Source organism: Heterodontus francisci, chromosome 48 (assembly GCF_036365525.1).
Source record: "Heterodontus francisci isolate sHetFra1 chromosome 48, sHetFra1.hap1, whole genome shotgun sequence".
Classification (NCBI taxonomy): domain Eukaryota; kingdom Metazoa; phylum Chordata; class Chondrichthyes; order Heterodontiformes; family Heterodontidae; genus Heterodontus; species Heterodontus francisci.
In genome coordinates, this window is record NC_090418.1 from 9,450,977 (window position 1) to 9,737,042 (window position 286,066).

At 49.9% G+C, this 286,066-nt stretch overlaps 6 protein-coding genes across 14 annotated transcripts in view; all 6 read left to right on the forward strand.

The window, feature by feature from the left end:
* The first annotated feature begins 24,570 nt into the window (after positions 1-24,570).
* Positions 24,571-120,291, forward strand: LOC137357427 (zonadhesin-like). Its single transcript, XM_068023773.1, has 53 exons — positions 24,571-24,728; positions 34,345-34,388; positions 35,413-35,574; positions 37,260-37,522; positions 38,398-38,482; positions 40,413-40,565; positions 41,785-41,949; positions 42,487-42,584; positions 42,752-42,830; positions 46,174-46,458; positions 48,116-48,185; positions 48,731-48,755; positions 50,440-50,581; positions 52,099-52,269; positions 52,460-52,722; positions 54,693-54,777; positions 55,498-55,626; positions 55,776-55,940; positions 56,285-56,379; positions 57,175-57,253; positions 57,962-60,008; positions 60,156-60,355; positions 62,445-62,558; positions 63,463-63,587; positions 66,078-66,220; positions 67,267-67,410; positions 68,639-68,740; positions 69,915-70,084; positions 70,845-71,044; positions 71,310-71,451; positions 71,768-72,015; positions 74,228-74,405; positions 76,050-76,158; positions 78,806-78,891; positions 81,373-81,552; positions 83,495-83,697; positions 85,448-85,592; positions 89,455-89,696; positions 90,839-91,003; positions 92,839-92,966; positions 93,496-93,767; positions 95,805-96,013; positions 97,483-97,624; positions 99,023-99,270; positions 100,250-100,379; positions 102,471-102,702; positions 103,862-104,035; positions 107,474-107,604; positions 109,609-109,808; positions 110,334-110,472; positions 112,324-112,434; positions 117,421-117,514; positions 119,491-120,291. Exons 1-53 carry the CDS (start codon positions 24,571-24,573, stop codon positions 119,645-119,647), a joined length of 10,026 nt encoding a protein of 3,341 aa, XP_067879874.1. The 3' UTR covers positions 119,648-120,291.
* Positions 120,292-130,335: 10,044 nt separating this feature from the next.
* Positions 130,336-141,231, forward strand: tmem256 (transmembrane protein 256). The gene is made up of 4 exons (XM_068023922.1): positions 130,336-130,447; positions 132,570-132,607; positions 135,333-135,413; positions 137,937-141,231. Exons 1-4 carry the CDS (start codon positions 130,366-130,368, stop codon positions 138,078-138,080), a joined length of 345 nt encoding a protein of 114 aa, XP_067880023.1. The 5' UTR covers positions 130,336-130,365; the 3' UTR covers positions 138,081-141,231.
* Positions 141,232-149,254: 8,023 nt separating this feature from the next.
* LOC137357290 (uncharacterized) lies at positions 149,255-162,027 on the forward strand. The gene is made up of 5 exons (XM_068023515.1): positions 149,255-149,352; positions 151,347-151,395; positions 153,982-154,038; positions 155,564-155,647; positions 160,015-162,027. The coding sequence occupies exon 5, from the start codon at positions 160,125-160,127 to the stop codon at positions 161,541-161,543; it is 1,419 nt and encodes a 472-aa protein (XP_067879616.1). The 5' UTR covers positions 149,255-149,352; positions 151,347-151,395; positions 153,982-154,038; positions 155,564-155,647; positions 160,015-160,124; the 3' UTR covers positions 161,544-162,027.
* Positions 162,028-180,069: 18,042 nt separating this feature from the next.
* LOC137357533 (nucleotidyltransferase MB21D2-like) lies at positions 180,070-198,867 on the forward strand. Of its 7 annotated transcripts, none has more exons than XR_010971183.1 (4): positions 182,194-182,375; positions 183,426-183,971; positions 191,373-193,999; positions 196,823-198,867. XR_010971183.1 is itself a non-coding variant. In XM_068023929.1 (4 exons), the coding sequence occupies exons 2-3, from the start codon at positions 183,755-183,757 to the stop codon at positions 192,647-192,649; spliced, it is 1,494 nt and encodes a 497-aa protein (XP_067880030.1). In that variant the 5' UTR covers positions 182,194-182,375; positions 183,426-183,754; the 3' UTR covers positions 192,650-192,691; positions 196,823-198,867. The 7 variants fall into 7 exon arrangements, 6 of the variants coding, with proteins under 6 accessions (XP_067880024.1, XP_067880025.1, XP_067880027.1 ...); XM_068023929.1 differs by having other exon boundaries at positions 191,373-192,691; XM_068023923.1 differs by lacking the exons at positions 182,194-182,375; positions 196,823-198,867 and adding an exon at positions 180,070-180,133 and having other exon boundaries at positions 191,373-195,131.
* A 4,953-nt stretch (positions 198,868-203,820) lies between these two features.
* LOC137357334 (polyamine-transporting ATPase 13A3-like) lies at positions 203,821-273,536 on the forward strand. Of its 3 annotated transcripts, none has more exons than XM_068023586.1 (33): positions 203,821-204,080; positions 212,090-212,174; positions 216,207-216,300; positions 216,628-216,801; positions 217,186-217,371; positions 218,206-218,357; positions 219,766-219,835; positions 233,800-233,934; positions 234,028-234,100; positions 234,236-234,367; positions 236,366-236,554; positions 236,663-236,820; positions 237,581-237,769; positions 239,381-239,442; positions 240,234-240,384; positions 240,924-241,040; positions 241,867-241,884; positions 242,739-242,892; positions 243,662-243,782; positions 244,931-245,055; positions 246,805-246,995; positions 247,886-248,017; positions 249,656-249,735; positions 251,144-251,186; positions 253,037-253,146; positions 253,286-253,382; positions 253,652-253,724; positions 255,825-256,002; positions 264,067-264,260; positions 265,188-265,276; positions 266,229-266,309; positions 270,060-270,149; positions 272,038-273,536. In XM_068023586.1, exons 3-33 carry the CDS (start codon positions 216,250-216,252, stop codon positions 272,257-272,259), a joined length of 3,837 nt encoding a protein of 1,278 aa, XP_067879687.1. In that variant the 5' UTR covers positions 203,821-204,080; positions 212,090-212,174; positions 216,207-216,249; the 3' UTR covers positions 272,260-273,536. The 3 variants fall into 3 exon arrangements, with proteins under 3 accessions (XP_067879687.1, XP_067879690.1, XP_067879689.1); XM_068023589.1 differs by having other exon boundaries at positions 237,581-237,733; XM_068023588.1 differs by lacking the exon at positions 212,090-212,174.
* Positions 273,537-276,995: 3,459 nt separating this feature from the next.
* The window catches only part of ppp1r35 (protein phosphatase 1, regulatory subunit 35), a 10,562-nt gene continuing 1,491 nt past the window's right edge, over positions 276,996-286,066 (forward strand). Inside the window, exons 1-4 of the mRNA XM_068023616.1 lie at positions 276,996-277,058; positions 280,191-280,522; positions 281,786-282,257; positions 284,737-284,867. Coding sequence (XP_067879717.1) covers positions 280,280-280,522; positions 281,786-282,257; positions 284,737-284,867 — 846 coding nt within the window. The 5' untranslated portion in view covers positions 276,996-277,058; positions 280,191-280,279. The remainder of the gene's footprint in view (positions 277,059-280,190; positions 280,523-281,785; positions 282,258-284,736; positions 284,868-286,066) is intronic.

The following is a 286,066-nucleotide window of genomic DNA, read 5'->3' on the forward strand; positions in this document are numbered from 1 at the left end:
ATTGACCAAGCATTTGGTCAACTGTCCCTAATATCTCCTCAGGTGTTAAATTTTGTTTGATGCCCGCTCGTGTGAAGCACCCTGGGGTGTTTTACTACATTAAAGCGTTATATAAATGAAAGTTGTTGTTTTACGCTCTTCCCTGTCTGATTTACCTCAGAGGCTGAACCCTGACCGTCCAATAAGGCTGAGGTAGAAGGAATATGGAACTCTGGCACTTACTCCCACGCCCCCCCTGCATGCTCGCCTCATATCAGCCTCTCCGGTTTTAAGCAGAGATCGTAATTTTGATCAAGAGACCCATTCAATTTAGCAAAGTACTTGCTCCCGAGAGCTTTTTCTGTTATCTCTCTGGCTCTCGCTCAGACTGTTTTCTGGCACCTTCCAAAACGCATTAACGGCATAAGAGAGGAGATGCCTCAGTGAGTTACTGCAGCTCTTCCAGCTCTCCCCTCCGTGACAGGTGAAGAGTAATGGGTGCGGTGACACACACACGGGCCTTGTGAGTCAGCCGTGGGATCCTACTGCTCCCTCTGTCATTTGGGTACAGCCGGGAGCGGGTTCCGGGGATGAGGGATTACATTTACGTGGAGAGACTGGAGAAGCTGGGATTGTTCTCCTTAGAGCACAGAAGGCTAAGAGGAGATTTAATAGAGCGTTTAAAATCCTGAAGGGTTTCGATGGAGTAAATAAGGAAAAACTTTCCAATGGCTGAAGGATCGAGAAGCAGAGGTGATTGAAGGTGATTGGCAAAAAAAACCCCAGGGGACACGAGGAAAAAACTTTTTTATGCAGCGAGGGGTTAGGATTTGGAATTCACTGCCTGATGAATGCAGATTCAATAGGAACCTTCGGGATGATAAACCCTGAAGAAGAAACATTTGCAGGGATATGGGGAAAGAGCGGGACGGGGGGGGGGGGGGCGGGGGGGGGGAATGGATCTGGCGGGAATGCTTTTCGAAAGAGCCTGTGCAGACCTGATGGGCTGAATGGCCTCCCTCTGAACTGTACTGTCCCCTGATTTTATGAATCTAACTAGCGGGCCATTAATATAAGACAGTCACTAATAAATCCAATGGGGAATTCAGGAGAAACTTCTTTCCCCGGAGAGTGGGGGAGAATGTGGGACTCGCTCCCACAGGGAGTGGTTGAGGTGAATAGTGTCGATACATTTAAGGGGAAGCTGGATAAACACATGAGGGAGAAAGGAATAGAAGGATATGGTGATAGGGTGAGATGAAGAGGGGGCTGGGAGGAAGCTCGTGTGGAGCAGAAACACCAGCACGGAGAAGATGGGCCGAATGGCCTGTTTTTGCTGCTGTGACACAGCGTCGAAAGGGTCCTGTCCCTGACCCAGTGGCTCATTGCTAAAACGCACGTGCACCTTCAGGGTCCCAACACCTGACTGCTATCCATTCACTGCAGTGTGTGAATATACAGCAAAGGTGGAGGCCATTTGGCCCATCAGGTCCATTCCAGAAAATACTTTAATTTAATGAGAACGTGTTGCAAAAGTAATTTCCCAGACTGGGGATCGAACTCTGGCAGCGCTGGGGTGGCCGAGCACTCTTGTCCTTGTTTCCCAAGTTATGACAGTATTTCATCGGCTGTTAAACATTTTGGGATCTGGTGAGGCTGCTGCAGAAATGCAAAGTTCTTCCTTCCAGGCGGTGGAGGTCGCACGTTTGGGAGACACTGACAAAGTAACCCAGCTTGTCCTCAGGTTCGATTCCTAACCTGTTCAGATCTCTGACCCCAAAGGAAAAAAAATCTAGTGCACCCACCCCCACACTCACACCCCCCCAACCCCGGGTTCCCACTACAGCCCACCAGCAGTGACTCCTGTTGGAAAACCAAGCTCAGAGAGAAATGTCAAAGAGCCTCTCAATACTCAGTGTGGGACTGGGGTGGGGGGAACTCTCATCCTAGGGCTGGAGTTTCATAGGGGCGGTCATTCCACTGGCACCGCTGTACCATCCCAGTCTATTCCGAAGTGCGGTGAGTACACTGCCGTGGCACAGGAGCTTAAAGGGGCAAAAGGACCCGGGCGCGGGCACCAACCATAGGCCTCAGCCCAGATGTTGCCATTCTAGGGAAATGGAGGAGCTGGTATCCGAGAGTGGGATAGACTGTGTGTGCGCGTGTGTGGGTGATTAGGGATGGAGGACTGGTGTTGATTAGCACCACACAGAGTAACAGTACAACACTGGCCCTGCCTCTCTGGAAAGAGAAACGCCACTGTATTTAGCAATGTCACAGAAGTCTCTGTAGGAAATGCTCCTTTTTGTGTGTTGCCAACCTTCCTATCAATTATCACCAAACCTTCGCCCAGCCCTATTCTTCCAATGGTGTGCCGAGTTGTAAGAATGAGATGAAGGAAGGTCAACAACTCACAAGAGAGGCTCTTCGATTCCAAACCGTATTCTGGCCTGGCTCAAACTTCCTCTCTCTGTGTTTCCATGCGTCCTTGCCCAGGGCTGTCCTTCCATTTGTAGGAGGATTAAAGTCTCAAAGGGGCTTCCATTGGGGAACCCTCTTTATCAACATTCTACATTATTCTAGATTAAGTATGACAAGGACAATAGTCTCCTGTCTACCGCTGTAATATTAAATAAAAACGGGATCTCTCCGATCGTGAGCATGGTTTGAACAATGTATTTGAACATCATAGAATTTTTCAACACAGAATGAGGCCATTCAGCCCGTCCTGTCTATGCTGGCCAATCCAGCCTAATCCCATTTTCCAGCTCTCGGTCCGTAGCCCTTTGGTTTACGGCACTTCAAGTGCATATCCAAGTATCTTTTAAACATGGTGAGAGCTACTGTCTCTACCACCCTTTCAGGCAGTGAGTCCTAGATCCCTACCACCTTCTGGGTGAAAAAACTTCCACTCAACTCCCCTCTAATCCTCCTACCAATAACTTTAAGTCTATGGCCCCTGGATATTGACCTCTTTACTAACAGAAATAGGTCCTTCCTACCCACTTTATCTAGAGCCCTTATATAATGACCAGAACTGTATGCAGTAATCTAGCTGCAGCCTAACTAGTGTTTTATAACGTTTTGGCATGACCTCCCTGCTCTTGTATTCTATGCCTTGGTTAATAAAGTAAAGTATCCCGTACGCCTTCTTAATCACCTTATCTACCTGTCCCGCTACCTTCAAGGATCTGTGCACATGCACTCCAAGGTCCCTCTGTTCCTCTAGACTTCTACTATTTATTGTGTATTTCCCTTGCCTTGTCTGTCCTCCCCAAATGCATCACCATACACTTGTCCAAATAGAATTCCATTTTCCACTTTGTTGCCTACCTGACCAGTCCATTGGTATTCTTCCTGCAGTCTACAGCTTTCTTCCTCACTATCAACCCATGGCCAATTTTTGTATCAGCTGCAAACTTCTTAATCATACCTGCTACATTTACGTCAGAATCATTAATATATATCACAAAAGGGGCCGAGTACTGAGCCCTGTGAAAGCCCACTGCCAGTCACAAAACAGTCACACCCATTGACCACTACCCTTTGCTTCCGGCCGCTGAGCCAATTTAGGATCCAATTTCCCAATTTCCCCTGGATCCCAGGCGCTTGTACTTTTCTGACCAGTCTGCTATGTGGGACCTTGTCCAATGCCTTGCTAAAATCTCGTAGTCTACATCAAATACGCTACGCTAATTGACTCTCCTTCCAATCTCCCCAAAAATTCAATTTCAATCAAGTTAGTCAGACACCATCTTCTCTTAACAAATCCATGCTGACTGTCCCATGATGCATGATCAAAATGCAAAGGTTGTGAATAATGTCACTTGGCCCATTAAACAGTGTCCTTCACATGTACACTCCACCCTATCATAGACTCGACGCTACCTATCGAATCTCCTCCCGCCCCATGTACACTCTACCCCATCACAGACATACCCTACCCATCGAATCTCCTCCCCACCCCATGTACACTCTACCCCATCACAGACATACCCTACCCATCGAATCTCCTCCCACCCTATGTGCACTCTACCCTCCCTAACCCTTTGAATCTCCTTCCACAGCCCACTGGTAATAAAGAAGGATCTTGGATTTATATAGCACCTTTCAAGACCTCAGGACATCCCAAAGCACTTTGCAGCCAATTAAGCACCTAGTCACTGCTGTAATGTCGGAAACATGGCAGTCAATTTGTGCACAGCAAGCTCCACAAAACAGCACTAGGCGCTGGCTGAGGAATAAATGCTGCATGGACACTGGGTGAGCTGTTCTGCTCTTCTTTCAGATACTAGGACAGGTTGAGGGTGAAGTGATGGCACAAGAGAGAAGCTTCGCGCTAGTTTCACGTTATGCAGCGTCCCGCTCAACCATCACCCCTGTCCTCAGCTGACCTACGTTGGCTAAAGTCCCTCATCTCCTCCTATTTAAATTGCTCGACTTTGTTCGCCTCGCACCTCCCTATCTCTGTGACCGCCTCCATCTGCACAAGGCCCCACTGCCCACCTTGAAGTCTCCAATTCTACCCTCGTGTGCACTCTAACCCTTGACCTGACATTGATGGGCTGTGCTTTCAGACGCCTAGACCCAGGCTATTGAATGCCAACTAGAAAACCCTCCAGCACTCCACCTCCCTCTCCTCCTCAAACAATCTCCTTAAAACACTCGTCTTTGACCAAGCTTTCAGTTACCCTTCTTGATTTCACATTCCTTTCGCTCGGTGGCTATTTATGTCTGATTACGCTCTGCGTTGTGCCTCGGGATGTTTTCCTCCGTGAAAGGTGCTCCCTGAGATGAGCTTCCAACCACATTTTCTCTCCAGCAACAAGACTGACTACCTTTATCTCCATAATATCGCCTCAGCTTATCTGCTGCTGAAACCCTCATCCGTACTATTGTTGCCTCCAGACTTGGCCATTCTAATGCTGTCCTGTCTGCACACCCTCCATAAACTTCAGCTCAACCAAAACTCTGCCCCCGGTATCCTAACTCACACCAAGTCCTGTTCACCCTTCACCCCCTCTGCGCACTGACCAACATTGGCTCCCGGTCCAATAGCACCTCGATTCTCAAATTTTCATCCTTCTTTTCTAATCCCTCCATGGCCTCACCCTCTACCCCACCCCCCCTCCCCCCCACCCCCCCCCCCCCCCGCACCGCTCCCTATCTCTGTCACCTCCTCCAGCCCTAAAACCCTCCAGGATCTCTGCTGCTCCCCCAATTCCGGCCTCTTGACCATCCCCGATTCCCATCGCTCCACCATTGGCGGCCGTGCCTTCAGCTGCCTGGGGGCCCCGAGCTCTGGAATTCCCTCCCTAAACCCTCTCCGCCTCTCTCTCTCCTCCTTTAAGACGCTCCTTAAAGCCGACCCCTCTGACTAAGATTTTGACTCCTGTGCAAATATCTCCGGTGTCAAATTTCTGCTCAATAATCGCTCCCGTGGAGCCCCTCTCGGACGTGCTGCTATGTTAAAGGCGTTATAGAAATGCAGGTTGTTGTTGTCGCTTCTCACCAGGTACAGTCAGCAAAAAGCAAAAGGTAAAGAGCCATTTTAATTAACAGAGCAGAAAATAATCACTCGCTGTTCAGAACATTAGTGAACTCCAGGTCCTTCGATAATCCTCCCTTCTGAAATCCCAGTAATGCTTCCCTACTGGCCTCTGCCTTATGCCTGATGCTAACCTGAGCTTTGAATCTGTTTGACAACAGAGAGCCTGGGTCATGCTCAAGTGGGTCACACTCTTTCGCCCTCTCTGAGTCCAAAAAAGGTTCGAGGTTCCAGTCCCACTCCAGAGACCCGAGCTCAAAAATCCAGGCTAATACTCCGGTGCAGTACTGAGTTACTCATCTTTCAGATGAGAAATTAAACCGAGGCCCCTTACACTGATGTAAAAGCTCCTGCAGTCACTCTTCACAGAAAAGATGGGATGTGGGGGGCGGGGGGGGGGGGGGGGGGCGAGGGTTCTTCCTGGTGGTCCTGGGCCAATACTTATCCCTCAACCAACATCATTAAAACAGACATATCGTTTATTACATTGCTGTTTGTGGGAGCTTTCTGTGCGCCAGCCGGCTGCTGTGTTTCCTACATTATAACACTTCAACAAATGTACATCATTGGTCGTGAAGCAGTCTGGGATGTCCTGAGTTTGTGAAGGGCTCTATATATATATAGAGAGAGAGAGAGAGACCGGGAATATTCAGCTTCTATTCTGGTCTGTCCTTAGTTGACCCTTCTCAACAGAGTGTGAGTCGGGGGTTTGTGGGGAGGGGGGGTGTAGCGGGGGAGGGGGGTGTCTAAGGTCAATTCGGTTGAGTGAGGAGGCAAAATTAATCTGGTGACGTTCCTGCTCCTGCTGCCAGTGACCCTAACTGGAAAGCAATTGCGTGCGGCACACTGGGTGAGGCTGCCGCATCCTTAAAAGCGGTCGAATGGACTCCTGAGGTTGCCTTGGAGCGGACAACGATATATTGCATTTATATAGCGCCTTCAACGTGGTTGAAAACACCCCCAGGCCCTTCTCAGGAGCGATTATCAGACAAAACCTGACCACGAACCACATAGGGGGATACTAGGGCAGAAGAGGTCGGTTTTAAGGAGCATCCTAGAGGAGCAGAGAGAGGCGGAGAGGTTTAGGGAGGGAATTCCAGAGCTTGGGGCCCAGGCAGCTGAAGGCACGGCCGCCAATGGTGGAGTGATGGGAATCGGGGGGGGATGCACAAGGTTTCATCACCTGACCTCCGACCAACTCAACTCGGTTAACCTGCATTCTTTTATAACCAATATTTCAAACGAAGATATCCACAATTTATTTTTAACCCCCCCCCCAGCCCACTTTTCCCTCCCGCTTTTTGAACTTGGCCCCCAGGGGTATCTCGCAGAGATTAATTTTTAATTCCTGGAGAATTTGGGGTAATCCTGATGGGTTATCAACATCATCTTCCTGACATTGCCATTACGGTAATAGAGGGTTAACGGTGTAGTGCGTGAACAAGCCCTGAGACTCAGAGCTCGTTGCGGATGAGGAGCTGAGTAGGGAGGGCAGGGGGTTAGGGGTAGGGGGAGGGATTGGCCTCCTCTGCCTGCTCATGCTGCCGGCCAGCTGCACGAGGCTCGGAGGTCAGGCAAAGGATCAAAGGCATCATCGCTCTGCACAGGAGATCGGGGCTGAAATGATGAATGACTTGTGTCAGCTGCCTGTCGATCAGCCATTCCGTTATGTGACTCAAGACAGGGCTGGCTGCTCATTGGCCAGAGTCAACCCCCGGGCCAAGGTCACACAAAGACATGAACGTAATCGGAACGTAGAGCAGAGTCAGCTCTCGCATGTGCTATCTGCACATTGACAACTCCAGGCCAGCACTTAACATGCATGCTGACTATGCAGAATGCTGCCAGATAAATATTTACTCCAACTTATCCCCTCCCTGTTCCTTTTGGAATGGTTGCACAGTGAGTAATCCTTACCCCGCTGAATAAAGTAGACCTTCAAACAAATGCACAGTGAGTAATCCTTACCCTGCTGAATAAAGTAGACCTTCAAACAAATGCACAGTGAGTAATCCTTACCCTGCTGAATAAAGTAGACCTTCAAACAAATGCACAGTGAGTAATCCTTACCCTGCTGAATAAAGTAGACCTTCAAAACAAATGCACAGTGAGTTATTCTTTACTCTGCTGAATCAAGTAGACCTTCAAACGAATGCACAGTTTGTAATCCTTACCCTGCTGAATCAAGTAGATCTTCAAACGAATGCACAGTGAGTAATCCTTACCCTGCTGAATAATGTAGACCTTCAGACTAATGCACAGTGAGTAATCCTTACCCTGCTGAATTAACAGGAACTCCACAAAGCTACTCAATGGGTGATTCCGTGATGCCGGTGGGAAACCACACCCCCTCCTCCCCCTGGGAACGCTGGTCGGAGACACAGCTACAACTGTATAGCTCAAATCGCTGACCCTAATTCCTGAGTGTGGTGGAGGTGAGGTGGTGAGGGGCAGAATCCTCCGTCGGGAGTCTACCAATGGTCTGATAAAACAGAGATGTCCCACGCAGAGGCAGGACTCTCTCCTCGCCGTTGCACAGCGACTAACTTGCTGCACCCAGATTCACTGCTTTGCTCAAGTGCTCGCTGTTACACCAGTCGCACCCCCACTCCCCTGCCTCCGCTCCCTGCGGCTCTCCGCACACTCTGCCATGAACACCTCAACAAAGACTTGCATTGATATAGCCCCTTTCACCACCTCGGGGCATCCCAAAGCACTTTCCAGTCAATGAAACACTTCTTTAAAACGTAGTCGCTGGTGCAACGTAGGAGGCGCGGCAGCCAATGTGCGCACAGTAAGATCCCACAAACAGCAATGGAATCTGTTTGTTAGTGGCGTTAGTTGAGGGATATAAATTGGGCAAGACACTGGGGGGAAAGCTTCCCCCGCTTCCAAATAGTGGCTGCAGGATCTCTCACATCCACCTGAGAGGGCAGACGGGGGCCTTCGGTTTCATGTCTCATCCTAAAGACTGCTCCTCTGACAGTGCAGCACTCCCTCAGTACTGCACGGGGAGTATCGGCCGGGACTGCTGGCTCAAGTCTCTGGAGTGGGGCTCGAACCCTCGACCTTTCGACCCAAGGGGGTGAGGATGTTACCCACAGATCCATGGCTGATGGTGTCCCCTCGGTCTTGATTCCCCCCATCCGTCACCCCCTGGCCCCAACGGTTTCTCTGTATCTAACCCATCAAATCCTTTTAACATTGTGATCACTTGGCCCCTCCATCTTCTACATTCAAGGCAATGCAAGCAAGTCTAGCAACCTGTCCTCGTAATTTAACCCTTGGAGCCCCGGGATCATTCTGGTGAATTTACACTGCACCCCCTCCAAGGCCAATATATCCTTCCTGCGGGTGCGGGACCCAGAACTGAACACAGTTACTCCACAGATGGGGTCTGATCAAGGCTCGGTATAACAGAACAATAACTTTCTCCCCTTTGTATGACACTCCCCTTGAGATAAAGCCCAGAGCTCCCATCGTCTTTTATTATCCACCCAATAACGTAGATATCAGCCCAGTCCTTTCTAACAGCTCAATCAGATCACCCCATCAATGTTCTAAACTCAAGGCACCACAAGTCTGAGTTGTTCAATTGGCCCTCGTAATTTAACCCTCTGAGCCCCAGGCGGTGACACGCTTGAGAGGCAGGGACCAGGCCGCGTCTGTGCACCCCGCGCACAGTTGATAGGCCATTGGCTGCTTTGTGTTAACTGTGTACCTAAGTCGTTCCCTGTTCCCAGCACAGAGCCAACTAATATCCCGCCTACTTTGTCTGTAGAATGGGGATTCATTAATAAGGAGAACGGCAAAATTGTCCCCTGGTGCTGCCAAATGAATTACTTCAGAAGATGCTGAGGTGTAAATGTTTAAAGTTATGGCCTGGTGTAGCCGAAGAGGACCTTTGACACACACTGTGATCCAGAAATATCCAGCCGGGGGAGGGGGGAAGGTGGTGCTGGGTGCTGCATAGGCAGAATTCCGCTGGATGTGACCTGCTCCCTTTCATTCAGTGTACACTCTATATAGACCAGACTTAGAGCACTGAGTGCAGTTCTGGTTGCCATCTTATTAAAAGGATAGAGAGGCATTGGAGGGGGGGAGGAGAAGGTCTACAAGGATGACACCAGGCTGAGGGATGACCTAGAGGTCTTTAGAATTGTGAAAAGTTTTGATACAGTGGATGCAGAGAGAATGTTTCCACTTGTGGGGGGACATCAGAACTAGGGGACCATCAATATAAGACAGACACTAATAAATCCAAGAGGAAATTCAGGAGAAACTTCTTTCCCCGGAGAGTGGTGAGAATGTGGAACTCGCTCCCACAGGGAGTGGTTGAAGTGAATAGTGTCGATACATTTAAGGGGAAGCTGGATAAACACATGAAGGAATAGAGGGTTACGATGATAGACCTAGATGAGGAAAAATGGGAGGAAGCTCGAGTGGAGTATAAAGGCCGGCATGGACTGGTTGGGCCGAATGGCCTGTTTTTGCACCCAATATTCCATGTAATATACAGGAGATGACGCCGAGACACACTGACACAATGTATAGTGAACTGTTAAACACAGTTTCCAGATATAGAGTAAATATAAGTGTGTATATAAAGGGGGCCTGAGGAATAAAGGCCCCCTCGACATAAAAAATAGATAAAAGGGGCCTGGGGTATAAAGGTCACCTTAAAAAAAAAAGAAAAAAAAACGGGGGAGTAGATACAGAGTAAAAAAAAGAAAAAAAAGGAAAAAAAAACGGGGGGTGAGATACAGAGTAAAGCTCCCTCTACACTGTCCCATCAAACACTCCCAGGACAGGTACAGCACGGGGTTAGATACAGAGTAAAGCTCCCTCTACACTGTCCCCATCAAACACTCCCAGGACAGGTACAGCACGGGAATGGCTGGGCAATTTGGAACACTTCCTGCCAGCAATCAGGGGGAGCAGCTGCACCTGTGCTGCAGCAACTGCAGAGTGGAGAATGGAGAAAGGTGAATACAGAGTGGAGAGAAACCATTAAGGAAGGCTGCAATTGTTTTGGAGAGGTGGGTGTCAGGGCACCTGAAAGACTCTTAAGTTTGAACTGTTTGGGGGAGGGAGAAGAGGCATGAAGACTCAGGGGTTCTTTTCTTTTTCTTTTGGGCCTCCTTATCTCGAGAGACAATGGATACGCGCCTGGAGGTGGTCAGTGGTTTGTGAAGCAGCGTCTGGAGTGGCTATAAAGGCCAATTCTGGAGTGACAGGCTCTTCCACAGGTGCTGCAGAGAAATTTGTTTGTTGGGGCTGTTGCACAGTTGGCTCTCCCCTTGCGCCTCTGTCTTTTTTCCTGCCAACTACTAAGTCTCTTCGACTCGCCACAATTTAGCCCTGTCTTTATGGCTGCCCGCCAGCTCTGGCGAATGCTGGCAACTGACTCCCACGACTTGTGATCAATGTCACACGATTTCATGTCGCGTTTGCAGACGTCTTTATAACGGAGACATGGACGGCCGGTGGGTCTGATACCAGTGGCGAGCTCGCTGTACAATGTGTCTTTGGGGATCCTGCCATCTTCCATGCGGCTCACATGGCCAAGCCATCTCAAGCGCCGCTGACTCAGTAGTGTGTATAAGCTGGGGATGTTGGCCACTTCAAGGACTTCTGTGTTGGAGATATAGTCCTGCCACCTGATGCCAAGTATTCTCCGAAGGCAGCGAAGATGGAATGAATTGAGACGTCGCTCTTGGCTGGCATACGTTGTCCAGGCCTCGCTGCCGTAGAGCAAGGTACTGAGGACACAGGCCTGATACACTCGGACTTTTGTGTTCCGTGTCAGTGCGCCATTTTCCCACACTCTCTTGGCCAGTCTGAACATAGCAGTGGAAGCCTTACCCATGCGCTTGTTGATTTCTGCGTCTAGAGACAGGTTACTGGTGATAGTAAGTTAGGGGTGGGGCAGCCAAATCCAGTAGGGGCCCCTGTATTTGTATTGGTGCTTGCACACAGGGAGCTCCCTCCCCACCTCAACTGCCTGCTTGGGACAGCTGGAGTTGCCCGGGTGAAGACTGTCTTGTTAAAATCAGAAGAGGAGAGTACCGGGCGGCTCCAGCCGTCCCGGGCGAAGAAGCCTCCCCCAACTGGAAGACAACAAACAGTTTTGGACTAATTTTGATAAAGGTGCTCCAACTGGCAGTTGGATCAAACATCCTTTTCAGCCTTTCTCTCCCTTCCTCCACTCAGTCGCCTCAGTCACCTATCCTCCCCTTTTCCTTTACCATCCTACCCATTCCTCCTCTACTCCCACTCCACTTTGTTTAAAGTTTGCTTTTTTTTGTTTCAATTGTGTAAATTTGTTTTGTTTCTTGGGGGTGGACGTAGCTCTGAGACCCCATGGCAAGCCCTCCTTCGCCGGTGGCGGGGCCTTCCCGTACATATGCTGCTGCGGCTGCTGCAGCTGCACCTGTTGCCCCGTCACCGTTTGCTTTATTAACATCGAAGCATGGGGTCAAGAGCTACGTCCACCCAAACATGACTATAGAGGCATGTGTGAAAGCAATGGCCGAGGTTGTCGGCCCTTCGGCCACTGTTGCAGCCTCTAAAATGTACGGGAAGGCAGTGTTTTTCCTGAAGACCGAGCGGGCGGTGTCCCTGGCTCTGAGCAAGGGGATCACCGTGGGCGGGACGTTTCTGCCAGTGGACCCCCTGGAGGCCACTGCGCAAAGGCTCATTCTATCCAATGTCCCGCCCTTCATTCCTGGTGAGCTCCTCCTTCCCCACCTGCACCATCTGGGGGAGGTAAAGACGGGGCTCACCCCAGTCCCGCTCGGTCTTCGGGAGAACAGCCTCCGACACGTGTACTCCTTCCGCCGCCAGTTATTCATGCAGCTGGCGTGGGAGGAGGTGACAGAGGGCCACTTTAATGTAGAATTCCAAGGGACGGCCTACCGCGTCTTCTGGACCTTGGACGGTGTGCGGTGCCATGTCTGTAAGGGGGTGGGGCATGTTCGTAAGAACTGCCCCAACCTCCCGGCTGCCAACTCCAACTCGGCGGCCCAGGGTGGCGACGCTGCACCTCCTCCCACACCCCCTACACCACCACCAGATACCATTCAGTCGGTACCGGAGGCTGTGGTTTTCACGGCCTCCGGCAGGGAGGGGGGTGACCATCCAAGTGGAAGGAAGGCGCGGAGGAGAAATAAACATCGAGAGGCGCGTCCCCTGGACACCGTGACACTACCCGAGCCTGAGCTCAGCCCAAGGCCCGATCTCGGGAAGTCAACTTGCCCCAGGGCTGGGCTCAGGCCCAGGGTGAATAAAAAAAAGGAGATTGTGGAGGTGGAGGCCTCTGATGATATGGAGGTCTCTGAGCCTCCGCACACAACTGGGAAAATGAGGAGAAGGCACCCCTCCACAGAGGTAACAAGGGGCCCTGAGGCGCAGGGCCCATCTGTCGGAGGAGAGCTGTCTCCTGTTTCGGGTCCCCAGGTTTCCCCTACCGCCACCACCAAGGCTGCAAAGTCCGGGCAGGAGCACTCTATTCCTCAGGATGGAGGGGAGGGGAAGGCCCTGGTACTTGAGGCCCCTCCTGAAGGAGTAAGTGGGGCCCTGCTTGTGGTGGGGGAGCCTGGGGACGCCGCCCATTCTGCCACTGCTACTGGGTCGGGTACCCTGAATGAAGGGGAGGGCGAATCCCCAGAGGGTCGGGCCTCCCAGCCGGAGTCCACCACCAACCAGGAGACACCCGACCCAGTTATAACTGAGAATGCTGCCCCATCTGCTGGGCCTGTGGGTGCTGGCGGAGCGGGAGATAGCCTCCTCCCTCCGCCTCCAGTCTCGGCTCCGGCTGGTTTCCCGGAGTCCGGAACTTCTGTCTCCCCTGGACCACTCATTGGCCTGGTGACGGAGGTGGAGGGGGGTCCTGAACCGCTGGTGCCTACAGGCTCCAGTTTCACAATAGAACCCAGAGAGGACTCCTCCGCCATCGATCCTGGGGGTGGGATCGTGACGGAGGCGGGACCAGCTGGAGCGGCCGGGACGTCCGCCCCACAGTGTGTGGTGGATGTGTCGGCCGCTGGCAGTGACGACCTGGAGGAGGATGGGGATTCGGTGCGGGGCACGGAGGATGATCTTGATTCCATCGCCAGTGAGGTGGTGGAGTCCCTCGTGCCTCCCACCGAATCTCCTCTCATCCCCACGGCGGAACTCCGGGATTTCCTCGCGGTTTGCAGGGGTTGCCGCAATAAAGTTCAGCTGGCCCTCGACCGTTGGTCGAATCTGGCGCTGATCATACAGTCCGTCCGTGCCGCCCTTAAGATAGCGGGCAAGCGCGCGGATGTGAAACTGGTTGAGAGGCGCCGTTTTAATGTGTTCCTCAATGGGTTGCTGGGGGAGTGGAGGGCCAGGTGCACTTCCACTCCCTCCTCACAGTGAGGTGTTTGTGACGGGTTTTAATTACCTTTGACATGAAGATAACCATAGCCAGCCTCAACATCAACGGCAGCAGAGGGGCCCGCCGCAGATTTCACAATCTCTCAGTCCTTAGGGAAGGGAGATACGCGGTGAGCTTTCTGCAGGAAACCCACACCGTTCTGGGAGACAAAGCCACCTGGCTCCTGGAGTGGCAGGGTGGGGTCTACATGAGTCACCTCACCCCTATTTCTAGTGGGGTGGCTATCTTGTTGGCCCCGACCTTTCAGCTGGAGATCTTGGGGGTCAAGGAGCTAGTGCCGGGCCGCTTGCTCCACCTCGCCGTTCGCCTGGGTAGCGTGCCGCTCCACTTTGTGAACGTGTACGCGCCCAGGCCCGGCGCGTTGCAAGCGCGCTTCTTTGAAGAAGTGTCCGCTCTCTTGAGCTCCATCGATAGCGGCGAGTGCATCATCCTCGGGGGGGATTTTAACTGCACCCTCGAGGTGGGGGATTGCTCCGGTCCCCAGCGCGGCCAAGCGTCGGTGGAGAAGTTGAGGGGACTGATCAACTCCCTTAACTTGGTGGACGTCTGGCGGAATCTCCATCCCGACTCCAGCGCCTTCACGTGGAGGTGTGGAGGAGGGGGGTCGCGAATCGACCGCCTCTACATTTCGCAGGCGTACGTCTCCCGCGTTTCGGCGGCCTCCATGCGGCTGGTGCCGTGCTCGGACCACCGCCTGGTGTGGGCGGAGTTCACTCCGCTCCGCACGCGGGCGGGGTCCGCATACTGGCACTTTAACAACCGACTGCTGGAGGACGTGCGATTTCGGGACTCGTTCTGTCGATTCTGGGCCGACTGGAGAAGGAAGCAGGGGGGCTTCCCCTCCTTGAGGCTATGGTGGGATGTGGGCAAGAGTCACATCCGCGTCTTCTGTCAGGAGTACGCGAAGGGGTCGACCAAGAGACGGGAAGCCGAGATCGGGCGCCTTGAGAGGGAGGTGCTCGACTTGGAGTCCCGCCTCGGTCATGCCGTCGTGGACCCGGCCCTGTGGCAGGCGTACAAAGAGAAGAAGGGCGCGCTGAGGGACCTGCAGCTCATAGGGTCCCGAGGCGCGTACGTGAGGTCGCGGATCCAGATCCTGGAAGATTTGGACCGCGCCTCACCCTTCTTCTACTCGCTGGAAAAATGGCGGGGGGTCCATAAGCAGCTCGTTGAGCTGCTGGCCGACGACGGATCCTCCATCACGGATCCGGAGGGAATGGGCCTCCTGGTCCGGACTTATTACAGTACGTTGTTCTCTCCGGATCCGTCCAGCGAGGATGCGCGCAGAGTTTTGTGGGAGGACCTGCTGCAGGTCAGCCCGGAGGGCGCCGAAGGATTGGAGGCTCCGCTCACGTTGGCGGAGCTGACTGGCGCCCTCCACCAGCTCTCGAGGGGCAAATCCCCAGGGCTGGATGGGTTGACCGTGGAGTTCCTCAGGGCGTTCTGGGACATCCTGGGGGACGATTACGCGCGGGTCCTGGGGGAAAGCCTGGCGACCGGGGAGATGCCCCTCTCGTGGCGCAGGGCGGTCATCGTCCTGCTGCCGAAGAGGGGCGATCTCCGCCTGCTTAAAAACTGGCGTCCGGTCTCCCTCCTCAGCACGGATTATAGATCTTTGCCCGGGCTATGTCTACCCTCCTGGGCTCCGTGTTGGCCCACATGATCCACCCCGACCAGTCCTACACGGTCCCGGGCCGGTCCATCCAGGACAACATCCACCTGGTCCGGGACCTGATCCATCTTTCCCAGAGGACTGGTCAGTCGGTCGCCTTTCTCTCCCTCGATCAGGAGAAGGCGTTCGACAGGGTGGATCACGATTATCTTTTCGCGACTCTGCGCGCTTTCGGATTCGGGCCCCATTTTGTGGCCCGGGTCCGACTTTTATACGCCGCCGCAGAGTGTCTAGTCAAAGTTAACGGGTCCTTGACGGCGCCCCTTCGATTTGGGAGAGGAGTGCGTCAGGGGTGCCCCATGTCCGGCCAATTGTATACCATCTGCGTGGAGCCCTTCCTGTGCCTGCTTCGCAGGAGGTTGACGGGATTGGCTCTGCGTGAGCCGGCCATGCGGGTCGTCCTCTCGGCTTACGCCGACGACGTGCTCCTCGCAATCACAGATCCCGTTGACTTGCGGAGGATGCGCGACTGCCAGCAGACCTTTTCTGCCGCGTCCTCCGCGAGGATCAATTGGGAGAAATGTTCCGGACTCCTGGTTGGTCAGTGGCGGGTGGACTCCCTGCCGGAGGAGATGACACCTTTTGCGTGGAGCACCACGCACCTCCTCTATCTGGGAGTCCACCTTAGCCCCGCTGAGGAAGCCTGGCCGGCAAACTGGCAGGAGTTGGAGGCGAAAGTCACCGCTCGGCTGGGGCGCTGGACAGGACTGCTCCGAGTGCTTTCCTACAGGGGCCGAGCGTTGGTCATAAACCAACTGGTGGCCTCTATGCTGTGGTACCGGTTGGTCACTTTGGCTCCGCCCCCTGTGTTTGCCACCAAGATCCAGAAGAAACTTGTCGATTTCTTCTGGGGCAAGAGGAAACACTGGGTCTCTGCCGCGGTGCAGAGTCTCCCGATCGAGGAGGGCGGTCAGTCGCTGGTGTGCGTCCGCACCCAGGCTGTGACTCTCCGCCTTTGGACCCTGCAGAGATACCTGTACGTCGAGCGTCCTCCCAGATGGTGTGCGCTGGCGACGTATTTTTTCCGCCAGTGTCACTGCCTTCAAGACGACACACAGCTCCCGGTGGAGTCCGTTAGCCGCGCCTCTCTGAGGGAGTTGCCTGTCTTTTACCGGGATCTATTCCGAGTCTGGAACATGGTCGCCTCCAGTCAGGGCGCTCCCCCGCCGGCGGAGGAGAGTGCCTCGGCTGTCCGGGCGGCCAACTCTGGGGACGGTCCGGCGGGCGGAGGAGTAGCCGAAACCCCAGGGACGCCCCTCACTGCGGGTGGCGAGGGGGCTCGGGAGTGCGGAGCGATCCCGGCCGAGCTGACCCCCGCTCGGCCAGAACTGCTCATCGGACCCAAGCCCCGAAACCCTCCTCAGCAGCCAGTCCCACACAACCCGAGCCGCCTCTCGGAAATGCCCTCCGTGCCATTCCAATCGGCGCGGAGGGGTTTCCTGTACGGGCTGCTCCTGCACACTCTCCACTTCCTCGCCCTCGTCAGCCGGCCGGACACGCCCTGGCGGTCCGCGTTGCCATCTGGCGGCGAGGGGAAACCCCGATGGAGGTCTCTCTACGCGGGAGTCTTCCCCCTTTACATCGGGGACCTGGGGTGGAGGGTGCTGCACAGAGCAGTCCCGTGCAATAGGCTTTTAAGTAGGTTCACGGACTCCCAGTCCACCTGTACTTTCTGCGGCCTGGACGAGTCCGTGTTCCACATTTATATGGAGTGTGCGAGGTTGCAGCCCCTATTTGAGTATCTGAAGGGGCTGCTCCTCAAATTCTGGCTGCACTTCAGTCCCACGCTCCTGATCTTTGGGCACCCGGTGCGGAGGGGCTTGGGCCGGGAGGAGGATCTCCTCGTCGGTCTGCTCCTGGGCCTGGCCAAGGTGGCAATTCACAGGTCCAGGTTGCGGGCCGTCAGGGGGTCCGTCCTCCCCGATTGCCTGCCCCTCTTCCGCGGTTACGTTCGCGCCCGGGTGTCCCTGGAAAAGGAGCATGCGGTGTCCACCGGTACGCTTGAGGCCTTCCGCGACCGGTGGGCACCGCAGGGACTGGAGTGCATTGTTGACGCCGAGAATGGCATTTTAATTTGAGTTTTTTGTTTATTTATCTGGTTTTAATAAAGTTATTTTAAAAATATAAGTGTGTTTTTAAAGGGGGCCTGAGGAATAAAGGCCCCCTCGACAGAAAAAATATATAAAAGGGGCCTGGGGTATAAAGGTCACCTTGAAAAAAAAAAAATGGGGGTTAGATACAGAGTTAAGCTCCCTCTACACTGTCCCCCATCAAACACTCCCAGGACAGGCACAGCACGGGGTTAGATACAGAGTAAAGCTCCCTCTACACTGTCCCCATCAAACACCCCCAGGGCCAGTTCTGCACTGTGGGTCCAGACCCACTGGGGATGGAGTGGGGCTGCCTGAAAGCAGTGTGCACAGGAACCGCACAGCCTGCAGATGGGAGGGAGAGTTTCCGTTGGGAGTGCAAGAGTCCAGCTCCCGGAAATAAAAGGTCAGTGTGTAAGCGAGTGCCACGTGATTGGGAATGGCTGAACACAGGTCAGTTCTGTCAGGTGCATTCTGCCAGTCACATTCACCTCTTTTGAGTCATTTTCTCCTGTCAGTGTTGACAAAGCGCATTCTGCTAGGATATTGCCACATGATTGCTGGAGTCTATAAACCAGTTTTTAGCACTCACTTCCTTATTGCCTGGCCGCTGGTTTTTGCTTGGAGTGAGATTCAAAGTTTAACATTGACCATGATGAATCTGTCAGTTGCTGATAAAATCACACAGGTGCTTTCCAACTTGCATGTTTAGCAAGAGAATTTGCATTTGCTTGGATTTGGATTTGCTTGGCACGTTCCAGATCATTTTGTAACCGGGTCGAGTCCTTCTGCAATGTTGTGGCAGGAGAGAGGGGTTTGTTTCCACTTCTGATGAGTTCTGACCAAAGGACGACCTGAAGCCTTGGGCAGGATTCTCCCGCAGGCTTCGGGCCCCTGACGCGGGACCAAATGGGGATCCCCCAGCGCTCGGGAGCAACGAGACTGGCGGAGGGACACCCACTGACTCATAGCTCCTAAACTGAACGATCAGTTGAAACAAAAACCCTGTTCCCGGAACCTCCACTTCCTACTGATAACTTATTGTGCAAATGCTTTCTGCTTCATTGCTGGGACTGCAAAAAAACAATCTGAGATCAATTCTTTCGTTTCGGTCCCACTTCAGGAACTTTGAGCCCATAAATCCAAGCTGACACTCGCAGTGCAGTTAGAGGGAATGCCGCACTGTCAGAGGCGCTGCCTTCCGGATGAGACGTTAGACCGAAGCTCCATTTTGCCCCCTCGGATAGGTGTAAGAGATCCCACGGCCACTATTGGAAGAAGAGCAGGGAGGATCTGGGCCAATGTCAATAAAAACAATTGATCTGGTCATTATCACCTTGTTCTTTGTGGGATCTTGCTGTGCACACATTGTCAGCCACGTTTCCCACAACAGCGACTACACTTCAGAAAGTACGTCATTGGCTGGAAAGCACTGTGAGGCGTCCTGAGGACATGAAAGGTGCTATAGAAACGGCGGGGGGGGGGTTCCCAAAACCATTTCACCTCGGCCAAACTTTAGTCCGGGGTGGGGAGGCCTGTGAACGACCACCAATTGAGTTCCTAAACTGGGAAATTGACCCCCAATTAAGGGGCCTCTTGCCGCCATTGCTGCAATTAGCCGTGGCAGCGGGCAGCCCTGTCGCCTCACGTGAAGCACAGGCACGGAAAACTATGCGGGCTGCTTCACAGCAATGAGGGGGAGGGGGAGGCGGGGGGCGGGGGGGGGGGCACCTTTGTTAAAAGGCACAGTGCCTGAAAGTGGGACCCGGCATCGGGAACTGGGAGAGGGGGACCTACTGAGGGTCACCCCCCCCCCACCCCTCCCCCCCCACCCCCCCGCCCTTGTTGCCGACACCACTACACCGCCTCCACACCCCCCTTCCTCCCCCGAGATTCCTCCTGCCCTTACCTACCGGAGGCCTGGTTCCAGCGCCGCTGCTCGGCCCCCGGTAGGTGCAGCTGCAGCTCCTCTGATTGGCCGGCAGCTCTCCAAGGGCGGGACTTCCAGCGATGGGGGTCCTTGATCCCGCGGAAGACCCGCCACTGTCCGCTCGTGGCTGATTGGCACTCGATTCGACGGACCTTCCGACAAAGAGGCGACGCGGGGATCTCAGCGTCAGCCCCGCCACCAAGACAGAAATTCCCCTCCTGAGTGTCACTTGTGCTGGACCGTGGACACAAAAGCTTCAATCGGCGGGAGTCAGACGGTTGACCATTTCTCTCCTCACCAATCATCTCCCCTCAGTCCCGAAAGTACCAGCTCCTTGCTTGGGCCGTGAGCGGCCATTCTTGTAGTCTCAACCTTTCATCCTCCCATCGTTTGGCACTTTGGTGCTTTAAAAAGTGGCAGCTTTATCTATCCCAAAATTTGCGAATAGCTGAACGGATTTAAGGAGGTTCCAGCACCTTTGCTACACATCTCCGCCCGCCCCCTAATGAGTTGATAATGGAATAATAATCCAGTCACTGTAACCTGGTGAATAATGTGCGTACAGTGAACTTCTGTAAATTCTGTTTTGCACGTGTGTACAGTTGGGGACTGGATTTTCAAATGCCAGCGGGTTCAGACAGGATTTAAAGACCGCAGTCCTGGAGGGTGTCTCCGGATCCTGGTACCTCCGGGACAGAATACAATTTTTAAAGTGAGGGCAGCAGGAAACCTGCTTGCCACTAATTAACGGCCCATTAATCACCGTCTTGTTGCTTTATGCCTCCTGGGGGCTGCCTGCTGTCTGTGGCATTGTCGCCTGTCATTGCCACTCCCGCCCGGCGGGCAGCTCCTTCCTCCTGGAGCCGCTCGGCGCCACTAATTGGGCCCGTTTTGAAAATCCGGCCCGGTTGCCTGTTTTTGCAAGAGCTGAGAAGCAGGTCAAAGGTCACAAGGATGAGATTAGGCGCATCCACCGGCACTTTGCAGATTCCAATCGAGAATGAGAAACAGAAAGCACAATTGCCAAAACTTGTTGAGTGTTAGAACATGGCGGATAAGCCAAATACTGTCTGTAAAGACACTCACCTTCGAGATGACCTGATCTCTGCCCCAGTCAGGGCCTGGTCCAGCTCTATCTTGAAGGCAAGGTAGAGAGTCAGCACCCACTGGACTCGTCGCCAAGGCGGTAGGACGCCTGTCCTATTGTCTCCAATGCTGCTTCCCCATTCTCTGCCAGCGCTGGGGCCAGGCCTGCTCCTATTTTTTTTATTCGTTCGTGGGATGCGGGCGTCGCCGGCCAGGCCAGCATTTATTGCCCATCCCTGATTGCCCTTGAGAAGGTGGTGGTGAGCTGCCTTCTTGAACCACTGCAGTCCCTGGGGTGTAGGTACACCCACAATGCAAAAGATCCCAGGCCCATTATCGGAAGAAGGGCAGGGGGAATTCTCGCAGTGTTCCCGACCAATATTCATCCCTCAACTACATCCCCAAAACAGATGACCCGATCCTTACCTCATTGCTGTTTGTGCGACCTTGCTTTGCGCAAATTGGTTGCGGCATTTCCTAATTTACTGCACTTCAGAAAGTACTTCTTCGGCTGTAGAGTGCTGTGCGATGTCCTGTGGTCATCAAAGGTGCTACATAAATGCAAGTCTTCCTTTCTTCAGGCAAGGAGAGGGACGTTGTGGCGAGGGCTGCAGCAGACGTTGAGCATATGATCGGGATGATATCTGTAATCTCTGGCTGACCACATCTGGAGTATTGTGTACAATTCTGTGCACCACACCACAGAAAGGGTATATTAACCCTGGAAAGGAGTACAGTGCAGGCTCACCAGAATGATCCCAGGGCTCCAAGGGTTAATTCATGAGCACTTTCACAAACCCTAAGCTTGTATTCCCTGAAAAGAGGTGATTTGATTGAGGCTTTTCGGATTTAGAAAGGAATTGAGAGGGTAGATGGAGACAAACGGTTTCATGCAAAGTGTGGTAGGTGTATGGAACTCTCTCCCACGAAGAGATGCCAACTTAATGAATAATTTGAAATCTGAGATCGATAGATTTTTGCTAGCCAAAGGTATTAAGGGATATGGAGCTAAGGAAGATTAATAGAGTTAGGTGGCGGATCAGCCAAGATCTCCTTGAATGGCGGAACAGATTCAAGGGGCTGGATGGTCTCCTCCCGTGCCTATGATATCAGGCTGTGAATTAGATGTTTGCCAGTGGTGAACTGAATACTGGAACAGAAAAGAAACTGCATTTTCACCAGACGTATTTGGCAGTGGGCTTGGGTCTCTGTCAGTTGAGGGTCTCCCTTACATGTGGTGCTTGCAGCTCGTAGCATGTTACTGCCTCAGCTTTGTGAATCATAGAATTGTTACAGCACAGAAGGAGGCCACTCGGCCCGTCAGGCTCCTGCTGGCTCTCTGGAAGAGCAACTCATCCAGTCCCATTCCCCTGCCTTTTCCCCATAGCCCTGCAAATCTTTTCCTTTCAGATAACCATCCAATTCCCTCGTGAAAGCCATGATTGAACCTGCCTCCACCACACTCTCAGGCAGTGCATTCCAGATTTCGCTGCGCAAAAATATTTTTCCTCGTTTTGCCCTTGCCTCGTTTGCCACTCACTTTAAATCGATTTTAGTTCTCGATCCTTCCGCCAATGGGAACAGTTTCTCCCTACCTACTCTGTCTAATTTTGAAAAACCTCTATCAAATCTCCTCTTACACGTCTCTTCTCGGAGGAGACCAGCCCCAGCTTCTCCAATCTATCCACGTAACTGAAGTTCCTCATCCCTGGAACCATTCTCCTGAATCTTTTCTGCACCCTCTCTGAACCCTTCACGTCCTTCCTAAAGAGTTGCGCCCAGGTTTGCACAGTACTCCAGTTGAGGCCGTAGACAGGGTTTTATACAGATTCAGCATAACCTCCTTGTCTTTGTACGCTATACCCCTATTTATAAATCCCAGGATCCTGTTTGCTTTATTAACCGCTTTCTCAACCAGCCCTGCCATCTTCAACGATGATCACTGACGAATGGCGATGATGTAACACTGACTGTAGCGGCAGGCTTGTAGGTGTGCGGAACAGCAGGTCAGGGGTTCTAAGCTTCTTCTGGTGCCCATCCAGCCTGCCAGATCTGTGCTGGTCTTTGCAACCTTCGCCATCTCCCTCCTTACAGAAAGGGGATGTGCAGGGAGGGAGCAAGGTATAAGGGGAACCCCATTGGCTCCTGAGACTAGGTTGACAATAATAAAACATAAAAAAATTGTCCAAGAAACTCCACAAATTCTTAATTAATAATTCTAAAACTGTGATAGATAGATCTTTGCTAATCAAGGGTATTAAGGGATTATGGAATTAGGCGGCTGGATAGAGTTAGGATGCTGATCAACCATCTTGCTGCAACCTTATAGGATGTTGGTGAGACCGCACCTAGCGTACTGCGTACAATTTTGGTCTCCTTATTTAAGGAGGGATGTACTTGCATTGGAGGCAGGTCAGTGAAGTTTCACTAGGCTAATTCCTGGGATGAAGAGGTTGTCTTGTGATGAATGGTTGAGCAGGTCGGGCCTATACTCATTGGAGTTTAGAATAATGAGAGGTGATTTTATTGAAACAAACAAGATTCCGAGGGGGCTTGGTGGGGTAGATGCTGAGAGGATGTTACCCCTCATGGGGGAATCTAGAACTAGAGGGCACAGTTTCAGAATAAGGAGTCTCCCATTTAAGACAGAGATGAGAAGGAATTTTTCTCTCAGAGGGTCGTTAATCTTTGGAATTCTCTACCCCAAAGAGGAGTGACGGCAGAGTCATTGAATATATTCAAGGCTGATTTTTGACCTATAAGGGAGTCAAGGGTTATGGGCGGCAGGCAGGAAAGTGGAGTTAAGGACACAATCGGATCAGCCATGATCTTATTGAATGGCGGGGCAGGAATGAGGGGCTGAACGGCCTCCACCTGCTCCTGTTTCTCATGTTCTTATGATCTCAAGAAACTCCACAAACTCTTAATTAATAATTTTAAGTCTGAATTTTTTTAAAGTTTTAATGAGGGTCTTGAGTTAATGTGGAGAGACTGGAGAAGCTGGGATTGTTCTCCTTAGAACAGAGAAGGTTAAGGGGAGATTTAATCGAGGAGTTCAAAATGCTGATGGGGTTTTGATAAAGTAAATAAGGGGAAACAATTTCCACTGATGGGAGGGTCAGTAACCAGACGATACAGATTTAAAGTAATTAGATTATGATAATTGGCACTAGGAGGAGATGACGAGAAATGTTTTTGTGCAGCAGTGTGTCATTGTGATCTGGAACGCGCTGCCTGAAAGGAAGCAGATTCAATAGTAACTTTCAAAAGCGGAATTGGAGAAATACTTGAAAAGGAAAAAAAAATTGCAGGGCTGTAGGGGAAAGAGCCGGGGGTTGGGGGGGTGGGGGGGGGCGAGTGGAAAGTGGGAATAATTGGATAGCTCTTTAAAAGAGCTGGCATAGGCATGATGGGCCGAATGGCCTCCTTCTGTTGTGCGCGGTTCTACCAACTCTTCGATAAACGTGGGGAGAAAATGTGAAACAACCTGCAGTCCGGGAGTTCTGCCAGAGCCAGCTTGCGCCAACAGCTAATGTGGATTCCCAGTGGGGATGGTGGAAAACATTAAAGGTTGGCTTTTTTTTGAGGGGAGAGGGCTGGTATTTGGCCGTCGGCCTCTCCTCCGCACACCCCCTCCATCTTCCTCCAGTTTAAATTCCAGAGCCTCCCGAAAATTGGGCGGATTCCAAGGAGGAAACCAGCAAAAATTTAGCCAATGACCTTTGGTCATTCAGTATCTGCAATGGTGTTAACTAGTCCCCTGCTGTGATTCATGCTCTTTTGCTTCTGATAGTGTTTACTGTTATCATGCAATAAAATGATATCAAGAGGTAATTAAAAGCGATGGGCCCCGCCTTTGATGATAGATTTAAATCTAACGGGTGGCCCTCAGCTCCTGTCAGTCAGTCACTGGCCATGATCACGGCCACAGACATGGGCCATCACAAATTCCACTTCTTGAAGATTTTAATTCTCTTCGCAGGGGGCTTCAGAAGCGCAAAGTGAGTATTCACAACCGACTGGGGTTTCTTCTTAATTTGTCAGATAATAAGTGACGTTCTGCTTGAGATTTTGGTTGAATGTTTTTTTTTTTCCTCCTCGGCTGGCTTGCCGATTCCCGCCCGATCCTCCGTTCCCATGCGCGCCCAGCGAGCAGTGGCGGCCTCTCAACCGACCTCCTTCTTCACTAACCCCTTGGGCTGCCTGCGGCGTCCTCACTGGGGACGTTTCCTATCAGGCACAGTTAAGTCATTGCTAATCTGAGATTTTAGCAAGACCAAGACTTCTCTCTGCCAGTTTTCTTTTCAAAATAAAGAAATCTGGGGACGTGGGTGTCGCTGGCAAAGTCGGCATTTTATTACCCCACATACTTGAGAAGGTGGTGGTGAGCCGCCTTCTTGAACTGCTGCAGTCCGTGCGGTGAAGGTACACCCACAGTGCTGCTAAGGTGGGGAGATCCAGAACTTTGACCCATCGACAGTGAAGGAACGGTAGCGATACATTGGCTGTTGTAACACGGGCAAAATATCATCACTGGAATGCCAGAGAGAGGAATGCCCTAAAGATTTTCCCCCCTAATGTCACCAAGATTTATCTGCCAACATCACAGAGGGGTTTTCAGTTTGAATAATGTGCACGTCTTATATCATTTTGTCATTTCAAAGTGATACAGAGCACTTCAACACAACAAATTTTATTACAAAGGCATGTGCGGTTGCCAATCTATGCACTGCAAGATCCCACGGGCAGCATTAAGGTGAATGATTGCTTTATATGCTTTTGGACCGGAGGTTTGAGAGGGGAATGCTTTCCCAGGGCACCAAGAGAACTCCCCTGCTCGCCATCCAGGTGAGGTGCGGGAGGGCACAGGCCCGTCAGTGGCGCTGGTAGCAGTGGGTGAAAACTGGGGCACTGGCTATAAGACTTAGAATGTTATCCCACAGCATGAGATGTGTGTGTGTGTTGTTTAGCTGTGTGTGACAAGTGCTAATGAATTGACTCTGTCCCGAATGTACCTGATCAGAGAGTGGTGAACGTGTACATTTGTGTGAGGGGAGCAGCTCACACACAAGTTTACTTGCAGGGCAGTCTGGCACAAGCTTGCTGAGTTATATCGCGTCTACAGCACAAGAAGTAGGCTATTCGACCCGAGAGGTCTATATTGGCATTTACACCTCACGAGCCTCCTCCCACCCTACTTCAGTATACCTTATCAGCATGTCCTTCTGTTCCTTTCCTCCTCGTCTACCTATCTAGCTTCCACTTAAATCAATCCATACTGTTCGCCTCTCTCAGAATGAATGTCCTCATCAATGCAAAGACTCTACAGGGTAAATTGTGGGGATTCATCTCAAAGGGAGCATGGGAGTGGGACCAGCACAGCTTAAAAGAGCAGCGGCAGCGGGAAGGAGTGAGACTGAGTGAGACCGGCACAGTTTAAAAGTGCAGGGGCAACAGGAAGGAGTGAGACCGGCACAGTTTAAAAGTGCAGCGGCAGCAGGAAGGAGTGAGATTACGTGAGACCGGCACAGTTTAAAAGTGCAGGGGCAGCAGGAAGGAGTGAGACTGAGTGAGACCGGCACAGTTTAAAAGTGCAGGGGCAGCGGGAAGGAGTGAGACTGAGTGAGACCGGCACAGTTTAAAAGTGCAGGGGCAGCGGGAAGGAGTGAGACTGAGTGAGACCGGCACAGTTTAAAAGAGCAGTGGCAGCGGGAAGGAGCGAGACTGAGTGAGACGAGCACAGTTTAAAAGTGCAGGGGCAGTGGGAAGGAGTGAGACTGAGTGAGACTGGCACAGTTTAAAAGTGCAGCGGCAGCAGGAAAGAGTGAGATTGAGTGAGACCAGCACAGTTTAAAAGTGCAGCGGCAGTGGGAAGGAGTGAGACTGAGTGAGACCAGCACAGTTTAAAAGTGCAGCGGCAGCAGGAAGGAGTGAGATTGAATGAGACCAGCACAGTTTAAAAGTGCAGCGGCAGCGGGAAGGAGCGAGACTGAGTGAGACCAGCACAGGGAGTGGAGTTTTGAAAAAAGTGACATCAGAGGAAAACTGGAAGGTGATTGGTTGGTGAGTAACTGCTGTTAGAGAATAGCTCTAAATAGCTGACTTAGTGACTAAGGTAAGAAAGGTCTACAGTTTATTTTCATATATAGTAAGTAGTGTTTTTTAGGGAGTTCTGCAGTAACAAGGATCAGGGAAGAAGGGTCCTAGAGTAATTGATATTATTTGATATTAAGCATCTTCCAAAAGGTTTAATTTAAAGGGGTAAGTCATGGCAGGAGAGCTCAAAGCCGTGGTGTGCTCCTCGTGCTCTATGAGGGAAGCCGGGAACAATTCCAGTGCCCGGGACCAGCATGTGTGCAGGAAGTCCCTCCAGCTGCAGCTCCTGGAAGCCCAGGTTTCAGAGCTGCAGTGGCAGCTAGGGACACTGTGGAGCATCCGCGAGGCGGAGAGTATCGTGGATAGCACGTAGAGAGGTGGTCACACCGCAGGCTCAGACTCCACAAGCAGGAAGGGAATGGGTGACCACCAGGCAGAGCAAGAGGACTAGGCAGGCAGTGCAGGAATCTCCTGTGGCTATTCCCCTGAAAAACAGATATACTGCTTTGGAAACTGTTGGGGGGAATGGCCTCTCAGGGGAAAGCAGCAACAGCCCAATTCGTTGCACCACGGTTGGCTCTGCTGCATAGAGGAGGAGTAAAAAGTGTGGGAATGTAATAGTTATAGGGGATTCAATTGTAAGGGGAATAGATAGGCGTTTCTGTGGCCGCAAAAGAGACTCCAGAATGGTATGTTGCCTCCCTGGTGCTAGGGTCCAGGATGTCTCAGAGCGGTTACGGGACATTCTGAAGGGGGAGGGTGAACAGCCAGTGGTCGTGGTACACATTGGTACAAACGACATAGGTAAAAAAAAAAAGAGGTCTTAAAAGCAGAATATAGGGAGTTAGGAAGTAAGTTGAAAAGTAGGGCCGCAAAGGTACTGATCTCAGGATTACTACCAGTGCCAGGGATGGGAAATGAACATCCAGGGGTATTCAGTATTTAGGAAGGACAGAAAAAAATCAAAAGGCGGTGGAGTTGCATTTCTGGTTAAAGAGGAAATTAACACAATAGTGAGGAAAGATATTAGCTCTGACAATGTGGAATCTGTATGGGTAGAGCTGAGAAACACTAAGGGGCAAAAAACGTTAGTGGGGGTTGTATATAGACCCCCAAACTTTAGTGGTGATGTTGGCATTAAACAGGAAATTAGAGACACATGCGATAAAGAAACATCTGTAATTATGGGTGACTTTCATCTGCATGTAGATTGGGCAAATCAAATCAGTCACAATACCGTAGAGGAGGAATTCTTGGAGTGTATACGGGATGGTTTTCTGGACCACTACATTGAAGAACCAACTAGAGAACAGGCCATCCTAGACTGGGTATTGTGTAATCAGAGATGAATAATTGACAATCTAGTTGTGCGAGACCCCTTGGGGATGAGCAACCATAATATGATAGAATTCTTCATCAAGTTGGAGAGTGACGTAGTTGATTCTGATACTAGGGTCCTGAATCTTAATAAAGGAAACTATGAAGGATTGAGGCGTGAGTTGGCTATGATGGATTAGGATATGTTACTTAAAGGGATGACGGTGGATAGGCAATGGCAAACATTCAAAGAGAGCATGGATGAACTGCAAAATTTGTTTATTCCTGTCTGGCGCAAAAGTAAAACGGGAAAGGTAGTCAAACCATGGCTTACCAGGGAAATTAGAGATAGCATCAGATCCAAGGAAGAGGCATACAAATTTGCCAGAAAAAATAACAGACCTGAGGATTGGGAGCAGTTTAGAATTCAGCAAAGGAAGACCAAGGGATTGATTAAGAAGTGGAGAATAGAGTACAAGAGCAAGCTTGCGGGGAACATAAAAACTGACTGTAAAAGTTTCTATAGGTATGTGAAGAGAACAAGATTGGTGAAGACAAATGTCTTACAGTCATAAACAGGGGAATTTATTATGGGGAACAAAGAAATGGCTGACTAACTAAATGCATACTTTGGTTCTGTCTTCACAAAGGAGGACACAAATATCATACCGGAAATGTTGGGGAACACAGGGTTTAGTGGAGGGAGGAACTGAAGGAAATCAGTATTACTAGAGAAATGGCGTTAAGGAAATTGATGGGATTGAAGGCCGATAAATCCCCAGGGCCTGATAATCTACATCCCAGAGTACTTAAGGAAGTGGCCCTCGAAATAGTGGATGCATTGGTGGTCATCTTCCAAGATTATATAGACTCTGGAACAGTTCCTACAGAATGGAGGGTAGCTAATGTAACCCCATTATTTAAAAAGGGAGGTAGAGAGAAAACAGGGAATTATAGACCAGTCAGCCTAACGTCAGTAGTGGGGAAAATTCTAGAGTCCATTATCAAAGATTTTATAGCAGAGCACTTGGAGAACAGTGATAGAATCAGGCAGAGTCAGCATGAATTTACAAAAGGGAAATCATGCTTGACAAATCTACTAGAATTCTTCAAGGATGTAACTAGTAGAGTTGATGAGGGGGAGCCAGTGGATGTGGTTTATTTGGACTTTGGGAAGGCTTTCGACAAAGTCCCGCATAAGAGATTAGCATGTCAAATTAAAGCACATGGAATTGGGGGTAGTGTATTGCGATGGATAGAAAATTCATTGGCAGACAGGAAACAAAGCGTAGGAATAAACGAGTCTTTTTCTGAATGGCAGGCAGTGACTAGTGGGGAACCTCAGGGATCGGTGCTAGGACCCCAGCTATTCACAATATATATTAATGATTTAGATGAGGGAACTAAATGTAATATCTCCAAATTTGCAGATAACACAAACTGGGTGGGAGGGGGAGTTGTGAGGAGGATGCAGAGAAGCTTTAGGGTGATTTGGACAAGTTGAGTGAATGGCAGATGCAGTATAATGTGGATAAATGTGAGGTTATCCACTTTGGTAGCAAAAACAGGAAGGCAGATTATTATCTGAATGGCTATAAACTGAGAGAGGGGAATATGCAACGAAACCTGGGTGTTCTCGTACACCATTCGCTGAAGGTAAGCTTGTAGGTGCAACAGGTGGATAAAAAAGGCCTTCATAGCGAGAGGATTCAAGTACAGGAGCTGTCTTGCAGCAATTATACAGGGCCTTCGTGAGGCCACACCTGGAATAGTGTGTGCAGTTAGGTCTCCTTATCTGAGGAAGGATGTTCTTGCTATAGAGGGAGTGCAGCGAAGGTTTACCAGACTGATTCCTTGGATGGCGGGACTGACGTATGAGGAGAGATTGAGTCGGTTAGGATTATATTGGCTGGAGTTCAGAAGAGTGAGGGGGGAATCTCATAGAAACCAATAAAATTCTAACAGGACTTGACAGGGTAGATGCAGGAAGGATGTTCCCGATGGTGGGGGAGTCCAGAACCAGGGGTCATCATCTAAGGATACGGGGTAAACCTTTCAGGACTGAGATGAGGAGAAATTACTTCACCCAGAGAGTGGTGAGCCTGTGGAATTCGCTACCACAGAAAGCAGTTGAGGCCAAAACATTGTATGTTTTCAAGAAGGAGTTAGATATAGCTCTTGGGGTGAAAGGGATCAAAGGATATGAGAGGAAAGCGGGAACAGGTTACTGAGTTGGATGATCAGCCATGGTCATAATGAATGGCAGAGCAGGCTCGAAGGGCCGAATGGCCTACTCCTGCTCCTATTTTCTATGTTTATATAGATCAGAGATCTGGCTCTACAGTGTTGTGTCCTTACATCTTCCTGTGTGGTTCCCTACTGGAACTATAGTCTACGGGATACTTAGACCCCTTCAGAACCCTCTTTAAAGAGGGAACCTCACCATCAGATCTTCTTTGTAGATTGGACAAGTTTTACTGTTGAAAGGTACAGAAGGGTGTTTGTTCTTTTTTCACTTGCTCTCGGGATGTTGGCATTGTTGGCATTTATTACCCATCCCTAAAATTCATTCATGGGATGTGGGCGTCGCTGGCAAGGCCAGCATTTATTGCCCATCCCTAATTGTCCTCGAGTAGGTGGTGGTGAGCTGCCTTCTTGAACCGCTGCACTCCGTGTGGTGTAGGTATACCCACCGTGCTGTTGGGGAGTGAATTCCAGGATTTTAATCCAACCACCATGAAGAAAATATCGGGATGGTGCATGGCTTGCAGGGGAACCTGGAGGTGGTGGTGTTCCCATGCATCTGCTGCCCTTGTTCTTCTAGGTGGTAGAGGTTGCGGGTTTGGAAGATGTTGTCAAAGGAACATTGGCGCGTTGCTGCAGTGCATCTTGTAGATGGTACACACTGCTGCCACTGTGTGTCGGTGGTGGAGTGAGTGAATGTTTAAGGTGGTGGATGGGGTGTTAATCAAGCAGGCTGCTTTGATCTTGAGTGTTGTTGGAGCTGCACCCATCCAGGCAAGTGGAGAGTATTTAACCTCACATGTATATACATATATTGCCGTGGCAGTATTCATGATGACTTCGATGATAGACTGTTTTATAGCAACAATGATAGCACTGCTAAAGCTTACGTATGCAAATGCAATTATCTTTATAGCCATAAAGCCAAATTGCTGCGTTAGGTCACGTACGGGGTCCTTACTGCCACTGAGGCACACACATAGGTTAGCAAGTTCTTGTAAATTCCTGCCTCTGAGTCAGAAGAAATGGCTGGCATTTTGACATCACATTTCAAAGTGTTGATTAAAGGACGATGAGGTAGTCCGTGTTTCACAGAGTAAAGGGGCTATTTTTGAATCTCGGATGCTAAGACTTTGATCCGAGTGGTCAGGAGCCAACCACTTCATGACCTCAAGCACAGCAGACAGAGTTGGAGTGCACTGTGATAATTCAATGGTACAGTCCCCACCGGAGACTTTGCTTATCATCGATAGCCAACTACACCGGGAAAATGGCACTGACTAGGCGGCACAGTGGTTAGCACTGCAACCTCACAGCTCCAGTGACCTGGGTTCAGTTCTGGGTACTGTCTGCGTGGAGTTTGCAAGTTCTCCCTGTGACTGTGTGGGTTTCTACCAGGTGCTCTGGTTTCCTCCCACAGCTAAAACTTACAGGTTGATAGGTAAATTGGCCATTGTAAATTGCCCTTAGTGTAGGTAGGTGGTAGGAGAATTCAGGGAAGGTGGGGATGTGTTAGGGAATATGGGGATTAGTATAAATGGGTGGTTGATGGTCGGCACAGACTCAGTGGGCCGAAGGGCCTGTTTCAGTGCTGTATCTCTCTCTGACTGTTTGCCATTACCATTAGTATCATTTACAAAGGTCCTGCTCATAAAACATGGTGTAACTTGGCTATTTCCAGCAGTAAATTCTTCAATGCTTGCCCCTCATTAATTGTGAAATCAGCCCCTTTGTCATCAATGACAACCATGAAAATAGAGACATGAAGGGGAAAGACAGGAGAGACAAACGCAATGAAAACTGGGCACAAATTCACAGACTGCTGTTTAATCCTTAACAGCTGAATATTTGTCTAATTTAAGGCTTCTGAAAATATGCTGTTATATTCTCTGAGAGCAATGAAATGATTAGATTAGATTAGAGATACAGCACTGAAACAGGCCCTTCGGCCCACCGAGTCTGTGCCGAACATCAACCACCCATTTATACTAATCCTACACTAATCCCATATTCCTACCAAACATCCCCACCTGTCCCTATATTTTCCCTACCACCTACCTATACTAGTGACAATTTATAATGGCCAATTTACCTATCAACCTGCAAGTCTTTGGCTTGTGGGAGGAAACCGGAGCACCCGGAGAAAACCCACGCAGACACAGGGAGAACTTGCAAACTCCACACAGACAGTACCCGGAATCGAACCCGGGTCCCTGGAGCTGTGAGGCTGCGGTGCTAACCACTGCGCCACTGTGCCGCCCTAATGATGGGGAAAAGGTTTCTCTGCATCAACCCAATGAATCCTTTTATTATTTTATCTGCAAACTTGGATCCACAACTCTCTGTTCCCTCATCCATTGATAAATATGGTGAAAAGCTGAGGCCTCAGTACAGATCCACCGGTCACATCCTTGCAATTACAGTATATCCATTTTACCCCACTGTCTCCTATCTACCAACCAAATTCCAATTCATGACGCAAGATTGTCTCCAATTGCACTTTCATCATACACTTTGATAATTATCCCTTGTGCAAAACTTTAACATGGGTGTTCTGCAGTTCCCTCGAGATAACATTCATAGACATGCCTTTACCTATCGTGTTACCAGCCTTCTCAAAAATTTCATCTGGATTAGTCAGACATGACTTACCCTTCATAAATCTGTGCAGCCTCTCCCTGATGAGCTCACACTTGTCCAAGTGTGTGGTCACTCTGTCCCTAATGAGAGATTCTCGTAGCTTCCCCACAACTGATGTTAGGCTGACATGTCTGTACTTACCTTCCTTCTTAAATATCGGGCTGACATTTGCAATTGTCCAATCCCCAATTCCTGATTGAGGGCGTTGGAAGATTATGTCTAATGCTTCTGCAGTTTCCTTACCTACTTCTTTTAATACCTTGGCGTGGTAAGCATCAGGACCTGGAGAATTATCTATCTTAAGTCCCGCTATTTTCTCCATTTAAAAAAAAATTTACATTAAATCCTATAAGATTCTCCCCCAACCCATTGATTTATTTTTGGTTTCTCCTTGTATCACTGGTTATCCTTTTCCCCTACTATGAAGATGAATGCAAAATATTCATTTAACAAGGTTGCCACTTCCTTATTGTTGATTGCATTATGACTTGTGTCTGTCTCTAATGGGTCCATATCGCCCTGCACCACTCCCTTTCTCTTAGCTTGATAATGACTCTTACTGCATTTATTGGCCATGGTCATTTAACCACGCACATAGAGTTTTTGCCTTTTAAGGGTATGTTCTGGTCTTGTCTTGACCGTATAGCTTTGTTCTGGTCTTGCAATCATACAAAGCTCTGCTATCCATATCCCTAACTTGCACCAAGTCCTGTTCACCTATCACCCTCTGCATTGTTGCCCCACCCAGGAATGGAGCAAATTTAAAATTCTCATCTCAACACCTTCCCCCCGCCCCCCAGTTCCTGTAACCTCCTCCAGCCCCACAACCCTGCGAGATCTCTCTGCTCCTCCAACTCGAGCCTCCGGCGCATCCCCGATTTCAACCATCGTTGGCCGTGCCTTCCACCGCCTGGGCCCTAAGCTCTGGAATTCCTCCTCCCTAAACCTCTCCGCCTCTCTCCTTCCTCAAGATGCCCCTTTAAAACCTACCTCCTTGACCAAGCACTTGTCCTCGTATCTCCTTTTGTGGTGTCAAAATTCTGTTTGATGGTGCTCCTATGAAGTGCCTGGGGTCCTTTAACAATGTCAAGGCGATTTATAAAGGCAAGTTGTTGTTGGTGTATCGAGCCAGATACCCATTTTGGGAGCCCCTGAGGATGTGGGTGGGTGCCATACAAATGAAAGCTCCTCCTTATCTTCAGGTGTCCCTCATAGCTGGGATGTTCTTTTGACGCCGTTTATGCTGTTGTCGATGAGGTTTTTGCTGTATCCTCTGGGGCTTTAAGAATAATCTGATTTCGACCTTCTGTTTTTACCCAGACCCTCGCGACTCCTGGATTGCTACGCTGACAGCCCAGTGAAAGGTACAGTCTATTATACAATCTACACAGGGAACGTCCCATCAGAACTAAAACACACCAGCTCCTGACCAGACAGAAACGAAAGCACAATCAACTGGTCAGGCAGCGTCGGTGAAGGGAACAGAGTAGTCTAATATCCTGGGTACTGGAATCAGGCCTGGCTGTGATGCCTCCTTTGGTTGAATAACTGCCCGAGACTAGCACATGGAAAGTGCCCACTCCAGCAAGGATAGCAGGGGCTCATGGAACCACACCCCAGCAAGGAATTACCAATGGCAATAGGGAAGGGAAAACTAGCGGAAAACGGTCAATAAGAAAAGACAGTTGCGCCATCTCTCAGTTTTTAGGGCCCAGTCTGACCCTTTTCGACCTCTTATCATCTCCTTCAATGAACTATACTGTCTGCGGTCTCCGGGGCCCTCGCCCTCCGCAGATAACTCCACTGGCACCACAAATGGCACTCTCTTGCCTCTGAGTCAGAAGGGTCGTGGGTTCAAGTCCTATTCCAGGGACTTGAGAACACAGTTCAGGCCGACACTGACAGTACTGAGGGAATGCTGTGCTGTCGGAGGTGCCATTGCTCAGAATGAGACCTTAAACCGAGGCCCCGTCTGCCCTCTTGGGTGGATGTAAAAGATCCCACGGCCGCTATTGGAAGAGGAACCGGGGAGTTCTCCCCAGTGTCCCGGGGCCAATATTTATCCTGCAACCCAACACCTAAAACCATTGATCTGGTCATTTATCTCGCTGCTGTTTGTGGGATCTTGCTGTGCACAAATTGGCTGCCATGTTTCTACAATGCAACAGTGGCCACACTTGAGAAGCACTTTATTGGGCTCTGAAGCGCTTTGGGACGTCCTAAGGTTGTGAAAGGTGCTATCAAAATGCAGGCTCCTCCTTCCTGGTTATGGGTCCCTACCCTGCTTTCCACTCCCCTCCAACACCATCAATGTGTAAAGACCTGTTTGACATGAACTGACCTGGCCCGTGTTCTTGCTTTGAGGTGAATGTTGCTTTCCGTCTGTAGATTACATCGTGCGCTGTGACTTTAATGATGACGCAGTGCCCTACTGTGACTGGGTTCAACCGACGGGCACCGATAATGGAGACTGGAGCCGCACCAAAGGATCGGACCAAATCAAGCCATCGACAGACCACCCTGCACCATGGGAGAAGCAGAACAGGAAAGGTAGGAACCTGGTAGGGGCGGCGAAGCAGGGGATGGGGTGGGGGAGGGGTGCATTTCTTGCCTTCCGCCCAGATATCAGGAGTCAATGTTGAAGCCGCCCTGCTGCTCTTCACCCACGCTCGTGGTCGGCCGGACCTGATTTCAATCCGACTGAGCCCAGCTGCGGTCGCCAAAATGTACGTGTGGCACAAAACCAGCGGACCTCTGCGTGGAGCTGGCATGTTGGGAGCAGCGAGGGGAACAAAGGGTCGAGAAGGTGCTGGCCTGACTAAATCTCCTGGTTATATAGCTGTACAGAGCTGTGGTTAGCCCCTAACTGGAGTAACAGCGTTCAGTCCTGGGCACTGCCCCTCAGGAAGGGTATATTGGCCTTGCAGGGTGTGCAGCACAGATTCACCAGAATGATCCTGGGGCTAAAGGGTTAAATTACGAGGACAGGTTGCATAGACCAGGCTTCTATTGCCTCGAGTTTAGAAGGCTAATAAGTGCTCTGATTGAGGTGTTGAAAATGTTCAAAGGATTCAGTTGGGTCAACAGAGAGAAACTAGGGGAGTGGGGCAGAGTCCAGGACTAGCGGGGGGCAGAACCTTGAAATTGGAGCCAGACCATTCATGGGTGATGTCAGGAAGCACTTCTTCACACAAAGGGTAGTGGAAATCTGAAACATTCTTCTCCCTAAACATGCAGATACTAAGGGGTCAATTAGATCTATTAGGACTGAGATGGATAGACTTTTATTGGGTCAGGGTATCAAGGGATATGGAGCAAAGACGGCTAAGTTGAGTTGAGGTACAGATCAGCCATGATCTGATGGAATGGTGGAGCAGGCTTGAGGGGCTGAATGGCCTCCTCCTCTTCCAATATTCCCAAAAAAAAATCATTAAAAAAAATTCCCGAATAACCTACCTTTACCTAATGGGTCGCCAGTGGTCAGTCCCTTTAAGGACCACTAGTTAGGCCACTGAACAAGTGAGACAAGGGGGACCAACATGTGGGCTTGCACTCACCCATTGGTAGATAAAGATTTCCATGAGGGTCCCACAACTGCTGTCTGATTTGCATATTGAAACACCCTCCCGCCTCTTTTGGGCACGAATGATGGGCTTCCGTTCAGCTGTCTGCCTGAAAATTGTATCAGATGGGCCAGTGGGTGTCCAACGTGCCCCCTAGACTTTCCTGCGTCACACACCAGTGTTTCAGGGGAGAAATGGGCGGTCGGCGGTTGAAAATTCCCCCAGTACATAGAATCCACAGCACAGGAACAGGCCGTTCGGCCCATCTGCTCCGTGCTGGTGTTTGTGCTCCACACGAGCCTCCTCCCGCACGCGCTACCACAGGGAGTGGTTGAGGCGAATAGTGTTGATACATTTAAGGGGAAGCTGGATAAACACATGAGGGGGAAAGAAAGAAATAGAAGGATATGCTGATAGGGTGAGATGAAGTAGGGGTAGGAGGAGGCCCGTCTGGAGCATAAACACCAGCACAGAGCAGATGGGCCGAATGGCCTGCTTCTGCACTGTACATCTTGTGTTAATATACTTCAAGTGTTCTCTAAACAAGGTTCCATATAAACTTGAATTCCGTGCTTTTCAAATCTGTTCCTCCAGAAATGGACTCTAGATTTTTATTTCAATGACTGCCTGAGTGCAATGTCCTATTCCGTTCTTATCTTGTCTCTCAAACAGGCTACTACATCTACCCGGAAGCCAGTAACCTTCTCCCAAAGGAGACTGTCCGTCTGGAAAGCCAGCCTTTGAAAGTCAGCAGCAATGTGTGTGTCGAGTTTTCATATTACATGTACAGCTCGCTCGATCATAAGGCGACACTCAGAGTCCTGGTGAGGGACGGTCCGAACGAGATTCTGATGTGGAACCGGACAATGCCTCAGAGCCACGCCTGGCTATCGGGGGCCATGACCATCCCAGGGCAGGCGGCGAGAAGCATTCGGGTGAGCAGCCACTTAGTTCCCGCGGATCTTTGAACCTCTGCCAATCTGGCCCCGTTTCCTGCTTATCCCCCACCCTCCTACCCCCCCGCGCCACCCCCCCCCCCGCCCAAATCTCCCCCTTCCTCTCCTCCTCCACACCCACCGCCGACCAATTCACTGCCCAGACGTCAGTCGGAGGAAAGAGAGAAACTGCATTTATATAGCGTCTTCTACCACCTCAGGGCGTCCCACGGCACTTCGCGGCCAACAAAACACTTGCTGAAGTGCAGTCATGCGGGGGAAACGTGGCAGCCATTTTGCGCACAGCAAGATCCCATCAACAGCGAAGCGACAATGACCAGACAATCGGTTTTAGGTGTTGGGTGAGGGGTAGATTTTGGCTGGGGCACTGGGGAGAATTCCAGGGTTTCTCTAAATAATACCATTTGATCTTTTATACCCACCTGAGAGGGAAGACAGGGCCTCTGTTCCTCTCCCTGGAGGATATTACTGAACCCACTTGAGTTTTGAATGGCAGCTTTCAGTTTTGCAACTATGGGCGTGGGGGAGGGGGATTTGAGTCATTAGTCTGATCTCCGTCACCAACCTGACGTCAACCATGATTTCAACATCATCTCACTCAGGAGTGGAATGGAAGGGGGGCATCAGGTGGGTTTTGATAAGGGGAGACTGATGCCATCTTTTTGCCCCAGGTAGCAGGTTTGGACGCCCCTCTCCAGCGCTGGCGGGCACCCTCCTCGACTGGGGCTCAGATTGCCTGGCTGTGGGGGTGTCTAACAACCCCTTCCTCTAGATACCACCCGTGCCCGACAGGTCACTCCCTTCTGTGAGCCGTCAATGACCGCTGTGGATTCTTTCTCTTTTTTTGCCGACAGGTTATTTTTGAGGCGCTGAAAGGGCAAAGTCAATCTTCGTACATGGCGCTGGACAACATTGCTGTAACGACGGGGCCTTGCTTCTGTGAGTGAAAGTGAAGCCTAGATTAAGGGTGGTAACGTCGAGGGTGGAACACTGGGGTAGATTTTCCAATTTGATAATTGGTCACTTGTAGCAACTGCACCCAATTCTTGCGTTTATTAAACTTACAATTGGTCGATCCACTGTGCCAGTTTCACACTCGGGCAACGATTGGAAAATCAATCCCAATTTCCTCACTTTGCAGCTGGACAATCTGTATCTGCAAGGAGACGACAGACGGCGGGGGGGGGACTTCAAGTTCATTAGACATCTGTATATATTGATTTAACAAGAAATTATTTCTGTTGCTATCTGCCTTGGGGGTTTTTTTGTTGGGTAGTTTCGGGGGACCGTTGGGGTGCTCTCTCAGTCCATGTCCATATTACAGGGGCTCTCTGGGGTCTGACAACATCTTGGGTCGTCCCCAACTCGGAGTGGTTTGAAAGGCCAGGCTTTGAAAACGCAACCCGGAAGACAGTAAGGCCCAGCCGGGCGGTAGTGAGGCCTACTGAGGACTTCCCAGCCCTGGCCTTAATTTCCGTCCCCTTCTTCCCGCCGAGACCCTTTCCCTGCCAACACATCCAAATTCCGGCGGGGAGGTGAGGCCTCGGCTTCTCGTCCGATCGCCTCCCCGCTCACCGGCACGCCCCGGGGAAAATCCCGACAGTAGTCGCCAGCGCGGTGGCAAGAAGGCCCCACTGTCTGAGGATGGAGGGATTAGGCTTTGTCGTAGCCTCCTCCCCGCCCCACCCCCTCCCCCCTCCAAATTGACTCGCCTTCTGGGCCTCAGTTTTGGACAACATAGAATAAGTTGACCTAAGTTTTGGAGCCAGCGTTTGGGCATTCCCGGCACCGAGTCAGAAGATGGAGTGTTTGAACCCTGCTTCAGACAGCCCCTGGAAAGCGGAGAGCGGAATTCTGGATTGTTATGGGATACCATGCCCGATGGGTATTGATGGTTCCCCCTCTCATCCCATGGGTAGTGGCAGCCATTAAAACCCTTCTGCCGTCTCAAACTAGGCGCCCTATTGGTTGGTTTAAAGATGGCTCGGGTCATATGAAGCAGAGTTCAGTTTGTGGCCTGTCAGAAAGTCAACAAGCCAATTTGTCACGCTATTCTCTGAGGGAAGAGCGCGATGATACAAAACATCCTAATTTCTCCTTGGGGGCTGTGCTGTCCCATTCAGTGGACTCTCTGCAGTATCCTTTCTCCCAGGAGTAGGGGCGGGGGGAGTCCCACTGTAAGTCCGCCAAGCACGTTAAGTAAAACCTTTTCTCCACCTAAGCACTCGCCACACTATGTCCCAAATTAACCAACATTTATTTTCATGATCCCAATGAAGGGAGGGATGTGAGGGTCCTTGAGAGGGTGCGGAGGAGATTTACCAGGATGGTTCTGGGGATGGGGGGATTTTAGCTCCAAGGTTAGGTTGGAGAAGCTGGGGTTGTTCCCCTTGGAGCAAAGGAGATTGAGGGAAGACTTGATAGAGGGTGTAGAAGATTATGACAGGTTTAGATAAGGTGGACAAGGAAAAAGTGTTCCCATTAACTAATGGTACAAGGACTAGGGGACACAGATTGAAGGTTTTGGGTAAGAGATGCAAGGGGGGGATGTGAGGAAGAACATTTTTACACAACGAGTAACTCGTTGCCCACGAGGGCAGTGGGAGCGGAGACGATGAAGAGGAAATCGGATGGGCACTTGAAGGAAGTAAATGTGAAGGGCTACGGGGATAGAGCGGGGTGGGGGAGGGGGTGAATGGGACTGACTGGGCTGCTCTATGGAGAGCCAGCATGGAGTCAATGGGTCAAATGGCCTCCAACTGTGCTGGAAGTGACTCTAAGGTTATTTTTCTGGGTTGCTTGCAGCAGTAGTGGCCCAGTTACAACAAAGGCAGCATTGACACACTGTGTTTATCACTGTTGTACACAGCTTGTACCCGTGGATGTGATTTTGACGGAGGTATGTGTGGATGGACCTCAGAGACATACGTAGGTGATGAGCATGATTATGGCTGGCAGCAATGGATTGGCAGGACGGATAACGAGAACTCTGGCCCTGATGATGACTTCTCTAAGCCTGGCTGTAAGAAAACAGGTTTTCAATTCATGCTCGGAGTGCAGATATCCCAGATTTCAGGGGTTCAAATATATAATTCAGTGAAATGTGTGAAACACACACACACAGATACACACAGAGACACAGACACAGATACAGACACAGACACAGACACACATACAGACACACACAGACACACACACACACACACAGACACACACACAGACACACACACAGACACACACACACACACATAAACACACAGACACAGACACACACAGACACACACACAGACACACATACACACACACACAGACACACACAGACACACATACACACACACACACACACACACACAGACACACACACAGACACACACAGACACACAGACACACACACACACACAGACACACACAGACACACACACAGACACACACACATAAACACACAGACACACATAAACAGACACACACAGACACACACAGACACACACACACACACAGACACACATACACACACACACACACACAGACACACACACACACAGACACACACACACAGACACACACAGACACACACACAGACACACACACACACACAGACACACATACACACACAGACACAGACACAGACACACACACACAGACACACAGACACACAGACACACACAGACACACACACACAGACACACAGACACAGACACACAGATACATACAGACACACACACACAGACACACACACTCACACACAGACAAACAGACACAGACACACAGACACAGACATTCACACACACACACACTCACACACAGACAAACAGACACAGACAAACAGACACACACAGACACACACAGACAGACACAGACACACACAGACAAACAGACACAGACACACACACTCACACACAGACAAACAGACACAGACACACACACACACAGACACACACACTCACACACAGACAAACAGACACAGACACACACACACAGACAAACAGACACAGACACACACATTCACACACAGACAAACAGACACACACACACAGACACAGACACACACACACACAGACACACACACTCACACACAGACAAACAGACACAGACACACAGACACAGACATTCTCACACACACACACACACAGACACACACACACAGACACAATACCCCCCCCCCCCACTCACCTAATCATTAGTAGGCGGAGGTGTGAAAGCCTTTAGCAGACATCGTCTGAAGCCTATCTCTCCTCTTCCAGTTGGGAGTTACATGCTGCTTGAGTCAGCGTCCAACAAACCAGGGCACAAGTTCCATTTGACGAGTCCGGCAGTCGTCTCCTCCCAGTGCCTTTCTCTGACTTTCTACTATTACCTGTATGGCACTGCGACAACAATGGCAATTAATGTCTACACAAAACAACAAGGCAAGTAGGAACCTTCCATTCCAGTCGCTTTTAGGCTAACAATGCTCTTCAACTTGGTGCTTGGTCTTCCTTGCTCTTTCACACACCTCCCTCCCTCTCCCTATCTCTCCCCATTTCGGTCTCCCCCTCTTTCTCTCATTGTGCTCTCTCGCTCACTCTCTCCCTCCATCATTCTCTCTCTTCCTCCCTTGCTCTCTCCCCCTCCCTCACTCTCTCTCTCCCCCTCTCTCTTTCTCTTCCTCCCTTACACTCTCTCTCTCTCTCTCTCTGGCATTCCAACCCCCAGTCTCTCCTTCCCTCAGTCTCCCTCCCTGTCTCTTTGTCTCTCCCTCCACTGCACTCTCTCTCTCTCTGTCACTCTCTCCCTCCCTCTCTCTTTCTCTCCTTTAATCCCTCCATCACTCCCTGCCTCCCTCCATTGCTCTCGTCCACTCTCTCATTCCCTCCATGCTCCCTCTCCCTCTCGCTGACATGCTCCAGTACGACTCGCTCAGTAGGCTGCCTCATGACACTTTCTTCTGTTCTTGTTTGGCACAGGAGGAGCCATCGGAATCCCATTACTGAGCATCATGGGAAACCAGGGGAAGGAATGGAGAAAGGCCGAAGTTGTTCACTGTGGACTTTCGCCGGTTCAGGTAAGTGGGTGTAGAGTACTGCTGGGGATAACCCTGTGGTGGTCCCAGTGGGGTGGGAAACTGGCGTTGAATAGGGTAGCACTGGTGGGCTTAAGCTCATTGTAACAGGCCCAATTCTTACCAACCTAACTGCGGACTTGCCTACAGCTTTTATCTATCCTTTCCAGTTTGTTATAGAAGCTGTTCGAGGAGAGACCGCAGCCTCTGATATTGCCGTGGACAAGATTTGCATTTTCACTTGCAGTGGTAAGAACTAAAGTGATCTCTCGAATCTCTCCCCCACCCCCCCCCCCCCACCGTGTCTTCGTCAGTGGAACTTAGTCGCACAGGCCCAGAGGTTTCTGAGGTTTGCGTTCTAATCCGTGCTGAGTCAGCTGATCTCGGCTGGGGCCGCTGCTACCCCTGGTCTCACTGCGCCTGGGTGAGAGAGTGAGGGGCTGGGATCAGGTGAGGGAATCCAACCCGGTTTTCCCACTCGTATTTGCAATCTAATGACTCCTGCTGGATGGGGGTAAGCGGACTTTGGAAAAGGCAGCGGGTTTGGGTCGATAAGAGCATAAGAAATAGGAGGAGGAGTAGGCCATTCGGCCCCTCGAGCCTGCCCTGCCATTCAATAAGATCATGGCTGCTCGGATCTTGGCCTCAACTCCACTTTCCCGCCTGTTCCCCATAACACTTGACTCCCCTATAGTTCGAAAAACTGTATCTCAGCCTTGAGTATATTCAATGACCCAGCCTCCACTGCTCTCTGGGGAAGAGAATTCCAAAGATTCACAAACCTCCGAGAGAAGAAATTCCTCCTCATCTCCGTCTTAAATGAGAGACCTCCTTACTCTGAAACTAGTTCTAGATTCCCTCATGAGGGGGAAAACAGCCTCTCAGCATCTACCCTCAGAAGCTCACCTCTCGTTCTCTAAAAATGAAGACAAAGCCCAACTCCGGGACACAAGCTCCATTTGAAAAGTCTGCCAGTCAGCTCAGATGGGTTATGTCATTCCCTTGACGGTCCAACATTCCAGATTCGTCTCCAATTTCTAAGAGGGAGCAAACGCCTTGGAGTAGAGGTTCCAAACAACACCGACAGGCTCCGACACTGAAATACTTGGTTTGAGGAACTTTGTTTTCATACAAACATAAGTACTAGGAGCAGAAGTAGGCCATTCGGCCCCTCTAGCCTGCTCTGCCATTCAATAAGATCATGGCTGAGCTGTTTGTGTCTCAAATTCCACACTCCCATCTACTCCTGATAACCTTTGATTCCCTTGCCGAACAAGAATTTATCTACTTACTCCCGCCTTAAAAATATTCAAATGATCCCACCTCCACCGCCTTCTGAGGCAGCGAGTTCCAAAGTCGTCCAACCCTCTGAGAGAAAACATTTTTCCTCATCTCTGTCTTAAAACAGCAACCCCTAATTTGAAAATAGTGCCCCCCAGTTCTGGACTCACCCACAAGAGGAAATATCCTTTCCACATCCACCTTGTCAAGACCATTCAGGATCTTATAAACTTCAATCGAGTCTCCCCTCACTCTTCTAAACTCCAGTGAAAACAAGCCCAGTCTGTCCAACCTTTCCTCATAAGACAACCCACTCGTTGCAGGTATCAATCTAGTAAACTTCCTCTGAACCCCCTCCAAAGCATTCACATCCTTCCTTAAATAAGGAGACCAAAATTGCACACGGTATTCAAGATGTGGTCTCACCAATGCCCTGTAAAACTGAAGCATAACATCCCCACTTTTATTTTCAATTCCTCTCATAATGAAGGATAGCATTCCATTAGCCTTTTTTATTACTTTCTGTACCTGTATTGTTTTTGTGACTCATGCACTAGAACACCTAGATCCCTCTGCACCTCGGAATTCTGCAGCCGTTTTCTGTTTAAGTAATACTCTGCTTTTTTATTCTTCCTGCCAAAGTGAACAACTTCACATTTCCCCACATTATACTCCATCTGCCAGATTTTTGCCCAATCACTCAACCGATCTATATTAGTCTGCAACCTCTTCATGTCCTCTTCACAACATACTTTCCTACCTATCTGTGTGTCATCTGCAAATTTAACTACCATGCCATCGCTCCCCTCATCTAAGTCATTGATATAAATTGTAAAAAGTTGAGGCCCCAGCACAGACCCCTGCGGGATTCCACTCGTCACATCCTGCCAATCAGAGAATGACCCATTTATGCACACGCTCTGTTTTTTGCCAGCCAGCCAATCTTCTATCCATGTTAATATGTTACCCCCTACACCATGAGCTTCTACTTTGCGTAATAACCTTTTATGTGACACCTTATCAAATGACTTCTGGAAATCCAAATACAGTAGGTCAATGGATTTCCCTTTACCCACAGTGCATGTTGACTCCTTCAAAGAACTCCAAGAAATTGGTTAAACATGATTTCCCTTTCACAAATACTATTCCTGATTACCTTGAGTTTTTCTAAGTGCCCAGCTACAACCTCCTTAATGATTGATTCTAACACGTTCCCCATGACAGACATCAAGCTAACTGGCCTATAGTTTTGTCCTGTTAACCTGTTTTGTGCTCCCCCCTACCCCCCCCCCCACCCCCACTTCTTGAATAGAGGGGTTATATTTGCTACTTTCCAGTCTGATGGAACCTTTCTGGAATCTGGCGAATTTTGAAAAATTAACACCAACGCATCTACTACCTCATTAGCCACTTCTTTTAAGACCCTAGGATGAAGCCCATCAGGAACCAGGGACTTGTCAGCCTGCAGCTCCATTAGTTTGGTCAGTACCGCTTCCCTGGTGATTGTAATTTCCCCAAGTTCCTCTCTTCCTTCCACCTCCTGATTGACAGCTATTACTGGAATGTTTTTTGTATCCTCTATAGTGAAGACTGAGAAAAATATTTGTTCATTACATCTGCCATTTCCTTATTATCTACTATTAACTCCCCATTCTCACTCTCTAGAGGACCAACACTCACTTTACTTACTCTTTTCCTTTTTAAATACCTATAGAAACCCTTGCTATCCATTTTTATATTTCTGGCTAGCTTCGTCTCTTACTCCAATTTCTTTCACCTGATTAACCTTTTCGTCATTCTCTGCCATTCTTTATATTCTGACCAATCATCTGACCTTCCACTCACTTTTGCGCAATTATATGCTTTTTCCTTAAATTCGATGCTTTCTTTAACTTCTTTAGTTAACCACGGATGGTGGGTCCTCCCCTTCAAATTTTTCTTTATAGTAGGAATATATTGATCCTGAGCATTCTGAAATATCCCCTTGAATGTCTGCCACTGCTTCTCTATTGATCCATCTCCTAGCCCAGTAACCCAGTTCATTTGCTTTCATGCCCACATAGTTGCCCTTATTTAAGTTTAAAGTACTAGTCTTAGACTCACACTTCTCTCTTTCAAACTAGATGTAAAATTCAATCATATTGTGGTCGCCACTACCTAGCGTTGCCTTTACTCTGAGGTCATTAACTAATCCTGTCACATTACACAATACCAAGTCTAATATAAACTTCTCTCTGGTTGGTTCCAGAACATACTGCTCCAAGAAACTATCTCTTCCTTTTTAATAATAATCTTTCCTTCTGTCAAACAGACAGTTCAACTTCAACAAACAGCTCACCAACCACAACCCCATCAACAACCTCTGAGGTCCTGACCAGAGTGGCTTCTACAGAACAACCAACCACAACCCCATCAACGACGACTGATGTTCCAATCACAACTACCGCCACAGTCCTCTCACTTACCACAAGCCCATCAACAGCAACTACAGGTGAACTACAGAGCACTACTGAAGTCAGCCTTGCAACAATGATCTCCACCCAACTCAGAACAACTGGAGCCAACCCACCAGCATCCACCCAAGGTCCGTTAACAGGTAAGACAAGTCGCCCCAGTTACCAGCTGTTCCATTATTATAAGCCGTCGTGAGCCCTTCTGATTGTCCAACCTGTAACAGCACCGCAGGGTATCTGTCATTTTATACTCACTTCATTCAATCCCCTCCATTCGATGCTAGCCCATAACTTACTAAGTCTAGTTGTAGGTTTAAGCTTGTGGTGGATGAGTGTCATTCCAGTTAAACAATCAGAAAGATGTCTGTACTGACTGCTTCTCGACATAAATGAGGCATGCTTGTCTCCAATGCATTCCTCTGCTGTACTTCATAGAGTTGAACAGCACAGAAGGAGGCCATTCGGCCCACCAAGCCTGTGCCAGCTCGCTGAAAGAGCTCTCTAACTGGCCCCACTACCCCTGCTCTTTCCCCCACAGCCCTGCAAAATGTACCCCTTCAAATAATTATACAAATCCCCTTTTGAAAGTTACTATTGAATCTGCTTCCACTGCCCTTTCAGGCAGCGCGTTCCAGATCACTTTGTTAAACAAAATTCCTCTGGTTCTTTTGCCAATTATCTTAAATCTGTGTCCCTCTGGTTACCGAACCTCCTGCCAGTGGAAACAGTTTCTCCTCATCTAATCTATCAAACCCTTCATGATTTATTTCTGTTAAAGTGGAATGGGGTTAAAAAGCAGTTTTACTGACAGAGAACAGGTCCAACTCTCTTTGATAAATGACTAGATATTATCACTTGGCATCAACTGTGATGTTGAGGCAATTCCATTCACCACAAAGATCTTCAACATTTTGATTGCATGCATTGTACAATTGGCAGCTCTTCCCCGGATTTAATGGACTTTAATTTTTAAATTAGGTTTCTTCCAGTCATTGTTCTGAAGTGTGGTTCTCGGCTGGCCTTATAAAACTGAGTACTCCATCACAGAGAGAGATAGCCTGGAGACCCCTGATGTGGGTGTTCAGCAACAAATCCCAATGTAAAGTTCCCCTCCAAGTCGCACACCATCCTGACTTGGAACTATATCGGCCGTTCCTTCACTGTCGCGGGGTTAAAATCCTGGAACTCCCCCCCGACAGCACTGTGGGTGTACCTACCCCACATGGACTGCAGCGGTTCAAGAAGGCAGCTCAACACCACCTTCTCAAGGGCAATTAGGGATGGGCAATAAATGCTGGCCTGGCCAGCGACGCCCACATCCCATGAATGAATTAAACAAGAACTGTTTCCACTTGCAGGGGAGTCCAGAAGGGGAGCCATCAATATAAGACAGTCACTAATAAACCCAATGGGGAATTCAGGAGAAACTCCTTTCCCCAGAGAGTGGTGAGAATGTGGAACTCGCTACCACAGGGAGTGGTTGAGGTGAATAGTGTAGATTATTTAAAGGGGAAGCTGGATAAACACGTGAGGGAGAAAGGAATAGAAGGATATGGTGAGAGGGTGAGAGGGGTGGGTGGCGTCTAAAGTCTAGCATGGAGCAGCTGGACCGAGTGGCCTGTCTCGGTGCTGTAAATTCTAAGTCACTCTCTGAAAAGTGGGGAGGGAGAAAAAAACAGGTTGATTTGTAAATGCTGTAAGAAATGGAAAATGTTGCAATCGAACAACCCAGTGATATGTTTCAAAACTGTGACTGCTGTCATGGCCACTGTTGTAATGCATTTGAAATCTTTTCCTCAGGTACAACTGGATTCAATCCACTTGACTCAACTACAACCAAGCTCACACCAACATATGGGTCTACCAAAAGGTGATGAAGAGGGAAGTCCATGAGATTATTCTGATTGTACAAATTGCACTGCTCAACATAAACCACAGGGAGCCACAGGCCCTGAACGGCCGCAGACTTTCTCTTGCCCTTTCTTTACCAACGTTGTGACCACTCTCCCGCTGGCAAAATTGCAATGGCACAGTGGCAGAATGTCCGAGGAAATTCAAGGCCTATATAAGTATTGCAAGAGGTTTCCTTATCTCTTCTATCCTTTAATAGCCCACTATAAAGTTGTTAAACAGCAGAGCATTGGCAAATGATTCCCTAAGCCTGCTCTTCAACTCTACTTCCCCATGTGGTAATCTTTCCCTTCTGATTTTTCACTTGACTAAGGTGTGATTAGATTTTTCAACGGTTCAAATGGACTTTGCATCGTCTTGACACTTCTGTTGCCTACCTAGTTCCTACTCTGGCCCTATGATCAGAGTTCAAGTTTGATTGCACATGACTCATAGTCTTAAGACCTTCAGGAAGGCTCCAATCGCATTTTGTTACCAACACTGTTCTCAAATCTCTTTTTCAAGCCTCAACGACTTGTGGGCTGAGAATGTAAGAGCATAGGATATAGGAGTAGGAGTAGACCATTCGGCCCCTCGAGCCTGTTCCGCCATTCAATACGATCATGGCTGATCTTCTGCGTCAACTCCACTTTCCTCATATCCATTGATTCCCTGAGAGATTAAAAACCTATGTCTTGAATATACTCAACGACTGAGCATCCACTGCTCTCTGGGGTAGAGAATACAACCCTCTGAGTGAAGAACTTTCTCCTTATCTCATGGCCGATTCCTTAGCCTAGACTGTGTCCCCCTGTGTTCTAGATTCCCCAGCCAGGGGAAACAATCTCTCAGTGACTACCCTGCCAAGTCCCACTCGGAATCTTGAGCACATGATCTAGGCCGACACTCCCGCGTGTTGCTGAGGGAGTGCTGCACTGTTAGAGGTATCTTTCAAACGAGATGTTATAGCGTGGCCCCCATTTCCCAGTTCAGAGGGAGTTGCCCTGCTCTCCTGGCCAACATTCCTGGCTCAGCCATAAACAGATTATCTGGTCGTTAAACAGAAAATGCTGGAAACGCGCAGGTCAATTACCTTCAATCAGAATTCTGTCTCTCTCTCTCCAACATGCGCTCACTGACATACATTGGCTCCTGGTTGCCGAATGCGTCCACTTACAATTTTCACACTTTGTGTTCAAATTCCCTCCATGGCCTTTCCCCCCCTACTCCCCTCCCTGTAACCTCCTCCAGTCCTGCAACCCTTCAAAATCTCCGCAATCCTCCAATTCTAGCCTCTTGTGCGTTTCCCACCCACCCCCCCCAACCCATTTCCTTCGCACCGCCATTGGCCTTCAGTTGCCTGGGCCCCAAGCTCTGGAATTCCCTCCCTCAACCTTCCTGCCTCACCACTTCTCTCTCCTCCTTTAAGTCCTCTTGGTCGAGTGTTAATTTTGTGTCTGATTGCATTCCTGCGTTGAGCCTTGGGGCATTTTTCAATGTTAAAGACACTATACAAATGCAATTTCTTGTTGATTAAGTTGATTCTGTTTTATTGGGTCTTAACTTGCCGTTGAAGAATTCGCTGATTTCTTTGTTCTGTCTCCACACAGCCCCTCATGGCCTCTGAAGTGCTATATCGATGAGCCAGTTAAAGGTATGGTCCATTTACTCGGTCTACACTGGGGATTGTTTCCTCCTCCTCCTGATCAGCCCACACTGCAACATCTTTCGCCATATTCCAGCACAGCAATCATAAGAACAGGAGGAGGCCATTCAGCCCCACAAGCCTGCTCCCGCATTCTGTTAGATCATGGCCGATATGTGTCTGAACTCCAGTCCTTTCCCTGCACAGCCGCCTGGTTGGCAAGTCTCCCAGGTTGTCCCTCATGACCGTTCAAAAATGCTAGAAATCATTGTTGATTAGTCACTCAACCACGCCTTCCCGTCAGTTACAATCAATTTCAAAGTAATCGATTATATTCACAGCAGGACCACTTAATGTCCTGTGTGCACACAGCAGATCTCAATACACTGTGTGATCGAGACTCTTGGGAATTCAAACGTTCCGTTCTGGTCAACAACTAGAAGGCTGGCAAAAGATTTCCAGAAATTCTTGAGCATTAATTCTGCAGAAGGCCGGCACTCCCAGTGCAGCACTGAGCGAGTGCAGCACTTTCGTATGTGCTGTCTTTCGGTTGTGATATTTAAACCGAGGCCCCTGTCTGTGCTCTCAGGTGGACATCAAAGATCCCACGGCCACTATTGTTAAGAGCGGCGTGAGTTCTCCTGAGTGTTCTGCCAATATTTATTATTCAACCAACATCACTAAAAGAGATTATCTGGTCATTATCAAATTGCTGTTTGTGGGAGCTTGCAGTGCGCAAATTGGCTGCGTGTTTCCTACATTACAACAGTGACTGCACTTCAAAAAGTAATTCATTGGCTGTAAAGCGCTTTGGTACGTCCTGAATTGGTGGCAGGCGCTTTAGAAATGCAAGACTTTCTTTCTTTAACACCTGAGAGGCTGGAATCTAATTGGGGGGTTGGGGGAGGGGGTGCAGTTTATATATAGAATGACAGATACCCGGGAGTGAATTACAGGTTCTAATCTAATTGAGGGGTTCAGGGGGTTTATATATAGAATAACAAATACCCAGGAGTGAGTTACAGGCTGGAATCTAATTGAGGGGTTTGGATGGTTTATATACAGAATAACAGATACCTGGGAGTGAGTTACAGACTGGAATCTAATCGAGAGGTTCGGGGGTGTATATAGAATAACAGATACCTGGGAGTGAGTTACAGACTGGAATCTAATCGAGAGGTTCGGTGGTGTATATAGAGAATAACAGATACCTGGGAGTGAGTTACAGACAGGAATCTAATCGAGGGGTTCGGGTGGTTTATATATAGAATAACAGATACCCGGGAGTGAGTTACAGGCTGGAATCGAATCGAGGGGTTCGGGGGGTTTATATATAGAATAACAGATACCCGGGAGTGAGTTACAGACTGGAATCTAATCGAGGGGTTCATATATAGAATAACAGATACCCGGGAGTGAGTTATAGACTGGAATCTAATCGAGGGGTTCGGGGGGTTTATATATAGAATAACAGATACCCGGGAGTGAGTTACAGACTGGAATCTAATCGAGGGGTTTATATATAGAATAACAGATACCCGGGAGTGAGTTACAGGCTGGAATCGAATCGAGGGGTTCGGGGGGTTTATATATAGAATAACAGATACCCGGGAGTGAGTTACAGACTGGAATCTAATCGAGGGGTTCGGGGGGTTTATATATAGAATAACAGATACCCGGGAGTGAGTTACAGACTGGAATCTAATCGAGGGTTTCGGGGGGTTTATATATAGAATAACAGATACCCGGGAGTGAGTTACAGACTGGAATCTAATCGAGGGGTTCGGGGGGTTTATATATAGAATAACAGATACCCGGGAGTGAGTTACAGACTGGAATCTAATCGAGGGGTTCGGGGGGTTTATATATAGAATAACAGATACCCGGGAGTGAGTTACAGGCTGGAATCGAATCGAGGGGTTCTAATGGACACCAGAACTGTAGTTCTTCAATAGACTATTAGCCACCGTGAAATTTCCTCCCTCCTTCTGAAAGCCTTGAATCCTTGGGACCAATATTTTGCCCAAGCTGCCATGTTTTGTACCATGAGTGTTGATGGGCTCTTCAACCCTGGAGATCATCAGTACTGAGCCTAATCCTGTTGTCACCTGATTGACAGTGACCAGGGCCAGTAACCCTGGCTGATCTCCCCACCAACCCCACTCCACTCCCTAACAATCGATGCTGAAGCCTGGGATTTTGCTGCATCTTCGGAACGAGGCTAATCAGGTTATTTTTCTGCCCGCAGATTACATCATGCGTTGTGACTTTAACGATAATATGGATCCCTACTGCCACTGGATTCAGAAATGTGACACTGACGACGGGGAATGGATCCGAACAAACGGGGAGACACCCAGCCAAGGCACGGGACCCTCCCATGACTATCCAGCGCCATGGGGGAATGGGCAGACCAACGGTAAGCAGTTGACAAGTGAGGGCGAACTGCACTGAGAAGCGGCATCAGTGGGAGTCAACAGTAAACTAAACAGTCACAAGGGATAGATGAGCCGTCCGTCTGCAGGAGTGACAATGTGCTTTGGGTTAAAGGTCAAGAAACCATGCGACCTTAGGCGCATATAAATGTCGTTATCTTGTCTCTCAAACAGGCCACTACATCTACCACGAAGCCAGCAACTTTCTTCCCAAGCAATCCGTCCGTCTGGAAAGTCCGGCTATGAACGTCAGCGGGGACGTGTGCGTTGAGTTCTCGTATCACATGTACGGGCTGGTTGGTGACGGAGCGACGCTCAACGTCCTGGTCCGTGACGGTCCGCGCGAGGCACTGCTGTGGAACCGGACGCTGCCTCAGAGCATTGTCTGGCTATCGGGTGCAGTCACCGTCCCCGTGCAGACGTACAGCAGCATTCGGGTGAGGAATTGCTTTGTTACTGAGTCAGGTTGCCAACTCTGGCTTGGACGTATCCCTGGAATTTTGATCACGTGACCTCCACCGCCTCAACCCCACCCTCAACTGCCCTGCCCTCACTCCCACGCCATTGGTCGCCTACCACATCCATCATCGTGGCACCCCGCCTTCCCCACGGCCAATCGGAAAGCCAACAAACACACTCTTTGTTGCCTGATTCGACGATGCTTGACTCTTAGTCTAACTGCCCTTCCCCCCCCCCCCCACCATGGTTAATATTTTTCTCACCAGTGAACAAAACTGCTCAAGGAAAACGAAAAAGAAACGTCATACACATTTTTTTTTAATACTTCCCATGAATTTTTTATCCTGAGTGTTTGAGATTGATCGGTAATTCCTGTAGACTCCTGGAGAGTTGGCAACTCTATTTGTGAACTTCTTTGAATCCATTCTAATGGCAATTGCTATCACGATATAAGGAGCAAAAGTAGAAAAAATGACCCAAATGCATGCGGAGACCTTAATGATCTGATCACACATGCCCAGATCCTCATTAATTGAATTTAATGAAGAGGAAGTTTGTTATTCAGCTGAAACAAAAAGCTCAAGCAGTGCTACTAACATCTCTGCAACCTTCATACCCTCGCCTTCTCTGTAGGTATCAAACTAGCACTGCCTTGACCAGCAATTAACTCCCTTCTCAGGTCTCCTCCGCGTATCTGATAGCCTGTGGGACAAGTAAAGCTGTCTTTCCATTCTCTCCCTTCGCTTGAGGCATGCTAGTCCTGTGCTCACCCTCCGACTGTAACTTCAACCTTTTCAGTACTTTATGGGGACGTTTAAGCCAAAGCCTCCCCCCTGTCTGCCCCCTCGGGTGGACAGAAAAGATCCCGGTGGCCACTATTTGGAAGAAGAGCCGGGGGTGGCGGGGGGAGTTCTCCGCTGTGTCCTAGGCCCACTATTTATCCCTCGACCAACACCACTAAAATATATTATCTGGTCATTACCATGTTGCTGATAGTGGGAGCTTGCTGTGCGCATATTGGCTGCTGCGTTTCCTACATTACAACAGCGACTACGACTTCAAAGAAGTACCTCATTGGCTGTGAAGCACCCTTGAGAAGCCCTGAGATCTTGATAGGCACTTTGTAAATGCAAGTAATAGGTTCTTGCCATCAGCAGACTCATAAACTACAGACAGTATGTCCCATATCGCCGACAAACATTTAAATATTCAGGGTTCTCAGGACAAGATGGTGTTGGCCGAGAATCTGGAAGAAGGCTGCAATTTTTATTTATTTCGACCCCCAATGCCCCCACTGAAGTTTGCCCTTCGATTGGGACCCTCTTGAAGTTGGTCTCCATCGGCAACCTTTCACCTAGGCCCGAAGCCTGCAGCTGAACTTCCAGGCCCCTCCAGGCAGCACTAGGCCTTGCCAGTGGTGGGACTGCATGTGGGCTTCACCCCACGTCCCAAGGCCGGCCGCTTAAACGATGTGCGACTGGAAGTAAGGGTGCTCTGAGGACTGCCACCCTGCGGGTAGGCTGCTCCGGTTTGGTGCACGACGCGTGGAGTTGCCCACACGAGCCTCAACGTTCACACCGCATCTTTAACATCATCAAAAGGTCCCAAGGCACATCAGAGGAGTGTAACCAGACAAACAAACCAAAAGCTTGGCCAAAGACGTACGTTTTAAGGAGCGTTTTGAAGGAGGAGGGAGAGGCGGAGAGGTTCAGGGAGGGAATTCCAGAGCTCAGTGGCTCAGGCAGCCATGACCACTAATGGTGGGGCGATGGAAATCAGGAGGGGTGCTCGAGAGGCTAGAATCGGAGGAGCGCAGAGATTTCGGAGGGCTGCAGGAGCTTCCAGAGATAGGGTAGGCCGAGGCCATGGAGGGATTTAAACACATGGATGAGAATTTAAAATTTTCTTCCAGTAATGACCCCTTGCTTTTTTTTTTGTTTGCCGAAAGGTCATCTTTGAAGCTGTCCGAGGTTTAACTGAACGTGGTGACATCGGTTTGGACAATGTCGCTGTAATAACTGGGCCCTGTTTCTGTGAGTAAACCGAAAACACTGACTGACTGGATATTTAATATTGGATATAGAAGCACTGGAGACAGGGCCAGAAAGATTTACAAAGGTGATACCTGAACTGAGAGATAGGAACCATCAGGAAAGACATCCTGTGGTTCCTTTCTCAAGAAAAGCAAAACAAAATTCAGGATGCCGAATTTGTTGCCTGCTTTTCTGGGTGATACAAGTGCCCTTAAGGTGCCCTACTTGTCAGCTGCTGTTCTGCCTTGATTCATTTTTTTCCCCCCCACGTCTTGGTGACTCGTACAAGGACTCCCAGCGCCTGCTCCAGCTACAACGCCCTTCCCTTTTAAGAGGTGCAGGCTGGCTTTGACCCATTGCGATTTCGGGGCACTCCCCACCCCACCCCCCCTAACCCACTCAGCAGCGCGGTTAGGGCCGGGTGCACGCTACGCTGCTGGTAACGAGGAGGCAGCAAAGCCGGTGTGCTGCCTGCCTCATATTGGACGGGTGTGGGCTGATCAACCATCAGGAGACTGCAGCCCCTTTCCGGGGGGGCTGGCCAATTTAGCCACTTCTGAGTTTAGCGGTGGGACAGATTCTTGGGTTTGGTGCTGGGTCGAGAAAGATGAAGCTTCCTCCAGGACTTAGCTGTAGAGGGAACCGCTACCTTATTAAGACTGCCTGCGCGGACAGTTACAACAGCAAAGCAACATTGACTTCATTGTGATTGTTGCACAGCTTGTATCAGCGGCTGCAACTTTGATGAGGACAAGTGTGGATGGAGCACGGAGACATACGTAGGAGACGCAGACGATGAAGGCTGGACAAGGGGGAGCAACAGAATGGTCGACTTCTCAAAGCCTGGCTGTAAGAAAACATTTTGCTTTTGATTCCCGGGTTCAGGTACATAATTCAATGAAAGGGCACGCAATGCCGCACAATCATTCGTAGAGTAATGGGTGGAGGTGTGAAAGCCTTTAGCAGACGCCGTCTGAAGCCTATCTCTCCTCTTCCAGTTGGGAGTTACATGCTGCTTAAGTCAGCGTCCAACAAACCAGGACACAAGTTCCATTTGACGAGTCCGGCAGTCGTCTCCTCCCAGTGCCTTTCTCTGACTTTCTACTATTACCTGTATGGCACTGCGACAACAATGGCAATTAATGTCTACACAAAACAACAAGGCAAGTAGGAACCTTCCATTCCAGTCGCTTTTAGGCGGAGTGTGTTATGGGACAGAAACAGCATATACACACATGCAAACATACACACGCACTTGTATGCACAATTATGTACATACACACGCATATATATACATGCATGCATATACACACATACATACGTAAGCACACACCCATGCGGACACATTCACACACCTACACACAATTCCCGAGCATCCCCTCCAGTTGCAATAAAGAAAGCCCACCTGTGTAAGCAAGTGCTTACACACCCATGCTAACTCTTTGTGATATTCTGCAGTAATTCCCCTCCAGTGACACTTTGCTATCCGTTCTGTTTGCTGTATTAGGATCTATAGGAAGGCCGTTACTTAACATTGCCGGAAACCAGGGGCAGAATTGGACAAAGGCCCAGGCTGTTTATTGTGGAGTGTCACCGGTTCAGGTAAAGGGATGGACGGAACTGGAGGACGGTCAGGGGGATGGACGGAGCTGTGGATGGTCAGGGGGATGGACGGAGCTGTGGATGGTCAGGGGGATGGACGGAGCTGTGGATGGTCAGGGGGATGGACGGAACTGGAGGACGGTCAGGGGGATGGACGGAGCTGTGGATGGTCAGGGGGATGGACGGAGCTGTGGATGGTCAGGGGGATGGACGGAGCTGTGGATGGTCAGGGGGATAGAAGGAGCTGTGGATGGTCAGGGGGATGGACGGAGCTGTGGATGGTCAGGGGGATGGACGGAGCTGTGGATGGTCAGGGGGATGGAAGGAGCTGTGGATGGTCAGGGGGATGGACGGAGCTGTGGATGGTCAGGGGGATAGAAGGAGCTGTGGATGGTCAGGGGGATGGACGGAGCTGTGGATGGTCAGGGGGATGGACGGAGCTGTGGATGGTCAGGGGGATGGACGGAGCTGTGGATGGTCAGGGGGATGGAAGGAGCTGTGGATGGTCAGGGGGATGGACGGAGCTGTGGATGGTCAGGGGGATGGACGGAGCTGTGGATGGTCAGGGGGATGGAAGGAGCTGTGGATGGTCAGGGGGATGGACGGAGTTGTGGATGGTCAGGGGGATGGACGGAGCTGTGGATGGTCAGGGGGATGGACGGAGCTGTGGATGGTCAGGGGGATGGACAGAGCTGTGGATGGTCAGGGGGATGGACAGAGCTGTGGGTCACAGGTCAGGTGGGGATGGGGGCCACAGGTGTATGATGACCTATCTCAGTATATTTCTTTTTCCAGTTTATTATAGAAGGTGTGTCAGGAGACAAAATGACCTCTGAACTTGGAGTGGACAAAGTCTGCATCGTGCCCTGCACTGGTAAGAAAACCTTTAGGTGCCTCAATTATTGACACTGGAATCCACTGTTCCCAGTAAGAATTCCAGAAAAAATTCAATTTTAATTTTTACCTCACCTGCTAATCGGGAATATCACGGGATCAAGTGAATTGCTGGTTTGTTGTTACTCTCCGTTTAGTTCAATACAGAGCAAAACCAGGTAGCTGTAAAACTGATCTCCCACGGGAGGGTCAGGTTAAAATTGTTCCCAAAGTACTTCAATGAGTCACACTAAGGAATGTTCCAAATGGAATATATTCATTTCTGCTCCTTTTTCTCGTTAGTGTCTCCCCTCCCCTCCTCTTTTTTTTAATCGGGTCAGGTTTGGCTCTGAGGGTGCCTGGGTGGCTGACCTGTGGTTCCTTACTCAGTGGGCAGCAGGAGGCTATTCGAACACGGGGAGCAATTCAACCCCATTCTCACTCAAAGGAGCGATACGCCCACTTATGGCATGGGCTGCAGTTAGGAGAGGGAATCCCCTCCCCAGAAAACTTCCTCTCCCTACCCCGATATTAACTATAAATGCTGCAACACAGTCCTGAGTGAGATTAGTCACCTGCGTAGGAGAAAGAGTTACATTTATGTGGCATCTTTTAATATTGTGGCTGCAACAATTGAGAACAGAGGGTCAAAAACTTACATCACACAATTATTTTCAAAGAATATTTGTTCTTGATACCCTTGATACAGAGATGACAACTCCAGAACCAACCACAAAGACGACAACTCCAGAACCAATCACAGGGACAACTCCAGGACCAATCACAGATACAACTGCAGAAATAATCACAGATACAACTGCAGAAATAATCACAGATACAACTCCAGAACCAATCACAGATACAACTGCAGAAATAATCACAGATACAACTCCAGAACCAATCACAGATACAACTCCAGAACCAATCACAGATACAACTGCAGAAATAATCACAGATACAACTCCAGGACCAATCACAGATACAACTCCAGAACCAATCACAGATACAACTGCAGAAATAATCACAGATACAACTCCAGAACCAACCACAGATACAACTGCAGAAATAATCACAGATACAACTCCAGAACCAATCACAGATACAACTCCAGAACCAATCACAGATACAACTCCAGAAACAATCACAGATACAACTCCAGGACCAATCACAGATACAACTCCAGGACCAATCACAGATACAACTCCAGAAACAATCACAGATACAACTCCAGAACCAATCACAGATACAACTGCAGAAATAATCACAGATACACCTCCAGAACCAATCACAGGGACAACTCCAGAAACAATCACAGATACAACTGCAGAAATAATCACAGATACACCTCCAGAACCAATCACAGGGACAACTCCAGAAACAATCACAGGGACAACTCCAGAACCAATCACAGGGACAACTCCAGAACCAATCACAGATACAACTGCAGAAATAATCACAGATACAACTCCAGGACCAATCACAGATACAACTGCAGAAATAATCACAGATACAACTCCAGAACCAATCACAGATACAACTCCAGAACCAATCACAGATACAACTCCAGAAACAATCACAGATACAACTCCAGGACCAATCACAGATACAACTCCAGGACCAATCACAGATACAACTCCAGAAACAATCACAGATACAACTCCAGAACCAATCACAGATACAACTGCAGAAATAATCACAGATACACCTCCAGAACCAATCACAGGGACAACTCCAGAAACAATCACAGATACAACTCCAGAAACAATCACAGATACAACTCCAGGACCAACCACAGATACAACTCCAGGCCCAACCACAGATACAACTCCAGGAACAATCACAGATACAACTCCAGGACCAACCACAGATACAACTCCAGGACCAACCACAGATACAACTCCAGGCCCAACCACAGATACAACTCCAGGAACAATCACAGATACAACTCCAGATCCAACCACAGATACAACTCCAGGACCAACCACAGATACAACTCCAGGAACAATCACAGATACAACTCCAGGACCAACCACAGATACAACTCCAGGCCCAACCACAGATACAACTCCAGGAACAATCACAGATACAACTCCAGGACCAACCACAGATACAACTCCAGGCCCAACCACAGATACAACTCCAGGAACAATCACAGATACAACTCCAGGACCAACCACAGATACAACTCCAGGCCCAACCACAGATACAACTCCAGGAACAATCACAGATACAACTCCAGGACCAACCACAGATACAACTCCAGGCCCAACCACAGATACAACTCCAGGAACAATCACAGATACAACTCCAGGACCAACCACAGATACAACTCCAGGCCCAACCACAGATACAACTCCAGGAACAATCACAGATACAACTCCAGGACCAACCACAGATACAACTCCAGGCCCAACCACAGATACAACTCCAGGAACAATCACAGATACAACTCCAGGACCAACCACAGATACAACTCCAGGCCCAACCACAGATACAACTCCAGGCCCAACCACAGATACAACTCCAGGAACAATCACAGATACAACTCCAGGAACAATCACAGATACAACTCCAGGACCAACCACAGATACAACTCCAGGAACAATCACAGATACAACTCCAGGACCAACCACAGATACAACTCCAGGACCAACCACAGATACAACTCCAGGACCAACCACAGGGACAACTCCAGAACCAACTACAGAAACTACAGCTCCAGGTCAGTCACTTGAGTCGTCAGTAATTTATACCCAGTTAGTTATGACCGGTAAATTTTTGTCAGTTATTTGTGGTGAATAATTTATGATTAGGAATGTGTGATCAGTAATTTGAATGGTCAGTTATTTATGGTCAAGAATCTGAGCGGTCAACATTATTTACAACTCTTTTTTTCTTTGCAGTAATGACACCATCACCCTCTCCATCAGGTATGCTGCATTTCCACGACACATAATGAGCAAGTTAACAGTTACCACAACACCTCCAGCCCTTTCAAAGCCCTTAAAAATCCTTATGGGTCTTCACAGTGAAGTGTCTAGCAATCTCACCAGCTTGGTCGCACATTTCCCTTCAGGGTTGGAATTGGACTCCAAGGCAGTGGGTAAAGGAGAATATTCCGGTTTGCATTATTCACTCTGATTTTTGGTGGTGGGTTAATCTAAATCACCAGTTGAAGATTCAGAGCTATATGTGCTGGAAGGTCCCAGATTTGGCGGGACATTACTTGGGCTACAATTGGTTTCAGTGCCCTTCAATGGGGGAGAGAGTTAAAATAAAATAGGCAGGTCTCAACTACTGACTACGGCCCAGCTACCTCTGTTGGGAAATGCCCGTGCTTGAATGCCAATGGCTTCAACATGATGACCCCACCCCCACTACGCCATCCCCCCACCCCCCACCATGGTCAACCTGCCTGCCAATGCTCACAGTCTTCGCTCACACAGGAAGAATATTTACTTGAAGGGTAGCTGGCACCATGAAGATGTACCTTACGCTAGAGTTAGCATGTTCCAGAGAGGAGGGTGGAAATTAGAGGAAAGGTGTTGAGCCACGGGCATTGAAACCCCTCCGTTCTTTGAGATAAATGGGTAACTAACCTCCCCTTGACATTCAACGGCATTATGATCGCTGAATCCCCCCACTATCAACATCCTGGGGGTCACCATTGACCAAAAACTCAACTGGACCAGCCATATAAATACCGTGGCTACAAGAGCAGGTCAGAGGCTGTGAATCCTGTGGCAAGTAACTCACCACCTGACTCCCCAAAGCCTGTCCACCATCTACAAGGCATAAGTCTGGAATGTGATGAAATACTCTCCATTTGCCTAGATGGGTGCAGCTCCGACAACACTCAAGAAGCTTGACACCATCCAGGACAAAGCAGCCCACTTGATTGGCACACCATCCACATACATTTACTCCCTCCACCACCAACGCCCAGTGGCAGCAGTGTGTACCATCTACAAGATGCACTGCAGCAACGCGCCAAGACTCCTGAGACAGCACCTTCCAAATTCGAGACCTCTATCACCTAGAAGGACAAGGGCAGAAAATGCATGGGAACTCCACCACCTGCAAGTTCCCCTCCAAGTCACACACCATCCTGATTTGGAACTATATCGGCCGTTCCTTCACTGTCACTGGGTCAAAATCCTGGAACTCCCTTCGTAACAGCACTGTGGGTGTACCTACGCTACATGGACTGCAGCGGTTCAAGAAGGCAGCTCACCACCACCTTCTCAAGGGCAATTAGGAATGGGCAATAAATGCTGGCCTGGCCAGTGACGCCCACATCTTGTAAATGGATGAAAAATCCATATATTGAGACCATTGGGTGACACTGTCAAAGTTAGACTTTTTATTCCCACTTGCTTCCGAGGCTGTGCTGCAACCACTCTCAGCCTGATACAACTCAAACTCACTGACCATTATCTCGCAGTAACCGTTCAGAAGTGGCAAGGAAACTAACAGCTTGCCTGTGGCAGCGCTTATAGTTTGCAGAAATGATCGTAAGAGGGACAAAACGGATTTAACAACAACACCTTGCATTTATATCATAATAAAACGTCCCAAGATGCTTCAAAGCAGATTTAGAAATCAAAATTTGACACCGAGCCACATAAGGAAAAATTAGGGGCAGGCGACCAAAAGCTCCGTCAAAGAGGTCGGTTTTAAGGAGCGTTTTAAAGGAGGAGAGAGAGAGGCGGAGAGGTTTAGGGAGGGGATTCCAGAGCTCGGGGCCCCCAGGCAGCTGAAGGCACGGCCGCCAAAGGTGGAGAGATGGGAATCGGGGGATGCTCAAGAGGCCGGAATTAGATGAGGGCAGAGATCCTGGAGGTTGTAGGACTGGAGGAGATTATAGAGATAGGGAGAGGGCGAGGCCACGAAGGGATTTGAAAACAGGGGTGAGAATTTTAAAATCGAGATGTTGCTTAACCAGGAGCCAATGTAGGTCAGCGAGCACAGTGGGTGTTGGGGGAGAAGGACTCGGTGCGAGTTAGGACACGGGCAGCAGAGTTTTGGGTGACCTCAGGTTTACAGAGGGTAGAATGTGGAAGACCAGACAGGAGTGTGTTGGAATGGTCAAGTCTAGAGGTAACAAAGGCATGAATGGATTCAGCAGCAGATGAGCTGGAGTAGGGCTGAGCTGGGCAAAGAATTTACCATTAACCTGTTTCTCCCGTCAGATGGGTCCTGTATCATCTCTGGAGATCCTCATTATATAACCTTCGACAACAGGATGTTTACTTTCCTGGGAACCTGTACCTACACCCTTGCAAGGACCTGCCACAATAACAATGGTATGTCCAAATGGAAGTAAACTGAAATTCTGAAATTTAAAAAAACTTGACAACACACGACGTCCGTGAGATAAAAAATGATGTTCTGCTGAAGGTGCAACACCCAAATCGTTAAACGATTATTTTTTCTCTTTACGGATGCTGGTCGGCCTGTGATTATTTCCAATATTGACAGTGGTAGCACTCTCTCGCCTCTGAGACAGAAGCTTAAGGGTTCAAGTCCCACTCCAGAGACTTGAGCACAAAAAATCCAGGCCGACGCTCCAGTGCAGTACTGAGGGAGCACTGCACTGTCAGAGGTACCACCTTCTGGATGAGACGTTAAGCCTCTCAGGTGGACATAAAAGATCTGATGGGCCTATTTTGAAGAAGAGAAAGGGGCGTTCCTCCCGGGGTCCTGGGCCAATATTTCGCCCTCAGCCAACATCACTGGAACAGTTGATCTGGTCATTATCCCATAGATGTTTGTGGGAGCTTGCTGTGCGCAAATTGGCTGTTGCGTTTCCTACATTACAGCAGTAACTATACTTTGAAAAGTACCTCATTGGTTGTGAAGTGATTTGGGACGTCTTGAAGTTGTGAAAGGTGCTTTAGAAATGCAAGTCTTTTTTTTGCGTGAGTGCCTTGTACGCATATGTGTGTGTGTGTGTGTGTGCGCACACACATTTCTGTACATGTGTGTGTCTGTGCATGTGTATGTGAATATTTGATTGCCTGGTATATGTGTGTGTGTGTACGCATGTGTATATATTTGATTGCCCATCTGTGTGCGTGTGTACCGTGTGTGTGCACGCTAATATTCGATTGCCCAGTTCGTGTGTACCGTGTGTGTGCGTGTGTACAGACCTCTCTGCGCTCACTCCGTCTCCAGTCAGTATGACTTCCTCTTTATTGTGTTTTCCAGAACCCTGGTTCAGCATTGAAGGGAAGAACGAGGAGAGGGGATTGCCTGGAGCTACTTACCTGAGAAAACTTTACGTCACTGTTGACAACATCACCATCACTCTGATGAAAAACAGGAGAATTCTGGTTTGTCTTCTTGGCTTTAAAATTCACTCCCAATGGGAATTTCTCTGGTTCCACACTATTTGAACAGAACGTACACTGAACAGAAGCTCAACTGTACTTTGTATTAACTGCGTGATTTGGGAACAGGGGATACAGTCGTTTGCCACCTGGTCACCGAACCGCTGGGACTTAAGTTCAAACCCTGGATGGACTGATGGGACAATGTTCTCCCTGCTTCTGGCAGGATGGACAGGTCCTACAAGGGAGGAGGGGTGGAGCGGAGTCGAACCAGACTCAGTTTCGCTGTGAAACTCATATTGCAGCTTAAAATTGCCCATGGTTCAGCAGTCTCGGTCACAAACGGTGGGCGCGGTAGCGTTGCGGTTAGGTTACTGGACTCATAATCTAGAGAGCGAAATGAGCGCCGCGGCAGATGCAGAATTTGAATTCGGTTTAAAAATCTGGAAATAGGTCTCGGTAAAAGTAAGCTGGCAGATTGTCGCTAAAAACCCCCAAAGGATTCACTGATGTTTAGGGAAGGAAACCTGCCGTCCTTACCTGGTCTGGCTAAATGTAACTCCAGGCCCACACCAATATGGTTGACTCTTGACTGCCCTCTCAAATGGCCTAGCATGATAATTGGGGATGCCCACGTTTTGGGAATTCACACGGAAAAAGAGGTACACAGCAAATTGTTGGGGTACTGGAGGTGCCAAAAACAGTGGGACTCACTGGTGATGGCCCCCATGATCGAATGTCCAGCTTAGGGCTCAAGTCCCTCATCTCTCAGTGCATTAATAGTAACTTTGACTTTCTTTTCCCACCCTCATGGTCCAAATGGCCAAAGGAGATCTGGAGTGAGAGAGAACCCATTCCTGCTCTCTCTCACTCCTGCTTTCTCCCACTCCTGCTCCCTCCCATTCCTGTGCTCTCACTCTTGTTAAACAAAGAACATAAGAAATATGAGCAGGAGTAGGCCATTCAGCCCTTCAGGCCTGCTGTATCATTCAGTAAGATCATGGCTAATCTGATCTTGGCATCAACTCCATTTTCCTGCCTGTTCCCCATAACCCTTGACTCCCCTATCGTTCAAAACTCTGTATCTCAACCTTGAGTATATTCAATGACTCAGCCTCCACGGCTCTCAGAGGTAGAGAATTCCAGAGCTGCATTCCTGATCTCTCTCACTCCTTATCTCTCTCCTTATTCATCTCTCCTTTCCTATTCTCTCCCACTCCTGTATGGATTTAATTTATAATAGTAACAACCCGTACAGACTGGAAAACCTGCGGTTTAGTTCCTGGCCCGTGCTGATTTGGCTGGATCTCCCTGGAGTGGGCAGCAGGTGGGGCACCACAATTGGCCCTGAAGGCCTCAAATCTAGGGAGGGCCAAATTATCCAGGCTCACTCCTGACCACGACCCAGTGACCCCCTCATTTTCAGCTGGGTTTGCCGGTGATGGTCCCCATGGAGAATGTCCTGTTGATGTTCACAGCTTAGGCCTGAGGACTGGCCAGTTGATGAGGAACTGGGGGCCGGGGAGGGGGAACCCATAACCTTACAAACAGTCAGCATCTGCAGGAAAAGACAAGGGAAAAATGAGAAACAAAGGAGAAAAAAAACTTGCTTATTTATTTTTAAAAACAGTACTTGATGAACATCAACCTACCCAGAATCCAGAGCTACAGGGTCAAAACTGTCCAAGGTGTTGCCATTCCACCTTTAATCCGTAACTATAGGGTAGAAATTGGCCATATTGATGTGATTCTACCCAGAAACCATAGCCGCAGGGTAGAAATTGGCCATATTGGTGATTCTACCCAGAAACCATAGCTACAGGGTAGAAATTGTCCATATTTGTGTGATTCTACCCAGGAACCATAGCCGCAGGGTAGAAATTGGCCATATTGGTGATTCTACCCAGAAACCATAGCTACAGGGTAGAAATTGTCCATATTTGTGTGATTCTACCCAGGAACCATAGCCGCAGGGTAGAAATTGGCCATATTGGTGATTCTACCCAGAAACCATAGCTACAGGGTAGAAATTGTCCATATTTGTGTGATTCTACCCAGGAACCATAGCCGCAGGGTAGAAATTGGCCATATTGGTGATTCTACCCAGAAACCATAGCTCCAGGGTAGAAATTGTCCATATTGGTGTGATTCTACCCAGAAACCATAGCTACAGGGTAGAAATTGGCCATATTTGTGTGATTCGACCCAGGAACCATAGCTATAAGGTTGAAATTGCCCATATTGATGTCATTCAAATAGGTCATATTTGTGTAATTCCGCCCTAGAAACCATAGCTGCAGGACACAAACTGGTCAGAGCAATGCCCTCCCACTTGGAGTCAACAGTGCGCGGGCACAGACTGGCTTTCAGCTGCCCCATGATGTATTTCTGACTCAGGAGCAGTGCCTCCAGTGTAGCAAAACGTCCCGAGGTGCGTCACCGGAAAGACAAAAAATTGACGCCGAGCCCAACCCTTCCCCTTTTCAATTGCAGGTGGGCGAAACGAGAATCCGGCTGCCCAAGAGAGTGGGGAGAATTCACCTCTCTCAGTCTGGCCAGTACGTCATGGTCGAGACAGATTTTGGGTTGCAGGTACAATACGACGGAAACCATTTTGTGAAGATAACGCTATCCGGGTGAGTCCTCGTGAACTTGAGCTCGCTGACTGCGTTTCACTCAAACCAGTCTCGCCGTAACTCTGCTTTGTACTCGCTTCTGTGAAGGTCTCACACCCGGCCGATCAATATTGCCCCGCTGGTCAGTGTCATAACGTCCTCTCTCATTGCACGCTGACTGTGACCCTTGACCCAGATTCCGATACTTTTGCCAATTGGCTGCAGCTTGCTAAATTGCTCCGGGTGACCGTCTGCTGAGATTTGATCAAAAGCTTGCATTTTAGCAGGTGATCTTTCTTTATATCCCAGGTTCCCGCCACCCTCTGCAGTACAACTTAAGCTCTGCATCCCCAGAAATTGTTGACAACAAATGTTTCACCTTTTAACACTGGTGTTGCCGTGTATTATTTCTGATAGTATAACACGGGATAGCCGACAATGTGACGTGAAGGCATTTGAACATTCGCCCAGTAATATCGGCAGTTGGCATCTCGGTGGTGTTGCCTGTAAGTCTGCCTGAGGATGTGTCACTGCTCCCGGAAACTGGGTGCAATGCCAGTTACAGGGCACTGCCTGCTCACTCCCACGGACATGTACACACCTGTGCTCTCCCATTCACCCTTCCTGTGAACCCCAACATGAATACACTCACACACGCAGTGCCACCGAGGTCTGCACTCGGGCGCCTAACTCACCTAGGTACACCTAACCCAGTGACATGTACATGACTCACCTAACTCGCTCACACGCATACAATTCCATCTACCTATAATATTCAACTGCAGGTACAAAATGCACCTACAAATTACTCACACCGATTTCCAACGTCTGGGTTCTGACCTTTTAATGGGTCTTTACTCTAGCTGATACTAGTCTTTTTATTTAACTTGCTATAAAATGCAACTGGTTTGATAGCATCATGTAACTTGTTACACCACGGTCTGTATCTATTGCTTGTGCAATGTATTAAGCTAACCTCAATGTACTTTACTCCAGAGGTCCCTCATTCTCCCAGCCCAACTGCATTCACTCCTGGGCGCTGTTGTAAAGGTCTCTTTTTCTCTCAGTTCCTACAGCAGACAGATGTGCGGACTGTGCGGTGACTTTAACGGCAACTATGCTGATGATTACCAAAAACCGGATGGGACCATGGCGGCAAATGACACATTGTTTGGAGACAGCTGGAAAACGAAAGACGATGAGGATCAGAGGTAAGGGCTGGCTACACACAGCGCCAGATCAATCACAGCTTTAAGGTTTCAGATTTTTTTCTTCACAAAGGGCGTTCCTCATCTCCTACATACATCAGTTTAGATTGGACAATTATTCAGAATCGCTCAACGGCCCAATGAGTAAAGACCCAGGGTGGTAGCAAGCCATCCGGACTAGAAAAACAAAAAGCTTACTTTTCTATAGCACCTTTTACCATCTCAAGATGTCCCGACGCGCCTATTGGGTACACTTTTTTGAAGTGGTGCAATGTAGGAAACATGGCAGTCAATCTGTGCACAGCAAGCTCCCACAAACAGCAATGTGATGATGAATAGGTAACCTGTTCCAGTCATGTTGAAGGAGGGATCAATATTGGGATAACTCCCCTCCTCTTCTTCCAATGGTGGCTGTGGGATCTTTTTACCAGACTGTAGATGAGGCCTTGGTTTAACGTCTCATCGAAAAGACACCACCCCACCTCCACCCACACCCCCCGCACTCAAAATTGGAATGTCAACCTAGATGATGTGGCTCAAGACCCTGGAGTGGGATTTGAACCCATGACCTATTGATTGAGGGGGTGAGATTGCACCATGGCTGACAATCGAAGGTGCAATGCTGGCCCTGTGCTCATGGCCAGACAAATGGGCTTAGAATAGAAATACTGGGGGTGGAATTCAGCTCTGCTGGCCTGGGTGACTGTGAATCATGGCCTGTTTTACATTCTGCCCAAATTTCTTTTCTATTGCGGTCACGTTGAGTGTGAAAGGACGCCGGAAAGACATGAAACCCAAGCTTGGGCCACAGCACGTCAAGAACAATAATTTCCAATGCCTTTAATGTAATAAAATGTCCCAAGGTGCTTCAAAGGAACATTATCAAATAACATTTGACACCGAGCCACATAAGCAGCTATTAGGGCGGGGAGACCAAAAGCTTGGTCAAAGAGGTAGCTGAAAGCATGGCCGCCAATGGTGGAGGCATGGAAATCTGGAATCACAAACCAGCCTCCCACTCCCCTGCCAATGCCATTGCTGCTGTAACTCTACTGCTGGAGAGGGAAACTGGTCCAATTTTGGGCCAGCCTCGGGCCTCCCAGTTGGGACCCATGCTGTCTGCACACTACTGGTTCTGCGGCCGAAAGCAAGCCATAACCAATCTTTAGGTTATCCGGTTGATCTTCGGCAGCTATGAAACGACCCAATGACTTCTGTTTCCGTATTCCAGATGTAAGAATATTGAACCAATTCCATGTGAGAAGGATATCTACGACAAGGTGATCAGCACTGACCAGTGTGGCCTCATCATTGATCCAACGGGACCGTTCAGGTAGGGAATTGAAATGGTTCAGCAACAGGGTAACTCCTTGCACCTCGAATGCGGTCAGTGGTACAGGGTCTCATAGAATTCACCTGAATATTTATTGGAGTCAAACTTTACTTGGTTTTTGGTAATAGTCAAGGTGAGGCATGGAACGCCAATACAGGCATTGAGCACTCACATGTAAGGTGTACCAAGGGCTAGATGGAAAGGAAGGCTTCCTCTACTCTGCTTTAACATCAAAAGAGAATCCCCTATTGCCCCAGGGTGACATTTCAACTAAACCAACATGCTTTTTTCTTATTCCTTCATGGATGTGGACATTGATGGCTAGGTCAGCATTTATTATCCATCCCTAATTGCCCTTGAGCAGGTGGTGGTGAGCTACCTTCTTGAACCGCTGCAGTCCATGTGGTGTAGGTGCACCCACAGTGCTGTTAGGAAGGGAGTTCCAGGATTTTGATCCAGCGACAGTGAAGGAACGGTGATATAGTTCCAAGTCATGATGGTGTGTAGCTTGGAGGGGAACTTGCAGGTGGTGGTGTTGCCATGCATCTGCTGCCCTTGTCCTTCAAGGTGGTAGAGGTCGCGGGTTTGGAAAGTGATGTCGACGGAGCCTTGGTGCATTGCTGCAGTGCATCTTGTAGATGGTACACACTGCTGCCACTGTGCATCAGTGGTGAGGGGAGTGAATGTTTGTAGATGGGGTGCCAATCAAGCGGGCTGCTTTGTCCTGGATGGTGTCGAGCTTCTTGAGTGGTGTTGGAGCTGCACCCATCCAGGCAAGTGGAGAGTATTCCATCACACTCCTGACTTGTGCCTTGTAGATGGTGGACAGGAATTGGGGAGTCAGGAGGTGAGTTACTCTCCACAGGATTCCCAGCCTCTGACCTGCTCTTGTAGCCACGGTATTTATGTGGCTACTCCAGTTCAATTGTGATTGTGTTTGCCAGTTTAGGGTTTGTTTTACCCTTGTCTATTAATCAATCTGCATCCTTGCCCATTAGCTTCAGGGCTGTGCTTCATAGTGTCTTGGATTCAGCACCACCAGTCTCTCCCGTAAATGGAGCCCATGTCCCCTATAATCCGGAGTGCATCCTGACTGCCCCAATATCTACTTAAACGACTATGGCGACCCAAAGCCCGTACTTATGCCTTGGGTTACATTTGTTTTAATTAACAGGGACTGTGTTAAAATAGTGGACCCCATACCCTACTTCAACAACTGCGTGTACGACATGTGCCAGTTCCAGGGTTTCGAGCCACCCCTGTGTGACCAGCTGCAGGCCTACACGGACGCCTGCCAGTCCGCTGGTGCTACCGTGCACAACTGGAGGACGCCAGATTTTTGCAGTAAGTCAGCGCCGTCTGTTGTTGCGCGGGGAGACGGGGTCATTTCTAGAAAACAGGAACTTTGAGTGCTGAAAAATTGGATAGTAACGCCTGGGGCTTCTCCCCCATTGGGTGGGGGCAAGGGGTTTCTGAATCCTCTGCTGTGAGCATGGTGGAGCAACGGCATAACTTGGCCAATCTCTCACAGTAATTTTAGCTGAAACCCTAAGAGAAAAGGCTTGACACCCGCCGGTGTCCTTATCCTGGGGTTCCAGCTGCAATTACATTGAGAGATTGGCCAAGTTGTGCAAGGAAGATCAGGAGGACCTGTGCAGTAATCCCAGGTGGATAATTTCAAGGTTCCAAAATTGGCCATTTGAAAGGCTTTGCCATGTTCAAAACTGACAGTTATGCTCCTATTCTGCCCCCCCCCCCCCAACCCCCCACCCCACCCCCCATAGTTCTGAACATGGTGAAAGGTGCCTCACCTCACCCCCATGATGCAGTGGTACAAATTTCTGGTCTACATTAGGCAGTCTCTCGGGTTCAGTGTCACAGGTCTCTCCCGTAAGTGGACCCTGTGACCCCTATATTCTGGAGTGCACCTTTACTATCAGCTGTCTTAGGAAAAGATAGCAGCACCCCCGTTGTGTGTCCTGGGCGTGCCATTCGCATGCGTGTCTCCTATCTGGGCGTGCCGTCACGTGCGTCTCTCCTATCTTTCGGAAAGGCGGTCTGCTACGGAGGATAAGGGATGATCATTTTCCATTGTGTATCACAGCTCCACCCTGCCCGCCAAACTCCCATTACGACTTGTGTGCCAGTACGTGCCCCGGCACCTGTGTCCAACCCAACCGGACTGACTGTTCAAGCAAATGCATTGAGGGATGCGATTGTGACCCCGGATACGTTCTCAGCGACAGCATGTGTGTTCCCCTCTCCGAATGTGGCTGCACTGATGCTCAGGATGACTATCACTTGGTGAGTAGCCTTCACACAGTGGTTACCCCCATATCTCTGTACTCTTTACAATCAACAGCAAAGGGTTCAGTTGTGATGCCTTCTGTGGTTGGACAGCCTGTGCCCCTCACCATCTAGACTTGGGGTACAGGTCCTTCTGTGGCCATAGAACTGTCCATCGGCACCTCAATGGGGGGAGGGGAGGGAACCAGTCAAAGCAAAGTCGAGGAGGTGGCGGCAGCAATAATTGGAACTGGTTAATGTTGGAACCTCTCTCCACTCGCAGATCAGTGAGTCCTGGTATCTGCCTGGCTGCACAGAGAAATGTACCTGCATCAGTCCCGGAAAAACTGAGTGTCGGAGAGCAAGATGCTCAGATTCGGAGATATGCGCTCTGCTGGATGGCATCTATGGCTGCCACCCTAAAGGTGAGCTTTTGCTTTCATTCACGAGGATCGGCGTGTTGGGTGACCAATGGCAGGAGTGTGGGGCAGGGACAGCAGGAGGCCAAGTGGTGAAAACTTTAGGAGTACACAGACCAGATTTGGCAACCTTAATGGGAAGTGTCTGCTGTACACAAGACTGCTAATCATGTTATGCGGGCGGTGCAGTATGAGGAGTGATGTGTTCACCTGCTGCGTGGTTGGTGGTCACCCGAACCTGGGGAAACCCCCTTCGGTCCAATACAACTCGCTTAGCCAGCGGTAGGAGACTGACCCGCGGTTCCGCTGTTTTCTTTTACAGGCCACGCAACGTGCAGTGCCTCTGGAGACCCCCACTACAAGACATTCGACAAAGTTGCTTATGACTTCATGGGAAACTGCACCTACACCTTCTCCAAGCTCTGTAACACCTCCTCCGGGCTGCCCTACTTCAATGTGGAAACCAGCAACGAGCACCGCGGCAGGAATACGCGAGTCTCCTACGTGAAGGCCGTTCACGTTGACGTCTACGGTCATCGTGTCACCATAATGAAGAACCGAAAAGTCAACGTGAGTATCTCGGGGGTGGGGGGGGAGGGGGGAAGCGAGGGTCCTCATCGGCTGAACGAAGTCACTTGACTCAGCTTCTTGTTATTGATTGTAAACCAGTGGTGTCGGACTTCACGCATCTGGCCGCACCTTTATAGCAATTTTAGCGGCCTCAAGGTGATCCAAAGTACTTTACAGCTTTTTTTGTGATGTGGTCACTGTTGTAATGTAGGAAATGTGGTACCCAATTTGCGCACAGCAAGCTCCCGCAAATAGCAAGGACCAGATAGTCTTTTAGGTGATCTTGGTTGAAGCATAAACATTGTCTGGCACTCCCCTGGTCTTCTTCCAATAGAGTGGGTGTTGGATCTTTTACGCCCACCCGAGAGGGCAGACAGAGCCTCGGTTTAACATCTCATCCGAAAGACAGCCCCTTCGACAGTGTCAGTTTCTGACTGCGTCGGGATAGTGAAGCCTCCCGGTGTGGGGAATCCCTGCCCCTTGGTTCCATCCCACCTGACTGCCTTTGCCTTACATACATATGAACATACGAATTAGGAGCAGGAGTAGGCCACTCGGCCCTTCGAGCCTGCTCCGCCATTCAATAAGTTCATGGCTGAACTGATTACTCCACATTTCCACTTAGCCCACGATAACCTTTCACCCCCCTTGCTCATCAAGAATCTATCTACCTCTGCCTTCAAAATATTCAAAGACTCTGCTTCCACTGCCTTTTGAGGAAGAGAATTCCAAAGTCTCACGACCCTCTGAGAAAAAAAAAAATTCTCCTCATCTGTGTCTTAAATGGGCGACCCCTTATTTTTAAACAGTGACCCCTAGTTCTAGATTCTCCCACAAGGGGAAACATCCTTTCCACATCCACCCTGTCAAGACCCCTCAGGATCTTATATGTTTCAATCAAGTCACCACTTACTCTTCTAAATTCCAGTGGATACAAGCCTAGCCTGTCCAATCTTTCCCCATAAGACACCCTGCCCATTCCAGGTATTAGTCTAGTAAACCTTCTCTGTACTGCCTCCAACGCATTTACATCCTTCCTTAAATAAGGTGACCAGTACTGTACACAGTATTCCAGATGTGGTCTCACCAATGCCCTGTATAACTGAAGCATAACCTCCCTACTTTTATATTCAATTCCCCTCACGGTAAACAATAACATTCCATTAGCTTTCCTAATTACGTGCTGTACCTGCATACTAACCTTTTGCGATTCATGCACTAGGGCACCCAGATCCCTCTGCAAACTCTCACCATTTAGACAATACGTTTTTTAAATTCTTCCTGCCAAAGTGGACAATTTCCCACTTTCCCCACATTCTACTCCATTTGCCAGGTCTTTGCCCACTCACTTAACCCATCCAAATCCCTTTGTGGCCTCCTTAGGCCCTCTTCACAACTTACTTTCCTACCTATCTTTGTGTCATCGGCAAATTCAGCAACCATACCTTCGGACCCTTCATCTAAGTCATTTCTTCCTTACGAGGCCAATCAGAAGCTCTGGGAACCTGGTGCGACCACAGCAGGACCCGTTAGATGGGGAAGTGGGAGGGAGGGGGAGTCTGCAATGATCTTCTGTCATTTCAGCCTAAGAGAGGGGCAAATGTAGATGTCAGACCTGATACGGTCACCTCAGAATTCCAGGTCTAGTGTCCTTGCTGAAGATCTCAGGGCCATTCACTGTTCCTGCTCTTGGCTCATCCAGCAGTTGATCTATTTCAGTCTAACAATCCACTGGGCGTAGAGATTGAATACTCAGCAGCTCCTCACTAATGTCAGATCAATAGACCTCCCACAAAAATTTACTACAGCTGAGGCCTTAAAATGAGTCCAGATTCCAAGATGAAAGTCCATTTGATGTAACGAATCCACCCATCAGTCCAAAACATGACCTGAGCTGAGCTCATTGGTGCGTCGGTTTGAGAAGTGCCAATTCTGGCAACGCCGGGCAATCTATGTGGCCCATTAAGCTCCAGACTTTGCCTCCCCGACTCTGCCCATGAAAGCAAACTAACCCTGCATTGCAGAATTAATTATTGGCCTGATTTTAACTCAATCAAAACCCATTGACTGTAACAGAGTTAAAACCAGGCCAGTTAATGACTGTGCTATAAGGGGCCATTTCCAATCAGGTACAGTTACAAACTCGGAGGTGGAGCCGCAATCGAGGGTCCAACCACATTTCTGACAGCATGCCCGTGCGCATCTCTTGCAGTTGGACGGACGCAGGGTCAGTACGCCCATATTTGTCGACGGCCGGTTGGTGATTCGGGTCAGCGGGGGCTACATCTCGTTGGAGACGGACTTTGGCCTGTGGGTGCGTTACGACGGAAACCATCACGTGGATGTCACGGTTCCATCTTCCTACGCGGGACAGCTCTGTGGCCTCTGCGGTAAGCTTCGATAGAGCGGGAGGCTCCTTCCCATCCGACATCCTCCTGCGCCTATGCTGGGGCTGAGAGGGTTAAATTAGGAGGACAGGTTGCACAGACTCGGCTTGTATTCCCTCGAGTGTAGAAGATTAAGGGGTGATCTAATCGAGGGGTTTAAGATGATTAGAGGAGTTGATAGGGTCGATAGAGAGAAACCATTTCCTCTGGTTGGGGAAGGGTGGGGGGGGGGTGGAGTCCAGAACAAGGGGGCAAAACCTTAAAATTAAAGCCAGGCCGTTTAGGGGTGATGTCAGGATGCACTTCTTCACACAAAGGTTGGGGGGGGTGGGGGTGGGGGGGTTGGAAATCTGGAGCTCTCTCCCACAAAAAGCTACAGATGCTGGGGGTCAAATGAAAGTTCCGGAACTGAGATTGATAGCTTTTTGTTGGGTAAGGGGATTAAGGGTTACGGAACCAAGACGGGTAGATGGAGTTAAGATACAGATCAGCCATGCTCTAACTGAATGGTGGAACGGGCTAGAGGGGCTGAATGGCCTCCTCCTGGTCACTAAGAGGGCTGGACAGCAAGAGAAAGAGGACATGCATGAAGACTGCATCACTGACTGCATCACGGACTTCATCCTTTACTTTGGCCCTCAAGTTTAATTGCGGTTGGGCCAGATGCCAGTGATGAAGTCAAGTGCCTTGTGGTACAATCATTGATCGAGGTGGCAGAATGCCTGCTGGCATGTCTCCATCATGTGCTTATCTAGCTTCCCCTTAAATACATCAATGCTACTCCTCTCAACTGTTCCCTGTGGGAGCGAGTTCCACATTCTCACCACTCTCTGGATAAAGATGCCTCTCCTGAATTCCCGATTGGATTCATTAATGACTGTCTTATATTGATGACCCCCTACTTTTAGTCTCCCCCACAAGTGGAAACATCTCTCCGTCTACCCTATCGAAACCCCCTTCATCATTTTAAAAGATCTCTATCGGGTCTCCCCTCAGTCTTCACTTTTCCAGAGAAAAGGGCCCCAGGCTATTCAGTCATTCCTGATGCTTATAACATCTCAGTTCTGGCATCATCCTCATAAATCCTTTTATGCGCCTTCTCTAATGTTGAGCTGAGGCAGGGGAGGGGGGAAACTAGGAAAGGCTTCTGCTGAGGGAGAGCTAAGGGAAGATTTCCTTCTGCCAAGTATCAGCCACCAGCGCCCAAGGCCCAAAGAACAAAATAAAACCATTCCAGTTACCATGGGGCTCATCGTCAACTGGGCACCAGTCCCTGCCCTGGAGGCTTCGATCTGAATGTCTTCTTATGGGGAGGGTGGAGGATGGTCAGTTCCTTCAGGAATCTGAAGCCGGAGACTGGGAATGTTCCACCCCACCTCGTAACCCTAGCAACACAGGCTCCGCCCAGGTGGTAAGGCCCTAGAGCTCCCAGGGTGGCGTCCAATGGCATCACCGGTCTCTTGTTCCTCACCTTTGCCCCCCGGGGTGCAAAGGTGAGGGTGGGGGTGGGGGCGGCCTACTTATGCCTGCCCACACAGCCCAACGATAGGCAGGTCCTGGGCATCTTAGGCTGTTTGTTCATCAGTCCTACCATCGAGCACAGCAATGACTGGCAGGCGACTAACGGCCCCACCGTCTCCGATGCAGGAAACTACAACGGGATCAAATCAGATGACGATCTCAAGCCTGATGGTGACGATGCTGACAACCCTAAGGAGCTTGGAGCCAGTTGGCTGGTGCCCGGCACTGACACTCAGTAAGTGCAGTTTTTAATCTCCTTTTTTTGTGTAATAGCCTTGCCGCCGATGCATTTTTCTATCCGCTGATGCTTCTGAACTCCAGTTAATATAAGAAGCACATCTCATTTTCAAACACAGGTTACTGTTCCCCCACTGGATCTGACAGTTGGTCCACGACCATACGATTCTAGCTAACTTACTCGTCGGTGCGTTTGAGACTCGCCCTCTCAGCAACTTATACACTTTAATTTAAGAAAAATTGAGATTAGCAGATCTGCCATGTCTCCCATTGATCCGTCAATCGCAATACACACAATAGCCCCATGCATCCGCATTGCTTACATAGATACATAGAGTCGGACAACAGAGAAGGAGGCCATTGGGCCCATTGTGCCTGTGCTGGGTCTTTGAAAGAGCTATCCAATTAGTCCCACACGCCCCCACCCCCCCGCGGCTCTTTCCCCACAGCCCTGCCAAAGTTTCCTTTCAATAATGTACATTTACAAACTCAGAGAATTTATCCAATTCCCCTTTTGAAAGTTCCTGTTGAATCTGCGTCCACCGCCTTTTCAGGCAGCGCGTTCCAGATCACAACAACTCGCTGCTTTAAAAAAAAAGAATTCTCCTCATCTCCCCTCCCCCCACCCCCACCTCTGGCTCTTTTGCCAATTATCTTAAATCTGTGTCCCTCTGGTTACCGACCCGCCTGCCAGTATAACCGGTTCGTCCTTATTCACCCTTCACAATTTTGAACGCCTGTATTAAATCTGCTCTTCTCCGAGCAGAACAATCCCAGCTTCTCCAGTCTCTCCACATCACTGAACCACCCCCCCCCCCCCCCCACCCAACCCTGGCACCACTCTAGTAAATCTCCGAACATACGGCCAGCCCAATGGACCTTGATGGCTGAAGCTCAACCTGTCCCCTTTACACAATGATGCGCTCACGTGTTATATTTCCTTCCATTACACATCTACTTTTGGCTATGGAATATGACGTCTCCATGACATGTGCTATTCTCGCTGTTTAAGAACATAAGAAATAGGAGCAGGTGACCAAAAGCTCGGTCAAAGAGGTCGGTTTTAAGGAGCGTCTTAACGGAGGAGAGAGAGAGGCGGAGAGGGGTTAGGGAGGGGATTCCAGAGCTCGGGGCCCCCAGGCAGCTGAAGGCACGGCCGCCAATGGTGAAAATCAGGATTGTGCAAATGGCCAGCGCTGGAAGAGCACAGGGATCTCGGAGGGTTGCGGGGCTGAAGGAGGTTACAGAGGTATCTTGCTCAGGCTAGTTATTCTGCACAAAGAGATGTTTTAAATGCCTACTGTACCTTCTACACTAGTGATTCCTTCTATGCACGTCAGATCATTCTAACATCAGACATTTTTTTTTACGAATACCCCTGAAACCTATATGTCCAGTGTCAGATTGAACTGTTTGAACAAGGGAGGCACCAGGTTCAACGAATTAGCTCATCTCAGCTCAGCCCAATGGAGTTGGCGAGGGGTGGGGATGGGGAAAGGAGGGTGAGCATTGTTGGGAGTGTGACGCTACCCCCCCACCACCCTGTTGAAAAATGCGTAGATCTGAAGGTGTCTGGAGGACGGGTTTGGGTTAGGCTGTGATATGGAATAGATAGATGCAGTTCAGTGGTGCAGTGGTTAGCACCGCAGCCTCACAGCTCCAGGGACCCGGGTTCGATTCCGGGTACTGCCTGTGTGGAGTTTGCAAGTTCTCCCTGTGTCTGCGTGGGTTTTCTCCGGGTGCTCTGGTTTCCTCTCACATGCCAAAGACTTGCAGGTTGATAGGTAAATTGGCCAGTAGCAATTACCCCTAGTATAGGTAGGTGGTAGGGAAATACAGGGACAGGTGGGGATGTGGTAGGAATATGGAATTAGTGTAGGATTAGTATAAATGGGTGGTTAATGGTCGGCACAGACTCGGTGGGCCGAAGGGCCTGTTTCAGTGCTGTATCTCTAAACTAAACTAAACTAAAAGTTCATTGTAAAGATTCAGGCTTGTGTGGAATTCAACCAATGTCGACAGGAGAGGGGTTGGGACAGGAGATTGGCAAAAATTGTAACCAGGAATCAACTAATGGGAGTAATTTACCAAACTCCATCCCTTTCATGTACCCAAACCATGTTCGCTTTGTAAAAAGAAAGGTTTGCTACTTAAATAGCACCTTTCACCATCTCTGGACATCCCAAAGTGCTTCACACCCAATGAAGTGCGGTGGCTATTGTAATGTAGGAAGTGCAGCAGCCAATTTGCGCACAGCAAGCTCCCACAAACAGCCCTGTGATAGTGACCAGATCGTCTGTTTTTGTGATGTTGGTTGAGGGATAAATATTGGCCCCAGGACACCGGGGATGACTCCCCTGCTCTTCGAAATAGTTCCATGGGATCTTTTACATCCACCCAAGTTAGCAGAGAGAGCCTCAGTTTAACATCTCATCCGAAAGGCAGCACGAGCATCAGCCGAGATTTTTGTGCTCAAACCCTAGAGTGGGATTTGAACGCACAATCTTCTGACTCCGGAGATAAGAGTTTCACCAGCTGAGCCACAGGTCATCTACCCTTTGCAGCAAACTACATCTCCTTCATACACTGAATCAATGTCGCCTTTCCCAAGGCTTATTCATTCATTTGATCTGCAATATTCACAGGTGCTCACATGAAGACCCTCCCTCAGACTGTGACAAAGATGAATTCGAGGAGCCTTGGAGCTGCGGACTCATCAAAAACCCAAAAGGTAAGAGTCCTAAAGTACCCATCACTTCAGAGGGGAGATTAGCAGTGGGGACAAGACCGTGTGAGCTGCTATTGGACCCATAGGAATGTTACAGATTGGAATCCCTGGGATACACTGTCACAATCCTACAGGTAATAGACACTCAGGAATCCTTGGATAGAACAAACACAAAGCCATGGGAGTTATTCATACAGGAATCCTGGGATAGATCCACACAGCCCAACGAGAATTGTACACAAATGATTGCCTGCGATACACAGAATTCCCGTGACCGATTCCCCTTCTGCTCCCCGCTGGGCCAGTGGTAATGGGTGGATTCTGACTAGGTCAGTAGGAGTTGTTGCACAGTCAGCCATTGCGTTAGAGAAAGGAAACGAAATCCGCCAGAGCCCCGGCAGGCATCCCTACACCGACGGCTGCTGCGGTGGGAAATTCACCTGCGTGAGGTCGTTGGGCGAGGACAGGACCTGGCTCAGCGCTCCCCCCCCCCTCCTCCCAACAGCCGAATAGCCTGCTGACACTGACCGCCCGGGCCCAACCACGAACAGCAGCGGGCGCATGAGGTCGGGGAGTGGCTGGTCAGCAACTTCGAGGGAGGGGAGAGGGTGGCGTCCATTGGCATCAATGACGGTGTTTACCTACGCTTGGAACAGTCTGCTTAAAGCCTGGTGAGCAACCGGAACCCCTGGCACGTCACCTGTGCCCAGTGATCATAAACAGGCCATTAAATAATTTCACGACCTGATCTCAGACTGATTGTAAAACAAGGCTCTTTGTAGAATTACCTTACTAATTTACTCACTGTTGGAACAGAGCCACAAAATCTGACAGAAGTTATACCCAAAAGGCGTCATATCGGATCAACAGTTCTGATGAAGGGTCACTGACCTGAAGCGTTAACTCTGCTTCTTTTTCCACAGATGCTGCCAGGCCTGCTGAGTATTTCCAGCATTTCTTGCTTTTATTTTGGATTTCCAGCATCTGCAGCATTTTGCTTTTATTATATTGATAGATTTTTGTTGGGTCCAGGGTATGAGTTGATATGGAGAAAATGTGGGTCAATGGAGTTGAGGTGCAGGTGAGCTATGATGTGACCGAGTGGTGAGGGCAGGCTGGAAGGGGCTGAATCGCCTCCTCCTGTTCCTAACGTCCAACGAAAGCAGCCAGCGGCCAAGCGAGTTGACCCACCCCGTCCTCTGCACGGCAGCAAGCAAGCCCACTGTGCCACCGTATCTTACCCTCACCACTTTCTACCGTGGTGCCATCCGGGCAAGATTCCCTCACCGCCGACCAGCTGCATATGCCAGGAAAAGCGTCAGCTGGTGATATTTACCGAGGCGGATAGATCTTGGATTGAGAAGTTGTGAATGGGGGGCTATCTCAGCTTACGTGTAGGCACGGAAAGAAGGAAAAAAGACTTGCATTTATATAGCGCACCTTACAACCTCAGGAGCTTCCCAAAGCACTTTAGAGCCAATGAAATACTTCTGAAGTGTGGTCACTGTTGTAATGTAGGAAAAAGCGACGGTCAATTTGCGCACAGCAAGATCCCACACACGGCAACTTGATAATGACCGGGTAATCTGTTTTCGTGCTGTTGACTGAGGGATAAATATTGGTCAGGACGCCGGGGGAGAGAAGCTCTCAACACCCCTCGTTCCTACGAAATAGTGGCCGCGGGATCTTTTACATCCAATTTTGTGAGCAGACGGGGCCTCGTTTTAACGTTTCATCCGAAGGATGGCACCTCTGACAGTGCAGCACTCCCTCTGTACTGCACTGGGAGTGTCAGAACAAAGTCTCTGAAGTGAGACTTGAACCCATGATCTTTTGACTCAGAAGTCGCCGTGGGCCTTTTAGATAGGACCCTCTGGCACTTTTTTCCAAATGTAGACCCCCTGTGATGAACGGCTCTTCTGCCTGTCAGCTGTGGGCTCAGAGCTAACCTGCACAAAAACTGGCATCAGTTGTCTATCATCTTCAGAGAGGTCTCGGTTTGATGGGGAAACGTCAGACTGGAGCAGTCCAGGGCAGTTGTGGGATTGGGAAGTGGTTTAAATCCCTCCATGACCTCGCACCCCAACTCTGGCTTCCTCTCCAACCCCCGTTCCCTTTGCCCCACCATTGGCGGCCGTGCCTTCAGCTGCCTGGGGCTCTAAGCTCTGAAATTCCCTTCCTAAACCTCTCTGCCTCTCTCCTCCTTTAAGACGCTTCTTAAAACCAACCTCTTTGACTAACCTTTTGGTTATCTGTCCCTAATATCGCCTTATGCGGCTTGGTATCGGTTTTTGTTTGATAATGTTCTGGGGAAGTGCCTCCTAGGGTCACTAAGGTGTCGAAGGAGGTCATTCGGCCCATTAAGCCCATGCTGCCTCTCAGTTAAAGGTGCAAGTTGTTACTGAGGTCCATCAGCAAGTTTATCCGACTGAGGGTGTGGACTGAGAAGGTTAATTTTATCTCCTGTCTATTTCTCCGTTTAAGGTCCATTCCGGGAGTGTAACAAGCAGGTTCCTGCAGAGCAGCATTTCGAGGACTGTGTGTACGATCTATCCTGTGGCCCAGGCGAGGACATGCCGTCGCTCTGCTTCGCCCTGCAGACCTACGCAGCCCTCTGCGCCCAGGCTGGGGTCCCCGTAACCTGGAGAAACAAGACCTTCTGTCGTAAGTAGCTCTTTCACTCGGTGAGCACACCCCGTTCCCCCCCCCACCCCCAACCTCAAAGTGGTTCAAAGGTGGGGTTGCTTGAAAATGAGAGACAGGTGCAGTGTTAAAACCAACAAGGAGCCCCTGTCCAGTCCACCAAGGGCTTAACCTCACAAGACGGAATTCTTCATCTGAGTGCTCCTTCTCTCCCGTTTAAATTCCCTGAGGTCTGACTAGAATGAGGGCCTAACTGCCAATGATTAGCTCCACTTGCTGTGAATAAAGGGCAGTGTCTCTCTCTCTCTCTCACAGAGCAGCCATTGAAAGAAAGAACTTCCATTCAGATAGCGCCACTCACATCCTCAGGACACCCCAGAGGGCTTGACAGCCAATGAAATGCAGTCACTTTGGTATGGTGGGGAATTGTGGCAGCTAATAGTTGCACAGCAAGCTCCCACCAACATGAAATGAGATGATTAAGCAGTTAATTTATTTTGGTGGGGGTAGTCGAGGGATGAATACTGGGCAGGGAGAATTCACCTGCCTTTCCAGGCAATAGCAGCCCCTGGGATCCTTTGCATCCACCCGAGAGAGGCCTCAGTTTAACGTCACATATGAAAGTCGGCGCCTCCAACAGTACGGCACTCCCTCAGTGCCGCCATTGGGAGTGCCAGCCGAGATTATGCACTCGAGTCGCTGGAGTGGGGCTTGAACGCACAACTGTCTGACGCAGAGGCGAGAGAGCTACCCACTCACGCTCACGCCTCTGTGGAATGGACCCAGCCAGGAGGAACAGTGGAGCTCTGAGGGTTCATGTGCTACCTCTCCAGTTGATAACCTTTGGGATTAGTGGGTACTTTTTAAGAGAACTTCTCATCAGGGCATTGACTGGCTGGGATACAGTCCACAGAGGGTTTATTGTACATGGTCTGCGAAGTGGTGCAGGCCTGAAGGAATTAGATCCCGTGCTGCTCCTTATCGCCTGCACATGGCCAATGGTTTCCCGTAGCAACATGGATGGAATGCACCTCCGACAGTGCGGCACTCCTTCAGTACTGCACTCGGGCATCAGCTCTAGGTAATATTCTCGAGTCATTTCCACAGGGATAGAATTGAAAAGCAGAGAAGGTATGTTAAAGTTGTACAGAACCTTGGTTAGACCACACTTGGGGCACAATGCTACAGTTCTACAAAAAGGATATAGCGGCAGTGAGGAAAGTGCAAAAGGATTTACGAGGATGGTGCCAGAACTGAGAGGTTATGACTATCAGGAAACAGTGAACAGACTGGGGTGCTTCTCTCCAGAAACAAGAAAGCGAAGGGGTGACCTGATTAAAGGTCTTTAAAACTATGAAAGGGTTGGATGGGGTAGACAGAGAGAAGATGGAGTGGCTGAGGTGAATAGCATTGATGCATTTAAGGGAAAGCTAGACACGCTGATAGGGTGGGATGAAATAGGGTGGAAGGAGACTTGATGGAACAGAAATATAGGCATGGACCAGTTGGGCCAAATGGAGCTGACTGGGTCGATAGAGAGAAACTTTCGTCTGGTGACAGAGAGTCCAGAACAAGGGGGCAGAACCTTAAAATGAGAGCCAGGTCATTCAGGGGTGAGGTCAGGAAGCACTTCTTCATGCAAAGGGGAGCGGGAATCTGGAACTCTGTCTCCCCCCCCCCCCCCAGTAAGATTTTGAGGCAGGGGCATCAATTGAAAGTTTGAAAACTGTGATCAATACAATTTTTGTTTAGGCAAGGGTGTTAAGGGTTGCGGAACCAAGGCGGGTAAATAGAGTTTACAGATCAAATATGATCTAATTGAATGGCACAACAGGCCTCGAGGGGCTGAATGGCCTCCTCCTGCTCCAATGTTCCTCTGTTTCTGTGTGTGTTTAAACTCTGTGTAATCATGTGTAATGTCCCTATTGTCTAGTCCTCACTTTCTCTCCTCTCTCCTCCACAGCTGTGAGCTGCCCGGCCGGCAGTCACTACGAGCCCTGCGGCACTGCCTGTCCCGCGTCCTGCACCGACCTGTCGGCTCCCAGCGACTGCAGCCGGCCCTGCGTCGAGGGCTGCGTCTGCAACGACGGCTACGTCCTGAGCGGCGCCGGGTGCGTCCCCTTCAGTCAGTGCGGCTGCGTGGACCCGGAGAGGAATTACCGGCTGGTGAGTGGGTCTGGGCGCTGAACCGAGGACCAACCCGGTTAATCTGGCGGGTTATTGGCCTCAGGTTCTTATTAACTAGAGGCTGGAATATAGTGAGTGGAAGTTACAATACTGTTCTACAAAGCTCCGGTCAGGCCCCCATCTGGAGAGACTGTGTTCAGTTCTGAGCCCCGCATCTCAGGAAGGAGATATTGGTCTTGGAGGGGGTGCAGTGTAGATTCACCAGAATGATACCAAGGGTCAAATTATGAGGACAAATTGCTTAGACCAGGCTTGCATTCCCTTACGCTCCGATCGCTAACTCATTCCCAGGACGTCCAAGGACCGTGCAACTCCTCATCCCCCTCCGCCTTCCCTCAACCTCCAAGTTCTTGAAACCCAAGCTCAGCGTCATCCGGCCATCAATTCGTCATGTGCCTCCCGATCCTGAAGAGGGTGCAGAGGAGATTTGCTGGAATGTTTTAAGGGATGAGGGGCTTCAGTGACGTGGGGAGACTGGAGAAGCTGGGGTTGTTCCCCTTAGAGCAGAGAAGGTTCAGGGGAGATTTAATAGAGGTGTTCAAAATCAGGAGGGGTTTTGAGAGAGCAGAAGCGGAGAAACTGTTTCCAATGGCAGGAGGATCGGTAACCAGAAGACACAGATATAAGATAACTGGCAAAAGAAACAGAGTACAACGAGATAAATATTTCACACATCTGGAACGCGCTGCCTGAAAGGGCGGCGGAAGCAGATTCAGTAGTAACTTTCAAAAGGGGAATTGGATAAACACTTGAATTTGAAAAAGAGCAGGGGTGGGGGGGGGGGGGGGGAGTGGGACTAATTGGAGTGCTCTTTCAAAAGAGCTGGCACAGGCACGATGGACCGAATGGCCTCCTTCTGTGCTACAAGACTTTCTCCCTTTGTGACTCCCTCAACAAAAACATAAATCCATGTGATTCCCCCCCCCCCACCACGTCTACATGAGCTGATCCGAAGTAGAAGATGGATTATTTATTTATTTTTACTTTTTCTTATTTAGAGATACAGCACTGAAACAGGCCCTTCAGCCCACCGAGTCTGTGCCGACCATCAACCACCCATTTATACTAATCCGACACTAATCCCATATTCCTACAACATCCCCACCTGTCCCTATATTTCCCTACCACCTACCTATACTAGGGGCAATTGTTAATGGCCAATTTACCTATCAACCTGCAAGTCTTTGGCTTGTGGGAGGAAACCGGAGCACCCGGAGGAAACCCACGCAGACGCAGGGAGAACTTGCAAACTCCCCACAGGCAGTACCCAGAATCGAACCCGGGTCGCTGGAGCTGTGAGGCTGCGGTGCTAAGAGTTAGAAATTAAGGAGCGTCTGAAAGGAGGAGAGAGAGTTGGAGAGGTTTAGGGAGGGAATTCCAGAGCTCGGGAGCCCCAGGCAGCTGAAGGCATGGCCGCCAATGGTGGAGCGATGGGAATCGGGGGGATGCGCAAGAGGCCAGAATTGGAGGAGCAGCAGAGATCTCGGAGGGTTGTAGGGCTGGAGGAGGACACGGAGATAGTGAGGGGAGAGTGGAGCTGAACACAGAATGAGAATTTTAAAATCGAGGTGTTGCCAGACAGACAGCCAGAGTAGGGTCAGCGAGTACGGCGGGGGCGTGGGGGGGGGGGAGTGGTGATGGGTGAATGCAACTTAAAGCGAGTTAGGGTACAGGGCAGCAGAAAATGGCAAGTGAAGAAATTAACAATGTCCCTGTCGCCGTCCGACAGCTGGGAGAGAACTGGATCACGAACGGGAACTGCACGGAACGCTGCACCTGCTCCGGCCCCAGCAACATCACGTGCGAGGACTGGGAGTGCGGCCCCCTGGAGAGGTGCGGAGTGCTGGATGGGGTCCTGGACTGTCACACATCAGGTCAGTGAGAAGATAAAATGCAACCGCGAATGAATTCTGCACCAGACCTGTTTCAGTCTCCTCTTATTTTTTTTTACAGTGTAGAGGGAGCTTTACTCTGTATCTAACCCCCGTACTGTACCTGTCCTGGGAGTGTTTGATGGGGACAGTGTAGAGGGAGCTTTACTCTGTATCTAACCCCCGTTTTTTTTTTTTTTTTTTTTTTTTTTTTTTCTTTTTTTTTTACAAAACTCAAATGAAGTAACCCATGCTCTACCTGTCCTGGGGAGTGTTTGATGGGACAGTGTAGAGGGAGCTTTACTCTGTATCTAACCCCCGTGCTGTACCTGTCCTGGGAGTGTTTGATGGGGACAGTGTAGAGGGAGCTTTACTCTGTATCTAACCCCGTGCTGTACCTGTCCTGGGAGTGTTTGATGGGGACAGTGTAGAGGGAGCTTTACTCTGTATCTAACCCCGTGCTGTACCTGTCCTGGGAGTGTTTGATGGGGACAGTGTAGAGGGAGCTTTACTCTGTATCTAACCCCGTTTTTTTTTTTCTTTTCTTTTTTTTTTTGACTCTGTATCTAACCCCGTTTTTTTTTGATGGGGGACAGTGTAGAGGGAGCTTTACTCTGTATCTAACCCCGTTTTTTTTTGATGGGGGACAGTGTAGAGGGAGCTTTACTCTGTATCTAACCCCGTGCTGTACCTGTCCTGGGAGTGTTTGATGGGGGACAGTGTAGAGGGAGCTCTACTCTGTATCTAACCCCGTGCTGTACCTGTCCTGGGAGTGTTTGATGGGGACAGTGTAGAGGGAGCTTTACTCTGTATCTAACCCCGTGCTGTACCTGTCCTGGGAGTGTTTGATGGGGACAGTGTAGAGGGAGCTTTACTCTGTCTCTAACCTGCACTGGGACTGTGTCCAAGCTAGAAGTTAAATTCCTTTCCCCAGAAGTGGCATCTTTCACATTAATGAGCATAAAACAAGCCAGGACCCTCAGTATTATAATAAACTCACAGGGACCCCACTGTCCTATCTTCAAAGTGTCAATATTTCCCATCCAAAGCGAAAGAATGCTCCCATTGCAGAAATGGGTTTCACTGGTGAACAACAGCAGAAATAAATGTAATTAACAGATAAAAATATCAGACGAGAGAAATCTGGGGATCAGAGTTTCAAAGCCAATAGTTGACACAAAGCGTAATAGCGCCATATGGTGGCAGAACGTGCATATTACTGGAACTATATATTTTAATTTCATTGTTATTATTCATACTAATTCCTGTAGAGGGAATTGAATGTTCTCAGTTCTGTCAATTCAAAGGGACATCAGCATTCCTGCAACTGCCCCGGGATCATTTCATGTGCCTCGGCTGTGAAGTCTGACCGAAAGAAACAATTGCATTTAGATAGCGCCTTTCACAACCGCAGGATGTCCCAAAGCTTTACAGCCAATGAAGTGTAGTCACTGTTGTAATTTTTAGGAAACCCGGCAGCCACTTTTCAGACGGCAAGCTCCCACAAACAGCAATGTGATAAATGATCAGATAATCAGATTTTTAGTGATGTTGGTTGTGAGATAATTATTGGATCAGCACACCAGGGTGAACTCCCCTGCTCTTCTTTGCGTTCACCCGACCACTGAGTTTTACGTCTCATCCGAGAGACGGCACCTCTGACAGTGCAGCACTCCCTCAATACTGTACTCGGAGCGTCAGCCTGTATTAGCTCCTCAGGTCTCTGCGGTGGAGCCCAAACGCGCAACCTTCTGACTTAAGAGAGACGAGAGCTGCTTTCTGAACCACGGCTGCGTCATTTACCCCGGTGCTTAAAATGTGCCCCCAAAATTTGTTAATCTGCTTATTTTAAAATGGCAGTTGAAGTGAATGCATTAAACAGAAAAAATTGTATTTCCTTTTCAGAGGAGCTTCGGTTAACAGTTGGTTTACAGGGGATGTACTGGGGGGGGGGGCGGGAGTGTGTCAGTATTTACAGGGGGATCCCCGGGAGTGTGTCAGTATTTACAGGGGGGGGTCCTCAGGGGTATGTCAGTATTTACAGGGGGGGTCCCCGGGAGTGTGTCTGTATTTACAGGGGGATCCCCGGGAGTGTGTCTGTATTTACAGGGGGATCCCCGGGAGTGTGTCAGTATTTACAGGGGGATCCCCGGGAGTGTGTCAGTATTTACAGGGGGGTCACCGGGAGTGTGTCGGTATTTACAGGGGGATCCCCGGGAGTGTGTCTGTATTTACAGGGGGATCCCCGGGAGTGTGTCGGTATTTACAGGGGGATCCCCGGGAGTGTGTCTGTATTTACAGGGGGGTCACCGGGAGTGTGTCTGTATTTACAGGGGGGTCCCCAGGAGTGTGTCTGTATTTACAGGGGGTCCCCGGGAGTGTGTCAGTATTTACAGGGGGTCCCGGGGAGTGTGTCAGTATTTACAGGGGGGGGGTCCTCGGGAGTGTGTCAGTATTTACAGGGGGGGTCCCTGGGAGTGTGTCAGTATTTACAGGGGGTCCCCAGGAGTGTGTCAGTATTTACAGGGGGTCCCGGGGAGTGTGTCAGTATTTACAGGGGGGGGGTCCTCGGGAGTGTGTCAGTATTTACAGGGGGGGTCCCTGGGAGTGTGTCAGTATTTACAGGGGGATCCCCGGGAGTGTGTCAGTATTTGCGGGGGGGGTCCTCGGGAGTATGTCAGTATTTACAGGGGGGGTCCCTGGGAGTGTGTCAGTATTTACAGGGGGGTCACCGGGAGTGTGTCAGTATTTACAGGGGGGTCACCGGGAGTGTGTCAGTATTTACAGGGGGTCCCTGGGAGTGTGTCAGTATTTACAGGGGGATCCCCGGGAGTGTGTCAGTATTTACAGGGGGGGGTCCTCGGGAGTGTGTCAGTATTTACAGGGGGTTCACCGGGAGTGTGTCAGTATTTACAGGGGGGTCCCTGGGAGTGTGTCAGTATTTACAGGGGGGGGGTCCTCGGGAGTATGTCAGTATTTACAGGGGGGTCCCGGGGGGTGTGTCAGTATTTACAGGGGGGGTCCCTGGGAGTGTGTCAGTATTTACAGGGGGTCCCGGGGGGTGTGTCAGTATTTACAGGGGGGGATCCTCGGGAGTATGTCAGTATTTACAGGGGGGGGTCCCTGGGAGTGTGTCAGTATTTACAGGGGGGGTCCCTGGGAGTGTGTCAGTATTTACAGGGGGGGTCCTCGGGAGTGTGTCAGTATTTACAGGGGGGGTCCCTGGGAGTGTGTCAGTATTTACAGGGGGGGTCCTCGGGAGTGTGTCAGTATTTACAGGGGGTCCCTGGGAGTGTGTCAGTATTTACAGGGAGTTCCCCGGGAGTGTGTCAGTATTTACAGGGGGGGTCCTCGGGAGTGTGTCAGTATTTACAGGGGGGGGTCCCTGGGAGTGTATCAATATTTACAGGGGGGGTCCCTGGGAGTGTGTCAGTATTTACAGGGGGGGTCCCTGGGAGTGTGTCAGTATTTACAGGGGGGGTCCTCGGGAGTGTGTCAGTATTTACAGGGGGGGTCCCTGGGAGTGTGTCAGTATTTACAGGGGGGGTCCCTGGGAGTGTGTCAGTATTTACAGGGGGGGTCCCTGGGAGTGTGTCAGTATTTACAGGGGGTAAAGAATTTTCTGGGCTGATTTCAATGGAAGGAACATATGGAGAGGTGAAAAACTGCAGATTCAGAATCACCGGATTTACACTCGGGCTAACAGTGAATATTACCCCCACCATACCCAAAATCCCCTGCCCTTTTCTCTTTGAAAACATCATTGTGAAGGTGCTTTGGGACGTTTCTCTGAGTTGAAGGCGCTGTACAGAGGCAAGTCGTTGTCCTGACTCTTTACTGACCGTCTGTACTTGTCCTCCCGCAGGCCACGCCTCGTGCCACGTCGCTGGGGACCCGCACTATTACACCTTCGACAACGCCATGCACACCTTCCTGGGCACCTGCACCTACACGCTGGTCACCACCTGCGACGCCACCATGGTCACGCCGTTCACCATCAGCGCCAAGAACGAGGAGCGGGGGCTGCCTTACGCCTCCTACCTCAGCCAGGTCCACATCGAGGTCTACGGCCTACGCTTTACCATGCAAAAGAGCAGGAGGCTGCTGGTAGGTATCAGCGGAACGGCACTGCTCTAGTGGACGTGTTGGGCGGCCCGCGGTAACGAGCGGAGCCGCAGCTCACCTCGTGGATCTTTATAGAGACAGGACGGGCTGCAGTTTGTGACACCGTGGGTCCCAGGCAGAACGGAGACGACTGGGTAATTCCCCCTGCCAATCACGCCCGCTCATCATTGATATTATGTAACTGTCCTCCACTCACTGCATTTCGCCGGAAAAATCATCCTGCTTTTTAACGGGCGACTTTGCTTGTAGTTTGTGAGGAAGGAGGCTGTCTGTGCTGTGGAGACACTGTCCACTGCAGTTCACGGGGACAATGGGGTCCGATTTTCAGATTGCAGGGTGTCCCAAAGCGCTTCACAGCCAGCGAAGTAATATTGTGGCATGGCGCCGCACAGCAAGATCCCACAAACATCAACAAGCTGATAATCTGTTTGTTAGTGATGTTGGTTGGGGCCTTCTTCAAACAGTGACCATGAGAGAGCAGACGGGGCCTCGGTTTAACGTCTTATTGGAAAGACGGCACCTCTGACAGTGCAGCACTCCCTCATTGCTGGCACCGGGAGCGTCAGCCTGGGATTACGTGCTCGAGTCTCTGGAGTGATGTTCGAACCCACAACCTGCTGACTCCGAGGCGAGAGAGCCACCCAGCCAGCTATGGCCGATGCCCCCAGCTGGTCTCAATGGTGGCTGTGGTGGGGATGGGGTCTTGGCCCCTTCGACTTTGAGTTGAGGTACCAATGTACTCTTACATTTCAAATGGTAGCAAACACTCGCTGTAGCCGGGAAACATAAAACGGGCGGTCCAGCCTTGCTCCTCGGCAGCGGAGACCCGCTGTCCTACAGAGCCTTGCAGACTGACACCTTCTCATTCTCTCCGGCCACTGTGTAAGGAAATAAATGGATAGGGGCGTAGAGAGAGATACAGAGAGAGCGAGCCTCGGGGGCCTTGAGATGCCAGTCAAGCCCGCTCTAGTAGTGCGCCAGCACAGACATGGTGGGCCGAATGATCTACTTCCTTGTTGACAAACTCCTACAACCTTCTGCAGCTCTCTCAAAAGCGACACGCACACGACGGGATTATAAATGTTCAGCAATCACAGGGGTCCTTTGTCACTCTTGCCCTACAGTTGAACGATAAGAAGATCAGGACACCCTTTGAGAACACCGTGAAGGGAGTCAACATCTACGCTAGTGGCATCTACGTCGTCCTGGAGACCAAGTTCGGGCTGATGGTCAGATTCGACGGCAACCACCACCTTGAGATTCGGCTGCCGAATACATACTATGGAAAGGTGAGGGGTGGGAGGTTATTAGCCTCGGTGACGGGACTTATAACGTGGCGTGGGGCTGGTGAACCCGGGGGGGGGGGGGGGGGTGCAGTCACCGTGTGTGGGGGCATCTTCAATTTCAAAGCACTTTCCCCTAACAATTGCCTTCAGCAATTTAGCCAAACTCCCAGGCAGGAAAGGCTTGTTGATTTACAGCTGATAGTCATAAAGTGTTTCCCCTTGTGAGGCAAGTCCAAACACAGAAACCACAAATATAAGACAGTCACTAATAAATCCAATCGGGAATTCAGGAGAAACTTCTTTACCCAGGGAGCGGTGAGAATGTGGGACTCGCTCCCACAGGGAGTGGTTGAGGTGAATAGTGTCGATACATTTAAGGGGAAGCTGGATAAACACGAGAGGGAGAAAGGAATAGAAGGATATGCTGATCGGGTGAGATGAAGTAGGGGGTGGGAGGAGGTTCGTGTGGCATAAACACCAGCACGGAGCAGATGGGCCAAATGGCCTGTTTCTGTACTGAAAATCTATGTGTTTTTTAAAATTAATTCTTGGGGCTCATTGGCCAGACCAGCATTTATTGCCCATCCTTAATTGCCCTTGAGAAGGTGGTGGTGAGCTGCCTTCTTGAACCACTGCAGTCCATATGGGGTAGGTACACCCACAGTGCTGTTAGGGAGGGAGTTCCAGGATCTTGAACCTGCGACAGTGAAGGAACGGCGATGTAGTTCCAGGTCAGGATGGTGTGTGACTTGGAGGGGAACTTGCAGGTGGTGGTGTTCCCATGCATTTGCTGCCCCTGGACTTCTCGGTGGAAGAGGTCGCGGGTTTGGAAGGTGCTGTCGAAGGAACCCTGGTGAATTGCTGCAGTGCATCTTGTAGATGGTACACACTGCTGCCACTGTGCGTCGGTGGTGGAGGGAGTGAATGTTTGTAGATGGGGTGCCAATCAAGCGGGCTGCTTTGTCCTGGATGGTGTCGAGCTTCTTGAGTGTTGTTGTGCTGTGTTCTTTTTAAAAAATATATTCATTCTCAGGATGTAGGTGCCACTGGCAAGGTTGGCTTCCATTGACCTTACAAGGTGCTGAGGGGCTTTCTACTGGCCCTGCTGTAGCTGGTTTGATATGACAGTGTGGTTTGTCAGGCTTGACAGGGTAGATGCTGAAAGGCTGCTTTCCCCCCCGCTCCCCCCTGGCTGGAAAGTCTAGAACTAGGGGTCACAGTCTCAGGATAAGGGGTCAACCATTTAAGACGGAGAAATTTCTTCACTCAGAGGGTTGTGAATCTTTGGAATTCTCTACCCCAGAGAGCTGTTCAGTCGTTGAGTATATTCAAGAATGAGATCGATGGATTTTTGGACTCGAGGGGAGTCGAAGGGATCGGCCGGGATGGCGGATTTGAGGTTTAAGATCAGCCATGATCGTACTTGAAAAGTGGAGAAGGCTCGAGGGGCTGAATGGCCTCCTCCTGCCATACAGTCATAGAGTTATACAGCGCAGAAACAGGCCCTTCGGCCCATTGTGTCTGTGCCGGCCATCAAGCACCTAACTATTCTAATTCAATTTTCCAGCACTTGGCCTGTAGCCTTGTATGCTATGGTGTTTCAAGTGTTCATCTAAATACTTCTTCAATGTTGTGATGGTTCCTGCCTCTACCACCTCTTCAGGCAGTGCGTTCCAGATTCCAACCACCCTCTGAGTGAAAACATTTTCTTCAAATTCCCTCTAAACCTCCTGCCCCTTCCCTTAAATCTATGCCAGTATTTCTTAGGTTCTACTGTCCGTTGGCTGTTGAGAGTCAATCCACCGGCCCACTCCAGTAAACCTCCGTATCTGTTCCAGGTGTGTGGCATGTGCGGTAACTTTAATAACCACGGCGCTGATGAGCTCTTGATGCCCAACGGTCTCCCGGCAAAAAATGTCACCCAGTTCGGAAACAGCTGGCAGATTAAAGGGGACGATGACTCACGGTAAGAGAAATTAGAACAATAAAAGAACCTGCATTTGTGCGTCTTTCACCACCTCGGGACATCCCAAAGGGCTCTGCAGCTAGTAAAGTACTTTTTGAAGTATGGTCTCTGTTGTAATGTGGGAAACGCGGCAGCTAGTTTGTGCACAGCAAGCTCCCACAAGTCGGATAATCAGCTTTAGTGATGTTCGTTGAGGGACTAATGTTGGCTCCAGGATACCAGGGAAAACGGCCCTGCTCTTCTTCCTTGGGATCCTTTACATCCGCCTCAAAGGGCAGACGAGCCCGTGGTTTAACGCCTCATCCAAAAGACAGCACCTCCGACAGTGCAGCACTCCCTTAGCACTGGCACTGGGAGGGTCAGTCTGGATTATGCGCCCGCGCCAGGCTCGAACCCAAGCTGCTGGCTTGGAAGCAAGCGAGCACTTCACACTGAGCCACAGCCGACAGCTGGAAGGTCCCGAGTGTGGGGGAGCTGGGGGGGGGAGCTTCCGATGGCTCGTTGATAAGGCTGTGCTTTTGTCACTCAGCTGCCGGTCCGACGACAGGGAGGATCTGGATCCGATGTGCAGTACAGCCGAGGAAAAGGCGAGGTGGGTGGCCCAGTGCCAGGAGCTGTTGTCAGCCAAGTACCAGAAATGCCACGGTGTGATTAAGCCAGCTCCGTTTATCGAGAACTGCGTGTACGATCTCTGCATGTACGCTGGTATGGTCTCCACCCTCTGTGACAACATCCAGTCCTACGTCGAAGCTTGCAAGAGTGAGGACATCGACATAAAGTGGAGGACCAGCACCTTCTGTCGTAAGTGACGCCACCCGAACGTCGGGTTTATAATCACTCCGCTCTTGTTGTCGGCGGGCTATTTAACCAAGGGAGGCACCGCAAGTCTGACTCTGCTCACATTGAACCCTGCATAGGAGGGAATCACTGACAATTCGACTGGGAGAGGCATCGCGGCCGAGCCCAACCCCAACCTTTACAATGACGGGTAGGGGTGGTGGTGTTTACTGGAGCAGAGACCCTTCCTCAACTCAAGGTCGTAGAGGTCAAGAGCCCAACCCCACTCCCCCACCGGAGCATTCACAAGGTTTTGGGGAAGGGAGTTCCTGACTTCCACCATGCATTGTATGAAAAAGTACTTTCACTCCTAAACGGCCTGGCTCCAATTTTGAGAATATGCCCCTTCGTTCCGGATTCCTCCCACCAGAGGAAATAATAAAGGCCAAAATTCCACTACCCTTTTGGATGGCTTTTTAAAACTTAAAACTGGGTTTTACCAGTTTGTATACTCGGACTCCCAAATCTCTTTCCTAGTTTACTGTTGTAAATGGTGAGAAAATGAAAGTGGATTGGTGAGACATGACTGAGCAATGTTGTCCCTTTCTCTCTGCTAAGCTCATAAAGACATTTATGGCACAGAAGGAGGCCATTCGGCCCATCGAGATTTCCCCACAGTCGACCCTGTGCAGGCCTTAAGCTGGCTGGTTTCTCTCTCCCACCCTTCTGAAATAATGGCATCTGGACATTTTGAACTTAAACGGAGCAGTTTCCGATTCAAGCGAGGTTTGGAAGATTATCATGAACACAATTCCCCTCACCTATTTCTTTGAATACCCTGAGGTCCTGGAGATTTATCTATTTTGAGTCCCGTTATTTTCTCCATTACTATTTTGCTCCTTACACTGAATCCAATCAGATTCTTCCCTCTGCTTATTTTCAGTTTTTCTCCTGTCGCTTCAGGAAGGAGGTGAGGGGTCCTTGAGAGGGCGCGGAAGAGATTTACCAGAATGGTCCCAGGGATGGGGGGATTTTAGCTACAAGGTTAGATTGGAGACACTGGGGTTGTTCTCCTTGGAACAAAGGAGATTGAGGGGAGATTTGATAGAGGGTGTACAAGATTATGACAGGTTTAGATAAGGTGGACAAAAAAAGCTGTTCCCATTAGTTGACGGTAGAATGACTAGGGGAGACAGATTGAAGGTTTTGGGTAAGAAATACGGGGGGCGGTGGGGGATGTGAGGGAGAACTTTTTTTACACAGCGAGTGGTAATAACCTGGAACTCGCTGCCCACGAGGGCAGTGGAAGCAGAGACGATGAATGATTTCAAAAGGAAACTGGACGGGCATTTGAGGGAAATAAACTGGCAGGGCTACGGGGATCCAGCAGGGTAATGGGACTGACTGGATTGCTCTACAGAGAGAGCCAGCATGGACTCGATGGGCCGACTGGCCTCCTCTGTGCTGTAAATGACTCTATGGCTCCTCGACGCTGGTATTTTATCCTCTTCCTCGACCGTGGAAACAGATTTTTACTGCCCGCTTGTTCCTAAAAAGCTTTGCAACATTTTGTTCCAGGTTAAAGATGCAAGCTTTAGTTGCTGATGATTATTATCTGGCCTTGCCTTCGCAAAAGCATTCTCAGTCCACATTTAAAACGATGGGAGAGGCAGAATGGGAACATGTGCATAAGGCATGAATATCTGATCACAAGGCAGGAGGGGAGGGGAGGGGGGGCGTCCCTATTGTTACAACCCTGGGTATTTCTACAGGTATAGGGCAGTGTGTGTCAACTCTGGCACTTAAGGGCACTGAACAGGTAAGAATAAAGTTCACAGTAATCCACCTTTGGTGAGGCACTTTAACGTTCTTCTGAGACCCACCCTGTGTGCGTAAATGTGACAACCTCCTCAAACAGCATTGTTTTAATTGACTTGTTAATCTGTGTCGGCGATGTTGGTGAGACTCCTTTGATGGTCTTTCGTTCGATGGTGGCCAAGTGCATTGTTATAAAGACAGTAACCAGCCACGTTTCAGTGACACCTGCTTTCGCATCCCCAGCTCTGCCCTGCCAGAAAGACAGCCACTACACGGAGTGTGCCTCAGCCTGTCCGGCAACCTGCACCGACATCTACGCGCCCTCGACCTGCGAGAGCAACCGGCCGTGCGTGGAAGGCTGCGAGTGCGACAGCGGCTTCGTGCTGAGCGACGACCGGTGTGTCGCGTTGGCGGACTGCGGCTGCGTCGACTACAACGACGACTACCACGAGGTGGGTTCGACGCCTCCTCTGTCGCCCGAGGCAGCAGTCTCCCGAGCCGGCGGGGGGTGAGGGGGAGGGGGGGTGAGAGGAGGAGGGGGAGGGGGGGTGAGAGGAGGAGGGGGAGGGAGGGTGAGAGGGGGGGGAGGGGGAGGGGGAGGGAGGGTGAGAGGGGGAGGAGGGGGAGGGGGGTGAGAGGAGGGGGAGGGGGGGTGAGAAGAGGAGGGGGAGGGAGGGTGAGAGGAGGGGGGGGGTGAGAAGAGGAGGGGGAGGGAGGGGGAGGAGGGGTGAGAGGAGGAGGAGGGGGAGGGGGGGTGAGAGGAGGAGGGGGAGGGAGGGTGAGAGGGAGAGGAGGGGGAGGGGGGGTGAGAGGAGGAGGAGGGGGAGGGGGGTGAGAGGAGGAGGAGGAGGGGGAGGGGGCGGTGAGAGGAGGAGGAGGGGGAGGGGGGTGAGAGGAGGAGGAGGAGGGGGAGGGGGCGGTGAGAGGAGGAGGAGGGGGAGGGGGCGGTGAGAGGAGGAGGAGGGGGAGGGGGGTGAGAGGAGGAGGAGGAGGGGGAGGGGGCGGTGAGAGGAGGAGGAGGGGGAGGGGGCGGTGAGAGGAGGAGGAGGGGGAGGGGGGTGAGAGGAGGGGGGGTGAGAGGAGGGGGAGGGGGGGTGAGAGGAGGGGGAGGGGGGTGAGAGGAGGAGGGGGAGGGGGGGTGAGAGGAGGAGGAGGGGGAGGGGGTGAGAGGAGGAGGAGGCGGTGAGAGGAGGAGGAGGGGGAGGGGGGTGAGAGGAGGAGGAGGGGGAGGGGGGTGAGAGGAGGGGGGGTGAGAGGAGGAGGAGGGGGAGGGGGAGGGGGGCGAGAGGAGGAGGAGGGGGAGGGGGAGGTGGGGTGAGAGGAGGAGGAGGGGGGGTGAGAGGAGGGGTGGTGAGAGGAGGGGGGAGGGGGGTGAGAGGAGGGGGTGAGAGGAGGGGTGAGAGGAGGGGGTGAGAGGTGAGAGGAGGGGGGAGGAGGGGGGTGAGGGGGGTGAGATGAGGGGGTGGGGGGGGTGAGAGGAGGGGGGGTGAGAGGGGAGGGGGAGGGGGGGAATGCGCGGCCCGCGGATTGAACAGAACGAGCATTTAATTCCCAACCGCTGCCTGCTTCATTCGGGCAAGCCTTGAAGTTCGCCACTCGATGCCCTTTATATATTTATGGAATCACTTAAAAAGAAGAAAGATTTGAATTTATACGTCACAATCTCAGAACAGTGCAACAGTCCCTCAGTACTGCTCGACCGACAATCTTCTGTCTCAGAGGCAAAAATGCTACCCGCGCTGAACCACGGCTAACATCCATGGCCTACCCTGCCCTCGAAACAGCTCAACGCGTGCTCAGAGCAGGCTCTCCGTTGCGATGGCGGAGAGAACCGTCCCGTAGAGCAGCAGGCAGCCCGGTGTGTTTGCTTTTACAATTACGACGTAGCGTGACTCCACTTTTCTGATTTCTGTTCTTGCAGTCTGGGGACAGCTGGCTGAACGAGCACTGCAACACCAAATGTACGTGCACTAAAGGGCAGCTGCGGTGCAAGAAGCACAGTTGTGGTGGCAACTCGGTCTGTGCCCTGAAGAAGGACGGAAGATACAAGTGCACGCCTGTCTGTAAGTAAACCTAGGATTACCGCCTCCCTATCCCTTTACGTTCCTATACAGTTCCTTGCTGGAGCTGAGTGACTGGGTGCCCTTGATGGCAGAGCTGTACCGCGCTCCCCTGAATTGAGATCAACGCTTGACTAAGTCACTCTCCTAAATGCCGCGTCCAGAACAAAGGACACAAATACAAGGAAGCAGGCGGCACCATTTGCTGACCGAACACCTCTTTATTTGCACTAAGAGTGGTGAGAATGTGCAACTCCCCACCACATGGGAGTGGGTTGAGGCGACTAGCATAGGGGAAGCTGGATGGACACATGAGGGAGAAAAGATTAGAGGGAGATAAGAGAAAGGACTTGCATTTCTATAGCACCTTTCGCAACCCTCAGGGCGCCTCAAAGCTCTTTACAGCCACTTTAAGGTGTAGTCACGGCAGTAATGTAGGATTTGATGAGAGGGTGAAATTAAGTCAGGTGGGTGGGGGGGGGGGAGGCTTGTTTCGAGCTGGCATGGAGCAGTCGGGCCAAATGGCCTGTTTCTCTGCTGCAGAGTCGACGTAAACAGGGGTGAACTTACACAGAGCTTGATCTGCTGTTTATTTTGGCGTTTCGGTTCTCTTTAAGGGGGATGAGTGGGAGAATCCTAAGTACAAATGCATCCCCTCGCCCTTTACCCTTTGCATTGCTAGTCCAGTATCACAAACTCTACACTGTCGTACCCGTATACAATACCCACAGGAAGCTCATCCACACTGTGAATCTGCTGCTGAAAACTAAGAGCAAGGTGGCACAATAGTTGGGCAGGTGCTATTCATGCACAAAAGCACAAATCTATTTCAATATAGTCATGGAAGAGAACTTGTAACATGATGTGTTTTTGCTCAATGAACCAGTCTTTATTGATTATAAGCTCTTGACTATTAAGCCCCCTCTTCCTCATCTGCACACACACAAACTCAAAGAACCACACAGCACAGAAGGAGGCCATTCGGCCCATTGTTCCTGTGCTGGCTCTTTGAAAGAGCTCTCCAATTAGTTCCATTGCTCCTTACTGTTTCCCCCACAGCCCTGCAAATTTTTCCTTTTCAAGTATTTATCCAATTCCCCTTTTGAAAGTTACTATTGAAACTGCTTCCACCGCCCTTTCAGTGCATTCCAGATCACAGCAACTCACTGAGTAAAAAACTTTCTCCTCATCTCCCCCTCTAGTTCTTCCACTTATTTTAATTCTGTGTCCGCTGCCACAGGAGAGAGTTTCTCCTTATTTACTCTATCAAAGTTCTCATGATTTTGAACACCTCGATTAAATCTCCTGTTAACCTTCTCTGCTTTAAGGAGAACAACCCCAGCTTCTCTAAGTCAAGGATGAAGGTTGTAAAAGAATTCTATTCTGTTTACCTCTTACCAGCGTTTGAGACGTGCCTGATCTCGGGCGACCCTCACTATCTGACCTTTGATGGGTTGGTCCACCACTTCCAAGGCGAGGGCACTTACACACTGGTCACCACCTTCCAACCCTCCGAGACCCTGCAGCCAATCTACATCGCAGGCAAGAACGAAGAGAGAAATGGCAACGACAAGATCTCCTACTTGTCCGCGGTCTACATCGACGTTTACGGCCACTCCATAGAATTCCACAAGAACAAACGCTTCGTGGTAAGGGCACCATTATGTCATTGCTGTGACATAACGTGACATTGTTTTAGCCCATTTCCTGTGGCATTGCTCGGCAGACCGTTTGATGATAATAGACATGCTGTCAAGACAGTTGCATCTCGCTGGGCTGGTCTAATTCAGGTCTTTAAGAACAAGGGGGCATAACCTTAAAATTAGAGCCAGGCCATTTAGGGGTGATGTCAGAAAGCAAAGGGGAGTGGGAATCTGGAATTCTCTCCCCCCAAAAAAGCTGTTGAGGCTGGGGTGGGGTGAGGGTTGGGGGGGGGGGGGGGTGTGTTCAGTTGAAAATTTCAAAACCGAGATTGATAGATTTTTGTCAGACAAGGGTATTAAGGTTTATGGAACCAAGGCCGCTAGATGGGGTTAAGAGACAGATCAGCCATGATCTAACGGACTGGCAGAACAACCTCAAGGGGCTGAATGGCATCTAACCTGCTCCTATGTTCCTAACCTGCCCCTGAAGAGTGAGGGTCTTAAAGGAGAAGAGGCAGAGGGGGTTTGGGGAGTTAGTAAGAGCTGCAAATTAAGTTACCAAAGGAAGCAGGTTCAAGAGTCAACAGGCTGTGTTCACGAAGATGGAAGGCATTGGGGGTTCAGGGTGGTGTGGGGGGGAAGTGAGTAAGTGGGATCAATCAAAAAGAACCAGATGAGTTGGATGTTCATTTCCAATGTTCTGTTCATACCTACCAGTGTTATATAGATGGTGATATAGTAATTCCATCCATTAAGGCTAGGGATCTAATTCTAAAGGACTGGAAACCTTAACAACAAAGGCATGCAGCAGCTTGGTCCCACTCTTTTAGTTAGTTTTTCATGCTCTTGGACTGTTCAGTCAGGCCACAACTCTCCTTTCAAGCAATGTTTCATTCCTTGCTCCACCGTCCTGGTATTTCAAATCTAGTTATTTCTTTATCCCGTCCGACATTTTGAAATAAAGTTTTCCCCCTTCTTGGTACAGCTGGACAACGAAAGGGTGAAGCCGCCGTACAAATCACGCGAAGGTTTCCAAGTGTACCAGAAATCCAAGACCCTTTATCTGGAGACAGAGTTTGGCCTCTCCGTCAACTTCGACGGGAGAGAAAATGCAGGTAAGAGAGCTTTGTAAGTAGGTGGCGCGACAGGGCTCAACTTGCCCTGTGTCTCGTGTAAGGGTCTGGTAAGTGTGGGGTGGGCCAATAGCACCAGCCTAGCCTTCTGAACTCGTGGGTTCAAATCCCACCGTGGCCAGTTACGGAACTGAATTCAGTTCAAAGGTGACCAGAACAACATGATTGTGAGAGCTGTCACTTTGTCCTTTAAAAACCCAGCTGACTCCAGCAAACACATGATGCCAGTCCACACACTAAGTGGTTGACTCTTAAAATCCTCTTAATATAGCCCAGCTCTCAAAACAATTGAAGTAGGCTGGCCACAACCTTCGCAGGATAACTAGGTGGGAGAGCAAGGCGCAAGAGAGAGGAAAACCTTGGGAATTATGTAAACACTGGCAATAAAACAGCCGAGTTGGTGCCTGGGTCCTGAGAGTTAATGGGTGCTATTTTAACTCAGCGGTTAACCCGCTTTGAGAGGGGACTTCCATCCAGTGTCGGTGATGCAGGGATGAGGAATGCATTCCTATCGGAAAGCCACCTCCGTATATAAGAGGCAAAGTAATCCAATACTGATGCTGCTTTGCCACTGATGAACCGTCAAGGCGTTCTAGAACACAGGGATGGGAATAGGTCATTCAGCCCCCTCATCACTATCATCCCTGGATGGGCTCACCAACTGTGCCACAGAGATGGGCCCGATGCTGCTGTCAGTCTGTGTATTTCATTGCGCCAATAAAGTATGATGCTGTTGAAGGGGTGTGGGGGCACGTAAAACGGAATAGTGTCATTGTTAGAGCCCATACCTTGGCATGTGGGCAGTGCCAGCAAGGCCACGTTTATTGACCAATCCTCAGTTACATGTAGGCCAGACCAGGTAACCTTCCCCCAAAGGACAAGCGTGAATCGGTTGGGTCTTTATGACAATCTGGCAGCTGCACTGAATCCAACTGCACAGCGTGCTAGTGGTGAACGTTGAACTCACGCCCTATAGGGTTGCCAACTCAGTTTGGACATATCTCTGGAGGTTTCATCATGTGACCTCCTGCCTCCAACCGCCCCGCCCCCAAGCTCCCACCATTGGTCACCCAACACGTCCATCTTCGCAATGCTCCGCCTTCCCATACCAATTGGAAAATGGACACACTTTTCATTGCCCAATGGGATAATTTTTTTTTTAACCATTAACCAGCTAAATTGTGCAGAGAACATTTTTTGATTTTTCTTTTAACGTCCCGACAATCTTTCTCCTTGGTCGCTCACAGCAGTGTCCTGGAAATTGACCTTCGATTCCTGGAGGCTCCAGGGCAATCCTGGAGGATTGGCAAGCCTAGCTGCTTGTCCAGAACCAGAACTGCTACACTACCTTAACTATTATCCCACCAAACTGTATTCTCCGTCCTCTTCTGACGCCCCGACTACTGGGCATTTCCTCCACCCTCCAACAGCTCAGACCCTTTTGCCGCAGTGCCCTCTGGAATTCTATTCCCAAACTCCTAGGTCTTGCGCCTCCTTCTCCTACCTACAGAAGCCCCCTTTAAAGCTTGCCACTCTTATGATGCCCCCATTCTCCTTCTCTAATCTCTCTACTGCTTCCAGCTTTGCTCTAAAGACCCATGTGACATTTTATTTCAGGCCAAGCTGTTGATTGCTGCCACCAACGCACAGTGGCAGCAGTGTGTACCATCTACAAGATGCACCGCAGCATCGCCAGGGCTCCTTCAACAGCACCTTCCAAACCCATGTCCTCTTCTCCCTAGAAGGACAAGGACAGCAAATGCATGGGAACACCGCCGCCTGCAAGTTCCCCTCCAAGTCACACACCATCCTGACTTGGAACTATATCGGCCGTTCCTTCACTGTCGCTGGGTCAAAATCCTGGAACTCCCTCCCTAACAGCACTGTGGGTGTACCTACCCCACATGGATTGCAGCGGTTCAAGAAGGTGGCTCATCACCACCTTCTCAAGGGGCAATTAGGGCTGGGCAATAAATGCTGGCCAGGCCAGCGATGCCCACATCTCGTGAATAAATAAACTTTAAAAAAAAGACGTCATGTCACCCAAAAGCTCCCGCGTTTGTGCTCCTCCAGATATTATTATACCCAGCTTGTACAAGAAGCAGGTCCGAGGTCTGTGCGGTAATTACGACGGGAAGTTCAAGAATGACTTCACCTTGCCAGACGGCACACGGGTTTCCAGCTTGGAAAAGTTTGGCAACAGCTGGGAGGTGGATGACAGAGACGATGACGACGACGACGACAATGAGGACGACTCGAACCGGATGAGGAAGCAGGCGCAAAAGTCCGACACAAAGAGATACAAGTGAGTAACAGCAAACGGGAAACACAATGGCATGGTCTCCATTAAAGGCCCAGTAGCTAGGTGGGTGCTGAACCAGACACAAAAGGAAGATCTGCATTTATCCAGTCCCTTTCACATCCTCAGGACATCCCGACGCGCCTAACGGCCAACGAGCAGTAGTCACTGTTGTAATGTAGGAAACCCAGCAGTCAATGAGTGCACAGCAAGATCCCATAAACAGCAATGTGATGATGACCGGATCATTTTTTTTTGTTGAAGTGATAAAGTTGATGGATAAATGTGCTGGTCCAGGACACCGATGAGAATTCCCCTGCGCTTCCTGGCAATAGCGCAGTCAGCCAGGCCAATTGTAGCGTCTCAACCCCGAGCTCAAGTCCGATGAGCTGAGCTAGACAGACCGAGAATTGAGTGCAGGACCATCTTGCTCTAGAGTCAGCCACGGCACAGTGGGTCGCACTCTCTCTGGGTTTGTGGGTCCAATTCCCACTCTCGAGACTTGATCACAAAATCTAGGTTGACTCACCCAGGGCAGTACTGAGGGAGTGCCGCAGTGTCAGAAGTGCCGTCTTTTGGACGAGACATTAAACCAAGACCCTGTCTGCCCTCTCGGGTGCTGAAACAGATGGTCGGGCTGTTATCACTTTGCTGTTTGTGGGCGCTTGCTGTGCGCAAATCAGCTTCAAAGAAGTGGCTGTAAAGAGCCTTGAGATGTCCTGAGAGTGTGAAAGGTGCTGTCAAATTATCGGAGTAAACCATTTGGTTGCCCCTCTGCTGGTAGATGCTGTTGGCAAACCTACTACAAGTAAACACTGTTGTGTAACATTTTTCTGCCTGTTATTGTAACCTGATCATTTCAACCTCGATTGTAAAGGCTGAATCAAAATTATCAAAGTACTGATCTAACATTGTCTGCTGTCACTGGAAAACAGCATGAGGGAGTGGGGACTAACTGGATAGCTCTTTCAAAGGGCTGGCACAAGCACGATGGGCCGAATGGCCTCCTTCTGTGCTAAACTGGCTCTATGACATCACAGTCACTTCTAGCCTGCGATAGGCAAGCTGCTGAAGAAAATGCAAGCCCCCGGCTGAACGCAGTCTATCCTTTTGTTGTGCCTGTCCTTTGTTTCGGTTACTAAGTTGCGCTTTCTGTGTGGAACAGGCGTGAAGACGTTGGCGAGGACACCGGTCCCGAGCCCGAGACGGGATTTTTCACAGACTGCACCAGTGACCAGCTGTCCGTCATCAACAGCACGAGCTACTGTGGAGCCATTCTCGACCCTCAGGGGCCGTTCCGAGACTGCCATCGTTACATTGAACCAGAAACATATTACCAGTAAGCATGCTTTGACGGCACTGGCTCCAGTGGGTTTTATATGTCTGGGGTGTGGGGCGAAAGCGGGAACAGGTTACTGAGTTGGATGATCAGCCATGATCTTAATGAATGGCGGAGCAGGCTCGAGGGGCCGAATGGCCTACTCCTGTTCCTATTTCTATGTTTCTATGTGTGGTGTGCAGTGGGGTAGGCTTTAGACTTCCACTGAGCTTAAAGAATTGGTGCAAGTTCTTTTCTCAACTACCTGCCCCTGATGACTCCTGGCTGGTACGGACAGGGAGCAGCGACAGACTGGAAGGAGATAGTGTGGATGCAGATGGCATTGTTGAGTATGAGACAAGTCAGATAATAGCGACCTGATCACCATCTAGGAGCCTGCACTGGGAAGGACACCTACATTGATGGTGAGAGGACATGGGATTGAACTTGTTTGTGATAATCCTCATGCTTAAGGGCCTGCTCAGATAGAAATGAGGAAGTGGAGGGCTGCTTGTCTACACCAGTGCAGTCCAACTTTAATAGAAAACACCTCACATACAGTACATGTAGATGCACGTCACACACGAATGAGAGGGGAGATTTAATAGAGGTGTACAAGATTATGACGGGCTTAGATAAGTTAGACAGGGGAAAAACTGTTCCCATTAACAAATGGTGCAAGGAGTAGGAGACACAGATTGAAGGTTTTGGGTAAAGGATGCGGGGGGAATATGAGGAGCGGGTGGTGATGACCTGGAACTCGCTGCCCACGAGGTGGAAGCGAAGACGATCAATGACTTCAAGAGGAGGTTAGATGGCCACCTGAGAGAAATAGACTTGCAGGGCTAAGGGGATCGAGCCGGGGAGTGGGACTGACAGTATAGCTCCGTGGAGAGCCAGCAGGGACCCGATGGGCCAAATGGCCTCATTCCATGCCGTAGATGACCCTATGACCGAACAAACTTCTATCACCACTCGGTAACCAAGGAAGTAAAGAGCTCATAAGTGTCGAAAAACTTGCGCACCTGCTTTTCGTTTTACCAACAAACACAGGAAAAGGTTAAAGTTCATTCACACACGAGGTGCGGATGAATACTCAGATCATGTGACCAATGAACTACGACTCATTTTTCTTAATTTCCCAATCAGAATTGTAATTGGCCACATCTGGATCCCAGTAAGCCACTTTTGGAGAACGGCTGATATATTGGACAGCACTGGTCTAGACCAACGAGCGGTCATAAACTCAGGAAGCGGGATGGGAGAGAATCGGCAAAGATGCATGTCCACTTAAACACATTAGCTGAAATCATTGACTTCAAATTTTTTTTCCCCAATGCTTCTGGACTGTTTTATCTGACATTGCCGGTTGTTATGTTCCATAGTTTCACTCTGTGCTGTCTAAAACATTGAGAAAAAAGTGAGAACACATCTGATTTTTGCAATGTAGACGGAGCTCTGTACTGTCAGGGTGATGTAGAGGGAGCTCTGTGCTGTCAGGGTGATGTAGAGGGAGCTCTGTGCTGTCAGGGTGATGTAGAGATGGCTCTGTACTGTCAGGGTGATGTAGAGGGAGCTCTGTACTGTCAGGGTGATGTAGAGGTAGCTCTGTACTGTCAGGGTGATGTAGAGGGAGCTCTGTACTGTCAGGGGGATGTAGAGGGAGCTCTGTACTGTCAGGGTGATGTAGAGGGAGCTCTGTACTGTCAGGGGGATGTAGAGGGAGCTCTGTACTGTCAGGGTGATGTAGAGATGGCTCTGTACTGTCAGGGTGATGTAGAGGGGGCTCTGTACTGTCAGGGTGATGTAGAGGGAGCTCTGCACTGTCAGGGTGATGTAGAGGGAGCTCTGTACTGTCAGGGGGATGTAGACGGAGCTCTGCACTGTCAGGGGGATGTAGAGGGAGCTCTGCACTGTCAGGGTGATGTAGAGGGAGCTCTGTACTGTCAGGGTGATGTAGAGGGAGCTCTGTACTGTCAGGGTGATGTAGAGATGGCTCTGTACTGTCAGGGTGATGTAGAGGGGGCTCTGTACTGTCAGGGTGATGTAGAGGGAGCTCTGTACTGTCAGGGTGATGTAGAGGGAGCTCTGTACTGTCAGGGGGATGTAGACGGAGCTCTGCACTGTCAGGGTGATGTAGAGGGAGCTGTGTACTGTCAGGGTGATGTAGAGGGAGCTCTGTACTGTCAGGGGGATGTAGACGGAGCTCTGCACTGTCAGGGTGATGTAGAGGGAGCTCTGTACTGTCAGGGTGATGTAGAGGGAGCTCTGTACTGTCAGGGTGACGTAGAGGGAGCTCTGTACTGTCAGGGTGATGTAGAGGGAGCTCTGTACTGTCAGGGTGATGTACAGGTAGCTCTGTACTGTCAGGGTGATGTAGAGGGAGCTCTGTACTGTCAGGGTGACGTAGAGGGAGCTCTGTACTGTCAGGGTGATGTAGAGGGAGCTCTGTACTGTCAGGGTGACGTAGAGGGAGCTCTGTACTGTCAGGGTGATGTACAGGGAGCTCTGTACTGTCAGGGTGATGTAGAGGGAGCTCTGTACTGTCAGGGTGACGTAGAGGGACATCTGTACTGTCAGGGTGATGTACAGGGAGCTCTGTACTGTCAGGGGGATGTAGAGGGAGCTCTGTACTGTCAGGGGGATGTAGAGGGAGCTCTGTACTGTCAGGGGGATGTACAGGGAGCTCTGTACTGTCAGGGTGATGTAGAGGGAGCTCTGTACTGTCAGGGTGATGTACAGGGAGCTCTGTACTGTCAGGGGGATGTAGAGGGAGCTCTGTACTGTCAGGGTGATGTACAGGGAGCTCTGTACTGTCAGGGTGATGTACAGGGAGCTCTGTACTGTCAGGGGGATGTAGAGGGAGCTCTGTACTGTCAGGGGGATGTAGAGGGAGCTCTGTACTGTCAGGGGGATGTAGAGGGAGCTCTGTACTGTCAGGGGGATGTACAGGGAGCTCTGTACTGTCAGGGTGATGTAGAGGGAGCTCTGTACTGTCAGGGTGATGTACAGGGAGCTCTGTACTGTCAGGGGGATGTAGAGGGAGCTCTGTACTGTCAGGGTGATGTACAGGGAGCTCTGTACTGTCAGGGTGATGTACAGGGAGCTCTGTACTGTCAGGGTGACGTAGAGGGAGCTCTGTACTGTCAGGGGGATGTACAGGGAGCTCTGCACTGTCAGGGTGATGTACAGGGAGCTCTGTACTGTCAGGGGGATGTACAGGGAGCTCTGTACTGTCAGGGGGATGTACAGGGAGCTCTGTACTATCACAGTAATGAAATTATTAATAATTTTATTGACCCTCCCAAGTTTGTGAACTGGAATGATATACAGATATTTGATTTTTCTGCAAGTTTCGTTGTTTTTGAATCCAGCTCTTAATTAACCCTGTCAGCTCCAGCATGTTTCTTCTGCCCTGTTAAGGTTCAAGTGCTGAAGCTTGTCCTCTGTCCCCAACAGGAACTGTCTATTCGACCTGTGCCAGTTCTTCAATAACTCCGAGATGTTGTGTGCCGGCTATGAGGTATATGCTCAGGTCTGCCAGGTAAACGGGACCAACCTGCCAAACTGGAGGGTCGAAACCAGATGTGGTGAGTCTGGGCGTGAAACTTGAGGCCTGGGGGTCTCGGGGGGGAACTGGGGGAGGGGGTGTCGCAGAGGGGGCTGCTGTTCGGTAGCGGCACTGTCACTTTGCTCTGAATCATCCGGCTCAGGGAGGCCTGATCCAGTCCATGACCGATTTTTTTTTTTTAGCTTTCCCTAATTCGGGATTGCCAATTTACCTCTACCCAGGCTGGGATCACAGACCTAGGATCTGTCTGTTTACAGGGTCTGCACACTGAGCCAGCGGATACGCTCCCAAAGGGTGAAATGCAACTTGGCTGGGGTTGCAAACAAATCCCTGCATTTATATAGTGCCTTTAAATGTTGTAAATCATCCCAAGAAGCTTCACAGGACCGATTATCAAAACAATTTTGACAGCGGGTTACATAAGGGGATATTGGGACAGGAGACCAAAAGCTCAGTCAAAGAGGTGGGTTTTATGACGCGTCTTAAAGGAGAGGTCAGAGGAGGAGATGTTTAAGGGAGGGAGTTCCAGAGCTTAGGACCCAGGCAGCTGAAGGCACGGGCGCCAATGGTGGAACAATTAAAATCGGGGATGTGCAAGCGGCCAAAATTGGAAGACCGCTGGCTACAGGAGGTTAGAGAGATAGGAAGGAGGTGAGACCAAGGAAGGACTTGAAAACAAGGACGAGAATTTTAAAAGCGAGGCGTAGCCCAATGATGAGCCAATGGGCATCTGCCACCTGTTTTACAACCCGTCTGATGTTTGGTTCCATTGGCTTTGGGTGGTTTAGAGCTGGTACGCCTCAGTAATTTCTGGATGTTGCTGGTGGTACAATGGATCAGACCGAGGTCTGAGTGCAAGAAGGTCCGACCCACGGTGTTCTCAGATATGGCTTCACCCCCTTATGCCAATTGCCCTGCAGGACCAATCAGGAATCCCCCATGGATAGCTGCATTCAGGCCATTCCTGCAGTCTTCCCCCCCCTACACCCCACCCCACCCCCCCCCCCCCACTTCACCTCTACCACTCTGTTCCCCAAGTAGTCGGGTATGGAAACTCTGATGGCTGTTCAGGGGCACCACTGAATTATGAGAGTCTTGGTTTGAGTCTCAGAGACTGTCCTTGTTAAAGGGTAAGACACAAAATGGGAAAAGTGGGCAGGGGGCAGAAATTTGGACAGACATCCAATCATCTGACGACCCGCCAACCACCACACTTCTGGGATGTCCCGCTGGTGACGCCAGGTGTTCAAAACGGCCGCCGAGAATGGATGAGCATATTGGAATGGCGTGAAAATGACAGGAATACGTCATGGGAAGAAAGGCTTGCATTCATATTGAGCCTTTCGCGATCTCTGGAATCCCAAAGTGTTTCACAGCCAATCAATTATTTTTGCACTGTTGACATCTAGTCAGCCAATCAGCAGATGCCACAAACTGCAATGACATGAATGACCTAAGAATCTGTTTTTTTTTTAGTGATGTTGGTTGAGGGATTGGTCCAGGACATGGGGGGGGGGATCTCCCCTGCTCTTCTTCCAATAGTGGCCATGGGATCATTTACAACCGCCTGCCTTGGCGGATGGGGGCACTGGGGTTTCATGTCTCATCCCAAAGACGGCACCTCTGGCAGCCTGGCACTCCCTCGGATCAGTCTCGGAGTGCCAACATGGATTTAGTGCTCAAGTCTCTTGAGTGGGATTTGAACCCACAATCTTCTAACTCAGAGGCAAGGAAGTGCTACCCAATAATGACTTGCCTCTCCCTCCCCACCCCCAAGGCAAACAGGAACCCTGCCGAGTTGATTAAATTGAGCCCCTTGACCCTGGTAAATTGGCTGTGGTCAGGATAACAGCGACATCAGTACTTCATTAGCTGTGACGCACTTCGGGAGGTTCTGAGATCGCGAAAGGCGCAGTATGAATTCAAAAGAGATGAGAGGCACCGCTGGGTGTTGCAGAGTAACGTAACTTGGTCGGAAGCAGTGTCGCTCTTTGTGACTAAGCTGTGGATCTCTGTCTTGCAGCTATGGCGTGTCCTCCTCACAGCTCGTACAGGTCCTGCATGGCGGCCTGCCCTCCCACCTGCGCCAACCTGGCCGCCCCATCAGAGTGCGACATGCCGTGCCTGGAGGGTTGTGAGTGCGACAGGGGGTTCGTCTACAGCGACTTTGACTGCGTGCCTTACAGTCAGTGTGGCTGCACCTATCAGGACAAGTATTACGAGGTAAGTCGAGACAACAACAACTTGCATTTATGTACTGCCCTTTAATGTAGCAAAACGTTCTTCACAGGAAGAGATTAGCAAAGAAAATTTGACAACCAGCCACATAAGGAGAAATTGGGGCAGGCTTGGGTAAAGAAGTCGGTATCAAGGAATGTCTTAAAGGGGGAGAGATTATGACTGCTGGGGGCCCGTTGACCAGAAGGAGCCCGACTCTGTTCTGACCCCACATATAGGGATCGTTGGAAAGCCACCAAGAGTGGACACCCCAGACAAATATCCCCATTTCTAACCTGGAGGCAATAAACCCGAATGTAGCATCCCAACTGCTAACTCAGGACAGTCCGCGAACCTTCCTGGATCCCAGTGCCATGAGCTAGTACCTTACTGATTGTTCCTTGTGTAGTCCATGGAAGGTAAGATCAAAATTAGCTCCAATACCAAATGTCCCAGCTGGGATCAATTAACTGCTTCCTGTACCACACAGTATATTGACTTGTCCCATTATTTTTTTGAATTGAAATACAGGTTGGGCAGATGTTTATCACTGACGATTGCACCGAAGACTGCAAATGCAATACGACAGAGACCGTTCAGTGCTCACAAATGAGGTGTCCGGAGAATACAATATGCACCATCATAAACTCCGTCAGAACCTGTGGCAAAAGTAAGAATCTCCTCGTCCCTAGAGATAAGACTCTGGCCTTTCAACTCTGCAGTCAAAGTTTAAATCCAACGCCCTGTCATGGGACAAAGACTTCCTCTGTCTATTGGCTGCAAGGGTTCTACGCCAAGTTGTCCGAAATTTGCAACGTCACCTGAGAAATGGAAAAGTATCACACGTTGCTTGGGCCTGAGACATGTGGTTGGCGTTAAGGCTGTCTAATATTGTTGTATCTGTGCCGGGAGGGTTTGATTTTGATTGGGTGACCATGTGTTCCATTAGCCAATAGTGGCCCTATTTATGAGCATAAGAAAGTCATTAATCCTACAGCACAGTCAGAACAGTGAACTCTCTGCCCTGAGAATGAGAGGCAGCCTAATGCTCCTTTGTCTGTGCGAGGCCAGGGTGCTCACTGTCTTACAGCTCGATACTCCTAAGATCCAAGGCTTGTTTAGAATAACCCTACAGAACCACTTACATAGGATGTACAACACAGAAACAGGCCATTCGGCCCATCTGGTCTGTGCCCATGCTCATGATGATGCTCCCTCCCACGCAACACCATCTCACCTCATCAACGTATCCTTCTATTCCTTTCTCCCTCATGTGTTTATCCAGCTTTCCCTTAAATGTATCGACACTATTCACCTCAACCACTCCCTGTGGGAGCGAGTTCCACATTCTCACCACTCTCTGGGGAAAGAAGTTTCTCCTGAATTCCTGATTGGATTTATTAGTGACTGTCTTATATTGATAGCCCCCCCTAGTTTAGGTCTCCCCCACAAGTGGAAACTTCTTCTCTACGTCGATCCTATCGAAACCCCTTTGTAAATTTAAAGACGACCAGGTCACCCCCTCAGCCTTCACCTTTCCAGAGAAAAGAGCCCCAGCCTGTTTTCAATCTCTCCTGATAGTTATCACCTCTCAGTTCTGGGATCATCCTTGTAAATCTTTTTTCTCAGTCCCACAATATCCATTTTGTAATAACTTGTTTATCCTCCTCATGCCTTTTATTGTGAAAAGTCAATATAAGTCAGTTTGACAACGAATGATGAGGACCCATTAACAGCTTGCAACATTGAGTACAAGAGTTGGGACGTCATGTTACAGTTGTACATAACGTTGGTTCGGCCGCATTTGGAGTACTGTGTGCAGTTCTGGTCGCCGCACTACAGGAAAGATGTGATTAAGCTGGAGAGGGTGCAGAAAAGATTCACAAGGATGTTGCCTGGTTTGGAGGGCTTGAGTTATAAAGAGAGATTGGATAGGCTGGCTCTGTTTTCCCTGGAGCGAAGGAGGCTGAGAGGGGACATGATAGAGGTATATAAAATTATGAGAGGCATAGATAGGGTAGATAGCCAGAGTCTGTTTCCCATGGTAAAACTAGAGGGCATAGATTTAAGGTGAGAGGGAGGAGGTTTAAAGGGGATCAAAGGAGTAAATATTTCACACAAAGAATAGTGGGTATCTGGAATGAGCTGCCAGAGGAGGTGGTGGAGGCAGGAACAGTAGTGACATTTAAGAGGCATCTGGACAGGTACTTGAATGAGCAAGGCATAGAGGGATATGGAATTAATGCAGGCAGGTGGGATTAGTATAGAAAGGCATTATGGTCAGCATGGACGCGGTGGGCCGAAGGGCCTGTTTCTATGCTGTATGACTCTATGACTCTATAACATGATCCCAGTCAATGGGTTTCAAGTTCACATAATCATCTTAAAATAATCATTTGGTTTTTACATGTTGCGGGGTTTGGGGGAGGGAAAAATGTATATGTTGTCAGGAATCAATTAATTTATATTATATTGATGAATTATTTAATGATTAATTTATCATTGATTTTTTTTTTCACAGTTTGGTCTAATTGTTCCTCAAACATCTGTCAGAACGGCGGCACGTGCGTGGAGACTGTAAATGGAACTACATGCGTGTGTCCTCCCTTCTACGGAGGGCAAAACTGCGAGAGTAAGTAAAATGCTGGGCAGATCAAAATCGTAAAGGATTTTGATTGAGTAAATAATGAGAAACTGTTTCCAGTGGCAGGAGGGTCGGTAACCAGAGGGACACAGATTTAAGATAATTGGCAAAAGAACCAGGGGGGGCGGGGGGGAGATGAGGAGAATTTTGTTTTACGCAGCGATTTGTTGTGATCTGGAACGCGCTGCCTGAAAGGGCGTGTTGGCAGATTCAACAGTAACTTTCAAAAGGGGGAATTGGATAAATACTCGAAGGGGAAAACTTTTCCAGGGAAAGAGCACGGTGAGGGGGGGGGCTAATCGGACAGCTCTTTCAAAGAGCCAGCATCAGGCAGGATGGGTTGAATGGCCCCCTTCTGTTCTTTCAGTAACGCGAATGAGAAGCTCTTTGGCACAAATATAGGCAGGAGGATGGGGCCCTGATTTTTTTTTTTTGGTGGTGACCCAGAAGCGTGGCAGGCGGGTGGGGGGGCTTTCGGCTACACCAGGTGAATTTCCTGGGACTGCCTCATTGGTGCATTTACAGCTGGCGCCTAGCAGGTGCTGAAAGGCTGCTGCGACCCTTGGGCGCCTGCAGCAGCACAGTGGGATCAGATACCCACAGGGCAATACTGCCAGAGAGGCCCTTCATTAAAAAAACAATAATAATTTCCCAGGTTGTGAAAGGGGATTGATATATCAAAGTGCCTTGCAGTGGCCCTTGACACCAGTAATATGCAGGTGCGGGCAGCATCCTGTGCTGTTATGGAAGGATTAAGGAAAACTGTGACTTGTGACTTTACTCTGTCTTTGCACCCAGAAGTAATCAGCCCCTCAGCTCATTGTGCACCAATAAATCCTAAGATCATACAGTCAATTACGGCACAGAATGAGGCCATTGGGCCCATCGAGTCTGTGCCAGCTCTCCATGGCGCTATCCAGTCAGCCGCACTCCCCTGCTCGATCCCCGTAGCCCTGCAAGTTTGTTTCCTTCAAGTGACCATCCAATTTCCTTTTGAAGTCATTGATCATCTCCACTTGCACCACCCTTGTAGGTGGAAGGAAGTCTTGTTTATAATAACCCACAGAACCACATACTAAGAATGTAAAGCGCAGAAACAGGCTATGCGGCCCATCTGCTCCGTGCTGGTGTTTATGCTCCACACGAGCCTCCTTCCCCTGACCCCCCCCCCCCACTCCATCTCACCCTATCACCACATCCTTCTCTTCCTTTCTCCCTCATGTGTTTATCCAGCTTCCCCTTAAATGTATCGACACTATTCACCTCAACCACTCCCTGTGGGAGCGAGTCCCACATTCTCACCACTCTCTGGGGAAAAAAGCTTCTCCTTTATTGGGTTTGTTAGTGACTATCTTATATTTATGGCCCCTGGTTTTGCTCTCCCCACACTATTAAAATCTTATCTACATCTACCCTATCAAACCCCTTCAGAGATTTAAATACTACCATGTCACTCCCTCAACCTTCTCTGTTCGAGGGAAAAGAGCCCCAGCCTGTTCGATCTTTCCTGATAGTTATCACCTCTCACTTCTGGTATCTTCCCTGTAAATCTTTTTTTGCACCTTCTCCAGTGCCTGGGTATCCACTTGTAATAACTTGTTTATCCTCCTCGTGCCATTTTATTATGAAAAGTCAATATAAGTCAGTTTGACAACAGATGATGGGGACCAATTAACAGCTTGCAACACGACCCCAGTTAAGGGTTTGCAAGTTTAAAAAAATAATCATTTCAAAATAATCGTTTTGTTTTTACATGTTATCCGGGGTGGGGGAGGGGGGGTGATCAAGAATTCATGTTTTATTGATGAATTATTTAATGATTAATTTATCGTTGATGTTTTTCCTCAGTTGGGCCTACTTGTTTCGCGGATGCCTGTCAGAACGGCGGCACATGCAAGGAGATCGGAAATGAAACGAAATGTTTGTGTCCTCCCTTCTACGGAGGGCAGTACTGCGAGAGTAAGTTTTCTGCGTGCGTTTTGTTTCCTTGGTGCCTAATCTGAAGGTGCAGACCAAAAGCTTGTGGAGTAAATAGGCAGAAACCTCTCCCACTTAGCAGGAGAGCTGCAACCAGAGGACACAGGTTTCAGATAATTAGCAAGAACAAAGATGAGAATTTTTTTTTTCTTGCGTAGCGAGTTGCTGTGATCTGGAACGTGCTGCCTGAAAGGGCGGTGGAAGAAGATTCAATAGGAACTTTCAAAAGGAGAATTGGATAAATACTTGTAAGGAAATAATTTGCAGGGCTGTGGGGGAAAGAGCATGGGAGAGTGAGAGTAATTCTTTCAAAGAGCTGGCACAGACGCGATGGGCTGAATGACCGCTTTCTGTGCTACAAGATGCACTGATTTCGATATTTCATATCCCGGTGAAATTCAATCTGGTTACAAAATGGGCACAAATTTAGCTAGGCACGCAGTACCCTGATTTTTCTCCATGGTGACCTTTGCCCCAGAACTGTGCGGCGGGTGGGGGGATTTGCGGCTAAACCAGGTGAATTTCCTGGGTCTGCCTCATTGGCGCATTACAGCTGAGCTCCCAGAGGGTGCTGAAAGGCTGCTGCAGCCCTTTAACGCCTGCAGCAGCAGAGTGGGGTCAGATACCCACAGGGCAATGCTGCCAGAGGGGCCCGTCATTTAAAGAAATGTGCGGGTGTGGGCAGCATCCTCGGTCGTTACGGAAGCAGTTAGGAAAACTGTGGCTTGTGACTTCACTCCATCCTTGTACCCAATTTCCCTCCCGCACCCACCCCCCCACCATTAATCTGTTAATTGTGTGTCAACAATTTGATTATATGCAGGTGAAGGGTGTTAATTGGGGTCTTAGTTGAGCACTTATAAGCAGACACTCACTGGGACTGGTGGAGGGTTTTGAGTGAGGAGCTACGTGTTTGTAATCCTTTTACTCTGCACAATAAATGTGAAACTGAGTAAATATAGGCTCCAGCATTATCCTTCCATAACAAGCTTTCTGGAATTGAACACCACCCCACACCACCCCCCTCCCCCGCAGTTTGCCATACAATAACCTGAAGAAAAGTCAAAAGGTCGTCTGCTAACAGCACGGTTAAGTCAGCTCATTGTGTGCTGATAACATGCAATTATCCTCTACCACCTCATTGTGATAATTACATGTTCCGTTATCCCCTAGTTAGCTCAATGTGTCTGTTTTGCATTGGTGTAATCTGTGCTCGGTTTACTTCTATGCTGACTGTCCCATTTCCTCTTCAGAGGGCTCCTGTGAACCGAACCCCTGTAAGAATGGAGGCACCTGCTTAAGGGAAGGAGACAAATTTAAGTGCTCGTGTCCTGCTTTATATGACGGGGAGCTTTGTGATGGTAAGGGTTTGGCATATTTGTTTTTAAATGGCTAAGGATCTTCCTAGAAGTTAAATAGTTATAAGAGGATTACTCCAACTCTTTGCCAAGCCTCACTGTCAGAGTGAAGAGATCAAAACAAAGGGTCTGGTTGGGAGGGCAAATTAAACACTGCCTCTATACTTTTGGGATTGGCAATTGAGAGCTGCCCAGACTGAGGGAATGGGGTGCCAAGGGTTCCAATTTTCTCCTCTGGTCTCCTGCAGGGCACCAGATAGTCACAGGTCCCCGCTCTCCTGGACAGCCTCCTGTCTTCCACTCTCCATAAACTTCAACTCACCCAAAACTCAGCTGTCTCTGTGCTCAATCGCACTGGCTCCCATTCATCCATAAGTCCTGTGTTCGCTGACCTACTTTGGCTAGATTTTGGTGACGCCTCATATTTCAAATTCTCACTCTTGTGCTCAAATCCCTCCACGCCCCTTGCTCCTTCCTATCTTTGTAACCTCCTTCAGCCCCTACAACCCTCCGGGAACTCTGTGTCCCTCCAATTCTGGCCCGTTGATTTTCGTCGCTCCACCAATGGCGGCTGTGCCCTCAGCTGCCTGGGCCCTCGACTCTGGAACGTTTAAAGCTGACTCGTTTGCACTGGTCTCCGGACTGTGTCTGCACTCCGAGGGGTTCCAGCGCAGGTCCCACGGCCAGCTTTCACCACATGCAGACTTCTCCTTGGACGCCAAAGGGACATAGAGGAAACTGAGGCAGCATGAACACCATTTCATGCCTGTGCCTACTCCAGGTACAGGCCCAAATTTCATTCCACCGGTGTAACTCTGGGAAAAATCCCAGGCTAGCGTGGTGGGGGCACAGACCTGACGTAACGGGTCTCCCTCCTCCTTCGCCCGGGGAATGTTCCTCTACGTGTCGTGTTGCTGGTACATCTGTACTCAATTGGACACCCATGTCCTGCAAGCATCATACCCACATCCCTTCCTTATCTTGTATCCAGCTTATTCCAATCGGGGTGGAGCCCGAGTTCTGCATTACCTTCAGTGGCTACTCTCAGGATTTCCAATTTTAGTCACCCAGGCCCTGAGCTCTGGAATTCCCTCCCTAAACATCTCGGACTCTCTCTCCTCCTTTTAAGATGCTCCTCAACCAATCTCTTTGACCAAGCTTTGACCTGTCCCAGTATCTCCTTCTTTGGCTCACTGTCAATTTGTGTCTGATTACTTTCTTAGGAAGCGCCTTGGGGCATTTTACTACATTAAAGGTGCTATAGAAATGTAAGTTGTTGTTGACAGAAAAATCCCAAAGTAAAGACGGCAGAAAGATTTGTCTCTTCTCAGGCAGAGGGGCAGCATAAGATTCTGAAGGAACCTGACTGGAATGATGACGGATGTGGTCCCTAATCATTCTCCGAATGCGTCAAACTCCCTAAGCATTCCCTGGGCAATGGATTCCAAGTATTTTGATGGCCTTGATGCCATTTGGTGCCACTGCTTGAACGCACTCTGGGCTGCAGACTTGGGAATGCTAGCAAAGTGGTGTTGGAAAACGTCAATCTGGAGCAAAGTAAATTATGAGAGGAGGAGAAAGCAGTGGGAGCGGGAGGGCGTTGCTCAATGCTGACAGCTTTTTCTTCCTCTCTTCCTAGATTCCACCAATGTCATCATTGTTGCAGTGGTAGTGGTGATCGTTGTGATACTTGTCATCGCTGGGGCAGCCCTGATTTACATCTGCTGCTGCAGGTAAGCGCTTAACAAAATTTTACTGCCGCCAAAAAAAAAATGGATTCAATATTTCACCCTTATTAATTTGAGGGACGATAGTGCTGAGGAGTTGAATGCTTTCAGTTTTGATGTCAAAGGGGCTCCCAGGTCAAGTATAATGAGGTAAACTGCGGCGCGAAGCTGCCTCTACACTGCCTCAACTAAGGGCTCAGCCCAGTCTCTCTGTCTTGCTGTTACGACCAGGTGAGAAACGGGTCTAGGGTTCCCTTTCAGCCTTCCCGTGGTCTTACCGAAACAGGATTTTATTTTTAAACACGCTGTTTTTTTTAGCTCCCCCCCTTGGTGAATCCTTGTTCGGCCGCTTTCCAATTATAAGCCATGGAAACCAGCACAAACAGGCTTTCTTAGGTGGATCTTGCTTTTCATTGGGGCCCAATATTCTTCTTAAACCTTGTTCGCTGTAGGAGACTTTTCTCTCTTGGGCTTCAGTGGATTCTGAGGCTTGTGAGAAAGAGATGGGAGGAGACAGGAGAGAGATCTTCTCAATCTAGGAGCAAACAGGCTTTCTACCCAAACTGTTTGTACAAATTCAAAAAATTCAGGTTGCCCAGCAGGTTAGTCATGTGACGAGCTGGTTTGGCCATGTCTGTTTGTGTATTCGGCCATCTTAGCAGTCAACCTGGAATGCGAGCTCCTCCACCTTCAACGTCTGGTGATCAAAAGTCCATTGTGGGTTGAATGTGTCAGGGAATGGTCCTTTGTCCGTTCCAGGCACTGTCTGTTTATATGCAAATGTATTTCCAGCCAAGATCTGGCAACTTTTCTTTTTAAAGCACGTCCTTTGTTCACTCCAGTAACAGTTTAAAATCCATGATCATGACAAAGTTAATGTGCCTCATTCTTGGCAGGTGGGGGCCTAGCATGATAATTACCTTAAACTGTGTCAGTGTGACAGTTCTCCAATGCACCATGACAGCCATCTTGTGGCTCTCACTGAGATCGACAGCATAGGAGCAGGACTGTAGATCCATGCACAGTGTGAACTCGATTGAGACTATTTTAACTCGTGTCAACTTTTCGCTAGATTAATGCAAAAGTAAACCCACTGCCCCGCTCTCTCCCCATAGCACTGTATCAATGGAGCGTGATTTCAGAAACTCACTTCACAGGCCACATCATGATTTGACAATGTTATGCGTGACTGTTTACATGGTAAATGTTGGCACATGAATTTCCCAAGTTGAATACCGTTATATCAACATAATCCAAAAATGTGTCAAGACATTTGTACAGGAAGTGTACAAATACACAAGATTTTTCAAATACCTAAAGAAGGCATGGCTCAGAGTCAGAAGGTTGTGGATTCAAGTCCCACTGCAGAGACTTGAGCACATAATTCAGGCTGGCACTCCTGGTGTTAGTACTGAGGGAGTGCTGCACTGTTGCAGGTGCCCGCTTTCCAATGAGATGTTAAACCAAGGCCCCAACTACCCTCTGAGGTGAATTTAAAACATCATTTAAAAAAAAAATCTGGTCATTTACCTCACCGCTGTTTGTGGGATCTTGCTGTGCACAAACTGACTGCCACATTTCCTCCAAAACAACAGTGACTGCACTTCACTGGCTGCAAAGTGTTTTGGGACGTTGTCAAGGGTGCTTTATAAACGGAAATGCGTTCCTTCATTGTTGCTTTGTGTTTCCAAAGTCACTGATTCCCATCCAGAAATAATTTATGGCGTTTACCTTTACGTCTTTCTCTAACTTTGCCAGCACCTCACTGGACGAGAGCGCAGGTCAAAGGCGAGACTACGGCAGTCTGCCTCTGTGCCTTGAGCTTGCGATGTAATGAGGCTCTGTGACCGTGGTACCTCGTGACCTTTCACCTTTACGGGTCAAAGTTAACCACGAGACCCGTGGAAAGAGGGGAGCGTGTTGCGATAGCTGTAAATTTGCTGGCGGATAATAATCCCAAATGCCTTTGTTTTTGTGACTAGGGATGGAAGAATGAAGTCAAGAGACAGGATGAGTGACACCAGCTCCCTAGGCAGCTCCCTCGGCAGCGACATCGAGATTCAACAAATAATGCCGAACTGGCAACTGAAGGGAAGTGGGAGAGACGGCGGAATAGCAAACCCAGAATACAAAGCATAACCATGGCGGAGCCTGGGACTAAATTACAAATTAATTTTAAATCCTATATTTTGAATGCACTAAATTAACTATGGAGTGAATGGTACTAAGGTGTTCCTCATTGTTGACTGTTAGGGCAGTCTACTGGTTCCTACAACTGGAGGAAGTGTAATTTTCTGTCAATTTACAGTGTGTGGGTGCATCCAGTTTTTGGTCAGTCCGAAGGCGTCACTTGCCACGCATATACCCGTCCGCCCGGGGATGTCACTCTGCGCAGGACCACACAACTATGGCATTCTGGGCATTTGTGCCAACCCCGCCTGAATTGCCCAGAATGCCATAGTCTAAAAATTAGAGCCAGGCCTTTCAGCAGTGAAATTAGGAAACCCATCTGCACGCAAAGAGAGGTAGAAGTTTGGGTCTCACTTCCGCAACCAACGTAGCAGGGGGGCAAAGGCGGGTATATGGAGTTAGACCGCAGATCAGCCATGATCACATTGAATGACGTGGTACAGGTTCGAAGGAGTGGAACGGCCTCTTCCTGTTCCTATGTGACTTCCCTTGCGGTTGCTCCCAATATTGCTGGATTAACAGCTTGATGTATGAATGAATTCCACAAGAGTCTCTCGTGTGTTTGTTAGTGACATCAAACTCCAGTGTAATCGTGTTCTGTGATTCCTGCATCAATACAATCTATAAATTGCAGCCTGTGTCACCTTTCAGTTCAGGCACTGCTGCGACGGCTATGGAACCAGCCAATTGGTGGCACAAGTGTTCAGCTGAAGCCCCACAATGCGACAGGCCACAACATCAAAACATCAGCCTCGGCACATGAATGGCCCGCCTGCTTTTCCCTTCCTGTGCAGGGGTCAGCCGCGGCTCAGTGGGCAGCACTCTCTCGCCTCCGAGTCAGATGGTTGTGTGTTCAGGTCCCACTGCCAGAGACTTGAGCATGTAATCCAGGGGCTGACACTTCTGGTGCCAGTACTTGGGGAGTGCTGCACTGTCGGAGGCGTCAACTTTTGGAGGAGATGTTAAACTGAGGCCCCCGTCTGCTCTCTCAAGTGCAATCAAGACACCCAGCAGCACCGTGGGAAGAAGAGGCGTTCTCTCCCGTGTCCTCAACCAACATCTAATAAGAGATTTTCTGGTTGTTTATCACACTGTCACATTGCTGTGTGCAAATTAGCTGCTGTGTTTCCTACATTATAACAGTGACTATACAGGTGTACTTCACCAGCTGTAAAGCACTATTGGGACATTATGAATGGCACTATAGACCATATACGTTTTACTCCATCTATAGCCAGCATCGCTGAGAGTTTTTGGGACTGTCCAGGCAGAAAGCACTTATGTTCCTTACTGTTGCTGAGTATGTCAGTCAATGGAGCCCCTCTCTTCTACTTTGCTACTTTACCCACTGCTTCCCTTGCAAGCCTGTCCCTTACCTGCTCTGAGGGCAAAACAAAATGCACACTGGCAGTCGCCCGGAATCAACAGGCAGAATAAGCAAAGTCTGAGCTGGGTGCGATGGGGTGGATGGGGAGAGGGGCGCGATTCTGCTCACCGGGCATCGAGCCACAGGGTCATTATGGGAGAGGGGGCAATTCACAGTTTGTGCTGAGATAACCCGCAGCGAGTCAAGGGTGAGGGGATACAGCTGCACCGTACACTTGAAGGAGCCCACGAGACAGTTTCTGTGTTGGCCTGACACCAGTGAACTGATAAATGTTGCCTGATGGCACGACTACCAGGCTGAATGGTTTCAATTATGAGGACAAATTGCACAGACTAATATTCCCCTAGTACAGACGATTACAGGCTGATCGAAATGCGGTGTTTAAGATGATTAAAGGATTTGATAGGGTAGATCGAGAGAAACTATTTCCTCTGAAATAAAAACAATAAGTGCTGGAAATGCTCAGCAGGTCTGGCAGCATCTGTGGAGAGAGAAGCAGAGTTAACGTTTCAGGTCAGTGACCTTTCATCAGAACAAGGGGGCACAACATTAAAATTAGAGCCAGGCCGTTCAGGGGTGATGTCAGGAAGCACTTCTTCACACAAAGGGGAGTGGGAATCGCTCTCCCAAAAAAAGCTGTTGAGGCTGGGGGTTATTTTCAGGAGATGGATCGATTTTTTTTTTGTTGGGCGAGACTGATCTCACTGAATGGAGGAACAGGTCTGAGGAGCTGAATGAGTGAGTGGAGGCTGACCGGGCAGTACTTAAAGTTATCCTGTCTTCTGGACGACTAGCTTCATTAACAGGTATATGCCATCGTCACAGCTGCTCTGCAGCAGCTTGGCTAGGGGGTGTAGCAAACTCTGGCTCCTCCCTATCTCAGCTGGGGTGTTCTCCCGGCCTGTAGCCCAGGGGACTGACTGAGCCACCTCCCAGATATTGGTGCTGATGGTCGGCACCTCGGGAGGCTTCCGAGCAGGATCGTGCGCACAGCAGGGAGGGAGGGAGAGAAATAAGGAGGCTAGCTTTTGAAAAACTGACGTCGTCAGAGGAACAAGGAGTCACAGCAAGATGGCTGAACGAGAGGAGGAAAGTCTTCGCCATGCTCTTAAGCATTTTAGATGCCTCGATCAGATCACACCTTCATCTTCGAAACTCAAGGGAATATATACAACCTATCCTCCTAACGTAACCCTCTAATCCTCCCTTACAGTCTGCTGAATCTGCGCTGCACCCTCTGCTAGGTCAATATATACACATTGTACTTAGTATTTTCTCCAACACTTCCTTCCATCATTCATGTACCATGTGAAAAGCAATGGAGAAAACATAATTACTGTCAGTACGATTTACTAGAATGATACCAGAACTGAGAGGTTATAATGATCAGGAAACATTGAACAGGCTGGGATTCCTTTCCCTGAAAAGCAGAAGGGTGAGGGGTGACCTGATAGAGGTCTTTAAGATTACAAAAGGGTTTGTTAGGGTAGGTGTAGAGAAGATGTTTCCACTTGTGGGGGACTCCGGAACTAGGGGGCCATCAATGTAAGACAGTCACTAGTAAATCCAATCGGGAATTCAGGAGAAGCTTCCTTACCCAGAGAGTGGTGAGAATGTGGAACTCGCTCCCACAGGGAGTGGTTGAGGTGAATAGTGTCGATACATTTAAGGGGAAGCCGGGTAAACACATGAGGGAGAAGGGAATCATTTCAAAAGGAAACTGGATGGGCACTTGAGGGAAATAAACTTCCATGGCTATGGGAACAGAGCAGGACAATGGGACTGATTGGATTGCTCTACAGAGAGCTGGCATGGACCTTATGGGCTGAATGGTCTATTTCTGTGCCGTAATGGCTTTATGACTCTATATGCTGATAGGGTGAGATGAAGAGGATTGGGAAGAGTCTCATTTGGGGCATAAGTACTAGCATAGACCTGTTGGGCCGAATGGTCTGTTTCTGTGTTGTAAATACTGTATAATGTTGTCCTGTACTGACCCGCACTATACTCACAGATACCTTACTTTTTCTCTCATTGTAGTTGCAGCCTGGTATCAGTAAAGTGGGAGGATGGAGGCTGGGCTGCAGGAATGGGCCAGTAGATAAGGAAGCCACACTAGAACTCCAGGTCCTTACACAATATCAGCAAAACAGTTAGGAAATAGCATATGTGGCCAATAAACCGTGCGCAAAAATCTCAGACTGTGCCTTTGAGTAGCTTCTGTCTTCTGAGATTTATTGGAGTTATAAACTTGTTTGTTACTCTTGAAACGTCCATATTGAGCTCATGAAATTAGCAACTGGGTGCAAAGTACAGTTAAAACTGGCAGCGGCAAATGCTGGCAAAGTTAGTGAAGAACAATATCAACTCTACTTATGAACGGGTAAAGCCTTCAGCTCAATGGATTACTTAGGAACATAGGATCAGGAGTAAGGCCACTTAACTCCTCGAGCCAGTCAGTGGGATTGTGGCTGCTCTGCGACCTTTAACCCCACATACCACCTTTAACCCCACGTCCTTCAATTCCAGTAGTTAGCAAAATATCTAATCAATCTCAGAATTAAAATTAGCAATTGATCCGAAAGAGAGTTTCAAACTTCTACCACCCTTTCTGTACAGAAGTGTTTCCTAATTTCACTCCTGAAAGGTCTGGCTCTAATTTTTAGACTATGCCCCCTAGATTAGGGTTAGATCAGTGCCAATGAACAGTCAGTCCATGAGTTTATTTCCATTGTGAAAGTGTACCTGTACGTGCCAATGCAAACAGCAGAGCATGAGAGTTTAGGCTAAAGCATGGAGATGAGAGGGCCGTCCTATGAGGAGAGATTAAGTAGAATGGGCCTATATTCTCAGGAGTTTTGAAGAATGAGAGGTGATCTCATTGAAATGTATAAAATTCTTCGAGGGTTTGACAGGGTCGATGCTGAGAGGCTGTTTTCCCCCTGGCTGGAGAGTCTAGAATGAGAGGTCACAGTCTCAGGATAAAGGGTCGGCCACTTAGGACTGAGATGAGAAATTTCTTCACTCAGAGGGTTGTGAATCTTTGGAATTCTCTACCCCAGAGAGCAGTGGATGCTCAGTCATTGAGTATGTTCAAGACTGAGATCAACAGATTCTTAAAGCTGAAGGAATCAAGGGACAGGTTGACAGTGCAGGAAAGTGCAGTTGAGGTAGTGGATCAGCCATGATCTTACTGAATGGTGGAGCAGGCTCAAAGGGCCGAATGGCCAACTCTTGCTCCTATTACTTAGGAGGAAACATTATGGAAAATCAGTCAGGTGAAACGGAGGAGATACTGCGCAGTTAGTATTTGCTCTGACATTTTGTTATTGCATTGTATGTTCAGCGACAAAATGCAATGATGCCAACACACAGCAGCGAGTGATCCTTGAAGGGAGCATGAGTCGAAAATTTGGCGCTGCTGAATTGTAGTCTCGCCTGTCACCTGCACTTGAGTTCAGTGCGACTCCTCACTCGGAGCAGGGGATCTGTGTATTTACACTGTAAACCCAAAGAATGAGTCTTGTCTGTTTAATTTAATGCTAAAAAAATACTTGACTATTCCTGGAATAGTGGTCTAGCACAGTGCCGCACTTTGGACTAGAAGGGAACAGAGAACTGAACGGCGACTGAAAAGAGTGACTGAAGAAGAAAGATTTGCATTTCTGTAGCATCTTTCGCAACCTCCGGACATTCCAAAGCACTTTACAGCCAATTAACTACTTTTGAAATGTTGCAACCAATTTGCACACAGCAAGCTCCCACCACCAATAAAGTGATAATGACCAGATAATTTCTTTTAGTGATGTTGGGTGAGGGATTAAAAATGCCCCCAAGATACCAGGGAGAATTCCCCTGCTCTTCTGCGAGCCGTCGGATCTTTTATATCACCAGAGAAGGCAGATGAGGTTTAAAGTCCCATCTGAAAGACTGCACCTCTGACAGTGGAGCGCTCCCCCAGTACTGCACTGGGGTTGTCAGTCCGGATTACGTGTTTAGGTCTCTGGAGTGGGACTTGGACACATTTGCTATTTTCTCACTATTTGGCTGATGTTGTGTGACAATGCTCGGTTCTAATGTGGCTTCCCTATCTGCTGACCCATTGCTGTAGCCCAGTGCCCACTCTCCTCCTTTACTGGTACTGAGTTGCAACTGCAATGAGAAACAAAGTACGTTTTCTGTTAGAATACTGCAGATCAATACAGGACAACATGCTGAGAGTAAATAAGTCTCAGCCAGTGCCTTTCACTCAGCACATGACGAGAGGAGATTGAAATGTTAAAGGCCAGAGGTACAGAATATTCCCTCTCTATTGTTACCCATTGTCTTCCATCTCCACCAGTTCCATCTCCTTTCAATGTGTGTGTTGAATCCCCTGATGCCGGGTTCCCAGGCCTGCACTGCCTTTCAGCATGACTCCCCACTCGGAGCAGGGCATCGGTGAATTTACACTGCAAATCTATCCCAAAATGAACCATGCCTCTTCCATTTAGAGCTAAAGATACTTGACTATTCCTGGAACATTGGTATAGCGCAGTGCTGCACTGTGGAGTCAAAGGGAACAGGGAACTAAACAGCAACTGAAGAGGGTTACTGAAAGATGAAATCAACAACTTGCATTTGTATGGCGCCCGTCACAATGTCAGGATGTTCCAAAATGCATTACAGCCAATTAAATATTTTTAAAACGTAGTCACTGTTATAATATAAGACATGCGGCAGCCAATTGACCGGGGAGCACTCATAGAATGGTTACAGCACAAAAGGAGGCCATTTGTCCCATCATGTCCGTGTTGGCTCTCTGCAAGAGCACCTCAGCTAGTCCCACTTTCCCGCCTTTTCCCCGTAGCCCTGCAACATTTTTTCCCTTCAGAAAATTGTCAAATTCTCTTTTGAAAGCCACGATTGAATCTGCCTCCACCACACTCCCAGGCAGTGCATTCCAGATCTTAACCACTCGCTGCGTCAAAGTGTTTTCCTCATCTTGCCAATCCTTCTTTCGCCAATCACCTTAAATCAGTGTCCTCTGGTTCTCGATCCTTCCGCCAATGGGAACAGCTTCTCCCCGTCCAGACCTCTTAATGATTTTCAACACCTCCATCAAATCTCCTCTCAACCTTCTCTTCTCCAAGGAGAACACAAGGAGAACAGCCTCAGCTTCTCCAACCTATCCATGGAACTGAAGTTACTCACTTGCTCTTCTTCCAATAACGGGATCGTTTTACATCCACCCGAGAGGGCAGACGAGGGCCTCGGTTTAATGTCTCAAATCGACAGGCGGCACTTCCGACAGAATCTGACTATTCCTAGGACAATACATCGACGTAGCACCATGCTGTTTTGCTGGTGCAACATGTTGCTCTCACCGGATTGATTGTTTCCTGGTGGGATTGATCAGCCCCCACCTGTTCAGACCCTACTTTACAAAGGGGTACCCTGGGGGTAAAGAGAGTCCACAGCTGTGTACACCAGCCTCAGTCCACGTTGAACCGTGCAAGCACTTTCCTTATAAAAACAAAATCTATCCACTATAAATCACAACACTGCCTGGCCACCGACACACTTTTTTTTTAAGCCTAAGTGGCAATAAAAGCTGGTGATAATCCAATGAAATTATCACTTTTTATTTTCAGTGGGATGATAGCGTGGTGGGGGGAGGGTGGGAGGAGGAGGTCCGCGATGCTACAGAAGCTGAGAGGTAACAACGGAGCACTCAAAACACCAACGGAAAATGCAACACCCTAAACAGTGACGTAAGCCACTTACTCCGACATTCCCTCTGCCTTTTTGCAGCCATTCCCAATCAGCAGCATTGTACCGTTCCCCAGGAAATTCTGGGCCAATTTTTATGGTGTTGGTTCAGGGATAAATATTGGCCAGGTTACTGGGGTGGGGGGGGGAGAGACCTGCCCTGCCCTTCTTCTAAATAATGACCGTGGCATCTTTGCAGCCATCAGATCGGCGGCCTCGGCTTAATGTCTCATCTGACACACAGCAGCGTCAACAGTGCAGCACTTCCTCAGTAACTGGACTGCGAGCGTCAGCCTGTGTCTATGGAGTGCGAGCGACCTGCTTAATGAGAGGGTGCTGACCACTGAGCCAAGGCCGGCATCGACCGAGAGAAGGTGATGGTGAATGCTTGGTGCTTTCTGTCACAAGAGGTTGCTGCGCAATCGAGCGAGGCACTTTTTTAAAAAAAACAAACCGTTGTCAGTGTGTAGAAGATGCCAGGAATTATTCGCTGCGCATCCCTAGTTGCTCTGAGATGGTGGTGGCGAGCCAGCTCCTTGAACCGTTGCAGACCTTACGGTGAATGTGCTTCCACAGTGCTGTTAGCTCGGGAGTTCCAGCATACTGACCCATTGACATTGGGTGCAGTAGGCTGGCTTTATGGTATTGCTGAGGACCCAGAAACAGGCTGTTTGCCCTGTAGGCTAGTGATACATCAATTTAAGCACAGGGGCAAAATTGGGGATAGGTCTGCCATGGTAACTAAAGCACTGGACAGGTTCAGTCCACCCCACAAGGATCACCAAATCAACATTCATGAAAAAAGTAAGCATGCTCACAAGCTTCTTGACGCAGGATAAAATGGTGGTGGTTCTTACCCGTACTCCTCAGGGTCGAAGAAACTCATCTATCACCTTATGCTAACTCTCACCTGTGTGCAATTGAAATGAAAAAGAACTTTTACCCTGATCATTCTTGCATATTTCAATCAACATTAAATATACCTTATATACCAATATCCTAATGTTCCACGGCCAGTGGGGACCTCAGGGGACAGAGGGGATAATATGTGTAATTATTTGCGGGATGGCAGTATTGTAGTTATTATTGTTTGTACAACATATGCTTGGTGACCTCGGGCACTTTTCTTAATGTTCTCTGCTCCTGCCTAGTGGCACTGGGGCAACTTAGAGTCAGCCCGACAGGCTTTACAAAAGAAGATCCAAGGTTGAATGGGCCCCTCCATAAACCTGAAGCTCATCCAAAATTCTACCTGCCCGTATCCTAACTCGCACCAAGTCCCGTTCACCCATCACCTGTGCTCGCTGACCTACTTTGGCTCACGGTCCAGCATTACCTTGCCTTTAAAATTCTCAACCATGTATTCAAATCCCTCCGTGGCCTCACCCCGCTCTGCAACCCACCCGCAACCACCCCCACACCTGTAACCTCCTCCAGCCCTACAACCCTCCGAGATCTCTGCGGTTCTCCAATTCCAGCCCCTCGCACACCCCCCCCAAAACTCCCTATTTCCATCACCCCACCATTGGCGGCCGTGTCTTCAGCTGCCTGGGACCCTAAACTCTGGAATTCGTTCCCTAAACCTCTCCCCCTCTCTCTCCTCCTTTAAGATGCTCCTTAAAAACCCAAGCTTTAGGTCACCTGTCCGAACAACTATCAAATTTCTTGAGACGTTTTACCTGCCTTAATGGTGCTATATAAATGCAAGTTGTTGGTGTTCTGGTGACGTTAACACTTTGAAACTCTTGTGACACTCAGTATAGACATAGTAGGATATGACCACAGATGGGGGTTACAGCTGTGAAGAAAGTCTTGAGAATTTGGGGTATTTTAATTATCGATGAGGAGAGAAAGTCCTGTCCATTAACTCCGTTTCTCTCTCCACAGATGCTCCCTGACCTGCTGAATATTTCCAGCATTTTCTGTTTTCATATACACTAAGTGACTTGTGGAGTAAATTACCAGGGTAGGATTAATGCTTTGTATCTGCCATTCTTCTTCTTCTTTGGCCTCCTTATTTCGAGAGACAATGGGTAAGTGCCTGGAGGTGGTCAGTGGTGTGTGGAGCAGCGCCTCGAGGATGCCAACATCCCCAGCTTATACACACTACTGAGTCAGCGGCGCTTGAGATGGCTTGGCCATGTGAGCCGCAGGGAAGATGGCAGGATCCCCAAAGACACATTGTACAGCGAGCTCGCCACTGGTATCAGACCCATCGGCCGTCCATGTCTCCGCTTTAAGACGTCTGCAAACGCGACATGAAATCCTGTGACATTGATCACAAGTCGTGGGAGTCAGTTGCCAGCGTTCGCCAGAGCTGGCGGGCAGCCATAAAGGCGGGGCTAAAGTGTGGCGAGTCGAAGAGACTTAGCAGTTGGCAGGAAAAAAGACAGAGGCGCAAGGGAAGAGCCAACCGCGAAACAGCCCCGACAATCAAATATCTGCCATACAACATTATTTATAAATCTACACCTTCGTTATAAAATTACCTTTCTGGCTTCCTTAGGGAATATTATGGAAGAGATGTTTGGGGAGGTTGCAGAAATAAGAGGAACTGGGGCCACCAAACAGCCCTGTGCTTGGCCAGTATTCCGAGAGATCCATCCAATCCCACTATCACCCAACCCCATTCCCAAAATGACCCGTCCAAGCTGCTCCCCGGAGAGGGCAAAGCCGATACACTGCTTATGAGTACCAAGTGCTGGCCTACACTCCCACCCACAGGCCTTCCCCAGGCCCACCTTTGTGCCCACAGCAGCTTTTCCAGGCCCACCCTCCCGCCCACTTGGCATCTCCAGGCCTACGCTCCCAACTGCAGAGGCATTGCCAGGTCCACTCACAGGAGCATCTCCAGGACTACCCGCCCAACCATAAGGGAACATCTCCAGACCCACCCCCAGGCCCACCCATAGGGACACCCCCAGGCCCACCCATAGGGTCATTCCCCAGGCCCACCCATAGGGACACCCCCAGGCCCACCCATAGGGACACCCCCAGACCCACCCATAGGGACACCCCCAGGCCCACCCATAGGGACACCCCCCAGGCCCACCACCCATAGGGACACCCCCAGGCCCACCCATAGGGACACCCCCAGACCCACCCATAGGGACACCCCCAGGCCCACCCATAGGGACACCCCCCAGGCCCACCACCCATAGGGACACCTCCACCCAATCCAGAGGCTCAGCCTTTGACCTCACTTCACCCCCTCGTCCCCCCCCCCCCTCCCTGCGCAACTGCTTTGCGCTGGCCAAAGGAGCCCCGCCTACCCTTCTCGTTGATTGGCTCGAAGCCGCCGTCAATCACTGCCGCCCGGGGACGCGCGTACCGGCGCGGGGGGGGGGGCCGGCCTGTCTGTTGAATGATTGGACAAGCAAGGCGTCATATGTAAATTGTGTCCAGGATTCCGCGGTGATTGGCCTACACGGCTGACAATCATGACCACGGCGTGGGTGGAGGGGGCGGGCGCATTATAAAAGGAGCGCCCCACCCCCTCCCCCCCTGGCGTCAGCGGCTTTCCAGTGGAATGATGGCGGCGAGTGCTTTCGGTCGGGTGGCGGGGCTCTCAGGCGCTCTGGCCGTCGGTCTCGGTGCTTACGGGGCGCACGGTAAGTCTGCGTTGCCCTCAGCCACACCGACCTCGCCTGATTTTTTCCCCCCCCTTTCCTCCGCTCGCTATCCCTCCAGTAACTGGCCGATCACCTTAAGTTTGATGTCGGATAGTGAGTGCCGGCTGGCTATTCGGCTGTGGGGGGCAGCACAGTTGCCTTTTCTCCTACCCCCCAACTCCCAAAGCAGGCTCATCCGGTAGCAATCAGGAGTTGGAGCCCAAGAGGTGACTCCAGGACCAAGCTCCCTCCTTGCTGTTGAAGCTGGGATAGTGATTGCCAACAGGATATTCGGCTGTGGGTGGCAGCGCAGCTGCGCCAACCTCCCCTCACTCTCCGTCTGGCCCCGCAGATAGCAATCAGGAGCTGCAGCCCTATTATAGGTGGCCTTTTTTTTTTTGTCTTGGCAGGAGGTCGCTGGGTTCAAGCTTCTACTCCAGAGAGTTGAGCCCATTCTCTAAGCTAACATTTGTGTGGTCTGATGTAATGTCCCACCTTAAAGCGAGGCCCAGTGCTTGTCTAGGTGGATGTAAAAGATCCCGTGGGACTCCTTGGAGAGAACCAGGAAGTTTTCCCAGTATTGCCAACGTTGCTCCCTCGACCAAGACAAACCCAGTCATTCGTCTCACTTGTGGTTTGTGGGGTCTTGCTGTGTGCAATTTGGCTGCTGTGTTTATCTGGAATCGTAGAACAGTTACAGCACAGCAGGAGGCCATTCAGCCCATTGTGTCTGTGCTGGCTGTCCGCAAGAGCAGCTCACCTAGTCCCACTCTCCTGCCTTTTCCCCGCAGCCCTGCAATTTTTTTCTCTTCAGATAATTATCCTATTCCCTTTTGAAAGCCACGATTGAATCTGCCTCCACCACACTCTCAGGCAGTGCATTCCAGATCCTAACCACTCGCTGCGTTTTTTAAAAAAAAGTTTTTCCTCATGTCACCGTTGCGTCTATAACCAGCCCCCTTAAATCGGTGTCCTCTGGTTCTCGATCCTTCCGCTGATGGGAACACTTTCTCCCCATCTACTCTGTCCATCCCCCTCATGATATTGAATAACCTAATGACAATGTCTAGACTTCAAAAAGTACTTAATTGGTGGAATTGTTATGGAATGCACTGAGGACACGAACGGGGCTATATAAATACAACAAAAGCAAAATACTGTGGGCTCTGGAAATCCGAAGTAAAAACAGAAAATGCTGGGAATGCTCAGCAAGTCCTTTTGCAGAGAGAGAGTTAATATTTCAGCTCGATGACCTTCTGTCGGAACTATCACTCTCGTCCGAGAATCTTCCAGGCATCTGGAAAATGGGCCACTGCCGCATTTGTTAACTTGCAAATTGGACGGTTGCAGTTCTGACAACTTGCTCTGAATCCTGTGGTTTTGAAAAACAGTTGAGTCGGGCGGGGGGGTGGTGGGGAAGGGAAAGGAGGACGTTGCTCAGCGGCAGTGTGACTGTTGCAGTGCTGCTGAAGGTCGCGGGTGTGTTTCCCTCATCGGAGTTTTTGCCACTTATTAGCGCTGGAGAAGTTAAATGATTGGTCACGTCTTCAATCAATCATATTGATGAATGTCATAGCTCAGTATAAGTTGAGTCTGTCCAGCATGTCATCCTTCAAACATACATGTTTCAAATTGCCTGACTTGGCTCTAATTTCAAGGTGGTTCTGGGTACCCCCCTGCCCTCAACCTGAGAAGCAGTATCTATCCGATTCAATCCCTTTAACTGTTTGGATCAGATCACTCCTCAGTCTTCTACACTCGGGAATACAAACTGAGTTCACGTAACCTGTCCTCATAATGATTTAACGCTCTAAGCCATGAGCGTTCTTACCAGGTAGCCTCGTGCACAGAATCATAGAATGTTTACGGCACAGAAAGAGGCCACTCGGCCCATTGTGTTTTTTTGAGCCCGGACGGTGAGTGTCGACAGGCTATTTAAGCCGTGGTGTTCATCACAGCCGAGGCTTTTCCTGCCTACGATATCACTACGCACACTAGATAGCCATGAGCAGTAGGAACCCTGGAGATTTATTTATTTCTCTCCCTCGCTCCCCTTCCCTCCCTCTGGGATTTGGAATAGTTGTCGTCGAGTCGGTCTGATGGCTTTCTGTTGCTTTTGCAGGATTCCGACGCAGTGATCGCGATGAATATTTGAAAGAGGTAAGGCCCAAGGCTGAGTGTGTGACCCATTTTAAAGACATTTTTCCCTTTGTGTTATTCATTGTGGGTGTAATTAGCAAGGCTGCAATATAATGTTGGTCCCGAGATACCCTCGAGAAGGTGGTGGTAGACCTCCCCGCTGGCAGCAGGTTTGATGTAGACGGAGCGGCTTGCAAGGCCACTTCAGAGGGGAGTTAAGAGTTGGACTGGAGTCACATGTAGGCCAGACTGGATAAGGGGGAAAGGCTTCCATCCCTAAAGGACATCGTTGAACCAGTTGGGTTCTAACAGCTTCATGATCACTTGATTTTTACGGATTTTATTTTAAAATGTAAAATGTAATTAATATTCTCAAACTGCAGTGGTCAGTTTACACTTCTGTTCTCTAGGTTAATAGTCTGGGCTTCCGGAATACATAACCACGACACTACTGTTTCCTACAACTGCGATTGCCCTTCAGAAATACTTTGTTGGCTGCTAAATGCTTTGGGACGTCATAAGGGTGTGAAAGGTGCTATATAAATGCAAGTTCTGAACATGAATGAACTGTTGATCACATTTAGTGTGTAGTGCAGGTACACTGGGACTCCGCTGGCCCGAGTTAGTTCAGTGTGTTGGTTCACTTGATCGAGGGCACAAAAACAGTGTCTCGGGATAGCACATCAATGCATGGGATTGGGCCAGTATCTAAATCGGTTATTGCCAATGAGAAGGAACTTTGTTTTTTTAAATGGGTTAAGTCTACATATTACATAAAATTGCATAGGACATACAGTGCAGAAACAGGCCATTCAGCCCAACCAATTCATGCTAGTGTTTATCCTTCACTTGAGCCTCCTCTCACCTTTCCTCATCTAACTCAGAGTACCCTCTATTCCTTTCTCCCTAGTGTGTTTATCCAGCTTCCCCTGAAATGTATCTCTGCTATTTGCCTCAACCAATCCCTATGGTAGCGAGTTCCACATTCTCACCACTCTCTGGTAAAGAGATTCCTTCTGAGTTTCCTATTTGATTTCTTGGTGATTATTTTATAGTCCTTTTGGTAGTACAGAACTTGTGTATTGCTGAAAACGGAGACATTTTGTCGAAGCTTTTCGTCTTGCACTCATCAGGACAATTCTCAAGAATACCAATGTAAGGGAAAGCAACAAATTTATACTGTACGAGAAGGGAGTGCTGATTGGTTAGCAAGTGGACTCTGATTGGTAGAGGCACTGCCATGGAGAATGCACGGCAAGACGAAAAGCTTCGACAAAATGCCTGCTTATTTTATATTGGTCTCTAAATTGTTCTCTCCCACAAGTGGAAACACACTCTTTGTGTCTACACGTTCATAATTTTAAAGACTCCTATTAGATCACCCCTCAGTCTTCTCCTTTCAATAGAGAAGAGTCCCAGCCTGTTCATCTTTTCCTGATGGGTAAACCCTCGCAGTTCTGGTATCATCCTCATAAATCTTTTTTTTTTTTTGCATCCTCATCAGTGCCTTTTTAGAACATGGAGCCCAGTACTCCCAAGTGTGGTCTAACCAAGGTTCTACACATAACTTCTCTACTATTCAATTCCATCCCTCTCGAAATAAACCCTCGTGCTTGGTTTGTTTTTTTATGGCCTTATTAACTTGCATCACTATTTTTAGTGATCTGTTTTGTACTCTGATTTCTCTGCCCCCTACACCGCGCAACCAACTTATATTCTTAATTTTCCAAATAATATGCAACCTCATTATTTGTCTTACCATAATGTAATACCTCCTGTATATATTTTGGAAAACACAATTAATTCAGGGCTGCCTTGAATTACAACAGTGACTACACTTCAAAAGTTCTTCATTGGCTGTAAGGTGTCTTGGGTCATGCTGGGGTCTTAAAAGATTCAAGTCCTTTGTCCAGCTTTAGCTTGCTTAATATGTACGATGAAGAAAGCCTGAGATATTCTCCTCTGCCGCCCCTTGTTCTGAAGATCTGGGCTTTTTGCCAAATAGGAGTTGCCTTTATCCAAGTGGCCATTTTTCCTCTGTGCGTATCGGCGGACTATTTGACCGTGTCAGGCATCACGTTCTAGCCCAATTCTGTCCTTGCCTAATATTCATACATGCAACTTGCAGCAGGGGTGTTTTCTCAGTTTAAGATTGAATGTGCTGGGCTAAGATGGCAATGGCCAGAGGCATACGTACATCTTCAAGATGCACTGAAATAACTTGCCAAGGCTCCTTTGACAGCACCTCCCGCGACCTCGACCACCTAAAAGGACAAGGGCAGCAGACGCATGGGAACACCAGCACCTGCAAGTTCCCCTCCAAGCCACACACCATCCTGACTTGGAAATATATCGCCGTTCCTTCACTGTCACTGGGTCAAAATCCTGGAACTCCCTCCCAAACAGCACTGTGGGTGTACCCACACCACAAGGACTGCAGCGGTTCAGGAAGGCAGCTCACCACCACCTTCTCGAGGACAATTAGGGATGTGAAAGAAATGCTAACCCTCCCACATCCCATAAATAAATTTTTTAAAAGAACATCTGCCGTGGGTTTGCTAGCTCCAGGAACTGAATACACTCTTAAGCTAAGCTATCACTAACAATCAGCAGGACTGTTAACATCAGAGGGTGGTTGCCTTTTCTTTTTGTAACTAGAGGGGTGTGCTGGGTTGGTGTAATGGCCATATCTCTCCCATTTACGCCATGTGTTCTAGTTGCAGCACTAACTTATCTTGTCCTCCAGCTGTTCGAAACTGCAAACAAGTACCACTTCCTGCACAGTCTGGCACTACTGGGAGTTCCGCACTGCCGAAAACCTCTGTTGGTATGAGACCACTCGTTCTTGTTCCTATTCCACCTGTTTTTGTTAGCTTTATGTTTCTACCCTCCCCCACCCCAACTAAAAAAAAAAAGTTCCTGACTTTTCCTGGTTCATAACATAAATAGGAACAGGAGTAGGCCATTCGGTCCCTCAAGCCTGCTTTGCCATTCAAAAAGATCATGGCTGATCTAATCATGGACTTAACTCCACTTTCCTGCCTCACCACCCCCTCCCTCCCCGACCACCTTAACTCCATTGAAGATCAGAAATCTGTCTAACTCAGCCTTGAATGTATTCAATGACGCAGCCTCAGTCTTAAATGAGAGACCCCTTATTCTAAGACTGTGCCCCCTAGTTCTAGGTAACCCCACAAGGTGAAACATCCTCTCAGCAGCTACCCTGTCAAGCTCCCTTAGAATCTTGTACCTTTCAATAAGATCACCTCCCATTCTTCCAAACTCCAATGAGTATAGGCCCAATGAAGAGATACTGTGGTACAGAGGGACCTGGGTGTCCTTGTAATGAATCACAAGTTGGCATGCAGATACAGCAAGTAATTAAGAAGGCAAATGGAAAGTTGGCGTTCATTGCAAGAAAGATGGAATATAAAAGTAGGGAATGTTTGCTACAACTGTACAGGGCATTGGTGAGACTGTGTCCTGTGTACAGTTTTGGCCTCCTTATTTAAGGAGGGACATACTTGCATTGGAGTCAGTTCAGTGAAGGTTCATTAGGCCGATTCCTGAGATGGAGGAGTTGTCTTAATGAGGAAAGGTTGAGCAGGTTGGGCCTGTCCTCATTGGAGTTACGAAGAATGAGAGAAACATCTCAGATTCTGAGGGGGGTTTGACAGGGTAGATGCTGAGAGGATGCTTCCCCTCGTGGGGGAATTTAGAACCGGGGGCACAGTTTCAAATAAGGGGTCTCCCATTTAAGACGGAGATGAAGAGGCATCTCTTCTGAGAGTTGTTAATCTTCGGAATTCTCTACCCCAGATATTAGTGGAGCCTGGGTCATTGAATATATTCAAGGCTGGGGATGACAGTTTTTTGATCTACAAGGGTAAAGGGTTATGGAGGTAGGCAGGAAAGTGGAGTTAAGGCCACAATCAGATCAACCATGATCTTACTGAATGGCCAAACAGGCTTGAGGGGCCGAATGGCCTACTCCTGCTCCTATTTCTTATGATCAATGGGAGGTGGTAGCCCTCTGGCAGCTTGTCCGCGTGTTTATCATACTGGTCATTGAATTGTGGCAAACTGTTTGCCTAGAGGGCATCAGAGCTGTGCCTGATCTGTCCTCAGCCGGGCACTTCCCAACACAGACGTAACTAGACAGGAGCTCCAAGGGCGCTGAAGACAAAATGACAGTGCCCCAGTAACACTGGGTAAGATTGGAGCCAAGTACGCGCACATGCCCCGTGTGTGTAGCCTAATCCTACATCAGGCAACGGATAGGTGCAGCTGCGATGACACTCAAGAGGCTCAACACCATCCAGGGCTGAGCACCCTCCTTGATCAGCACCACATCCGCCACCTTTAAACATTCACTCCTTCCACCACCAGCGCACAGCGGCAGCAGTGTGTACCATCTACAAGATCATAGAGTCAGTTACAGTGTAGAAGGAGGACATTTGGCCCATCCAGACTGTGCCAGCTCTCCGTGGAGCTAGCCAGTCAATCGCACTCCCCTGCTCGATCCCCGTAGCCCTGCAAGTTTGTTTCCTTTGAGTGACCATCCAATTTCCTTTTGAAGTCATTGATCATCTCCACTTGCACCACCCTTGTGGGTGGAAGGAAGTCTTGTTCATAATAACCCACAGAACCACATACAAAGAATGTAAAACACAACCAGGCCATACGGCCCATCTGCTCCGTGCTGGTCTTTATGCTCCATACAAGTCTCCTCCCACCCTCTACTTCATCTCACCCAATCACCATATCCTTCTATTCCTTTCTCCTTCATGTGTTTATCCAGCTTCCCCTTAAATGTATCGACACTATTCACCTCAACCACTCCCTGTGGGAGCGAGTTCCACATTCTCACCACTCTCTGGGTAAAAAATCTTCTCCTTTATTGGGTTTATTAGTGACTATCTTATATTTATGGCCCCTAGTTTTGCTCTCCCCACACTATAAAATCTTATCTACATCTACCCTATCAAACCCCTTCAGAGATTTAAATACTACCATGTCACTCCCTCAACCTTCTCTGTTCAAGGGGGGAAAAAAAACCCAGCCTGTTCAGTCTTTCCTGATCGTTATCACCTCTCAGTTCTGGTATCTTCCTTGTAAATCTTTTTTTGCTATGCACTCCCTCCCTAACAGCACTGTGGGTGTACCCATGGATTGCAGAGGTTCAAGAAGTCGGCTCACCACAGCCTTCTTGAGGGCAATTGGGGATGGGCAATAGATGCTGGCCTGTGACACTGACATCACAAACAAATTTTTAAAAGTGAATTTTTATTTAGTTACTGAGCCTTCAGAGGTGCTGCTGCATTTTTCTGACTGTGTGGTTTGATTACAGGCTGGCACGTTACTGACATCTGGGATGGTGATGTTTTGCGGTTCCCTCTACTACCAAGCGGTGACTGGAAACCCTACATTCACCAAAGCTGCACCGTATGGTGGAACCATACTGATCGTAGGCTGGGCGGCCATGGCTCTGTGAGCTTGGAAGGGCCAAAGGGCACTGGGCAGGAGAACACGGAGAGAGGAGGAGCCAGGCAGAATATAACATGGGGTACTTGGGAGAGAATTGGGGTCTGCACGTTGGCAAAGCAAAACCTTCTGTATTGAGGGCACCCCCACAAAGTCTCGGCTTATTCCCGTGCAGCCAACATTCCAACAGCTGGTGCTATCTCAAATGCACGCTGTAACCGGGACACAAGTGGTGGTCCGAAGTCCAATCCTTGACCTCCACTTGTCTTCCCGTCTGAGTTTCTCTTCTCTCCTTCCACTCCCTCCGCTAATTACATTTCAGTCATAGACATTCACAGCACTGAAGGACGCCACTCGGCCGACGAGGAGCCATCCAGCCTAGTCCCACTTCCCAGCTCTTGGTCTGTAACCTTGTAGGCTAGGGCACTTGAACTGTATATCCAAGCACTTTTTAAGTATAATGAGGGTTTCTGCCTCTACCACCCTTTTCAGGCAGTGAGTTCCAGATCCCCACCTCTGGGTGAAAAAAACCACCCCTCGAATCCCCTCAAAACCTCCTACATTACCCTACATCTGTGCCCCCCAGTTATGGACCCCTCAACCGAGGAGAATAGGGGCTTCCTATCCACTCTATCTCAACCCCTCATAATTTTATACATTTCAATTAGGTCTCCCCCTCAGCCGCCTCTGTTCTAAAGAAAACAACCCTAGCCTATCCAATCTTTCCTCAAGACTAAAATTCTCCAGTCCAGGCCACATCCTTGTAAATCTCTGTACCCTGTCTAATGCAATCACACCTTTCCTATAGTGTGGTGATCAGAACTGCACCCGGTACTCCAGCTGTGGCCTAACTAGTGTCTTATACAATTACCATGCACTCGGTCGCTTTGACAGGCCATTCAGCATGTGGGAAAATCTCATTGTTCCCAAAACACCGTTCCAAAGGGCATCTACTGTATTTCACAATCGTACTGTCCTCATCGTAAATCAATTATTTATCCCTCATCCAACGTCACTAAAACAGATGATCAGGTCATTATTACACTGCTGTTGGTGGGATCTTGCTGGGCGCAAATTGGCTGTTGCGTTTCCTACATTACAACAGCGACTGCACCTCAGAAGTACTTTATTGGCTGTAAAGGGCTTTGGGACACCCTGAGGTGGTGAAAGGAGTGGCGTAAATGCAGATCTGTACTTGATTTGCACACTCACCCCCCCCCTGCCCCCTCCCCACCATCTCTTGCGCTGCCCTTATTACCATTTCACTCATGGGCGTGCTCGTTCACTTGGCTGGTAATGGTCAGCAGCCATCTCCAAAGTCAAGGCAAAGTCTCAGCACCGGAGCCAAAGGGAGCAAGGCAGTGCCATCGGTTTCTTGGCAGCCCTTGCAGACTGATGCGGCTGAGAGCGAAAGTTCAAGGCGAGGTTCCAGAAAGGACGGGTTTGTAACTGCCCGCAGTGCACTACAGCCAGACGTGGCTGCCTCGTCTCTGGGAATATCCCAGGTGAAATTCCACCTATGGAACCCCACTACATGCCTGGCGTTGAACCTTCTCCCACCCTGACATTCAGCGACAGGAGAGATTTCAGTCTGATTCTCCCCACACTGTGAGCAGAATTGTACAAACAGATGAATGGACCGCACACTAAAGAGCAACAGGACTTTATGGCAGTCTAACTCGGGTGCTTTTTAAAAAAAAAAAGGGTTGCGGATGGCTTTTTCCTACTGCCAGTTAGGCCGCTGCACAATTGAGCTGCAGGTAGGGTGTGGGTGAGCCCTGTGTTCCAAGCATGTCGCAAGTTCCTTTCCCAGTTTGCACGGAGTTCATTAACCTCATCCGGGACAGCAGAACGGACGCTGTGCTTTGCACTTGTTGCCTCACTCCCGAGTGGCTCGTGCCGAAAAGAAATGGGCGTTGGGTGGGGACAGGATTGGGCTATCTTGAAAGCTTCTGAAAGTTCTCACTCCGTGACATTTCATGTGGCAATTGCCAGCGTCCGAATGTTGGACATCACTGTGGCGCTAACTGCCAGAATTTTGCGAAATCGGGGGTCGCACAATCCCTCAAGTCAGTGGCACTCTTGCCTCAGAGGCAGAAGGTTGTGGGTTCCAGGCCCGTGCGAGGGACTTTGAGGGCGCAACCTTGGCGGAGTGCAGCCCTGTTTGAGGTGCTGTCTTTTGGATGTGACGTTAAACCGAGGCTCCCCCGTCGGGTTGATGCCGCAGCGCAAGTTGGAAGAAGAGCAGAGATCTCTCCCGGTGTCCTGCCCGCTCAACCAACAATCACTAAAAACTGAGTAACTCGTCCTTTATCTAATTTGCTGTTTGTTGGAGCTTGCTGTGCACAAACTGAGCTACCCTGTTTGCCTACACAATGGCGACAACACTTCAAAAGCAGATCATCAACTGTGAGGAGCTTTCGGATATCTGAGGATTTGTACGGTCCTATTATTCATTGAGTAGACGAGGTCCCAAAAAAAATTGTCAATTTTCCCCAGAAATATATTTTAGGATATCTTACCACTGTAAGATCACTGCTGGTCCTGACACCCAGTAAGTTCAGACCCCTCGACGTCAGACCGCGCTGATCTCAATTGGGTTGCTGATCAGACGGAGGAGCAATCCTGGTCTGCTTCAGGTACATACTGGCTTAGTCATGCAAATGTCAGCACACAAGGGTATTCCTTTTCAGATATTTATCCAAATCCCTTTCAAATTCTAGTCTCTGCCTCAATAGCCACTTGTGGAAAAGCTGTAGTGACCTGTAAAAGGAGGGGGAAATTGTTTTGACCTGTCCCCTTTCACTCTGTGAACCTGTCTGTGCCCTACGTTTATAGACTTGCCAGGCAGTGAAAATAATTTTTCACCATTCCCCCCCCCCCCCGGCACCCTCCCCTTAAAACCCTTGTGTTAAGTTGGAGAGCCTGGAGAACTTCAAAAAGTGTTCATTGTACCTGCTGTATCATTTTAATAGGACATTTGATATCCGCAGCTCGTAATCACAGAATTTTCACAACACAAATCCAATGACACTAAATTATTAGAGTGTACTCCAGTCAAGGGTTATAATCATGTACTAGCGCTCATGTTCACTGATTTAATTGAGACTGACTTTTGTACGAAAGTTCTTTCTTCGTAAAATAAATTTTTATCGCTTTGACCTTTTTGTCGGATTCCAGTTTTGTATTTTTTGGTGCCCAGGTAAATCTTAGTGATGACGTTCTTTGCTGCCTATTCCAGAGACTTGTGCACATAAGCCAGCACTGTCGGAGGTGCCGTCTTTCGGATGAACTGTTAAACTGGTGCCCTGACTGTCCCCTCAACTGGATGTAACCGGTCCCTCGGCACTATTGGAAGAAGTGTAACAGTGGGGGAGAGTGGAGAAAGTGTGCTCCCCAGTGTCCAGGCCACTATTTTCCCCCTGAAGCAATTATCATTAATACAAAAGCAAAATACTACAGATGCTGGAAGTCTGAAATAAAAACAGAAAATGCTGGAATTGCTCAGCAGGTCCGGCAGCATCTGTGAAGCAAGAAAAAGTTGACATTTCAGGTCAATGGTCTTTCTCCACAGATGTTGCCAGAGCTGCTTGAGTATTTGTGCCATTTTCTGTTTCTATTCTAATATCGTTTAAAATAGATTATTTGGTCATTGCTACATCGCCCATTCGTGGGATCTTGCTGTGCATTTGGATTGGCGACCACGTTTCCTACGTTACAAGAGCGATTGCACCTCAGAAGTACTTCATCAGCTGTGAGGTGCTTTGGGATATGCTGAGGATGTGAAAGGCACTATATGAATGCAAGTTCTTTGTTCTTCATGGGTGCTCGTGGGCTATTTGACCACGTGAATCATCACAGCCAAGCTTGATCCTTTCTTCGTCTGTCATTCCCACTTGCACACTCGGGTCAACATGGGCATCACTTCGAGCAGTTACTTTTATCAAAGCCACTCTAAACATGTAGATTTTACTCCAGAGTCATCAACATATATTTGTATTTATGTTGTGCCCCCTTTTCCTTCACAAGAGCTTCCGAAAGCAAAGTTTGACACTCAGCCACGAGAGGAGATATTAGGCCAGGTGACCAAAAGCTTGTTCAAAGGGGGAGAATTTAAGGAGCATCTTGGAGAGCTTCGGGTCTAGGCAGCTTAAGGCACAGCCCCTAGTGGTGGAGCTCCCTATCTCAGGTGGCTCTTCTCGCATCGATCACTGAAGAGGCCAGGATTCGAGGCATGCAGTTATCTCAGAAGATTATGGAGCAGGAGGAGTTTACAGAGCTAGGGGTGAGACCATAGATTTGAGAACAAGGATGAGAATTTTAAATTCTGGGTGATGGTGGACCGGGAGCCAATGTAGGTCAGCTAGCACAGGGGGTGATGGGGAACTGGACTTAGTGAGAGCACAGCCATGGGCAGCAGAGCTTTGGCTGACCTTAAGTTTATGGAGGGCAGACTGTGGGAGGCTGGCCAGGAGAGTGTTAGAATAGCTAAGTGTAGAGGTAGCAAAGGCAATGGGTGACAGTTTCAGCAGCAGATGAGCTGAGCGATGCAGGTAGAAATTGGCAGCCTTAGCAATGGTGTGGGTGCCTGATTGGAAGCTTGTCTTGGGGTCAAATATGACACACACAGGTTGCGCACAGTCTGGTTCAGCTTCAGACAGCTGCCAGGGAGAGGGACGGAATTGGTGGTAAGGGAATGGATTGCACAACCTCAGTGCATACAATGCCTAATTCTCTTGTACTCCTGACCTTTGCTGGGACAGTGATATTTTTTTGGATTCATTAAGTCTTGTGTCAAACCAGAAGTTACCATCCCTTACGTTTGATGGCTCAGTTCCAAGCCTTATCTCCTTTTGCCATAAATGGAAATGTTCAGTCGAAAAACTGACTTAAGGAACTGTTTCTGCTTTCAGTCGAAGCATTTTTTTCTCTTGTAGGAGTTACCAAATTGTCTGTAAAACCAAAGTTCGTTTGAAGCTGCAATACCTCTTCATGTCTATTGGGGGGGGGGGGGGGGGGGGGGGCAGTAGTACAGTGGTAATGTTGTTGGGCTAGTAATATAATGCTCTGGCGACATGAGTTTAAATCCCCCTATAGCAGCTGTAGGAAATCAATTAGTTAATCTGGAACAAAATACTACTCTCATTAATCATGAGGCTACCAGATTATTGTTTCTAAAAACCCATCTATTTCACTAATATCATTCAGGCAAGGAAATCTGCTAACCTTACCCAGCCTGGCCTATTAGTGACTTCAGATCCACAGCCCCTGAAAGGGCCAAGCAATCCACTCAGTTGTATCAAATCGCTACAGAAACAAGCATTGTGGGTGTACCTACCCCACATGGACTGCAGCGGTTCAAGAAGGCAGCTCACCACCACCTTCTCAAGGGCATTTAGGGGTGGGTGATAAACGCTAGCTCTTTTAACATCTATTGACCTCCCAGACAAGCCTATGATCTGATGGGTGGTCTGTCACTTATCTTCAGCGTCTTGCTGCCTTGTGCCTCCTTTATCATTCCACTTAGCTTTCCGCTCATCCTTCCAATCCTAGCATCGTACAACATCATCCTTTTTTTTTTAAACCAGGTCCCATCAAATGAGTCCCTTCAGCAGTTGCTCAGTGGGTCACACTCTTGCCTCTGCGTCAGAAGGTTGTGGGTCCAAGTCCCACTCGTAAGACTTGAATGCAGAAATCCAGGCTGACACTCCAGTGCAGTACCGAGGGAATGCCACACTGTCAGAGGCGCTGCCTTTGGGATAAGACATTACCCCGAGCTTGGGTATAGACGTTACCAAGATTCTATACCAGAACTCACGGCTTATAATGATCTGGAAAGCTTTGGGCTCTAGAACAAGGAAAATAATATCTTTCAAATTACGAAGAGGTTCAATAAGGTAGATATAGAGAAGATATTTCGACTTGTGGGGGGAGACCAGAACTAGGGGGCGATCAATATAACGCAATCACCAATGAATCCAATGGGGAATTCAGGAGAAACCTCTTTACCCAGGGAGTGGTGAGAATGTGGAACTCGCTCCCACAGGGAGTGGTTGAGGTGAATAGTGTCGATACATTTAAGGGGAAGCTGGATAAACACATCAGGGAGAAAGGAATAGAAGGATATGTTGATAGGGTGAGATGAAGTAGGATGGAGCATATACACCTGCACAGAGCAGTTGGGCCGAATGGCCTGTTTCTGTGCTGTATATTCTATGTAATATATAACCGAAACATGCCATGCTACCTCAAGGTTAGTGAAGGGGCTTTTATCCTCAACAGCCCTTTGACGGGGCCAGACTCCCTCTCCAGATCCTATGGGGGTCCCTTGTCTTTTTTTTTCATGCAGGACGTGGGTGGGCTGCCCTTCTCACTACATCCCTGTTCAGGGAGTCTCCGGCAGGTCTGCCAGCGAAACCAGCTATCATCCATCCCTCCCCTCCCCTGGGGTGGGGGGCCCCAGAATCAATTTTCCCTCTAGTCTCAGAATTAATGATAACTCTCCTGACTGTCTTAACCACCAGGCTGATTGACAAATAAACTCTCTGTTTCAGTGGCTGCCCGACTGCAAAGAGAGTTTTAAACGACTTTGATCTGATTTAATTTCCTGTCTTCATTCATTTCTGGTGGCAAGTAACAGTTGCTATATAAATGCACGATGTACGTTGAAGGGCAAGAATAGTGCAAGGGTAATGTACAGAAACTGTGAAATTTGGCAGGCTCCAGGAACCTAAGCACAAAATCCGAGCTGACGCTCCTTATGCAGTACCGAGGGAGCACCGCACGGTCAGAGGTGCTGTCTCTTGGTTAAGACATTAAACTGAGGCCCCCCAGTCTGCCCTCTCAACTGGACGCAATAAGATACCATCACGTTATTTCAATGAGCAGCTGGGGTGGGGTTAATTTTCTGCCAGTGCCCTCAAGTGACATCACAAAAAGAGATTATCTGGTAATCACCACATTGCTGTTAGTGGGAGCTTGCTGTGCACACATTGGCTAACATGTTTGCTACAATACAATAGTTAGTGACTACACTACAAATTGCCTGCAAAGCACTTTGAGGCACCCCCCTGAGAGGTGCTGCAACTATTCAAGTCTGCTTTTCTTAGATATAATCAGTTTCTCTTTTTTTCCCCAAAAAAACCAAGTTAACTCATTGATTGCACTGAGAAAGTGACTGGTTCGAATCCCACTCCGGAGCCTCAGGTGGGTGTAAAAGATCCCACGGCACGATTTGAAGCAAAGTGGGGAATTCTACCCCCAGCCAACTTCTGACCCCTCAACCAACCCGAATACTTTTTTTTTAAAAAGTGACCTGCTCGTTTATCTCACTGCTGTTTGTGGACTCCTGCTGTGCGCATTTTGGCTCATTTTTTTAAATCCCCCCCCCCCCCCAATAAGTGACCAGCTGCAAAGGTGAGGGAGGTCCTGAGAACTTGAAAGGTAAGTAGTTTAAATTCTTTTAATTATATATATATATGTGAGTTTCACTTAATACAACCCCTGATAAGCAATGAGTTGCTGAAAGAATGCACGTTGATGTGTTAACCTGTCGTCCCTTGTTGAAATTCAATTGAGTGAGCGTAATAAAAGGAGAGAGCAGAGTCACAATGTGGGATTCTGACAATCTCCTTACCCCCACCCCCCAAAGCCCCCTCCTTTGTAACTGCTTTCATCCAGAGCATAAGCTGCTCCAGCCACCTTCCTTGCCCTGGTTTTCCCACCTCTTCCTTTCCCACCCCTGTCTGCTGGACGTCTCAAGCTCCCTCATGATCACTCTCTTGCCACCATGCCAATGGTTCGTGAAGGAGAAGCCCTGGTTCCCAGAGGAGAGGTGCGCCTGCCTGTCCAGTGGCAGGCAGTGCCTCACTGCTGAGCTCATCGTCTTCTGCTTCTTCGGTTCCGCCGTGCTGGCCGTGCTGATCTTCAACACCTTCACGCTGGTGCGTCTCAGACCGAGCCGTTAACTGCGGCTGGGAAACGCAGGGGTTTGGGAGGAGCTGGGTGAGCCCCAGGGTCGGAACGGTGGCGGTAAGGACACAGCTATGCTACCTTTTCAGGAGCTCCATGGGATTCAGACCCAAGCAGTCCCAGATTCTCCATGGGATTCAGTCCCAAGCAAATCCCAGATTCTCCCATGGGATTCAGTCCCAAGCAAATCCCAGATTCTCTATGGGATTCAGACCCAAGCAAATCCCAGATTCTCTATGGGATTCAGTCCCAAGCAAATCCCAGATTCTCTATGGGATTCAGACCCAAGCAAATCCCAGATTCTCTATGGGATTCAGACCCAAGCAAATCCCAGATTCTCTATGGGATTCAGACCCAAGCAAATCCCAGATTCTCTATGGGATTCAGACCCAAGCAAATCCCAGATTCTCTATGGGATTCAGACCCAAGCAAATCCCAGATTCTCTATGGGATTCAGACCCAAGCAAATCCCAGATTCTCGATGGGATTCAGACCCAAGCAAATCCCAGATTCTCTATGGGATTCAGACCCAAGCAAATCCCAGATTCTCTATGGGATTCAGACCCAAGCAAATCCCAGATTCTCGATGGGATTCAGACCCAAGCAAATCCCAGATTCTCTATGGGATTCAGACCCAAGCAAATCCCAGATTCTCTATGGGATTCAGACCCAAGCAAATCCCAGATTCTCTATGGGATTCAGACCCAAGCAAATCCCAGATTCTCTATGGGATTCAGACCCAAGCAAATCCCAGATTCTCTATGGGATTCAGACCCAAGCAAATCCCAGATTCTCTATGGGATTCAGACCCAAGCAAATCCCAGATTCTCTATGGGATTCAGACCCAAGCAAATCCAAGATTCTCCATGAGATTCAGAGCCAAGGCGTCCCAGATTTGCCATGGGATTCAGACCCAAGCAAATCCAAGATTCTCCATGAGATTCAGAGCCAAGGAGTCCCAGGTTTGCCATGGAATTCAGACCCAAGGGGTCCCAGATTCTCCATGGGATTCAGACCCAAGCAAATCCCAGATTCTCCACGAGATTCAGACCCAGGTTCTCCATGAGATTCAGAGCCAAGGAGTCCCAGGTTTACCATGGAATTCAGACCTAAGCAAATCCCAGAATTTCCATGAGATTCCGAGTCAACCAAATCCCAGAATCTCCATTGGATTCAGACCCATGCAATCCCAGGATCTCCTTGGGATTCAGACCCAAGCAAATCCCAAAATCGAATCATTGAATGGTTACAGCACAAAAGGTGGCCATTCAGCCCAATGTTTCTGTGCCAGCTCCCTGCAACAGTAACTCAGCTAGTGCCAGTCACCGATCTGTTCCCTGTAGCCCTGCAAATTCTTTCCCTTCAGATAATCTATGGGATTCAGGGCCGAGGTGTCCCAGAACCTGCGATCAACCTCACAAGGGATATGGCAATCCCAGTTAGGGCCAAAGTGATCAGTCAAAGGGCAATCACAGTGTAGCTAGTGAAGAATGGGGGCTAATTGTGGATTTTCTTTGACTAGAATCATCAAAACAAATTGGAGTTAGCTCTTTGCCAGCAAGTATGCTAGTGAGATTCAGGAAGAGTTGGAAAGGATAGGTAGAAAAAAATGGGATGGAGGAGTGCAATCTAACCAAGGGAATAAAAAAGTCATAGAAAATCTTTGATGGAGAATATATTAATAAATAGACCACAAAGACTTTGGTACTTTTATTCTGTGTTGCACAGTGTCCTCACTATCGAGATGAGGCTCTCATCCAGGAACGCCATGAAAGATGTCACTATGTCGAGGTGCTGTGGGGGCAAGTTTTAGAATCATAGAATGATACAGCCAGAAGGAGGCCATTTGGCCCATCGTGCCTGTGCTGGCTCTTTGAAAGAGCTATCCAATTAGTCCCCCTCCATCCACCCCGCCCCCCCCCCCCCCCCCACACCCACTCTTTCCCCAAAGCCCTGGAATTTTTTTTTTCCTGTGCATGTATTTATCCAATTCCCCTTTTGAAAGTTACTATGGAATCTTATTCCACTGCCCTTTCAGGCAGCGCATTCCAGATCATAACAACTGGCTGCGTAAATGTTTCCTCTCGTCGTCTCTGGTTATTCTGCCAATCATCCTTAATCTGTGTTCTCTGGTTACTGACCCTTCTGCCAGTGGACGCAATTTCTCCTTATTTACTCTATCAAAACCATTCATGATTTTGAACAGCTCAATCAAATCTCCTTCTCTGCTCCAAGGAGAACAACCCCAGCTTTTCCAGTCTCTCCTCATTAACTGAAGTCCCTCCTCCCGGGTACCATTCTAGTAAGTCTCCTTCGCCCCCTCTCCAAGGCCTCGCCATCCTTCCTAAAATGCGGTGCCCAGAATTGGACACAATCCTCCAGCTGAGGCCTACCCAATGTTTCAAAAACATTTGGCATAACCTCCTTGCTTTTGTACTCTATTCCTCTTTACAAAGTTAAGGATGCCGTTTGTTTTTTTTTAACAGCCTTCCTCAACTTGCCCTGTCACCTTCAAAGATTTGTGTGCACCCTTTTAAAATTGTCCCATTTGGTTTATATTGCCTTTCCTCATTCTTCCCACCAAAATGTATCACTTCACAGTGTTTGGAGTGCACGGACGTACATTCACGGAGTATGTTTGAATAATGTTGGTGAGCTATGGGTACAAGTCGCAAAATGGGATTATGATTATAGTGACAGTCCTGGCTCAAGGAAGGAGAGGACTGGGAACTTAATTTTCTTGTTCAGGAAAGATAAGGAAGGGAAAAAAGGAAGTGGTGGTGGCAGTATTGACTGAAAGAACAATTATAGCACTGGGGTTGAGGGGCCAAAGAGTCGATTTGGTTAGAATTAAGGAAGAAAAGGAGGAGCTATTACACTACTGAGTGGATACTATAGAATTATCCAGGACACGTGAAGCATTCTTTAGTTCCCACATGGCAAAGGAATTGCAGGCAATGGGCCTCAATGGTCCCATTATTTTGTTGAAAACAAAACTCTTTAGATCTAATTCATGACTTTGATTATTTATATAGTTACTGCTGCCCCTTGGTTTAAGGCACCTATCACCTCCTTCTCCTCTGCACCGAATTCCCACTCTCACCAAATTCCCGTTGCCACTCTGCATAGCAAGGTACTCCATTTAGCAGATGCTCCCAGCTCTGTGCACACAGCTCTTTACATCTGGATTTTGTTTTTTCTTTTTGCAGATATTCTGCCACCGTATGGCCACACGGTGGCACAGTTCCATGGGTGCTCGCTAACCTCTGGTACCTCGCCCAAGCAACCATGCTACACCTTGAGCTTTGACAGTGAGTGTCAACAGTGCATCACCCACAACCCCCCACCTTCCCCTCACACAACATCCCACCCGTTCAGCAGAGGTCACCGGGGATAACAATCTGGAGCAAGAATGCCGACTGATTTCCACCCCCCCTAACCTGAGGGTGTTAGCCCCCCCATTACGGCTGGTGTCCCCCAAGGATCTATCCTTGGCCCCCTCCTATTTCTCATCGACATGCCTCCCCTCAGTGACATCATCCAAAAGCACAGTGTTAGTTTTCACACATACACTGGCGACATCCAGTACTACCCCACCACCATCTCTCTCGACTCCTCCACTGTTGCTAACCTATCAGACTGCTTATCTGACATCCAGTAATGGATGTGCTGAAATTTCCTCCAATTGAATATTGGGAAGACTGAAACCATTGCTTTTGGTCCTCATTCCAAACTCCGTTCCCTGGTTGTTGACTCCATCTCTCTCCCTGGCAACAGTCTGAGATTAAGCCAGTCTGTTTGCAACCTTGGTATCACATTTGACCCGGACATGAGCTTCCAATCTCATATCTGTGCCATCACCAAGACCATCTATTTCCACCTCTGTAACATCGCCTGACTTCACTCCTGTCTCAGCTCATCTGCTGCTGAAACTCTCATTCATGTCTATGTTATCTCTAGACTTGACCATTCCAATACACTCCTGGCCAACCTCCCACATTCTACCCTTGGTAAACTTGAGGTCATCCAAAATACTGCTGCCCATGCCCTAGCACACTCCAAGTCCTGTTCCCCTATCAGCCCCTGTGCTCGCTGACCTACGCTGGGACCCAGTCAAGCAACAGCTTGGTTTGACAGTTCTCATCCTTGTTTTTAAATCCCTCCATGGCCTCATTCCCTCCCTATCTCTGCAACCTCCTCCAGCCTTACAACCCTCCGAGATCTCTGCACTCCTCTAATTCTGGCCTCTTGAGCATCCTCGATTTTAATCGCTCCACCACTGGCGGCCGTGCCTTCAGCTGCCTGGGGCCCCGAGCTCTGGAATTCCCTCCCTAAACCCTCTCCGCCCCTCTCTCTCCTCCTTTAAGACCCTCCTTAAAACCTACCTCTTTGACCAAGCTTTTGGTCACCTGTCCTAATATCTCTTTATGTGTCTCAACATCATAGTTTGTTTTATAATGCTTCTGTGAAGTGCCTTGAGATGTTTTATTCTGTTAAATGTGTTATATGAATATTTGGTGTTGTTGGGTGCTGAGGCCAGCGGAAACACCCATTACCAGCACCCTGGCTAAGATTAAACAACTCTTCACTGACTGGGAATTGAAGCTGAGATTTCCTGGTCGATTTGACACAAGTTACAAGCTTCCCTTAGCAAGTGAGCTGCCAAGTGAACATCGACAGCTTTACCATTAACAGCAGAAATCCTTCTATTATGCATTCTCGCTTGGAACTCCCGTATCTCCATTAAAAATGCTATGTTTGCACACAAAAAAAACCTTCCTTCCTGCTGTCATTTCTGTCACACTTTTTTGTGTTTGCTTATTTCATTGTAAATTCCAATGTCTGCATTTATAATGGAAATTTCCTATGTAAACTTGTCACACTAATTCCACCCTCCCGCCACTGGTGGCACTATAGTACCTCAATTTTGCCTTTCCCAACTCCTCAGCCTGTACTGCAGAGAAATCTCTAATGTCGAACTAACTCTACTTCTGTGTTTCCCTACATTTTCCCATTTAAATAATACTTCAAGACAGAATATATGACTTCAAGGTGGAGACTGAATTCTGAAAAACCTCTGCACACCCTGGCTGTATCCTCCCTCGCCCTCTAACCTGTCTTCCTCTAGAGGCTACCATTGGTCTCGGCTCCCCATGCATGCAATGCAGTGTTCACATTGGAGCAGTTTCACTATAACGAGGGTTTTTCTAGATCATTGTTACTACACTGCAAATAGCAATGTCTTGTGTACTGCAAGAAGGTTTTGTTGTCCTGATGTTGACTTACATTTTTATTGTTCACACAGTTCCTTATAAAAGTGAAGTGTTTGTTCAGCATCTTCCACCAAAGCAACGGTAAGCTTCTGAAGCAATGTTCTTGCAAATATATTAAGCAATGAAAAAAAAAAAGCCAGATCTTGCTGAAGCAGGGGCACCTCACAGCATGTGCCATTAGTCAGACTTTTCCTCCAGCCTTCAGCTCAAAACATTTTGGCCCTGGAAGTTGCTGGAAGTGGAAAGGCAGCAAGGGGTATTGGGGAAACTTAGTGAAACTTAATGAACCCAACGGGCTGTGGCTCAGCGGGCAGCACCCTTGCCTCTAAGTCAGAGTGTTGTGGGTTTGCGTCCCACTCCGGAGATTTGAGTACAAAAATTTTAGCCTGACGCTCCAGTGAAGTACTGAGGGAGGGCTGCACTGTTGGAGGTCTTTCAGTCTTTCCTACATTGCAACAGTGACCGCATGTCAAAAGTACTTCATTGGCTGATAAAGTGCTTTGGGACATCGTGAAAGGTGCTATATAAATAAAATAAATAAATTAAACAATGAGGTTTCAGGATTGAGAAAGAAACAGAAAGATGACAGAGTAAATTCAAGTCAATTCGGGAACAGAAAGAGAGGGAAAGAAGGAAAAACAAGAAATGCTGGATTCACTCAGCAGGTCTGGCAGCATCTGTGGAAAGAGAAGCAGAGTTAACGTTTCGGGTCAGTGACCCTTCTTCGGAACTGACAAATATTAGAAAAGTCACAGATTATAAACAAGTGAGGTGGGGGTTGGGCAAGAGATAACAAAGGAGAAGGTGCAGATTGGACCAGGCCACATAGCTGACCAAAAGGTCACGGAGCAAAGGCAAACAATATGTTAATGGTGTGTTGAAAGACAAAGCATTAGTACAGAATAGGTGTGAATATACTGAATATTGAACATCAGCAAGTGCAAACCTGAAGAAAAACAACCTGAAAAAAACAGTGGGTAAGCAAACTGAACAAACTAAGATGAAATGAAATAAATGCAAAAAAAGATTGTAAAAAATGTAAAAAGGAATGCAAAAAAAAGGGAAGAAAAAATAACTAAAAATGACTAAAAATGAAAGTAAAGTGGGGGGCTGTCATGCTCTGAAATTATTGAACTCAATGTTCAGTCCGGCAGGCTGTAGTGTGCCTAATCGGTAGATGAGATGCTGTTCCTCGAGCTTGCGTTGATGTTCACTGGAACACTGCAGCAATCCCAGGACAGAGATGTGAGCATGAGAGCAGGGGGGAGTGTTGAAGGGAAAGAAGGATTGGATTGAGAAAGAGGGGAAAAAAAGAGACAGAAAGGAAAAACAAAAAAAAGAAGAATTGAAATCTTTAAGAATTTACTGCATGCAGCAATGAGACTCAACAGTTTAAATTGTTCCCTTTGCTGGGTCGGAGAGGTTAACTAGTATTGCATTAACAATCGTCACCATTAAGTACAAGGCCTAACTTGCTGTCGTGAGTTCTGTGGGCAATTAATGCACAAATCCAACAAAGCTCTTCTTTAAAGAGCGCTATGGGATCTTTCACATCCACTTGAGAGGGCAGATGGGGGCCCTCATTGTGACATCTCTCCTGAAAGGCTGTAACTCTTACAGTCCAGCATTCCCTCAGTGTTGCACTGGAGCTTGGACGCGACACCCAAGCGTCTGGAGCGAGACTTGAACCCACAACCTTCTGACTTAGAGGCAGCCTATTAAACCAGAACTAACACCTTCCGCGTGCTGCTTTCTGGCTCTCAGAAGTTCTGTATGAATATAACTTACCCCCTGCCCTCCCAAGGCTCACATTTGCACCTATAGGCTTTGCAAGTTAGAAAACTAACCAATGACATGCTGAACTGCATGTCAGTTTCCACCAGTTCCATTGACAAATCGGAAACATCTCCTGGAGACTCGTTAATTTAAGGCAATGTGTTGCTGAACAACACAATCCAGAAAGTGTGGAAAATTGGCAGGGATCCCTGTTTTCCATTGTTATTCAGTGCTCACCCACACACCCATCACTTTACAAGTGGATGCTGATTACAGGTGGGATCAATTTTTAAAAACCCACTGTGACCTCACCCCCCCCCCCCCCCCCCTCCCTATCTCTGTAACCTCCTCCAGCTCCCCTCAACGTTCCGAGATCTCTGCACGCCTCCAACTCAGACCTCTGACGCACCACCTAATTTCATTGCTCTCCCATTGGTGGCCGCCCTTCAGCTGTCCCGGACCCGAAGCTCCGGAATTCCCTCCCTGGACCTCTCCACCTCTCTCTCTTCCTTTACGACTCTCCTTAAAACCTACTCTCTTTGACCAAGCCTCTTGATCCTTTTTCCTTGCATCTCCTCTTGTGGCTCGGTGACACTCTTGTGAAATGCCTTGGGACTATCTACTATGTTAAAGGTGCTATGTAAATGCAAGTTGTTATTGTTTTGAACCTCTTAGGATCAAATAGCCTATGAACATCCAATGTCTGGCATGGAGTCGATGGGCTGAATGGCCTCTTTCTGTGCCGTAATGACTCAGTGTCTGGGCTCACGCATGTCATCAATGGAGTCAAACCCCAGGATGAGGCCTCAGTTGAGGAAAAAAGTTGTCAATGTAATTACATGTCCTTGTTTGTCGTTCAGGAGACCTGACTGATTTGTTTTTCATTCGTAGGCAAGGAGCAGAGAGATGCAGTCACCCAGGTCTCAAGAACCAGACTTTGCTCTTCATGTAAGTTGAAAGCTATTCTCTGTAAACACCGCCCTGCCAACACAGCTTGGGTGGGTAGGTATCTCCTCCAGGCAATCAAACACGGTCCACAACTTCCCAACTGGAGCTCCTGTGATGGCTCGGTTTGGCGTTGGAAAATACGTCACTGAGCTGTGCAGTCCAGGTCCAATTCTTGGCCTGTGTGCTGTCAGCTAACCTCAGCTGGGACGGCACCTCAGGAGCTGGAAGCTGACCTAAGCATCTTTGGCCTGCTGAGGAGAAAAATCAGATTGTCGATAAGGGAAGGCGTTTCAAAAGGGCGTTGGATAAATACTCGAAAAGAAAAATGTGCCGGGATACGGGGAAAGGGTGGGAGTGGGGCAGGGGGAGTGGGACTAATGGGAGAGCACAGGCACAGTGGACCGAATGGCCTCCTTCTGTGCTGTTTCATTCCAGTGAGGGGGCGGGGGGGGGTGAAGATTACCTTTTTGATGGAGAAAACCTACTGAGGCTTGAGGAAAACGGATGCTGCATCAAGAGCTTGGTCAAAGGATCTGAGTTTTAGGAAGGTTCTTTAAGGAGGTGTTTGCAGGCGCGTATTCCAGAGTGTGGGATCCAAGTGGCAGAAGGCCGATGTTCCCTCTAAGCTGTGCGGCCAGGCAGGAATCTGGAGCTTACCGCGCCACAACCAACGTTCCCTTTAAGATGGTCACGGGCATTCTTAAAGGGACCGCGCAGTGCAACAAACAGGCTGTGTAACAGCGTGCGGAAATTAAAGGGAACATTACTGAAGGCATGACTGCCAATGGTGGGGTCTAGAGACGGCGAGAACAGGTGTAGCAGAGGACTGGAGAATTCCAAAACTCTGCTGCCTGTATCTTAACTCGCACCCAAGTCCTGTTCACCTCTCACCCCCACCCTGTGATCGCTGATCTGGCTCCCCGTCAAGCCTTGTTTTCAAATCCCTCCATGGCCTCGCACTTCTCTAATTCTGGCCTCTTGGGCATACCCCCAATTTCCATCGCTCCAACACTGGCGGAAGTGCCCACAGGTGCCTGGGGCCCTAAGCTCTGGAATTCCCTCCCTAAACCTCTCCGCCTCTCTCTCCTCGCTTTCCTCCTCTAAGACGCTCCTTAAAACCTACCTCTTTGACCAAGCTTTTGGTCGCCTGACCGAATATCTCCTCCTGCGGCTCTGTGTTATATTTTGTTTCACAATGTTCCTGTGAAGCGCCTTGGGATGTTTTATTACGTCCAAGGCGCTATGTAAATGTAAGTTGTTGTTGCGTTGAGCTGGAGGAGGTTATGCTACAAGCCTCCCCCAGTCTCCTGTCTTCTAAGATCTTAAGATCCTCCCATCTCCAATAGTGGGTGCAATTTAGCCCAAAGTATTAAATTACAAGCTGCAAGTTTAAGGCTACCCTGTGTGGAGCCCAGTGACCACCGCCACTCTCCCAACTCTGCTTGTTAGTTTTCACTGTGCTCCTTTTGGAGCTGGAACTCTGCTCAAATTTGATTTCCCCACTCCTGGATTCCTCTTCCATCAGGACTGCGTTTCTGTGCTGGACTCCACTGCAAGAGACTCGACAGGCGTGACTCTGCTCGGCTACTCTGTCGCCTCAAGTTTTAAGGTAACTTTTCCCAGCCTACAGCCCATCCATTCTCCCCTTGGCCCCCACCCACCACCACCGTTGATGCGTTGACCTGCTCGACATCTAACTGCCCTTCAGTGCAAGGTTGGTATCTCAGGTTTATGTTGCTGCTGTTGGTGACCAGTCCATTTCTCCACTAGCTTCTGAGCCTTACAGTGACGTCCAACTTTGCCTGCCCCCTTGTACGACCACCATGGGTCTTGAATCTAATATCTGGTCTGCTGCCCCTCCCGCGGTTTCTCTGCTCTTCGGACGGGAGCTTCACCCTCTGCACACGGCCAGTACCGGTCCCTTGCTGTTGGTTCTCATCTCGCTCCGGATTATGTTCTGCCGCCGCCCCGTGACCTTTTGCCCTGACGCTTTCCGCCTGCTTCCCAGCGCCGTTAACTCCATTCATCGCTGCACTGGCGCGCTGGATCCGTTACCGGGCCCTGCTAATCGCCGAAGCCACTGTTCACCTCCGCTGGGACTCCGGATCAACCTACTGCTGCCTTGTGGTCGATTCTCCCAGTCTCCATATTTCCCACATGGCGGTGCAGGATAATCCGCCCTTCAAGCAGCTCCTGATCTCACTCGCCCTCCGCACCCGTCTCCGATCCTGGGCATCAGTTTGTCTGCGCTCCTGGCTGATGCCACCCTTTCTGCAAGTCGTCTTCCTCCCACCACTGGACCTCTGTCTTTCATTTCTTGCCACTTTAGGAGCGGGGCACATCTATCCCTGGTAAAGAAAGTCTTGCATTTGCGTAGCGCCTTCCACATTCGCACAAAGCGCATTCCAGCCAATGAAGTTCAGTGGTGTAATGCAGGAAAAACGCGGCAGCCAATTTTTGCACAGCAAGCTCCCGCAAACAGCAAGGTCATAATGGCCAGCCCATCTGTTTTAAGCGTTGATTGAGGAATAAATATTGACCAGGACACTGCAGAACTCTTCTCCCCACACCCCCCCTCTCCTTTGCCATGACCAGGTAAGCTGAGTTTCCTCATGTTCATTCATCTGTGCTTTATGGTTGCCATTCTGCATCCGAGGCCATTACTTCTGTCTCCCCTTTTTCTTCCTCTTCTTCACCCCACTTGTCCCCCCATTCACGCCTCTTTTATTTCTTCCCGCTTGTCACTTTGCCCCCACAAAAAAAATCCCGACCCCAGCCCTCCATTATTCTCCAAACTTTCTCATCCCCCTGCCACCTTGCCAGGCTCGACTCCCTCGTGGATAAGCCCACAGCTTCCCTCTGTGCCTCTCTGAGCATCCTCTACGGGGCCCATGGAGGGACTCGTCATTAGCCTCTTGTGCCGTGGGGGGACAGTGGTGTAGTGGTAATGTTACTGGACTAGTACTCCAGAGGCCTCAGCTAATGCTCTCTGGGGGCATAAGTTCAAATCCCACAATTAATTAATAAATCCGGAATAAAAAGCTAGCCTCGGTAATGGTGACCATGTAATTACCAGATTATCGCAAAAACCCATCTGGTGCACTCATGTACTTTAGGGAAGGAAATCCGCCATCCTGACCTGGCCTGGCCTACATGTGACTGCAGACCCACAGCGATGTGGTTGACTCTTAACTGCCCACTGCAATGGCCCAGCAAGCCACTCCGTTGTCAAGGGCAATTAGGGATGGGCAACAAATGCTGGCCTCACCAGAGGTGCCCACATCCCATGAAAGAATAAAAAAATAATTGGCCCCATTCTACTCTTCCATTTGCCTTCTCAGCCCACTCACCCCTCTTGTGAATTTTTTCCAGTGGACCAATAATTGCTGGCCCTCTCCACATCTCCCTCCGGAATGTCTTCACTTGGGAATGAAATCCTTGCTATTCATTGCCTTATTGAGAATGATTCCACTGATAAACGTGGCCTTGATGGAAACTTGGCTTCAGGGTGATGACACCTTTCTTGGTCGGCGCAGTCCCGTCGCCGGGGAGGTTTCCCAGGGGCGCGATTAGAGGCGGAGTGGCTGTCCGCTGTGTGGGGAGGCCGCCAGCCTCCCCGCAGCCATCCCAGGGGAGGGTGGAGGCTGGAGGCTCCATGCCCCAAAGAGGAGGCCGCGGGCACGGACAGCTGCCCTGTGGCCCCAGTTGGTCATCCGGAGGGGTCAGCCTGCTCGGCCCCTCGGAATTTTATTTTGTTACTTAACTCTGCGCCCTCTTGATTCCTGAGCTGCCTCTGTGGCGGTCACCTCTCCTGGAGGCTGAGCCTCCAGAGCTGCCTGCCTTCTGATTGGACTGGCAGCATCAGGAGCCTGCCCACTGTCCTTACAAGCCCAAACTGTTGTGTTGGCACTGCTGCCGGGAAGTGTGGGCTCAGGACCCCCATTTTGTCCTAACTCCGGGATCCTGCAGTGAAATCCTGCCCTAGGTTTCTTAGCAAAGTATCCTCACTACTTTCCTCCCTCGGCCTCTGCATCAAGTGTGGCTTCTCATCCTCGGTGATTTCAACCTCCACCTCAACTCACCATGTCCTCTCTCCTCTGCATTCACTGCCCTCCTGTCGTCCCATAACCTCCCCTTCATATAAACTCTTGTACCCTTATTCATGACCACCCCCTCAACCTTGCCATCCCTTGTGACCTCTCTGTTGTCTCAACCACAGACGAGGCTATCTCTGATTACATAGTTGTATCCCTCACCACTCACAACCCCCTCCCCTCCTTCCAGTCCTGTATCTTTCTGCATCTTCTCCCACCGCCCCCTTCACCCTCATTCTTAACAAGTGTGAGAGGCTCCAGGTCTCAATGATGTGCCAGCCTAAATTATGTGCTTGAGTCAGAGAGGAGCAGTGGCAAACATTCTTCCCAAATTGGAGGAATTATCAAAGTGAGAGACAACCCACTCAGCTCCAGTGAATTTGCAAGTTCCTGTCCCACGGCAGCACTGTTAGACGCTTTCTGCTCACTTTTTCACGGAGGAGAAGGTATGAGGCAAAGAAATAATAAGAACAGGAAACAGGAGAATGAGGTTGACATTTCCTAGGCCCAACCATCTTCAGTTGCCGAATCAATGGCCCTCCCTCCATCGTAAGATCAGAAGTAGGATGTTCACTAATGATTGCACAGTGTTCAGTAAAGCCTTCCTACTCGACCCAAGCCCAACTACATGTGTCGGGTTCAGATCTGAACGGGTCTATATTCGGCGTCCAGCATTCAGGCCTGGGTCGGGTTTTAATTTTATACCTGAGCCAGGCTTTCGTGTTCAATACCATTCGCAACTCCTCAGATAATGAACATACGAGAGTACAAACTTGCAGCAGGAGTAGGCCACTCGGCCCCTCAAGCCTGCTCCATTCAACAAGATCATGGCTGATCTGATTTTAACCTCAACTCCACATTCCTGCCTTCCCCCGATAACTTTTCACACACCCCCCCCCTTGCTTATCAAGAATCTATCTACCTCTGCCTTAAAAATAGTCAGAGACTCTACTTCCACTGCCTTTTGAGGAAGAGAGTTTCAAAGACTCACCACCCTCTGAGAGAAAAACATTCCTCCTCATCTCAGTCTTAAATGGGCAAGATGAAGCAGTCCGTGACTCCCATGCAGCAAGACCTGGACAACATTCAGCCTTGGGTTGATAAGTGGCAAGTAACATTAGCGCCACACAAGTGCCAGGCAATGACCATCTCCAACAAGAGAGAATCTAACCATCTCCCCTTGACGGTCAATGTCATTACCATCACTGAATCCCCAACCATCAACATCCTGGGGATTACCATTGACCAGAAACCTAACTGGTCCACACACATAAATACCTCCTGACTCCCCAAAGCCTGTCCACCATCTACAAGGCACAAGTCAGGAGTGTGATGGAATACTTTCCACTTGCCTGGATGGGGTGCAGCTCCAACAACACTCAAGAAGCTCGACAGCATCCAGGACAAAGCAGCCCGCTTGATTGGCACCCCATCCACAAACATTCACTCCCTCCACCACCTACGCACGGTGGCAGCAGTGTGTACCATCTACAAGATGCACCGCAGCAACACACCAAGGTTTCTTCAACAGAACATTCCAAACTGGAACACGACCTCCACTGACTGGAAAAACAAGGAGAGCCGGTGCATGGGAACACCTGCAAGTTCCCCTCCAAGCCACCCACCATCCTGACTTGGAACTATATCGGCGTTCCTTCGTTGTCACTGGGTCAAAATCCTGGAACTCTGTGGGTGTACCCACACCACACGTACTGCAGCGGTTCAAGAAGGCGGCTCACCACCACCTTCTCAAGGGCAATTAGGGATGGGCAATATATGCTGGCATAGCCATTGATGCCCACATCCCATGAATGATTAAAAAAAAACTTTGACCTATTGCCACCTATTACGATGTCTAATAATCTCTTTGTTTTATTTTTAGGTGCCAATAATAAAACAGCACCCCCATGGTCAGATTTATTATGCTCCAATGTAGATAACTTCAAAAAGAAGAACACGTCCCATATAAATAATAAGTGTACAATTGAATCAATGCAAAGTACAGCAGATGGACCCCACCCTGCCAATTCACACTTGGGCAGTGGTTTTCCAAAGCAACAGCAGGCAAATTGTGATCTCAGGAGTCAAACAAAAGTAGGTGCCGTCCTCCAGGTCACAGAAGATAGTCATCAAGTGCCAAACCTTTATCTAGATCAAGAACTTGGGTTTGCAACGAATTCATGCGTGGGCCCGGACAAAGTTCGGCAGAGCACGGATTCGGGAATGGCAAAACTAAGGACTCCCCAGATTGCAAACTCCTGTCCTAGATCAGGAGTGGCATGTCCTTCTGAAGGTTTCCAAAACTCGGATGCGATTTCACATGCTAACACTACTGTCCCACTTCGACACAAAGATCCAATACCTTGTCACCGTGCTCGCACTGTATCATTCTCAGATGCGCCTCTAGCCTGGTCTACCCCTCATCCAACAAGGCATCCCAAAATATATCAGTCTCACTCTAACTCTGGTTCAATAAAGCCCTCTGAAACTTCTCAGTCTCACACCAGCTGTGGTGCAATGAGGCGCGCTAAACAATCTCAGCCTCACTCTTCCCACAGGTCAACAAGGCGCGCTAAACAATCACAGCCTCATTCCACCTCTGGTCCAATAAGGCCTGCTGAACCTCCTCCGATTCCCTTCAGCTGCGCTCCGGTAAAACACGCCGAAGCATCTCGTTGTCATTTTACCCCTGAATCCGTCAGATGTGCTAACGCATCTCATTCTCACTCTTGCCCTGCTTCAATGAGGCACATTTCAACACCTCAGCCTAATTTTACTCCTCATTCAGTCAGATGTGCGAACACGTCTCATTGTCACAGCAACCCTGGTCCAATAAGGCACCCCGAACCATCTCAGACGCATTTTACCTCTGATCCTGTAAGATGTGCTAACGCATCTCATTCTCACTGTACCCCTGCTCCAATAAGGCACACGGCGGCACCTCAATCCCACTATCCTATCCCCAGTCCAGTAAGACGCAATGAAACCTCCCGGTCTCACTCTAGCCCTGCCCCAATAAAAAACGCTGAAGCATCTCCGGTTCCCTTTAGCCCTACTCCAGGCAGACACACCGAACCATCTCGGTGTCATTTTCCCCGTGATCCTGTCAGATGTGCCAACGCATCTCATTTTCACTCTAGCCTTGGTCCAATAAGACACACTGAAACCTCTCGGTCTCACTCGATCCCTGGTCTCGTAAGGAATGCTGTAATACCTCACTGTCATCCTATGCCATGTCCAGTAAGGTGTGCCAATGCATCTCATTCTCACACTAGTCCGAATCAGATGAAGAAAACTCAATCTAATTTTAGCCACGATGCATTAAAACATGCGCAAAAGCATCAGACTGCTATTAGCCTTGGTCCAATGAGGGATGCTAAAACTGGTGACTGCCTAGCTCAGGAGCTTTAACAGAACCAGTTGCCCAGTCCTGAATCGTTCGGAAACTTACCTTCAAATCTCTGAAATATGCCAATCTGTTGCCCAACATTACTGCATCCACAATATCCGAATCGTAAACCCATCTCTCAACTTGTCATTACCACTGATGCCAGTCTTAGTCAGCCTGGCTAATCTCGTCGCTGACCTTCGTATGCAGTGATTGGTTGGGGTTGACATTGTCATGCCAATCAATTCCAGGTTAGGACCATCTTCCGCTGAGAAGTGCAGACTGCGTCGCACGCTTGACGAGGTTCGGTGTGAGGACCACCGCGTCAGGAATCAGAGGTCAGTAAGAGTGACCTAGTCGAAAGGTGGCCAGGTCAATCTTCAGCTGCTTCATTGGCTGGAGGCTTCTACTTGGCGAACCATTCCAAACATTTTCCAACATCAGAGATTTCACTGTTTGTTGCCTGTAAAAAAAAAAACTGGAGAATCTCTACCTCTTAAATACCCCATGGGACACTTGATCAGTTATTTACTGTAACAGAAAAAGTAGTCAGACTAATAAAGGCAGAGTGGAAAACACTACTTTTCTTGTTTTTGTCAAAATTCAGCAAATTGACAAGCACTCGTACAGAGGGAAGGTGGTGGCGTAGTGGTAACGTCACTGAACTAGTAAGCTAAATGCTCTGGGGGTATGGGTTCGAATCTCACAGCAGCAGTAGCTGCTGGGATTTCAATTAATTAATAAAAAATTAGTCTCAGTAATGCTGTTACGAAGCTATCATTGATTGTTATTAAAACTAAGTGACTCCTGACAGTTGTGGTGTGATTACAGATGTTATCAGTGCATCTGCACGCTTGCCAGTACAAACACATGCATGATGTCACCAGACAATGATGTCCTCACTAGCCTTCTCCATTCACCCAAACAGGGACCCTGCTCCGACCCCAGTTCACCTTGTTCTCAGCCCCTGCCACTGGCCACTTACTCCTGCCTCACTGGCTGCTCATTTCAGATCCCCTCTTAATCACTTGCTTCCCTCCCCCCAACTCAGCCACTCACTCCAGGCCTTATAGCTGCTTCTCCCCTCGGCCAATCATTCCCTGCCGTGGGGAAGAAGCAACATGGGCGTGAGTGGCTGAGAGGAGGGAAGCAGAGCGAGTGACTAAGGGAAGGCAGTGGTGAGAAGATGAGCACAGGTGGGAGTGGTGAAGGAAAGTGCAGAGGGAGCAGGGAACTGATGGAGGTGGTGATGGCAGCCATCAAGGGAATTTTCAGTTTGACTTTGCTTCTTGTGATAAATTGAGCAGTGCCATCTTTATTACTGGCAGCTGCCTGAGACGTCACCAACAGTGACGTTTCAGTGGATGAGGCTGCATTTGCGCATGTGCTAGTACTGTGCCACCTAGTGGCTGCATGTCAATCAGCAAACACAGCCTATTAAAAACCCATCTACTTCACTAATGTCCTTTAGGGAGGGAAATCTGTCATCCTATACCTACAACCACAGTAATGTAGTCGACTGTTAACTGCCTTCAGACATGACCGAGAAAGGTACTCGGTTGTCAAGAGTAATTAGAGCTTTGTGAACCAGAGGTCAAAGGTTGCATGTTCCTCCCAAGAATGCTACACTCAGCCCATGTATCAAATTATCCCAAAATATTTATCTTCTGAAAGAAAACTACCGAGGAATCAATACTACCAATTACACCATCTTCTTAAGGAGTCTGTTCTACAGATTTTTTAAAAATTCATTCATGGGATGTGGGCGTCACTGGCCAGGCCAGCATTTATTGCCCATCCCTAATTGCCCATGAGAAGGTGGTGGTGAGCTGCCTTCTTGAACCGCTGCAGTCCATTTTTTTATTGACTTCGTAGCCATTAGGTACAAATGGGAAGATTCTTGGTAGTGTAGATGAGCAGAGAGATCTTGGTGTCCAGGTACATAAATCCCTGAAAGTTGCCACCCAGGTTAATAGGGCTGTTAAGAAGGCATATGGTGTGTTAGCTTTTATTAGTAGGGGGATCGAGTTTCGGAGCCACGAGGTCATGCTGCAGCTGTACAAAACTCTGGTGCGGCCGCACCTGGAGTATTGCGTGCAGTTCTGGTCACCGCATTATAGGAAGGATGTGGAAGCTTTGGAAAGGGTGCAGAGGAGATTTACTAGGATGTTGCCTGGTATGGAGGGAAGGTCTTGCGAGGAAAGGCTGAGGGATTTGAGGTTGTTTTCGTTAGAGAGAAGGAGGAGGAGAGGTGACTTAATAGAGACATATAAGATAATCAGAGGGTTAGATAGGGTGGATAGTGAGAGTCTTTTTCCTCGGATGGTGATGGCAAACACGAGGGGACATAGCTTTAAGTTGAGGGGTGATAGATATAGGACAGATGTCAGAGGTAGTTTCTTTACTCAGAGAGTAGTAGGGGCGTGGAACGCCCTGCCTGCAACAGTAGTAGACTCGCCAACTTTAAGGGCATTTAAGTGGTCATTGGATAGACATATGGATGAAAATGGAATAGTGTAGGTCAGATGGTTTCACAGGTCGGCGCAACATCGAGGGCCGAAGGGCCTGTACTGCGCTTCTATGTTCTATGTTCTATAAATGGCTTGCTAGGCCATTTCAGAGGGCATGTAAGAGTTAACCACATTGCTGTGGGTCTGGAGTCACATGTAGGCCAGACCAGGTTAAGGACGGCGGATTTCCTTCCCTAAAGGACATTAGTGAACCAGATGGGTTTTTTACAACAATCGACAACGGTTTCATGGCCATCATTAGACTAGCTTTTTAATTCCAGATTTATTAATTAAATTCAAATTCCACCTTCTGCTGTGGTGGGATTCGAACCCACGTTTCCAGAGAAATACCCTGGGCCTCTGGTCCAGTGATAATACCACTACGCCACCGCCTATCCACTTACTGAAATAATGAGGGTAATTTTAACCTCACAAAAGCAGGTGGGTTGGTCGGAGGTGGGGTGGGGGGGGGGAGGGGGGAATCTGGTGGGATGGTAACATTTTTAAAATCTCAAATGCACTCCATTCCGCCCACTTCCGGTTTTAACGGCAATCAGCCTGTTCCCAGGTGACAGGTTGGCTATTTAGATATTATAATGAGGCTATGCGCCTCATACTTAACCTGTCATCTCGGTTTAACCCTGGCCTGTTGGGTTTCCAAAGCCCCGGGGAACCCGGCAGATAAAAGGTGAGGTTTGCTTCATGGAAAAGGTAAGTGCCTTTCCAGCACTGCTTGTGGGTCAGGAGGAGTAGGTTCTCAAAGCTCTCCAGCATCGGGCTTTTCCTTGCCTCATATCTGGGTCTGCACGATCCATCGACAACTCCATTACTGCGACTACCAGGGTGGTAGGAAGGAAACTAGATGGACCTTTGCCTCTTTTTCATCTAGCAGTTCCTATACTTCTCCACCTCCTTCTTGCACATTGACCCTCCTTAAAACCAACCCTTCTTAATATCACCTCCTTTGTTCTGATGTCGAATTACAACTCTGGGAAGCACCTCAGGGCTATTTTGAGTTAACTCTTTCTATTCATTCACAGGATGAGGGAGTCACTGCCCATTCCCGGCCTACCAATCTTACCATTCCTCCACGCCCGCCATCGGGCACCCCTCACAAACCGGGATCGGCGATCGGACCCCTCCCCGCTCTCCCACTAACCCAGCTGCAGGCTCCTTACCTGCTCCCACCCTGCGGCCTCCTCCTGAGTGTTTCCTGTCCCAAAGGGAGACAAGCCTGTCGATCAAGCTGGCTGCCGGTCGGGCAACCCTCTTGGAATAAAAGGACTTCCGGTTTTCCTGGAAAAAAAAACCCTCCTCTCTCCCGCTCACAAAACCTGCTCCAGTCAAGATTGCAGCCAAACGTTTCTTCAGATTAGTTTTGAAATGCAGGTTCTGCTATTCTGGACAGGAGGCAGGAGGGTTTAGTGAAGGACTTCTAGAGGGTAGGGCCGAGACACCCGAAGGTCTAGCCATTACTAGTGGGGTAAGGAAGGTTGATGAGAGATGGTGTTGTCGAGGTCAGTGAAAATTATAGAGATAGGGAGGGTGGAAGGAGTGGGTGTTGTAAGACTTACATTCATATAGCAGCTTTCTCAACATCATGATGTCCCAAAGTGCTTCACAGCCAATGAAGTACTCTTGAAATCATTATTGCAATGGAAATTCAGCAGACAATGCACAGTAAACTCCCACAACAGAAATGTGATAATGACCAGAAAATCATTTTTTTTTTTGGAGGATGTTAACTGAGGAATTAATATTGTCCCAGAACGCAGAGGAGAACTCCCCCTGCTCTTCTTCAAAAAGAACATCATTGTACTTTGTCTTTATTCACAGGATGTGGGCGTCACTGGCCAGACCAGCATTTATTGCCCATCCCTCATTGCCCTTGAGAAGGTGGTGGTGAGCTGCCTTCTTGAATATAACCAAGTGGCCAATTCAGGGGGCAGATAAGGGTCAACCACATTGTTGTCTGGATCTGGAGTCGCATGTAGGCCAGACCGGGTAAGGACGGCAGATTTCCTTCCCTAAAGGACATTAGTGAACCAGACAGATTTTTTACAACATTCTGGCAGTTTCATTACTGAGACGGACTTTCTTTTAAAATTCGAGATTGATTTAAGTTTCCCCAGCTACCAATGTAGGATTTGAATTTATGTCTCCGGATTATAAATCCAGTAACATAACCACTATACCGACAGTACCACCCAGGAGAGCAGACGGGGCCTCAGTTTAACACTTCGTCTGGAAAGAAGGTTATAAAACGACATTGGACATCCTGGTCCATTTTTGTGCCCCTGAGAGTAATTTTTAACCAACCTGCCCAGCAGGAAACCAACTGGATTGGTTCAGCCCACCCGCTAAATGGAAAGTAAAATTAAGAGTTGCATAAAACAGATGGAAGATTCAGTCTCACCACTCGCTCGCCTGCCTCGGTTAAAATGTCTCCCTCCGTCTTGGAATTCCACTGCCGACACTCGCATTTGAGTAATGAAGGGCTGGCAATGAAGAAAGACTTACATTTATATAGCGCCTTTCACCACCACCAGACAGCTCAAAGCACTTTACAGCCAATGAAGGACTTTTTGAAGTGTGTAGTCACTGTTGTAATATAGGAAACGCGGCAGCCAATTTGTGCACAGCAAGCTCCCACAAATAGCAATGTGACAATGACCCAGATCGTCTGTTTCTGTGATTCTGGTTGAGGGATATACATTGGCCAGGACACCGGGGATAACTCCCCAGAGCGTCTCCGAAAGAGCGCCAGGGGGATCTTTTACACCACCCAAGCAAGCAGACGGGGCCTCAGTTTAACATCTGATCTGAAAGACAGCACCTCTGACAGTGCAGCACTCCCTCAGGACTGCACTGGAGTATCAGCCTTGATTTTTGTGCTGAGATCCTCAGAGTAGGGCTTGAACCCAGAGAGTCAGAGACAAGAGTGTTACTGACTGAGCCATGGCTGACGCACATGTGAGGAAGAAGCTGGCAGTGTGGCACCTTGGGGGTGCTGCTCCGCAGATGTGATGTTAAACTCGGATGCTGTCTGCTGCTCAGGTAGATGTTGGAGATTGCACAGAACTGTTTGACCAAGAGCACCAATTTCTTCCCTCAAGCAACCCCAACAAAATATGAATTGAGTTCTTCAACTCATCGCTGTCTGCAGTAACTTATCATGTGCAAAATAGCAACAGTATTTACATGCATAGAAAACAGACATTTATATCGGGCCTTTCACAGGACATCCCAAAGCACCTTGCAGCCAATGAAGTACTTGCAAAGTGTGGTCACTGTTATAATGTAGGAAACAAGACAGCCGGTTTGTGCACAGCAAGCTCCCACAAACAGCAGCGTGGTGTCGACCAGATGGTTTTAGTGATGTTGGTGGAGGGGTAAATATTGGCCCCCTGCTCGTCTTTAAGTAGCTGCCCTGGGATCTTTTACATCCAGCCGTTTTAACCCCTCAGCGGAAAGGCAGCGCCTCTGACAGTGCTGCACTGACGTGTCCACCTAGGTTACGGGCTCGAGTCGCTGGGGTGGGACCTGAAGCCACAGCCTTCTAAGTCAGCCGCTAAGTTGACACTAATACAGTAACAATATCTGCACTTCAAAGGAATTTCTTGCACGTGAACTGATTTGGGACATTCTGAGGGACACAAGGTGCTATATAAATGCAACGTCTTTGTTCCCGTCCTTGGAATGAGTAGCATTTAATGAGCAAAAATGAGTAACCCTTCTGACATCAGAATTTAATCCTGTTAATTGCCCTACGAACAATGAGTTGCAAAATACCAGTTGAAACCCAAAGCCAATGAGCACTGGCTTCAAAGCAAGCAGAATCATAATTGAAAAAAGACTCTGCTTTCCCTCCCTCCCCCACTGTAGGAAGACTCAAATCATGCAATGTGCCCCTCCCTTTTACAAAGACGTCCCCACTCACTTGCTAAATTGAGGGCGATGTGCGAATTCTGATTTGGTGCGATTCGCCAAAAAAAAACACAATGCTTCTGATTGTGTTTGAACTGAATCGGCTCATTCCACGTGATTTTTTTTTTTTTAGCCCCAAAGAATCAGACTGGCTTGATCCAAAATAATAGAATCAGACAGCGCAGAAGGAGGCCATTCGGCCCATCGCGCCTGCGCTGGCTCCTTCGATCAACCAAAAAGGCTTGCATTTATATAGCGCCTTTCACGGCCTCCAGACGTTGCAAAGTGCTTTACAACCGACGAAGGATGTTTGAAGTGCAGTCGCTGTTATAATAAGAAACTGGCAGCGGCCAATTTGCGCGCAGCAAGCTCCCACAAACAGCAATGTGATAGTGAACAGATACCGTGCTTTTTTGTGATGTTGATTGACCCAGGACACCAGGGAGAACTCCCCCCCCGCCCCCCCCCCCCACCACCCCATCTCCCCACCACTTGCTCTTCTTCGAAATAGTGCCATGGAATCTTTTACATGCACCCGAGCAGGTAGATGGGGCCTCAGTTTAATGTCTCATTCAAAAGCAGGCGCCTCCAGCAATGCAGCACTCCCTCAGTACTGCACTGGAGGCTTGATTTTTACACTGAAGTCCTGGAGTTGAACCCAGAACCATATGACTCAGAGATAACAGTCCTACCAACTGAGCCCCTGGTGACACAAAAACAGAGTCCTAATACCACTCAGACCCCACCCTCCTTCCCCATAGCCCTGTAGTTTTTTCCTTTATCTAAGTATTTATTCAATTCCCCTTTTGAAAGTTACTGTTAAATCTGCTTCTAACGCCCTTTCAGGCAGCGCGTTCCAGATCACAACAACTCACTGTATAAAAAAAGTTCTCCTCATCTCCCCCTCTGGTTCTTTGGCGAATTATCTTAAATCTGTGCCTTTTGGATACTGACCCTCCCGTCACTGGTAACAATTCCTCCTCATTGCACTTCAAACTCACAATAAAAGGTGGAGACTGTTGGAAATCTGAAATAAAGAGAGAAAATGCTGGAAACCAGTCAGAATCTGAAAATAGCAGAAACAGAGCAATGTAGAAAGGTTTACAGCACAGAAAGAGGCCATTCAGCCCATCGTGTCTGTGCCAGAGCTGGTTTGAGCCTTTATCATGCTGGGTTCTGATGCCCGATGAAAGGTATTCACACAGTTTTTTATAACTGCACACAGTTTTGGTCCCCGTATTTAAAGAAGGATATACTGGCGTTGGAGGCAGTTCAGAAAAGGTTCACTAGGCCGACTCCTGGGATGAAGGGGTTGTTTTATCAAGAATGGCTAGGTTAGGCCTTTATTCATTAGAGTTTAGAAGAATGAGGGGTGATCTTACTGAAACGTACAAGATTCTGAGGGGGATTGACAGGGTAGATGTTGAGAAGATGTTTCCACTAGTGGGGGAATCTCAAACTACAGGACATAGTTAGAGAATAAGGGGGTCACACATTTAAAACTGAGATGCGAAGGAATTTCTTCTCTCAGAGGGTGGTGAATCTCTGGAATTCTCTGCCTTGTTGTGGAGGCTAGGTCACTAAATGTACTTAAGGAGGAGGTAGACAGATTTTTGAAATCTCGGGGGAGTCGAGGGTTATGCGGAGCAGGCCCGAAAGAGGGGTTGAGGCCTGGGACAGATCAGCCATGGTCTTATTGAATGGCGGGGCAGGCTTGAGGGGCTGAATGGCCTACTCCTGCTCCTATTTCTTGTGTTCTTATGTTCTTATAACATAGAAATGGGAGGAGGCCATTCAGCCCATTGAACCTGTTCCATCATCATGGTTGAATTGTAACCTAACTCCATACACCCGCCTTTGCCCCATATTCCTTAATACCTTTGGACTACAAAAATCTCAGTTTTAAAATTAACAATTGATCCAGCATCAACTGCCATTTGCGGGAGAGAGTTCCAAACTTCTACTACCCTTTGTGTGTAGAAGTGTTTCTTAATTTCACTCCTGAAAGGTCTGGCTCGGACTTTTAGACTGTGCCCCCTCGTCCAAGATTCCCCGACTGGAGGAAATAGTTTCTCTCTATCTACCCTATCTGTTCCACTTAGTATTGTGAAAACTTTGATCAAACCTTCTAAATTATAGGGAATACCACCCTAGTTTGTGTCATCTCTCCTTGTAATTTAACCCTTGGAGTCCAGGTATCATTCTGGTAAATCTACACTGCACTCTCTCCAGGGCCAATATATCTTTCCTTAAGACGTGGTGCCCAAACTGTTCACGGTAATTCCATGACAGGTACCCGTAACAATTCTACACTCTTCCCAATGCTGCATCCGGTTGTTTCCAGAATTTCTACATCTACCACTCTGCTCAGACGCCATTCTAACTGTTGATCATGCTTGGTGCGATATATTCTAATGTTTTGCTCGCTTAAGCCTTGCCGACTCTCCGTTTAATGTGAAGTATTCCAGATTAAGAAAAAAATACATTTAGGCAGCACCTTTCGCGTCCTCAGGATATCTCACAGCACTTCACAACTGACAAAGTGCTTTTAAAATGTAGTCACCAGTTGTATCTTGGCAAATCAGTTTGCACACAGCAAGATCCCCCAAACAGCAGTGAGATTGGCGACCAGTTTTACTGTTTTGGCTCCTTCGACAGCACCTTCCAAACCCGCGACCTCTACCAACTAGAAGGACAAGGGCAGCAGACGCATGGGAACACCACCACCTGCAAGTTCCCCTCCAAGTCACACACCATCCTGACTTGGAACTATATCGCCGTTCCTTCACTGTCACTGGGTCAAAATCTTGGAACTCCCTTCCTAACAGCACTGTGGGTATACCTACCCCAAATGGACTGCAGCGGTTCAAGCAGGCAGCTCACCACTACCTTCTCAAGGGTAATTAGGGAGAGGCAATAAATGCTGGCCTGGCCAGCGATGCTCACATCCCATGAAAGAATTTTTTAAAAAATTTGATTTAGCAGTCGGTGCCTCGGTTTAACATTTCATCAATACAAAAAGCACTTCAGTACTATACTGAAACATCAGCCTAAACTACATGCTTAAATCTCTAGACCAGAACTTAAACCCATCACCCTCTGACTCAGAGGTGATTGTGCTACTGCAGAATCAAGGCTGACACAACTTTTCCATAGCATTCCTCACATTCTTAGTGACAATTTGAAATTGATAACTTCTCTTTTCTAACTCAGCTAATTGTGTCACCTTGTCTCAGTTGCTGTAACTTGCCACTGAGAAGGTTGTGGATTCAAACCTCACTCCACAAAGTAGGCGGCTATTACAGGTTGCGCTCCAGAGGGAGTGCTGCACTGTTGGGAGCTTTTTCTCCCCCTGTGATCACAGTGGGTGTGGGTAGGGTTGTCAACTCTGGTTAAACATATTTCTGGACGTTTCATCACAAGTCCTCCATCTTCCTTTGCGCTAGGTATGACTCTAAGCAGCAGAGAGTTTCTAGGGCTCCTTGATGCCATACTCGGTCAAATGCTGCCTTGATGTCAAGGGCAGTCACTCTCACCTCACCTCTTGAGTTCAGCTCTTTTGTCCATGTTTGGACCAAGGCTGTAATGAGGTCAGGAGCTGAGTGGCCCTGGCGGAACCCAAACTGAGCAGGTTATTGCTAAGCAAGTGCTGCTTGATGGCACTGTTGATGACACCTTCCATCACTTTACTGATGATTGAGAGTAGGCTGATGGGGCAGTAACTGGCTGGGTAGGACTTGTCCTGCTTTTTGTGTACTGGACATACCTGGGCAATTTTCCACATTGCCGGGTAGATGCCAGTGTTGTAGCTGTACTGGAACAGCTTGGCGAGGGGTGCAGCAAGTTCTGGAGCACAGGTCTTCAGTACAATTGCCAGAATATTGTCAGGACCCATAGCCTTTTCAGTATCCAGTGCCTTCAGTCGTTTCTTGATATCGGGCGGAGTGAATCGAATTGGTTGAAGACTGGCATTTGTGATGCTGGGGACTTCAGGAGGGGGCCGACATGGATCATCAACTCGGCACTTCTGGCTGAAGATTGTTGCAAATGCTTCAGCCTTATCTTTCGCACTGATGTGCTGAGCTCCCCCATCATTGAGGATGGGGATATTTGTGGAGCCACCTCCTCCAGTTAGATGTTTAATTGTCCAACACCATTCACGGCTGGATGTGGCAGGACTGCAGAGCTTAGATCTGATCCGTTGGTTATGGGATCGATTAGCTCTGTCTATCGCATGCTGCTTATGCAGTTTGGCACACAGATAGTCCTGTGTTGTAAATTCACCAGGTTGACACCTCATTTTGAGGTTTGCCTGGTGCTGCTCCTGACATGCCCTCCTGCATTCTTCATTGAACCAGGGTTGGTCTCCTGGCTTGATGGTAATGGTAGAGTGGGGAATATGCCGGGCCATGAGGTTACAGATTGTGGTTGAGTACAATTTTGCTGCTGCTGATGGCCCACAGTGCCTCATGGATGCCCAGTTTTGCATTGCTAGATCCGTTCGAAATCTATCCCATTTAGCTGTGGTTGTTGAGCTCCAGGACATCACTGCAGGAGTTCCTCAGGGTAGTGTCCTAGGCCCAACCATCTTCAGCTGCTTCATCAATGACCTTCCTTCAATCATAAGGTCAGAAGTGGGGATGTTCGCTGATGATTGCACAATGTTCAGCACCATTCGTGATTCCTCAAATACTGAAGCAGTTTGTATAGAAATGCAGCAAGACTTGGACAATATCCAGGCTTGGGCTGATAAGTGGCAAGTAACATTTGCGCCACACAAGTGCCAGGCAATGACCATCTCCAACAAGAGAGAATCTAATCCTCTCCCCTTGACATTCAATGGCATTACCATTGCTGAATCCCCCCACTATCAACATCCTAGGGGCTACCATTGACCAGAAACTGAACTGGATTAGCCATATAAATACCGTGGCTACAAGAGCAGGTCAGAGGCTAGGAATCCTGCGGCAAGTAACTCACCTCCTGACTCCCCAAAGCCTGTCCACCATCTACAAGGCACAAGTCAGGAGTGTGATGGAATACTCTCCACTTGCCTGGATGGGTGCAGCTCCAACAACACTCAAGAAGCTCGACAGCATCCAGGACAAAGCAGCCCGCTTGATTGGCACCCCATCCACAAACATTCACTCCCTCCACCACCGACGCACAGTGGCAGCAGTGTGTACCATCTACAAGATGTACTGCAGCAACGCACCAAGGCTCCTTCGACAGCACCTTCCAAACCCGCGACCTCTACCACCTAGAAGGACAAGGGCAGCAGATGCATGGGAACACCACCGCCTGCAAGTTCCCCTCCAAGCCACACACCATCCTGACTTGGAACTATATCGCCGTTCCTTCACTGTTGCTGGGTCAAAATCCTGGAACTCCCTTCCTAACAGCACTGTGGGTGTACCTACCCCAAATGGACTGCAGTGGTTCAAGAAGGCAGCTCACCACCACCTTCTCAAGGGCAATTAGGGATGGGCAACAAATGCTGGCCTGGCCAGCGACGCCCACAGCCCATGAATGAATAAAACAAAAACTGCCTCACCCAGTCAAACAGCCACTCCCATCTCTAATCTTATGCCCAAGAGGCTAAACTGTTCGGAAAAAAAAAGAAAAAGATACATTCAGAATCATAGAAAATAAAGCACAGAAGGAGGCCATTCGTGCTATCATATCTGTGCCAGCAGAAAAACAGCTCTCCAGCCTAATCCCACTTTCCAGCTCTTGGTCCATACCCCTGCAGGCTATTGGATATCCAATATACATCTTTGTAATGCCCCAATGATATAGAGAGTCATAGAGTCAATTACAGCACAGAATGAGGCCATTCGGCCCGTCGCTCTGTGTCAGCTGTCCACGGAGCTATCCAGTCAGTCGCACACCCCCGCGCAATCCCCGTAACCCTTCAAGTTTATTTTCTTCAAGTGGGATTCCTTTTGAAGTCATTGATTGTCTCCACTTCCACCACCCTTGTGGGTGGAAGGAAGTCTTGCTCATACTAGCCCACAGAACCACATACATAGAATGTAAAGCACAGAAACAGGCCATGCGGCCTGACTGGTCAATGCCGATATTTATGCTCCACACAAGCCTCCTCCCACCCCTACTTCATCTCACCCGATCAGCATATCCTTATTATACCTCATTGCTCACGGCAATGTGCAGGAAATTCATCTTTAAATCCTGGATGCCGCAGGATAATCCTGGAGGGTTGGCAACCTCTACCTGTGTGGACTTCTCCAGCACCCCGGTGCAAAATGGTAGCAACTTTGACAAGGAGAGCAGCTAGACCCAACACGAAACACCACCTTCAGTTATAGCTTCATACATTTATATGTTATATTGTTGTAAGCTCAAGATGTAGTTCAAGATGGCTCCTGGGCTGTATGCGCCCCAGGAAGCTCCCTTGCTGTTCAACTCCATCCATGGCCATCTGCTCCCATTCTTAGTGTTTTCTCCCCCAATCTACTCTCTTAAACTGTTTAAACTCCCCCGGCTCCTTAATCAGTTCATTTTAGCCCTAACTACAAGCTAGCAGCTAGTTTATGTTACCTGGGCCCACTGCCCTCCCCCAGCCATACCTGCTCTTAGTTTTCTCAATGAAATTGATCGCAGTCCGGACGAAACTGAAAAGTACAGCTGGTGATACTTTGATCTCCGATCCTGCTGTCTTCACCGTCCAGAGTGTCCGTGGCCACGGCGTGCGGTAAGTCCATTGAAGAGAAGAAGGAGCAGCGGGACCCAAGGGAAGCCTTGCGTAAAGGTGCCCTGAACACCCAAAAAGCCACGAACGGCTCCTCGGCCGCAACTTCAAAGCGCCCGCGGGAGGTGGCTCGGAGAGCATCTGCAGCGCACTGTCAGCAATGCTGGTACCGGCGCCCGAGGATGTCGCTCACCCCCCGAAGGACGCGGACGAGATTTCCAGGCGTCGATGGTGGGAACTGAGGAAATGGCTTATTACCTGCACCCCCTTTCCCCCCCCCTTCCCCTTCCCCCCTTCCACCCCCCTTCCCCTTCCCAGCTCCACTCTCTCAGCTCACCCCCACCGCACCCCCTCCCCCCTCACAACCCCTTCCCAGCCCCCCCCTCGCACCATCTTCCCTCTGCACCCCCCCTACCACCTTACAGCCCCCTTCCCAGCTTCCCCTCGCACCCCCTTCCTTCCACCCCTCCCCCTCGCACCCCCTCCTCCCACCGGCATCCTCCTACACCTGTGTAGGGGCCCTAACTGCCTTGTGGGCGCCTCGGGAGAGACCAAGGATAAGGGAGTAAACCCTGACAGAAAATCCGGAGCGGAACCCCGTAGGCGGTCATGTGTCACCTTTGGCATGTTTCCATACCGGTGCCAAACGTCGTGCTCTGCACTCCTTTGGACCCCACCAGAAAGGCCGAGAGGGGGGTTTTGACGCTTGGGCAATTCTCAACCTCCATACATTCGCCCAGGCATGCGCCATGGAGCGGTCACTCCATAGTCGCCTCACAGCGACTGAAACAACACGGAAGGCAGCAGTTACGGGTTATAAGTCCAGCTCAATTGGCGTAGAGATTGGGCGCCACGGGTTGCCTTTGTCGGTGGGAGAGGTCATCGCACCTCACTGGACAGCTACCGCCCGCCTCAAACCGGGCAGCCCCCGGTCAATAAGGTTCTGTCCCGCCACAGTCCATCTGCTTCAATGGGTGCTTGGAGCTCAGGGTCATTGCCCGAAAAGCGGACTGCAACACCGCACCAAACAGCACGCAAAATGGAAAGAAGGTACCAGCCCTTCGCTTTGCAAGCTGGAACGTCAGAACTATGTGTCCTGGCCTGTCGGAAGACCTTACACAAATCAACGATTCTCGGAAGACCTCAGTAGACTCAATGTAGACATTGCAGCACTTCAGGAGACACGCCTCCCCGCGAGTGGATCTCTAGCAGAGCAAGACTACACCTTCTTCTGGCGGGGCAGGGATCCTGAAGAACCAAAACAGCATGGAGTGGGCTTCGCCATCAGAAACTCTTCGCTCAGCATGATAGAGCCACCCTCAAATGGCTCGGAACGCATACTGTCCATCCGACTGCTCACCACCTCTGGTCCAGTACACCTACTCAGCATCTATGCTCCAACACTCTGCTCCCCACATGAAACTAAAGACCAGTTCTACGAGGAACTCCATAATATCATTAGCAGCATCCCCAACACTGAACACCTGTTCCTGCTGGGGGACTTTAATGCCAGGGTTGGGGCCGACCATGACTCATGGCCCTCCTGCCTTGGGCGCTATGGCGTTGGAAGGATGAATGAGAACGGGCAGAGACTGCTTGAGTTGTGTACCTATCACAACCTCTGCATCACCAACTCGTTCTTTCACACTGAACCCTGTCACCAGGTTTCATGGAGGCACCCAAGATCGCGTCGTTGGCACCAGCTAGACCTCAGCGTCACAAGGCGAGCCTCCTTAAACAGTGTTCAAATCACACGCAGCTTCCATAGTGCGGACTGCGGCATCGACCACTCCCTGATGTGCCGCAAGGTTAGACTCAGACCAAAGAAGTTGCATCATTCCAAGCAAAAGGGCCACCCGCGCATCAACACGAGCAGAATTTCTCATCCATAACTGTTACAAAAATTTCTAAATTCACTTGTAACAGCCCTTCAAAACACTCCCACAGGGGATGCTGAGACCAAGTGGGCCCACATCAGAGACGCCATCTATGAGTCAGCTTTGACCACCTACGGCAAACGTGTAAAGAGAAACGCAGACTGGTTTCAATCTCATTTTGAAGAGCTGGAACCTGTCATAGCCGCTAAGCGCATTGCACTGTTGAACTACAAGAAAGCCCCCAGCAAGTTAACATCGGTAGCACTTAAAGCAGCCAGAAGCACTGCACAAAGAACAGCCAGGCGCTGCGCAAATGACTACTGGCAACACCTATGCAGTCATATTCAGGCTGGCCTCAGACACCGGAAACATCAGAGGAATGTATGATGGCATTAAGAGAGCTTTTGGGCCAACCATCAAGAAAATTGCCCCCCTCAAATCTAAATCAGGGGACACAATCACTGACCAACGCAAACAAATGGACTGCTGGGTTGAGCACTACATAGAACTGTACTCCAGGGAGAATGTTGTCACTGAGACTGCCCTCAATGCAGTCCAGTCTCTACCAGTCATGGATGAGCTGGACATACAGCCAACAAAATCGGAACTCAGTGATGCCATTGATTCTCTAGCCAACGGAAAAGCTCCTGGGAAGGATAGCATTACCCCTGAAATAATCAAGAGTGCTAAGCCTGCCATACTCTCAGCACTACATGAACTGCTATGCCTGTGCTGGGACGAGGGAGCAGTACCACAGGACATGCGGGATGCCAATATAAAACAAAGGTGACCGCGGTGACTGCAACAACTACCGTGGAATCTCCCTGCTCAGCATAGTGGGGAAAGTCTTTGCTCGAGTCGCTCTAAACAGGCTCCAGAAGCTGGCCGTGCGCGTCTACCCTGAGGCACAGTGTGGCTTTCGTGCAGAGAGATCGACCGTTGACATGCTGTTCTCCCTTCGTCAGATACAGGAGAAATGCCGTGAACAACAGATGCCCGCCTACATTGCATTCATTGATCTCGCCAAAGCCTTTGACCTCGACAGCAGACGTGGTCTCTCAGACTACTAGAAAAGATTGGATGCCCACCAAAGCTACTAAGTATCATCACCTCATTCCATGACAATATGAAAGGCACAATTCAACATAGCGGCACCTCATCAGACCCCTTTCCTATCCTGAGTGGCGTGAAACAGGGCTGTGTACTCGCACCTACACTTTTTGGGATTTTCTTCTCCCTGCTGCTTTCACATGCGTTCAAGTCCTCTGAAGAAGGAATTTTCCTCCACACAAGATCAGGGGGCATGTTGTTCAACCTTGCCCGTCTAAGAGCGAAGTCCAAAGTACGGAAAGTCCTCATCAGGGAACTCCTCTTTGCTGACGATGCTGCATTAACATCTCACACTGAAGAGTGTCTGCAGAGTCTCATCAACAGGTTTGCGGCTGCCTGCAATGAATTTGGCCTAACCATCAGCCTCAGAAAACGAACATCATGGGGCAGGATGTCAGAAATGCTCCATCCATCAATATTGGTGACCACGCTCTGGAAGTGGTTCAAGAGTTCACCTACCTAGGCTCAACTATCACCAGTAACCTGTCTCAGAAATCAATGCAGAAATCAACAAGCGCATGGGAAAGGCTTCCACTGCTATGTCCAGACTGGCCAAGAGAGTGTGGGAAAATGGCGCACTGACACGGAACACAAAAGTCTGAGTGTATCAGGCCTGTGTCCTCAGTACCTTGCTCTACAGCAGCGAGGCCTGGACAACGTATGTCAGCCAAGAGCGACGTCTCAATTCATTCCATCTTCGCTGCCTCTGGAGAATCCTTGGCATCAGGTGGCAGGACTATATCTCCAACACAGAAGTCCTTGAAGCGGCCAACATCCCCAGCTTATACACACTACTGAGTCAGCGGCGCTTGACATGGCTTGGCCATGTGAGCTGCATGGAAGATGGCAGGATCCCCAAAGACACATTGTACAGCGAGCTCGCCACTGGTATCAGACCCACCGGCCGTCCGTGTCTCCGCTTTAAAGACGTCTGCAAACGCGACATGAAGTCCTGTGACATTAATCACAAATCGTGGGAGACAGTTGCCAGCGTTCGCCAGAGCTGGCGGGCAGCCATAAAGGCGGGGCTAAAGAGTGGCGAGTCTAAGAGACTTTGCAGTTGGCAGGAAAAAAGACGAAAGCGTAAGGGGAGAGCCAACTGTGTAACAGCCCCGACAAACAAATTTTTCTGCAGCACCTGTGGAAGAGCCTGTCACTCTAGAATTGGCCTTTATAGCCACTCCATGCCCTGCTCCACACACCACTGACCACCTCCAGGCACTTACCCATTGTCTCTCGAGACAAGGAGGCCAAAGAAGATTGTTGTAAGTATAGGTTGGCAAGTATGGTACCTACCCAACATGGACTGCAGCGGTTCAAGAAGGCAGCTCACCACCACCTTCTCAAGGGCAATTAGGGATGGGCAATAAATGCTGGCCTGGCCTGGCCAGCGACGCTTACATCCCATGAATGAACAAAAATAAAATTAACGTGTGTGAGAGAACAAAAAGAGAAAATAAATAAATATTTTATCTATTTCGAGATACAGCACTCAAACAGGCCCTTCGGCCCACCCAGTCTGTGCTGACCAACAACCACTCATTTTATACTAATCCTACATTAACCCCCTTTTCCCTACCACATCCCCACCATTCTCCTACCACCATTAGGGGCAATTTACAATTGCCAATTTACCTATCAACCTGCAAGTCTTTGGCTGTGGGAGGAAACTGGAGCACCCGACGGAAACCCACACAGTCACAGGGAGAACTTGCGAACTCCGCACAAGCAGTACCCAGAACCGAACCCGGGTTGCTGGAGCTGTGAGGCTCATCCGTGTAACCGCCCCCTATCCCTACAGCCCTCCGAAATCTCTGCTCTCCTCCAATCGGTTGCTTGTCCTAATATCTTCTTGGGTGTCAGATTTTCTTTGATAATTGCTCCTGTGAAGCATCTTTGGAGTGTTTCACTATGCTAAAGGTGCTATGTAAATACAGGTTGTTGTTGTTCTGTCTCTTTCAAGACCACAACTCCTATAGAGCCTTACACACCAGCCAGGGCCCCAAGTGCAGCCAGCCTCGAACAACTACAATTCCCAGAAGCCTTTAGTGCATGACGCATGAGCAGTAGAGCTGATCCCTCAGAAAATGAGTCAGTTTGCTCATTTCCACAACGGAATCGCCCGCGCATGTTATCTGATCTATTGTCACAGTTTCGATTACTCCTACATAATAAATTATATGTTCTCATCTGAGGTGCAAAGAATAGGACTACATGTCCCAGAAGGCAGGGCGCATGCGCAGTGTCGATGGGCGACGGGAGTGTGGGGCCTGGCGCATGCTCTGTTCCAACCGTTGGCGGCAGGGAGTAAATACGCACGCGCACCTTTCGGGTCGTGCCGGCAAACCGACATCCTGGCGCATGCGCACCGCCCGTAGGGGAGGTGTGTCCTTGGCGATCGGGTCCTGTGGAATTTAAACCCTCGGGCATGGGACAGGGAGGAGGTGGTATCCGTTCCTGGAGACACTGGCACTGAGGTTGGAGCGGCCTCAGGGGAGGAGAAAAGGGGTGGGCGAAAATAGAAAGGGTGTATAATGTAAGAGCAGATGGGAGGTGAAAGAAGGCTGAGGATGGAAGCAGGTGTATGTGTTTTAACGAGGGTGTTGAGGGAATCTGGGCCTCTCCTTTCCCTTGGCTGGCGTATATTTCTCCTCCTTAGCCTTGTTCAAGGCGTTGACAACTTGCCAAGGTGACTTGGTTGAGTGGCTGATCTCCCAGGTGCTCAGATGAGGACAGGCAATTCGACTGTAGGAGGCATCGCAGCCGAACATTATTTTCCCCACTCTCCCCCACCCCACCCCCCCACCCCCCCCATTCCCTTCCACCACCTCACACGCCAACCTGGGATGCTCGATAGTGTTTGGAAGTCCTCTCCTTGCCACCTCCTCTTCCCACCTCCCCCCCCCCCCCCCCCCCACCGCCCACCTACCCCTTCCCCCACCGCCTCACTGAGATCATCTAACTCGGTATAGTTTGGAGATTGCCCACCGAGCAACTTTCCTGGGCTGTTTCAGCCTAACTGTTTACCTAACTGAATGATAGTGTCAGCCATGGTTCTGTGGGTAGGTCTCATTGCCTCTGAGTCACAAGGTTGTGGGTTCAAACCCCATTCCAGGGACTCATCTAGGCTGATATGCCCGCCGTCAGTACAGAAGAAATGCTGTACTGTTGGAGTTGCTGTAGTTTTAATGTGACATTTCTCAGGTAGACATAAAAGAACCCATGGCACTATTCTGAAGAAGAGCGGGCGGGGGGGTTGGTGTGGTTCTTCCTGGTATCCTGGCCAATATCACAACAAACAGATTATCATCTGGTCATTACCATGTTGCTGTTTGTGAGAGCTTGCTGTGTGCAAATTGGCTGTTGCGTTTGCTATATTACAGCAGCGGCCACTTCAAAAGTACTTCACTGGCTGTAAAGTGCTTTGGGATGTTCTGAGTTTGTGAAAGGTGCTATATAAATATACAAGTCTGTTTCTTTTCTTTCAAAACGTTTTGCTGAGTCAATCGGGGTCTAGTGTTATTGACGGAAAGTTGTTGGATGAGCTTTTAAATTGCTGTGATATGCTTGTACTAACACCTGTTGCAATACATCCACGTGATGTAGCTGTTCTTTTGCATTTTATGTGTCGTTTCTCTAATTCCAGGGACCTAAGTTTGAGATTTTCTCCTTCTGGGCTCACTATCTGTGATTTATGGTTTGGAAGAAAATCATGATCTGTCTAGCACTGATTCACTTATTTCACAATGCGTTGAGAGATTAATCTGCGGCACGAATTGTGATAGCGTATGTTTGGTGAGAAACTGGTGACTTTGAACCCGTGGCTGCAAAAAAAAGCTTTTCACTGCTATTGCCTCTGAGTGAGAAGGTTGTGGGTTTAAGTGGCAATCTGGAGATTTAAGCAGGTAATTTAGGCTGACACATCAGTGTAGTACTGAGGAAGTCCTGTCGGAGTTGATGTATTTCTGATGAGGGATTAATCAGACGTGGTTTTCCTCACCCCCATGTCTAAGTCTGTTGTAGACTAATTTGCTTACCATCAATTCCATTCTGATGGTCTATCACACGACTACCAGGACAGTCCTTTTGTTCCTAACCCCAGCCTAAATCTCTGCCTTGATTAATAAAGCCTGCGAGTTATTTGAAGTTGTTTCTTGTGCTAAAAATAGTTGAACTAACAGACAACTTTCAGCCTCTTTGAAGTGGGAGGAATGGACTTGTATTCATTCTTGCAGTGGTTCCTGTTTGGCTGCTTGAATGCATTTAGTTTCTCTGTTTTTCCAATCAGAGGAGAATGTCAATTGGTCGAAATTATACTTCTCCTCCAGGCTGAAAAATATATCCGGGAGGGAGCAGGAAAAAGGAAGACAAAAAATAAAACCTGTGAAAACTACAGTTTTTGCTCAAAATCCTTTTGGTGTGTCGAGCTTGCTCTGGGTCTAAGGGTGGGGGTACCAGCTGTGACGCAGAGGTGGATTAATGATTTCTATGTGCTTCTCACACACACACACCCTTTCAGTCAGTAACAGGAAGTCAGGGAAAAACTGTGGATGAATCAGTCAGTCGACCTGTGCTTTTATTGTTACCACCTCCCACCTCTGGCAAGGCCAGCATTTATTACCCACCCCTTGCTGCTAGTTCCTTAGCAACACTGTTCACGACCTGGAAGCAGATTATTCGTCTGACTTTCTTGTTGCATGAAGTCCAAAGGAAGAAAAGGTAGGGGATAAACTGTGGAGGGAACTGAAACGCCCGACTGCTTTCTGTAAAGCCTGGGAGGTAGGACAGGCTGCATGCGAGAGAGAGAGAGAGAGCTCTTTAATCTGTTTTGAGTTTACTTGCAAATGTTTGAGCACTTCTTTTCCTGCTTAATCCCTTAAGCCAAGGAAAACTGGCCCTTCGGGCAGTGCAACTGCTCCAAGGAGGCTGCAATGGAATGGAATCGGTGGAGTGAAAGAACTTGTGTTTATGTCGGTCAGGATGTCCCAAAGCACTTTCCAACCAGCAAAGTACTTTTGAGGTGTAGTTGCTGCTGTAATGTTGGGAAATGCGGGCAGCCACATTCGCCCACAGCGAGCTCCCACAAATCTTTAATGAGATAATGACCAAGTAAACTATTTCAGTGCTGTTGGTTGAGGGATAAATATTGACCAGGACACTGGGGAGAACTGCCGTGCTCTCCTTCGAATAGTGTTGGGGGGTGTGGGGGGGGGGGGTGATATATCTATTAGGCTCACCCAAGAGGCCGGGCTGGATCTCGATTTGCTGTTTTAACTGATAAATGACACCTTTGGCACTGCAGCTCTCCTTCAGTATTGCACGGAAATGTCAGCTGAGATTGTGTGCTCGGGTCCTGCTCCAGATTGGTATTGAGGCACACCCCCCGCCCCCTCCCCCTACTTGAAGGTGCATTTGTGTGGACATCTGGTGAGAATTGGATTGTTTTTTTTTTCAATCTCTCTTTTCCCCCCCCCCCCCCCCCCCCCCCCCCCCCAACCCCTTCTCACTCAAACAGCCTGCCAGTACTTGCCCTCAAGGCTCACTCATGTATAAAGGTCACTTAAGCATAGGCACTGAAGACAGTTGGTGTTTGTACCTCTTCAGGGAAACAATGGTATTGGGAGTGGAGTGGACAAAGGCAGCAACCTGTTACCCAGTCACATTCCAGATTGCCCCTGCGGTCTTGCGGATTATCTCTACCGGGACTCCTGTAACCGGGACGATTGGAGCTCAAGTTGCTAACTTTTATTTTCCGTTTTGCTCTCACAGACCTCGCGATGATGAGCTTCGATTCCCCATTCTTGTGTCACCCAGGGCGCCAGAAAAGAAGCTCCTTCACTCGTCTGTAATTGTAGCAGCCGTCTCGCAGAATCACAGGAATTAAAATTAGCGACCGAATTTTGCCTCAAAACTGGGTGACGCTTCCCACGACCCCGTTCTGGATTCCTGAGATGGTCGCAGGACTTTGAGATCTGATTCCTCAATTCCCTGCCCCCCCCGCCCCCATCTCCCGGCTTGGAAGGCTGCAGTGAAATCGCCTTCCTGGGTGTGATTTTTTTTTTTCCCCCACTGCTCTTTGAACCTGTCAGTTTCTAGACATGGCGGCCTTGGCGTCGTTATCTGGCAAGGACGCTGTGTCGAGCTCCAAGCCGGCCTTTGCCAAACCGCTGAACGACTTGGATTTCCACTCGGGAGCTCGCATCGAAGAGGTCACCAAACTGATCCAGGAGTTCGGCAAGCACGAGCTGAGGGACTTCAATGACCAGCGAGCGTTGGAGGTGCATACGGCCAAGGACTTTATTTTCTCCATGCTCGGTGAGTGAACACAATACAAAGAAAGACTGGCATTTGTGTAGCGCCTTTCACAACCTCTGGGCGCCCCAATGCGCTTCACAGCCAATGAATTCATTTGAAGCGCGGTCACCGTTGCATTGGAGGAAATGGCAATTCGCGCACAGCAAGCTCCCACAAGCAGCAATGTAATAATGACCAGATCCTCTGTTTTTTAGCATTGTCGGTTGAGGGATGAATATTGGCCCTGGACACCGGGATAATTCCCCCTGCTGCTCTTCAAAATAGTGCCATGGGATTCATTATATCCACCTTCAAGCAGATGAGGCCCTCAGTTTAACGTCTCCTCCGACGCTTCCCTCCCCTGGTACTGCACTGGGAGTGTCAGCCAAGATTTTTGTGCTCGGGTCTCTGAAGAGGGACTCGAACCCACAACCTTCTGACTCGCAGGAGAAAGTGCAACCAGCTGAGCCACAGGTGACGTGATGTTGGCATACCTGTGGGAATGAAGCCGGGGTGTGTAGAGCAGTGTTGTGGTGACAACACCAGGGTCCCCCTTGCAGTTGTACATAGAAATGACAACAGGGCAATTCAGCCCAACCAGTCCGCATTGGTATATATCCTCCACGCAAGCAGTAATCCTAATCCCATAACCCTTTCCTCACGGCACCAACCACCCCACACCACCGCCCCCCCCCCCCCCCCCCCACCTCCCAATCCCCACTTTCCTTCAACCTCTTACCAAACATAACAGGAGGAGGCCATTCAGCCCCTCGAGCCTGTTCTGTCATTCAGGCTGATCTGTAACACAATTCCATCTGCCTGCCTTGGTTCTGTAACCCTTCTTACCTTTGTCTAACAAAAAAACCATCACTCTTTCTTTAGAAATTTTCAATTGACCTCCTCCCCCATCCCCACCAGCCTCAACAGTGTCTTGGGGGAGAGTGTTCCAGAAGAAGTGCTTTCTGACATCACCCTTGAATGGCCTCGCTCTAATTTTAAGGAGGCCTCGTCTGAAATGGTCACTTTGTGCTTCAGTCACTGAATCCGATGCTGCATTCCAACTAAGATTTTCCAGCTCTGTATCCTAAATGTTATCTTTTACATTTGATCTACATTGCCTATGTTGTAGATTCCCCTCAACCACTGAGAAAGAACTTTTTAAAAAAATTCATTCATGGGATGTGGGCATCGCTGGCCAGGCCACCATTTATTGCCCATCCCTAATTGCCCTTGAGAAGGTGGTGGTGAGCTGCCTTCTTGAACCGCTGCAGTACACCCACAGTGCTGTTGGGAAGGGAGTTCCAGGATTTTTACCCAGCAACAGTGAAGGAACGGTGATATAGTTCCAAGTCAGGATGGTATGTGGCTTGGAGGGGAACTTGCATGAGGTGGTGTTCCCATGCGTCTGCTGCCCTTGTCCTTCTAGTTGGTAGAGGTCGTGGGTTTGGAAGGTGCTGTCGAAGGAGCCTTGTTGCGTTGCTGCAGTGCATCTTGTAGATGGTACACACTGCTGCCACTGTGCATCGGTGGTGGAGGGAGTGAATGTTGAAGGTGGTGGATGGGGTGCTGATCAAACGCCCTGGATGTTGTCGAGCCTCTTGAGTGTTGTTGGAGCTGCACTCATCCAGGCAAGTAGAGAGTATTCCATCACACTCCTGACTTGTGCCTTGTAGATGGTGGACAGGCTTTGGGGAGTCAGGAGGTGAGTTACTCACCGCAGGATTCCCAGCCTCTGACCTGCTCTTGTAGCCACGGTATTTATATGGCTGGTCCAGTTCAGTTTCTGGTCAACGGTAACCCCCACTATGTTGATGGTGGGGGATTCAGCAATGGTAATGCCATTGAATGTCAAGGGGTGATGGTTAGATTCTCTCTTATTGGAGATGGTCATTGTCTTTTCGTCATTTCTATCCATTCTGTCCCATCTCTTGTTGAACTCAGTAGATCTGGGAAAGCTGCCAGGTTGTTGGAAAGGCCCAGCTGGTTTGTTAACTTCATGAAGGGGAATGGAATCTGCCATCCTACCCGATCTGGCCTACACATGACTCCAGTTCCATCTCAAGCGAGTACTTCTTAAATGTCCTCTGAAGCCCACTAACCCGCTCGCGGGTAGTTTCCGAAACTGAATGAGGGCTGCCAGCTTCTCGTGGCAACTGGTCAGTTTTGCCAGCAATGCCCATATCCTGAGAGAGACCTTCTTTTAAAAAGAGTTAATATTCTTCACTTCAGCATGGAGCCAGCAATAGTCTTGCTTTGGCATCCGCTGCACCGTATTTGTGGGCAATAGAGGTAGATTATGGGAGAGATGGTGGTGTAGTGGTAATGCTACTGGACTAGTACTCTAGAGGCACAGGCTAATGCCCCGAAGTCATGGGTTCGAATCCCAACATGGCAACTGTTGGAATTTAAATTCATTTTAATTAATAAAAATCTGGAATTGAAAGCTAGTCTCAGTAATGGTGCCATGAAACTATCATCGATTGTCATTAAAACCCATCTGGTTCACTAATGTCCTTAAGGGAAGGCAATCTGCCATCCTGACCTGATCTGACCTGACCTGGTCTGGCCTACATGTGATTCCAGACCCACAGTAAAGTGGTTTGACTCTTAACTGCCCTCCGAAATGGCCATTCAGTTCAAGGGTAATTACGGATGGGCAACAAATGCTGGGGCCTTGCCAGTGACACCCACATCCCATGAAAGAGTAAAGAAAAAATGTTTCCAGTTGTAGGGGAGACCAAAACTAGGGGTCAGGATTATAAGATAGTCACTAAATAGGGAATTGAGGAGAAACCTCTTTTCCTCAGGGAGCGGTGAGAATGTGGAACTCGCTCCCGCAGGGAGTGGTTGAGGTGAATAGTGTCGATACATTTAAGGGGAAGCTGGATGAACACATGAGGGAGGAAGGATATGCTGTGTCTCAGTCGGTAGCTCTCTCATCTGAAGCAGAAGGCTGTGGGTTCAAATCCTACTCCAGAGATTTGAGTGTAAGATCTAGGCTGGCATCTCGGCAAGGTACTGAGGGAATGCAGCGCTCGGAGGGCGCAGTCTTTCGGATGAGACCTTAAGCTGAGGCCCTGTCTGTGCCGTCAGGAGGATGTGGAAGAAGAGTAGGGGAGTGCTCCCCAATGTTCTGAGCAATTATTTATCCCTCAATCAGAATCAGTTTAAAAAAAAACCTATCACATTGCTGTTTGTGGGAGCTTGCTGTGTGCAAATTGGCTGCTGCCTCATGTGTACTGGTAAATTACACCAGTGACAATACTTCAGAAAGTATTTCATTGGCTGTAAAGCGCTGACCTGAAGTCCTGAAAGGCACTATATAAATGCAATTCCTTTTATGCTGATCGGGTGAGAGATGCAGTAGGGATGGGAGGAGGCTCATCTGGAGTGTAAACACCAGTCGGGCCAAATGGCCTGTTCCTGTGCTGTACACTGGTGTAAGAATCTCGGTGGAGCGCACGTACTCGTAAGGTTGCCACCCAAAGGCAGCGGAGACTTTTTTATTGGAGGAATTTTGCTGTCGAGAACCTCGACGGCGTCGGGTGAGATTCTGGGTAGGATTTGAGCCCGAGACCCTGTTCATTTAGAATTAAGATCGCCTTTCAACGCAGAGGCAGGAATGTTTGCCGTTGTTTACTTTCACCGCTCAAAGTAAAGATACATGTCTTGGAGTGGGCGGTCACATTCTTGGGGTTGAGCAGTCTAAGGGAATTTCACTGTTTCTGTAGCTATATTTTTTAAAAAAAAATTCCCTTTCGTAAGCAGATTGTGGCCGAACCCCAGGGACCGTCACCGAATTACCTTTGCTTAACAGTGCACTGTTTCCAGCACATACTGGTGATTCCAGTGTGCCCCCATATTCTCCACCAAGTGCTCAAACTGGACAGGGACGTTACAAAACCAAAAGTTTACATAGCTTCCCTGGTAATTTAATATATTTAGGGGTTGTCCCTAAGAACTCGGCATGGATCAGGAATCGATGAACCCTCTTGGTGTGCGACTGGAGTTACGTAGAGGCCGCGCTGGGTGAGAACGGCAGTTTTCCTTCCGTAAAGAGACATTAGTGAACCAGTTGGGTTTCGCAACAATTCCGACATCTGCGTGCGCATGTTTACTGGAGGTAAATTTCCACGAGGGGTTACGTACGGAACAGATGGGAAGAGGCCCGCTGGTCCATGTAGCTTGTCCCATCAAGACGCAGGCCCCCACCCTGCCCAGGGCCAGATAAGTTCCTGAGACGGGTGAAATTCCTCTCCATCCTCCTTACGCGATCAAAGCTAGTCCCAGGAGATCACATGGAGCCGAATTTTACAAATTCGGGGTTCCTACCTTTTGTGCAGGGTGATTTCCCCCACCCCAGCCAGAAACAGTTGCAGCTCTTGCTTTCAGGAATTCAGAAAATCAGCGTTCACGGCACGGGTCACTATTCTCTGGGAAAAGAACTGCCTATCATCTAATCTAGCTCTGCCCTTGCGTAAAAGGTGGGCGTGACCTCCCTGGTCCTCCCAGTTGAAATAATTAGTTGGCAAACACACAATCTAGTACTTTCATTATTGTAACAACTTCATTTAAGTCACCCCGAAGACTAAGGCTTTTCTAAAGAATATAACTTGCATTTATACAGTGCCTTTAACATACTAAAAAGACCCAAGGCCCTTCACAGGAGCTAATCAGACTAAATTTGACTGAGCCACATAAGGCGATATTAGGACTAAAAGCTTGGTCAAAGAGGTCGAGGTTGAGGAGCAACGTAAAGGAGGAGAGAGAGGCGGCGAGGTTTAGGGAGAGAATTCCAGAGCTTGGGGCCCCCAGGCAGCTACAGGCACGGCCGCCAATACAGAGCAAGCTTTTTGAGCCTATTTGGGCAGCTAAGTCTTTTTAAATGGGGAAATTAATGTTGGTGGCTCTACTCTCCTCCCTTTCCAACGTCTTGACATCCCCCCCCCCACCCCCCGTCCCCAATATCTCGCCCGCCCCCCCAACCTCTGTAAATTCACAGCCCTCACTCCTTTGCCACCTTCATGGTGGTGGGAGGAGCAGCAGAAAGTGATTAGAGCGTAAATCGCTAAATCCACCCAAATTGTGGACTGGAGCAGCAGTTCAACCCATCGAGTGTGCGTGTGTTTATTCTCCTCACCAACCTAATCCCACTCCTCCTCCTGACTGCCCTGTCGCCATTTTCATGTTTTATTTTTAAACGTAACAAAAGAAATCCCAGTTCCTAATGGTTTGCGTTCTGAATAACGGCCTTTACAAGGTTGGAAAAGCATTCCGAGATGTTTAGCGGAGAGGCGAGGAAAGCCAGATTCCCAGCCAAATGGGTAGGGATTAGGAGGGGCAACTAAAAAGCTTGATCGAAAGGGTGGGGATTAAGGACGGATTTGAGACCTTGTATTTCTGTCGCACTTTACACGATGTCCCAAAGCTTTTCACAGCCAATGAAGTGCTACTTGAAGAGTTAGTTGTCCCTGTTGTAATGTAGGAACAAAATGAGAGGGGTGCAGAGAGACGGAAGGGTTTAGGGAGTGAATGTTGAAGATGGTGGATGGGGTGCTGATCAAGCGGGCTGCTTTGTCCTGGATGGTGTCGAGCTTCTTGAGTGTTGTTGGAGCTGCACCCATCCAGGCAAGTGGAGAGTATTCCATCACACTCCTGACTTGTGCCTTGTAGATGGTGGACAGGCTTTGGGGAGTCAGGAGGTGAGTTACTCACCGCAGAATTCCCTGCCTCTCACCTGCTCTTGTATTCATGTGGCGACTGCAGTTCAGTTTCTGGTCAATGTTGATAGAACATAGAACATAGAACAGTACAGCACAGTACAGGCCCTTCGGCCCACGATGTTGTGCCGAACCTTTAACCTACTCTAAGATCTAAGTAACTACCTCCCCTTCATTCTACTATCATCCATGTACCTATCCAAGAGTCTCTTAAATGTCCCTAATGTATCTGCTTCTACTACCACCGCTGGCAGCGCATTCCACGCACCCACCACTCTCTGTGTAAAGAACCTACCTCTGACATCTCCCCGAAACCTTCCTCCAATCACCTTAAAATTATGCCCCCTGGTGATAGCCCTTTCCACCCTGGGAAAAAGTCTCTGTCTATGCCTCTCATCATCTTGTACCCCTCTATCAAGTCACCTCTCATCCTTCTTCGCTCCAATGAGAAAAGCCTTAGCTCCCTCAATCTTTCTTCGTAGGACATGCCCTCCAGTCCAGGCAGCATCCTGGTAAATCTCCTCTGCACCCTCTCTAAAGCTTCCACATCCTTCCTATAATGAGGCGACCAGAACTGAACACAATATTCCAAGTGTGGTCGAACCAGGGCCTTACAGAGCTGCAGCATAACCTCGCGGCTGTTAAACTCAATCCCCCTGTTAATGAAAGCCAACACACCATACGCCTTCTGAACAACCCTATCAACTTGGGTGGCAACTTTGAGCGATCTATGGACATGGACCCCAAGATAGTGGGGGATTCAGCGATGGTAATGCCATTGAACGTCAAGGGGAGATGGTTAGATTCTCTCTCGCTTTGCATCCGCCTGAGAGACGGGGCTGAACAGTTTAACGTCTCCTCTGAAAGGCGGCATTTCCAACAGCGCAGCACTCCCTCAGTACTACACCGGAGAATCAGTCTAGATTTCTGTGCTCAACTATCTGGGGTGGGACTTGAACCCACAACTTTCAGACTTGGGTGAGAGTGTTGCTACCAACTGAGCTATGGGTGACCCAGGGACTTGAGCACAAAAATCTGGACTAAATCTGGTCGGGCGGCACAGTGGCGCAGTGGTTAGCACCGCAGCCTCACAGCTCCAGGGACCCGGGTTCAATTCTGGGTACTGCCTGTGTGGAGTTTGCAAGTTCTCCCTGTGTCTGCGTGGGTTTCCTCCGGGTGCTCCGGTTTCCTCTCACAGCCAAAAGACTTGCAGGTTGATAGGTAAATTGGCCATTATAAATTGCCCCTAGTATAGGTAGGTGGTTGGGGAATATAGGGACAGGTGAGGATGTGGTAGGAATATGGGATTAGTGTAGGATTAGTATAAATGGGTGGTTGATGGTCGGCACAGACTCGGTGGGCCAAAGGGCCTGTTTCAGTGCTGTATCTCTAAATCTAAATCTAATGGGTCACTGGGGAGAGCTCTTCTTCCATTAATACAATGGGATCTTTTACATCCACCTGAGAGGACATTTCGGGCCTCAGTTTAGTGTGTCATCCGAACAAATGGAACCTCCCACTGCAGCACTGCAGTGTCGGAGCGTCAGCCTAGATTTTGTACTGTCGAGTGTTGGTATCAGTGTGCTAACCATTACTATTAGCAATAATGTCTCGTTTATAAAGTAGTGTGTGCTGACAGGGCACAGGGAGAACTGAAAGCAATACAACCTAAACCTGAACAAGTTCCTCTCTGCTTCCACAGGCCTGGTGCAGAAGTTGGACCACAAGTTACCCGTGTCAAATGAGTACCTGTTGCTCTCCGGGGGCGTCCGGGAAGGCGTGATCGACTTGAACCCTGACGAGCTGGGGGACTACGCCAGGGGCATGGACTACGACGTCGACTTCACGCTGCTGGTGCCGGCGCTGAAGCTCCACGACCGTAACCAGCCGGTCACGCTGGACATGCGCCACTCCGCCCCCTGCCACTCGTGGCTCAGCCTGCGTCTCTTCGACGAGAGGACCATGGAGAAGTGGAAGGACTGCTGCACGGAGACCGAGCCCAGAGACGGAGGGGACGGCAGCAGCGGCAGCTACTACTTCTCGCCCACCAAGGTGGCGGACTGGTTCTTCCGCTCCGTCTCCGCCGTGATCGAGGAAATCCGCCGCCACCCCCAGCGGGGCGTGCCCGGGGTATCGAAGGTGGAGAAGAACGGGACGGTGGTCTCGGTCATCCTGAACGTGGGCCGCAGCCGCATGCTGTACGACATAGTGCCCGTGGTGTCCTTCAAAGGCTGGCCGGCCGTGGCGCAGAACTGGCTGATGGAGAACCACTTCTGGGACGGGAAGATAACCGAGGAGGAGGTGATCAGTGGCTTCTATCTGGTGCCGGCCTGCTCCAGCACAGGCAACCGGGAGAACGAGTGGCGGCTGGCGTTCTCGCGGAGCGAGGTGCAGCTTAAGAAATGCATTTCCGTCTCCCTGATCCAGGCCTACCAGGCGTACAAGGCCGTGATCATCAAGCTGCTCTCCCGGCCCCGGGCCATTAGTCCCTACCACCTGAGGAGCTTAATGCTCTGGGCCTGTGACCGTCTGCCATCCAGCTTCCTCTGCCAGGAGGAGAACAAGGCCCACTTCCTCCTGGGCCTGCTCGACGACCTCGCCCACTGCCTGGTCAACAAGTCCTGCCCCAACTACTTCCTGCCCCAGTGCAACATGTTCGAGCACCTGTCCGACAGCGCTGTGCTCCTCCTGGCCTGCCGGCTGTCCTCGGTGCGCTCGGACCCAGCCGAGCACCTGCGCAGCGCTATCGAGCACGCCAAGGCGGCCAACAAGCTGGGCCAGGAGCTGCGGCAGGCTGCGATGGGCCTGGCCTCCCCGCAGTCTGATGGGGTGCTGGCCGGTGCCTCCCGGCAGTACGACAACCTGGCCCACAAGCTCCAGCAGCTCGTGACGGAGAACCAGGGCAAGTCCATCTCGGTCTTCCTCAACCCGGATGACGTCAGCAAACCTCACTTCAGGATCGATGACAAGTTTTTCTGAGGAATCACGGATCAGTTGCCGGATGGTACATTTGCCCAACAGGTGCAACCGTTTTACCCTTCTGCTGCCCACCCACCCTCCACATTGTGAGGTACTGGAGGTCATACCATTGCATTGTGGGATACTGGAATGGATGTTCAGTTCTGGTTCTGAACACTACAGGTTGGCCAGTACCTACCATTTGTTTTCTTCCTGATCTGGCCTATTTTAGGAGGGTGGGGTGGGGGGGGAGAAGTAGCATAACTTGGGTTAGTTACTGAGATTAACCAGCCGGTTAATAGCTATCTAATCTCTATGACTAACCTTTATCGAAACCCAAACCAGTCTTGCTGCCTTAGAATGCTGAAGTCACATTTGTACCCTCCAAAATTGGGTTTCCTGTGCTGTCACTAGCACTCGACTACAGTGGTGGGCACAGGGAGTTTTTGTGAGGCTGTACAATTCTCGATCCGCTCTGTCTCTCAACTCCCGAATGACGCTTTAGAGCTGTACAGATGCCAGGCTGAACTGCCAGTGGGTACAAGCACCAGTGTCACTGGTGAGCAGTAGTGATGGGTACAGCTTAATATCCCACTAAAAGCACATCAACACTATGTTAAGTTGTATCCTCATTATTTCTCTACCAAGGTGCAGAATAATGGTGGTGACAGCACTGAATGTGCCCTCGTTACTTTCATAGATTATGTCTTCTGCCAGATTAAACTGGGTCCTAAATGAATAGGGGCAATTAGCTGGGGTTCCTTTGACCTAATCAGAACAGTTCGCCAGGGTTTCATTTTTGATGAGGGATCCTTGTCGCAACTTAAGACTTTGTTTGGCGACCTAGTTTTATTCAGATTTTTATCGTTTATTCCTAAAGTGGTTTGTTTTCGACGGTAGCAAAACCAGGTCGGAAAACTGAAGCAGATCGGTTAAACGCCATACGTGGGCTCCCGTACATCCAGCTAGCCTGGCAGTTTTGTTAGTCTGAGCAGTTTCTACACCTGCTGGAAGTGAAATGAGGTTAACTGTTTTACATTTTGTGTGCGTGCCTCTGAGCCACACAGACCAGGCTCAGTCCCTGTGCTCTGCTGAGTCAGCTGGTGCAAGTTCTGCAATTGACCTCCGTGCCTATTGGGCTCGGGAGAGAGTAAACAGCTCAGATCCCTGCTGCAGGTCACTGGTGATTCCCCGCCCCTCCCCCTTGCTCCTGAGATCCTGGAATTGTTTAGGTTAGTTGAGGGCAGGATCTGAAGGCAATGCAGCACTGAAGGAGTGCTGCAGTGTCAGAGGCCCCATCCTGCAGTTGAGAAGCTGAAACCAGTTCCTGCTGTCCAGTCGGGTAAACATTAAGCTGCGGTGGAACGTCTGGTAAGGTTGGAATTGTGGAGGGCTGGGTTCGGGTGGGCTGCCATCATCCAAACTGATCTTGTAAACATTTATGGGGAAATCCTGGAATTTTAATTTTGCTTTTTTCGCACTGATTTTGTAGCAGCAGTCAAGTGTGAATGTGATTGCCTGTTGGTCGTGGTGCTATCTTGCTAGGAGATCCACTGGGAGACAGAAACTCAGCCAAAGCTTGGCGACTGAGGGCAGGCAGAGGAGCAAGCTCTGTGTAGTTTAGGACTGAGGGCAGGGATTGTTTTGGACAGTGGTGTTGGAGAATCTAGTCTCTGCTTTTCACGCTGCTGGGAAGTGGGTGATTTGCGAGGATGAGGACCAGGGGAGTCCTTTTTTTTAATGCCTGCTGTGAGGTCACAGCGCGGGGCAGGGTGTGTGTGTGTGGTGGTCTCCGCCCAGTTACAGAGATCATGTCAATGTGCTGGCATGGTCCTGCTCCTGATAAAACGGTGCGTCGAGCCTCAGTCATGACCGTGTTGGTGATTGTGCCTGGAGAGAAGTAGGTATCGGAATCTGGGATGTTTCAGTTCTGCTGAAGTTACTACATAAAGTGACCAAAGGTCATCTGTGATCAGGATCAAAATGTTTATGGTGCATTGTTAACTGGTTGCATGCTCAAACAGGTGAGGTTGGGCGTTTCTATGATCGCGCCCGAGGGACTGGTTTAAATAACCTGGCACAGGGAGTGGTTGCAGTTCACGACTGCAATCCTGAATGTCTGCAAGGTTGGGTCCCGGAAAGTATCCATTATAAAAAATCTACCTCAGTGGAAAGGGGTTCTCTGCTCTCTTGCTGGGCTGCATTTGTGCTGATGGGGATAGAGTGCCTTATCTCAGGGAGGGTAAACGAATTGTTGTCTTCTGCTTAAATCATGTCTCCTTGCAGAATAGCAACGAAACAGCCCCCCTGCTTCCGGGAACGGTGGTGGAACAGGTCGGGGGGGCTAGGAGGGAGTTATTAATCTTGACAGTTAATAAATTGAAAGGGGGCAGAGAGCCCATCGGCAGTGTTGGTGAATCAGCAATCAGGTTGTACCTGTGTTGCTGAAAGGACCTGGTCCTCACTGCTGGGCTCGTGCCAGTTTCTCACCGTTCAAATCCATCTGGGTTGGGGGTGGGGGGAGGGGGTGGTGGTGGGAAAAGAGTCACTGACACAGTGGCAGATCAGTCACTGGTGGGTCTTGATGGACAGCGGCACATAGTCAGGACATTGAACTTAACGTGTGTGAGCGGAGCTGGCATCCCCGATAAATTCCTCCGGGCAGGCCTGTGCTGAATATGTACTGAATACTAAGCTAGTCTTCCATCTCAATGTTCTCTCCCATTCACTCCCCTGGGTGGTGCTATTTTATACCTAGAATGGGGAGGGCAGGGCAGTGTTGGAGTAAGGCAGATGATGAAATTCTGACTACTTTGTAAAAGTCCATTTCTTGTCTGCCTCACAAATATTGCGACAGGTAGTGTGAAGGCTCCTTACTTGGCCTAATACCCCTGTGGTGGAGAATGGCAAGAATACTTTGATCATTTCAAGTGAATTGTGTTCGCTTCTAGATAGTTTGTCGAGCATGGCCTTGTAGCTTTATCTGATGGGGTGACCCACGGAATGCGTAGTTTTTTTTTTAAGATTCAGGACTACCTCGCACTGTAAAGCGCGTGACGATCGCCAGCTGGAGTCAGAGCAGCACGCTGATTCTCCTGCCACACTGACCCTGCCACGGATTCAGATGTGCCCCGTGCAGATGGCACTGCAATCTCTCTGGTGTCAAAGGCTGCCGCTAGTTAATGGAATCATTGTGCAAACACAGCCAAAGTGCAGATTTAGGAGCAAGCAGTGTCCCTGGAATCTTGGTGCAGCAGGAAGGATAAAACTGCTGAAAATGACGATCGCATCTGTAGGAATTCTGATATTCCGAGGGAATTTAAAAAAAAAAAAAGCAGAAGCCAATATCGAACCACATTGGTAGTCACTTGGGATTTGCTGGCTGACCGTAATGTACTGGAACCAAGACTGGGGATTTACCATATTGGATGGTTAAAGATGGGAAAACATCACTTCCTTACTGCCGAGTCCAATTAGAGCCAAGCTCAGTTATGTTACAGCCTTCCCACGTGTAATTTCGACTTTTTTTTCCGCTTTCTCTTTTTTTTTCATTTCCCTTTCTCACTCTCTTTCTCTTCCATCCCGCATCAATCCAGGAATCCCTCTCTTTAATTTCTGCCTGCTCTCCTTCCCCAGATGTGGTGTGGTTATCTATCATGTGCTGTAGGCCAGGAAAAAAAAATAATCGCAGGATATTCACTGTAAGAAAGAGAATTCGTAGAAATTTACAGCATGGAAGGAGGCCATTCAGCCCATTGTGTCTGTGGTGGCCGGCAAGGAGCCGTCCAGCTTAATCCCACTTTCCAGCTCTTGCTCCGTAGCCTTATCAGTTAAGGCACTTCAAGTGCATCTCTAAGTACTTTTTTAAATGTAATGAGAGTTTCTGCCTCTACCACAGTTTTAGGCAGTGAGTTCCAGATCCCCACCACCCCCTGGGTGAAAACATTTCCCCAAGAATCCCTTCTAAACCTCCTACCTCTTGCCCTAAATCTATGCCCCTGATTGTGGACTCATCAATCAAGGGGAATATCCACACTATCTTGATTAGCCTTAACTGTAACACACTACATGCCTGTGTGAATTTTTTTTCTTTAAAAGCTGGAGAGAGGGTGACTAGCGCAGGTCTCAAAATACGACGTTTTCTTTTGAAAACAGCTTCTGTATAACGGCTGTACTTTGTGTTTGAATTGGTAGTTTGTCCCGGAGCGGGTTATGCGTAGGCGCCTTGCGGAGCCAGCTCTGACTCCCCTGCTCCCGGTGAGCTGCTGCCTCCTCGATCGTGAGGTCAAAGTCTGAGACATCCTGCCGCTTACTTCAGCTGCTGCACGGTGAGGTTGCCTTGTGCGCCAATACTCTTTGGACCAGGGGACTTCATCGAGAGCAATTTGAGGCGGGTGGATTTGGAGCCCCACACACAGCATTGAAAGTAAACCGGCTGAAGTGCAATTTTTCCTTCACGACCTTGCACGTGGACAGATAATGCACCGCTATTTCAAAACTGTATCGAATGTAATTTATACCATTTGATTGTCAGGAATTCCATGTCGCCTAACTATGCTTGTATTTATACACATCAGGAATGTTGCCTATTGCCTTCAGAGCTAGACACACTCTGACACTAATCCCGCAGGCCTGTTTTGAAACAGAGGCCCAGTTGCACACTCATGCCTCAACTTTAGGGGTTGGAGGTCAGGGGCCAGCATTCGTTTCCTCCTTGCGCACGGCCAGCCGAAGATTCACATTTAAATGATCTAGTATTCTGTGGCGGGGGAAAAAGGGAACTCTAAACCTTTCCATAAAAACTTGGAGCTGAATGTATTTCTGCTGTGTGGGGATTCGCGGCTTGTGGTAACTTGGGAGCTGGCAGCAAGGTGCGATTTTATTTTTTGGTGGGGGGGGGGGGGGGGGGGGGTGCTTCGGCAGATCGGGGCCCACAAGCGGTAATCGCCAGGAAAAGAGAGCGACCGCCCAAATGTAGTCAACAGGTTAAAAAACATGAAAAGGTGCAACAAGCACCACCCCGAGCACTCTCCCTTCAAGTAGGTGCTGTTGGTGCACAACTCCTCCTGATTGAGGACGTGTACTTGTCTGCAGTTGCCGCCTGAGTTTTTGCTATCTTGTGATACAATGCTTGAAGATGGATTATTAACATGGAGGCAGAATTCTCCCCTTCCCCTCCTCTCCTGCGGACTCTAGTTGGTTAAATGAGCCCCTGGCTTTCCTGAGGCCACTCTTTATATGTTCCTCATCCAGCCTTTTAGGTTGAGCTGGATTGCGTCATGGATTACAGGATGAGAATCGGGAGAGTAAAGCCTGCTTGCCCTTTCACCCCTCATTCCCCAAGGCCGAGTGAATGTTCATGGCTCAGCCCCCCAGCATCCCAAGCCTCAAAAACGCAGGTCCTAATTGTGCTCCTGATAGTAATTTACTGATCAGGCCTCTTGTAGTTTGGAAAGTGCACTTTCACGCTGTTGCCTCAGCAGTGAATGAATCCTGAATTGGGAAGACCAAGCTCTGTTGGGTCTCCCTGACTTGAAAAGTGGATTTAACCATCGCATGCGGCTTCCTGGGACTTTGTATGTTCGCTTAATGAGCTAAACGACTCCTATTAACCCCCCCCCCCCCCTCACCTAGCCATGGGGCGAGGGTCATTGTGAGGGGTAGTGGCTCCGCATTTAAGGAATATCTCCAGGTCTGATGCCAGCATCCTGACGCGCCCACAAGTGATCGGAATTTCAGCATTGACTATCGCGCAGCCATTGGACGTGGAGTAACAACAAAAGTGGCTGCAATGTTGTTCAGAGTTGTTTAAATTTAAAAGCAAAACATGGCCCCATGCACTAAAATCAGATCCTGTAGGAAGCGAGGAAAATAAATCCTATTTTTTTTTTTTTTGTAAAAGTGTCCACAACCTAATAGACTGGTCTCCAAAGGGCAACCTTCCTTTGTGTGAGCAGCGAGAGCCAAGATAACTGTGCACTTTCTCACTCATCATGGACAACCATCCCACTTATATATAAAGGACAATGTACTCAGGGAAGGGGGAGCAGACGGCTGGCATTTATTTCCAAAAAAAAATGGCTGCTGATGAATGTCTGTATTAAATTAATAAATAATTGTGTACATTTTGAGCTTTTTTGTATATTTTGATCATGTACCAAAGTCTCCTTTGCTGCTGTTAATGCTTAGAGTGTGTGTTGTCCGTTTCATGCCAAATAAACATGCAGTAAACACTCAAATCGCCTTTTCCTGCATTTATTGTGTGTGTGTGTGTAACATAGGAACAGGTGTAACATAGGAACAGCCCCTCGAGCCTGTTCCGCCATTCAGTGAGATTATGGCTGACCTGTGACCGAACTCCATAAACCTGCCTTCGTCCCATGTCCCTTTGGGTAACAAAAATCTCTATCAATCTCTGATTCAAAATTAACAATTAGTCCAGTTTCAATTACCATTTGCGGAAGAGAGTTCCAAACTTCTACCACCCTTTGTGTGTAGAAGTGTTTTCCTAACTTCATTCCTGATAGATCATACTCTAATTTTCAGACTTTGCCCCCTAGTACTAGACTCCGCAACCAGCGGAAATAGTTTTCCCCCTCCAATCTGTTCCCCCTAATATCTCTCAAACTTTGATCAAATCACCCCATAACCTTTTAAATTCCAGGGAATATAAACCCTATTTTTGTGTAATATCCCCTCATAATTTGGGGAATTCAGCTATCATTCTGGTAAATCTATGCTACACTCCCTCCAAGGCCAATATATCCTTCCTAAGTTGTGGTGCCTAGACACTCTACACTGTGCGGTCTAACCAGAGTTTTGTATAGCTGTAGCAATTTTTATAATTCCCTTATGCTATTGGAACATCTAAAACACATAAGGCTGAATTACTTTTTAAATGGTTGCATTAGACATTTTGCATCAGCAAACCACTCCCCCCCCCCACCCCCAAGAAAGCAATGTTGACTAGGATCTTAATCTGAAGCCTATTTAATGGATGCTAAACAGCCTGTCAGAAAGCGGTATCTTTTGTCACTGCATCGCTTCTCTTGTCAACTGTGGCTCACGTCTCTGAGAAAGTTGTGGATTTAAGTCGCGTGCTAGGAACCCAAGCACGATACTCTAGGCTAACACTCCCAAGTACACTGCACTATCGGAGGTGCCGTCTTTCAGATGAGGTTGTTGAACTGAGGGCACCCCCCCCCCCCCCACCTGCTCTCGGCTAGACGTAAAAGATCCCACACCTATATTTTCGAAGAGCTGGAGAGTTCTTCCCAGTGTCCTAGCCAATGTGTATCCCTCATCCAACACCTAAAGCAGATTATCGAGTGCAGGCGGTATTCTCCGTTTCTACTGTTCTAAACGAGGTGAAATAGGTTGTCCCGGTCGAACTGGAGCCTTAAGGATCCTAAAAACAGCAATCACTTCCACAGATATTAGGGCAGGTCACCAAAAGCTTGGTCAACCAGGTAGGTAGAAAGGTTTCAGAGAATTCCAGAGCTTAGGGCCTAGGTAGCTGGTGGCACCTTATGACTGCAAAACAAAAGTACCGCCACTGAACAAAGCTAGCATTTAATCTAATTTCTAGTTTTGATTTCAATCTCAACGGCCTCTTGCTCCACAGTCCAGGGTCCTTCGTAGATTTTTTGACATGAACAGGGAAAAAAAAAAATCCCAATAGGAGTTCGATTCAGCCAACCTTTCACCTGCAGTTCAGTATGTAAAGTGTTTGACAGAATTTGCATATTCGATGCAAGCTCGTGCACAGTCGGTGGAGGTCACTGTTGAGCACGGTGTAATATACTGTTGGCAGTCAGCTCGTGATGCAAACGAGTGGGTTAAATATATGCAGAGGGACTCTGAATCATTAGCTGTCGATTGAGCTGCTAGATTTAAAGGGACAGTGTGCGTCTCATTAACATTAACTCAAAGGAGTGGCCATAGAATAGGATGGGGTAGAGCAGCAAAGGGATCTACAGGTCCACATTCACAGATCACTAAAAGTAATGCTGCAGGCTGAAAAGCAAACCAAGCAATCAGATTCATTTCTAGGGTGACGGAATTGAAAAGAAGAGATGTTATGTGAAACTTGTATTGAATCTTGCTTAGACTACAGTTGGGGCACTGTGCGCAGTTCTGTTCTCCATATCATATTTTAAAAAAAAAGACATTGAGCCACTGGGGAAGGTGCGAAACAGATTCACAAGGATGTTACCAGAACTGGGAGGATACGTTTATCATGAAAGGCTGAACAGGCTGGAGCTCATTTCTCTAGAAAAGAGAGGGCTGAGGGGGTGATCAGATAGAGAGCTTTAAAATGATGAAGGGAGTCTGATAGGGAAGATGTAGAGAAGATGTTGGGGGAGACCAGAAACTGGTGGCCATAAAGAGAAGATAGTCACTAATAAATCCAGTAGGGAATGCAGGAGAAGTTTCTTTACCCAGAGAGTGGTGAGAATGTGGAACTCGCTACCACAGGGCAAGTAGCGTGGATGCATTTAAGGGGAAGCTACTAAACACATGAGGGAGAAGGGAGTAGAATATGCTGGTAGGACTAGATGTGGAAGGGTGGGAGAAGGCTTGTGTGGAGCATAAACACTAGCACGGAGCAGTTGGGCGGAATGGCCTCTTTCTGTGCTGTAGACTTGATGTAATTCGATGAATTCTGGAAGTGACACAGAGTGGGATGTACTTAGTGCCTCAGCTTTGTGCTGAGGGCCCGTGCTCACTCGGTCCTAGTTTGAGACTTGCAAACTCATCTCAGGTATGTCCCACAGGTGAAGGACCAGAGTGCTTAACTCACTTTCACCTTTGAGTCAGAGAGTTGTAGGTTCCGGTTTCACTCCAGGACTGGGACACATAACCTAGGCTGAAAAACTGATCAGACGAGACATCCAACCGAGGCTCTGTCTGGCCGTTCAGGTGGACATAGTACAAACAATCCCCCTATCCTGGCTAACATTCAGCTGTCAACAAACCCCATCAGAAAAACAAACTAACTAGTTACTCGCTGTGCAGTCACTGTTGCACCGTGGGAAAAGCAGCAGCCAATTTGCGCACAGCGGCCTCCCACAAGATGGGGAGAACTCCCCTGCTCTTCTTTGAAAGAGTGTCATGAGATCTTTTACATCCACCGAAGAGGGCAGGCATGGTTTAACATCTTAGCTGAAAGACAGCACCTCTCTACTCCGCCATCTCTCTTTACGGCACTGGGAGCGTCAGCCGAGATTGGGACTTGAACCCACAACCTTCAAGAGTGCTACCCACTGAGCCATGATGTTCCTTGCATGATTGCCACTGGGTAAAAATCCTAGGAGTTCCTCTCTAACACCACTGTAGATGTTCCTACACCACACAGAGTGCGCAGGTGGCCCACCATCACCACCTTCTCAAGGGCAACTGGGGACGGATCAATAAACATCGGCCCTGCCAGTGATACTGAGAAGGCATTAAAAAAAACAGTTTTATGGATCCATTAGCTTAATGGCCTTCTTGCTCTGTCCTCATTGTGTCAGATGGTGGTTTGGCCCCTGTCCTCTGTGACAAGGGGTGAGGCTCGTCAGGGGAGACCAATAGCTTGTTCGAGGGAGCTGCGTGACTTGGCCTGGGAGGAGTGGGGTGTGTCCAAGAAGTGGCTGTGCTTGACCGTGAAGGGGCAGGGCTTGCCAGGGCACGGGGCTTGTTAGGCGAGTCACTTCTGTGGCGAGTGACTCACATCTTGGCTCCCCAAAGCCTCTCCACCATCTACAAGGCACAGGTCAGGAGTGTGATGGAATACTCTTCACTAGCCTGGGTGAGTGCGGCTCCAACAACATTCAAGAAGCTCGACACCATCCAGGACAAAGCAGCCCATTTGATCAGCACCCTATCCACCACCTTAAACATTCACTCCCTCCACCGCCGGTGCACAGTGGCAGCAGTGTGCACCATCTACAAGATGCACCGCAGCAACTTGCCCAGGCTCCTTCAACAGCACCTTCCAAACCTGTAACTTCTACCGCTTAGAAAGACAAAGGCAGCAGATGCATGGGAACACCACCGCCTGCAAGTTCCCCTCCAAATCACACACCATCTTGACTTGGAACTATATCGCCGTTCCTTCACTGCTGTTGGGTCAAAATCCTGGAACTCCCTTCCTAACAGCACTGTGAGTGTACCTACCCCACATGGACTGCAGCTGCAGCATGAAGGTCTGAAAGTGATGATGTAAGAGATCACATGTGAGAGAGACTTGAAGAGAGATGCAGCGCGGCTTTAGAGGAGTCACACAGACTGGTGTGGAGCTGTACACAGTTCTTCTTTGGCCTCCTTATCTCGAGAGACAATGGGTAAGCGTCTGGAGGTGGTCAATGGTTTGTGAAGCAGCGCCTGGAGTGGCTATAAAGGCCAATTCTAGAGTGACAGACTCTTCCACAGGTGCTGCAGAAAAATTTGATTGTCGGGCTGTTACACAGTTGGCTCTTCCCTTGCGCCTCTGTCTTTTTTCCTGCCAACTGCTAAGTCTCTTCGACTCGCCAGACTTTAGCCCCGCCTTTATGGCTGTCCGCCAGCTCTGGCGAACGCTGGCAACTGACTCCCAGGACTTGTGATCAATGTCACAGGATTTCATGTTGCGTTTGCAGACGTCTTTAAAGTAATAATGTAATAAAGGTTAATGTTCTAAGTACTCAAGTCTAAGGAATCTCACTAAGCTAAACTAGGTATATTGAGATGGTAGCACACCAACCAAACACACAACAGCAGCGGTTCGAGAAGATGCCTCACCACCACCTTCTCAACGGCAACTAAGGATGGGCAATAAATGCTGGCCTTGCCAGTGATGGCTGAGAGTGTGGTGGATGTAGTTCAATTGAAACATCCAAAAGGGCATTAGACTGCTATATGAAAAGGACGGAATGTGCAGAATTGCGGGGAGAAGGTGGGGGAGTGGCATTAGGTGAATTGCTCATTTGGAGAGCTGGTGCAGACACGACGGGCCGAATGGCCTCCTTCTGCACTGTATCAGTTCTGTGATGCCCATGTGTCACAATTGAACGGAAAAGGGGGCGGAGCTGGCCGAAGGCAGGAGAGGGGCGGGCCCTATTGAGGGGCGTGGCTGCCCGAGAGGGCGGGGCTTCCCGAGGGGCGGGTCGGAATGAGGGGAGGGGGGGCCTGTTGGGGGCGGGGCTTCCCGAGAGGGCGGGGCCGACTGCGGGGGTGGGGCTTGCCTGGCGTGGCTCTCTGTGTCGGCTGGCAGAGACGCTGCGCCTTTAAGAGATTCCAGCGCCGCCGCGACCAACGGACGGAGAGAGGGAGCGCGGAAAGAGGGAGCGAACACTGAGGAAAGCGAGGCCCGAGGCCCGAGGCCCTGCGAGCGAGTCACCGAGCCGGGGAGAGAGAGAGAGGGAGACTGAGAGGAGCCGCCGCCGTGTGTGGGGCCGCTCAATGCCATGTGATGTGGAGCTTTATCCGGGTGAGCGCGGCGACGCGGGGCCTGAACCGGGTCCCCGACCCTAGCCCGGTCCTCCCGATCCCCCCCCCCCCCCCGGTCCTCCCGATCCCCCCCCCCCCCGGTCCTCCCGATCCCCCCCCCCGGTCCTCCCGATCCCCCCCCCCCCGGTCCTCCCGATCCCCCCCCCCCCCGGTCCTCCCGATCCCCCCCCCCGGTCCTCCCGATCCCCCCCCCCCCGGTCCTCCCGATCCCCCCCCCCCCCGGTCCTCCCGATCCCCCCCCCGGTCCTCCCGATCCCCCCCCCCCCGGTCCTCCCGATCCCCCCCCCCCCCGGTCCTCCCGATCCCCCCCCCGGTCCTCCCGATCCCCCCCCCCCCGGTCCTCCCGATCCCCCCCCGGTCCTCCCGATTCCCCCCCGGTCCTCCCGATTCCCCCCCCCCCCCGGTCCTCCCGATCCCCCCCCTCCCCGGTCCTCCCGATCCCCCCCCCCCCCCGGTCCTCCCGATCCCCCCCCGGTCCTCCCGATCCCCCCCTCTCCCCGGTCCTCCCGATTCCCCCCCCCCGGTCCTCCCGATCCCCCCCCCGGTCCTCCCGATTCCCCCCCCCGGTCCTCCCGATCCCCCCCTCCCCGGTCCTCCCGATTCCCCCCCCCCCCGGTCCTCCCGATCCCCCCCCCCGGTCCTCCCGATCCCCCCCTCTCCCGGTCCTCCCGATCCCCCCCCCCCCGGTCCTCCCGATTCCCCCCCCCCCGGTCCTCCCGATCCCCCCCCCCCCCGGTCCTCCCGATCCCCCCCCCGGTCCTCCCGATCCCCCCCCGGTCCTCCCGATCCCCCCCCCGGTCCTCCCGATCCCCCCCTCTCCCCGGTCCTCCCGATCCCCCCCCCCCCTGGTCCTCCCGATCCCCCCCCCTCCCCGGTCCTCCCGATTCCCCCCCCCCCGGTCCTCCCGATCCCCCCCCCCCCCCGGTCCTCCCGATCCCCCCCCCCCCCCGGTCCTCCCGATCCCCCCCCCTCCCCGGTCCTCCCGATCCCCCCGGGTGGGAAATGACCCACGCACATCGGTGAAGGGACCATGACTCACCAACGTCAGGGTTCAAATTTCTGAGTGCTTGCCTTCAGTGGGTGCACTGGTCTGGCACTGGTGTTTGGAGGGGAGGGGAGGGGAGGGGGGGGCGCACAGAAGGAGACCAATCCATTTGGAGGAAAATAAATTGCATTTCTATAGCGCCTTCTGAGACCTAGGGACACCCCAGAGCACTTTACAACCCCTGAAGTGCTTTTTGAAGTGTTGTAATTTGGAAAATGTGCCAATTTGTGCACAGCAAGCTCCCGCAAACAGCAATGTGATAATGACCAGAATTTTTTTAAGTGATGTTGATTGAGGGATTAATATTGGTCCCAGGACACCAGGGAGAACTCCCTTGCTTTTCTTGGAAATAATGCCTTGGGATTAATGAGTCCCATTTCCCTGCACTTTCCCTCCATGTCCCCGAAACTTTTTCTTTTTGACGCATTTCCCCACTTGCCTTTCAGAAGCTGTTCTGGAGTCTGCTTCCTGCATTGTTTCTGCTCGGGCATTTCATGTCCTAATATGCCGTTTTTTTTGAAAAAAAATGTCCAAATCTCTCTTTGTTCTTTTAACAGCCATTTTCAATTGATTCCCTATAGTTACCAACTAATGATCAATTAAATAGTTTTGATGTGACGAGTTAATTGCTTGTTGGATTTTATGTTGGCTTTTCCTATAGTGCGTTGGGTTTTCACTGTGCACTTCTTTTACATCTGGTGTGCCTGTCACACTCCAATGTGTCATGTGGTTCCGTGGTAATCCTCTTGCCTCTGACTCAGAGCGTCATGGGTTCAGATTCCGCTCTCAGGAGTGGCAGTACTGAGGGGGCACTGCGCTGCCGGAGGCACTGTCTTGCTGATGTCAAACCCAGAGTCACAGTTTGTAAGAAAATGCAGGCAACTTCTTCCCAGTGTCCTGGTCCTGGTCCAATAGTTAACCCTTGACCAGCATCACTAAAACATTGGATCTGGCCATTATCGCAGTGCTGTTTGTGGGATCTTGCTGTGTGAAAACTGGCTGCCGTGTTTCCTACAGCGACTACACCTTCAAAAAGCATTTCAATGGCTGCAAAGCACTTTGGGTCATCCCGAGGTGGTGAAAGGTGCTATATAAATGCAAGGTTGGGATTTTCAGTAAAAGTGGTGGGGGTGCTGGTGGTGGGTGGAAGCCAAGGAGCTTAGATTATCCTAAGCAGGCAGGAGCTGGTGGGATGGTGGCGAGGTGGTACCAGAGACACTGCAGTTTGCCTCGGCATTCCTGGGCTCGGGAGGAGGAAGGGGAGGGGTGCTGGTAATACCATTCAGTAACCCCCCCCCCGCCAGAAGACGCTGGGGACAAGCCCCAGTTTAATTTCAACTGTGATGCCACTTGCAGTGGAACAGCCAGCCAGCCGTCACCGTCTGAGCTCACGTGTGGCAAACGCCTGGCAAGGAAGCAGATTTCCGCGGGGCAGAGTGGAGAGGACTTCCAGAACCCCCCCCCCCCCCCTGCTGTGAAACAAACCCCCTAACTCCCTTTCTCGGGGTGTGGTCCTCTCGACTCTCTCCCCTTCCCCACTTGCTTGCACTTTTGTTGCGACAGCACTGGTGAATACAGCAGCCGCTTGCCCGCCTTGTGTTCTTGTCGCTGTCGTAGAAAGCCAACTGTAATTTTGCATTCAGGTAGTTAAGTCTGATGATTGTGTCAGGAGTAGCAGAGTATGTCGCTGTGATGCAGATAATAAACTTTTTTTATAAAAAAAAAGACCACAAGCAATGCGCCTGCACACAAATCAAGCTTCAGTTTTGGAGAATTGATAAAAACGGCAGCGTGTTCCCACGGAAGTGGTTGCAGGAAGGGGCTTTTCTCTAAAGGCCTTATTGTAGTACAGGGCTGGCCACTGTGTACATTGTTTGGGCACCTCCTGTAATTGTGCTGTGCCACAAGACTGTGTGGTGGCTGCTTGCTGCTGGCTTTTGGTTTGAGCGAGCAAACTGGGGAGCAACACTTGAGACCGACCGAATCCGTAGGTCCTTCTGGGTGCCTTTCAGGAGCCGACTTGGGGACTGACGCCCTAAGCCAAGCAGGTGTGTTGCAGTAATCCTGTTTGGTGCTTCTGAACTGGGCGGTTGGCGGCGGTTTTGCTTATCTGTTTCTCCTGAAGTGCTGATCCGTGTGGCCTTGGCGTCCGGCCCAGATGTCCGCCAGGCAGGGGTGAGCGTTAATCGACAGGGGGAAGCATCGCAGCCCGGGTTCGCCGCATTCTTTTGGCGCCTTTCACAACCTCGGGGCGCGTCACAGCCGATGAAGTACGTTTTGGAAGTGAAGTCGCAGCCAGTTTGCACGCAGCAAGCTCCTGCAGCGTGACCATGACCAGATAGTTTTTGTTTGTAAAGTCGAGGGATAAATATTGGCCAGGACACCGGGGCGCGCTCCCCCCAGCCCCCGGGGTACTGTACTGTGGAGTAAAGGCTACCCCCATTATGACATACTTGCGATTAGCCCCGTGAGATTCTGATATATTTCATATGGTAATCCCTTACTGTCAGGTCTGACCTTGCTGTCGAGTGTTAGTGCATAAGCAAAATTTGGATCTAAATTGCAAATTATGTTCTTGTAGAGTTCCCCTTGCCGAAGCTCATTAGATGTTCCTTTCGGGACCAGCTGTCTAATTTTATACAAACGTACATCATCAGGAGGGCTGTGTTGAATTGATTGCTTTTGTCCTATTAACCTATTCCGGTAACAGTGGGTTTTCTCTGCACTTTTGTATTGATAATGGAAGGTTCCAGAGGGAGACGCACCAAGTTAGCTGTCTGTTGGACCCGCTCCAGGAACTTGTGAACGGAACCCAGGCTGGCACTCCCAGTGTCAGAACTGAGGGAGTGCTGCACTGTTGGAGGTGCTGTCTTTTGGGTGAGAGGTTTAACAGCGGTGCTGCTTGTCTCCGGGAGAGAGTGTAAGAGACCTCGTAGCCACTATTTCAACAAAGTGCAGTGGAGTTCTCCCCAGTGCCCTGGGTTGATAGTTACACCTCAATCAACATATGGTCGGCACAGACTCGGTGGGCCGAAGGGCCTGTTTCAGTGCTGTATCTCTAAACTAAACTAAACTAAACTAAACTAACATCACTAAAAAAGCAGGTTATCTGGTCATCATTATGTTGCTGTTTGTGGCAGCTTGCAGTGCACAGATTGACCACCACATTACAACAGTGACTGTACTTCATTTGCTATAAAGTGCTTTTGAATGTCCTGAGATCATGACAGGCACTATAGATACACAAGTTTGTTTATTTCCCCTCTCTCCCTCTTCTCTTTCTTTCTTTCTTTGTCTTTTTTTCCCACAGTCTCTCGCTTTTCCGTTCTCTTCTGTAACGGATGTGGAGAACCATCTGCTTGTTTTGAAGTGTGAGATCACTGTAGGAATCCTGGTATCGGGGTTTAGCGTGTAAAGACACAAATGACCTATTGGGAGCAGCTGCTGATGCTTCCTTTATGCTTCTGAGAGTCACACTTTTTAAATTTGTTCATGGGATGTGGGCGTCGCTGGCTAGGCCCGCATTTGTTGCCCAACCTAATTGCCCTTGAGAAGGTGAGCTGCCTTCTTGAACCGCCACAGTCCGTGTGGTGTGGATACACCCACAGTGCTGTTAGGAAGGGAGTTCCAGGATTTGACCCAGCGACAGTGAAGGAACGGCCATCTAGTTCCAAGTCAGGATGGTGTGTGGTTTGGAGGGGAACTTGCAGGTGGTGGTGTTCCCATGCGTCTGCTGCCCTTGTCCTTCTAGGTGGTAGAGGTCACGGGTTTGGAAGGTGCTGTCGAAGGAGCCTTGGTGAGTTGCTGCTCAGTGCATCTTATAGATGGTACACACTGCTGCCACTGTGCGTCGGTGGTGGAGGGAGTGAATGTTTGTGGGTGGGGTGCTTATCATGTGGGCTGCTTTGTCCTGGATGGTGTCGAGCTTCTTGAGTGTTGTTGGAGCTGCACCCATCCAGGCAAGTGGAGAGTATTCCATCACACTCCTGACTTCTGCCTTGTAGATGGTGGACAGGCTTTGGGGAGTCAGGAGGTGGGTTACTCACCGCAGAATTCCCAGCCTCTGACCTGCTCTTGCAGCCACGGTATTTATGTGGCTGGTCCAGTTCAGTTTCTGGTCAATAGTAACAGCCAGGATGGTGATGGTGAGGGATTCAACAATGGTAATGTCGTTGAACATCAGGGGAGATGGTTAGATTCTGTCTTGTTGGAGATGCCTGGCACTTGTGTGGCATGAATTTTACTTGCCGCTTATCAGCCCAAGCCTGAATGTTATCCAGGTCTGGCCTCATGCGGGCACGGACTGCTTAATGATCTGAGGTTATGCGAATGGTACTGAACATTGTGCAATTATCAGCGAACGTCCTCTTTCTGACCTTGTGATGGAAGGATGGGCATTTATTTATGCCTCATCCAACCCCTGCCCCTATTCTGGTGTATTCCTCTGTACCTCTGTGTTCAGCACACATGACTGCCTGTGTAACTACCTACAGTCAGTGCAGGCTTTTGCCTTTTAACTGTGCCTCCTGCAATTACTGTCAATAGAAATTTATCCCTGTAACTACAGTCAATGCAAATGCCTGTCTGTGCATTGCACCCATAGCCAGTCTGAACTGCAGTCAGTATACAGGCAACCAGTCTGTATCCATAGCCCTCGAACTGTATTTGCTGCAGACACCTGTCAGCAGCTGTGCCTGTAACTACAGTTGATGCAGGCACCTTTCTCATTAGAACTGTAGCTGTGTGCTCATACCAGCAGCCAGAGTCGACACCAGTCCGTAACTTCAATTGTGGCTGCGGGCGGTGCCCACGCCAGCTGGTGGCTACAATTGGTGCCCGGACGTCGTTGTAAAATGCAAATGGGAACTAGAAATTAAGCAGCAAAGGGAATGACATAATTACAAGTTTGCAGGGTGACTATAAAAGGGAGCGGACTCATGAATCAGACGGAGACTGCGAGACGCTGAGCCTGTAATCACTGGCTGTTAGAGATGTTCGGGTTATGCTGCTCCCTTGCGCTGCGCTGGTGAGCGGCTCTGCTCCGGGTTGACTCCGACCTGGACTTTTTCCCCACTCGGTCAATCTGCAGGTTAGAGAGCAGAATTAGCAGTTCAACGCAGGCACTTGTAATAGCGAGCAGTTTGCACTTAGCTTTCAACACACTCCCTCCTTAAGTGTAATGCTGCATTTCTCCCCCCAAAACCCCCTGCCTGGCCCCTCCTCTCAGCAGGTGTAATTCTCCGCCCTGCCCCCCCAGTGAGATGACAACAGATTCAACATGGAGGGTGTGTAGAGTGAACCCTCACTTTCACAAACACATACCAGCGCATTGACCTGGGGTAGAGACCAGGGTGTGCCCTGGGCGGTGGACCCAGGAGAAGGGGAGGGGTGAATGGTTGAGGACCTGGGGGTGAACATGATGTGTGGTTGTGCTGCTGGGATGGGTAAAGCATCAGGCGTTGACCTCAGTGAGGGGGAGGTATGTTCATGGCATAACTGAGGCCTTCTCTGGTGTGGTGAGGTTGAGGGGGGGGCGCTGTGCGGAGATTGTCACAATCCTATTTTAGAATATTTTGGGGGTGCAAACAGCCACAATCGGCTGATCGCATTGGGATTTCGGTGCGAGGGGCCCTCAAATACTGATGAACCCACCCCCAGGAGTGTCGTAAAGGAGGAGAGAGAGAGGCGGAGAGGTTTAGGGAGGGAATTCCAGAGGTTAAGGCCCAGGCAGCTGAAGGCACAGCTGTCAGCGGTGGAGCAGTTAAAATCGGGGATGCGCAAGAGGCCGGAATTGGAGGAGCGCAGAGATCTCGGAGGGTTGTTGGACTGGAGCAGGTTACAGAGATAGGGAGGGGTGAGGTGTCAGGTGTAATACTGAGGGAGTGCTGCAGTGCTGGAGGTGGAAGAAGAGCAGTTGGGGTGGGGGGGGGGGTGGGGGGGAGTTCTCCCCGCTATCCTAGCCAATATTTATCCCTCAACCAATATCACTAGTAAAAACAGATCATCTGGTTATTGTCACATTGCTGCTTGTGGGATCTTGCTCTGCGCGAATTGGCTGCCACATTTCCGACATTACCGTACTTCAGAAGTATTTCATTGGCTGTTCAACGCTTTGGGGTGGTGAAAGGCGCTATATAAATGCAAAAGTCTTTCTCACCTGCATTGACTAAGTTCCAGGTGGTGGTTACTACTCCCCTCCCCCCTCTTACCCCCACTACCCACCATCCTGTCCCTTGCCACCTGGCGTCAGAATCCGTATTTATTCCTGGGCCGCGAGGCCTCGTGTGATCGAACAGCCCCAAGGTACCTGGGACCCAGCAGAGCCCACATCCCCCTGCAACAATGGCTGCTATTGGGAGAGGCGGATAGGGAGGGGAACATGGGAGATTGATTTGGAAATTATTCCTGCGAAAGGAGGAACAGTACTCTTTGACATGGATGTGCCAGGAAGTGAGTAATGATGTCAGGAGTTAACAGGCAGGCGCCCAATGACCTGTCGGCTTGAGCAGTTATACAAATAACAGCTGAGGTTTGGCATGGCCACGTTCTATTTATAGCCAAGGCACCCTGCCTGTTGGCTTCGAGGCCAGTTTTGATAACTAGGTTGGTAAACTGAGAGAACTTTTCACAGCTGACATGATGCAGGAATGTGGCGCAAAATGGTTGACTTTACGCTGGGAGCTTGCACAAAATGGCCAACCTTTTACGCATAAAATGGCTGACTTACCAGTGGGAGCCATCGCAAAATGGTCAAGCTTGTGGAGGCAGCTCACCCAAAATTGCCGACTTTATGCAGGTAGCTAGCTGGAGATGTTGACACCCCTACAGCCAAGCTGAAGCCAGTGGGCCGAGAGGTCGGATTTATTAACAGTCTTGCTTCTCTCTCTCTCTCTCTTTCTCTTCCCCCCCCCCCCCCCCCCGCCCCCTCCCCCACAACTCCACAGGCAATCCTTCGATCGAGCCCTCAAGAAAGGGTCTGGGACGTGCAGTGGCAGCATTTCAGCTGACATAGAGACCGGAACCGAGGGGGTGAGTCCTTGATTGGTGAGACTGAAGTTAGGGTGAAGAGGGTGTAGGGGTTTATGTGAGTCTCTCCGGTTCTGGCACCGTGCCCTGGGACATCTAAAGGGAAGAAAATTTGCAGGGCTACTGGGGAGTGGGGCTAGCCGAGTTGTTCTTGCGGAGAGCCAGCACAGACATGAAGGGCCGAATGGCCTCCTCCTGTGCTGTAACCATTCTGTGATTCCATCTGTGAAGCCCAGTGCTAACGGTTAACCAGAAGCTGTTAGTGGGCAAGAGGGTGAAGTAATTCGAGTGTCAGAGGAAGGCCTGTGGCTTTTGCCTTGTCTACGCTTTAAATTAACGGGCCTGTGGGTTCCTACGGTTTTGTTCCAAATTTTCCTCTGTCCACTCGCACCACCGCCTCCCGCCGTGTTGGGGTAGAATTTTACTCATGCTGCACTTTACCTAATGGTGAAGCTGTCCAAACAAAAGGGTCATTGCCACTGACGCACTTGCCCTTCCTTCCGGGCGTGCACGTGCACGCACACAGTTGTGTCCCTGTGTGAGGGGCGGTCAGAGGATGGGGTTCGCCTCTTTTAGGTTATCGTTGTGGGGGGGGGGGGGGAAACGGGGATGTGTCTTCCCCCTCCCCTTCCCTCTCCTTCTGAATGCCCCCGGTACCAAACCTCAGTTGGCAATACGCTGGGGGTCCTGAGAGTCGCTCGGAATCGCGGCAGGCGAAGGGTCACTGCTCTAGCCGGTTACGGGATGGTTTTGGCCAATTTGTGGCCCTTTGTTCATAGCCTGGGCACTGAGTCAGTTACTCATAAGCAGACATTAATGCTGATTGCTTCTACGCATCAGTCACCAGGAACCTTTTTAGTCAGAATTACTTTATTTATAACAGTTTCTGCGAAAAGATTCTTGTTTATTTCATTATCTCTTGTGCTGCCAATGCCTACTCCCTACCTCAGCTTCTCGCGCTCTCCAACTTGCATCCTCTTTTTGTCTTTAATTCTCCTTCTTTCCTAGAATCATATGGCACAGAAGGAGGCTATTCAGCCCATCGTGCCTGTGCTGGCTCTCTGAAATACCTAACCAGTTAGTCCCACTCCCCCACTCCTTTTCCCTTATAGCCCTGCCAGTATTTATCCAGTTCCCCTTTTGAAAGTTACTATTGAATCTGCTTCCACTGCCCTTTCAGGCAGCGAGTTCCAGATCAAAGCAACCTGGTGCATTTTAAAAATAAAGCTCCTCATCTCCATTCTGGTTCTCTTGCCATTTAGCTTAAATCTGTGTCCCTCTGGTTACCGACCCTCCTGTCAGTGGAAACAGTTTCTCCGTATTTGATGCTGCCTGAGCTGTTGAGTATTTCCAGCATTTTTTGTTTTTATTTCTGTATTCCAGCATTCCGCGGTATTTTGCTTTTTGCCTCCTTATTTACTCTTGCCCATGTGCACTGAGCTACTCAATTCACGCTCGTCCATCTCCTTTGTGCGTCCCCCGCTCACTGTCTCTCATCATTCACGCTCACTCGCACTCTGCTCACTTCCCCCCACCTCCCCAGATCTTTCTTTCTTTCTTTCCCTGATGCTACGCGCCTCCTCTGTGCCCACGCCGTCCCTTGCTCTAAATTAAAACCAGTTGCTGTTTGACTCTAACTCTCCTCTGCTCCCTCTGCTTCAGCCCAGACCCCAGCAATTATTTCATGCTTGCTCTGAACGGCCATTGAAATGGTCTCTTTGTTGACGCCCTTCAAGTCCTGCGGGCACACGTCGGCAAGAACGGCATTTGTTGCCCCATCCTCAGCCGTGGGAACAGCCGGGTTTGTTCTCCTTAGAACAAAGGAGACTGAGAGGGGGGGGGATTTAATAGAAGTGTACATGATTATGACGGGCTTAAATAAGTTAGACAACAAAAAACTGTTCCCATTAACAGATGGCACAAGGTCTAGGGGAAGCTAATTGAAAGTTTTCGGCGAAAGATACAGGGGGGATGTGAGGAAGCACTTTTTTTACGCAGCGGGTGGTAATGACCTGGAACTCGCTGCCCGCGAGGGTGGTGGAAGCGGAGACAATCAATGACTTCAAGAGGAAGTTGGATGAGAAATAGACTTGCAGGGCTACGGGGATCGAGTGGGGGAGTGGGACTGATGACATAGCTCTGTGGCGACTGGCATGGACTCAATGGGCCAAATGGCCTCTTTCTGTGCCGTAAATGATTCTATGCCCTGAGATGGCTGCGGTGGGACTTCTGACTGGCTTACTGGGCCACTCCGCAGGGCAATTAATAGTCAACCACATTAGTGTGGGGTTTGAGTCATGTGATCAAGAATCAGGCTGGCAGGTTTTCCTCCCTAAAAGACATCAGTGAGTCAGTAGGGTTTTTGTGACAGTTTATAAGCTGCATGCTCGCTTTTACCGATACCGGATTTCCATTTCTCTTTGAGAAAGCCAAACTCTAGTTTTAATCCTGCCACAGTGGGATTTGAACCCAGGCTCTCAGGGTCACCAGTTCAGTAACATAACCACTGCACCATCATACGCTCTTGGGCTATGTTATTCCCTGTTAGCAGCTTGTGAGCCGGGCCTGCTCTTGACATCCAGCTCAACAACAGAAAGACGGCTCCAAGTCCCATGCTGCCAGGTATCCGCCTGCGATCTGTGACAAAATGTCCCCCCTCCCGCACGTCAGTTGGAATCTCCACACCAGCCGTTGCCAAATCCCCTTCAAAACATGGTCAGTGACCCCACTCTGGGTTACGGTGACATTGAAAGTGTGGAATCAGACAAAGATGCCACGCCTGTGCTCGCACACACACTCTTGCCTATGCCTCACACCCCCCCCCCAGCCACAGCCCTCACTCGCACTCTCACCCACACCCCACACACTGATGCGCCACACGTGGAGACAGACACAGTTTCCCATTGGCTATTAGCACATGAAATATCCATCTTTTAAAAAAAAAAAATTTAAATTCTGCTTCTCTCTCCCTCTCTCTCTCCATCCACCAATGATGATCTTAACTTGATGCCCTCTAGTGACCGACTCATTGGCCAATGGAAATAGTTTCTCATCTGTGCGTACAAGCAGAAATCGTGGCTCTTCATAAATTAGTGTGATATAAAATTCCAGGGAGCACCTGTGGTTCACCATCCCATTCCACAGTCACAGCCAGCGAGACCGAGGCCATTGGCACAAACAGTAATTAGGGAGGAGGCACTTGCTGCAGGGAATACAGCTTATCGATCAGTCAGTAATCCTGAAATTCACAACCCTAGTGAACCCCAAACTGGAAAGTGTCATAGTAGGAGCAGGAGTAGGCCATTCGGCCCCTCCAGCCCATTCTGCCATTCAGTCAGAACATGGCTGATCTACACCTCCACTCTATTTAGCCGCCTTCGCTCCATATTCCTTAACACTTCTTACCTAATAAAAATCTATCGCTTTTAGTTTTGAAATTTTCAACTGACCTGCCCAGCACCACAGCATTTTTTTTGAGGGGGGAGAGAGTTCCAGATTTACACTTCCCTTTGTGTGAAGTAGTGCTTCCTGACATCACCCCTGAACGGTCTGGCTCTAATTTCAAAGTTATGGCCCCTCGTTCTGGTGTCGTTTCCCCCCACCCCCCTCCACCAGAGGAAATAGTTCCTCTCTGTCAACCCTATCAAATAATTTTAAACGCCGCGATTTGATCACCTCAGCCTTTTAAGAGGCTCCAAGTCTGTTCGACCAGGCCTCATAATTTAGCTGTTTAGCCTCCAGCATTCTTCTAGTGAATCTGCACTGCACTCACTTCAAGGCCAGTCAGAGAGACTCCACGGTGTCTGTCTGCACCACCCCTTGGTTTGTTGGAGTTGTGGGGGGTGGGGTGACTGCACTGTTTGCCCCCCCACACACACATTGGAATATGCTGGCTGTTGGAATGTGGAATGGCTGGTTGTTCCTCCCATTCAGAGATCATGGGACAGTCCCTTGTGGCCCTCGGTGTCTCGGGTACCTCCCCCCCCCTCCCCCCTCCAACTTGCTGTGAGCTGATAACTTGCATTGTTGCTGCAGGGCTGCATCGGTGGGGCCGCAGAGTGGTGCGTCACAGGGACAAATGGAAAGAACGGAGAAGAAGTACCTCAATGCGGAGTGCGAGGATGAGATGGTGAGTTGAGGATTCTCCCGATGCCCTGGGCGTTTCTCTGGCAGGGGAGCTGGCAGAGAGGAGAGGGTGGGAAAAGGAAGTGGACTGCCAGCATTGGGGGGTGCAGGGTGGGGAGACTGCTGGGCTGGGCTGGGGAATTGTGAGATCAGGGTTAGGGGTGGAGAGTTGCCGAGACTAGTGTGAAGGGTGGGGAGGGAGTGGGGAATGAGTTTAGGTGGGGAGATGGGTGGGGGGGGGGGAATGGGGAGGGTCAGGATCAGTGTCAAATTGGGTCAGGGTCAGTCCTGACCGTATTCTGCTGAGCTTCTTTGTTCTGTCTTTCCACAGGAAGTGGTGGGTTACCAGCCGTGCTGGTGGAAGCTGGGCCTGGTGGGCGCGGGGGCCGTGTGTAGCGGCGGGCTGCTCCTCCTCTTTCTCTACTGGATGCCGGAGTGGAGCGTCAAGTGGATGTGCAAGGAGGTGTCGCTCAAAGAGGCCACGGTGCTCTTACTTTGGACCACGGTAAGCAACCAGCGGCTGGGCCCCGCGGCCGTGTGAGAGGGAAAAAGTTGTGAACGGCTCTCCTTTCTGATCTCTCGCTTCTGAAACAATAATGTTCAGGCCAACATTTATCCCTCAGTCAACTTAATTAAAATATGATCTGGTCATTATCACATTGCTGTTTGTGGGAGCTTGCTGTGAGCAAATTGGCTGCTGCCTGAAGACCGGATTGGACTTGGGTGCCACCTACAGCTGGTCAGTGGTACTGCTTTCCTATCGCAGCAATGGGGAATCTCCTGACACCGAGAGGAGCAAGTGCTGCAACCCCTTGAACCCTAGAAGGGGATTTGCGGCATCGGCGGGGCCGAGGGACGGGTATTACTTTTAACATCTATTTAACCGCAGGATGAGTTCCACACGTGCTACAGGGTCAGAGTGCACAGCATGGAGGCTCCGGGATACGATCCCCTGGACGTGCTGTTTCCCAGCGGTGACAAGGAGGCCGCGTACAGTCCGACCACCCTCGTGATCGAGCACCTGGGGTGCGAGAAGGATCTGTTACCCAAAGCTCCAGCCGTGGAAGAAGTTCAGGTCAGATTGAGGGGTTTTGTTTTCCTGTCCCTCTACTTACGATGACTTGGTTTCCCTGCAGGAAACGTGTCTTGCAGTGGCTGTGATACAGCGGGACTGGTATAACCGTAATCAGCTCCATCCTGCATTATAGCTGCACTCTGCGATACAGTGGGGTCTGGAACCGACAGGAGTATTCTTCCTGCTGTCCAGCTTCACACGTACACAGTCAGTCAGGCCTCACGATGCCTAGAACAACACAAATACACATGTCCTTCCTCCCCGCAGTCACGTAATCTCCTAGGAGAGGTAAAATAACAGAGACAAACGCAGGGCCAATAAGGGGGTGGGAGCGGTGAGTGGGAAATATTCTGGGATATTCCTCCCTGGACAGGAGGTCACACAAACTTAGTGTTCTTCCTCTGATCCGTGTGCATCTGAACCCTTTGCTCTTGTTTCACCTAAACTGTCTCCACAACCCCCTCCTGTCGGACAAACTCGGGAGAGGGGGAAACCCACTCCTGTCGGACAAACTCGGGAGAGGGGGAGCTTAACCAGGGTTTCTGCTGCGCATTGCAACATGGTGATTCCCCCTGTGGTGGGTGTGTTGTGGGCGGGTTGGGGGGGCGGGCGGGGTTTAGGGATGGGATGCACCCCATGGTGGAATTGCACACCGACACTCGCCTGCCAAGGCTGCGAAGGGAGCCACTCGGATGAGGGGCCGAGTGCCTTCAGGGTGCGGTGGGAGGAATGGTGAAGGCGAAAGGCTGGGGAAAGGCCACGCACTGACCCCACCACCTCTCCCACACCCCCAACCGCCGACCTTGATTTTTATCTCCCCTCTTCACCAACCAGGTTCGATACTTCGTCCACCGAAACATCAAGTACGTGTGGAGCCCACGCGGGCAGGCGTTCCGCAGACTGGCCACGCTAGAGGAGGGGATCCCGTGCTCGGCGCTCCACGCCTGTCGCAGCAGCAGGCTGCCCGCCACCAGCAAGGACTATCGGTACGGGTCTGTGCGGCGGGAGGGGCTCTCGGCCCTGGGGATTGGGCTGGGCATGGCGGGTTGGCGGTGTTGCAGCTGGAATGTTCACTGTGCAACAACAACTTCCATTTCTATAGCACCTTTAATACAATAAAATGTCCCAAGGTGCCTCACAACAGCCATGATCCAACAACATTTGACACCAAGCCACATAAGGAGATATTAGGGGCAGGCGATCAAACGCTTGGTCAAAGAGTTCGGTTTTAAGAAGCATCTTAAAGGAGGAGAGAGAGGCGGAGAGGTTTAGGGAGGGAATTCCAGAGCTTGGGGCCCCAGGCAGCTGAATACAGGGCCACCAATGGTGGAGCGATTGAAATCGGGAATGCGGAAGAGGCCAGGATTAGAGGAGCGCAGAGATCTCAAAGGGTTGTGGGGTTGGAGAGGATTGCGGCGATAGGGAGGGGCGAGGCCATGGAGGGATTTGAAAACAAGAATGAGAATTTTAAAACTAAGGTGTCGGTTGACTGGGAGCCAGTGAAGGTCAGTGAGCGCAGGCAGTGATGGGTGAACGGGACTTGGTGTGAGTTAGGACACAGGGCTGCAGAGTTTTGGATGAGCTTGAGTTTACAGAGGGTGGAAGTGGGAGACCAGCTAGGAGTGCATTGGAATAGTCAAGTCTAGAGGTAATAAAGGCATGGATGAGGGTTTCAGCAGCAGATGAGCTGAGACAGGGGTGAGGTCGGGCAATGTTATGGAGGTGGAAATAGGCGATCTTAGTAATGGCGCGGATATGGGGTTGGAAGCTCATCTCAGGGTCAAATAGGATGGGGGCCAAGGATGGATCCTTGGGGGTCATCAGGGGTTAAGGTGCTGGAATGGAAAGAGAAGCCATTGCAAGTGATTGTCTGGCTGCAACTGGATAGGTAAGGATGGAAGCGGGTGAGAGCAGTCCCACCCAGATGGATGACAGTGGAGAGGTGTTGGGGGAGGAAGGTGTGGTCAGCCATGTCAAGGGCTGCAGACAGGCCAAGAAGGACGAGGAGGGAAAGTTTACCTTTGTCACCACCACACAGGGTATCATTCGTGACTTCGATCAGAGGTGTTTCGGTATTGTGGCAGGGACAGAAACCTGATTGGAGGGATTTAAGCATGGAGTTCTGGGAAAGACGGGCATGGATTTGGGAGGCGACCACACGTTCAAGGACTTTGGAGAGGAAGGAGAGGTTGGAGTTGGGTGGCAGTTTGCAAGGATGGTGGGGTTCAAGGATGGCGGGGCAGATTGTTCACTCTGGTGGAGGGTTGGAGAGTTCATTCTGGGCGGGAGGGTGGGTTGTTCTCTCTGGGTGAGGCGGGTGCGGTACTGGTGGGGTGTTTTTCTCTGTGAAGGCGTTGGTTTGCCTCCAAGCTCACAATTGTTCTCCCTCTGCAGCAAACTCTTTTACGGAGAGAATCATATTGATGTGAAAGTGCCTTCCATCCCCTGGCTCCTGGTGAAGGAGGTAAGGGTCTGGGAAAATGAGATCTTGCCCCCTTTTATCCAGTCGCCCTGTTAAACACTGGACACACAGCCGGCCAGTTAGCACAATGCAGGAGAGGGGGAGAGCGAGAGGCGACGTCCTGTTGCAGCCAATGCCGTTTCAGTTGACGAGTCTCTGAATGGCGGGTGGACAAATGTAATCACTGTCTGACATTCCCCCTGTTCACACACACCACCTCACACAAGGGTCGCTGTGGGAAGGAGTCGATGAGCTTAGGATGGGAGGGCTGATCACAGCCTGAATCCGAGGCAGGCAGTAAATAAAAAGAGAAAGTGCTGGAAATACTCAGCGGGACTGGCAGCATTTGGACCTGTCTGGGGGTGTTTGATGGGACAGTGCAGAGGGAGCTTTACTCTGTTTCTAACCCGATTTTTAAAGGGAGCTTTACTCTTTATCTAACCATTTTTTTTTTTTTTTTTTTCACAAGGTGACCTTTATACCCCAGGCCCCTTTTATATTTTTCATGTCAAGGGGGCCTTTATCCCTCAGGCCCCCTTTATGTACATATTTACAGTTTTAAAATAACTTTATTAAAACAGATAAATAAACAAAAAACTCAAATTAAAATGCCATTCTCGGCGTCGACGATGCACTCCAGTCCCTGCGGTGCCCACCGGTCGCGGAAGGCCTCAAGCGTACCGGCGGACACCGCATGCTCCTTTTCCAGGGACACCCGGGCGCGAACGTAACCGCGGAAGAGGGGCAGGCAATCGGGGAGGACGGAACCCCCGACGGCCCGCAACCTGGACCTGTGAATTGCCACCTTGGCCAGGCCCAGGAGCAGACCGACGAGGAGATCCTCCTCCCGGCCCAAGCCCCTCCGCACCGGGTGCCCAAAGATCAGGAGCGTGGGACTGAAGTGCAGCCAGAATTTGAGGAGCAGCCCCTTCAGATACTCAAATAGGGGCTGCAACCTCGCACACTCCGTATAAATGTGGAACACGGACTCGTCCAGGCCGCAGAAAGTACAGCTGGCCTGGGAGTCCGTGAACCTACTTAAAAGCCTATTGCACGGGACTGCTCTGTGCAGCACCCTCCACCCCAGGTCCCCGATGTAAAGGGGGAAGACTCCCGCGTAGAGAGACCTCCATCGGGGTTTCCCCTCGCCGCCAGTTGGCAACGCGGACCGCCAGGGCGTGTCCGGCCGGCTGACGAGGGCGAGGAAGTGGAAAGTGTGCAGGAGCAGCCCGTACAGGAAACCCCTCCGCGCTGATTGGAATGGCACGGAGGGCATTCCCGAGAGGCGGCTCGGGTTGTGCGGGACCGGCTCCCGAGGAGGGTTTCGGGGCCTGGGTCCGATGAGCAGTTCCGGCCCAGCGGGGGTCAGCTCGGCCGGGATCGCTCCGCACTCCCGAGCCCCCTCGCCACCCGCAGTGAGGGGCGTCCCGGGGGTTTCGGCTACTCCTCCACCCGCCGGACCGTCCCCGGAGTCGGCCGCCCGGACAGCCGAGGCGCTCTCCTCCGCCGGCGGGGGAGCGCCCTGACTGGAGGCGACCATGTTCCAGACTCGGAAAAGATCCCGGTAAAAGACAGGCAACTCCCTCAGAGTGGCGCGGCTAACGGACTCCACCGGGAGCTGCGTGTCGTCTTGAAGGCAGTGACACTGGCGGAAAAAATACGTCGCCAGCGCACACCATCTGGGAGGACGCTCGACGTACAGGTATCTCTGCAGGGTCCGAAGGCGGAGAGTCGCAGCCTGGGTGCGGACGCACACCAGCGACTGACCGCCCTCCTCGATCGGGAGACTCAGGACCGCGGCAGAGACCCAGTGTTTCCTCTTGCCCCAGAAGAAATCGACGAGTTTCTTCTGGATCTTGGTGGCAAATACAGGGGGCGGGGCCAAAGTGACCAACCGGTACCACAGCATGGAGGCCACCAGTTGGTTTATGACCAACGCTCGGCCCCTGTAGGAAAGCACTCGGAGCAGTCCTGTCCAGCGCCCCAGCCGAGCGGTGACTTTCGCCTCCAACTCCTGCCAGTTTGCCGGCCAGGCTTCCTCAGCGGGGCTAAGGTGGACTCCCAGATAGAGGAGGTGCGTGGTGCTCCACGCAAAAGGTGTCATCTCCTCCGGCAGGGAGTCCACCCGCCACTGACCAACCAGGAGTCCGGAACATTTCTCCCAATTGATCCTCGCGGAGGACGCGGCAGAAAAGGTCTGCTGGCAGTCGCGCATCCTCCGCGAGTCAACGGGATCTGTGATTGCGAGGAGCACGTCGTCGGCGTAAGCCGAGAGGACGACCCGCATGGCCGGCTCGCGCAGAGCCAATCCCGTCAACCTCCTGCGAAGCAGGCACAGGAAGGGCTCCACGCAGATGGTATACAGTTGGCCGGACATGGGGCACCCCTGACGCACTCCTCTCCCAAATCGAAGGGGCGCCGTCAAGGACCCGTTAACTTTGACTAGACACTCTGCGGCGGCGTATAAAAGTCGGACCCGGGCCACGAAATGCGGCCCGAGTCCGAAAGCGCGCAGAGTCCCGAAAAGGTAATCGTGATCCACCCTGTCGAACGCCTTCTCCTGATCGAGGGAGAGAAAGGCGACCGACTGACCAGTCCTCTGGGAAAGATGGATCAGGTCCCGGACCAGGTGGATGTTGTCCTGGATGGACCGGCCCGGGACCGTGTAGGACTGGTCGGGGTGGATCATGTGGGCCAGCACGGAGCCCAGGCGGGTAGACATAGCCCGGGCAAAGATCTTATAATCCGTGCTGAGGAGGGAGACCGGACGCCAGTTTTTAAGCAGGCGGAGATCGCCCCTCTTCGGCAGCAGGACGATGACCGCCCTGCGCCACGAGAGGGGCATCTCCCCGGTCGCCAGGCTTTCCCCCAGGACCCGCGCGTAATCGTCCCCCAGGACGTCCCAGAACGCCCTGAGGAACTCCACGGTCAACCCATCCAGCCCTGGGGATTTGCCCCTCGAGAGCTGGTGGAGGGCGCCAGTCAGCTCCGCCAACGTGAGCGGAGCCTCCAATCCTTCGGCGCCCTCCGGGCTGACCTGCGGCAGGTCCTCCCACAAAACTCTGCGCGCATCCTCGCTGGACGGATCCGGAGAGAACAACGCACTGTAATACGTCCGGACCAGGAGGCCCATTCCCTCCGGATCCGTGATGGAGGATCCGTCGTCGGCCAGCAGCTCGACGAGCTGCTTACGGACCCCCCGCCATTTTTCCAGCGAGTAGAAGAAGGGTGAGGCGCGGTCCAAATCTTCCAGGATCTGGATCCGCGACCTCACGTACGCGCCTCGGGACCCTATGAGCTGCAGGTTCCTCAGCGCGCCCTTCTTCTCTTTGTACGCCTGCCACAGGGCCGGGTCCGCGACGGCATGACCGAGGCGGGATTCCAAGTCGAGCACCTCCCTCTCAAGGCGCCCGACCTCGGCTTCCCGCCTCTTGGTCGACCCCTTCGCGTACTCCTGACAGAAGACGCGGATGTGAGTCTTGCCCACATCCCACCATAGCCTCAAGGAGGGGAAGCCCCCCTGCTTCCTTCTCCAGTCGGCCCAGAATCGACAGAACGAGTCCCGAAATCGCACGTCCTCCAGCAGCCGGTTGTTAAAGTGCCAGTACGCGGACCCCGCCCGCGTGCGGAGCGGAGTGAACTCCGCCCACACCAGGCGGTGGTCCGAGCACGGCACCAGCCGCATGGAGGCCGCCGAGACGCGGGAGACGTACGCCTGCGAAATGTAGAGGCGGTCGATTCGCGACCCCCCTCCTCCAGACCTCCACGTGAAGGCGCTGGAGTCGGGATGGAGATTCCGCCAGACGTCCACCAAGTTAAGGGAGCTGATCAGTCCCCTCAACTTCTCCACCGACGCTTGGCCGCGCTGGGGACCGGAGCGATCCCCCACCTCGAGGGTGCAGTTAAAATCCCCCCCGAGGATGATGCACTCGCCGCTATCGATGGAGCTCAAGAGAGCGGACACTTCTTCAAAGAAGCGCGCTTGCAAAGCGCCGGGCCTGGGCGCGTACACGTTCACAAAGTGGAGCGGCACGCTACCCAGGCGAACGGCGAGGTGGAGCAAGCGGCCCGGCACTAGCTCCTTGACCCCCAAGATCTCCGGCTGAAAAGTCGGGGCCAACAAGATAGCCACCCCACTAGAAATAGGGGTGAGGTGACTCATGTAGACCCCACCCTGCCACTCCAGGAGCCAGGTGGCTTCGTCTCCCGGAACGGTGTGGGTTTCCTGCAGAAAGCTCACCGCGTATCTCCCTTCCCTGAGGACTGAGAGATTGTGAAATCTGCGGTGAGCCCCTCTGCTGCCATTGATGTTGAGGCTGGCTATGGTTATCTTCATGTCAAAGGTACGTAAAACCCGTCACCAACAGCTCACTGTGAGGAGGGAGTGGAAGTGCACCTGGCCCTCCACTCCCCCAGCAACCCATTGAGGAACACATTAAAACGGCGCCTCTCAACCAGTTTCACGTCCGCGCGCTTGCCCGCTATCTTAAGGGCGGCACGGACGGACTGGATGATCAGCGCCAGATTCGACCAACGGTCGAGGGCCAGCTGAACTTTATTGCGGCAACCTCTGCAAGCCGCGAGGAAATCCCGGAGTTCCGCCGTGGGGATGAGAGGAGATTCGGTGGGAGGCACGAGGGACTCCACCACCTCACTGGCGATGGAATCAAGATCATCCTCCGTGCCCCGCACCGAATCCCCATCCTCCTCCGGGTCGTCACCGCCAGCGGCCGACACATCCACCACACACTGTGGGGCGGACGTCCCGGCCGCGCCAGCTGGTCCCGCCTCCGTCACGATCCCACCCCCAGGATCGATGGCGGAGGAGTCCTCTCTGGGTTCTATTGTGAAACTGGAGCCTGTAGGCACCAGCGGTTCAGGACCCCCCTCCACCTCCATCCCCAGGCCAATGACTGGGCCAGGGGAGACAGAAGTTCCGGACTCCGGGAAACCAGCCGGAGCCGAGACTGGAGGCGGCGAGAGGAGGCCATCTCCCGCTCCGCCAGCACCCACAGGCCCAGCAGATGGGGCAGCATTCTCAGTTATAACTGGGTCGGGTGTCTCCTGGTTGGTGGTGGACTCCGGCTGGGAGGCCCGGCCCTCTGGGGCCTCGCCCTCCCCTTCATTCAGGACACCCGACCCAGTAGCAGTGGCGGAATGGGCGGTTTCCCCAGGCTCCCCCACCACAAGCAGGGCCCCACTTACTCCTTCAGGAGGGGCCTCACGTACCGGGGCCATCCCCTCCCCTCCATCCTGAGGAATAGGGAGCACCTGCCCGGACTTTGCAGCCTTGGTGGTGGCGGTAGGGGGCACCTGAGGACCAGAAACAGGAGGCAGCTCCCCTCCAACAGATGGGCCCTGCACCTCAGGGCCCTGTGTTATTTCTGTGGAGGGGTGCCTTCTCCTCTTTTTCGCACTTGGGCGCGGAGACTCAGAGACCTCCATGTCATCAGAGGCCTCCGCCTCCGCACCCTTTTTTCCTTTTTTAGTCACCCTGGGCCTGAGCCCAGCCCTGGGACAGGTGGATTCCATGGGAATGGGCTTTGGGCTGAGCTCAGGCTCGGGTTGAGTCAAAGTGTCCAGGGGACGCGCCTCACGATGTTTCTTTTTTCCCCGCGTCTTCCTTCCGCTCGGACGGACACTCCCCTCCCCGCCAGAGGCTGTGAAAACCACAGCCTCCGGAACCGACTGAGCGGTGTCTGTTGGATGTGCGGGGGGAGTGGGAGGAGGTGCTGTGGAACCACTCTGGGCCGCCGAGGTGGAGCTGGCGGCCGGGAGGTTGGGGCAGTTCTTACGAACATGCCCCACCCCCTTGCAGATGTGGCACCGCGCCCCGTCCGAGGTCCAAAAGACGCGGTAGGCCGTCCCCTGGAACTCCACATTAAATTGGCCCTCCGTGTCCTCCTCCCGCGCCAGCTGCATAAATAACTGGCGGCGGAAGGAGTAGACATGTTGGAGGCTGTGCTCCCGAAGACCAAGCCGGACTGGGGTGATCCCCGACCTCACCTCCCCCAGATGGTGCAGGTGGGGGAGGAGGAGCTCACTGGGAATGAAGGGTGGGACGTTGGACAACATTATCCGATGCGCAGTGGCCCCCAGAGGGTCCACTGGCAGGAAGGTCCCCCCCACAGTGAGCCCTTTACTCAGGGCCAGGGACACCGCCCGCTCGGTCTTCAAAAAGAACACAGCCTTCCCATACATCTTTGAGGCCGCAACAATGGCCGAGGGGCCGACAACCACGGCCATTGCCTTAACGCAGGCCTCAATAGACATGTTGGGGTGGGGATAGCTCTTCACCCCATGGCTGCATGTCAATAATTTAAAGGGTGACGGGGCCACGTGGGCAGCCACAGAAGCTGCAGCTGCGTAGGTAGTAGAGGGCCCCGCCACCGGTGATGAAGGGCTTGCCATGGGTCCAAGAGCTAAACCCACCCCAAATTGTGGACTTGCACACTAAATAACAGATTCACAGAAAAATTTGAAAAGACAAACAAACAAACAACAGGTTAGTGGAGAGGCTGAGGTAAGAGAGGAGAGGCAAAGGCAGGCTGGAAGGGATGACTTGCTTTCTGGAGGTGGTGCTCACAGTACACTTAAAACAGTCTTTGAAGTTGGTCTTCCGGTCTTCTGGTTGGGGGAGTCGTCTTCACCTGGGTCAGCTGAAGCTGCCCAGGCACTATCTATCCCCTTCCGTCTGTTTAGCTGGGCAGCTTCAGCTGACCCAGGTTTGGCAATTGGGGTGGGGAGGGAGCTTCCCTGTGTGCTTTTGCAGCAGCACAGACTCCTGTTGAATTGGCAGCCCCACCCCTTGTTGTTCCAGCCACTTGTTCCTCCCCCAACAGTCCAAAGTAAATTACTGGTGTTCAGCACCCACCTCCAGACAAAGCCTTGTTTCCACAAAATGTCCCTTTCTTCTCTTTAATGGAGACTGTTGTTGGAGTTTTCCTCTGCTTGTTGGTAGCTGCTCTCCCTTGCTCAGTGCAGCTCCTCTCTCCACCTCTGCAACCTCCAACTGCCACCAGCACTGTCAGCTGCACCTCGTTGATGCACTCAGGCTCCCAAATCAGTGGGCAGCCAATCCCAGTGCTGTACCTGTCCTGGGAGTGTTTGATGGGGGACAGTGTAGAGGGAGATTTACTCTGTATCTAACCCCCGTTTTTTTTTTTCTTTTTTTTTTCACATCGAGGGGGCTTTTATTCCTCAGGCCCCCTTTATATACATATTTACAGTTTTAAAATAACTTTATTAAAACCAGACAAAGAAACAAAAAACTCAAATTAAAATGCCATTCTCTGCGTCGACGATGCACTCCAGTCCCTGCAGTGCCCACCGGTCGCGGAAGGCCTCAAGCGTACCGGCGGACACCGCATGCTCCTTCTCCAGGGACACCCGGGCGCGAACGTAACCGCGGAAGAGGGGCAGGCAATCGGGGAGGACGGAACCCCCGACGGCTCGCAACCTGGACCTGTGAATTGCCACCTTGGCCAGGCCCAGGAGCAGACCGACGAGGAGATCCTCCTCCCGGCCCAAGCCCCTCCGCACCGGGTGCCCAAAGATCAGGAGCGTGGGACTGAAGTGCAGCCAGAATTTGAGGAGCAGCCCCTTCGGATACTCAAAGAGGGGCTGCAACCTCGCACACTCCGTGTAAACGTGGAACACGGACTCGTCCAGGCCGCAGAAAGTACAGGAGGCCTGGGAGTCCGTGAACCTACTTAAAAGTCTATTGCACGGGACTGCTCTGTGCAGCACCCTCCATCCCAAGTCCCCGATGTAAAGGGGGAAGACTCCCGCGTAGAGAGACCTCCATCGGGGTTTCCCCTCGCCGCCAGATGGCAACGCGGACCGCCAAGGCGTGTCCGGCCGGCTGACGAGGGCGAGGAAGTGGAGAGTGTGCAGGAGCAGCCCGTACAGGAAACCCCTCCGCGCCGATTGGAATGGCACGGAGGGCATTTCCAAGAAGCGGCTCGGGTTGTGCGGGACCGGCTCCCGAGGAGGGTTTCGGGGCCTGGGTCCGATGAGCAGTTCCGGCCGAGCGGCGGTCAGCTCGGCCGGGATCGCTCCGCACTCCCGAGCCCCCTCGCCACCCGCAGTGAGGGGCGTCCCGGGGGTTTCGGCTACTCCTCCGCCCGCCGGACCGTCCCCGGAGTCGGCCGCCCGGACAGCCGAGGCGCTCTCCTCCGCCGGCGGGGGAGCGCTCTGACTGGAGGCGACCATGTTCCAGACTCGGAATTGATCCCGGTAAAAGACAGGCAACTCCCTCAGAGAGGCGCGGCTAACGGACTCCACCGGGATCTGCGTGTCGTCTTGAAGGCAGTGACACTGGCGTAAAAAATACGTCGCCAGCGCACACCATCTGGGAGGACGCTCGACGTACAGGTATCTCTGCAGGGTCCGAAGGCGGAGAGTCGCAGCCTGGGTGCGGATGCACACCAGCGACTGGCCGCCCTCCTTGATCGGGAGACTCAGGACCGCGGCAGAGACCCAGTGTTTCCTCTTGCCCCAGAAGAAATCGACGAATTTCTTCTGGATCTTGTTTGCAAATGCAAACCAGTTGGTTTTTGACCAGCGTTCGGCCCCTGTAGGAAAGCACTCGGAGCAGTCCTGTCCAGCGCCCCAGCCGAGCGGTGACTTTCGCCTCCAACTCCTGCCAGTTTGCCGGCCAGGCTTCCTCAGCGGGGTTAAGGTGGACTCCCAGATAGAGGAGGTGCGTGGTGCTCCACGCAAAAGGTGTCATCTCCTCCGGCAGGGAGTCCACCTGCCACTGACCCACCAGGAGTCCGGAACATTTCTCCCAATTGATCCTCGCGGAGGACGCGGCAGAAAAGGTCTGCTGGCAGTCGCGCATCCTCCGCAAGTCAACGGGATCTGTGATTTCAAAGAGCACGTCGTCGGCGTAAGCCGAGAGGACGACCCGCATGGCCGGCTCGCGCAGAGCCAATCCCGTCAACCTCCTGCGAAGCAGGCACAGGAAGGGCTCCACGCAGATGGTATACAATTGGCCGGACATGGGGCATCCCTGACGCACACCTCTCCCAAAGCGAAGGGGCGCCGTCAAGGACCCGTTAACACTCTGCGGCGGCGTATAAAAGTCGGACACGGGCCACGAAATGCGGCCCGAGTCCGAAAGCGCGCAGAGTCCCGAAAAGGTATTCGTGATCCACCCTGTCGAACACCTTCTCCTGATCGAGGGAAAGGCAACCGACTGACCAGTCCTCTGGGAAAGATGGATCAGGTCCCGGACCAGGTGGATGTTGTCCTGGATGGACCGGCCCGGGACCGTGTAGGACTGGTCGGGGTGGATCATGTGGGCCAGCACGGAGCCCAAGCGGGTAGACATAGCCCGGGCAAAGATCTTATAATGCGTGCTGAGGAGGGAGACCAGACGCCAGTTTTTAAGCAGGCGGAGATCGCCCTTCTTCGGCAGCAGGACGATGACCGCCCTGCGCCACGAGAGGGGCATCGCCCCGGTCGCCAGGCTTTCCCCCAGGACCCGCGCGTAATCGTCCCCCAGGACGTCCCAGAACGCCCTGAGAAACTTCACGGTCAACCCATCCAGCCCTGGGGATTTGCCCCTTGAGAGCTAGTGGAGGGCGCCAGTCAGCTCCGCCAACGTGAGCGGAGCCTCCAATCCTTCGGCGCCCTCCGGGCTGACCTGCTGCAGGTCCTCCCACAAAACTCTGCGCGCATCCTCGCTGTACGGATCCGGAGAGAACAACGCACTGTAATAAGTACGGACCAGGAGGCCCATTCCCTCCGGATCCGTGATGGAGGATCCGTCGTCGGCCAGCAGCTCGATGAACTGCTTATGGACCCCCCGCCATTTTTCCAGCGAGTAGAAGAAGGGTGAGGCGCGGTCCAAATCTTCCAGGATCTGGATCCGCGACCTCACGTACGCGCCTTGGGACCCGATGAGCTGCAGGTCCCTCAGCGCGCCCTTCTCTTTGTACGCCTGCCACAGGGCCGGGTCCGCGACGGCATGACCGAGGCGGGACTCCAAGTCGAGCACCTCCCTCTCAAGGCGCCCGATCTCGGCCTCCCGCCTCTTGGTCGACCCCTTCGCGTACTCCTGACAGAAGACGCGGATGTGAGTCTTGCCCACATCCCACCATAGCCTCAAGGAGGGGAAGCCCCCCTGCTTCCTTCTCCAGTCGGCCCAGAATCGACAGAATGAGTCCCGAAATCGCTCGTCCTCCAGCAGCCGGTTGTTAAAAGTGCCAGTACGCGGACCCCACCCGCGTGTGGAGCGGAGTGAACTCCGCCCACAGCAGGTGGTGGTCCGAGCACGGCACCAGCCGCATGGAGGCCGCCGAGACGCGGGAGACGTACGCCTGCGAAAAGTAGAGGCGGTCGATTCGCGACCCTCCTCCTCCAGACCTCCACGTGAAGGCGCTGGAGTCGGGATGGAGATTCCGCCAGACGTCCACCAAGTTAAGGGAGCTGATCAGTCCCCTCAACTTCTCCACCGACGCTTGGCCGCGCTGGGGACCGGAACGATCCCCCACCTTGAGGGTGCAGTTAAAATCCCCCCTGAGGATGATGCACTCGCCGCTATCGATGGAGCTCAAGAGAGCGGACACTTCTTCAAAGAAGCGCGCTTGCAACGCGCCGGGCCTGGGCGCGTACACGTTCACAAAGTGGAGCGGCACGCTACCCAGGCGAACGGCGAGGTGGAGCAAGCGGCCCGGCACTAGCTCCTTGACCCCCAAGATCTCTGGCTGAAAAGTCGGGGCCAGCAAGATAGCCACCCCACTAGAAATAGGGGTGAGGTGACTCACGTAGACCCCACCCTGCCACTCCAGGAGCCAGGTGGCTTCGTCTCCCGGAACGGTGTGGGTTTCTTGCAGAAAGCTCACCGCGTATCTCCCTTCCCTGAGGACTGAGAGATTGTGAAATCTGCGGTGAGACCCCCTGCTGCCATTGATGTTGAGGCTGGCTATGGTTATCTTCATGTCAAAGGTACTTAAAACCCGTCACCAACACCTCACCTGGCCTTCCACTCTCCCAGCAACCCATTGAGGAACACATTAAAACGGCGCCTCTCAACCAGTTTCACGCCCGCGCGTTTGCCCGCTATCTTAAGAGCGGCCCAGACTGACTGGATGATCTGCGCCAGATTCGACCAGCGGTCAAGGGCCAGCTGAACTTTATTGCGGCAGCCCCTGCAAACCGCGAGGAAATCCCGGAGTTCCGCCGTGGGGATGAGAGGAGATTCGGTGGGAGGCACGAGGGACTCCACCACCTCACTGGCGATGGAATCAAGATCATCCTCCGTGCTCCACACCGAATCCCCATCCTCCTCCGGGTCGTCACCGCCAGCGGCCGACACATCCACCACACACTGTGGGGCGGAGGTCCCGGCCGCGCCAGCTGAACCCGCCTCCGTCACAATCCCACCCCCAGGATCGATGGCGGAGGAGTCCTCTCTGAGCTCTATTGTGAAACTGGAGCCTGTACGCACCAGCGGTTCAGGACCCCCCTCCACCTCCGTCCCCAGGCCAATGAGTGGTCCAGGGGAGACAGAAGTTCTCAACTCCGGAAATACAGCCGGAGGCGGAGAGAGGAGGCCATCTCCCGCTCCGCCAGCACCCACAGGCCCAACAGATGGGGCAGCATTCTCGGTTATAACCGGGTCTGGTGTCTCCTGGTTGGTGGTGGACTCCGGCTGGGAGGGCCGACCCTCTGGGGCCTCGCCCTCCCCTTCACTCAGGGCACCCGACCCAGTAGCAGTGGCAGAATGGGCGGCGTCCCCAGGCTCCCCCACCACAAGCAGGGCCCCACTTACTCCTTCAGGAGGGGCCTCAAGTACCGGGGCCTTCCCCTCCCCTCCATCCTGAGGAATAGGGTGCTCCTGCCTGGACTTTGTCGCCTTGGTGGTGGCGGTAGGGGAAACCTGGGGACCCGAAACAGGAGACAGCTCCCCTCCAACAGATAGGCCCTGCGCTTCAGGGCCCCTCGTTACCTCTGTGGAGGGGTGCCTTCTCCTCTTTTTCCCACCAGGGCGCAGAGGCTCAGAGACCTCCATGTCATCAGAGGCCTCCGCCTCCGCACCCTCCTTTTTAGTCACCCTAGGCCTGAGCCCAGCCCTGGGACAGGTGGATTCCGTGAGAACGGTCTTTGGGCTGAGCTCAGGCTCGGGTTGTTTCAATGTGTCCAGGGGACGCGCCTCTTGATGTTTCTTTTGCCTCCGCGTCTTCCTTTCACTCGGACGGGCATTCCCCTCCCCACCGGAGGCTGTGAAAACCACAGCCTCCGGAACCGACTGAGCGGTGTCTGTTGGATGTGTGGGGGGAGTGGGAGGAGGTGCTGTGGAACCACTCTGGGCCGCCGAGATGGAGCTGGCGGCCGGGAGGTTGGGGCAGTTCTTACGAACATGCCCCACCCCCTTGCAGACGTGGCACCGCGCCCCGTCCAAGGTCCAAAAGACACGGTAGGCCGTCCCCTGGAACTCCACATTAAATTGGCCTTCCAAGTCCTCCTCCCACGCCAGCTGCATAAATAACTGGCGGCGGAAGGAGTAGACATTTTGGAGGCTGTGTTCCCGAAGACCAAGCCGGACTGGGGTGATCCCTGACCTCACCTCCCCCAGATGGTGTAGGTGGGGGAGGAGGAGCTCACTGGGAATGAAGGGTGGGACGTTGGACAACATTATCCGATGCGCAGTGGCCCCCAGAGGGTCCACTGGCAGGAAGGTCCCCCCCACAGTGAGCCCTTTACTCAGGGCCAGGGACACCGCCCGCTCGGTCTTCAAAAAGAACACAGCCTTCCCATACATCTTTGAGGCCGCAACAATGACCGAGGGGCCGACAACCACGGCCATTGCCTTAACGCAGGCCTCAATAGACATGTTGGGGTGGGGATAGCTCTTCACCCCATGGCTGCATGTCAATAATTTAAAGGGTGACGGGGCCACGCGGGCAGCCACAGAAGCTGCAGCTGCGTAGGTAGTAGAGGGCCCCGCCACCGGTGATGAAGGGCTTGCCATGGGTCTAAGAGCTAAACCCACCCCAAATTGTGGACTTGCACACTAAATAACAGCGACTCACAGAAAAATTTGAAAAGACAAACAAACAAACAACAGGTTAGTGGAGAGGCTGAGGTAAGAGAGGAGAGGCAAAGGCAGGCTGGAAGGGATGACTTGCTTTCTGGAGGTGGTGCTCACAGTACACTTAAAACAAACAGTCTTTGAAGTTGGTCTTCTGGTTGGGGGAGTCGTCTTCACCTGGGTCAGCTGAAGCTGCCCAGGCACTATCTATCCCCTTCTGTCTGTTTAGCTGGGCAGTTTCAGCTGACCCAGGCTTGGCAATTGGGGTGGGGAGGGAGCTTCCCTGTGTGCTTTTGCAGCAGCACAGATTCCTGCTGAATTGGCAGCCCCACCCCTTGTTGTTCCAGCCACTTGTTCCTCCCCCAACAGTCCAAAGTAAATTACTGGTGTTCAGCACCCACCTCCAGACAAAGCCTTGTTTCCAAAAAATGTCCCTTTCTTCTCTTTAATGGAGACTGTTGTTGGAGTTTTCCTCTGCTTGTTGGTAGCTGCTCTCCCTTGCTCAATGCAGCTCCTCTCTCCACCTCTGCAACCTCCAACTGCCACCAGCACTCTCAGCTGCACCTCGTTGAGGCTCTCAACACTCAGGCTCCCAAATCAGAGAGCAGCCAATCCCCGTGCTGTACCTGTCCTGGGAGTGTTTGATGGGGACAGTGTAGAGGGAGCTTTACTCTGTATCTAACCCCCGTGCTGTACCTGTCCTGGGGAGTGTTTGATGGGGACAGTGTAGAGGGAGTTTTACTCTGTATCTAACCCCCGTGCTGTACCTGTCCTGGGGAGTGTTTGATGGGGACAGTGTAGAGGGAGCTTTACTCTGTATCTAACCCCCGTGCTGTATCTGTCCTGGGAGTGTTTGATGGGGACAGTGTAGAGGGAGTTTTACTCTGTATCTAACCCCGTGCTGTATCTAACCCGTTCTCTGTAGGTGCTGAACCCATTCTACATTTTCCAAGTCTTCAGTGTGATCCTGTGGTCCTTTGATGATTATTACCTGTACGCATCCGCCATTGTCTTCATGTCTGCCATCTCCATCTGTACGTCCCTGTACACTGTGAGAAAGGTAAGAGGCCTCAGTTACTATCCAACCATCAGTAAGACTGGCACAGACACTGTCTGACACCTTCTCAGCCGCTCTTTTGTTTTATCCCCTCAGCAATACGTCCTCTTGCACGACATGGTAGCTGCTCACAATGTGGTCCGAGTCAGTGTTTACCGCAGCAATAACGGTGAGTCTCTCTCGCACTCTCACTCTCTGACAATGTCAGGGCCGGTCCTGGCTTTATTCTGGCTGGCGAGAGGTGGGTGTAAAAAGTGCTACAATTCCCTGCTCAGGTGGCTATAAATTCCTTTCTTGTCCACAGTTACCGAGGAAATCTTCTCCACCGACCTGGTACCTGGTGATGTCATTGTCATCCCGACTAATGGCATGATGATGCCATGCGACGCGGTGCTGATCAGCGGAACATGTGTCGTCAATGAGAGCTTGTTAACTGGTGAGGAGTGAACAGTGTCAGGGTGCTGGGGAGAGGGCACGGGGATCGCTCTGTGTCAGGGTGCTGGGGAGGAGGGGGAGCGCTCTGTGTCAGGGTGCTGGGGAGAGGGCACGGGGATCGCTCTGTGTCAGGGTGCTGGGGAGGAGGGGGAGCGCTCTGTGTCAGGGTGCTGGGGAGAGGGCACGGGGATCGCTATGTGTCAGGGTGCTGGGGAGGAGGGGGAGCGCTCTGTGTCAGGGTGCTGGGGAGGGGCAGCGCTGTGTGTCAGGGTGCTGGGGAGGAGGGGGAGCTCTCTGTGTCAGGGTGCTGGGGAGGGGCAGCGCTGTGTGTCAGGGTGTTGGGGAGGAGGGGGATCGCTCTGTGTCAGGGTGCTGGGGAGGGGCAGCGCTGTGTGTCAGGGTGCTGGGGAGGGGGCACGGGGATCGCTCTGTGTCAGGGTGCTGGGGAGGAGGGGGAGCGCTCTGTGTCAGGGTGCTGGGGAGAGGGCACGGGGATCGCTCTGTGTCAGGGTGCTGGGGAGGAGGGGGAGCGCTCTGTGTCAGGGTGCTGGGGAGAGGGCACGGGGATCGCTCTGTGTCAGGGTGCTGGGGAGGAGGGGGAGCGCTCTGTGTCAGGGTGCTGGGGAGAGGGCACGGGGATCGCTGTGTGTCAGGGTGCTGGGGAGGAGGGGGAGCGCTCTGTGTCAGGGTGCTGGGGAGGGGGCACAGGGATCGCTGTGTGTCAGGGTGCTGGGGAGGGGCAGCGCTGTGTGTCAGGGTGCTGGGGAGGGGGCACGGGGATCGCTCTGTGTCAGGGTGCTGGGGAGGAGGGGGAGCTCTCTGTGTCAGGGTGCTGGGGAGGGGCAGCGCTGTGTGTCAGGGTGCTGGGGAGGGGCAGCGCTGTGTGTCAGGGTGCTGGGGAGGAGGGGGAGCGCTCTGTGTCAGGGTGCTGGGGAGGGGATGGGGAGCACTCTGTGTCAGGGTGATGGGGAGAGGGTGCACTGTGTTATACAGTGCTGGGTGCTGAGGCTGCGCTTTGGTTGCACTATGTGTCACAGTGCTCAGGGGGAGGGTACCCTCTGCCACCATGTGTGGAGCGGTATCCTTCTGCTTTTACGACAGTGTCCATTGCTTTGTTCCTCCTGCGGCTCCCTCCCCAGCGGGCACTACCATCTGTCACAGTCATTTTCCCCGGCAAATAGGCTCTGCCACCGAACCCGCCTGAGCAAACATTGATGTCGGAACGGGCTGGTCTCTGACCAGAGGTTTAAAAGGGGGGCGGCGGCGGAGTGGGTAAGAAGTTTATGCCAAGCCATCATAGATCAATGGTTGGACCTCATCTGGCATATGGTGTTCAATTCTGGGCACCGCACTTTAGGGAGGATGTCGAGGCCTCGGAGAGGGTGCAGAGGAGATTTACTAGAATGGTACCGGGGATGTCGGACTTCAGTTATGTGGTGAGACTGGAGGGGCTGGGATTGTTCCCCCTTAGGCCAAAGAAGGTTCAGGGGAGATTTAACCGAGGTGTTCATAATCATGAAGGATTTTGATCGAGTAAATAAGGAGAAACTGTTTCCAGTGGCGGGAGGGTCGGTACCCAGAGGGACACAGATTTCAGGTAATTGGTAAAAGAACCAGAAGGTGGGAGATGAGGAGAATTTTTCTAACGCAGTGAGTTATTGTGATCGGGAACGCGCTGCCTGAAAGGGCGGTGGAAGCAGATTCAATAGTAACATTCAAAAGGGGAATTGGAAAGATTCTTGAAGGGGAAAAATGTGCAGGAGAAAGAGCGAGCGGGAGTGGGACTAACTGAGTAGCTCTTTCAAAGAGCTGGCACAAGCACAGTGGGCCGAATGGCCTCTGACTGTGTTTGTGATTCTAGATTGATACATCACGGCTCCAGTCTGTTTGAGCCAAAAATCTGTCGCTGATCGCTGCCTTCAAAGACCCCCGCCATGCCCACGGTTGCTTCCATTGGGTGGTGTGACTTGTAAATTGTCTAACGCTGTCTCGCCCGCAGGGGAAAGTGTTCCTGTCTTGAAAACCAATCTCCCAATTCCCACCTGGTGCGCCAACGGAACAATGCAGGAGGAGGAGGAGGTGTACAGCCCGGAGAACCACAGGCGCCACACGCTGTTCTGTGGCACGGCTGTCATCCAGACGCGGTTTTACAGTGGAGAGCCGGTGAAGGCTGTCGTCGTCCGTACAGGTACGGGGTGGGTCGGCGCCCGGGGCCTGAGCTTCGAGCTGCCTGCTGTTGGCTTGTCCGATTTTTAAATGTTGTGTATTGATTCTTCCCCTCCCCCCCCCCCCTCAGGTTTCTACACCTCGAAAGGGCAGCTGGTTTGCTCGATCCTGTACCCGAAGCCCACCGACTTCAAGCTGTACCGCGACGCCTATCGCTTCCTGCTCTGCCTGGTGTGCGTGGCTGGGATCGGCATGGCCTACAGCATCGTTAGCAGCGCCCTGAAGGGGGTGTGTACAGAGCGCTCGATTAACCCCCCCACCCCCCAGTCCGCTGCTCTTTTTTACCAGAGACGTCGTGTTTTTGTGGACTGCGCTGGCCCGTCGCTCCTCTTGCCACAGAAATGATGGGCTCCGTGGGTTGAAGACACAGCCCCTGTTGGCACAGAAGCAAACAGATCAGACAGGCTCAGGACTTAACCCCCTGGTTGTTTCAACTGGGACACTGGTTGGCTCGTTGGGTTGGGGGCGGGGGAAGGGGTAAGCTGGTAGAATTGGCCTCGGTGCCTCTTTACACTCAGATGGTAGAAATGCACACGAGGCGAGTGAGTGCTCATAAAGAGATGAGATGTGTGGGAGAGAGTAGAAATGCATTTTAGTGCGGTGGGATAAGATTTCGGAGGACAAAAGCAGGGAAAGATTGCATCAGGTATAAAGGGCAGCTATGCGACCAGGAAATAATAATAATGGCCCTTTGTTGTCAAAAACGGCTATACAGATATGCTATACAGACTTGCTAAACAGGTTCCCTGATGACTCCCCTTACCAGCATTGCCAAATTACCCTTCAAACCTTTATGATATGACACTATGTGGTAACAAGTTGCAGACCGTAATAACCAACGTATAGGCGCACTTTTTTTAATGAAAAGGTAAGTGTTGGGGCTGCGGCTTTTGTGCCAGGCTGGCTTATAGGGCTGTTAATGGAGTGTTTGTACTCGTGAATGTTTGGGGGACGACCTTTACTGACCTCTCCCCTCTCTTGAACCCAGGAAGAGGCTACGCGTATCATCATCGAGGCGCTGGACATCATCACCATCACCGTGCCGCCCGCCCTTCCGGCTGCCATGACAGCTGGTATCGTCTACGCGCAGCACCGCCTCAAACAGAAGGGCATCTACTCCATCAGCCCGCAGCGCATTAATGTATGTGGGCAGCTCAACCTGGTTTGTTTCGATAAGGTCAGTCGCCTGTGGGGGTGGGGGAGGGGGAGTGATGGTTGGGCCCCTCGAGATGTGTCCCACACCAATGTCATTGATGTCACCGCACTAGTGGTGGTGAGGAAAGTATCCCCTCCCCTCTCAGCTACTCCGTTGAACTGCTAAACTACGGTCTCCTCCACCAATCCCCTTCCCCCCACCCCCCCCCCCGCCCCCACACACCGCAGCTTCCTTCCTGCCCGGATGCTACATTCCTCTTGCTGTGGCTATTTGACTGGAGAAGGCATCACACTCGATCTTCACTTGTGCTGGCGAATGTCAGTGCCGTTACGAAAACCAGAACGGCCGCCGGTTCCCAAACCCTGGTCAGCGCCGGCTTAACCTCAAGCGCCTCCTGGCTTACAAAGCGTGGCGATGGGGAGGTGGCGGGGTTGGGAAAATGCCCTGGCTACCTCCAGTGCCCGTCTCACTGCCCCCCACCACCACTGTAACTCTTCCCAACACCGCCAAATGCCTGTGTGTGGAGGTCTGTTGAAGACAGGATTGATTGCGATGCCTTCTCCAGTCGAATAGTTACGGCTCACGCAGTTATGAGCAATGTACTCTTTGGGTGGAGTATGGGAGGGCCAGCCACCCAGAGCCCAGCAGGAAGCAGTCCTTCTAGTCCATCTTTCACCATGCTGGTGATAAAGTGACAATGTGCTGGTTAATTAATCTCCGTCTCTATTGATTAGTCTACAACAGACACAGATATGAAATGAGGAAACCCCCCCCCCCCAGTGCTTGGAGAGCTTTGAGAACCAGGGTTCCAAAGTCGCCTGTTCCTCACAAGCACTGTACCCTCACCGCACCTCGTGTCTCAAGTCACTCGCACGCTGTGTCTTGCTGTTTTAGGTTTCCTGAAAGAAATATTATCGAATGTGTGTGTAAATCAGCACCTTCAGCAGGAGAAAGTTTTATACTGTGGTGGGCACAGTATAAGGTCATTGCTCGGCTTTCACCCACGCATATCTTTAAAAGTTACGTAGAATGTATAGCACAAAAACGGGCCGTTTGGCCCCAACTGCTCCGTGCTAGTGTTTATGCTCCACACGAGCCCCCCTCCATCTCACCCTATCAGCATATCCTTCTATTCCTTTCTCCCTCATGTGTTTATCCAGCTTTCCCCTTAAAAGTATCGACACTATTCACCTCAACCACTCCCTGTGGGAGCGAGTCCCACATTCTCACCACTCTCTGGGGAAAGAGGTTTCTCCTGAATTCCCCATTGGATTTATTAGTGATTGTCTTATATTGATGGCCCCCTAGTTCTGGTCTCCCCCCACAAGTGGAAACATCTTCGCGACGTCTACCCTATCGAAACCCCTTCATAATTTTCAAGCCCTCTCTATCAGGTCACCCCTTTTCTAGAGAAAAGAGCCCCAGCCCCAGTGATATCTGATGGATATCACCTCTCAGCTCTGGTGTCATCCTTGTGAATTTCACCCAGTGGCTATTCATTGCATCCGTGTGTGGGCCGGTTAGAATGATCCCATCTTGCGAGTGCAGGCCTTCCCCCTTCCCCACAACTCGCCCTCCCACCCATGGTCGAATGTCTCCTTTTATTGAACCACTGCTTTTATCGCCCTGCAGACGGGGACACTGACTGAGGACGGCCTGGACATGTGGGGTTTCCTCCGAGTGCAGGATGGCAGGTGAGGTCAAGAATGTTTTGCTGCCCCCCCCCCCCCCCCCACTTAGATCTGTATGCGTAGAGGAGGCAGGGGCATCTCCAGACTTCTCCGGGAGGAGGAGGGGTGGATACATGACTGTGGGGTGTGGGACAGGGAGGGTGGTCTCTGCATTGCGGTAATCTGCTTTCTCTCCTTTCTGGCTCGATTGTAACTGAGCCAGATGGGATGATCAAAACAGGGGAGGATTGTGCACCCTAGGCGATATGTGTCCCCCTTAAGCACAAGACCCCTTGTCTTCCCTGCAGCATAGTGATTATGGAACTGGACTAGCAACCCAGAGATGGTGAGATCAGATCCCAATACGGTAAATTTGTGAACTGGCCATTCAGCCCATCATGTCTGTGCTGGTTCTTCCTGATTAAGATCCACTTGTAAAAATCCGAAGTGGGGGTTGGGACTTAGTGATGATTGTCACCACTGCCATCCATTGAGCTGAAGGCTGAGCTGGGATTTGAGAGTCTGCAAACTCCCGTTTGTAACTCTAGCCAAGTCTCCCGAGCAGGTTTATTTCTTTGCACTGTGCAAATTTTAAGCCGAGCTCTCTGCATAAGATCAATCCCAGTCACTGACAGCAGTGATTGGCCGGGAAATTACCCAATTATTTTCATTCTGCTTGGCACTTGTGTCCCTGGATGCAGCCATTTTCACCTCCCAGTCTGAGACCACCTAAATCAGCCCAAGTTAGTAATGTGTGTGTGTGTCTCTCTCTCTCTCTGAATGTCTGGGTCTGTCTGTCGCTCTCATCTCTGCAGGTTCCTCTCCCTGGAGCATGATGTCGCCAGCCAGAGTCTCACACGGTCCCGCTACATTGCTGCCATGGCAACCTGCCACTCTCTGACAAACATTGAGGGGAAGATTTCCGGAGACCCCCTGGACTGCAAGATGTTTGAGGCTACTGGCTGGGTGAGTGACCCCCCCCCCCCCCCCCCCCCCGCCCCCACTCTGAAGTAATCCGAAGCTCTGCTGCCTATGTCCTAACTCACCCCAAGCCCCGTTCGCCCTTCACCCCTGTACTCACTGACCTACATTGGCTCTCCATCCAGCAACATCGCCATTTTAAAATTCTCATCCTTGCTCATAAATTCCTCTGTCGTCTTGCCCCGTCCCTATCTCTGTATCCTCTTACAGTCCTCCTGGATATCTGCGCTCCTCTTAATTCTGGCCTCTTTCATGTCCCCAATTTTAATCGCTGCCATTTTGGCAGCTGTGACTTAGCTGCCTAGGCCCTATGCTCTGAAAATGCCTCCTGTGAAACGCCTTTGCATGTTTTAATATGTTAAAGGTGCTATATAAATGGAAGGTACTGTTGAAGTAAGGCCCAGCAGCCCATGGATTCCCATTCTAACCGTCCCTACAGCGAGGCTTTAATGCTTATCTGCTCTGCTTCTGCCTCTGCCTCCTCACCCTCTGTTAATTTTATCCATCATTCCTCTCTGCTATAGGTCCTGGAGGAGCCCACCGCCGAGGAGACCGCCCTACATGACCAGATCATGCCAACGGTCGTGCATCCGCCACGGCAGACTACCTCTGCAACACCCAGCTGTGGCGATGCCGACATGGTAGGTTGGGTGGGGATGAGGGTGGGCAGGGAGTCCCGGGATCGGGGGGGGTGCAGGGAGTCCCGGGATTGGGTGGGGGGCAGGGGGACTTAACGGGAAAAGTTGTGCGTGTGGTCGAGAATTAAACACAAGTTTGGAATGCATTGCAAGAAGGGCAAAACCCCTTTCCCACCCGCTACTCCCCCCGCCCTCTGACCGCTAGGTCATCTAGCTCTACCTCAAAGTCCTCTGTAAGAGCAACTGAGCAAATTAATCCAAATGACACAGGGTTTGGATGCCAGGGATCAGTCGATTTATTAGTATCATAAATATCAACGGAAAGTACAAGCAGGTTATACATCGATAGACTTACCAGTAGGATAACCATCGGGGGCTGCACACTACTCACCAATCCAGGTGATATCTCAGCGAGTAATACCAGCGAAGGTGCAGAAAAAGGCTTATAAGGATAATAGAAGAACTATCAGGAAAGACTGAACAAGTTGGCACTGTTTTTCTGTAGAAGAGATAAGGCTGAATGATGACCTAATCAAAGCCAACTATGCAGGCAGAAAGGTGGGCTAACCTGACCACTCAGCAGTCTTCCAGTTTACTTGGTTAGAAAATGACTGAGAGGGGAGGACTGTATATGATGCAGCATAGCAACAATGTATCAAAAGGTGACGGACGAATGAGGAGCACAGAATTTTGTTGAATTATTTCTGCATGTGCTCCGTTAACCTTCTAATTTTTATCCGTGAGCAACTCCACGAGGGGTTGGCTGATTGGTTTTATTACTGTCTTCATGCTGAGATTCTTTACTTTTTTCCCCTCTTCCTCTCTGCAGGAGCTGCAGGAGCTGATGGTGAGTACAGCACTCTTCTCCACGCGTCTGTTTCTGCCATGTTCTTTCTTCGCTTGGTTGAAGAGGTAGGTTATAAGGAGCATCTTAAAGGAGAGAAAGGCGGAGTGGTTTAGGGAGGGAATTCCAGAGATTGGGGGGCCCAGGCAGCATGGCGAAGGAAATGCGTGCGCTCGAGGCCAGAAATGGAGGAGGGCAGTGATCTTGGGAAGGTTGTACGGCTGGAGGAGGTTACAGAGATAGAGAGGTGCGAGGCCATGGCGGGGTTACATGGTTTTTACGTTCAAAAGAAAAACTTCTCATAGCCTCCTGCATGCCCCCCCCCCCACAAAAAAAGGGGTCGCCAAGTACAAGGAAGTGATTGAAGACTAGATAGAGGAGGTGCGTTTTTGAAGGTGGGGACACAACTGGCAAAGTAGCCAGAAGGGCCCATGATGACAGAAAGATGGGTGAACGACTGGTGAACCAGAGTTGCAAAGAGCTCACAATCCTTCAGACGGGATGTTCCTCCGACGCCCTGTGCTTTTTTGGGGGAGGTGGGCAGTGTCGGAATATCCAAGCCGACGAACGGGGCGCTCTCCCCGGCATCCTGGGCCAACATTCCTGCCTCAAACTGACACGTTAACTGGCCGTTCGCCTGAGGTTGGCCAGTGGTGGGATCTCGCTGTTGACAAAATGGCCGCCAGGTTCGCACTCACAACAACAGCGCTTGCCCTTCACGCCACTCGCTGTTTTTGAAGTTCTTTGAGGGGTGGTGTAACTGCGAGCACGGTTGGTATGATGCGACGCAGTCTGTTCCTTCCATCCTCCTTGGCCGCCTTTAGTTTTGTAATTTTTATTTCCTTGCTTCCTTTCAGAATTCCTACGAGGTCGGCATCATCAGCCAGTTCCCCTTCTCCTCCGCCCTGCAGCGCATGAGTGTGGTGACCCGGACCCTCGGCGAGAGGCGGCTGACCGCGTACATGAAGGGGGCACCTGAGACAGTGGCCAGCCTGTGTAAAAAGGAGACCGGTGGGTCTGGAACTCTCTTTCCCACTCACCCACCACCTGGCTGTGTCTTGACAGGGTGGGGGCGGGGTGGTTTGCTTGTGCGTCTGTGCGTGCGCGGAGGGCAAGGGAGGGAGGGACTCTTGAGTGTTTTGACAGCAGACACTACGCGAGTGATACCAGAACTGAGAGGTTATCACTGTCGGGAAAAGACGTAACAGGCTGGGCTCTTTACTCGAGGAAAGAGAAGGCTGAAGGATGACTTAATAGAGGGCTTTTAAAATTAAGAAGGGGTTTGATAGGGCAGGTGTAGAAAAAAAAAATTCTACTTGTGAGGGGGACCAGAACTAGAGGCCAGAAATATAAGACAGTTGCTAATAAATCCAATAGGGAATTCAGGAGAAACTTGTTCACCGAGAAAGTGGTGAGAATCTGGAACTCACTACCACAGGGTGTGGTTGAGGCGAATATCACGGATGCCTTTAACAGAAGCATGACTGAGGGTTCCAGCGGGAGATGGGTGGCGAAGTTACGGAGGTGGAAGTAATCGGTCTCGGTGTTTTGAGAGGCTGTGGGGTCGGAGGTTCTGACAACTCCTGATGTGAGCACTGATTGCCACAGGGTGTGTTAACCACTCCCCGTCCTGCACTGATGTGTCAGTATTAGCCCGGTGCTCTGTGCGATCCCAGGCAGGAGACTTCTAGACCCATCGTTCCGTTACATAAAAGGCAAGAATTGATTTTGGTTTGACCCAAACCGGCTGTGGCTGACCTGTGACCTCCTTTTGTGACAGTCCCGGAGAATTTCTCTGACGTTTTGGAGAAGTACACGCGTCAGGGACTGAGGGTAATCGCGCTGGCTCATCGCAAGCTGGAGGCAAAGCTTACCTGGCACAAGGTGCAGAGCGTTAACAGGTAATAATGGACCGTAACTTGCATTTAGATGACGCCTTTAACGTAGTGAAGAGTAAAGTGCCCCAAGGTACTTGACAAGAGGGTTATCAAACAAAATTTGACACTGAGCCATGTGAGGTGATATTAAGACAGGTGACCAAAAGCTTGGTGAAGGAGGTCGGTTTTAAGGAGCATCTTGAGGAGAGGTTTAGGGAGGGAATGCCAAAGCTTAGGGCCCAGACAGCTGAAGGCACAGCCACCAACAGTGGAGCGATGGGAATCGGGGGATATTCAAGATGCCAGAATTGGAGGAGTGCAGAGATCTCTGAACGTGGTGGGGATGGAGGAGGATGAAGAGGTAGAGAGAGGGAGGGGGGGGATTTTAAAACAAGGATGAGAATTTTAAAATTGAGGCGTTGCTGGACCGAGAGTCAGTGTAGGTCAGCGAGTAGAGAATGAAGAAACCTAACCCCCCCCCCCCCCCACCCAGCTTCCTGAGACATTGACTCTATGCAGTCCAGCTGCACGGCCCAATTGGTCATTATTCACACATGAGCATCAGCAAGCTATTGGACCATGTACAGCATCGCCGCTCAGTTAACACCACATTCCTGCACATGTACTTTCCAACAGAAATCCATTCACCAGGACCAGGTAGCCTGAATTAACCCTGACTCATGATTTCCCCTGTGGCCTTTTTGCTAGCCCAGGATATCTGACGGGAGCTCTCTCCCCACGCCCTGATCACTTTGGACATACCAGGGATTAAACCGGAGGCGGTCTGATCCATGCCCCAGCTACACATTTATCCACTGAGCCTATTGAGTGCGCTATAAAATATCGACATGATGGTAACAGCCAGCAGCACCACAGCAAATGGTGATCTCAGTCCGACCTCCCAGCCACAGTCGGGATGCGTTTCCTCATTCCCAGTGCTTCCAGACACTCCGATCTTCCTGCCACATTTGAGTTGTTTCCCGGCTGAGTAGGTCCAGTCTACAAGGACACAAGACGCCAGTCTAACAGTAGCTCTGCAGCAAAGCTGTTGGGCTTGAGCTCCTCCGTTTTAGACCCTTCCAGTAGAGCATCCCGTCAGGTATCCTTAGCACTGTGCTGTGGCCCTGCCCTGGGCGATGAGCTTAAATAAACGAATGTCATTCTCTCCACAGAGCCGTGATCGAAGGCAACATGGAATTCTTGGGGCTGGTAATGATGCAGAACAAGCTTAAACCGCGCTCTGTTTCCATCCTCAGTGAGCTAAGGAGAGCCTGTATCCGCACAGTCATGGTGACAGGTAGGTGCAATGGGTCTGTGAGTGAACCCTGGCGGCTGGAGATCCACTGGAGGGGAGGGGGGCCGAGTAATCATGTTGTAATGTAGGAAACGTGCCAGCCGGTTTGCACAAGGCTGAAGGGTCACGAGTTCAAAGTGAGAGGGGAAAATTTTAGGGGGTTTAGTTCTTTACGCAGAGGGTGGTGGGTGCCTGGAACGCGTTGCCAGCGGAGGTGGTAGACTCGGGCACGATAGCGTCTTTTAAGATGTATCTAGACAGATACATGAATGGGCAGGAAGCAAAGAGATACAGACCCTTAGAAGATAGGGGACATGTTTAGATAGAGGATCTGGATCGGCGCAGGCTTGGAGGGCCGAAGAGCCTGTTCCTGTGCTGTAATTTTCTTTGTTCTTTGTCCTTCAAACAGCAATGAGATAAATGAATGGGTAATCTATTTTGTAGTGAATTTGTTTGGGGGGGGATAAATATTGGGGAGAATTCCCCTGCTCCGCTTCAGAACATTTCTTTGCATCCCCCTGAGAGGGCAGCTGGATCCCTCGGTTTAATGGCTCATGCGACAGCTGGCACCTCCCGACAGTGCAGCACTCCCTCAGTACTGCACTGGGAGTGTCAGCCTGGATTACTGGGCTCAAGTCTTGGGAGTGGGACTTGAACCCAATAGAAAGTGGGACTTTCTGACACTGGGGCGAGAGAGTGCTGCCCACTGAGCCACAGTTGATAGGTTAAATTAGAGACAAGATACATTGTTATTGTGGGGCAAGAACTGCAGGCTAAAATCTGTGGAGAAAAAGTGCGTCTGAATGCATCTACTGACCCCTCTGGTGGCGTCAAAGGTCAGTAATGCAATTAATCACTCTGTTCCCTGAGCTGCAGATACGAGCATACGAATTAGGAGCAGGAGTAGGCCACTCGGCCCCTCGAGCCTGCTCCGCCATTCAACAAGATCTTGGCTGATGTGATAGTAACCTCAACTCCCGCCTACCCCCAATAACCTTTCACCCCCTTGCTTATCAAGAATCTATCTACCTGTGCCTTAAAAATATTCAAAGACTCGGCTTCCACTGCCTTTTGAGGAAGAGAGTTCCAAAGACTCACGACCCTCTGAGAGAAAAATGTTTTCCTCGTCTCTGTCGTAAGTGGACGACCCCTTATTTTTAAACAGTGACCCCTAGTTCTAGATTCTCCCACAAGCGGAAACATTCTTTCCACGTCCACCTTGTCAAGACCCCTCAGAATCTTATATGTTTCAATCAAATTCCCTCTTACTCTTTAAAATCCAGCGGATACAAGCCGAGCCTGTCCAACCTTTCCTCATTAGACAGCCCGCCCATTCCAGGTATTAGTCTAGTAAACCTTCTCTGAACTGCTTCCAACGCATTTACATCCTTCCTTAAATAAGGAGACCAATACTGTACACAGTACTCCAGATGTGGTCTCACCAATACTCTGTATGACTGAAGCATAACCTCCCTACTTTTATATTCAATTCCCCTCGCGATAAACAATAACATTCTATTAGCTTTCCTAATTACTTGCTGAACCTGAATAATAACCTTTTGCGATTCATGCACTAGGACACCCAGAGTTCAGCAGTGTTGAGGGGCGGTGGGTCGATGGGGTGGGGGAATGAAGTGGAGCAGGGTCGGGGAAGGGGGGTGGGTGGTGGTGACAGAAGGTTGGGGTGGGTGGGGGAGAGGGGCGGGGTCTCCAGGCACCACAGTTAAACCCACCGTTCCCCCTGATTGACAGGAGACAACATGTTGACGGCGGTGTCCGTGGCTCGAGAATGCGGGATGATCCCCCAGAACGGGAAGGTAATTGTCACGGAAGCGTCTCCTCCGAAGGATGGTCAGTCCGCCACCATCAACTGGCAGTACGCTGATGATCCGAATGGATGGAGGACACACGTTGGAAACGACACCAAGGTAGCAAAGTCAAAGGTGAGCCTCAGACTACACGTGACCCCTGACCCGTGCTGCGGAGGTGACTCCATTCCCTTTGAAGTGGCTCAGCAGGTCACCCCAAAGGTGGATGCTTAAGTGAGTTACCAGAAATACCAGTGGACAGTAGCACAGCACAAGTCAGGAGTGTAATGAAATACTCTCCACTTGCCTGGATGGGTCCAGCTCCAACAACACTCAAGAAGCTCGACACCATCCAGGACAAAGCAGCCCACTTGATCAGCACCCCATTCACAAACATTCACTCCGTCCACCACCGACGCACAGTGGCAGCAGTGTGTACCATCTACAAGATGCACTGCAGCAACTCATCAGGGCTCCATCGAGCCCCTTCCAAACCCGCGACCTCTGCCACCTAGAAGGACAACGGCAGCTGCTACACGGGAACACCACCACCTGCAGGTTCCCCTCCAAGCCACACACCATCCTGACTTGGAACTATATCGGCCGATCCTTCATTGTCACTGGGTCACAATCCTGGAACTCCCTGACAGCACTGTGGGTGTACCTACTCCACAAAGACTGCAGCGGTTCAAGAAGACAGCTCACCACCACCTTCTCAAGGGCAATTAGGGATGGGCAATAAATATTGGCCTTGCCAGTGATGCCCACATCTTGAATTTTTTTCTAAATGCACCACCAGTAGGTTGTGACTATGGGGCTGGGGGTAACGGGAGGTATAGGATCTCCTAGGATATTCCACTTAAGACCAAACACACTATTTTAGGGCAGCACTGGTGGGGCCGGGCCCTTTTGATGTCTGTTTTGTTGTGGTGCCCAAGGTATAGGAAGATGTGCTGCGTCTCTGCCATTAATGCGTCTCAGTCCTGATGCTTCATGCTGCCTTTATTGACTTCCTGACTTCCCAGGATCTCCAAATAAACATGGAGGATGACAGCCTGAAAGACAGGCCCCAGCCGCCTGAAATCTCCTATCATTTCGCCATGAGTGGAAAATCCTTCTCTGTGATTGCAGAACACTTCCCCGACTTGCTGCCGAAGGTGAGTCTGCGTTTCTTTCTCTCAGTCAATGATGCTCCCCACCCTCTCCGCCAAGCCTGTGCCCCATCCAAATGCCAAGATGGCCTGTCTGTGTGCAGTACACCGAGCACAGCTCCCTTTAAGGGCTGTGGAGCTTGTCTGCACTCCCTGTGGAAAAGGTGACAGAACTCTGAGAACAAGCTTTGTCCAGCAAACCTGCCACCCACCCACCTGCTCCATTGAAATAACTTAGAGAATCATAGAGTAGCACAACAGGCCATTCGGCTCACCAGCTCCATGTTCGTGTTTATGCTCCACACAAGCTTCCTCCCACATGACTTCATCTCACCCGACCAGCATTATCGTCTACTCCTTCTCCCTCATCTGCTTATCTAGCTTCCCCTTAAATGTATCTCTGCATTTTTGATTTGTGCTGCCTATCTAATTTCACACTAAATCCCCCACTTTCCCCTGTTTCTTTTCTACCCCCCCCCCCCCCCCCCCCCCACCCAAACCCCTTGTCTTCACCCACACCGTTTTCTCTCCTGCCTTCTAATCGTCTTTATCCCTTTCAATCTTCCCTCAAACGCATCCATAAAGATCCATCTTTGAGCTTTTGATTCCTTCCCCCTCTCCTCACTTCAATCCATCCTGCTTGATATTAGTGCTGCAAAAGTTAACACTTTCCATATTCTGCACCCATTGACAGCACAAACACTCCCAGGACAGGTACAGCACGGGGTTAGATACAGAGTAAAGCTCCCTCTACACTGTCCCCATCAAACACTCCCAGGACAGGTGCAGCACGGTGTTAGATACAGAGTAAAGCTCCCTCTACACTGTCCCCATCAAACACTCCCAGGACAGGTACAGCACGGGGTTAGATACAGAGTAAAGCTCCCTCTACACTGTCCCCATCAAACACTCCCAGGACAGGTACAGCACGGGGTTAGATACAGAGTAAAGCTCCCTCTACACTGTCCCCATCAAACACTCCCAGGACAGGTACAGTACAGGGTTAGATACAGAGTAAAGCTCCCTCTACACTGTCCCCCAGCAAACACTCCCAGGACAGGTACAGCACGGGGGTTAGATACAGAGTAAAGCTCCCTCTACACTGTCCCCCATCAAACAGTCCCAGGACAGGTACAGCACGGGGGTTAGATGCAGAAAAGAAAATGGGGTTAGATACAGAGTAAAGCTCCCTCTACACTGTCCCCCATCAAACACTCCCAGGACAGGTACAGCACGGGGGTTAGATACAGAGTAAAACTCCCTCTACACTGTCCCCATCAAACACTCCCCAGGACAGGATCAGCACGGGGGTTAGATACAGGGTAAAGCTCCCTCTACACTGTCCCCATCAAACACTCCCAGGACAGGTACAGAAAAAAAAACGAAAAAAAAAAAACGGGGGTTAGATACAGAGTAAAGCTCCCTCTATGTGAGATTTGATAGTCAGATTGTGCTGAGGACAGATTTCCGCTGGCAGCTGGATTAAATATATGTACGTTTAGTGTAAAATCTCCGTTCACGTGTGCCGCAGAAATGATTTGAGTGACGTAACCTGGTTGAACTACCAGCGATGGTCGTTTTGTGTCTGTGTTGCCGTGAGTTACTGTCAGAAGTTTAACGGCCTCTGTTTTGAACTCTGTTCAGCTGCTCCTGTGCGGAACGGTTTATGCCCGTATGGCCCCGGATCAGAAAACTCAGCTGGTGGAGGCACTTCAGAAAGTAGAGTGAGTATCGAAACTGTCCCTTGGGCAGGGCTGGAGTGTTCACAGTGCATTATTAGTATCACTGTTCCTTGTGGCTTATTGGCACGTGATTTCCTTACTATCCAGTTACGGTACACAACAACAACACCAGCAACTGGTATTTATATGGAGCCTTTATCATAGTAAAGACGTCCCAAGGCATTTCATTGGAGCAATTATCAAACAAAATTTAACACTGAACCACATGTTAGGACAGGTGACCTAAAGCTCGGTCAAAGAGGTCGGTTTTAAGGAGTGTCTTAAAGAAGGAGAGAGAGGCGGAGAGGTTTAGGGGAGGGAATTCCCGAGCTTGGGGCCCAGGCAGCTGAAGGCATGGCCGCCAATAGTGGATCGATGGAAATCGGGGGATGTTCAAGAGGCCGGAATTGAAGGAGCGCAGGGATCTCGGAGCGTGGTAGAGCTGGAGGAGATTAGAGATAGGGAGCGAACCAGGCCATGGAGGGAGATCAAAGGAAGGATGAGAATTCTTAAAATGAAGGCATTGCTTAACTGGGAGCCAGTGTAGGTCAGTGAGCACAGAGGTGATGGGTGAAAGGGATTTTGTGAGAGTTAGGATACAGGGCAGCAGAGGTTTGGATGTGCTTAAGTTTACAGTGGGTGCTAGGTGGGAATACATGGTGTGTACCCCGAGTGTCTTATAAACAAGGCAAGTGAATGTGTTCTGAAACCAAAATTTTCACTGACTCCAGGATTCTCCAAACTCTGGTGCCTGGGGATCAGATCTCATTACATGCAGTAAGTGTAGAAATTTCAAAGACAGAGATAACAGTTCTCAGGGGCAAGATTCCCCAGCATTGAGCGCGCGTTTGGAACAGTTCACCTTATCGTACAAGTGACAACAGCCAGGGAGCTTAACGGTGCCATACTGAATCAAAGAGGGTTCATTATCACCTAACCTTCATGGCTGACGGGATCAGGGCAGTCAGTTTGCCCTCAGTAGAGTGTAAAAGATAGCCAGCTGGCCCAATCCCAGGTGGGTTAAGTTTAAAAATTCACCCCAAAGTGGGCATTGAGTCTATCTCAAAGAAGTAATAAAAGACTTGCATTTATATAGCACTTTTTCATGATCTCGGGACGTTCCAAAGCGCTTTACAGCCAGTGGAATACTTGTGAGGTCTGGTCACTGGTGTAGGAAACACAGCAGCCAATTTGTGCACAGCAAGCTCCCAGTGCCGGCAGTGTGTTGAGTGATTAGATAGTGATGTCGATTGGGGGATGAATATTGGGCGAGAACGCTACCACTGTTGGGGACTGCTGCCCCAGTGGGTTTGGGTGGAGGGGGAGGTTGGGCTTGCTGGAGGAGCAGGTGCAAAAATGGGGTTGAATATATTGAATAAAACTTTTGTATCTACGTTTTGTTTCTAAACAGCTATTATGTCGGAATGTGTGGTGATGGTGCCAATGACTGTGGGGTGAGTAACATATCTGGCAGAACTATTTGTCGCAGCTGCCAGTTTTATCTCTTAGCACCCCCACCCCCGGCCTCCCCTCACCGCCTGAGGGCATTGGCTCATGCTCGGCCCTGATCTAAGTCCCCACTGCCCTCCAGTTCTTAGCCCCCTTGCCTCACTTGTGGGTCTAGACGGCGAGCCTCAGCAGGATAGTGGGAAATGGAGCAAATGTGACTGGCCCCGACAGCCTATTCTTGTCTTCAGAAGATCAGAATCAGAAAATCAGAATCGTTACAGTGCAGAAGGAGGCCATTCGGCCCATCCTGTCCGCACTGGCTCTCTGAAAGAGCAGCTCGCTCAGTTCCATTCCCCTGCCTTCTCCCCGTAACCCTGCTCATTCTTCCTTTTCAAATAACTGCCTTAATTCCCTTTTGAATGTTGTTACGAGCAAGGCGGGAGCAATGCACTGTCAATTCAGTCCCGTCACTCCACAGGTCGCGGCATATTATTAAATTTTTCCTGCCCAACCGGAAAAACAGCCAAATTAAACACTCTAGTAACCCCCAGAATAAAACAGACCAAACCAGGTACCTTTAGACAAAAACAAATTAGCTATTTATTGAAAAACTAAATCTTAAACACTATTAAGATAAACCTATGTCTAAAAACCTTATAACTTCTTATTTTAACCTAACTCCCCCGTTCACACACATACATTAAAAATTAAAAGTTGTGTTTTTTAAGAATAAATGAATAAGTCTTATCTCGTGTTCATATATGGCATGTATATTCGACTACAGGGGGCATCGCTCCCCACCTGATTCCATTTGCACCTGATTGGTGCACACATACACGTACCTCCCCTCGTGAGGGGGTTACTGGCTAGTGATCTGAGGGCTGATCTTGCTCTCCTTTGCCCAGAGGCACTGAGGCTCGCTTGCACTGCCCGCTAGTTCCGGCCATGGCTGTGATCAGATTTTGCTGTTTATTGCTGCTTCCCATCCTCTACATTTTGGGTTCAGTTTGGGGCTTTTGCGTGTCAGTTTATAAACTGTTCTGTGCATCTGCCACAGGGGTCCAGGATATAAAATTGGAACAGCCCGACCCATCGCTTCCCCCGCATGGATCCTCGCATTCGTGGTTCTCCCTTCTCCACCCCACCTAAAGAAAATTCGGCAACCACCTGGGGACGGGTTAGCGGGGGATTATTTTACTCCGAGGTTGGAATGCCCAACCAGAAACTAGGAAAATGGAATTCAGAACCGTTTTTAAAAGGGGATGTGAGGAAATATTTGAAAAAGGGATAATGGGGAGAGCGCGAAGGGGAATGGAGCTAAGGCGAGAATTATTTCAGCATTCAGTATTCCCCCCCGACTCCCTCCTTGCAGTCTCCCTGCTGTGTACAGTAATCACCGACGACTTGTGGTTAATGCTAACAGTCACTCTATTCGGAGAGACTGAATAGGCTGGGGCTCTTTTCTCTAGGAAAGAGAAGGGTGACCTGATACAGGTCTTTAAAATTATGAACAGGTTTTGATAGGGCAGACGTAGAGAGGGTGTTTCCACTTGTAGGGGATGCAAAAACTCGGGACCATCAATATAAGACAGTCACTAATAAATCCAATAGGGAATTTGGAAGAAACATCTTTCCCCAGAGAGTGGTGAGAATGTGGAACATCGCTGCCACAGGGAGTGGTTGAAGTGAATAATGTCGATACATTTAAGGGGAAGCTCGAAAGAAGGATATAATGAGATGAAGAGGGGTGGGAGGTGGCGTGGTGTGAAGTGTAAACGCTCGCACAGACCAGTTGGGCCGAATGGCCTGTTTCTGTGCTTTCGACTCAGTGTAACTCGATGTCTTCCTGCCACAGGCCCTGAAGCGAGCTCACGCTGGAATCTCCCTCTCGGAGCTTGAGGCTTCTGTGGCGTCGCCTTTCACCTCGAAGACTCCGGACATTTCCTGCGTGCCCGATCTCATCAGGTAATCGGCACGTCGGCCGAAATTCACTGTCTCTGCTCGCTTTCGAAGCTGGGCTAGGGAGATGGTTGTGGGGTGGGGGGGGGGGTGCGGGAGGAGTCTTTACTTTTGTGCTGTTATTAATGGCATCTTTCTTCTGCAGGGAGGGTCGGGCAGCCCTGGTCACCTCCTTCTGTGTCTTTAAATTCATGGCGATCTACAGCATCATCCAGTACCTCTCCGTCTTACTGCTTTACTCGGTATGTCGTGTCTTTTCTGTATTGGGGATTTTGAGGCAGCTATGGCAGTAGGCAGGACAAGGAAAACGAAGGCAATAGCAAAACCTGAAACGCGGGAGGCTGGAAACTGAGGGTTCAATCCTTGTGCTCTGTGTATCGGAGAGATGTTTCGCCCGTTTACAGTCCGTTTGTAGCTGTTCTCAATCTCTGTTACGCACAGTGACGGGGGAATACGGAATAAGGCTTTGTGCTGTCATGCAGTGTGACTTTTTGAATTGCTCTGATTGCAGGTCCTGAGTAACCTAGGAGACGTTCAGTACCTGTTCATCGACCTGGCCATTATCATGTCCATCGTGTTCACGAGTGAGTAAGGGCTGCATCGACGGTACTTTCTACAAAGGTGGCGGTTTTTGTAATTGGCATCGGGAGCGTTTGCAGACGCTAAACATTCAGTCTCGATGGACCTGAGCACAGACCGACCTCTGACCTCCTGCTCTTTAAACTTCGGCTATTGACTGAATCACAAAAGTCATGCGGTGAACTAGCCAGTCTTAGCCTCGGGTTAGCAGTAAGCAGGAAGTGGCCTTTAGCATCCCTGGGCAAGAGAGAGCAAAGGTCAAGCTTGGGTTCCTGTTCCTGGCTAGCCAGGGGAATGTTGGGATCAGGAGGAGGCCATTCAGCTCCTGGGGTCTGCTCCGCTGTTCAGTCAGATTGCGGATAGTCTGTAACCTCAACCCGACAAATCTCCCTTTGCTCCATATCCCTCGATATACCCTTATCCACAAAAATCTATCGATCTCTTATCATGAATGCTTTAATTGACCCACCCCCCGCCCCCCCCAAGCATTCACATACTTTTTGGGGGATGGAGTCCCAGATTTCCACTCCCCTTTGTGTGAAGAAGTGCTTCCTGACATCACCCCTGAACGGCCTGGCTCTGATTTTAAGGTTATTTCCTCCTTGTCCTGGACCTCCCCCTCCTCGATCGTTTTCAAGGGAATACAAGCATAGTCTTTGCAACCTGCCCTCGTAACTTAACCCTTTAAGTCTTGGTACAATTCTGGTGAATCTCCACTGCCGCCCTGAGGTGCAGTGCCCAGAACTGTTGGTAAGATTAGTGAATGGATAATCTGGTGGGACAGCGATGTGCTCCCCACGAAGGCTCATAAACCCTGACTGAAGTCGCGACTGTGATGAACAGTCAGGAGTGAGGTGCCGGGAGGGGCCCTGCACCCGTGGGACCCGTAATTGAGCTGGAGCACAAGATGGAGACAAAATCAGAGTGAAGGAAAATCCACCAGAAGATCCACTTATCACTGAGCAGATTGCGGGCAGAGAGTCCTGTGCCTCTGGGTGTCACGCTGGGTGTGATGGGTTCTTGAGGTTGAGGTTGGGGCTGGTGGGGAAGAGAGGGACTTTGAGATGGAAGAAAAGAAACAAAATTTTGTTCTTTTTATTAGTGCAATAGATGCAACATCTGTTCATTTACCTGCTCCCTTCTGACTGTCCAGGGCCCCAAACACTCCTTCCAGGTGAAGCAGCGAATTACTTGTGCTTCTTTCAATTCACTATACTGTATTCGCTGCTCTCGATGCAGTCTCCTCTACACTGGGGCGGCCAAACGCAGGTTGGGTGACCGTTTTGCTGAACACCTCCGCACAGTCTGTAAGCGTGACCCTGAACTTCTCCCCCCCACTTCTCACCTCGACCTCCTACGCTGTCCCAATGAATCTCAATGTAAGCTTGAGAAACAGCACCTCATCTTTCAGCTAAGCACTTTACGGCCTTCTGGACTCGACGTTGAATTCAGCAATTTCTGATCATAACCTGTGCCCCCATTCTTTGGTGGGTGGGGGCAGCAGCTGTCGGGTGCTGATTCCGCTGTTGCCATTTACACCTCCTCCAGACCCTTTTTTCGGTTTCTTTACTTGTCCCATTACCATCTCCTTTTGGCCTTGCACCATCATCTCTTTTATCATTTGAATCTCTCCTGCCTCCCACCCTATCACAGACCTTCCCCTTTGTTCTTTCCTTCCCTGCCTGTGTACTTGCTTAACGCCTGTCACAGCTCTAACTTCTTCCTTTTCTGACTTAAAAAAAAGTGATCGACCCAAAACCTCAGCTCTGTTTCTCTCTCCGCAGATGCTGCCCAGCCGACTGAAGTGCTGCTAGCATTTTCTATTTTGTGTCCCGGAGATCAATTTTCAATTCCTGGAGACTCCAACTGTATCTGAAAAGAGAAGGGTGAATTCTGGCCTGTGGGGCAGAGGGTGGTTTGGATGACATTGGGCAGGCAGCAGATAGTGTAACCTGGTCCAGCTCTCGCCTCCCTGTTTGGGTCGCTGGTGCCAGACCCAGCCACCGAGGGGTAGTCGATGTGGAAGTTGTTGGGATAATTTGGGGAAGCTAGGAGCCAGAAATGGGGGAAGCCTAACACTGCCCTTGTAACTGCTTGCCTTGCAGTGAGCTTGAATTCATCCTGGAAGGAGCTTGTCCCACAGAGGCCACCGTCCAGCCTGATCTCCGTGCCGTTGCTGCTATCTGTATCGATGCAGATTCTCCTCTCGCTGTCCTTCCAGATCACGGCCTTCCTGCTGGTTAAGGAACAGCCCTGGTACGAGATGTGGACCCCCTCCTCAAAGTAAGTGCCACTCAATGGCAACAGTCATTTAACAAAAATTAAATTCATTCACAGGATGTGGGCATCGCTGGCCAGGCCAGCATTTATTGCCCATCCCTAATTGCCCTTGAGAAGGTGGTAGTGAGCTATCTTCTGCAACCACTGCAGTCCGTGCGGTGTAGGTGCACCCACAGTGCTGTTAGGAAGGGAGTTCCAGGGTTTCGACTCAGCGACAGTGAAGGAACGGCAATATTGTTCCAAGTCGGGATGGTGCGTGATTTTGAGGGAAATTTGGAGGTGGTGGTGTTCCCATGCACCTGCTACCGTCGTCCTTCTAGGCGGTGGAGGCTTGTGAGATTTGGGATGGTGCTGTGGGAAATGATGGTCTCCGCGTTCATCCACACAATGGCACTGCCTGCAGTTCAAATGGTAATTCATGACGTGAAACATTTTTGGGGATGTTTTGCCAGGAAACTTGCTGTGTAAAAGCGAGCACTCCTGCTCCCTCTCCAGTGCTGTGTGTGTTGGCTGAGGAGGAAATCCACCTCAGCTGCAACTGTGATGCCCCTCGCGGCCAAATAGCCTGCCGGGCACGATCAGCCTGACGTGGACATTTGGGGATGGTGGAGACAGGGAGGTGCGAGATGTCGAAGGGGTGCCTGGCAGTCAAGAAACTCCACCAAATGCTGTGTCATACTCATGATCTAAAAGCAGTGATCACTCAACACTCGGCCCAGCCTGCTCTTTTCTCTGCTGCTTGTGTGGGTCCCACACAAAACCCTACAAGTACACAGCAGGTCTGCAGAGAAATGGTAAATTTGTGTTTTTGAGCAGTAAGCCTATGTTATCTCCTGGTTCACTCATGAACATTTGATTGGTCTTTTCCTTTGCAAATGCTGCTGTGGATTTGCAGAATTTTCTGATTTGAATTTCAGGTTTTTTTATTTTCTTATGCAAAATTAGTTTAGGACCATATCAATCCAGTCCCTTTTTGATATTGGACCTAAGATGAGAGGGCCCTGGGAGTGTTTGATGGGGATAATGTAGAAGGAGCTTTACTCTGTATCTAACCCTGTTTTTTTTTGTATCTAACCCCGTGCTGTACCTGTTCTGGGAGTGTTTGATGGGGACAGTGTAGAGGGAGCTTTACTCTGTATCTAACCCCGTGCTGTACCTGTTCTGGGAGTGTTTTTGATGGGGACAGTGTAGAGGGAGCTTTACTCTGTATCTAACCCCGTTTTTTTTTTCTTTTCTTATTTTTCTGTACCTGTCCTGGGAGTGTTTGATGGGGACAGTGTAGAAGGAGCTTTACTCTGTATCTAACCCCGTTTTTTTTTTCTTTTCTTATTTTTCTGTACCTGTCCTGGGAGTGTTTGATGGGGACAGTGTAGAAGGAGCTTTACTCTGTATCTAACCCCATGCTGTACCTGACCTGGGAGTGTTTGATGGGGACAGTGTAGAGGGAGATTTACTCTGTATCTAACCCCGTTTTTTTTTTTTCTTATTTTTCTGTACCTGTCCTGGGAGTGTTTGATGGGGATAATGTAGAAGGAGCTTTACTCTGTATCTAACCCTGTTTTTTTTTGTATCTAACCGTGTGCTGTACCTGTCCTGGAGTGTTTGATGGGGACAGTGTAGAAGGAGCTTTACTCTGTATCTAACCCTGTGCTGTACCTGTCCTGGAGTGTTTGATGGGGACAGTGTAGAGGGAGATTTACTCTGTATCTAACCCCATGCTGTACCTGACCTGGGAGTGTTTGATGGGGACGGTGTAGGGGGAGATTTACTCTGTATCTAACCCCTGCTGTACCTGCCCTGGGAGTGTTTGTGGCCTAGACAATGACATGGACAAGACTCGGAAAGAGGTTCGGCATAGACAGTGTGAGCAGCTAGAGGCTAAATTAAAAAAGCAGAACCTCAAAGGTAATAATCTCTGGGTTATTATCTGAGCCATGAGCAAATTGGCATAGGGTAACTAAGATTAGAGAGTTAAATGCATGGCTCAAAGATTGATGTGGGAGAAATAGGTTTCGATTCATGGGGCACTGGCACCAGTACTGGGAAGGTGGGAGCTGTACTGAACCTGAACCCTGCTGGGACCAGTGTCCTGGTGAGGGCAGTAGAGGAGGTTTTAAACTAAATAGTGGGGGCGAGGGATCAAGTGAGGGAAGATGTGATCATTTAAAGAGAGAGGAGTTGGCAAAAGAGCAATAAGGATAATCATAATCAGGGTGTAATAGGAAGGGACAGTGTGTACAAACTCAAGAGTAAGCCAGCAGATAAGTCTAGAGGTTGTGAACAAACAGAGTGAGGGGTGGGTTCAGGAGAGGTGAGTTTTAGAAATCCAAAGAGAAAGGCCAAGGTATAGCGTGGTGGGTAAAGACAAGCAGGAAGGGACAGAGAGTTTAACAAAAATTATACATCAGTAAATAAGGTTATTAAAGGGAATAGAAGCAAAAAATGAAATTAAAGGCTCTATATCTGAATGCACGAAGCATCTGCAATAAGATAGATGAACTAGTGGCACAAACAGAGTTACAGGATTTAGATCTAATCACCGTTACAGAGTCATGGTTACATGGTGATCAAGATTGGGAAATAAATATTCCGGGATACACAGTATTTCGAAAAGACAGACAGAACAGCAAAGGAGGAGGAGTAGCACTGATGGTAAAGGATGGTAAAAGGGCATTAGTGAGAAAGGATCTTAGCCTTAGAAGATCATGAAATGGAAATAAGGAATAGCAAGAATCAGAAAATACTGGTGGAAGTAGTTTATAGGCCCCCTAACAGTAGTTATACCGTTGGACAGAGCATTAAACAAGATATTATTGGAGCTTGTAACAAAGGTAATGTAATAATTGTCGGGGACATTAATCTTCATCTAGACTGGGACAATGAAATTGGCAGGAGTGGTCCAGAAGATGAGTTTGAGATAGGGCGGCACAGTGGTGCAGTAATTAGCACTGCAGCCTCACAGCTCCAGCGACCCGGGTTCGGTTCTGGGGTACTGCCTGTGCGGAGTTTGCAAGTTCTCCCTGTGACCGCGTGGGTTTCCGCCGCGTGTTCCGGTTTCCTCCCACAGCCAAAGACTTGCAGGTTGATAGGTTAATTGGCCATTGTAAATTGCCCCTAGTGTAGGTATGTGGTAGGAGAATTGAGGGAAGGTGGGGATGTGCTAGAGAATATGCGATTAATGTAGGATTAGTATAAATGGGTGGTTGATGGTCGGCACAGACTTGGTGGGCCGAGGACCTGTTTCAGTGCTGTATCACTCTATGACTAATGTTTTCGGGACAGTTTCTTGGAGCAATACATTGTGGAGCCAACTAGGGATAAAGCTATCTTAGATCTAGTATTGTGTAATGAAGTAGGGCTAATTAACAATGTCATAGTAAAAGATCCACTGGGAAACAGTGATCATAATACCATTGAATTCCATGGTAAGTTTGAAAGTGACATGCTCCAATCACAAACAAGAATCTTAAACTTAAAGAAAGCCAATTACGTAGGCATGAGGGTAGAACTGGCTAAGGTAAATTGGGTAAATAGACTTAAAGATATGGTGGTAAATGAACAGTGAGAAACCTTTAAAGAAACAATTCAAAATGTTCAAAAAAAATGTTGTAAAACAAAAACTCATGCAGAAAGACCCATCCGTGGCTCACTCAGGAAGTTAAGGAGAGTATTAGATTAAAAAAAAGGCTTACAATATTACAAAAAAGAGGAGCAAGTCTGAGGATTGGGAGTATTTTAGAAACCAGCAAAGGTTGATAAAGGAAAAAATAGGATATGGGAGTAAACTAGCCAGTAACATGAAAACAGACTGTAATAGCTGTTACAGGTATATCAAAAGCAAGAAAGTAGCTAAAGTAAATGTTGGTCCCCTTAAAACAGAGACAGGGGAAATTATTATGGGGAATGAGGAAATGGCAGAGGCATTGAACAAATCCTTTGCGTCTGTTTTCACAGTAGAACACAAAAGTAAGTATTGGAGAAACTTAAGGGACTAAAATCTGACAATCTCCAGGACCTGATGGCCTACACCCTAGGTTCTAAAAGAGATAGCTGCAGAGATAGTGGATGCGCTAGCTATGATTTTCCAAAATTCCTTCGATTCGGGAATGACCCCATCAGTTTGGAAGTTGGAAAATGTTACACCGCTTTACAAGAAAGGAGGGAGAGAGAAAACTGGGAACTACAGGCCAGTTAGCCTAACATCAGTCGTTGGGAAAATACTGGAATCTATAATTAAGAAAGTCTTAACAATGCACTTAGAAAAACACAGTAAGATTATAACAAGTCAGCATGGTTTTTCTAAAAGGAAATCCTGTTTGACAAATTTATTAGAATTCTTTGAGGATGTAACTAGTAGGGTAGATAAAGGAGAACCAGTAGATGTAATATTTCCAAAAGGCATTTGATAAGGTGTCACACGAAAGGTAAATTGGCAAGATAAGGGCTGAAGGAGTTGGGGGTAATATATTAGCATGGATAGATGATTGGTTAATGGACAGGAAGCAAAGAGTGGGCATTAACTTGGCATTTTCAAGTTGGCAGGCGGTGAATAGTGGAGTGCCACAAGGATCAGTGTTGGGGCCTCAGCTATTTACATCTATATTCGTGGCTTAGATGAAGAGACAGAGAATAATATATCTAAGTTTGCTGATGATGCAAAGGTAGGTGGAAAGGTAAGCTGTGTGGGGAGGACACAGAGAGGCTGCAAAGAGATATAGACAGGTAACAAGATGGCAGATGGAGTATACTGTCGGGAAGTGTGAAGTTATGCACTTTGGTCGTAAGAATAGAAAGTAGAAAAGCAGAATGTTTTTAAAAGGTGTGAAACTTGTAATTCTTGATGTTCAAAGAGACTTGGGTGTGCTTGTGCAAGGAACACAGAAAGTTAGCATGCAGGTGCAGCAAGCAATTAGGAAGTCATATGACATGTTGGCCTTTATTCAAGGGGATTAGAGTACAGGAATAAAGAAGTATTGCTACAATTGTACAGGGTTTTGGTGAGACCACATCTGGAATACCATGTGCACTTTTGGTCTCCACATTTAAGGAAGGGTATACTTGCATTGGAGGCGGTGCAGCGAAGGTTCACTAGACTGGTCCCTGGGATGAGGGGGCTATCCTATGATGAGAGACTAAGTAAATTGGGCCTATATTCTCTGGAGTTTAGAAGAATGAGAGGTGATCTCATTGAAACATATAAGATTCTAAAGGGGCTGGATAGGGTAGACACAGAGATTGTTTCCACTGATTGGGGAATCGAAAATACGAGGTCACAGTCTCTGGATAAGGGGTCGATCATTCAGGACTGAGATGAGGAGAAATTACTTCACTCAAAGGGTTGTGAATCTTTGGAATTCTCTACCCTAGAGAGTTGTAGATGCTCCATCGTTGCATACATTTAAGGCTGGGATAGACAGATTTTGGTGTCTCAGGGAATCAAGGGATATGGGGAGGGGGGGGCGCGGGAAAGTGAAGTTGAATCCCAAGAGCAAATAATTGTTTTATTGGAGCAGGCTCAATGGACTGTATGGTCTACTCCTGCTCCTATTTCTTGTGCTGTTGAATGTTTGGGACAGTGTAGAACAAAGAACAGTACAGCACAGGAACAGGCCATTCGGCCCTCCAAGCCTGCGCCGATCTTGATGCCTGCCTAAACTGAAACCTTCAGCACTTCCGGGGACCGTATCCCTCTATTCCCATCCTATTCATGTATTTGTCAAGATGCCTCTTAAACGTCGCTATCGTACCTGCTTTCACCACCTCCCCCGGCAGCAAGTTCCAGGCACTCACCACCCTCTGTGTAAAGAACTTGCCTCGCACATCCTCTCTAAACTTTGCCCCTTTCACCTTAAACCTATGTCCCCTAGTAACTGACTCTTCCACCCTGGGAAAAAGCTTCTGACTATCCACTCTGTCCATGCCGCTCATAACTTTATAAACCTCTATCATGTCGCCCCTCCACCTCCGTCATTCCAATGAAAACAATCCGAGTTTATCCAACCTCTCCTCATAGCTAATGCCCTCCAGACCAGGCAACATCCTGGTAAACCTCTTCTGTACCCTCTCCAAAGCCTCCACGTCCTTCTGGTAGTGTGGCGACCAGAATTGCATGCAATATTCTAAGTGTGGCCTAACTAAAGTTCTGTAGAGCTGCAGCATGACTTGCCAATTTTTATACTCTATGCCCCGACCGATGAAGGCAAGCATGCCGTATGCCTTCTTGACTACCTCATCCACCTGCGTTGCCACTTTCAGTGACCTGTGGACCTGTACGCCCAGATCTCTTTGCCTGTCAATACGCCTAAGGGTTCTGCCATTTACTGTATACTTCCCACCTGCATTAGACCTTCCAAAATGCATTACCTCACATTTGTCTGGATCAAACTCCATCTGCCATTTCTCCGCCCAAGTCTCCAACCGATCTATATCCTGCTGTATCCTCTGACAATCCTCAACACTATCCGCAACTCCACCAACCTTTGTGTCGTACACAAACTTACTAATCAGGCCAGCTACATTTTCCTCCAAATCATTTATATATACTACAAACAGCAAAGGTCCCAGCACTGATCCCTGCGGAACACCACTAGTCACAGCTCTCCATTCAGAAAAGCACCCTTCCACTGCTACCCTCTGTCTTCTATGACCGAGCCAGTTCTGTATCCATCTTGCCAGCTCACCTCTGATCCCGTGTGACTTCACCTTTTGTACCGGTCTGCCATGAGGGACCTTGTCAAAGGCTTTACTGAAGTCCATATAGATAACATCCACTGCCCTTCCTTCATCAATCATCTTTGTCACTTCCTCAAAAAACTCAATCAAATTAGTGAGACACGACCTCCCCTTCACAAGACCATGCTGCCTCTCGCTAATAAGTTCGTTTGTTTCCAAATGGGAGTAAATCCTGTCCTGAAGAATCCTCTCTAATAATTTCCCTATCACTGACGTAAGGCTCACCGGCCTATAATTTCCTGGATTATCCTTGCTACCCTTCTTAAACAAAGGAACAACATTGGCTATTCTCCAGTCCTCTGGGACCTCACCTGTAGCCAATGAGGATGCAAAGATTTCTGTCAAGGCCCCAGCAATTTCTTCCCTTGCCTCGCTTAGTATTCTGGGGTAGATCCCATCAGGCCCTGGGGACTTATCTACCATAATGCTTTGCAAGTTACCCAACACCACCTCCTTTTTGATAAGGAGATGACTGAGACTATCTACACTCCCTTCCCTAGGCTCATCATCCACCAAGTCCTTCTCTTTGGTGAATACTGATGCAAAGTACTCACTTAGTACCTCGCCCATTTCCTCTGGCTCCACACATAGATTCCCTTCTCTGTCCTTGAGTGGGCCAACCCTTTCCCTGGTTACCCTCTTGCTCTTTATATATGTATAAAATGCCTTGGGATTTTCCTTAATTCTGTTTGCCAATGACTTTTCATGACCCCTTTTAGCCCTCCTGACTCCTTGCTTAAGTTCCTTCCTACTGTCTTTATATTTCTCAAGGGATTTGTCTGTTCCTAGCCTTCCAACCCTTACGAATGCTTCCTTTTTCTTTTTGACTAGGCTCACAATATCCCGCATTATCCAAGGTTCCCGAAACTTGCCAAACTTATCCTTCTTCCTCACAGGAACATGCCGGTGACGTTTGAAAGACTCCCACATGTCAGATGTTGATTTACCCTCAAACAACCGCCCCCAATCTAAATTCTTCAGTTCCTGCCTAATATTGTTATAATTAGCCTTCCCCCAATTTAGCACCTTCACCCGAGGACTACTCTTAGAGGGAGCTTTACTCTGTTTCTAACCCCGTGCTGTCCCTGTACTGGGGGTGTTTGATGGGGACAGTGTAGAGGGAGCTTTACTCTGTATCTAACCCCGAGCTGTCCCTGTACTGGGGGTGTTTGATGGGGACAGTGTAGAGGGAGCTTTACTCTTATTTCTAAATGCTGACAGTAGATGTCTGAAACGACTGTCGCCTCTGATTTTATTTGATTGCCTACTTTTGATGTAAAAGCCAACATGGTGCAGACTTCATTTAACAGGAAGCGACTTGTTTTCTTTCCTCAGCGCTTGTAATGGGAGCCGGGGTAACGAGCTGACAAACACCAGCATTTCAGTTCACAATGAGACTGAAGTGGACGAGCACAATATCTCGAATTATGAAAATACGACACTTTTCTTTGTCTCGTGTTGCCAGTATCTGGCAGTTGCTTTTGTGTTCTCGAAGGGAAAGCCCTTCCGGCAGCCTGTCTACAGAAACTGTGAGTCAAGCACCTGGTGGCAGCATGCGTTGGGTGTGTATTTTTCTAAGGGGATGCTAGTTTGGAACGCACGTGGGTTCTTGCCCCTCTCCGGGGCCTGAGCAGGGTTAATGTAGGCTGGCAGCAACCACAGCACTGAGGGAGTGTTACACCGCTGGATGGGACCATCATTCGGCCCTATTAAGAGGAAGGTAGATAGGGAGACGTGGGCGAAAGGATATATTGACAGGGTGAGGTGAAGTACGGTCAGGAGGTCCGTGTGGAACAGAAACACTAGTATGGACCAGCTGGGCCGAATGGCCTGTTTGCTGTCAATAGTATGGTCAGGAGGATGAAAAGGGTGCTATATAAATGAAAGTCCCTTCTCCATCCTAGTTATGCCCCCACTGGCGTTCCGTCTCCTCAGCGACGCCCTTCAGGGCGGGCGCGGAACGGACTGCTCCCTGGCCGCGGCAGGTGCTGCTTCTCGCTGGCCGATGATGTCCGTCTGTTGTGGCAAGGGTGCGCCTGCCTCTCGACGGGCACGCTGCCGGCAACCCTTTCCGTCTCCCTTGCAGCAGGGGGATTGAGCCCACGCTCTGACATTCAGAGTCCCGCGCTTTGCTGTCAAATGCGCCATCCACCCTGTGACCCTCCAGTCAAGGGTAAGTCATGTGGAGCAGTACATACCCGGGACTGAATTACAGACTGGAATCTAATCGAGGAGTTTGTAAATAAAATAGCAGAAAAGCAGGACTGAGTTACCGGTCGGGATCTAATTGAGGGGTTTAGGTGGTTTATATGTAGAATAACAGATACCCGGGAGTGAGTTACAGACTGGAATCTAATCGAGGGGTTCGGGGGGTTTATATATAGAATAACAGATACCCGGGAGTGAGTTACAGACTGGAATCTATTCACACTCTGACCTCTCTCTCTCTCTTTCAGATTTATTTATGGGTTGTATTCTGGTCCTTTATGGTTTCATCATTCTGATTATGATGTACCCGATCGACATTATTGATGACTTCTTTCAGGTAGTGGAATTAGGGTTACTGTTTAACTAGGGGTGGGGCTAAGACTGATCCACATTCATTGGACTCAGCAGCATGCCCGCCTATTGGGGCTCACTTCAAACCTGAGCTCCAGTCTGGTGAGGTTGGGGTCTATATGCGGAAAATGTGGTCTCGTTGCTTCTCCCCACAGGTTTTTGGGGTTGGCGCAAAGATGCCGGAGCCCTAACGTCCTACGCCAAGGGTGTGAGGGGGTGCAGAAGGACCATGGGTCACTGTTTCAGTTTCTCAAACCCATACAAGCACTATCCTGTCAAGGGCAGGTTTCTCCAAGCTGTGTACCTCAGCCCTGCCCTCCACCATCAAAGGCCACTTCTTCAATCCAGTAGATCCCTGTCACCTCCAGCAACTTTTTTCTCTCTTCCCTTCCTTCAGAAGCTCCTTGGAATAACTTCCCTCTTCGACCCTGCGTTCGATCCTCCTTCCCTTCTCGCACTTTTGCCGTTCTCCATTTCATTGCTAAAACATCCGGAGGCAATTCCCTTCTGTGTGGTGTGCTGAAACTGTGGGAGGATGACAGTGTGGGGAGTGTTGGGGATGGAGTGGGGGGGGTGCGATCGGGGGGAGGGAACAGCTGGGCTTCCTGCTCCCTGTCGCCACTCAGTGTGACCCTTGCTGCAAAACGCACTTGTGCGGACGTCAGGCGACAGGCTCAAGCCCGACTGAGATGCCCCTACAGTCAAATAGCCTGGCAACAGGCCAATGACTGGGGACCTGCCAGTTGCTGTGGAATGGCTTCAGGAAGTGAAGATGGAAATGGAAAGCATCTTGAGCTCTTGGGGGGGGGTGGCCGGGGCAGTTGGAAAGGAAACAATTTAATCCTAATTATGTATAAATGATTAATGCAATAACCTGATAATCAAACATTCTCCTCTCTCTTTCTCTCTCTCTCTCTTTCCCCACCCCCGCCCCCCAGCTGGTCTGTGTTCCCTCGGATTGGCGGAATAAGATGTTGCTTTTAATTCTGGCCAACGTAACCCTTTGCATTCTGGTGGAGGTAAGTGTGCGGAAGCTGACGGGGCCCTCAGGATTCTCCTGTCCTCGGAGCTGGGAGTACTGCAGAAGGAGGGACACGGCCAGATTCCTGCTGGCGGGCAGGCCAGAAAGCCATTGTGGAGACGAAAAACCCAGATCCGATCAGTGTGGGGCGGGTGGGGTGGGTTGGTTGTGGCAGTAAGGGAAGGTTCCGGAGGTCTCGTCACTGCCGAACCTGGTTCATCCATTGTTGCCGCATTGCATTCTGGGGAGAACGACCCCGCCCCCCCACCGTAGGCACTTGCTTCGAGTGGCACCTGGACTATGGATGGCAATTGAAGGAGCTCTGTAAAGCCAAGTGTTTGTGGCGTTTCATAGAGCGATACAGCCCAGAAGGAGGCCATTCAGCCCATCGTGCCTGTGCTGGCTCTGTGAACGAGCTGTCCAATTAGTCCCACAGCCCTGCAAGAGTTTTCCTTTTCAAGTATTTATCCAATTCCCTTTTGAAAATTACTATCGAATCTGCTTCCACTGCACCCTCTCAAAGACCTTGACATCCTTTCTAAAGTGTGGCCACAATACTTAACTTGACAACATCAAATGAACAGGGCTCCCCTGTTGGCCTTGTGGCTTAAGGCACAGACTAGTATATTATAAAGTGTATCCATTGGTCTGACGGGATAGGTCACGAGGAATAGGATTATTTAGGGATAGTATTAGTTTGGGTTAGGACACCTCCCTATCCAGGTTGGAATATCCTGCTACGTTCACAAGAACGAGCAAGATAATTTTTTGACCATGAGTTAAAGGCCTGCTCAGGTCCGGTTTATCCAGTGAGTAGCTGAGATACAGAGACCAGGAAGGTCCTGAGTGATTAATTATTATAAAATATACAGTATTTATATAAAAAATATAAAATGATCATTGTCAGGACTCTAGTCTACACACATAAAGTACACTACTAGTCTAGAGTCCTGACAGTGATCATTTTATGTTTTTATACACTGATTATTTTATAATAATCAATCACTCAGGACCTACCTGGTCTCTGTATCTCAGCTACTCACTGGATTAACTAGCAGCAAGTATTTCAACCTGTAAAGCAGGAGCCTAGGAGGTAATGTATATTTCCTGTACCTTCGGCCAATTGTTGTGTTTATTTTAAGCAGCGCTGGTACAATGTGGCACAACCTGTCTGGGCACAACTCCATGGGTTTCTGTTTAACACGTGATCACATAATCACTGACTCCGTGGTTCCAACCTTCATCTTTTTAAACAACCTTTCAAATCCAATTACCGTATTTGTTGCTTACTTGCACAAACTGGAAAAAGTGAAAAACGGAAGGTCGCTAAAGTGAACATTCTGGTGTTCGTGTCGGACTCGGGCTCGGGTCAGGTTTCCTTTGCAGACCCCGAGCAGGCCTTTACTGCAAGTGCAGATCTGCCGTACTGTTTGATTGAAGACCTCTGGTGGTTGATCAGCATACACAACACCAGTACCTCGAATAGCCTGCAAAGCAAAAAATAAAACAGATATGTTAATGTTGACAAAGTATGTTGAACAATTTCTAGCATTGACATCTAGTATCACTTTGAAAAAAAAAAATTCTTACCCTAGATTATTTGATGCCATGGGTGAATCACAACCCTCCAAAACTTTGAGTGTCCATCTATGCTTTGAGATCTTTGTTCATCTGGCAGTGCTACAAAAACTTACAATCAGCAAGTGCTGCTTGTTAATTGCTTTTACACACTGGACTGTCTTGTTCCCTTGTAAGATTACAGTTCAGTCTTAGAAGAGATAAAGCTTCCCAAAAGCCCTGATTTGAAGTATTAAAATGCAAATCAAATAATCTAACAGCGATCAAGTACAGTTATGTATTTATTGAACATCTTTCTTCCAGCTCCTTGAGGATATAAAATTAAAGATCCCACCTCTAGGAGCTGAACTAACTTTCAAATACACATGGTATTTCTCTTTTCTGTCAGAAATATCAGCCTGTCTCTTCTGGGACTTTCAAACAACGTCTTGACTCCCTCATGATTTATTAGCAATCGTTATGAGATTCTCCATTTTCTCTCTACAAAGAAAGACTTGCTCTTCTCCAGCACCTTTCACAACCTCAGAACGTCCCAAACCACTTTCCACCCAGTGAAGGTCTTTGTGAATTGTACTCACTGTTGTAAAGTCGGAAACGCAGCAGCCATTGCCCACAGCAATCTCCCACAAACAGCACCGTGATAATAACCAGATAAAACCGAAAGAAATCGCGTCAAACCGTAGATTAAAAAGAAAACAAATAGCCGACTCTCAACGAAGCACCCAATAGGCAGTTAGGTGAACATTTAATTTAGTAGTCTCAGTTACAGACATAGCAAGTAAGTAGTCTCAGTTACAGACATGGCAAAAAATAAGAAAAGAACAAAAGGTGTTAGAAATTGTCATGTATAAAAAGAATAGAGTGAACAGTGGAAGGCAAGTGCAGTCCTCCGCTGGTCGATTGTCCTTCCAGCTACGCTGAAGTTCCTCTCACAGCTGCCACTGCTCGCTGGAATGCAAAGTATACTTCTAGCCAGCCTGGCCAATTTAGAGTATGCAACACTGTGTTCCTTTCACCAACCCAACATATTACACTCGCTTGCCATCGCCAACACAGCGGGCCTCTGTGCTGTGTACTGCTGCACTTCATCATTTGTGTCCACTTCTTCATGAACATTCTCCCATTCGGCAAATTCAGTCCGTGCTGTTTTGGCAGCTGTAGGTTCATCGTCAACCACTTTCGTTTCCTTCACAGGGTCTTCTCTTTTAAAGTTGTTGATAAGTCTGTACACTCCTTGACGTCCAGCGGCTCAGGTAAGTTTGTGAACTTTTCACAACTGCCAGCAGAGCACAGCACATCACAATGCAAGACTTGTGTGTGTCGGGCCTGGCCCGACCTGACCCAAGCCCGAAAGACAGACCCAGAAGAGCGGCCCGACCCCACCCGAAGCCGACAAATGTCGTCGGCTCCAGGTCGGGTAGCAAGTCTTTAGTGTGAGTATTGATGCCACTGTATCAGCTAATAAAGTTGAGCCGAGTTGGGGAGGGACTTGCAGCGAACAGTCTACTTAATTATTACTCCAGACAAATGCCGTGAATGGAGGATAGGTACACAATGCAAATAATGTATGTAAAAGCCATCCCAGTCACTTGCAGCAAATGCAGGTGTGTTTGGGCAGTTTCCCCTCTCAGTCATCTCCATTCTGACCTTGTGGTGTCACGATATGCAGCCATTTTTCAAATTCATTTGCGGAATGTGGGCGTCACTGCCAAGGCTGTTGCCTTATTGCCCCGTCCCGAGTTGTCCCTTGGGAAGGTGCTGGTGGGTCATCGTCTGGAACTGTCGTGGTCCGTGAGGCGAAAGCACTCCGTGCAACGCTGCTGGGGGAGGGAGTTCCAGGATTTTAACCCTGCGACGCTGAAGGAATGGCCGATATATTTCCAAATCGGGATGGTGCGTGACGCGGAGGGACTCTTGGAGGTGATGGCATTCCCCGGGTGCCCGCTATGCCAAGTGCGTGCAGGTCACGGGTTTGGGAAGCGCTGTCAAAGAGGCCTTGGCGAGTTGCTGCAGTGCATCTTGCGGATGGTGCACACTGCAGCCTCAGTGGTGGAAGGGGTCCCAGCAAGGATCAGCAACTTTTTGGAGAGACTGGGAGGTGGTGATGAGAGAGTAGCTAAAACAAAGTGCTATTAATTGCTTTTTTTTTTCTCTTGCTGCTTTGTTGCAGAATTTCTTGTGTGACTGCAGCTTCCAGTGGCTAAGGATTCTCTACACTGGAAGCCACAACGAGCATCCTGTCCCTAATATCTACCCACAGGTAGGTGGGGGGGGCATTCAATCAGTACTTTTTATGGGGGACTGGAGCTCGGTAGGGTGGCGTCGGAGAGGTGGAGGCTCCTTTCCGCAGTCGAATACTGGGAGACGTTCAAGCCCGTGCGACTAATGCCGCGATTTGATGGAGGCACTAACGGTCTCTCTGACTCATTGAATAGCTCTGCCACGATGGGCAAACAGCCTCTCTCTCTCTCTTTTTGCCATATGGCTGTATGATGTGGCAATTCTCCCACCCTTTGGTGAGCCCTGGAGAGATGACTCATCAGATTGCCAAGCAGACGTCTCAGTTTCTTCCAGTGCACCTTCGCCCTGTAACTGGCAGCTATGTTTTAAGCCATCGAGGCTCCATGCTCTGGAATTCACACCCTTAAAGCCCTCCACCTCCCTCTCCTTTTTAAGACCTTCCTTAAAACTCACCTGTTTGCCTCAGCCTTTGGCCGCCCCTCCTAACCTCTCCGGCTCTGAAGTGCTCTGGGAGGTTCTCCTACATTTTAAGGGGCTGTGTACATGTCCCTCCGTCCCCTGACCTTCCTGTTTTTAACTAATGTCAGTCTCCCACCTCCCACCCTCCATAAGCTTCAACTCATCTGAAGCTCTGTTGCCCCCTGCCCAAATCACACCGAGTCCCGTTCACCCACCACCCCCTGTGCTCCTGACCTACACTGGCTCCCAGTCCAGCAACCCCTCCATTTTAAAATTCTCACCCTTGTTTTCAAATCCCTCTATGGCCTCGCCTCACCACCACCACCTCTGTAACCTCTTCCAGCCCCTACAACCCTCAGAGATCTCTGCACTCCTCCAATTCTGGCTTCTTGAGTGTCCCCCACTTCCTTCCACCATTGATGGCTGTGCCTTCAGCTGTCTAGTTCCTGAGCTCTGGAATTCCCTCCCTAAACCTCTTACCCCTCTCAAGATGCTGCTTAAATTCTACCAGTCACCTGCCTTAACATCTGACCAAGCCAAATAAGGAGATCTTGCCTGATAACACCCTGGGACACTTCACTACTTTTCAACGCAAGCTGGTGTGGTAATCACTGATCCAGGATTTGAAGCCCTCTGTGTTATGCATGCAGACGTCCAGTCACCAAAATGAGGAAGCTGATGACAGTCTCTGAACCACAATTGTTTTATTGTCAATTCATCATTCAGTCAAAATATCAGTTGCTACTCTTCCCTTCGGGACTAACTCTCTGACTAGAGGCAACTCCCCCACTGGCCAAAAACCCAGCCCTTAAAAACAAAACTATAATGAGCATCAGCTGCTCGCTATAAACACTGAAATGAGTCATGTTTAGTTAAAGGGACCAGCACTTTCAATATTGTCACTCTGTACCTGACTCATTGGTAGGGAGTGAACCCATAGCTAACTGGATAATTAACCAGTGGTGCTCAGGACCTTAATATCTGGAGTGTAAAATATGGAGCATGGTGGTTATGTTACTGGACTAATAGCTCCGAGAGTGAAATGAGGCCGTGAAGTTACTGGATTGTTGTAAAATCCCAACTAGTCAACTCGTGTCGTTTAGGGGAAGGGAACCTACCACCCTTACCCGATCTGGGCCTGTACGTGACTCTAGCCCCACGGTAACCTGGTTAACTCTCGACTGCCCTCTGAAATGGTTTATCTTCTCGGGGCAACTAAGGATGGGAACCCAGGAGTAGGCCATTCAGCCCCTCGAGCCTGTTCTGCCAATCAAGCAATAATTGCCCACCTTACCAGTGATGTCCACATCCTGAGAATGAATAATGGAAGAGAAATCTTGGGGGTGGAGGTTCCCTTCACAAGATTGTTCCTTCATCCCTGATCGTTTCTGCTTTCAAATGTGTTGCTTATGTTGGTGTATGTCTCTCTCTCTCTCGATCTGTTTTAGCTGGACTCGGACCCTGCGACGCTGACCTGCGGGCAGAGACTGTGGGGCCGGGGAGGCCGAGCTCCCAAGGCCAAATACAAGCGGCTGGCTCAGGAGCTGCTCGTGGATCCAGACTGGCCGCCCAAACCAAAGACCAGCACCAAGGCCAGAGGCCTCCCCGCCAAGAGTGGCGGCCAGCCGCAGCAGGGCTGGGGCCCGGGCGACTCCGCCACGCAGTTATGACTAACCGCCCGTGACCGTGGCGATTCAGACTGGCCGACGCCACGGGGTTGGGGGTGAGGGGGGGTGGTGGAGGGGGGGGAGCCATTCGGCAAATTTGGTATGTGGAGAGTCACGGCGCAGGAAAGGACCCCGTAAATTTCCTGGGTGGGGGAAGGGGGTGACCTTATTTCAGGAAGATTGTTGACCATGTGGTGTTGCGCACAGCTTGGTCCCGCGTGTTTTATGATACCCGGTGGAAGCTGATGTTCAAGAGCGGTACGGTTCCTCAGAGCTTCGAGCAGTGCAGTCAGGGCCCGGTTCCTGACTTCACGCACGGTGGGGGCACAACCTTAACCCAAGGTTCACTCCCCCAGTTTACTCTGAACACCCCAGGCTCACCCCCACTTCTCGCTCCCTCACCCCCACCGCGCTCCCCCCCCCACTTTCAGCTGAGGTGAATTTCTGCCCCATTTCAGCTCTTTTCTTTCTGTTCCCCCTCCTCCCCAGCCCCACATTTTCTAATTTCAATGTGAACTGATTTCTCGTCACCATCCGTTGCCATTCGACCCAGTGTGTGTTGTTTTCCCAGCGAGTTCAGACTCTGTGTCCTGGTGCAGAACCTGTCGCTCGGAGACCCCTCCCCTACCTCCCCCAATGTTTTGATTTCCAGCTTCCCCTGATATAAACCCGGGCCTTCCCTTCACAGTTGGTAGTTTTTTTTTTAGTTTTTGTTGGGATGGGGAGAGTGGGTCGAAAGTGTTCGTGGCTGTGGGCGGCCAACACAGTCAGGGGGAGGGGAGGGGGTTATGGCTGGGAATTAGAAACCATGCACAGTAGCTCCCCCAGTGGCTGAGCTGGTGGCTGCGCCACCCGGGTGCCGCAGAGCCCCCAAAGGTTTGACTCTGATCTGCACCCTGTTCGCAGGTGACCTGACTGGCCCTGCCAGTTGGCACATCGGCGGAGTGAGACACGGGGCTGTACAATTCCGTTCTCCTCATGAACGAGCGACGCTGTCCGCCCACAAAGCAAGTGGAAATTGAACAGAAATCTATAACTTATTTATTGCCCCGCAGAGGGTGGTGGGGGGGGGGGGGGGTGGTGGTTTTTAAATTCTAAAACATTAGTGGATTGTTGTCCTTTGCTCTGAGAGGCATGCCCCTTGTCTCCCAGCTACCACTTCGATCCTTTGAAAGCCATGCACCTTGTATTAGAGGTTCAGGACATAAAATATATTGAAGAGGCTTTGCTATTGAATATTTTAATTAATATAAATTCACAATAAAAGTAATTATATTAAATTTGCACTGTGTACAGTTCGTATCATGTACTGTAGATAGAACAGGCTGGAGGGGCTGAATGGCCTGCTCCACCTCTTGTGTTCTCCCACAGTGTTGCACGTGGATGGGGTGAGATAAAGTACGAATACCTTGGCCATGTTCGGGCAGTGGGAGGGAGAGGAGGCCCTGTCCCGGGCATCAGCAATTAGGCGAATGGAGTTTGTTCGGTCGCAAAATATTCAATAATGTGGGCAGGCTTGATGTCGGGTCAGCTTGAGCTGTGGGCATACGTCGAGAGACGGGAAAGTATCTGTCCATTCCTGATCAGCAGCTGCCTCCTGCCCCTGCTCTCCCAACCCGCTACTGCCTGGCTCACCTGAGGGGTTGAGGTGGGGGGGGGGGGAAGATTTGCAGGGCTACAGGGAGAGGGCAGCGGGAGTGGGACTAGTTGAATTGCCCTTGCAGAGAGCCAGCACAGACTTGATGGGCTGCCTGGCCTCCTTCCCTGCTGCAACCGCCCCGATTCGGGAGGGATGAAAAGACGGCGGCGCAGCGGTCAAAAGAATCCAACCTCCCGCTGTAACGGCATCGCCGGTGTTAAATGGTCCAGTCGGCTGTTTCCACGTGAACTCTTCTGCTAGATGATGTCAGAGGTTCCTGCGTGGTGAATGACCCAGGACATCAGTGGAACAGTCCGATTCAGAGTGTGATTGTTGGGTGTTGGGGGAAGTACCATAAATGTCACCCTAAATTGGAAACCATTGTTCAGCACAGCTTTTTAATGAAGGCAGCTGTTGCCTCCTACAATTACATAGTAAATAGGCCATTCGGCCCATTGGGTCCATACTGGCATTTTTCCTTCTGTTCCTTTCTCCCTCATGTACTTTATAGAATGGAACAGCAGTGGCTGTTGGCGACTTGAAGGAACTGCTAGTCTCTCGCTTTTGAGAAGTCACACGAACATCTGGGGTCTTCCTTTTTCCCGCTGGTTTAATTCAGAATTAGTGCTGATAGTGTGTCGCCTCAAGAAATGCACAGGAAAATCCACAGACGCCACTGTGTCCGTCAGTGAGATGGGGGTGGGTGGTGATTTGTGGCAGACAGTCTTTTTAAACAGCATGTCTACGAACTACAGAAAACAGAACTCACAAAAGAAACTGCAGCAACTTCCCCCGACAAGCACAGGATTAATTTCTCCAGCAAAAATGCAGTGAGTGGAGGATAGCTACTTGCAAATTCTGTGCGTAAAATCAATCCCAGCCACTTACGGCAGTGCAGGCTCCAGGCATGACTGCCGGAATTAGCCAATCATCTCCGTTCCGGTGGGAATACTGGAGTCACCGTATGGAGCTCAGGCAATTGTGTGTTTGGGGTGGAGTGGGGTTGGAGGCAGAGCTCAAATGAAATTCCTGCGACACCTCACGCTGCATCCTTGGGTTCTGGCACACAGCAGAATCTTCACTGTCCTGTCAAACAAGGTGGGGCAGTAGGCTGTACCGAACCACTTTTGTCTCCTTTGTCACCCAGCCCACATCAACTTTGGATGTTCCAGCCTTTGCCTTCAAAAGAATATACCTAGATTGCACCTGAACTCTCTTTTCATTGAATACCTTCTACGGTTGCATTTCTGCTACACAGTGAAATTGCCCTCTTGTTTATTCAATCTGTGCCAAATCCTGAGCTGGGACCTGCAAATTTGGTGGGGTGGGGAGTCAGGGGAGGGGTGGGGTGAAAAGCAGGTTCAATCTCGTCCCAGGAAGGCTTAGGGCCAATTTTGGGAAGGTCTTCGTTGCAAGGCGATCAACACATGCAATGGGACTTGAAGCAGCTTTGTACTTTACAGGCACAAAATTAGGAATCATTTCAGAAACAATTAGATGATGCAGTTCAGGGAGGCAGACACTGTAGACTGTGAGCTTGGCTGACGGCCATGGCTCTCTCTTTTTTGGTAAAACTCATGCCTCTGAGTTAGAAGGTTGTGGGTTCAAGTTCCATTCCTGCCACCTGAACGCATAATGCAGCCGAACACTCCCGGTACAGTACTGAAGAAGTTGCGGGTGCCATCTTGCGGATGAGATGGTCGGCCAGGGTGACTGTATTCTCTTGACTGAATCTGGGGAGCCGACCGAGGCCGCAGAGTGCTGTGTGATCGGTCTCCCAGGATGTCCTCACAGCTCGGCTCCAGCTGCCGCACGTTAGTCTGGTTATCAGTGGCCTCCGTTACTCGGACAATTTCGCTGTGGGACCGTTCTCACTTCAACTGAATTTCACAGGGAAACTACGCGACCTGAGGACTAGCCAGGGCTGTTTAAACGGGGCAGAGCCCATGCACCATGGCCGGAATTTAAAGTCCCTCAGTAAGTCCACTCTTCCGTTGATTGAAAACAGGAGGGTGATGTCCCTTCCACCAATCGGAACCTGACCTGTTCTGCCATACACCCCCTGCCCACTTTATTAACCAAGCGCAGGGCGGCTCCTGACCTGGTCCCGTGCAGCCATTAACACTTAGGGTGTGGACATATATATTTTTTTTTTATTTAGAGATACAGCACTGAAACAGGCCCTTTGGCCCATCGAGTCTGTGCCGACCAACAACCATCCATTTATACTAACCCTACAGTAATCCCATAATTCCCTACCACCTACCTACATTAGGGGCAATTTACCTATCAACCTGCAAGTCTTTGGCTGTGGGAGGAAACCGGAGCACCCGGTGAAAAGAAAACCCACGCGGTCACAGGGAGAACTTGCAAACTCCACACAGGCAGTACCCAGAATCGAACCTGCGTCCCTGGAGCTGTGAGGCTGCGGTGTTAACCACTGCGTCACTGTGCCACCCTTTACCTTTAACTCTTTTTGTTTGCTCGGGGTCGAGGTATCACATCCAGGGGTGAATGGCCCTGTCTGCCCTCTCAGGCCACGATCGGAAGATGAATCCTTGGCCAATATGTATCCCTCAACCAAAAGATCAGATTATCTCTTGCTTATCGCATTGCTGTTTGTGGGAGCTTGCTGTGCGCTAATTGGGCTGCTGCATTTCATACATTACAACAGTGATCATACTTCAAAAAAAAAGTACTCCATTGGCTGTAAAGCTCTTTGGGACGCCCTGGGGTGCTATATAAATGTGGGTCTCCATCAGGGCTTGTTTTGCCTAGCTGCACTGTTCACCTATCACTCATCTACTGCCACTCAGCACAGGCTGCGCCCTGATTGGCTGCCGCTGCTGTCCATCATCCCGACGCTCTCGCCCCATCCTGTTGGAAGAACGTAACATCCGGAACGACGGTTGGCGTGCCGCCGTCGCTATGGGCAACCCTTTTGGTGGGGGGGGGGGTGGAAATCAATAATTAAACCGCATTAAATTTCTTGCATTTTGTTCGGTAGGTAACGTTGAAGCGATTCGATAGTTAGAGCGGCCGCCTGTGAAACGGTTTAACTAACGGTTGGCCTCTTTGGGCCGCGGGGGGCAAAGGGCAAAGGTCGGGCTTGGGAGGGGACAAGATGGCGGCGGGAGGTTTAAAGACGGATTGATGGCGTGAGGTAAAGGAGGCTGTTTTTGGGAGGAGGGGGGGGAATTAAACCCTGAGATCTCGGAGGTGGGGGAGAAAGAGAGAGGCACGGACATTGGGGGAAGTTATGATAAACCTGTATAAAACTCTTTTGGCCTCAATTGCAGCATTGTGTCCCGTTCTGGGCACCACACTTCAGGAAGGATGTGAAAGCATTAGAGAGGGTGCAGAAAAGATTCACGAGAATGGTTCCAGGGGTGAGGAACTTCAGTTACGTGGACAGACTGGAGAAGCTGGGGCTGTTCTCCTCCGAGGAGAGAAGGTTGAGAGGAGATTTGATGGAGGTGCTCAAAATCATGAGGGGTCTGGACAGAGTAGGTGGAGAGAAAGTGGTTCCGTTGGCGGAAGGGATCCAGAACCAGAGGACACCGATTGAAGGTGATTGGACAAAGAAGCAACAGCGACATGAGGAAAAAAACTTATGCAGAGTGTGGTTAGGATCTGGAGTGCACTGACTGAGTGTGGGGTGGAGGCAGATTCAATGGAGGCTTTCACAAGGGAATTGGATAATTATCAGAAGAGAAAAAAATAATTACAGGGCTATGGGGAAAAGGCAGGGGAGTGGGACTAGGTGAATTGCTCTTGTAGAGTCAGCATGGACACAAGAACCCCCTTCTGTGCTGTGACCATTTTATGATTCTGTTCAATGATGCTGTGCTTTAAATCCTGGTCCTGGTCGCTGGAGGGAGGTAGCTGGACGTTCCCCACCTGGCCTCTTGACTCAAGATAGTTTTCAGATCCTGGTTATAAATGGTTAATTTACTTTCTTTGTGCTGTGGAGCTGCAGCCTGTGTGTTCTGCTATTTTTGCAGCTCCTCTCCTGTGTGTGTTTAAACTTTGTTTCTTTGAAATAAGGCCTGAACAAAAAAAAAGGGTTTGATTTTTTTTTTTACGTGAAGCTGTGCTTCACAATCTGACTGGAAATAAACACTGGACATTGCATTTTCAGAACCTGCCAGAGCCTCATCTGCTTTCGAATAATACAGCACAGAAGGAGACCATTCGTCCCATTGTGCTGGCTCTTTGAAAGAGCTATTTAATTAGTCCTAATCTCTTCCTCCCTGGCTCTTTCCCAATGGCCCTGCAATTTTTCCACCTTCCAAGTATTCAACTCTTTTAAAAGTTACTATTGAATCTGCTTCTTTCAGGCGGTGCATTCCAGATCATCATAACTCACAGCATTTAAAAATAATTCTCCTCATCTTCCCCCTCTGGTTCTGTTGCTAATTATCTTAAATCTCTGTTGGAATGGCTGATCTGCAAATGTTTGTTGCTTTTCCCAATTTTCTCGCTTGAATCCCTGCTGGGTGCGGGGTTTCCACAGGCTTTTCCACATAAAGTTCTGAGCGGGCTTAACAGAGTAGATGCTGTGAGGCTGTTTTCTCCCTGGCTGGAGAACCTCGAACTAGGGGTCACAGCCTCAGGATAAGGAGTTGGCCATTTTGGAGGAGAAATCTTTTCAGTCAGAGGGTAGCGAATCTTTGGAATTTTCTACCCCAGAGAGCTGTGGATGCTCAGTGGTTGAGTATATTGAAGCCTGCGATCGATAGATTTTTGGACACTCGGGGAAATTAGGAGATATGTCGATCGGGCTGGAAAATGGAGTTCAGGATGAAGGTCAGCTATGATCTTCCTGAAGGTGCCAAATGGCCTGCTCGTCCTATTTCTTATAGTCTCAGTACATTGCTCAAGCGACCATTCCACCATGTGAGCTTAGTCAGTGACTGTTGGCAGGATATTGCACCATGGGGAGCATCACACCCAAAGCCCTATTCTGTTTTCAGCTGATGTGCATATGTACCTTTCAGCTGGAGTCACTGTATGGTGATCAGGCGAGGGTACCCTGGATGATGTTCCTCCCCATAGTCAAGGAGGCCAAGCGTGCTGCAGACTTTTCAGTGAAGGCAAAGTTTTCTTTAAAAGTCTTCCTGATTCAACTGATGTGTCTTCCTGCAATTAATGGCCCCAAAATTAGTGTTAAAATAATGCCGATGCTAAAAGCGCTTGACATTACTTACGCACATGTGCTGGGGCAGATGCACGATTAAATGCAGAAATGCAAAAGTCACTGTCCATGCTGCATCTCTCCGCCATTAGCTTCACAAAAATGGCACCTCATGGAAAACGATGAGCGATGTGAAGTTCCTATACTTGCACAGTAGATACGAACTAAACTCGCCACAGAAGGTTGAGTCTTGTCCATTTTGTGATGAGTGTTAATTACTGCCTGTCAGCCCCTCTCAACACTGAAAGTTAACTGTTAGAAGTGTGAAGTCTCATTCCTTCAGCTTTTAATTGTTGGCGATTTTTAATATAAAATTTGAAAAATGTTTTACTTTCTTTTGTGTTTTTATTCTGTCTCTCAATCCTGTCTTTCTTTCCCTCTCTTCATTCTCTCTTTCTGTACCTTATTTGATGTTGAATTCACCTTATTTTACACTTCCTTGTTCAGAGCTTGCGCTGTTCATTTTGCAATACTCCAGTCTGGTTGGTTAAGGAGATAGCCAGTTGCTGGCCCTGTTCAGTCAGATCCTAGATGCCCCGTAGAAGACACTGCGCCGTTTCCATCTTATATTTACAGCAACTTGCTGGGCACAACACCATCACCTTTAACTGGGTGAGGGCAAGTCGAACTAACAGCGGGCGCAGTTCATTCGCCTGACATAGCAATTTTTTGGGTTAGTACATCACATTGGGCTTAAACAAGAGATAGTTCTGGATTAGGAGGTTGCTGGAAACTTGAGGGGGTCTGGGATCTGTGAATGATGGACACTGAGTTGTCGGTCAGAGATTTGTAATTGGCACTGCACTTTGCAGTTCAACTTATTGTTTTGAGAGTTTCAGGAATATGGCTCCCAGGCCACTCCCTTCAGCCTTCACAAACAAAGAACTTTCACTTATAGAGCACCTTTCACTTCCCCACAATGTTAAATTAAATGATTATTAGGATGGGTGGTTATGTCTTTTCTCATGCATCTTTTCCCCTTCGAGTCTCAATGTTCCACTTGTCTAATTGTGATCTCCTCATCCCCTCTCACACAAAATCTTTGTGTCCCTGTACTGTAAATTGTCTGTAATCTCTTATGAATCCCTCTCTGTCCAGGCAAGCTTGGAAGTGGGAAGGACTCTGTGTAAGTGAGACCTCTTCTTGTTGCAATGTAAGTAGGCGTTTGTTCCTCGCCATTGCTGAAGATGAAGATCGACATCTTGGCCTTTCCAGCAAAGATGTACGCCCCTGAGAACTACACGGATGAAGACAGTCTCCCCATTCGGGCAGTCCCGAGACCCCTACTCGTGGGACCGGATCAGATGGACTCCCTTTCAGACCTGGATGTTTCCCTGACGCCAGACAAGATCAGCAAATCTACGGGAATACTGAAAAAGCGGGAAGGGCCGAATGGCGATGTGATGAGTGGGAGAGTTGGCCGTCGGCAGGTAACAAGGACCGCACCCCCCCCCCTCCCCCTGTCTCACCAACTATTAACACATTCCAGGGACTTCTCCATCCAGCAAATATTGACACACTCAGGGTTCTCCTGGTAATTATTAACACAACCTTAATACTGTAGTGGTCCAGTAGCAGTGTACAGGCTCAGAGCAAGAAAAGGCCATTAAGCCCATCAAGCCTGTTCCATCCAGAATTTATTATGGTTGTTCTATCCTTAGAAAATTGCCCCTGGTGTTGCACACAATTATTTGATTGGTATAAACTTTCCATATACACCAGACGGCAGCAGAGTTGGGAGAAGGACTTGAGATTTATTCCACAGCACCATCTACTGGCTGGATCTCATAGCATTGTTACAAGCAACTGTTTACATACAGGGTTTCCATTCTATTTGCTTGTTTTTCCCTGTTGACATAAAAGCATACCCAAAATCATTTCAGGCAATGCAAACACACACAGGGTTCTTAAAAATATATTTTACTCCAACTTCTGTATCACTGCACAGAGGGAGTCAAGGCCTAGTGTAGTGTTCAGGGAGAGAAGGTTGGAGATGACTCTAGCAGGGCATGCTGATGTAGTCAAGTCCCTATTCTAAAGTCACATATTCTGTTATCCTTATTGTATTTCCATTGTAAATTCCTATGTCCACATCTATAATGGGAATTGACCATGTAAACATGTCATGTTGTAAGCCCACCAGTGGTGGCACTGCAGCACTCCCACTGTGGAAAGGATGTAACTATAACGTGACAAATTTACACAGGCATTTTCCATTATAAATATTGACATGGGACCTTATAATGGAAGAAGCTGACGGGAGGTGTGTGTATGCATAACTCTCGCTCTTCCCCCAACAATTGAACCCGCTTACAGTAAGTTCCTTCGCCCTAACGCTTCTGGAAAATAAATTGTGTTAATTTCACTCTGACCATCAAGCCCCCACCTTACCCCCTCCCCCCACCCCACCCGAAAGATATCAATATTGCCGCAGTAAAAGTTACATCTAAGGGCTGATTGCCCAAATGGGAGTTCTCAACATGGACCATCACCTGTTAGTGGAACGAACAGGAGGTTGTGGCTGTACTCCCTGCGATTTCATTCACATCAACTGGCAGACAATAAGATGGGCGCCTACAATGTCCCAGTTGTGTGTGCCAGCGGGTGAGGACCTGGGGCAGACCATATGCTTGGAAAGTCGGCCCTGGGATGTCTTTGAAATGTACAATTTAGAAATCCAAATTTGTTTTCAGTTGCAGGTACGGTTTGACACTGGCTCCAAGTCACAGGGCTGTGACAAGGAAGAGTTAATCCCAGGGGACCCAGCCAGCAGGGAGCAGGGTGCAAGCCCAGTGAACCCAGCTCTGGAATTGTCCCCTGAAGCAGGAGAATCAATTGTCCAGACTCTAACCAACACGTCCTCCATTTTCTCCAACGAGCGAAGGGTTAAAGGCCTGGCCCACAGTGATTCAAGGAAGACTAAAGCAGTTAAACTGGTCGTGCCAAACAAGGCGTGCAAGCCCCCAAGGCGGGTTGTGCTCCTGGGGGGCGCTGAGGACCATGGGGACCGTCCCCTGGCCACCCCCGAGTATAACACCACCCTGGTACTGGGGCAGGAGCTGCAGCAGCTGAAGGAAGTGGGCTTTGACGCAAGGAGAGCTGCCACAGAGCAGCTGAAGAGGTCATCGGTGACGCGGCAATGCGTGGAAGGGAAAGTGGCAGAAGGTAAAAAGAGAATGGGCTGTGATATTGGTTCAGAGAATGACTCCAGCTTGCTAAAGGCCTAACTGATTGGGCGGGGGGGGGTGGGGGGGGGGGGGGGGTATGGTTTGTGAGGGGCGAGAGACTATGTTACCCATCTGCCAGGGCCTGCTGATATTTGGCTGGCGTGGAAAATATTTTTAAAAGGGCTAAATTATGACGACAGGTTGCACAGACCAAGCTTGCCTTTCTTTGAATAGCGAAGATTAAGTGGTAACCTAATTGAGGTATTTAAGGTGATTAAAGGAGTTGATAGAGTAGATTGGGAGAAACTGGGGGGGGCGTGGAGTCCAGAACAAGGGGCCAGAACGTTAAAATTAGAGCCAGCCTGTCCAGGGGTGATCTCAAGAAGCACTTGTTCACACAAAGAGGAGTGGAAATCTGGAACTCTTCTCCCCCAAAAAGCTGTTGAGACCGGGGGTCAATTGAAAATTTCAAAACAGAGATTGCTAGATTTAATTAAGGGTTACAGAAGCAAGGTAGGTAAATGGAGCTAAGGTACAGATCAGCCACAATTTAATTGAATGACAGAAAAGGTTCGAGGAGTTGAACGGCCTCCCCAGATCCTATGTTCCTGTGTGCCACTGCCCCGATCACAGTGAGCGAGGCTCTTAAACTGATATCGTGCAGGTCTGGGGATGTGGAATGAATTGGAGAGCAAGTGGTTACAGAATGGCGCTGGCGGAGGAGGCGAAGGTTGAGCCCCTTCTCCACGGAATATATATGGTGCATATGTGGGGGAGTAGGTGAACAAGAGGGAAGAGGAGAGTCCAGCGCACTTGAAAACAAGAATATGGAAGGAGAGAGAGAGAAAGTCAATCATTTCTTTCCTGTTTGTCCTCCAGACCTGGAGCCAGAAATTACCAATCTGCAAATTCCCTCCATGCAACAGCAGTTAAACTCTTAAATAAAAACAAAAAAATGTTGGAAATACTCAGCAGGTCTTGCAGTATCTGTGGAGAAGAGAAACAGAGTTTTAACATCTCGGGGTGGGGTGGGGGGGGGATGATGGGTGAACAGAACTTGGTGCAAGTTAGGACACAGGCCAGCAGAGATTTGGATGTCATAGTCATACAGTACAGAAACAGGCCCTTCAGCCCATCGTGTCTGTGCCGGCCATCAAGCACCTGTCTATTCTAATCCCAATTTCCAGCACTTGGCCCGTAGCCTTGTATGCTATGGCATTTCAAGTGCTCATCTAAATACTTCTTAAATGTTGTGATAGTTCCTACCTCTACCACCTCTTCAGGCAGTGCGTTCCAGATTCCAACCACCCTCTGAGTGAAAAATTGTTTTCCTCAAATCCCCAATAAACCTCCTGCCCCTTACCTTAAATCTGTGCCCCCTGGTTATTGACCCCTCTGCTAAGGAAAAAAAGTTTCTTCCTATCTACCCTATCAATGCCCCTCATAATTTTGTATACCTTAATCATGTCCCCCCTCAGCCTTCTCTGCTCTAAGGAAAACAACCCTAGCCTTTTTGGTCTCTCTTCATAGCTGAAACGCTCCAGCCCAGGCAACATTTTGGTGAATCTCCTCTGCACCCTCTCCAGTGCAATCACATCCTTCCTATAGTGTGGTGCCCAGAGCTGTACACAGTACTCCAGCTGTGGCCTAACTATCGTTTTATACAGCTCCATCATAACCTCCCTGCTCTTATATTCTATGCCTCGGCTAATAAAGGCAAGTATCCCATATGCCTTCCTAACCACCTTATCTACCTGTGCTGCTGCCTTCAGTGATCTATGGACAAGTACACCAAGGTCCCTCTGACCTTCTGTACTTCCTACAGTCCTACCATCCATTGTATATTCCCTTGCCTTGTTAGTCCTCCCAAAATGCATCACCTCACACTTCTCAGGATTAAATTCCATTTGCCACTGCTCCGCCCATCTTACCAGCCCATCTATATCGTCCTGTAATCTAAGGCTTTCCTCCTCACTATTTACAACACCATCAATTTTCATGTCATCCATGAACTTACTGATCATACCTCTTATATTCTCGTCTAAATCATTAATGTACACTACAAACAGCAAGGGTCCCAGCGGTACACTACAGGTCACAGGCTTTCACTCGCAGAAACAACCATCACCCTCTGCCTCCTGCCACTAAGCCAATTTTGGATCCAATTTGCCAAATTGCCCTGGATCCCATGGGCTCTTACCTTCTTAACCAATGCGGGACTTCATCAAAGGCCTTACTGAAGTCCATGTAGACTACATCAACTGCTTTATCCTCATCTACACATCCAGTTACCTCCTCGAAAAATTCAATCAAGTTAGTTCAAGTTTAGGGAGGGTGAAGGTGGGAGACACTGGAATAGCAGAGTCTGGAGGTAACCAAGACATGAGGGATGAGGGATTTCGGTTCAGAGCCAGAATGGAGCTCCCTCATCTGACGGGTTAGATGAGAACCACCGTGACCCATGTGTTCTGTTGCAGGCCTGAACGTGCCAAAGGACCTGCAACGTTACAAAGGGCTGGTCAGCTTGGAGGTGCCTGTGGATGAGGTGCTGAGTATGGCAGTGCAGGAGAAAATGCTGCTCGTCAAACCGAGGGCGGAAAGTAAGAAGGTAACAAAGAGGCCCGCTTGAACAGAGTTAGTTCCTCTCTTCTTCCATCGGAGGAAGAGTAAGGGGCGTCCCAAAACGCTTTACATCCAACTATATACTTTTTTGAGAAGTGTAGTCACTGTCGTGATGTAGGAAACACAGCAGCCAAGTTGCGCACAGCAAGATCCCACAAGCCGCAATGTGGTAATGACAAGAGAGCCCTGTTTTTAGTGATGTTGGTTGAGGGATAAACATTGGCCCAGGACACTGGGGAGAACTCTTCCCTGCTCTTCTTTGAATATTGTCATGAGCTCAGGAAATATAAAATCATCCACTTTGGATTCGGGAATACGGATCAGAGTGAGAAAATGTTGCACCCACATTCCAGCGTAATCTCACAGCCAGCACAAACGATCAGGGAGTAAAAGGTCAGCTGGGGGGGGGGTCTATTTGCATAAATAGCAAACAAACAGTGGACAGGTACAAAAAATAATCAAAGTCAGAATGGATATTGGCTTTTATCTCAAGGAGGCTGGAATACAAAGGGGTGAAAGGATTTTCATTGTCTCTTCCTTCCCTCCGTCACTTTCTCCTTTCAACTGTCCCCTGACTCCAACTGTGTTCCATAGCTTTTCCCCTAAACCAGTATACAAGCCCCACAGAGCTGAAGTTCCACGTGCCGTCAAGCAACCATAGCCAGCATTTGAGGCAGGGTGGAGTATAAAGCTAAAGGAAGTGGCTTACGCTAATGCCATGCACAGCAGCAATCCAGTGCTTTGGGAGAAATGTGGAAAGCAACAAGGGGGAGCTCAAAAGAAAATAGTAAGAGCTGCAAAAAGGGGAAAATGAAAAAATAAAACGTGTGACTAATGGAAAAAGTTGCATTTAAATAGCGCCTTTCATGACCTCAGGATGTCGCAATGTGCTTTACAGCCAATGAAGCACTTTGGAAGTGTAGTCACTGTTGTTATGTCGCAAAGGCTAATAGTAAAAGATTTTATAAATACATTATGAGTAAGAGCGATGTGGGCTCATTAAAGACAAATGAGCTGACATCTAATAGACAAGGAAATGGCAGTTTTTGTAAGTGAGTGCTTTATCAGTTTTCATCTTCGAGAAAGAGGATAAAATACCAGTGACAGATGGGAAAATAAAAATAAATTATGGGGAAGGAACCTATTGGATTTAATTTTAGTAACATAATGATAATGGAGAAAATA

What these genes read in the sequence shown, in the direction of transcription:
- LOC137357290 (XM_068023515.1), top strand. Translation starts at nt 160,125, where the DNA reads ATGCAAAGTACAGCAGATGGACCCCACCCTGCCAATTCACACTTGGGC.
- LOC137357427 (XM_068023773.1), top strand. Translation starts at nt 24,571, where the DNA reads ATGGGCCCCGCCTTTGATGATAGATTTAAATCTAACGGGTGGCCCTCA. An exon ending in ACTCATCAAAAACCCAAAAG is followed by an intron (nt 78,892 to 81,372) that starts GTAAGAGTCCTA and finishes TCTCCGTTTAAG; the next exon opens with GTCCATTCCGGGAGTGTAAC. An exon ending in ATCAGGACAAGTATTACGAG is followed by an intron (nt 109,809 to 110,333) that starts GTAAGTCGAGAC and finishes ATTGAAATACAG; the next exon opens with GTTGGGCAGATGTTTATCAC.
- LOC137357334 (XM_068023586.1), top strand. Translation starts at nt 216,250, where the DNA reads ATGGAAAGAACGGAGAAGAAGTACCTCAATGCGGAGTGCGAGGATGAG. An exon ending in AAGGTGCAGAGCGTTAACAG is followed by an intron (nt 243,783 to 244,930) that starts GTAATAATGGAC and finishes TTCTCTCCACAG; the next exon opens with AGCCGTGATCGAAGGCAACA. An exon ending in TGCGTGCCCGATCTCATCAG is followed by an intron (nt 253,147 to 253,285) that starts GTAATCGGCACG and finishes TTTCTTCTGCAG; the next exon opens with GGAGGGTCGGGCAGCCCTGG.
- LOC137357533 (XM_068023923.1), top strand. Translation starts at nt 183,755, where the DNA reads ATGGCGGCCTTGGCGTCGTTATCTGGCAAGGACGCTGTGTCGAGCTCC. An exon ending in CTTTATTTTCTCCATGCTCG is followed by an intron (nt 183,972 to 191,372) that starts GTGAGTGAACAC and finishes CTGCTTCCACAG; the next exon opens with GCCTGGTGCAGAAGTTGGAC.
- tmem256 (XM_068023922.1), top strand. Translation starts at nt 130,366, where the DNA reads ATGATGGCGGCGAGTGCTTTCGGTCGGGTGGCGGGGCTCTCAGGCGCT. An exon ending in GCGATGAATATTTGAAAGAG is followed by an intron (nt 132,608 to 135,332) that starts GTAAGGCCCAAG and finishes CTTGTCCTCCAG; the next exon opens with CTGTTCGAAACTGCAAACAA. An exon ending in ACTGCCGAAAACCTCTGTTG is followed by an intron (nt 135,414 to 137,936) that starts GTATGAGACCAC and finishes GTTTGATTACAG; the next exon opens with GCTGGCACGTTACTGACATC.